We start from the raw sequence: 288,358 nt of genomic DNA, 5'->3' as shown, positions 1-288,358 counted from the left end.
CAAAGAAAGAGAAAGAGAGAAAGAAAGAGAGAGACAGAGAAAGAGAGAAAGAAAACAATAGAAGGAAAGAAAGAAAAAAGAAGAAAGGGAGGAAGAAGGGAGGGAAGTGAGAATAAAGAAAGTGGGAGAGATACACACAAGAAAGGAAGGAATGGAGGGAGAGGGAGAGAAAAAGAGGGAGAGAGACAAACATAGAAAGAGAAAGAGAGAGAAAGAAGGAAAGAGAAAGAAAGAAAGAGAACTTATGACCACAATTGAGCCCAAAATTTTAGTTGCTATGCAAGAGCGTTGTTAAGTGAGTTTCACCACATTTTCCAAGTTGGCCATGCCCACCTGGTCACATGACCACCAAGCCACTCCTACGCAGTCACATGACTACCGAGCCATCCCACAAAACAAGCCACACCTACAGAATAGGTTCTAAAAATTTTTGAAACCCACTACTGGAAGGATGGTAGGCTGAGTCAATCTTGTGCCTATGAGAACTGAAGTGATGAATTGCTGGCAGGCAAGAGTCAGAGGAAGTAGCCTGCAGTACTGCACTCTAATCAATGTGCCACCACTGCTCAAATGTAATGATCTGCATCCTCTTTTGCAACATATGTTTCTTGTGTGAGCAGAATGGGAAAGAAGAATAAAATAAGAATATAATGTATCACGTATGTTCAAGAACCTCAGTGGTGAGTTTCAAAAAATTTCCGAACCTGGGTGTGGCCTCCTTTGCGGGAGTGGCTTAACGGCCATGTGTTTTCTTTCTCTCTCTCTCTCTCTCTCTCTCTCTCTCTCTCTCTCTCTCTCTCTCTCTCTCTCTCTCTCTCTCTTTCTTTCTCTCTTTTCTTCCTTTTGTCTCTCTGTCCCTTTTCCTTTTTTCTTTCATCTCTCTCACTTTTTCTTTCTTTTTTTTCTTTTTTTCTTTATTTATTTCTTCCTTTCTTTCTCTTTCTCTCTCTCTCTGTGAGTCTGTCTGTCTGTCTGTCTGTCTCTCTCTCTCTCTCTGTGTGTGTGTGTGTGTGTGTGTGTGTGTGTGTGTGTGTCAGTGGTGGGTTTCAAAATTTTTTGGAACCTCTTCTGTAGGCGTGGCCTGCTTTCCGGGTCCACTGGTGGAACCTCTTCTAACCGGTTCGGTAGATTTGACGAACCGGTTCTACCGAACTGGTGCGGACTGGTAGGAACCCACCTCTGAAGAACCCATATAGTGTATAATGCTGTCCCGTGACAAAGCAGATGCATTCAGGTAGCTCCTAGTCAAGACAAAAGTGCAGCACATCCTCCATTCTTCAACAATTGATATTACAATATATAAGAATATCATGAGCAATAATTGATTTAGCATCTAGCCAAATTTATCTAAATACCTTTGCAGACCATTCAAATTCATAATCATCACATTATGTAGTACAGTTTAACTAAGATCTTTAAAATCAAGTTAGATGCAAAGGAATTGTTGATTTTTTCGATATTCTTAATATGATTTGCCCTCTTGTGCTATTCACTACAAGTTACAACATTTCCAGTTTGAATTTTATGTCTGCTATTAATTTTAGGGTGGCTTTAGGCCATCTGCTTTTTCTCAATCCTGATAATACTTGATGAGTTCTTGGGACTATCATCAAAACATTGTGCATCTATTCTTTTAGTGAAAATCTTGGTTTGTCAAATAACCTACCTGGCTGTTTGCTTTTCCATTAACAAGCAATTTCACCAAAACATAGCAAAATGGCAGGGAAATTTTCTGCCCAGTTGCAGATTGTATCACTTACCACTTGAATTAATTATGCGTTCACAGATCAATAAAAACAAACACAGTATGTAATTGAAAGAAACAAGGACTAGCAAGCAACTTAATGAGAACAAAGCAGAATTTGTTACAGGTATACAGGGGACTAAATATCATTTCGCCTGCTTTCCTATTTTCCTAATTCGAGTACAAATGTGGAATAGACTGTAAGCAAGGCAACTTGAGAGCCAAGGTGGTGCAGTGGGTAGAGTGCAATACTGCAGGCCACTTCAGCTGACTGCTATCAGCAGTTCAGCAGTTCAAATCTCACCAGCTCAGGGTTGACTCAGCCTTCCATCCTTCCGAGGTGGGTAAAATGAGGACCCAGATTGTGGGGGCGATATGCTGACTCTGTAAACCGCTTAGCGAGGGCTGAAAGCCCTATGAAGCGGTATATAAGTCTAACTGCTATTGCTATTGCTATTCGGGAAGGAGATAAGGAAGGAAGATCTACAAGGGCTGATTCCGTTGGAATTCAATTTTTTGCATGCACCAATGTTCCCAATAAACTTATGAATCATAAAAACAGTTAGATATTGGGATCATTCATAAAGAGTATGCATGTTTATTTGGTTAAGTTTGGTTACTTTGCATATATGCATGTTACATGCATATTATGTGCATACTCACATCAGAGGTGGATTCGGAGAGGTTCGGCTGAACCGGTAGTAACTTGGCAGCCTGGGTGGCTGGAACCGGCAGCGACCCAGGCCTGCCACGCCCCTGAGCCAGTTTTCTTGGTGGCGCCTACAGCGGTGCCATCTTATTTTTGCCTTCTACGCATGCGCAGAGCAAGTGGGCACGGCACATCCCTGAGTGAACCGGCAGTAGCAGCAGCTGGAACCCATCCCTGACTCAAATGCACATACTTTGCTGCTGTATCTATCAGATTTTTTTCAGTCGTGAAGTGGTTATCTTACATGCCAAACTTCACTAGTTTGAAACCTGGTAGGAATATTTTTTAATATTTTTTTAATGCTTTTATCATTTCTCTGATATACCCGATTAATTTTCAATAAATCTAACATTGCACAATTCTGACTCAACATTTTGACAGTCTTATTTCCCTGTTAAACAGTGGGTAGTTGAGGGAAAGAAAAACAGTAATTAAAAAAATTCCATTGGATTCTGAATGGCAAAACCTTCTGCACCTTTGAATAATATCAACAAAGAAGAAGTTGATATTTACCCATGCAATAGCCTGAGGGGTTGCCTAGAAGTTAAAGCTTAGCAGGATTAATGATAATAATAATAATTGAACTAAAACAAGCCAGAAAATACTTTTAACACAGTGTGGGAAAATATGGACAGAGGCCACATTTATGGTGAACTGGAAGATAATAAAAGTCATCTTTTTCTGTCCACTAGAAATCTGTGGCCTGTACTCACAACAATAAGTGTAGATCAGGGGTGAAATCAACTTATCGCAAATGTGAGCATGCCTGTGCAGAGCATCAAAAACGGGATGTGATGACAACTGGGTAGGTGGGCGGAGCATCCCGCTGCCACCGCTACTGGTTCACCTGAACCGGATAAAACTTCCTGAATTGCGCCACTAGTGTAGATGTGTCTAGAGTTTTGCAAGCAGAAATAAACTGAGACCCCCCCAAACTGACTTACAGTATGAGATATAAATATCGATGGACAATGTGCTATTTATTTCTGTCTACTTGTTGAGTAACCATCAACATGGATGCTGGCATATAGTTCTTCTAATGCAAGTGTTTCATTGCTGCTAGCTCCTTTGGAGCTTAAATCAAGGCAATAAACTTTTGCAATATTTTTGTGTATAAGTCGGGCAAACAAGTCATTTAAGTATACAGAGTTTGGCAGTTATCCTACATACATTTATAGAGAACAAGCATAATGCATGGTTGTATTGGCAACATGTGCCTAAGTTCATAGCATTCTCAAAGAGAATTTGAATCAGAATAGAGTTGGAAAGGACCTTGGAGGTCTTCTAGTCCAACCCCCTGCTCAAGCAGGAGACCCTATACTATTTCAGATAGGTGGCTGTCCAATCTTTTCTTAAAAACCTCCAGTGATGAGGCACCTACAACTTCTGAACGCAGAATGTTCCACTGGTTAATTGTCCTCAGAACAAACACAATCAAACAGGCTGAAGTTGTCTTGTTTGATAAGAACACTGATGCTCATTTCATCCAGTTTTTAATAGAATTATGCTGAATTTTTTAAAAATCACTAGTTTTCATTCATTCATTCATTTAAAAATAATAAAAAAGGAAAAAGCGTAAAACACAAAGATAATTATAGTAATAATGCATACAGAAAAAAGCACAGTCAATGTGCTTTTGAAAGTGGGAAAAATACAACAAAGAAAACAAAGTAAGATATATGTATTATTTTAATGTAGACGTGATCCTGCATATACTTATTTAATGCAAATATTATTCAAATATGCATATATTTCTAATACAAGGTCCACTGAAACTCTCCACTGACACATTGTGTAGGCAATATAGTAACCTCTAATTCTGTATTCCATCCATTTCTTAGCACCTTCTTTTTCCCAATTTTTAATTGGGTTTCGGCATGAAGTAAATTTAGCATGGAAAAAAGAATCAAATCTTATTTTATTAGACATTTCTATAACTTTCCAAATGTCATAACTGTTTTCAGAGATACTAGAATGTTAATGTATTTAGATCCTAATAGTGTTCATCAAGCAAAGTTACTATATACCGTATGTACATTCCAAAGTTGTCCCTATTGGAAAATTAACTAATTAGAAAATGGTTGGCATCCAGCATTCGATATTTGACAATAAATAAGCATGATGATATAGCTCCAGATTCAGAACGCAGAATTCTTACTCATTAGCTAGTAATCACATTTTCTGTAAAGTTATTCTCAGAACAAAAAATATTAAAAGTGTAAATGTTTTCTGTAAAAACATGGATTTGATATTTCTTAAGTCAATGGACAGCCAAATTTTCACTGATTGACATCAATTATAATTTGATCCAACTTTATCCTGCTATTTTGCTAAAAGCATCTATCATTTGCACCAACATTGGAATAATGGCATGAGATTAAGAAATAAACAAAACTGTTTTCTAAGAATACAATCAATTTGTTTTATACATCTCTCTATGTTGTCTGATAGCACAAGTCAAAGATTCCGCACAGATATTAAAAAGCAAGATTCACAGTAGACCTCATTATCACGTTTGTCTAAATATTTGGAAAGTAGGAGAAAATAGGCCATTAACCTTTACCCTAGACGTGAGTGACTCATGTAATATCACAACTTATTTTTTGAATTACATATCCATTTTGTTGTATTTTTACAAAATTATCTTCTTCTGGCAATTTCAGTAATTCTGCTTATCTTTTATAAAGTATTGAGTTGATTATGTATTATGACCTTATCCTTTTTCAAATGTTTGCCAACAGCTGTCTACCTGTGGTTTAAAAAGTGGATTTTGTTAACATCAGTCCTGGAAAGGCATCTGCCACTAACCGATGCATTTTTATACCTCAACAATTTAAGCATGTATCTTAAATTGGTCATTTCTTTATCACACTTTTCATAATCTGTACTTATTTTCTGCTAATCTCTGTGAACATGAAAGTGTGTTCAGTTTTCCACTCCGAAAAATCTTGCCAAATGTATATCTTTATTCATTGCAAATATTTATTTCATCCCATTCCCTGTGTTTTTGCTGAATTGGTTTTATAAAGTTGATATGTTGTGCCTGCCTGCTATCTGTGAGTTGTACACTATTTGCAATTCAATGAGCTGTCCTAAGTGAATATTGTTTACCAGTCTTTGCTTTTACAATGTTGACAGTTTCCTTTTCTTTGAATTTTTTCCTGTTCTTTCTGTAGATATAAACTCTTTCTTTGCAGTCTCAACTAAATGATTCTTCATAATGCATTAAGTGGCTTGTGAATCATCACCACTATTTCAGCTGTACCATAAATATATTGGTGGAAATTCTTATGTCCTGCCATTTTTACAAATGCTTCTTTAAAAAAAAATAATGCTGGAGTTGGCAAGTATGATGCAAATGAATCAAGTTTTTTTGTTGAATCAGTACTGCCTATATTCCAAAATCTGAATCAAAATTTTGACTGATTGTTTATCTGTTCTCAATTTGGTGTAGATCAGGGTGTCAAACTCAATTTCATTGAGGGCCGCATCAGGGTTGCATTTGACCTTGGGGGGCCGGGGTGGGTGTGGCTGGGGTGGGCAGGGCCAGCTTGACATCAAGAGTCAGCAGTGCCTGTGGTGGCTTGAGCACTCTGCCAGTAAAAACGGGCTCCTGGGCTCCATTTCAGCTGTGATGGCCTCCTGAAACCCTCTGCCAGAGGAAATGGAGCTCAGGAGGCCTGTGCACGATCCTCCCAAGCTCTATTATGACAGAAGCACCGCGGACCAATCCTTTGTTTTCAGGGCGGCCCCATGAGCCAAGTAAGTCTAAGCACCTCATGGGCCGGATCTGGCCCTGGACCTTGAGGTTGACTCCCCTGGTATAGATAGATTTATCCAGGCAATTCTGTTCTCAGTGTTCTAATGTGACAACCATTGTTATTCCCAGTCATCCATCTTGCTTATGATCATCCTCTTTTCTTTCCTTCCATCTTTCCAGCATCATAAACTTCTTCAAAGAGTTAGGTCTTCACATAATGCACGGGTATCAAACTTGCAGCATCCCGTTGCTGTCACATGATGTTTCACAACATTTTTCCCTTTGCAGAGCTGGGGTGGGAGTGGCCTGCATATAATGCATCTGGCCCACAGGGTACCAGTTTGACATCCCTGATATAATGTGTACAAAATATGATAATTTGAACCTGGTTATTTCTGCTTGAGTGAGAATTCTGAATTAGTTTGTTTTCTGGCTGAACCTAAATATCTCATGATAAATTATGGTTCTTTTATGAACTGGATTGTGATATCAATAAGTTTGTGACACCAAAGTTCAATATAATCAGTTATGTTTGCAGATTGTGTGGTAACATATTTTGTCCCAAATTTGGGAACTCAGAAAGTTTAACCCTCTGTGTAGTTCTTGGCATGTTCTGAACTTTTCCTCTGCTCTCCTCTTTATCTTATCATTGAATCCCCAAAGGTGCTTTTTCAGGAAACAACTGCACTTTCTTGTTTTTTTATTTTGAAGATGTTTTGCTTCTCATCCAAGAAGCTCCTTCAGCTCTGACAGGATAGTAGGGAATGGAAGGATTCAATTGAATCCTGAACTGATTAATCATTCATTACTAACTGCATAGTTAATTGTTGTGGCCCAGCAGGAGCCATTGGAGCTGCCACCAGACTCCGACAGCGAGGGGTCTTATGAGTCGGCCCTGGAGGAGGTGGAGGACCCTGGACAGGGTTCCGACTTTGAGCAGGGCGGGGAGAGACTGGTTGGCCACCAGGTAGCATCTGAGCCTTGGATCAGTGGGGAGGAGACAAGAGTGAGTGATCCAGAAAACACCTGTGAGTTGTTCCAGGATGCACGCTGTCAAAGGGCTACTCGGCATCAAGAACAATGGCGTAATTACAAGAGGTGATTACGCTCAGCTGATGCTCATTAAGATCCTCTCCTGATTATAAAAGAGACTGCTTGTGCCACGCCTTTCTGCAGAAGTCAACATTAAGGACTAACAAGAAACAAACTGGGTAGGCTGGATTGCTGCCAGAGTTTGCATTGCTGCCAACTTTTGTAGGACTTGCTGCCAGAGTGCTTATTTCTTTGTTTATGTGGCTTGCAGCCAACAAGAGTCTTGACTGATTAAAAGAAACCTTCTTATTTACGTTGGTTTCGGCTTTTTGTTCCTGGACGGAGGTGGGGGGTCAGAACAGTTAATGCACAGCGCACACATCTACTGATTTCGCTTTCTCTACTGCCTTTCCTAAACTCACTGGCGTCAAATTTTGTACTGAAAAACCAATAGTTTTTACTATAGTTTTCTTTTTCTGCAGCTAGTTTGTTGCTAACTTCTGCAAATATACCTTCCTCTAATTCAGTACAAATCTGAAACTGCTGGTTTTTTTTCTCCTCTTACTACTTGCCTATTTTTGTGTCTGTAAAGAGAGGTTCAATGTGCTTCCTTCACTAGAGCCAACTTTTGACAATTCTTTTTGTTATTACAATTTAGAGAAGCTACCTGTCTGGCACTGAAGTCTTCCTCTGTTCCTATTTGTGAATTTTCAGATGTTTAGTTCTCTTCCAATACTGTTTGGTCTCTGACTGACACTGCCTCAACTTGCAACAGTAAGAGCCTGAATCAAACTTCCATATTTTTCTTTACAAAAGTATGACAGTCCTATATTTTATCTATATAGTACAAGGTAGAAGTTCAAAATGAGATACAATATTTATGAGATTTTTGCTTTCTTAGGAAAAAAGGGGTTTATGGCAATGTGAAGCATTTGTAATATGTGCATCCACTTAAGCATACATTTATATGTTTCCATTCCCATTTTATGACTCTAAAAGGCTTACAGACTTCAACACGCAACAAAATCCAACCTATACTACACACTATTATAATCCAACATAAAACACACCCCAAAACTTCAAAAAGCTATGCCTATAAATACACGTTTTAGATCCTTTCTTAGACTATAACAAGGAACAGAAGTGGGTTCCTACCAGTTCGCACCTATTCGGTAGAACCGGTTTGTCAAATCTACCGAACCGGTTAGAAGAGGTTCCACCAGTGGACCCGGAAAGCAGGCCACACCTACAAAAGAGGTTCCAAAAATTTTTGAAACCCACCACTGGTCCTTGGATATGATTATTCTACACTATCATGCTCATATTTATAAAACTCAGTGCCTCTGTGAAAGGTAAGGATGACTACTGTGTTTGTGGTGCAATCAGAACATTGCGTATGTTGAAGTTGTTTTAATGCAAACCAAAGATGCCTTCTAAAAAACAAGTTTACATCATATTCTTATGCATGCCAGTGCTGTGTGTGAGGTAATTTAAGGTGGTTCTGACAACTGTCGTCGGCATCTTCATATACTGCAGGCCACTTCAGCTGACTGTTATCTGCAGTTCAGCGGTTCAAATCTCACCAGCTCAAGGTTGACTCAGCCTTCCATCCTTCCGAGGTGGGTGAAATGAGGACCCAGACTGTGGGGGTGATATGCTGACTCTGTAAACCGCTTAGAGAGGGCTGAAAGCCCTATGAAGCGGTATATAAGTCTAACTGCTATTGCTATTGCTATCTTTACAGCATGGAGAAGAAAAAACAAGGTGTTTTGTTTTACTTTTTCAAGTTTATCTAAAACAGTTTTTCTACTGTTTTTATTTGTTTCTATTTCTGTTTTTAATTTTGTTTTTAACTATATCTCTTTTATATGGCTGAATGGCTTTTATTTGTAAACCACTCAAAGTCACTTAGGTGAGATGGGCAGTATATACATTTGATAAACAAACAAACAAACAAACAATTGTTGCATCTCCCCTGATTTGTTGCTGAACAAGTAATAAGCAAACCATGGTCCTCCAGGAATTCAGGGTTTGAGTCTATGGAATAAAGCTGTTTATGATTCCAATCTCAAGGTAAAAGTGGACATGACTTGGCATCTGAGCCTGGTATTCCCTTGCCTTTACGATGACATTTGGAGATCATCAACCCTCCAATGAAAATTGACATGATCAGTGGACCATCACATCAATTATAATCTCCTGCTAAATACACTGGAAGGTTCATCAATGAACCTCAATTAGCACGGAGCCCATATGTCTTTTTAATATGTAATTTCAGTCAAGATATGCAATTAATTTGTTACATAATGTATTTTCACTCGCCAGCCTTTTTTTTAAAAAAAAAAACTGTTCTCCCAAGTCATGTCCTTCAAATAAAGCAGTGAGGCATTAATGTGCTGCTTAGAGGGGAGGAGCGCTGTCCTGAAGAAACCTGGAAATGTTCTACTTTGCTACCTTTAATCCACTCAACAGCCAAGATGCCACCGGTAATGAAATGACTTTCAAATCCATAGCATGTTTAATTTGAGTTTTGCAGTATTTTCAGAGTTACATCAAAATATTTATAGGAGAGCAGTTCCACTCTTTTTCATTGCTTGTCCTCCCCTGCATTTTCATGTTGCTGTCTGGAAGGAGGGGACACAAAAGAAAGGCAAATGCATTCGATCCCTGCTACTTATTTGCATTCCTTTTTTACTTTCTCCAAATACACAAGTAGACTTAATATTAACCAGCGTACTGTAGTGGTTCAAGTGTTGAAGTAAGAGCAGAAAGATCTAATCCACCTTCAGTCATAGATGAGCCATGGTGGTGCATTGGTTAGAATGCAGTATTGGACTATTGCAGACCAACTCTGCCAACTGCTAGCAGTTTGATCCTGACTGGCTCCAAGTGGACTCAGCCTTCCATCCTTCCAAGGTCAGCAGAATGAGGATCTGGATTGTGGGGGCAATATGCTTAGAGGGCTGTAAAGCTCTATGAAGGGATATATTGCTATATATTGCTAAGTGCTATTGCAGAAGATCAGGGGGCAACCTTCTGCCCGTCACATCCTCTCTGAGGCTTATAGGCTATATCAGTGTTGGCAAACCTTTTCAGCACCAAGTGCTGAAACACGAGCATGCACATGCTCCAACACTGGAAGTCTTTAAGAAGATGTTGGATAGCCATTGTCTGAAAGGTTTCCTGCCTAGGCAGGGAGTTGGACTAGAAGATGTCCAAGGTCCCTTCCAAATCTGCTATTGTAGTATTGTAATACATGCACGCATGCATGGTAGCTTCAAACACTGGAAGAGCAGTTCCCCAGTATGCCTGCGTAGGAGTGCCAGAAACTGGAAGAGAAGTTTCCCAGCACACATGCACATGCCAGTAAGTTGAGCTTCCAGTTTCCAGCAAGTGCATGTGCACCGGTCACCTCGTCTTCTGGTTTCTGGCATGCATGCGTGTGTGAAGAACAGCTGGGCGGCACGCCCATGCATGCCAGGGAGCTGTTCTTCCGGTTTCTGGCCCTCCCGTGCATGTGAAGGCCAGTTGGACAACCCAAAAGAGCAACAGGTGATGGCTGGCATGCCCAGAGAGATGGCTCTGCATGCCACTTCCAGCACATGTACCATAGGCTCACCATCCGGGGCTGTATCAACCTATAGTGTCTACTCCAGGTAGAATTTGCCTATCTGAACTATGTCAGCCAAGACAGCAAACTGTGGAATCCTCCAACCCTGCCTGTGATAGTAGTGAAGGAGACCTAGAGAAACTCTTCTTGGTTGTAGTCCCTTTTCTCTGGAGTAGCCTGTCTCCTGTGTTCAGAGCAGCCTATTGCCAATATTCAGAAAAGTGCTTCTCCATGTAGCTTTTAAACAGTAAGATGTAAGCCAGCTAAAATTGTCAAATGAGATGGCATGCCTATAATTCTGAATGAATGAATGTATGAAAATAAAACACTGCTTTCTCTACATCACTTTCCTGATGGATTGGCCGATAAGAACTCACAGGCTGGGCCTACTCCGGCTGCCGTCGGCCAGACAATGCCGGCTGGCGGCTCCTCGGAGGAGGGCCTTCTCTGTAGGTGCTCCGACCCTGTGGAACGACCTACCCGTAGAGATCTGGACCCTTCCCACTCTCTCAGCCTTCCGAAAAGCCACTAAGACCTGGCTATTCCAGCAGGCCTGGGGCTGTGGACTCCATGAATGAGGTCCAGCCCCACCCAGATGGAGTGTATGATGTGTTGTTTTTTAAATTGTTTCTTTTTAAACTGTTTCTTCTTATTTTTAACTCCCTTTTTTAACTTGTCTCTGTAAGCCGCCCGGAGTCCTATGGGATTGGGCGGCATATAAATTTATTAAAAGTTAAAAGTTAAAGTTAAAGGATTGAACCTGGCAAGATCACTGAATCTTTAGAATCTTACCTATCTACCCAGAATTATCCCATTAAGTTTAGTGGGTTATTTTGAGCCGAGCAAGTACAGAGTTACACCTTGAATAGCAAGTTAAAGAAAGAAAAATAACAAGGAAGCCACATCTGTAACTTGCAAATGCCTGCTGTATTCTCTTTTCTACCTTTAAAGGCAGAGCTAGATGTAATTTGTTGCATTTTTAATATATTTTTTTCCATTCTGCAATGGAAAATCTAATACGTGATTCCATTTATTTGTGCTCCTGAATTTCATATAGCTCAGGTTTTATTAAAACAAAGTTTGCTATTTCTGTCAGAAATTCTTGAAAAGAAACTCCCTGGGCAACCAGCCCTCCCAAGAGTTATGATTAAATAGGTGTGTGTTGCATTGCGAACAAATAATTCATAAATGTGAGAATGAAACTTTCAATTGATTCAAATAAGATGCTGGGGTTCAAAGAACAGGGATGTGCTTCCTTCATCAAAATACAGAAGAAGGGCAATCCATTATTTGTAGCCACCAAGATGTATTGATTGAATGGATTTTTCTTTATGCTATGCTGAGTAACTGATAATTTCAACCACTAAAGAATGAGGCCAATTTAGGAAGATTTGAAACAGAATGTAAGAGACCCAGGTTTCTTCAATAAAGATGAATCTCCATCATCTATGTCAATGGTGGGGATAATATATTTAACCCTTATGACTGTGTAGAATATTTTGAAGGAAAAATTCAGAACCCCTGCTGGCAAAGGCTTTTTGCCCAAAGAATGATCCGTGAAATATATCAGAAATGGTATAGGGCAGGAGTGTCAAACTGACACCCTAGAGGTCGGATGCATCACACACAGGCCACACCCACCTGGGAAAGGGAAAAACATCACAAAACGTCACATTGTGATACGGCAAGTTTTACACCTGTGGTGTAGGGCTCTTGCTTGACCAGAGGGTTAGACTAGATGACCTCCAAGGTCCCTTCCAACTCTGTTATTCTGTTATTTATTCTGTTAATATGTTTATGTGTCTCTGATCTCACTGCCTCAACTAAAAGTTCCTTCAATTCAGGAGTGCTTTGACTTCAAATGGGATGGAACTCTTTCAAGGTTTCTATTGGGATGGGAAAATAGCAATGAGTAGTGTTATTTAGGGACGCGGTGGCTCAATGGCTAAGATGCTGAGCTTGTCCATCAGAAAGGTCAGCAGTTCGGCGGTTCGAATCCCTAGCACCGCATAACAGAGTGAGCTCCCGTTACTTAAGAGCCAAGGTTACTTAAGAGTGAGCTCCCGTAAGAGCCAAGGTGGCGCAGTGGTTAAATGCAGCACTGCAGGCTACTGCTAGATCAGCAGGTCAGCGGTTCAAATCTCACCGGCTCAGGGTTGACTCAGCCTTCCATCCTTCCGAGGTGGGTAAAATGAGGACCTAGATTGTTGGGGGCAATATGCTGACTCTCTGTAAACCGCTTAGAGAGGCCTGAAAGGCCTATGAAGCGGTATATAAGTCTACTGCTATTGCTATTGCTATTACTTGTCCCAGCTTCTGCCAACCTAGCAGTTTGAAAACATGTAAAAGAAATGCAAGTAGAAAAATAGGAACCACCTAGTGCGCCTTCAGTGTTTAGTCATGTGCGCCACATTACCACAGAGACATCTTCGGATGTCTTCAAAGCTCTTCGGCTTTGAAACGGAGATGAGCACCGACCCCTAGAATTGGGAATGACTAGCACTTATGTGCAAGGGGAACCTTTACCTTTAGTGTTTCTTAACTCCAACCACATGCTCGGCAGAAAACATATGTCATATTTATCTGGAGCAGCATTCCTTTAAAAGAAGCTTGATATTTTCACAGAGATGACTCTATGACAGCATATTTATTATTAGATCTTTATGCAGTAGTGGCTACCATTTGGATATTGTTAGTAATGGCAGTCTTCACATACAGACATTAGCGAGAGAAATTATGGTGACTGATTATCAGCGTCTATTGTTAAGTGGGACTATGCATGTATCCATCTGTGGATGGAATAGCATCCATTATTGAAATGGATCTCTTCTCTTTTTTTCTTACTAATGCATTACAAACCCAGAGGAATGGGTAGGGGATGGGAGAATCTTCTAGGACGGTTTTGAATTATGAGAACCTACAGAGATAAGGAGATCAAGAAGAAATCTTACTGTAGAAGTGGAAGTAGAATATTTTTGAAAGCACACTGGTTAATGGGATGCTTTATTTATTATGCTACTAAGATTGATAGTGTTTTAAGGCTGCATGGTTTAGATTGAATTCAGTGAAAGTCATCAACAGACTAACAGCTTACCAGCTTCACCGCTCATTAATGATATTGTACAGGCTATCATTAACGCTAATGGGCTGTTGATCAAGGCCCAAATGAAGCAAGAGCAGCTTTTTAGAAAGCAAAATCCAAACCACTGTGAAATACAGTGGTAGCAACTGATCGTTAATATGCTGAAAAATTAAATGTACTACCCAATGGAATTCTAAAATCAATATAGGGGAACGAGGGGAAATCTTTAAAGATGGGTTGAGCATTTAAAAGTAGAAGAGATTAAAAGTGTTAGAACTTTGGACCATATATTTCAGGAGCATGTTTCAACTCCTGGAAGTCTGTCTCTACCACTTGGGTATTTAATCCGTTTTTAGATAAGAGTTCCTCCCACTAACAAAACTCACAATGTGATCAAAAGTAAACATAGCTAGAGTTCCTTTACCTCGTTTGATCTCTGCATTTTAGCAGCAAGCTTCCTGAAGCTTTCTTCAAAACAAGAGTCTATCTTTGATTCTTCGCATCAAATCAAAATACCTAGCTAGTACACTGTTTAAATGGAAATTCTTCCAACATCTGCAATATGTTGCTATGAAGATAAAAGGCTTAGTACGAGGTTTATCTGGAAAAATAACTGTAGGAGCCACAAGATTTTTTTTTTAAATGATACAAAATAATAGAAAAGGCCAGTTCAGCAGTTCAAGGCCTAACTCTAAAACTGTAGATTGGGTATTATGGACAGATGTTGTTTATTAACATTTGAACTAGGTTTTTATTTCGGGTAAAAGGAACTAACAATGTAGACACCTGTTTTAGAATTGTTTTGTCAACAGGGTATTTTCCAGCCCTGTTTTCTTCCTTCCCCCTATTCTTTTCTTTTTTTAAATTATTGCAAAAATCAATCCTGAAATTAATTTGCTAATATTCTTGTATTTCTGCCTCCCTTAATTAGTTTGGCAAAAACAAATAAGTACCTAATTGCTGACTGCATATGTAGCCATCTGAGTTAAGTCTATTTAGAAGAAAAGCATAAAATTAGACATGTAGATGATTTTCTGTGTTTACAGACCATTTTATCTCAATGTAAATATTCCAAAATACAATTTATCTTGTACTAATATGTCTTACTCTATATTGATACATTCTGAGTCCAAAATGGCACTGCCACATCAGAGAAGGGATGCTTTAGAACTGCAGGGTAGCACAAGGTAGAAGTCACATTTTGGGAGTTCTGCCCCTTTCTAGAGTCATATCTGGAGTAGGCTTTATCATTAGAAAGGGAGTGTGGAGCTCCCTTGATGGGTATAAAGAAAAGCAGATCTTCCCAATGCAGCTCAACACAGTGTGAGAACTGTGATTGTAGAACAGTCAATTGTTCAACTAGACAAGCTATTATGTCACAGAAAGGCAACAGCATGCCGAATCATGAAGCAATCTTAATTAAGATCATGAACCAATCCTAAAACTGTCAGTTAGCAAATGTCTTCCCACTTTCCCACTCTTCTCCTTTTATGTTTGCTTCTTCTTGTTCTGTCTCTCCATTTGGAACCACCTTTGATATCCCAAAATGCTACTCAAGTTTCAAGCTGCTACGTTTATCCTGTCAGTTAGGTTAAGCATGCATATAACTAGCCTTCCATGCAGTGGTGGGATTCAGCCAGTTCGCACCTATTCGGGAGAACCGGTTGGTAACTTTCTAAGCAGTTCGGAGAACCGGTTGTTGGAAGAAATCTTTTGGTTTTTTTTCCACTTTACAGGGCTAATCCTGTAAGGAAAGCAGGAAGGAAACATTCTGGTGTTGTTTTTAGCCTAATCTTTATTGCCCTGCTTACCGAAACTACCTCTCCTTATTACCATTGTAATAACTAAGGCGAAGTGCCCATCGACCTGAGTGACATTGACTTGGCCATGCCCACATAATCCCATGACCACCGAGCCCCACCTACCCAGCTGGTCATTAGGGCAGAGAACTGGTTGGTAAATTATTTGAATCCCACCACTGCTTCCATACATATGTGGTACACATAGAAATCACATTTATAACTTGTTGATTTTCACATTTTCACATTTTGATTCAATTGTTTGACCATAAATATGCTGGCTCTGAAAGACCAAGCAAATGAGGGTTAGTGACACCATAGCCATTTATTTCCATACACTTAAAACAATTTACAAGTCATATCCAAACATGGACTGTGAATCCAAGTACATACATACATACATTTAATATACTGCATTAAACAGCTTATTCATTAGTTTATAATTTGCCCAGATGCTTTCTGCAGAATATATGATTACATAATAGATCTGATCTGTAATTCATGACAACCTGGAAGAGTAAACTTCATTACCTTTTTAAAAATTCACTTTTGGTTATGCACAAGAACCAAAATAAGTGTAGGTGATTAAGAGATAAAGCCAGCACCCCAATTGCAGTTTGGAAAAAAAAAGTTTATGTAAGTGAACACCCTGTTACCAACACAAAAACCAGATTTTCTCAATAAGAGGAAATGTGTGTGATGACGAGTGTTCTACTGTTCTCACAATATAAAAATGCAATAATATGATTTTGAATACTGCTAATTTTCTGTCCAGAGAGTTGATGGAGGGAGAAACATTTTTGATCCGTGGTTTTAGATTTGGAAAATGCATGTGTTGTATCCATAAGATGGTTGTATGTTATCAAGAGCAATCTGTAGTGTCACATATTTTTAAGCCAACTAAATGTTTATGTGCAAATCATTGCTTCTGGTTAATTAAATGAACAGATTGTGTTTGCTAATTTATTTATTTTTAATTGCTGTGAGATTTTTCTCAGCAAAATAGGAAGAAACAAAGCTGCTATTTTCCATTTGTTCAAATAAACTGCAACATGAAATATATATGGGCAAGTCAAATTAAATTAGGATGATCATACATAATCAAGTTCTTCGTTTTTTGTAATTGAAACTTAATGAGTGATGGCCACCAAGTTTTACATTTTTCTTAGTAGCTTGAATTATATTTTATACTGACAAAGAATGAATTATTCTGATTACTGTCTCATTAAGTCAATTTCTAAGCAGAAAAAGAATCCATCGTGGTTGTGGAAATTTACTTAAACAAATCTGCATTATATTAAATGTTTTACCTGTTAAATATGGCCAAAATTTAGATTTTGATTAATTCTGCTTAAAAAAAAAACTTATAGGATTTTAAATTATTTAATATAGTTAGCTCTTAAAGTGAAATGTAGGTTCCTGATAGACCACAGATACATAACCAGCCACCAAGCATTGCACATGGCACACTAGTCTCCTTCTGCTCCTTCCCCTGGCTATAATCAACAGCATAATTTCCAGATATTTTGCATTATGAAACATATAAAAAAGTATTCTGTGGGCCCAACAGAAAGGTAAAATTGCTTCCTCTGTATCCAGGAAAGGAACAGAAAATCTTAGCTCCACTCATGTATAAGATGCTGCCACCCTCATCAACCATCACCTATGTGTTGTTGTTGCAAAATCATGTCCAAGCCATTGTGACCCCATGGACAATGTTCCTCCAGGCCTTCCTGTCCTCTACCATCCTCTGGAGTTTATTTAAAATCATGCCTACTGCTTCAATGACTCCATCCAGCCACTTCATTCTCTGTTGTCCCATTCTTCTTTTGCCCACAATCTTTCCCAGCATTAGGCTCTTCTCCAGTGAGTTCTTCCTTCTCATTAAGTGGCCAAAGTATTTGAGTTTCATCTTCAGGATCTGGCCTTCTAAAGAGCAGTTCAGGATTGATCTCCTCTAGGACTGACACCCCCCACCCGCCCTTGTTCATTGCTTGCTGGCGTGCCCAGCATTTTTTGTATAGTACAAAGTTTTCTTCTTAGTAACATTCTACCAACTATACATTTCAGCCCCTCACCTCTCTACATTACTTGTCTCGAAAATTAATTTAGCTCTGGTTATTTCTATTCTGCCTCCCAGAGAAGCCTAGAAATCAAATTATAACCTAATCCAATGCAAAATGCCTAGGTCTAAATTGCTTTCAAAGTTATTGCCTCAATATGTAAGGTAAGGCCCAAGCAAAAAGCAGATATTAGGTATGGTAATTTTGAAATCTCCCCCTCCCTTTTCCTCCTTTCTTTCTGTAGCTTCTTGTGCAGTTATTTCTCAGCTATGTAACACAATTCAAGTACCCTCCTGCTGGTTGTCAGCCCCAGACAGCCAGACGGCCAGGGCCACTATTCAGGCGGGGAAGGAGTGGACCAGTGGTGATTTTCAAAAATTGTTCAAAACTACTCTGTGGGGGTGGGAGTGGCTTGCCGCCCATGTGACCGGATATGAAGATGCCGATGACATTTGTCAGAACCACCTTAAATTACCTAACACACAGCACTGGCATGCATAAGAATATGATGTAAACTTGTTTTTTAAAAGGCATCAATATAATTAAAAACAAAACACAGATTCAAAGCAATGATGCACAATGTCACAGAAACAGGACATCAGAAGACAGTTATTGCAGTTAGTGGCATAGGGTGAATTTCTTCAATTATCCTTCTGCATCCTGTTCTACAAAAATAGCTAAATTGATATCTCTCACATTTCCATTCTGCGAAGGGTACAAGTCTTCATATCACAAGTTATGAGATTTAGTTATTTTTCTACATGCAGCAAAAGAAAAGTATCACAATTGCTTCTTGTTTTCCTGGCAATAAATTTATAACAGTAATAAGTGAACAATTTGCTCTCCTTTTTCTTAACACCTGAGCTCAGCAGCCAAAGACTATTGTCTCATTCTATCTAATGATATGGCTCTCATTTCTTCGTTTCTTAGGGAATCTCTCTCTGGAGTTTAGAGTTGCAGGTTATCTGCAGTGGAGATATTTATTCCTTCAGTTTACTTGTATTTTCTCCTTTCCACTCACAGAATGTGTACACATATTTGCAGTGTTTTCATCTCAACATGATTAGACTGAAAACTGTTGTCTGATACTTTCTAGATGGTGCTTTTACCAAGAGAAGCAATGAATGTGATTTTGGCAGTGATTTAGTCTCCAAACCTGAATGTGGTGTTGTACAAAAACCATATCAATTTAATTTTATCCTGGACAATGCAATTCCAAGTGCTCATGGTTGAACTTGTTTAAAAATAGGGATATATTAATTTTTATATAGAAGTAAGCATTACATCGATATTTTAGTCATGCAGTTTGGGATTTTTTCCCTACTCTGTTCTGACCTTGGCTTCCCAAAAGCATGAAGCCGACTCCTCATCCTGATAAAACCCCTTTTATTTAGTTTAAAGTGAATTCCTCTCCGGCCAACAGTCTTCCAAGAGATTTCACAACTACGGATCTTTATTAGGCTTGGAGAGCTGCCAAGCCGATATCTTCCAAATGTCACACTGTAGCAGCAATTACTTGGCAAGAAGTCAGGAACAGATCTTGACTCTAATTAATTGAACTAATTGTCTCCTGCAATCTCCCCTCTCCTTTCTATTACCTATGGGAGGAGGCATTCACTGTCCACCTGTGAATTTACTCTTGAGTTGACCCTTGTTCCTTAGCTGTTCCCTTCTCCTGGCAGCTCTGAGCATACACACACTGGGAACAAGTTCCAGCTGTTCTTCTGCTCCACTGATGTCTGACTCCAAAGGCAGCTGATAACTGTCAGACACCCCTGGCCCCATCTCTGCCTCTGATACACAGCACTCATTAGAGTCTAAGCCCAGACTCCAGGAGTGGCCCATGTTCCGCCCCAACCTCCTCACTGTCCGAAACTGCTGCCAGATCAGCTGGCCGCTGGTGGGCCACAACACTTTTCTCATTATTCATTGATTGTTCAGATCATGTAAATCTTTCACTTTGTCTCATTATATTCTCTTTTTTCTCATGTTACTTTGGCAGTTTGGTTAGGGCTTTTGTTGTGGCCCAGCAGGATCCGGTTGAGCTGCTGATGGACTCGGATAGCGAGGAACCATATGAATCTGCCAGGGAAGATATGGAGGACCCTGGCCAGGGTTCAGACTCAGAGCAGGGACCAGAGAGGCTGGTTGGCCATCAGGAGGTGCCTGAGGCATGGAGCAGTGGGGAGGACTCAAGGCAGTTTGTTCCTGACACCAGACAGAGAAGGACGGAGAAACGAAAGCAACAGCTGTGGAGGCAGACTCAGAGATGATAATTAAGCCCAGGTGGTTGTGGCTTGGCCCCTCCCAAGAGAGTATATAAGTAAAGAAGTGGGGAGGAGTCATTTGCAAGACACAACCGTTTGAAACTGTATTGGAATACTCTGTCTGTCGTGTATCTGTGTCTGTTGGATTTTCAACTAGTCTTACATGTGAGTCGTGCCTTCAGCCAAAGGAGTTGATAAAGCCATGATTAAAGAGTGACAAACAGCCAAGCCTGTGTCTGGGTGATTTGCAGGTCAGAAAGTGGGGGGGGGGGGGGGGGCAGAAGAGGTTTTTATATTTTGCTTTGTTTAATATGCATTAACTTGTTTTGGGTATTTCTTTTTTTTCCTTCTTGTTGAAAGAAATATAGAAAGCAGCAAGGCATTTTTTAAAATATCTGAATTTATATACAGTCTTTGCAGAACTGCTCTGATGCTTACTCACATAAGGAAATCCGTAAGTGCAAAAATCCAAAATATCTGGATGTTGTGGCAAACTGCAGATAATCCTGAAAAGTTATCGTCCAGTGCAGTCCTTCACATTTCTATTTACAATTAAGCCTGCTGATTTTTACTTCCCCAGCTAAGTGAGTATAGAGGTGCATTGTTAGAATGGAATATACGACAATTAAATATGGGGCAGAATTGCTCTCTAAAACAGAAGTGAGAAGAGGCAAAATAATTTTCAGTAGAAGAGAATACATGTAAGATCAGGATTGAACTGTGAAGTTTTTGGTGCTCTGTGAGCTTGTTTGTTGGTTTGAATATGATTAAGAGCAATTAAGAAGAGCAACTAAGATGATTAAAGGCCTGGAGACTAAAAACATATGAAAAACAGTTTCAGGAATTGGCTAATTTAAAGAAAAGAAGGATTGAGGGTGACATAATAGCAGTATTCCGGTATTTGAAGGCTGCCACAAGGAAGAGGGAGGACAACTTATTTTCCAAAGCACCAGAAGGCAAGACACGAAACAATGGATGGATCAATCAAGGAGAGAAGCAATCTGGAATTAGGAGAAACATTCTAACAATGAGAACAATTAACCAGTGGACCAGCTTGCCTTCAGAAGTTGTGGGTGCTTCATCACTGGAGGTTTTTAAGAAGAGACTGCAGAGAGACTTGTCTGAAATGGTATAGGGTCTCCTCCTTGAGCAGCGGGTTGGACTAAAAGACCTCTGAAGTCACTTGCAGCTCTGTTCTGATTGACTAGGTAACCTCACCAGTGCTAGCAAGTGTGGAGTTTATTCCTTGTTTATATACAATTGCTTGTAATCACCAGTGTTGGTAGAAATGTGGTCAGTGGTGGGTTTCAAAAATTGTTCGAACCTACTCTGTGGGTGTGGCATCCTTTGTGGGAGTGGCTTGCTGCCCATGTGACCAGATGGGAGTGGCTTGCCACCCATGTGACCAGATATGAAGAAGCCAACGACACTTGTCAGAACCACCTTAAATTACCTCACACACAGCACTGGCATGCATAAGAATATGATGTAAAGTTGTTTTTTAAAAGGCATCTTTGGTTTGCGTTAAAACAACTTCAACACACGCAATGTTCTGATTGCACGACAAATGCAGTAGTCATCCTTACCTTTCACAGAGGCACTGAGTTTTATAAATATGAGCATGTTAGTGTAGAATAATCATATCCAAGGACAAATGGTGGGTTTCAAAAAAATTTGGAACCACTTCTGTAGGTGTGGCCTGCTTTCCGGGTCCACTGGTGGAACCTCTTCTAACCGGTTCGGTAGATTTGACGAACCGGTTCTACCGAATAGGTGTGAACTGGTAGGAACCCACCTCTGGATGTGGTTTTCACTTTGGTAGTTCCTTAATTGGACTATTGTTTTCTGCTTGATTGATTGGCATTAATTGTGGTTTATCTGAGTGTTGGTTGCTGGAAAAGATGTGTTCTGGTCTTTTTATTTCCTTTTAGCTTTTTTTGTTTAAAATATGTGTCTATTGATGATGGATTTGTCCGAATGCCACGTTTTCAGGATTTTCCTGGCACTTTTGGACATTCAAGCAGAAAACAATACCACACCTCTACCAACACTGGAAGGGCAAGTTATTGTATATAAACAGAAAGCAACTATTCCTGTTATATACAATAAACATTGATGCCATTCACTAGCATCACCATTGATTGGTGGCCGAATTTAATGTAGACCTGGAAATCTGATCAGAACCAGTGCTGTAGTGTAATAAACATTATTGTTTGACTGGTAGATCCCATAACCAAATAATTAGGCAACTCTTGTAACTGAATGTTGTTCATGAAAATATTAAGTCAAGGGTTCTCAAACTTTGCAATTCTATGACCCTCACAAGTAAAACTAAATAATAATTAAATAGCTACAGTATAAAGAGTAAATAAAACCGCTGTAATTGGCAGATGGTTTTGTGACACTTATAACCCTAAATTGTTTGTGAATCTTGTGAATATCCAGAATATCCAGAAGTTTGAAAACCCCTGGATAACACGGAGTTTCAGTTGGCACAGACTGTTTTTATATGCTTCAAGAATCATTCTGGAATATATTGGATGAAATTGGGGATCTGCGAAGAACACAAATAATAGCATTTGTTCACTCATTCATTCATAGCAAAGCCGGGCTTTCAAATACTAAAGCAGCTAATAGTATTTGAAGCAGATGACAGAATCATCTGTCAGTGTTATTCCAGTAGAACTCAGGGCCACCCAATGAAATTGACTGACATGGTCTGACAATTAAAAGGAGGAAAAAAAATAGATGGATGGAATTCTTGTTGTGGGTTGCGGGGAAGAGCACTAGAGAAAGCATAGACTATTTGGCATGAGATACAAAGGAGTGAAGGATTTTTTTAAAAACCATCAGAGAAAATGAATATTTCTCATCAAATTAAACTCTTACAGCAACAGCTATCAATGCTAACAGTAAAAGAAATGGAAATAAAAATGAACAATGTAAAGAAAATTTATTTTTCAAATAAACCAGAAAAATAGCTAGCATATAAACTAAGAAAGGAAAAAGAAAAGAAAATGCATAAGAGCTTCAAGATGGAGACAGTATTAGTGGATAATGTAGCTATACAAAAGATATTTTACCAGTACTATTCTAATCTGTATAAAAGACATGATATCTCTTTGGAAAAAAATATATGAATATTTTTTAAAAAAATCCAAGGATTACAGAGAAACAAAGACAGGTTATGAATGGACCCATATTTAGGAAGTTTCCAAATTTATACAAACAAACAACAAAAAAAAAAACACCAGGAAAAGTACCAGAACCAGATGGATTATCAGATTTTTATTATAAATGTTTTGAGAATGAACTTTTACAATCTCTGCAAAACATGATGAATTCTGTTTTACATAGAGGAAAGATGCCAGAGACTTGGAAATAGACTAATACAATACTGTAAGAGAGACAATATTTCACTTTAACAATAAATTATTGACCAATGTCATTATTTAATTATTATGAGTTGTTCACAATGATCATGGTCGATAGACTAAAACAATTTTGTAAGAATTTGTTCTTGAAGCTCAACATGGGCTTTTTCCTAAAAGACAATTAGAAGAGTGTTCGAAGACTCCAATTAGTCCAGAATGCAGCCACGCGAGCAATTGTGGGTGCACCAAGGTACACCCATGTTACACCTATCCTCCGCGAGCTGCACTGGCTACCTATTAGTCTCCGAATCCGCTTCAAGGTGTTGGTCGCTACCTATAAAGCCCTACATGGCATCGGACCTGGGTACCTGAGAGACCGTCTCCTGCCGATTACTTCTCTCAGACCAATTAGATCACACAGGTTAGGTCTCCTCCGGATTCCATCTGCCAGCCAATGTCGGCTGGCGACTCCCCAGGGGAGAGCCTTCTCTGTTGCAGCTCCGGCCCTCTGGAACGAGCTCCCTGTTGAGATCCTGACCCTTACTACCCTCCCGGCCTTCCGCAAAGCCACCAAGTCCTGGCTGTTCCAGCAGGCTGGGGGGAGCTGAGAAGCATCTACCTCCACGGAAATTGTGAATGTTGGTTTTGTTTTTAATATGTTGTCTTTGTCTCGTTTCCCCCCTTTCCCTTGTCTTTTGTGAGCCACCCGGAGTCCTCCGGGAGTGGGTGGCATACAAGACAAATAAATAAATAAACAAATAAATAAATAAATAAATAAATAAATAAATAAATAAATAAATAAATAAATAAATAAAAGACAATATCAGAATTGTGATAGACATTCTAGAATGATTGGAGCAGCACAATGAAAAACAAGCCACATTAATTATTTTAGATGTAGAGACAGCGTCATACCCAAGGAACCAAGTGAAAGAGAGTATGATAAAATGGGTTAAAATGTACTTACAATAAACAAATGGGAGAATATGTGGGTGAGAGAACTGAGATTTACATTATGTTGTAATCTTTGAGATTTTGTTTATAAAATTATGTGTTGTTAGTATGTGTAACCAGAAAAGTATATATAATGTATAAAGGTACTATGAATTTATGTTGGAAATGTGCACAACAAGAAGGTAAATTTTACCATGTTTGGCAGACATGTAGAAAAGCTACATACACTGAATCAGAAGGTTGTAAAGATAAATATATAACTGAAACCAGAAGTCTTTTTGGGGGGATTGATGGACAAATAGTTGTAACTTTGTTTTTATATATAATAACTGCAGTATGATTATTATGTACAAAGACAGAACGATTTTTGTCTTTTACCCACCCTAGAGAAATGGTTAGTGAAGATGATGGAAATTGCTGAAATGGCCAAAATGACATCTTTGTTTACAGAAATAACATTAACTGAGTTTAATAACCAGCCTAGGGCCTGGATATCTCTGTGACCGCCTCCTGCAACATACCTCCCAGCGCCCAATAAGATCGCACAGGGTGGGCCTTCTCCGGGTGCGGTCGACTGCACAATGTCGTCTGGCAGCTCCTCGGGGGAGAGCCTTCTCTGTAGCTTCCCCGGCCCTATGGAACGATGTATCCCCTGAGATCCGGACCCTCCCTACTCTCTCGGCCTTCCGAAAGTCTGTTAAGACCTGGCTGTTCTGGCAGGCCTGGGGCTGCTGATCTCTGATTGAGCTTCAGCCCCATTAACAGCGAGTGTATCCTCTTTTAATTCCCTTCTGTTTTGTATTTTAACTTTTTTAGTATTCTGTTTTTTAAAATGTTTTTATGTAAACCGCCCGGAGTCCTTCGGGATTGGGCGGCATACAAATCCATTAAAATTGGAAATTGGAATTGGAAATTAATGCTGACTGGAAACTCCTTATGGATTTTTTGTATGAAACACAAAAAATAAATTTATGATATTAGGTTTTGATAATCAGAAGAAAATAGAAAAAATAATAATTATAGAAAAACAACGAAATTTATGCTGCAACCATAGAATATGAGACTAATTTACACTTATAATTGCTGTATAAGAAAATCCTTCCTTCCTTCTTTTCTTTTTTTCCTAAATATTACAATCACTTTTTCTCTTTCTTATTTAAAATCCTAATAAAGTTATCTAAAAGAAAAATAACACTAGCTTCCATGGTTTTATGGCAGGCCCACATATATTCACCGAAGAGAAGCCAATCAACAGCTATTAGCCATTATAGCTAAAGGGGCTTTTATTTTTCAGAAACAATAGGACAGATGGCAGAGCAGCTGCTGTTGCTTGCCATGTGCAAGAAAGAAGTGCTTTCTATCTGATCCTCTAAACAGAGACATTGCAAAGCCCAGCTCTTCAGAGAACATGGTTGGTTTATTTTACCAAGCTGTGCGCTGCATTTGAAATTCCTGCTGATTTTGGTTAGATTTAAGAAACTATAACAAATGATTTGCTTGCTAAAGAGCCTGCAATCAATGTATGTCACTTCTAGGTAGGATTAAAAAAAAAATCTGGAGAAGCCCTGGAGAGCTGCTGCCAGTTGTGTGGACAGTTTTGAACTTGACAGGCAGTGGCCTGATATTTAAAGAGCTTCTTGTGGATCTTTAAATAATTCACATGGAGGCCCTATGTTGTGGTGGACAAGCAATGTTAAGTTGGAATGTGGAAAAGCTACCTTAATATCCACATTCTGAAAGTTCAGTGGATGATCTTGAGAATAATATTCCTTCTTAGCCCAAAGTATCAGACACAGGGAATAAACATTTATATTGAACTTCTTCACATATAATGTTGTATTTACCACTCTAGTGTTCTTCCAAGACATGGCTACAAAATAAAAAATCACCCTATCAAGAAGCCTTTATAGGAGAGGCAGAATATAATGTGTGTCCCCATATATTCTCTCTATTTCTCTCTATTTCTGTCTCTGTCTCTGTCTCTGTCTCTGTCTCTGTCTCTGTCTCTGTCTCTCCCTCTCTCCCTCTCTCCCTCTCTCCCTCTCTCCCTCCCTCCCTCCCTCCCTCCCTCCCTCCCTCCCTCTCTCTCTCTCTCTCTCTCTCTCTCTCTCTCTCTCTCTCTCTCTCTCTGTGTGTGTGTGTGTGTGTGTTATTTGGTCCAGAATAATATTCTGGCTTCTCAACTGCTCAGCAGTTTCTCCCATAAATAATTTCCAAAGTAATTTCTGGCACAAAAAGGGATATGAAAAGGGGGGAAAAAATCAATATACTTACTGGATGCCTATGAGCTCTTGAATCACAGCACAGCACATTTTCCCCCAAGTAAAGTGTTGTGTATGTATGTTTAATTCTCAAAAGCCTGCTAGAAAAGGAGACATAAATTGTATTTTGTAATGACAGAACATGGAGTTAATAATTAGTAGGAAAATGATTTGATTTTTGTTTGGCAGCATCCATGAATTCTCAGTAACCCCGAGCTCCAAAAGGCAATATTCGTGATGTACGTCACCCAGAGTCACTCCTTGGGCAGCTATAGAAATCAAATCAAATAAATAAATAAATAGTTTCCCCAATATATTTCTGATTTCAGTTCACAGACTGGGAAAACAGATGAAAAGGACATGTTTTCTTTTGAAGAATGTACCATTTAAGTGTCACACAAATAACCAGAAAATGAATCAGAGTAAGACTACAGAGAGAAAGAATAAACCATTGCTTTCTTTCAAAGCTTGGCATGGGAACAAGGGGAATATATCAAAGGCTTGGGGAAAAATATTGTTATAAGAAGTGACTGTATGGAAGAAACATCATAGATGCTGAGTGGGAGTTCTGAAACCATCAGATAACAAAAAGGAAAAGGTAAAGAGGTTGCAGGAGGTCTTCGGCTGATAGAAAGTGGTGAAATAAGGGTCATTGGGGGGAAGATCCACATGTGGAGTTTAAAGGTAAGGATAAAAAGCTTAATGAAGAATGCCATGTGCTTAGAACTGTCATATGAATTTTGTCAGGCAGATTCAGTGAATCTCATCCCCTCTTGTCAACTCCTCCTTGTATCTGTCTTGGCAGCCTCTTCTAGTTTAAAGGCATGAGCACAAGATACAGTTTCTGATGTGGGGAGGTGGGCTCCTTACAAAATCTTTAGCTCAGAAATATCACAAAATGGGGAGAAGAGATAAAATGTGAGAAAAGAAATAGAATCCAGAGGGAATAAATTGAAGGTGTGCCAGCTTGCACATTCATCTCAGAATATGAGTACTACCATAAAAGCCATTATTTTTACAGGCTATTAGTGTAAAAAAACCGCAAACGCCATTTTGAAATGAATAAAAAAGTGGAGCCCGATTTGAGAAGACAAAACAGCAAAGGTACGATTTTCTTTTAAATCAGCAGGGTTACAGGACTGATGCAGCTTTGTTCTTGCAGCTCTTGGCTAGCGAAGGCTGCAGTTATGGAGTGTCTGATGCTGTAATTCAATGCAGAAGCATCCATGCCTAAACAGAAGCAAGGTTGTCATTGAAGGAAAAAATAACTAAACTTAATACATACTATAACAGCAGTTCAGGTGCAATGGGAAGAGTTGCCAAATGACAGATCAAGCTAGCTTGATCTGACCATGGGCTGAATATATAGATCTTGTGCAAGTCAAGTTGCCAGTTATATTAAAAATGGTAATGTGGAATTAGAATGTGAGGGTTGTAAATTCAGCCCTGTGTTTGATGAGGGGTGAATCGTGATATTTTCTTGGAGTATACCTTATGATTAAGAACAGTAAACTCGAGGTAGATTCTAAGAAAACACATTTTTATTGCAAAATAAATAACAAACAAACTTACTGGCTAATAACTACATTCTGGTAAAGTTCCTAGCCTATCTCCTTGTGGCAGGCAAACAGAAAGAGAAAAAGAAGAAGGCAAAAAGACATGCGCAGTAGGCTTCCAGAGAAGATTTAGCCTATCATATGTCTTAGAATATAAGCACAGCTGGCAAAACAAAAAAACATCGTGACAGAGAAATCCACACTAGTACCTCAGATGCTTTGTTTTACTCAAATGATAATATGCATGTAGGAGCATCAAACTTTTAGTAAGTGATATTGCCCATAACAAATAATGGTTCATATGGCTCAGATGTGTGTTTTTTTTTAAATCAACAGGTAGACTCTCATCTTTCTTTACTATGCAGGTTTCTGCAGTCCAATGTTGCAAGATGATGGAAATACCCAGCCAATTTGAAGGAAGGTGCCAGATTTTTCATTAGAAACAGGTAATTATCTCATGGCCTTCCAAAAAGCTGTTAAAACCTGGCTATTCCGGCAGGCCTAGGGCCTCATTGTTGAGGTCCAGCCCCAATTAGATTGGGTGCATGGGTGATGTTTTAAATAGTTTTCCTTTATTTTTTATTAATTACTCTTTTTTTTCTGCTTTGTAAGCCGCCCGGAGTCCTCCGGGATTGGGCGGCCTAGAAATCCAATAACAAATAAATAAATAAATAAATAAATAAATAAATAAATAAATAAATAAATAAATAAATAAATAAAAATTGGTTTCTAAATACATAAAGTTGTTAAGTCCCGTTTAGCTCTCTGAGCCAATCAATCCTAAAGTCTGTTCCAGAGAATTCCAGAAAAGGACGGGAAACTGGATTTAAGAATACAACACAATGTTAAGCTGCAACACAGGGAGGGGGAACATGGATTAGAATTTTCTCTACCATTCCCCTTTACTTGGGCCCTTAGAAAATAGGTGTATTAATATTTCTATATATTTCTGTGCTCTGTATTTCTATATTTCTGTAATTAATATTTCTGGTCTAGACATCTGTATATTTCAATCTTATATGAAATATCCTAAAGTTCTTTTTTTCCTTTGTTTTTATTACCTATCCCAAAAAATAATATATTTTTTTCGCCACATTAGGTAATTCTTCAAAGCAAAGGAAACCATAATAAAGGCAGCATCGTGACTATTTTTCTATGGATGAAAAACTGCCAAACACATTAAAAAAAGAATGTAAGAACTGATGGCAGCTGGACTAAAGCAGTCATAGAATGGATTCCACTTGATAAAAAGCATCCACAAGAGACCTAAAACAAGATCTACTTTTGACATCAGCAAGTATTGTGGGCCCAATTGGCAAAAGAAAGCTCAGGATGGTATAGGTGGGAAATATGCAGAAGGGCCTTCATCCTGCAGTGGATTGACAATGGCTAGAATGATGACATTTTTTAAAAATCTAACTAAACATAACTAAAATAAGACACATTAGATCAAATTCTTAACTTGCTTCTATCAGAGCCTGCAAATATAAGGCAACTTAAAAAACAGTTGCCTTTTGCTCCCATGATTTCAATGAAATAGTACAAAATAACACAAAGCCCCACGTAGCAATTGTGGCTCAAAGTGATTAATTACTAGGGACAAGCTATGAGTAAAGAGCCAGTTTGGTGTAGTGTTAAGGCATCAAACTAAAAACTAGGAGACTATGATTTCTAGTCCCCCTCTTAAGCACAAATCCCACAGGACCTCTTGCAGTCCTTCTCTTTCAGCCCTGGGAGGAAAGCAATGACAAACTACTTCTAAAAATTTGCCAAAAAAACTGCAGAGATTAGTTCAGGCAGTCACCAGAAGTCATTTGAGGACTTAAACGAATACACAGAGACTATAGTACTGGCAAGCATTTGATCTGGATCCTGTTATATTTTTGTGGAGCAAAAGTCATTCCTAAAGATTGACTTCATCCATTGTTAGGGCTGGTATCTAATTAGTGTTTTAAGTTGAAAGGAATCTTAAGGTGTCTGATTATATGAAAAGTAAGTGATCTTTGAAGCATTCAAGAACTTGGAAGAATCCCCCTAGCAATGTGGGAAATCATTCTACTACCCTGGTTTGTCTAAAGTTCATTCTGTGTTATATCAAGTAAAAAGTAATGTTATTAGGAATGACACTCTTGGCTAGTGAAGATGCTATTCCAGCAAAGCTCCTCAGATAGTTGAGTTTTTAGGAAGGCTTTTGTACTAGGCTCCTCGCCTCACTACACCCCCACCACACACACACACACACACACACACACACACATTTAATACAGACTGTAGTTCTTAAAGGGCCATGTCTATTTTGGTAATCTCTAAGGGATATGATTGTTGTAGGAAAACCATCCTCTGAGTCAGAAACTTCAGGAGAGAATGCAAGATTAAATCTTCAGTATGAAAAAGGCAGAGAAAGAGGTGCTTTTTGAATGAAGATGACATATGGACTATCAGGATAGGAGGGATCATCTGGGTAGCCAATGGAGGCACCCATTTTTGTTCCCTGGTAAGAATATCACTCAGCATGACGTGCATCCTGATATTTTGGGCCCTTTGGATGACAGCCTTGCTACTGCATGAATAGGTAGCCCTTTTTTCTTGTTATAACAATTCAGCAGTCCTATACTGCTGATATTTCATACAGAAACCATCACCAGAAAGCAAGGATATTGCTAATGTTGAAGAAGAATTTAACTCTAATCATATAAGCATTTCCTAGGCAAACTTCAGATATGAATTTCATCACTGTCTAAGAGCTTGAAATGCCTTCATCGCATAGTCCAAATAAAGGCTATATCTCTCATGATAGTTATATTGCTATCAAATTATTTTAGTTTTCCATGCATGCTATGCTCAACATATCTATAGGATTCAGATATTATTGTGAAAATGTCTTCATTCAAACATAGGATTACCCTTCTTGATGGCTTCTGAATGACACAGGCTTCTCAGAATAGCTACCTGATATAGAAGTCAAATACTGTATGCACCAATATAAAGTAAGGCTAACTTTAAAAGGCTCAAAGCTGTGTCATTTGAACTACTTCTGCATAAAATGGCTCTGATTTGCCTCACAAGATGTGGCATCCCGGAGCACACACTGTTCTCTTCGTTATGGCAAAAAGAGGTGAGGCATCTGCCTTGTCATACCCTGGTTTCTGGTAACTAATCGAGAGTATTAGATGATGTGCAGAAACCGCTTCCAAATGCCTATCAAGGCAGCAAAAGAGAAGCAATGCAACTGCTTTGCTTTTTGAAATGAGGGAGTGACTGGTTTTTTCCCCTCAAAGCAATTTAAGGGGGGGATTTCATTCAAGCTTTCATCAAAGCGAACACCACCAGCAGGATCCGCACAGGAACAACTTTTCAAATCACCAGTAACAGATTTTCTGTTTCTTGAGATTAGAATTCATGGAAGAATTCAAGTGACATATTCAAAGGAGCAATAAATCTTGAAAATTGCCGCACGCTGCCATTTGTAGCTACCTTCCCAAAAGTGGGGGGAATCTAACTTGTTTAAATGCTAATGAGGGTCATCTGCTAGAGAATCACAATTTCTGAGGGGGAAAAAAAAGCTTCTTCACTAAACCTGAGTGATATGGTTGGATGGTTTGATGGGTATATCAGCAGCACATATTATAAAGGATGAAAAAAGAGCTAGAGTCACTGTTGGGGCAATTCTTGGCTCTTCAGGAAGGCAATAGTAAATGTCTAACAAAAAAAAACCCCAAAACCTGAGAATTTCTTCAAGTTATGTGGAAAATACATGTATCCAGCTGTTCTTCTCCTTTAAGAACAGATAGATCAATCAGTTCACAGGGTAGAAGAGAAGAATAACAAAGCTTAAGGATACCTGGGAATATTATTCTTTGATCTCCTCATTCTACAGTGGTTACAGGAACTTTTCCTGATGAAGAATGGTCATAGAACTAGTATTTCTCTTTACCTCAGCCTTATAGATATGGGCAATTGTTGTTCCATTTCTGGTACAGATCAACAAACATTTAATTCTTTCTCCAGCATCTGAGTGTATTCTATTTCGTTTACGATATTTGAGTTTATCATCCATCTTTTTCTTCTTTTTTGGCCTTTCCATCTTAATTTTATTGGGTTATGATATGCCCACTCATTTTTTTCAATTTCGATTTCCTCTAATTGATTACATAGTCCAGATGATATCCAGGCCATATCAATTCTTGATAAGGACTGGTGGAGGTTTGAATAAAAAAGTATATTGCTTTCTTATGCCTTTCTCTCCAAATATCATGCAATTTATATTCCATTGCCATCTCAAAAAAGGATTTAGGTAACATATTATTTTTGTCTTATTATTTCTTTTACTTTCATAGTCCATCTTTTTGTCCACTATAGTGTTATAATCCCCAATTAAGCAAATATTTTCATATTCTAGTTCATTTATTTTGTTGTGTAATTTTCTATAGAATTCCTCTTGTTTCTGATTTGGTACATATATCACTATTAATTATATCAATTTTTCTGTTGTCTCTAATTCAATCAATAGAATGCTGCCTTCTTCATCAGAGTAGACTGCTTTGGAATTTATTTTTTCCTTTATATAGGTTGCTATCCCTCTTTTTTCTTTTATCTGCCAGTGCTATATATAACTTCCCTAATTTTTTGTTTTCCAGTAAATTAATATGTTCCCTTTTAATGTGCACTTCCTGTATGCAGGTTATGTCTGCCTTCAGTTTCCTAAGTTTGTTAAACATCTGAACTCTTTTTTTTGGTGAGTTCAATCCATTTAAGTTTATCGAGATAATTGTTATTTCCTGGTCCATCTTTAGATGGGGTGTTTTTATTACTTCTGGTTTCTATCTGACTTTTCCCTCTCGCGCCTTCCTTTCTGCTCTCTCTCTCTTTCTTGCCTCTGTTCTTCTTTCCTGTTTCTTTCCTTGTCTTCTGCTGTTTCTTCTTCTTGACTTCTACTTTCTGTCCCCCCTACTATTTAACATCTACATGAAACCGCTGGGCGAGATCATTCGGAGGCATGGGATAAGATATCACCAATACGCGGACGATACGCAGTTGTATCTGTCCACCCCATGCCAAATCAATGAAGCGGTGGATGTGATGAACCGGGGTCTGGAAGCTGTTAGGGACTGGATGAGGGCTAACAAGCTTGTACTCAACCCGGAAAAGACCGAGTGGCTGTTGTGTTTTCCTCCCAATAATTTGGCCAGTGTTCCATCACTCAGGCTGGGGGGTCAAATATTACACCCCTCAGACAGGGTTTGCAACTTGGGAGTCCTTCTGGATCCACAGCTGACTTTTGATTATCACCTGTCGGCTTGACCAGGGGGGCATTTGCCCAGGTTCACCTGGTGCGCCAGTTGCGACCCTACCTGAACCGGGAGGCTCTCACAACAGTCACTCAGGCCCTTGTGACCTCTAGGCTGGAATACAGCAATTGCCTCTACATGGGGCTGCCCTTGAAGTGCATCCGGCGACTTCAGCTAGTCCAGAATGCGGCCGCACGAGTGATTGTGGGTGCACCTCGGTTTGCCCACATAACACCTATCCTCCGCGAGCTGCGCTGGCTACCTGTTGATCTCCAGGTGCGCTTCAAGGTGCTACTTACCACCTACAAAGCCCTTCATGGTAGTGGATCTAGGTACTTGAGAGACTGCCTCCTGCCAATTACCTCCTCACGACCCATTAGATCGCATAGATTGGGCCTCCTCCAAGTTCCATCTGCCAGTCAGTGTCGACTGGCAACTACGTGGAGGAGAGCCTTTTCAGTAGCAGCTCTGACCCTTTGGAACGATCTCCCCATGGAGATTGGTACCCTCACCACCCTCCAGACCTTCCGCACAGCCCTTAAGACCTGGCTATCCCGTCAGGCCTGGGGTTAAAGATTATAATCCATCCCCGCCCGAATGTTGAATGAATGTTGCTTTACTCTTTTAATTATGTATTGTCCTATATGTCATTGTATGTTTCCCCTTCCTATATAAGTTGTAAGCCTCCCTGAGTCCCCTCAGGGAAAAGGGCAGCCTATAAATAAACTTAACCATAACCATAACCATAACCATAGGTCCTCTTTACTTCCTTGTTCTTTTTCCTTTGTGAAGTACTTTTGGTAAAATTCCTGGTAGCAGAAATTTTGAGGAGTTCAGAGAACCGATAAATATCACCTCTGACTGGCCCTGTCCCCAGCTATTCTCTGCCTCCCGAGTTCCTCCCTGATTGGATTTTGCAGTAACCTTCCCCTGTTGGGAGGGAATGGAGATTTTACAGTATCCTTCCCCTGCCACACTCACCAACCTATACCACACCCACCAAGCCATGCCCACAGCATAGTAGTAAAAAAAAATTAATCTCACCACTGCCTCACACATACCCTCCCCTCCAAGTAAAAGGCTGATGGAAGATCAGATAGTTAAAATCATGTGAAAGCCAAAGGTTCCATAACTTTACTTCAAGGTAAATATTCTATTTCCAGAGATGGTTAAATTTCCAGTTACCATAATTTTGATGGGATAAGAATAAGCAACAGCTAGTCTTAGATTTTGGCCCTCCTCTCTCAACCAGTCTGTTAACTTCAAGGAGGTTATCAGAGGTAACTGCTGCTGAGTTAATTTACCTGCAGAAAATATTATTTTTTAGAGCTCTACAGGGCTTGCAGTTGAAGTGCATATCTCCCTGTATGAAACTATTGAAAGCAGCTGCTTCTTTTCCCAGGATCATCTGGGTGGGTGGAGAAAATAAACACAGTCAAGTTGGCCATTGTGCTATTGAAGCCTTGTCATCTTTTTTTTACACACACATAGAAATGAGAAGGGCTTTAATCTTAGAGTCACAGTTGTCATCTTGACTCTTTGACTCCTAGATATAAATTCCTCTAGTTTCAGGGATTTGTGTAGCCCCTGGAGCCTCTTCTGACCATTATACTTGAAAATTATTCATGAACAAGAAGACACAAGGACATTTTCCCCAAATGCCATCACGCTACTAAACAAATAATTCCCACAACACTGTCGTATTATTCACTAAGACTGTATTATTCTTCTCATTCTTCCTAGTACCTATCTCTTCCCACTTATGACCATAACTATGTAGCTTGTATCTTTAACATTTATATTGTTTTATTTGTTTCCTAGTATGATTTGATTGCTTATTAGTAACCTGTGACTATCACTAAGTATTGTATCTTATGATTCTTGATGAATGTATTCTATTTTATTTTTCTTTATGTACACTGAGAGCATATGCACCAAAGGAAAATACCAATGTATGTATCCAATCATATTTGGCCAATAAAGAATTCTATTCTGTTCTGTTCTGTTCTGTTCTGTTCTGTTCTGTTCTGTTCTATTCTATTCTATTCTATTCTAATTAATTCTAATTCTAATTCTAATTCTAATTCTAATTCTTATTCTTATTCTTATTCTTATTCTTATTCTTATTCTTATTCTTATTCTTATTCTTATTCTTATTCTTATTCTTATTCTTATTCTTATTCTTATTCTTATTCTATTCTAAATAATTAGTGGCAAGGCTTCCTACCATTCTGAGAGAGCAGACACACAAAACCCAGACTGTATGCCCCAAAATATATTTTGTTTGCTCTAAACAAAAGACAAATTCAGAAAGAAATAGAAAATGCCAGCTGTTTACATGTTGCGATCCCAATCATTTTGCATGGCTGTCTCTCCTCTGCCATCCAAGATTTTTAAATGAGGCTGCCAGCCAGCAAACCCTTCCAGATCTTTGCATTACAGCATTGTGTGATTTATTGGATTTTGGCTTAGTAGTGTGTGGTTGGGAAAACATGGCAGAAACCTTTCCAGGATGTGCAAAGTCAATAATTATGTTGACAGATGGTAAATTTAAAAAAAGGCACAAACATTCTCACGAGTTGGAACCGGTTGGTTTAAACCAGGCTACAAGCAAAGTCAGTGGGGAAGCAGACAGAAGGTCACAAATGGGGACCACATGACATCCTCACTTAATGATGGTCTGTGATTTGGTCTGTGATTTGCTTAACAATGGCAACCAGAAGAGCTAGAATTTTTCAACACTACATGGCACAGTCACGTGACATCACATTTTACAATTGCATCACTTAGCACTGGAAATCGCGGTCCCAATTATTGTCATTAAGTGAGAACTATGTATATAGAGCCAAGGTGGCGCAGTGGTTAGAGTGCAGTACTGCAGCCACTTCAGCTGACTGCTAGCTGCAGTTCGGCGGTTCAAATCTCACCGGCTCAGGGTTGACTCAGACTTCCATCCTTCCGAGGTGGGTAAAATGAGGACCCGGATTGTTGTTGGGGGCAATATGCTGACTCTGTAAACTGCTTAGAGAGGCCTGAAAGCCCTATGAAGCGGTATGTAAGTCTAACTATTGCTACTACTGCTATATATTTCAAACTGGTATAGGTAGTTCTCAGCTTACCACCGTTCATTTAATCACAGTTCAAAGTTACAACGGTGCTAAAAAAAGGGATTTATGACAGTTTTTCACAGCTCCGACCATTGTAACATCTCCATAATCATGTGATCAAAATTCAGACGCTTGGCTACTTGTTCATATGTATGACCTTTGCTGGGTCCCGGGGTCATGGGGTCCCTTTGTGATCTTCTGACAAGCAAAGTCAATGGGGAAACCAGATTCACTTCAGAACCAGGTCACTGGCTTATCAATTGCAGTGGTTCACTTAACAAGTGTGGCAAGAAAATAGGGAAAAGCTCACTTAACAAATGTCTTACTTAAAAACAGAAATTTTGAACTCCACTATGGTCATAAGTCAAGGACTACCTGTACTCTCCTATGTGCTGCACTTGCCAGGATGCAATGCGGCATGCCGGGCTATAAACCTCTTGAAAGAATCTTGAAAGTCTTCCTCCTTCCATTTGAGCTGCTATTGAATTCTGTCCAATTTCAGGGCCAGCTGAAATTACTTTAATTTCTGCTGCTATATTTTGATGTTTAATATTGAAACCATCCTGCCATTGTATGGTTTCAGCATATTGTGCTGGTATAATTTAATTGATTTAATCCTATTGTACTCCATTTCAAGGATGATCACAGATAAGCGGATAATACATTTTCAAAATAAAATACATAAACCACAGCTCAATGGATTTCAGGGAGGAGATGAGCTGCAGTTAACCTTAATTGGAAGAGAAAGTTTACAAACTTTATGGTCATAACATATACTGATTTTGTAGGCTGCCAATATTCTATGCTAGTAGATGTATCAACACCTAGATTGTTATTCAATCAGCTTGCTCTGTTTAGAACTCAAGATCTGTTCATTCATCTCCTCACCATCCATGCTCTCTCTTGATAAGGGAAACAAATGATCAACAACTATCTTTTCACCCATTTTCATTGGTATGAAAAAAAATGCATGGATAAGGTAAGCTGGAGGGGTGAGTTGCTGCTGACGTTGCTGCATGTTTGCTGCGCGTGCACGCACCAGCCACGCATTGCTCACGCATGCACAGTTCAATGCAAACTGTTCTGTGCATGCGCAAGGACCATTAAAAGTAGTAAAAACCTTGCTGGCAACAGCAGCAGAGACAGGGGAACCGGTTCATGGGGGTGGCCAGCCTGGATCGCTGCCTATTTGGGTGACCCAGACCAACATACCACTACCGGTTCACCCGCACCAGTGTGAACCAGTAAGAACCCACTTCTGGTGTTCTGGAACTGACTTATACCAATTTGGAAGAATGGATTATATTTTCTGAAATTTTATGAGCTGGTTAAGAGCACAACTAATTTAGTATGCCTAGTGTGTTGATTAGGTGTTTGTTTACTTATTTATTACATTTGTTTACAACCCATCTCACTTTGAGGTGACTGTTTAGTAGCTAATTTACCAGCATACCACTGTACTTACAATACATACCACTTCACAGTGCTTTACAGCACTCTCTGTTAGTTTACAGAGTCAGCATATTTCCCCTAATAAGCTGGGCCCTCATTTTACTGACCTTGGAAAGATGCAAGACTGAGTCAATCTTGAGCCTGTCAGGATAGAAGGAATTGAACTCCTGGAAATGTGAACAGATACTGCATTCTAACCTCTGCACCACCATAACTCTTGTAGAATGTAGATATCCAATAAGTCATGGGTGTCAAACTCGCAGTGTCACATTGTCATCACATGATGTATCGTGACTTTTCCTCCCTTTGCTAAACCAGGGGTGGGCATGACCATGCTTGATGCATCTGTCCCACAGGCTGTGAGTTTGACAGCCCTGCAATAGGTAGAACCACTTCTCAACCACTAAGCAAATCCTTATAGGTCAGAAATTACCAAAGAAGCAGAGAAATGGCAATTATGCACCTATCCAAAATAAATGATCTTGGCTATGCAACCTAGTCTTTCCTAAGTTCAACAATTTCTGAATTGTGGAGAGGCAAGAAGATGGATCCTAACACTGAAATCATATTTCATCCCTAGCCTAGGTTCATTTGAACACAACATTGACTTACAACTAGAATTATGGCATTCTGGGAATGAAGAGAGGCAAGAATTGAGCATTTAGCAAAAGAAAAGATAGCAGGCATAAAAGGATAATTTGGTTTTTTTAGTGACTGGTGTAGCAAATAATGTTCTTCTTATCCATAGACTTACACATAAAACTACACATATACATGCCATACAGAGAAGCATCTTAAGAAGAGACCAAAGAAGTCAAGAAAGCAACTGAAACCATGTAAATCTCCCTGCCTTTTTATACATTTGTCAGTGTTATACACATATACAACAGGTTTTATTCGCATTATTGCAATCTCATCTCAATCTTTTAATCATTCCAGCAGATGCCCAGACATACCTTCATACCCACACACACTCCTCTTGTCCTGTTTATTCTTTTAAAAAATCTACTGACCACAAAAATGCTACACTGCTTTTGTTTTTGTTCATAATCACATTGTTCCATATGAAAGTCAGTGTGATACTGTAGTTAATATGATGAACTAGGAGTTAGGAGCAGAAAGATTCAGGTTGTATTTTCTCTTTTATTTATGGAAAACAGATGGATGATCTTGGCCCAGCCACTACCTCTCAGCTCAGCTCAGTATCTGGTTCTCTGATAAAAATAAATAAATTTTAAAACCCTCCTTGCATAACACATTGTAAGAACTAGCGGAGAAAAAGAAATGGATCTAGCAATCAAGAGGGACAAATACTAAGAACAAAACTGCCTAATACATGGTACACAACAGTGGTGGGATTCAAATAATTAAACAACCAGTTCTCTGCCCTAATGACCAGCTGGGTAGGTGGGGCTCGGTGGTCATGTGACTGGGTGGGCATGGTCAACTCAAGGTCACTCAGGTCGATGGGCGCTTCGCCTTAGCTGTTACAATGTAATGAGGGTTAACCAGAGAGGCAGTTTCTGTAAGCAGGGCAATAAAGATTAAGCCAGAAACAACACCAGAATGTTTCCTTCCTGCCTTCCTTACAGGAATAGCCCTGTAAAGTGGAAAAAAGCAAAAGGAGATTTCTTCCAACATCCGGTTCTCTGAACTGCTGGAATAGGCTGAATCCCACCACTGGTACACAAGTAAACTAGGATTTGCTGCCATAAATTGTGGGAATGGCAGCCAATGTAATTTCAGTATGGAAGTGGGCAGTTTATGAAGATTCAGCTTCTCATTCACAATTACTCTTGACCTGTATTTTGTCTTGAATCCTGGGCAATAAATCCTAAAGACTGATTGCTAGCAGATAGTAATGGGAGAAGAGCAGAGGTGGTATTCAGCCAGTTCTGACTGGTTCTGGCAAACCGGTAGTGGAAATTTTGAGTAGTTTGGAGAACCGGCAAATACCACCTCTGACTGGCTCTGCCCCCATCTGTTGAATGCCTCCTGAGTCCCAGCTGATCAGCTGGTCTTCTTCTGTTGCCCTGCACAGGAGGATTGAGCTGGAAAGAATGTTAGTGGGGTGGGGAGGGAATGTGGATTTTACAGTATCCTTCCCCTGGAGTGGGGTGGAAAAGGAGATGTTACAATATTATTTCCCTGCCACAACCACCAAGCCACACCCACCAAGCCATGCCCACCAAGCCACACCACACCCACAGAACCAGTAGTAAAAATTTTTGAATCCCGCCACTGGAGAAGATCCAATTCAGCTGGCCTCCCTGTGTAAGCATGAATCCAATGGACCAAACGGGCAGATAGAGTCTGATCTTATGTTCTTAAACCACATCTCCAATTTTAGTTTGAGAATAAGAAAACAACTCTGGTGACCTGATATTAAGCTGATGAAGGCAGTAAACCAGAGAGGCAAACAGGTATCCCTACTCTATGGCTGGATTTTTTTTCCTTACCTTGTATAATTACTTGGTGATTATCAAAAATGCCATTAGTAGATTACAGAGAAGGAACCTCCCCATAAATAATAAGTCTTGAAAAGTAATTACTTTTCCAAGCATGGATTTGAAAAGCATGATCAGATTCAATTTCACTTCAGAGTAGTACACCAAGGCAGAAACAGACCTCTTAATTATAATAATTATAGAAAAAAACTGCACTGAAATGATATTAAATAAGATCCATGCATGATAACTACAACTTTTGAAAGCATTTTTAAGACATAGAGAAGATAGGTCACATAAACAGGAATTACTGGTCACAGAATCAAATAAACAGGTAAGATTTTTTTTTTAAAAAAATAGCAACTATCTTTGCTTATCTTTCTTCTGAAAGTACCTCCAATAGATCTGTTTTGATCCACCTTGGGATGAACAACTACAGATGGTCTTTCCGTGGCTAGCTATCAATATTTGGGCAGCTGTTAAGAAAAATTTGATGAATCCTCATGCTAAGATGTTTGTTAGTATAATGGAAAACAGATGGCAATAGGAATGTTTTTTCAACCATCAATTTCAGCATTGGGTAATTCTTTTAATAAACAGTAGCTTTGCATTTAGCCATTTTGAGATAATCTATCCATATATAAAACTTAATCCCCTGTTTGCCACATGCTATCCAACAATATGGGTATTTTGATAATGAAGTCTAATTAGCTCAGACATTATTTACATACGGCTTTAAAAAAAAACTTTCTGGAATTTAGCCAATTAAACTTAATGGGAAACATTTCCAAGATAAATCCCTATGTCTTGATGAAACAACTACCAGAAAATTCCATTTCCAAAACTTTTATCTTCAACTTGATTTTTCATCTTCTTTAAAATGTGAAATATTGATAAAATTGAATTCAAAGAGTACTTTATGAATGCTACCTCCTTAATTACTCCTACTACCTTCCATAGGAGCTTAATCCTTTTGCAACTCTGGCAGTCCTTACTTTGTACACCTTTAAGTTGAATAAACATCAAATACTCTTTATTATCACTTTTTTCATATATATACATCCAAAAGCTTTTCAGCTGTATGTTCTAAAGATGCTTTTTCAAGGGGCAACTGAATTTTTTTTTGTTTTTCCTTAAACAGATTTTGCTTCTCATCCAAGAAGCTTCTTCAGTTCTCGAAAAAGCACCTTTGGAACAATCGTGACTTGGATGACTAAGAATCTCCAAAGACATTTTCAGCGGAGTGATGGAAAATATTCATCTAAATAAACAATTAAAGCTTAGTAATAGAAGAACGAGCCAAAAACAAGGAAATGATTGGTTTTGACAAATATCTATGGAAATTCTCAATCATCCAGATCATGGTTGCCCCAAAGATACTTTTTCCAAAAGGTAACTTTTTTTCCTTTGAAAATATTTCCCTTCTCATCTGAAGAGAATTGAAGAAGCTTCTTGGATGAGAAGCAAAATGTTTTCAAAAAAAAGAAGAAAAAAACTAAGCCCAATTTCCCTTTTGGAAAAAACACTCTAGGAACAATGATTTTAGCGTTACTCAGGGCTGTCAAACTCACAGCCAGATGCATCACATAATGGCCACACCCCATGCCCGTTTTAGCGAAGGGGGAAAAAGTTGTGATATGTCACGTGATGACGTGTCATCGTGAGTTTGACACCCCTGATCTAGAATGATATTTTTTTCCTACTAGCATCTTTAATCGGGGCAGTGTATGTTTTACCTGTGGATGAGTAGGTAGAATTGGAATAGAGGAGTATAATCAAGCCTAACTTGATTGAAATCAGATTCTTCTTATCTCTACTGTATGGAGATAAAGTTGAACTGGTAGGAAAAAATCTCATAAAAGAATGTGAGCTTTCTCTATACAATCCATCTTTCCTCTCTTTTAGTTATTTATTATTTTTATTTATTTTTATCCCATTATCTTTATAAATACCTCAATGGGGTGAACACACCTTATACTCCTCCCTCCTCCTATTTTCCCCACAAGTGGGTTGAGCCGAGATAGAGTAACCAGCCCAAAGTCACCCAATTGGCTTTCATGACTTCATTATGATTTGTTAGCTTTAAAAAATATTTATAATCTCTCCTGGTGGGCAGCATGCATGGAAAACCAACAGTACAAGTACTATCTCTTACAACTTGCTGAAATGATTAATTGATTATGGGATAAGGGGTCTCCACATATCTGTATAATGGGGAGAGTATTTCAAAGAGAGGGACTATCACGGAGAAGGACTGCTATCTCTTCAATCCAGAGGTGGTATTCAGCTGGTTTGGACTGGTTCGGGTGAACCAGTAGTGAAAATTTTGAGTAGTTCGGAGAGCTGGCAAATGCCATCTCTGGTTGGCTCCGCACTCTCGCTCCTGTTGTTTCCTGTTCTATATTCCCTTGTTTTTTAGCTCAGCTGATTCACTGCTAACAAACAGCTCAGCTCACCAGTGCTGACACCAAGGGCGATCTTTGAGTGCTGTATGTATGGCTCTCTCTCTCATAGAACCAGTAGGAAAAGATTTGGAATCCCACCACTGTTTCCATCCTCATGAACTTCTCACAGAAGGGTATTCTCAGAAGGTTCTCACTAGATGTCTGAATGAGGTATACAGACAAGGCATTGCCTTAATCTGATATTGTACCATTTATGGCTTTAATAATTCCATAATTTGGACTTTGAATTTGACTTTGGACCTGAAAACTTCTTGATAGTTGAAGCAGTAATTTTAAAATGGATTTTATGCTAGATTGATGGGGCTGGTCCAGCAGTGATTTGAAAGAGAAATGAATGGACATTATTCAAATTATAAATGGAAGCTATATTCGGCTTTTGTTACCTCTTTGATTCTTCCTTTTGTCACTACTGCTTTTCTATAGCATCCCTGACCAGACACCCAATTTGTTACACAGAATCTCTGGTATGTCCTAATATAGCTAAATTGTAAAACAGAGACAGAGCAATTAGAGACCATATTAGTTAGAACTGTTTCCATGAATACCGTATCCTATTCCCCCCCCCCATTTCAGTTGCAGGCATACAAAAAAATAAATATAGATTAAAAAAGAGGATGTAGAGTTGTGTATATGTGAGAGAAAGAGGGGGCGGGATATGGACACATACTTCTGTGGAGTTTATGAGAATTCAGCCTGAATCAATCCACTTGGAATGAAAGATTTTACTGAAGGTTATAGGTGTTGGTCCATAATTGATAGACAGAATTGATGCCTTTTTTTTAAAAAAAAAAATATCAGTCTAGGGCCAAGAAAGAGATATTTATTTACACACATATACACCCATAGGCACAGAAAAAAGACCTGTGCAGTTCCTTGGTTTCCTTCCTTGTCCAGCTATGATTATTCCTATTTTCATGGTTGAAAGTATTCCTTCAGATTCTCCTCCCTTGTGCAAAATAAATGGGTGCATGTTGACTTTTGTGTATACAATGCACACATTACACAGCTTCTAGAAGCCACACCTAGAAAAGTAAAAGTAAATAAGCAGTGCAAGAAAAACTGCATTTATTTGAATACCTATTAATTAAAAGTAATGCCCTATGAAATTATATAGCCCATTTAGAAAATTAATTGATCTGAATCTTCTTAAATTGACCCTTCTCTGTCACACAAATAAACACCCAAGTACATTCATAAATGCACATATGTGCATACAAGCTGCTTTTCCTCCTGTTTTTCCTTCCCAGGCCAATTCCGCCCTCAACTGCAGTTAATTTTCAGACTAATCTTCATTTCATAGATATTCCTGATTTGTAACAGCCATATTGCTCCTATTTGCATCTTATGCTAATTATTTTGTTTTCAACTGCTTCAGTTGTGGTGGGGAAAAAAGGAGGGGAGCCCTTAAATTAAAAATATTTATCCGGAGGAAAAAAAATACTCTGTCACCTTACTGGCAAATATAACGTGTTGTCATGAAATCTTGATGTATGTTTGACTTGATGTATGCTTGACTTGATTTATCACATATACTCACCATTTTTACTATGACTTGCCCACTTGACTAAATAAAACTGAAACCCAGCATTCATTTCCATAGCCAAAACACCAATTCATTTGAGAAAGAACATTATGATGCTATTTTAAAATCTCTTAATGGAAAATACTAAAAAGTCATTTTTCTGGCATTACAAAACAACAAAACCTACGTGTTATATGAATATAAACTGAAAAATTACTGAAAAAAATAAGTGGCTGATTTGATGTTCCTGTCTAATATGCAGATTGGAAAGTATTTTTTGTACATATTTCCCATGGCATTCTAGTAATATGGGTTTCAACAACGCGTGTCTCGGGGGGGGGGGACACCATAATTTTCATTTTGGAAAAAAATGTACCTTATTGTAAAACTGTTTGGGGAAAATGATTCCTTTTTTGGGGTGAATCATAATTGTTCTGTGCTCTGTTGCTTGCTATTTATTGTGCACCCAAGCACTTTATCTCATCTATACAAGGGATTATTCATTCCAGGCAACATAAAGTATTGAGTTTCAAGAAAAGGGTCTACATTTATGAATACAGAATAGTCTATATTGCTTTACATCATGACGGCTAAACTCTTTCATGGTTTCTGATTAAGTCATCAGAACAGTTGCATGTATTATTATGCTGGGGAGTCAGGTAAATTGCAGGAAAAATGAAGAAATCTAAAGAAAAATTTATTTCTTTCCCTCCCCCTCCCTCTCCCTCCCTTCCTCCTTCCCCCTCCCTCCTATATCTCTTTCTGTCTCTTTCTGATATGTAGGCATTTGTTCATCATCATGGAAAGTTCCTCAATACTTTTCAATCCTGAACAAATCAAATAAAATTGTTCTTTAGTTCTAGCAGAGACTAATAATAATTTATGATTTATCTAAAGATGCCCAATTTTATGTTTCTTTTTTATGGCGTATTTCATTTTTCATTTCAGCCTCATACTATATTTGCTGGTTATTGTTCATTCCTACCTAAGGTACACTGGAAGCTCTTTGGAGTTAGAAATTATTTATCACAAGGTATATTTCCCTCATAACCATAAGCCCTGTGACACCTGCATTCATGCAGGTGAAGAAATTATAGAAGTCTCTTTCTCGGCCAATAAAAGCAAGAGAGAAAGGGGGAGGGTGGAGAGAGAGAGGGAGAGGAAGAAGAGAAAAAAGCAAATGATCATGTGCTTACTCTAGCATTTCCTTGCCTTGGTAATATAATTCTGAATAATTTTATTATTCCTCATTTAATAATCCTACCGTTTCTTTGGAATAATAGAAAACAAGATTAATTATATTCCAGTCTTTTGTGTTGCAGGAGAAATAGCATTATTTTTCATTAAGGGGCTTTTGACAAGACCCAGAAGGGCTAATAATCATTTCAGTAACTGAAACAGTTCCTTGTGGTTAAAGGAAGATTTTAAGATTCATTTTAATGATATATGCAACACTATGCTTGATTTCTATTCATGCAATAAACTTTTCCCATTCATTTCTCTCTACATTTTCTCAAATGATAGGCATCCAGAAACCAAATTTGAGGGATCCAGAAGATTGCAGGTAAAGGGAATATGCTCCACCGTGTATGGCCTAAACAATGGTTTACCATTGGGTGGGTGAAACTTTGGGTAAAATAACATACAGTACTAAAAAAATTAAAAGGGCTTAACTTACATTAAACATTTCGTACCTCAAATTTGTCATTGTTCTGTTAAAACCTTCCTTCTTTATTCTCCTTTCTGGATAAGAGAGAGCATTATTTGTTTAACTAGGGAAATTGTTACTAGAGTTTGCCTAGCAGAAGACCAGTAACCATGCAATTCCTTTCATTACCTCCAACTAACCCTGTAACACCACTGCTCTGCGAGCTGCATTCGTTGCTGTTTCCCGAGATCATGTCATCATCTGCAATCTTCTGACGAGCAAAATCCTTGCAGAAGCCAGATTCAATTAACAACCCTGTTAACAACTTATCAACTGCTGTGATTCACTGAACAGCTGTTCCCCCCCCCCAAGAAAATGGGGCAAAATTCACTTAACAACAGAAATCTTGGGCTCAATTGTGATTGTAAGTCGAGGACGACCTGTGGTTTAGAATTTGTTCCTCCTTCCAAGAAACTTACTTTCCCTACTGGTTTGCAAATGTGAGTAAGCATGTCCATGCATATGTTTAGCCTTCCGCGGATGCACATTGATCTCATGCATGGCTTGCATGCATGTCAGGGGTGGGTTTCTTGCCCCGTTCCAACCGGTTCGGTTGGAATGGGGCCGGCAGCGTCCTCGTGCACGCACGTGGTGCACGCATACATACTAGCGTCTGCGCGATGCTCCAGCTGCTCCTGGACGATCACGCAGGTGCTGTATGCGTCCTGCGCATGCGTGGAAGCGCAGAACTCATCAAAACCGGGTAAGGACCGCGGGCGGGCGCGCCCTTTGCCATTCCCGGAAGTTACTTACTTCCGGGTTCGGCGACCAACCGGTTCACAGGGACCGCCGCGAACCAGTTGAAACCCACCCCTGATGCACGTGCTTTGATCATGCATGTGGCTTGCATGCATACGCGCGGCTTGAAAACATGTCTAAATAGGATGGCATAGAGCCGGGGCAGGCCCAATCGTGATTTCCACTACCAGTTTGGTTGAACTGGTTCGAACTGGCTGAATACCACCTATGGTATAAGAGAGGTGGTATTTGTATGTCATCCAGACAACTTCAGTTACTGAGAAGCTTTTAAATGAAATATTCTTGTCTGAGCATAATGTAGCTCAAGATATGTAAATCAGAGAGATCTGAATAGTGCTGTCCTTGCACTATTCACATCCTGCCTGTTTCTGCACTTGGCTTGCTTCCTGCCCAGAGGTCATTGACAATTATTTCTCTACATAATTATAACAGACATGTGGTCAGGTTTTGATAGATGGATTGGAGTTTTGCATCCCAGCAGGGAGTGTAATTCATGCAACCAGCCAAGAGCAATGTAACCAGAGTGTGAAATCTCTTTACCTCTTGAAGTGAGATCAAATTACGATGCAAGTTCATTGATGACTTCTTAGACAAACAAATGAGTTTGAAGAGATATGCTAAACTGCTACTACTAAAGAATAATCTACAGTATTATAAGATTAAAGAGCTATATATATATATATATATATATATATTTAATGTCCTTCAGTGGGGAAAATCGTGCACTGGAAGATTCTCATCTCTTTGCAACTTAGTTTGCAATTTATTTGCATTTATGAAGCCTGGGCCAAATTCTTCTAAGATGACAAATCTTTAATAGTGATACTACATATTGATACTTATGTATGATACATATTTAAGGATAAATATAGACAGTTAGATACAGATACAGATGTCAGGCGATCTGGGTTAATGTCAGGGTTCCAAGTAACACCCCCAATGAAAGAAGACTCCGAGGCTTGAGATTCCTCAAAGTTCCATTTTATTAGAGATGTCATATTGGCACATCTGGGAAAACCCAAATATGAAAGTTTCCAGGTTTTCCCCACCCAAGTGAAAGTTCAAGTCCCTGCCCAGCACCCACAAGTCCATTACATGATCTAATCAGGAACCATCCAAAACTGGAGGTATCTTCCAGGCTCCTCATCACAGCTGCAGGGCAAGATGTCCTTGACTCTCTGTGAAAAGAATGTTATTTTGACTATATATCATATATAGTCTATATATATCAAGAGCCAAGGTGGCGCAGTGGTTAAATGCAGCACTGCAGGCTACTGCTAGATCAGCAGTTCAGCGGTTCAAATCTCACCGGCTCAGGGTTGACTCAGCCTTCCATCCTTCCGAGGTGGGTAAAATGAGGACCCAGATTGTTGGGGGCAATATGCTGACTCTCTGTAAACCACTTAGAGAGGGCTGAAAGCCCTATGAAGCGGTATATAAGTCTACTGCTATTGCTATTGCTATTGCTATCACCCATACTCCACATAATCCCTCCTCCCATTTTCCCACAATAGAAAATATAGCAGTGCTGAAGGCCCAACGCAAAAGATGGCTTCCAGGGCTGACAACCGATTCTTCTTGTGCCATCACCTCTCTTCTCAGAAACACTGTTCATTCTTCATGCTCTTATAAATGTTATGGCTCAGGAAGCTTAAGAAATGTTAGATTGAAAACCTTTTGATAAAAATTACAAAACACAATTATCTGGAAAAAAAATTCAGAGATAACTTGGGTCCATGTTGAGATATCTAAAGGACCTGAATCAAGAGAAGAACACAGCTTTTGAAGTCAGCAGTTCAAAAATAAATAAAATAAAGGCTCTTTCATGTAAAAGCGACACAGTTGTATGGGAGAAAATACAGGTAGCTCTTGATTTACAATCACAATTAAGCCCAAAGTATCTGTTACTAAGTGAGAAAGTTGTTAAGTGAATTTGCCCCATTTTACAATTTCCCTGCCACAGTTATTAAGTGAATCACTGCAGTTCTTGAGTTAGTAACACTGTTGTTAATTGAATCTTGTGTCTCCATTGACTTTGCTTGTTAGAAAGCCACAAAAGGTGATCAAATGATCCCAGGACTCTGCAACTGCCATAAATACTTTATGAATCAGTTGAGAAGCATCTGAATTTTGATCACATGACCATGAGAATGCTGCAAAAGTCGTAAGTGTGAAAACAGTCATTAGTCACAGCAGCTGAGTCAGATGAGGAGGACGCATGAGAGTCAGGATCAGCATCAAGGCAACCTGAGCAGGGGAAGAGGGAATGGAGCTGGCAGAGAAAGAGAGGCAGAGAGAGAGAGAGAGAGAGAGAGAGAGAGAGAGAGAGAGAGAGAGAGAGAGAGAGAGAGAGAGAGAGAGAGAGAGAGAGAGAGAGAGAGGCCGAGAGAGAGAGAGAGAGAGAGTCAGAGACAGAGAGAGAGAGAGACAGAAAGAGAGAGGCAGAGAGAGAGAGACAGAGAGAGAGGCAGAAAGGCAAAGAGAGAGTGAGAGAGGGGCAGAGAGAGAGAGAGGCTGAGAGAGAGAGAGAGAGAGGCAGAGAGAGGGGGGAGAGGGAGGGAGGGAGGGAGGCAGAGAGGCAGAGCCTGGGCTGTCCATCAGCCCTCAGATGGAGAGTCAACAGCCCTCAAGTCTGGAGGTGGCTGATGAGGAAGCAAAGGAACAGCTGGACCCAGTGCCGGACATGCGGCTGTGCAGAAGGCAGAGGAGAGGTGAGCAGTGGATTTCTGTGGGATGATCTTTGGGAAGGAAGAGCCACCGCTGCTAGCGAATCCCCACCCTAGCTCTGGGGATAAAAGACAGGGGACAGAGATGAATAGATGTGGCAGAGAACTATTCATCTCCCCTGCCAGACAGACTTGTTAGCCTGAGGTAATAGAGAAACCATTTTGCAGGGGCTGCTGGTGCTCCTAGTAAAGCAATCATTGCTTCAACTACAGAGGGTTTGTCATGTTTGGGGAGCTGGGTCAAAGCAACTTTCTTTTCCAGAAAACAGAATAACAAGAGTTGGAAGGCACCTTGGAGGTCTTCTAGTCCAACTCCCTATGTCGTTGTAACTTCAAATGGTCACCAAATGAATTGTTGTAAGTTGAGGACTATCCACGATCACTAAAATTTAGAAAATTGGAATTAAAGAGCAGGAGCATGGGAGGAGCCAGTGTCATGAGCATTGTTAAGGAACTTATGTCAGAGGTGGTATTCAGCAGGTTCTGACCAGTTCTGGACAACCGGTAGTGGAAATTTTGAGTAGTTCATAGTACCAGTAAATACCACCTCTGACTGGCCCCTCCCCCATCTATTCTTTGCCTCCCGAGTCCCAGCTGGTTGGGAGGAAATGGGGATTTTACAGTATCCTTCCCCTGCCACGCCCACCAAGCCACACCACAGAACTGGTAGTAAGAAATTTTGAATTCCACTACTGAGTTATGTAAGGAAAACATTTTTCATCCAACTTTCAGTAATTGGTGTATAGCTGTACTTTACTCACCTGCTGTCTATAGACCACAGTTTTCAAGATGAAGAATTGAGGCATGTATTCTAGAGTTATAATAACAGAAGGAGCCTCTTGCAAGAGTCAAAGGGTTAGGGTTGCATCTAGACCCAAATCCTTATTGTAACAATTCCTTTGGAGAACTGTCATTTGCAGAATCCCCAAAGAACAGACAGTGATGGTATTTACAAACCATAGTTGTTGGGGGTCAAGTTTCCACCCATTTCTGATTCTGCATTTCTCTGCGCCTTTCAAGTTGAAAATGAATTGGATTCAATTATAGATTAATCTATGTTTCTGGAAGAAGAAGAAATCCCCTACCTGACAGCTTTTAAAAGTCTTTGAAGAATTCTTGTTCCCAAACTTGAGGACTAGTTTATTTTATTATTCCTTTGCTTGTTGCTGACAGTGTCAACTTTTTCTTTTACTTGTGTTTGTTTTCTTTAGGCGATCGATTGCTTTAAGTTGTTCTTGTATTTCTATTTTAAAGGTAATGTAATCTGTATTTCATCGATCGTTCATTTCCTTGTGGACTAATTCTTGTTGATGAAAGTCAAGCTGAAAAATTAATGAACACTGGATTAGAAAAAGCCTCCTTACTTTAGACCGCTAACAACTTCTGAATTGTTCCTATTGAGCTCCTTGATTAAGCTGGTGATTTTATTCTAGTTGGGTACATTTGGATAAGACAAGAAAATAAAGCATCTTTTAGCAATTCAGTGCTGAAAATATGACTGGATATATTTTAAAACAAGAGTCAGCAATTTTTTTTTTTTGCCTTCTTGGTATTGCTGAACTACATTATCCATTATTCCAGCATAGCCATGATCAGGATGCTGGGTGTTACATCTAGAAGTCCATAAATCTCAGAATAGTAGAGTCTCTGATTTTGCAAACAAGAGATAACAATAAATCCTGAACCTCTCCTGAATCAGCAATCATTTAGTCTCCAAACTGTCTAAACATTTTCTTTCTTTGACATGTCCTCTTCCCAGTATTGGTGAACAAAATTTGTTAACCAACATAGTATATAATTTATATTAAGCTTGATGACACATCTCATTACTTGCTTGAAAATTGAGACACCACGCACTCTCAGCCCAACGCATCTCACAGGGAGTTTTTGTGGAGAAATTAAATGTTGACCTTGAATTACAACTGTAATCAACCGCAAAATTAAATCATTGCTGTCATAAATTGGGGCATCATATGACCAGACCCAATTTTTCAGCACTTTTTGTGGCAGTTGTTAAGTAAATCCATTATACCCAATTGGTGTTCTTTTACCAGAAACCAGAAGCAAATACTGGAAACCAACAACAACCACAGCAATAAAAATATCAAAAATGGCGGTCACTGCAAAAGTCCATAAAGGTGAGTTAGTTGCCAAATGCCCAAAATGGGATCACGTGATTATGGGAGTATGTGAATGTGTGTGTGAGTGTGTGTGTGCAGCTGTGAGAACTTCAAAACCAAGTAATAAGTATCTTTGGGGGGAGGGTGTCTGCTGTAAATTGTTGTGTAACTAAGTGGCCAGTTGTAAATTGTAAACCTGTAAAAGAACGAAGGAGTATTAGGTATGCATGCTGCTTTGAGTTATTTATAATAATAAAGGTGGGATAAAAATAAATAAATGTAAGATGGTGTGCCTAGTACACCTTTATTATTCTCTCCTGTCTTTTTGTGATGATTTATAACATCAAAGAAGGTATCTCTTGTTTGTTTCTATTGAACAAGCGCTTAAATTTCTGCTCACATTCAGAGTAACTCGTGGGATCTTGGCCCTGGCTATGGATCTTTGAAACTCATTGTCATGCAGATGTGTTCCTTATTACATTTCTGTCAGTGCTCAACTCCCTCTTACAACAGAAACGAGGCTTTGGAATGAAATTCCATTCATAGAAGACAATAGCTGTTGTAAGAAACCAAATGCCCGCAACCAATATAAGTAGAACATCAAAAGATTGGGCAAGTAAGAAATAACATAATTCTTCTGTTCCAGAAAGCCCAATGAAAACCAGTTAGCTTTTCAGAAATATTCACTGGCATAAAATTAATGATGGCATTCAGAGATAAACAGTGTTTTAATGCTGGGACAATATTTAGCTTTCTATAGTAACAGCTATGCAATATTATTTAAATTCTGCAATAAATAGTGGAAAAGATTGTTTTGTAACACATCGAGTATCTAGTATTTCAAATCTAAGGATTTTTGGCTGCAATCTTTGGTTAGAAGAATGGTACCATATCCCTTTGAGTCATCAAAGTCCAATTTTAAAAAAAACTTCAAAAGGTTTATTGTTACTATCAGTGTTTACCTTTGAAGTGCATCAGTCAAAGTGCTTGTACATGAATTTCTAGGTTTACATATGGCATGACACTTGTGTACTACTAGCAAAAATCGCATGTTTAGGGGCTTCCCAGGAGTATATACTGTGTTTCCCCAAAATTAAGTCCTAATGCATATTTTGGATGGAGGGATAGATAGATGATAGATAGATAGATAGATAGACAGACAGACAGACAGACAGACGATAGATAGATAGATAGATAGATAGATAGATAGATAGATAGATAGATAGACAGACAGATGATAGATAGATAGATAGATAGATAGACAGACAGACAGACAGACAGACAGACAGACAGACAGATAGATGGTGGTTAGCTACTATGTAAAACATTTTGCTAAAAATTCTATACTCTAAATTGTTTTGGAAGATTATCAGATTATTCTACAGGAACAAATAATATTTAAGTCCACTTTTGTGGGTACATTCAAAGTTCTACCCTATGGCAATCTACAGAAAGATAATGTGATTTTGTGTTAACCTATATAACTAAGCTGATGTTCACACAGTATGGCAGATGAAAAGAAAAGAGTTTAACACCAAACCAAGTTATTATTTTTTTTAGACTAAGAAATAACTCTCACTATTGACTGGGTTACTAGGTTCAATGAAATGCTAATAGTGTCCTTGGCTGAATTAAGGTTCTCATGGGAATATAGTCAAAGTCTGCGAAATATATCAAACTGAAGTTGCTGTTTTGTTTCCAGAACTCAAAATGTCCAAGTTTGTTTTTCTAGATTATTTATTTATTTATTTATTTTATTTTATTTTATTTACATTGCTGCCTATTTCCCCATGGCAACCCAAGATGGCTTACAGAATATAAAATAATATTTAAAACAATAAAAACTAATGAATCAAATAAATTAATGTAGTACAATATAATAAAATCACCCCCACACACACACACCTTCCACCCTCCGCCCTGGCAACAGCAGATCACATGAGCCATTCCTTTCTTCCCTCCCTCCCTTTCTTCTTGATATCCCCTTTTATCTCTCTTGTCAATCTCTTTTTTTCTCTTTTCTTCCATATGAACCAGGCTCACTTGGACTGCTGAAGATCTGTCTGAATGGACTCAGTTCAGATAGTGCTTCAAATTAGATCATAGGCTAGATGAAGTGAGACAACGCAAAACCAGACAGACAGTTACATCTGACTTGGTGTGAGAGAAGCTCCTATAATACTGATTTTTTTTTAATTTGCTGGTACTCCTTAGAAACTCTTTTTCTTAATTTGTTTATATCCCACCTAGGTTACATTTATCTAAGCATATTTTTATCTTACCGCAGTCAACAAGATTCTCAGAGGCATTCACCAAATAAATAGTATAATTTAAAACACTCAAGACACAATTTTAAAAACCCAACAGTCATAAACAGGAACAATAAAATAACAATGTCATAAAAATAGAAATAAAGATGGTAATAGCAAATCAGGGGAAGAGTCTCAAAACCAGCATGGTTTTCAAGAGTTTTTGAAAAATTAAGAAAGAAAGCCTGCTCTCCCAAAAAATGCTACTTCGTGTTGTTGATGAAGCCACAGAGAAGCAGTGCTTCCAAGTTTCAGACCCCTGGAATCCCCATACGTGTGGGGCAGTGGTGGGTTTCAAAAATTTTTGGAACCTCTTCTGTAGGTGTGGCCTGCTTTCTGGGTCCACTGGTGGAACCTCTTCTAACCGGTTCGGTAGATTTGACGAACCGGTTCTACCAAATAGGTGAGAACTGGTAGAAACCCACCTCTGGTGTGGGGCGTGTAATAATTTTTCCCTAATAGATCTAATCAGTCATATTGATAATGGTTTAATACTTTCATGACCGTTCATAATTAAAAAATAAATAAAATGGCACGAAACACGAAAAATGAGAACAGTAGGCAAAACTCAGTTCGACTAATTTTTAAAAGCTTCCTCCGGGAAGAATTTTTTTTAATAGGGCGATCACAGTGACTTCTCTCTTTTAAAAAATTAGACTGCTGTGCTAAAAAGCAGACAGCCATGAAAAATCAATTGTGCACAGGAAGACAAGCAAAATAGGGGCAGATGTTGTCATCAACCATAAAGTCACTTGTGATTTATTGGCAGGGCTTGGTTACATTGAAGAAAATACTTGAAAGGCTGAAAGAAAGAAATCCATGTGAGCGTGCTGTTTATCAAAATGAAGATAGAGAAATGTGTTTCTAAACATATAACATATAGTAAGAATTGTATAATAATCATCATCATGAATATATTGTATTATACTAATATATTGTTCTCCTTCCTATATTTCAGTTTTTTAGATATTGATATATTGTTCCCCTTTATATATGACAATGCAAGATTCTTGCTTTAGAGCAACATAGGAGTCTATTCTTCACAATTCAAAGAGTTTGGTATTTGCAGGGCAATACAATACCTCACTGACAGACCTGACATACAGTTTTTCAGGTATGGAATTTATCATCTCACTGTAAAATGCAAATAACAGTGATCTACTTCATTTTTTCTTTCATGACTTTATTACATCTTACAATAGAAAGTAGCTTTAATAGCTTTTAGTGCTTTATCAAATCCAATGAAGAAAGTTCATAGAAAAGAGAATGGTCCCATCTCTCAGAGAAATCTGAAGATTGAGACAATATTGATTTTCACCAGAGGTGGTATTCAGCAGGTTCTGATAAGTTCTGAAGAACCCATAATGGAAATTGAGTAATTTGGAGAACCGGTAAATATCACCTCTGACTGCCCTTGCCCCCATCTATTCTCTTCCTCCTGAGTCCCAGATGATCGGGAGGAAATGGGGATTTTGCAATAACCTACCTCTGGAGTGGGGAAGGAATGGAGATTTTACAGTATCCTTCCCCTACCACACCGGTTCCACCACAAAACCGCGTTCGACTAAAGCGCGCTCGATGAAACCGCATAGCTGACATCATCACAGGGCGACAACAGCATGGAGACAGAAGCATGTTGTAAACGCTAAACCTAAAATTAACCCCTAAACCTAACCCCCCTAAACCTAATCCTAAACCTAACCCTAAACCTAACCCTTAACCTAACCCTAAACCTAACCCTAAACCTAACCCTTAACCTAACCCTAAACCTAATCCTAACCCTTAACCTAACCCTAACCCTAACCCTAACCCTAACCCTAACCCTAACCCTTAACCTAACCCTAAACCTAACCCTTACCTTAAGTTGAATCGGCTTGCTTTCAAAGCGCTATTTAAAGTGCCCTTCTTTCTCCGCGCTCGCTGTTGTCGCCCTGTTGATGATGTCAGCGACGCGGTTTAATCGGGCGTGCTTTAGTCGAGCGCGGTTTTGTCGTGCCATGGCCACACCCACCAAGCCATGCCCACAGCACCGGTAATAAAAAAAATTGAATCCCATCACTCATCTTCATATAAAGAGCATTTTGGAAGAGATTACAAATAACCAGATCTATAGACAGTCTATTGATGTGGCTATTATTACTTACCCTCCTCCCCACAAATGCTACCTATAGTTTCTTTAATATCTAAAACAAGCAACACGACATACTCTTGTTTTTAGGCTTTCTAAGAAGAATTTGTGCAAACTTCTGTGTTTCACAGTTTGTGAGACAATCTGCCTGTCTATTGCATGAAAAGCAAGGTGGAGGGTCCTCTCCTATATTGGAGGAGGGGACATGGAAGCAACATTCCCTGTAGGAGCTGCCTTTCTTTGGACTAAGTTATCTTTGGTGGCAGAGCTGCCCCTTTCCTGTTGAGTTTCTGCAATCTTGTAAAACCTGATCTTCCAGAAGAATAGAACAATATGTTTATCTGACTAAATGGTGGCACTTTCACCATTTGGTCCTGTTACTTTTCACTGTTAGTGTTCCAAGTAACAGCCCCAACAAAAGAAGACTCCAAGGCTTGAAGTTCCTCAAAATTCCATTTTATTAGACATGTCATATTGGCACATTTGGGAAAACCCGAATCTGAAAGTTTCCAGGTTTTCCCCACCGAAAAGAAAGTCAAAGACTTTCTGCACCCACAAGTCCATCACATGGTCCAATCAATTCACTGTCCCAACTAGAGACAACCCCCAGTCACTCCCATCCAGCTGGAGGCCAAATGTCCTTGACTCCCAGAGAAAGGAATGTTGTTATGGCTAATCCTCTATCTCTGCTTTTAATTCCCCCTCCCATTTTCCCAGGCACTAAATGTGGCACCCCTGAAGCCCCAGTGAAAAAGGTGGCTTCCAGGGCTGACACATACATTCTACTTCATGATATTTTATTTTCTGACATGATTTTATATTATCTTTGCATTACTGTAATGATTATTATGTACAGTTAATCCTTGACTTACATCCAACATTTCTGTTGCTAATTGAGACATTTGTTAAGTGAATTTTGCTCCATTCTATCATCTTTCTTGCCAAAACCGTTCACTGAGTCACTGCAGTTCTTAAGGTGGTAATTTGTTATTGTTATTTGAATCTGGCTTTCCTATGGACTTTGCTTGTCAGAAGGTTGCAAAAGGGGAACACTTGACCCTGGGATAGTGCAACGGTCATAAATGTGAGTCAGCTCCCAAGTGTCTAAATTTTGATCACTTGACCATGGGGATGCTGAAATGCAGAGGTGGGTTCTTACCAGTTCAGACTGGTTCGGCCGCGTAGGTAGCAACTCAATCTGCCATACCCCCAAACCGGTTCTATCGGCGGCAGTGCCATCTTGATTTTCAGTTCTGCGCATGCACAGAACAATCTTCATACACAAAAATGTAATTTTTCCCCTTTTCTGATGTCGTGCACATGTGCAGATCTTTTTAGGTGCAAATGCGCATGCACCTGGAGTGCACAAAATTATTTGTGCTCTGAACTGGCAATTATGCCAGCAGCAACCCACCCCTGCTGAAGTGGTTTTCAATGTGAAAAATGTCATAAGGTGATAAGTCACTTTCTCAGTGCTGTTGTAACTTCAAACAGTCACTATTGTAAGTCAAGGACATACCTTTATATTGTACATATCTGATGGACTGGCATATCTTTCGATTTATTGGAAACAGGAAAGAAGCGGGAATCAAATTCTAGATCTAGTTGAGTTAATTTGATACCAAGAAGATTTGAATACTGTATATAGACACAGTGTCCTAGATGCCAAAATTTTGTGTGATTCATGCAAGACTACAGATGCATCTTAAGGATAAAAGCAACCAACAACAGATGTTCTTGAGCTCAAACCAATATAGGCTAATTGATCTGGCTCCAGGCAGATCATATCCTTCACTTGCTTTGTTTCTACCAAGAAAAAAAGGGGTCTCATATTTTATTTATGGTATAGAAAAATTGCCCATCATGGCTTATGTGGAATTGTAAATGCAAAATGAAAGGTAATTCTGAAAAATGCAATTCTTTCAAACAGCATTTTTGAAGTGTACCCCAGGCAGCAGGAATAATGCTCCTTTCAATTGCCCTTGTAGTCTTGTGGCAAGTAATGATCAGATATTACTTTTAGTTGTTTATTTATCATATTTATATAGCTGCCCATCTCACAGAAGTGACTTTGGGGCATACAAAAATCAATAAAACAACAGATATATAAAAACAGTGTGTACACACTGTTTTTATATATCTGTTGTTTTATTGATTTTTGTATATCCCAAAGTCACTTCTGTGTATGTATGTATGTATTTTCATACACACACACACACACACACACGTGTGTGTGTGTGTTTTTTATTTGTATTTTTTATTTTTTTATTTATAAATATAACAAAGGCAACAGTAAAAATATTGGGTTTCTGTCATGATGGACTCTTGTGACAGATGATGGAAGCAATTAGCTTCCTCCCATAATTGGTGCTTACCAGGGGTTGTGACTACACACACACACACACACACACACACACACATGGTTTTTTTATTTGTGCTGATAAATAAATAAAGGGAGACTAGTATAGATCTATTTCAAGCTATTTAGCTCTCATCAGCTAGCCATACCCTTACTGGGATTCGAACCTGTGCTGTATTACATACTAGGCAGACTTCTTAGCCATTAGGCCACAGGCTCTTATCCTTTAACAGCGAAGCCAGGGTGAAAGGTATCTATCGGAAGGATGGAAGGCTGAGTCAACCCTGAGCCGGTGAGATTTGAACAGTCGAACTGCTGAACTGCACTCAGCTGAAGTAGCCTGCAGTGCTGCATTTAACCACTGTGCCACCTCGGCTCCTAGCTAGTTACTAACTAGTAACTAGTCAAAGCAGTCTCCAGGAGTTAGGATTGACTAAAAGACACACATGTGCACATATGCATACACACACACGCACACACACACACACACACCCAAATTGCTGTATTTAAGTATTGACATCAAGCTTAACAGAAACTGTACTAAGAAGTAATATTTGGCATTGAAAGCACTTTCTAGTGTTGCCTATCTCTCATCTTAGAATTTGCCATCTCTTAGATATTGGACAGTGCTAAACTTACTACCGTGTTTCCCCAAAAATAAGACAGGGGCTTATTTTCTTTTGACGCCACTACCCCCGAAATAAGCACTTGGCCTTATTTTCGCACTTAGGTCTTATTATTTTTGAGGTACAGGAGGCGGCGAGCGTGGTCACCCCATGGCTGCTGCTGTGTTGCAGTATTTTCAGGGAGGGCTTATTTTGGGGGAGTGCTTATTTTAGCCTTTGCACTCAAAAGCCCAATTGGGTTTATTATCCAGGGAAGTCTTATTTTCAGGGAAACAGGGTATCATATTCAAGTCTTGTACGGTGGTCCTCATATGTGGATAATTTATACAATATAAGAAATTCCATTATTTCTAAAATACCTTTTCAGAAAAGTAATGCACTTTTCAGAGGTTTATTTGAGGAAGCTCTTTATTCTTCACTTTATGCTTTATGGCAAAGAAGGATTTTCTTTTAATTTGCTAGAGTTTAGCTGATATCATAAGGAATGCCTTTTTCAAATTTTGAAAGAGCTAAAGAGGCATAAAGACTGTACACCTAGATACTAATTAAAAGTATTACATGATGAGTTTTCATTAATTGAGCAGATGAGCAGTCAAAAAACCAGAGTGATAATGTCTTCTCTTTAAATAACTTTTGATGTCTAAGTGTAGGCTGATAAACCTATGTCATTATCTCCATGAGAAATTAGTATGTTCTTTACAAAATAGTAAGGTTGTATTAACAATTTATAAAAAAAATTGTTGGATTATACTATATGTATTACATCTATGTATCTTTTAGGGTGAAATATGGATTATTAATTAATTATTGAAGATCTGGAACTTATGATATTGATATAATGCACAGTATTCATATGTTCATTTTTATTGAGTGATTGATCGACTATGTCACTTAATTCATTTTACATATTTATTTGGTTCTGGAAAGTTCATTGATCTTGTAGAAACAGATGCTCTTTTGAAATGCCATATCAATGAATTGGAAAACAACAAGAGGACAATGAAATTGATTCCATGCAATATAATTATTACACACAAATATTGATATTAGAGAACTAGAAGGGCTTTCTCTGTCAGTTTTACAATAGTCTGAGGAAAGCATGATTCTTTCTCTATCTGACAAGAGTTCAGCCCCAGTAATGAAATCGATGGAAAATAAATTGTTCATAACTCAATACTTTCTTTTCATAGCACTTTCTGCCTACTATTTACCAAGAAATAAAATATATCAGAACAAGTACCATGTCCTGGCAGCTGTCAATTTTAGAATAAAATTGATAGAATGGATAATGGCAATCGTATCAACTGGGTGAATAGATGTTCAAATCATGACAGAGAGATGCAGTTCTAAGTTACTACAAAGGAATATGTGCTAGAAAAGTTGGTTATGGAAATGATGAGAGAGGGGAAACTTTGAGGTAAATTAGCAAGAGCAAGCTCGCTCTAAAAAAATTGGCTCTTATTTAAAATTACAATAATAGAGGCCCAGGCACAATGTATTTCTAAAATAGCAATAGCAGTTATAGCAATAGGAATAGCAGTTAGACTTATATACCGCTTCATAGGGCTTTCAGCCCTCTCTAAGCGGTTTACAGAGTCAGCATATTGCCCCCAACAATCCAGGTCCTCATTTTACCCACCTAGGAAGGATGGAAGGCTGAGTCAACCCTGAGCCAGTGAGATTTGAACTGCCGAACTGCAGATAACAGTCAGCTGAAGTGGCTGCAGTACAGCACTCTAACCACTGCGCCACCTTGGCTCTTCCATAAAATTAGGAAGATGGCCCAAAGTCCAAGAGCATGCCTACATGGTTGACTAGTATTTTAAAGAAAACTATTAGGGACGAAAAAAAAATGATTTAAAACAGTGTTCCTCAACCCTGGAAACATCCAGATTTGTATTCTTCAACTGCCAGAATTCTTCAGCCAGCAAAAGTTTTTAATAAATAAACCTATGCCTTAATTATTTAAAAGCAGAAAAAAGTTTGGATTATTTTATTATAGGCATAACAGAAGTTAACTTAGCAGAGATGAACTTGGAAAAGGGAGCAATGGAATCCATTTTTCTCTTGTGGCATTTGGTGAAGTTCTAAGGAAATGTTACTGCCAAAGAAAATTGCTGAACGCTTTATAAACCTATCTGAAATGCCATGAAAAATTGAAGACTTTTTACAATATAAATTTGGAGTTAAAATCATCCTGACTTCATTTATCTTATCCTAGTTATCAGCAGAACATTTTGGCATGTATGACCCAGGTGTTATTAATTTACAATATTACATATGTGATATATTAATAGCCTAGATCATCTTTCTTTGTAACCTCAATATGAACTGATTCTTCAACACCCATCCCATCTTTTCCTGTTCCAAAATAATCCATCTCCCCAAAAGGGATTCAGATTTGAAACCTGCAACTTTTAACCTGAAAATAAATTCTACTGATGTCAGTAAGTCTTACTCTTAAACAGATTTGTGTAGTTTGGTTTATGAGCCATTGTATTTGACAAACATCTGGTGAAATTAAGACCATTCCAAAGAATACATTGAAGTTTTCATCACTTCCTTTGATGAGTCTTATTATTTCAAAGTCTAAGTAACTTCTAAACAGCTCCTCACTTTCATATGTTCAGGGGAATGATTGTTACTGTTTGTTTTTTGAAATAACATTATTTCGGTCTTACTGTCTCTTTATATTTACTACCTGGCAGGAGCCATCTAATTTATAATGCCCACCTTCATTACTAGATGAGGGTTATTTCTCTTTTCTGATCTCCTTAGTCTTGAGAACTATTCAGTTAGTGCAGAATGCAGGAGATGAAATGAAGGAGTTTGAAAACAAAGTGTCTTGAAATTTATGAGACCATTTTATAACCTAAAAATTGGATAAGCATCATGGTTGCATATAACAGAGAGCTAAACTCAAGGAGATCTGAGTCATGTGGATTCCAGGGGACTGATGTTTGTTCATATGTAACCTCAGATCATCATCATCATCATCAACAACAACAACAACATCATAATCATCATCATCATCATCATCATCATCATCATCATCATCATCATCATCATCATCATCATCATTATCTTAGCCATTGTCAATCCACTGCAGGATGAAGGCCTCTTCCGTATGTTTCCAACCTATATGGTCCTGAGCTTTCTCTTGCCAGTTGGGCCCACAATACTTGCTGATGTCATAGATACAGCTTGTTTTAGGTCTCTTTTGTGGAAGCTTTTTATCAAGTGAGATCCATTCTACGACTGCCTTGGTCCACCTCATATCAGTTCTTCTTGCTATGTGGCCAGCCCATTTCCATGTCAGTTCTTTTACTCTCTAGATAGTATTGTATACTTTTCTTTGTCCTCTAATCCATGTGTGGGTCTTTCTACCTTGTCTTACAGTGCCAAGCATGTATCTTTCAATGGCTTTTTGCACTACTCGTAGCTCAGATATCATGGATATAACAGGCTTTTTTTAAAAAAAAAATTATTTACAAACATGTAAAATACACACACACAAAGCTTAGATGTACACCACATTTACACAATACAATGTGAACAGGAGCTTCTTGTTCTTTCTAATAGCAATTGTCAATCGATATCGCTCACCTTATATTGCTTCCCCTTCTATTGTATTTCATTTGCATTTCACCATTCTTAACCCTCTTATCTTACTTATCTGTCTGCTATATTGGCTGATTACCTCTAGTAAATTTAAACCACTTGGATACATATATATGTGTTAATTCTCCTTAACTACTATTTTTGGGCTTTGTTGTCTTCCTTCATTGATCCTTGTTTCTTTCCTCTATCCACCTATACCATTTATCCCATATCTGGTAGTATTCTATAACAGGCTTCTTATTGTCTGAAAGGATGCTGTGGATTGTTCAACCAGAGCTCAATGAAGCATTTCAATTAAGGACTGTGTGACATTCCTGGAATTTGCCTGCAGGAAGAATGCAAGATGGCCACGGGCAGTGTTTTCTCAAATGGCATTCTACATTTAAATCATGACTGTTTGGGAGAGAAAAGTAAACTATTTTCTGATCTCTACACACACATACACACATAATCCCTTGGAAATAGTTTTTGTTTGTCAAGCCCACTTCCAAACTGTGTCAATAAATTCCTCATCACTATTTTCTTTCTTCTGTTCAAGCTCCAGAGAGCAGCTGCATTTAAAACCTTTTTTTTTTGTAGAAGCAGAGAGTTCATTACCTTGAAAGCCATTCTCATTTAAATGCTACTACTATTTCTCCTTTTGCCCTAGGATGTATTTGCTTTGTTCCTGTGTTTGTGAATTGTGCTTGGCTTTCTTTCTTGAAGCAAATTGGTAAACCTACAATATGTTATTTACACAGTGACAATAGCTTTCCAGAACCTATTTTTAATGAAAATCAGAAATGAAGTGAAGTAAATGTTCCTATATTGACAAGCACTTGCAGAGTTTTGAGTAGTGCCCTTTTAAATGTTAATGGGGGGAAAAACTTTGTATTTTATTTGGACTTTGACATGCTGTGGTGTGAATAATTGCTTTTTCTGCACCTTGGATTCACCTTTCTTTCTTTCTTTAGTTTCTTTAAGACTATTTCAATAGTCTTAACTCAAATTAATGCAAACGTTTGCCATTTTCCTAGTTTCCCATCTTATCTTCTGTATAAAAAGTAAAAGTCTTCAACAGCTACTTAAATTGGCTTGTTTATTTGCTTCCTTCTTGACCTTGAGATATTTGGAGGTGAGGGAAGGTGTTTTTTTTTCCTGCTCAAACAAATAATAGACCATTGCACAAATACAAAAATGAAATGTGTATGAGTTTTACCATCCGTGTAACATTTAGTACCAGACACAAACTTGAAATAGGTACAAATGGATTTATATTGCATCAGTGAAAAGGCAAGGAAAAGTTAAAGTTAGATGATTTCTGGATAGCAAGAAAGTTGACTTACTCAAAGAACATATTACTGCTCTTAAAGTAATATTCAGCCCAGATGATTTTATAAAACATTTGGAAAGAGTAAGGGAACAGAGATATCACTCAGTGCCTTAGTACTTGTGAAACCTTTCCTCAATTTCCATACCTTTCACCTGTAAGAAATAATTATTGACAAAACAAATATTTTTCTCTATGACTTAGAACCATGTTTTGCATGAGTGGAACAAGAAAAAGTCGGCGGAGTGAGATGGAGTTGTTAGAAATCAAGATGGCAGCCACAATCATGCAATCAAGTCCACATCCATTTTTATGGGCATCACATGTGCAAGGCACATCCAAAAGGATGGGTTAGGAGCTATTACTAGAAGAGAAATTGGCCCATGTGGACATAACTTCTGATTCTTTGATGTTATTTCTATGAATGGAAGAAAATTCTCTCTTTTCACGAGGGCAAACTGGGAACTAGTCCTCTTTTTCTTCTTCTTCTTCTTCTTCTTCTTCTTCTTCTTCTTCTTCTTCTTCTTCTTCTTCTTCCTCCTCCTCCTCCTCCTCCTCCTCCTCCTCCTCCTCTTCCTCCTCCTCCTCCTCCTCCTCCTCCTCCTCCTCCTCCTCCTCCTCCTCCTCCTTTAACTTTTAGCATCTTGTAGTGTAGCATATATTGAAAGCATTAGAGTCTGCAATTATTATTTCCCCCCCCCTGGAATTGCCAACTGATGAAAATAATACAACAATTTCTATTAACCCTCTTGTCTTGGTAATGAATCAAAGTAACAACGCTCGTCAATATTTGTTCTCGCAAACAATCATGTAATTTTTCCCTTTTGATACCTGCTGGCAATATAACAGCCCTCAGATAATATATACTAGAGCTGCAATAAATCTAGATTGCTTAGATAATTTGCTATCAATGGTATCAAATATGTTGCATAATACCTTGATAAAAGGGCACGTACAGAAGAAAATGAACAGTGGCTTCAACATGATCAGGTCTACACATCAAAGCTGTTCATTATTTTTATGGTTCCTTATCAAGACAGCTTTAGGCAAAACATTAAAGGTACTAAAATAAAAGCCCAGCTATATTTAGATATTCCAATCTGCCTCAGAGATGTAGATAAACCAATGGTTTGAACACCAGATGTACCCCTATAGCCACAGAGAGTCGAGTTTCCTGGTTGTCTATATCTATTATTATCTGCCTTACTAAGGCTAGTATGGCTTTCAGAGAGTAAGGAACTCAGGGAGACCAGACCCCATGAAACTCTTTTTTGACCAATGGTTTAAGAAATTAAGCCATGCCATTATGTAAAAGTTAAGTACACCAGCTTCCAACCAGAAAATACCATTGGGTATGGATCATGCAATCTGGAATATATATCTCAAAATATTTAGAGGGCAGGGATAGTATTTAAAGGGAAGTTACATTTAACAATGCAACTTAAGCAGTACATAATTTAATTGCAGCTGGAATATGTAAGGCTCCCTGAGATCTATAAAAAGCTTGAAGAGACAAAGTTGAGCATTCTGTAGGGTGTATTACTGTACTTTAAAATATTACCCCCATGGTACTTATATAATTTGAACTGTTGCAGTTCATGCCCATTTAATGTCCATTTATGGACCTTAGGGAACACTGCAAATCTATAACCTTGGTCTTATCATAGTCAATTTCAAGAGTTTCCTCCAAGCAAAACTTTACAAGGGACTATAATGCTTTTTTCAAATCAGTCTATGTTAATGCTGATACCACTTCAACATCTGCATACAAGAGAGTTGAAACATGCTTAGATCCCAATATTGGTGTGATGTGCCAACTTATCTAAGGCTGAGTCCAAGAGATTTAAATAATTTTTGAACACAATAAGCAGGGATGGGTTCCGGCAGGCACTACTGCCGGTTCGCTTGTGTGTGTGCTGTGTGCAATTAAAATTGTTCTGCACATGCACAGAACTGAAAAAAAAAGATGATGGCACCTATAGCGAATTAGTTTGGGGGTGTAGCATGCCTGGGTAGCTGCTAATTCCAGCGGCCCAGGCCGCCAAACCAATACTGGTTTAGCCAAACCAGTACGAACTGGTAGGAACCCACCATTGACAACAAGAACAAACCTTCCCTAACTCAAGAGCCAAGGTGGCGCAATGGTTAGGGTGCAGTACTGCAGGCCACTTCAGCTGACTGTTATCTGCAGTTCAGTGGTTCTAATCTCACCGGCTCAAGGTTGACTCAGCCTTCCATCCTTCCGAGGTGGGTGAAATGAGGACCCAGACTGTGGGGGCAATATGCTGACTCTGTAAACCGCTTAGAGAGGGCTGAAAGCCCTATGGAGCAGTATATAAGTCTAACTGCTATTGCTATTGCTAACTCCCTTCCTCAGTGGGATGTCCCTAGAAAAATGACCCTAGTTGGATTATCTAACTTTTATCTTTGGTCTGACATGGAGTTTTTTGCAAAGATAAAAGCTAATGTCTTTCAGTAGCAAAGCCTTCAATTTTTGCCGCAACTTGTTTTTGAAAATTAAATCAAAGGCAAGCTTAAAATCTACAAATCCATATAATGAATTATGGGCATATTTTTTCCAATCAAAAATTGTAGTATTAGGGCATGGTCTAAAGTAGATGGGAATGCCATGCTCTAAAACCAGCCTGTTCAACTGCCCCAATATATTTGCCTCAGCCTAATCTGGCAGCTTCTTTCTTAAATGAATTGCATATACTTTGTTGATGATAGTAAGTATTCTAATAGGTTGATAATTGGGGTTCCTAACCCAATTGCTTAGTTAGAAATATTTATTTTATTGAAAAATTCTTATGTGAAGAAATATTTAAATATGTGCGATGAAGTCATCTGAGCTTTCATGAATGTTGTTATGCTGGCTGATTGGAAAGAAAAGGAAAAAAGAGAAAGAAGTTTTTTGAAATAAAATACATTTTTTAAAATAAATTAAACAGCCTATAAGCAGTGGCTGTTTCAGAAGACATGCTGTAAGATTTTACCTCTCCCGTAGTTTCAGCAAAGGAAATTATAAGTTGCTGAACTGATGGATTCCATCACACAAATGAAGCTCAACAAGGCAAAATAGCAGAGTTGGAAGGCTGTGCTGTGAGATTTATCTCACTAACAGCACTGGACAGAAGGACTACATCAATATGCTTTAATCCAGATGGGTTGGACCTAGAGAAAATGATCTCCCTCCTGAAGAGATATGTCTGAGTGCTCATAATTTATCCATCTAGGGAAATATCGACGCATATGCATGAAATACTCTACAAATATTTTCAAAGAAATTTCTATCTATCATTTGTGTATATATTTCCAAACTTTTAGTATTTTGTCTAAATACTACCACAGTTGCATAATGTGAATATGATGACTGGGGGTTTTACAATCCTGAATGCCTGTTTGGAAATGGTTTAGTATTTAGTCTCTTGTGGTTCAAAGGATGGTCTGCAGTACCAGTCAAATGGATTTTTGTTTTGTCCATCTCTTAGCTCCTGCTGGCATGATTAAGAGCAATAGCTATAGCACTTGGACTTAAATAGCAGTTCATATGCTTTCAAAGCCCTCTCTAAGTGGCTTACAGAGTCAGCATATTGCTTCCAACAATCTAAGTCCTCATTTTATCAACCTTGGAAGGATGGAAGGCTGAGTCAAGCTTGAGCGGGTCAGAATCGAACTCCTGACAGTTGCCAGAGTTAGCCTGCACTACTGCATTCTAACCACTGTGCACCACCTTGCAAGAAAGTATCTAAATAGATACTTGATGTTATGCTGTTATGGTTGAAGGTAAAAGAAAAATAATGACGCTATTCTGTAATGGCAGATATAAAGCTTTTGAGTGTTTTGAGCTGTTTTTACCACCTTGCTAGATTTTTAATAATTAACCTCTCTTTACACTGTTTTTGCTCAGACTGCCTCTGAGATTTCTCCCTCCAAACAATAAGAAAATGTTTGGTTTGGTTTGGTTTGGTTTGGTTTATTGGATTTATATGCCACCTTTCTCCCAAGAACTCAGGCGTACAACATTAAAAAAAACATATTACAAAAGTGAAAAAAAATAATATATAATATCCCCAAAACAAAGCCAATTAAGATTAACAATAACATTTTAAAAAATCAATTAAAATTAACAATAATCAATAATTTATTTTGTTTTGTTCAGGCCAGGCTGGCTTGCTGGAAAAGCCAATTTTTTAGGGCGTGTCGGAACGACCGGAGGTCAGGGATTATACGAAGCTCTGGGGGCAGCTCATTCCAGAGGGAAGGCGCTCCCACAGAGAAGGCTCTCCCCCTGGGGGTCGCTAGCTGACACTGTCTGGCCAACAGCACCCTGAGGAGGCCAACTCTGTGGGATCGCACTGGACGGTGGGAGGCTACCGGTGGCAGTAGGTGGTCTCACAGGTATCCTGGGCCTAAATCATGGAGTGCTTTAAAGGTCATAATTAGTACCTTGAATCGCACCTGGAAGACAACCGCAACCAGTGCAGGCCACCTAAAAGGGGTGCAACATTGGAGCACCTAGGTGCCCCCATGATAACCCGCGCAGCCCCTTTCTGGACCAGTTGAAGCCTCCGGGTGCTCTTCAAGGGCAGCCCCATGTAGAGAGCATTACAGTAGTCCAGGAAAGAAAGGATGAGGGCATGAGTGACTGTGCACAGAGCATCCCGATTCAGGAAGGTGCAACTGACGTACCAGGCAAACCTCCCCTGGTCACGGCTGTCAGGTGTTCTTCTAAACTAAGCCGCGTATCCAGGAGGACTCCCAGATTGCGGGCCACTCTGAGGGGGCTAAAATTTCTCCCCCTATCATCAAACAAAAATGTTGATGTGTATCTTTTCAAAATCAAGGCTAAAAAAGGGAGATCTTAAGCAGTTTCTTTTCTTTCTGTAAGAGTTGCCTCATGGCTGATTGAGATTCATAAAACTGTCATAAAGATTGTTATATATAAATCTGTTGTGCAAGATTTCCATTATCTGGAGTTGGCTGAGATGGTGAAATTGACTGTTTTGCTTAGAAATCATATAACCTGAGTAAATTTCTTGTGACTTGGAGACCATTGTTAGATATTTTTACAATATAAGAAGAAAAATGATCTTTTGACTTTGATATTTGGGCATTTCATTTGATTTGACTAGAGAAATAATGTCTTTTTTCCAAATATATGGTTATTCATATTTGTTCATTTATTATGTTAGATTAAAATCATAAAAATATAGAATGCATATTGATCCTTTAGAATGCTTGCTAATGGTATTTTATATATCAATTACACATTTAAAGTAGAGATTTTGTTATATTATTATCTTTGTACTGAAAAAAGTTGAATAATATACTTTGATTATGTATTTGTTTAATGTATTTTTATCACTTTTTAAACTGTCCCATTATTCCATTCCCTTCCCCCTCCTTTGTGTTAATTTGTATTTTAATGTTTATTTTCAAAGCTTAATAAAACTATTTGCAAAAAAAATATCTTCATTTGCAATGAAGAGACCTTACTGGTTCATCAGAAGGTTGTGAGGGTTGGTCTCTCCCTTAATATGCATAGGAACATATTAATTGCACATTGAAAATAATTCAGATGCTGGAATTATTGTGACCACATCCCATGCAAGGCAGTAACGTTTGCTAAAGAAACTGTAGGAATCATGTTTGGAAAAGAATCACTTTTGGTTCAAGCAAGTGGTAAATAATTTAATACTAATTGTTTATAAGATATCAGCCAGTAGCTGGTTTGAACAAAACCCATTGCCCATCTTGAAAGAGGGGGGGGGGGGATATAGATGACCAGGCTAAGCCCTGAGGGAGGGATCAAATGTGTCATCAGTCATGAGTTGCTTCACGCCCACAAGCAATCTAAATCCAGTCCACCATGAATTCCTGGGAGTTTTATCTACTGCCAATTTGCTTGGACTGTTAGTAGTTCAGATTACTGTCAAGAGCCAGGAAATCAGGAGTTCCAGGCAGTTCAAATGTGTATAAAGATCTATTGCAAGATTAAGCTTTCTACAAGAATCTTAACTATGAATGGTCCAAGCAAATTGGCGGGCAGTGTCCCAGGAATTTAATGTGGACTAGACTGAGACCTCTTGTGGGTGTGAAGGGACTCATGACTGGTGACGTGGTGTTTCACCTTTCCCTCAGGCTCAGCCTGGCCATTTACTACAGGAAAGCAATGATTAATTGGGTAGCAATTCTTGCATGCATTGATTAGCTGATGTTCTCTACAAAGTTGAAACTAGCAAACATGGTATAAGATAACTGATTCATGTTTCTTGTTATCCAAATTGTTAAAGGAATCCAAATTTGTCTTAACTGTGTTTGAAGCTGGTCAGAGGTAGGAGATAGTGAGCCTTGTTATGTAGAAGAATCCTCCATTACATACTGATTAAACAAGGATGTCTAAAAATGTAGCTGAAAAATAATGAATAGTCATATCAACTTTCAACATCAAGAAATGTTTCTAATGGGGGAATCCTATAGGTATCATATTTCAGACTAATCAACTAATAAAAATGCATTCCTGTCACTTACAAGAGCACAAACAGGGTACAGGAATTGTTCAGGTAGAAGATCTTAATTTCTTTTGGCCAGACGTGGGTAGGAGGTTGGTTGGAAAGGTGAATAGTCATATATCTTTTCCCCAGTTTTGGCTTAAGATTAACATGAGAGGCTTGGCAAAAGAAAGAAGGTCATTAGATTTGATCAAAGCCATTAATTACAAACCCAATGATGTAATAGCTGGACAACATTCCAAGTTCAGCTTCCAATTTTTGTGCTTGTCACAAAATTGTGTTTTACATAGCCAGAACAAAGGTGGACTGAAAAAAGCTCTTTTAGGTCTCCTGATTTTCTCCCATCCTGGTTTCAATATAAAGTTCTTAGCTTGTATTAGCCCTGGAAATCCCCAGAAATCAGTTCATTTCTTCATACCTATTTTAGAAATGAGGACAATATATCAGAAAAGAAAGGTTTGTGAAGCCTGGAATGACAATCAGAATCGGGCTGCAGTATGCAGATGATCTGCTTTATTGCTGAAATTGTCACAGTATTTATTAATAATTCTCCGTGTAGGTACTGGAAAGAATAATGCAGCTTTTTGATATGGGTTTCCCAGAATGGGCATCCAGGCTAGAACTTTGCAAAATATCCAAGTGAGCCTGAAGGAAGGAAACACAACCAAGGTTGTTGAAAAATAGAGTTAGAAAAATGTGTTGAGAGGGGAGAGGCAAGAAGACAAAAGGCAAAACAAGCATTGCACTGAAATGGCACAATCTCTACCCCTTTCCTATACTTTGTATCACATTACACACATGTATGAAAGGGACAGGGATTGACTTGTTCTGTCTTGATGCTCATGTCATTATTTTGACAAAATGGTCATATATTGCAGATGTTTCTGGTGGTTTCTGATTTGTGGGTGGATGGGGGTGGAGGAGGCAGAGTGCTGAAATACCCCTGGAATTGCTCTCTAGGAATCTAGTTCCTGCTGATTGACAATCCTTTTGACTTGTGGAAGGAAAGACTCAAGGCTGCTGATGTGAGTTTTCCTTCCTTGTGCTTTTGTGTTCTTTGGGACTTCAAGAGCACAAGGGACCACATCTCTAATGCAGAAAGAGAAACATGGAAAGCACAGGATGTGGGTGCTGGTTCAAGAGAGAAAAGAGACCGAGTTGGACGACTAAAGAAGATGATAGTCTTGAATGGTGGACATGAAACTGAAGCAATTTGATGAAATATGCAAAATGTCTCTGGAGTTATCATGGCAGAGCAAGGAGTAGCAGAACCACGCAGCCTCACAAGTCTTCCATAAATGCAGACCAGCTACAGCAAGAGTAAGAGCAAAACCAGGAGCCCTGGTGGCGCAGTGGTTAGAATGCAGTATTTGCAGCAAACTCTGCCCGCAGCCAGGAGTTCGATCCTGACAGGGCTCAAAGTTGACTCAGCCTTTCATCCTTCTGAGGTCAGTAAAATGAGGACCCAGATTGTTGGGGGCAATAGGCTGACCCTGTAAACTACTTAGAGAGGGCTTTAAAGCACTGTAAAGCAGTATATAAGTCTGAGTGTTATTGCTAAAACTACTGACAATTTGCAGCCTTCTGCAACTGACATTAGGATTCCGAGAAGGGTTTCACAGCATCATTGATTCTGATTGCTGGAGTGAAATGTCACAACAACTTATAAAAGTGAATCACTTGACCTTGAATCAGCATTTCTCTTCATTTTAGCCATTTCTTCTGCTTTGATGCAAATGTCTTCGGCATGTACACAAGACCAGCTATGCACTTCAAGGCAACCTGTAAGTGGGGGTCTTGCTTTGCTCTGCCGAACTGCATTGAAAGGGCTCATTGAAAACACAGTTAAAGGAAAACAGCCTTTTGATGCTTCATCCAGGCCAAACTGATATATTCTCAGCTGCTTCTTGCTCCATTCCCCTTTCTCAAAGAATAATGAATAATTGCTAAAGATATGAGGCTAATACAGAATCATTGTTCAGAGGTATTTTACAAAAGTAAAGAAAAGGGAGAAGAAGAATTGGGAACTGGCCTATCTCAGCCAAATCTCAATTTCTTCATATTTTAAAGCTTCTCATTCCATCTTTGATCACAGTCACTTTGAAACTTCAGCTATAGTAGCAATAGCAATAGCAATAGCGGTTAGACTTATATACCGCTTCATAGGGCTTTCAGCCCTCTCTAAGCAGTTTAGAGAGTCAGCATATCGCCCCCACAGTCTGGGTCCTCATTTCACCCACCTTGGAAGGATGGAAGGCTGTGTCAACCTTGAGCTGGTGAGATTAGAACCGCTGAACTGCAGATAACAGTCAGCTGAAGTGGCCTGCAGTACTGCACCCTAACCACCGCGCCACCTCGGCTCTTATAGTGGTGAAGGAGTATCAAATAGTGAAGAAATAGAGGCATCCAATGTTTTAGGATATGTCATACACAGTGCACATTAAATATATTCCCAGCCTAGTGATATTTTGTGCTAATCAACAAAGCGCTTAGCAGATGGTGTTTCATCCTTGATGACCTTATTTGTCAGTCTTTACTTTTAGATAAGTACATCAGGGGTGGGATTCAAAAAAATTTACTACCGGTTTTGTGGCCATGGCATGGTGGGTGTGGCTTTGGTGAGTGTGGCTTTGGTCGGCATGGCAGGGGAAGGTTACTGCAAAATCCCCATTCCCTCTCAATTAGCTGGGACTCGGGAGGCAGGGAATAGATGGGGGGCCAGCCTGCGGTGGTATTTACCAATTCTCCAAACTAATCAAAATTTCCTCTGCTGGTTCTCCAGAACTGGACAGAACCTGCTAAATACCACCTCTGGAGTATATGCTTCATGGGTTTTGACAAATCCTTTCAAAGCGGGCAGCAACATCATGATGTGATTTGACCGTTGTGAAAATAAACTTAGGGGAATGAGACGACTTTTCTTGCCACAGTTGTTAAGTGAATCACTGCAGTGCTTAAGTCAGTAACATGTTTGTTAAGTGAATCAGGCTTCCCCATTGACTTTGTTTGTCAGAAAGTTGTAAAGGGGGATCACATGACCCCAGGACACTGTGACCGTCATAAATATGAGCCAGTTGCCAAGTGTCTGGATTTTGATCACATGGGGATGCTGCAATGATCGTATGAAAAAAACGGTCATAAGTCACTTTTCTCAGTGCCGTTGTAACTTTGAATGGTCACTAAATGAACTGTTGTAAATTGAGGACTACACGTATCTGCTTCCAAGGTTGCTATAGCTCTGCTTTAAACACAGTTCAGTTTCAGTTCAGTTCACTTTATTTGTATGCCGCCCTTTTCCCTGGGGGGACTCAGGGTGGCTCACAGTTCAAAAGGGGTGGGGGAAGGACAAACAATTTACAACATAAAGCACTATATCATTTAAGAACTCAACAGTCATACAATTCGAGTAGGGGTTAGAATCTTTAACCCCAGGCCAGCCGGGATAGCCAGATTTAAGTGCGGCGCGGAAGGTCTGGAGGGTGGTGAGGGTCCGGATCTCCACGGGGAGTTCGTTCCAGAGGGTCGGAGCAGCCACCGAGAAGGGAACCCAACACTGTGATTGGTGGATATGCATAATATTGTTGAAGAAATCAAAAGATACTTTCCAAAACATCTTATTAAGACCCAAATACCATTAAACCATAAAAAGAAAAAAACATTTCAGTCATTTGAGCTTTGGGGGATCAGCTCTCCTTGTAAAGAAAACCCCAAATATTCCCTCAGGGCAGAGGTGATATTCAGCAGGTTCTGACCAGTTCTGGAGAACCAGTAGTGGAAATTTTGAGTAGTTCGGAGAACCGGTAAATGCCACCTCTGACTGGCCCCGCCCCCATCTATTATCTGCCTCCCAAGTCCCAGCTGATCAGGAGGTAAAGGGGATTTTGTAGTAACCTTCCCCTAGAGTGGGGAGAGAATGGAGATTTTACAGTATCCTTCCCCTGCCATGCCTACCAAGCCACACCCACCAAGCCATGTCATACCCACCAAGCCACGCCCACAGAATCGGTAGTAAAAACAAATTGAATCCCACCACTGCCTCAGGGTTCTCTCCTAGGTTTGTTGGCTAAGGGAAGGATCCATCCAGAGATACCCAGATCAGCTGATCCAACTCAACTCTTCTCTTTCTTGGACAGACCTGAAACTCGAAATCTAATTGCTTTCTTTTGAGTGGCAAAGCTGGAGATGGATCTTCACTGAGCTAAGCAGGCATGTCTCCCTCAAGGTTTCTTCTTAATGTTCCGAGAATAATGCCTGCTATTTCTATAGTGCCGAGCAGTGCAAGGGGGGGGGAGGAGGAGGGGAAGTTGGTATAAAGATAGGGGGGCATATGGGCTTCAGTGTGTCATGCCATCTTTCTTCCAGAAAATCAGACTGTCTGCCCAGCAAGGGGGAAGGGATTTAAGAGGTTCTTTTTTTGACAAATTGAGTTTGAATCCAACAGATGAAAGCAGTCATATATTTCCTTTGAGATGCTTAATGTTACACGTTTGTCATTCAAACAGTACAGGCTCAGCATCCTTAACCCACCAAAGCTTGAAAAGTGTATGTGTGTCTGTGTCTGTGTCTGTGTGTCTGTGTGTGTTTTCCTCCCAAGAGAAGGAATGATTTTTGAAATGAGGTTGAAAATTATATATCTCCTTGTGTGATATTTTTTAACCTGATTATCTTAGTGGGGGGAAAGGACAAAAAAAAAATCTCAGCAGTATTTCCTCTTTGCTTTGTTGTTGTTGTTGTTGTTGTTGTTGTTGTTGTTGTTGTTTGCAAAGGTCAATGGAAGAGGTGGCTTGAATTCATTTTGTCCATTTCTTCTGACCTGGAAAGCATTTGTTGCACCGCAGAAAAAGATGGAGAGCTCCAGTAATGCATATGATTGGATAAATTAAGGGGGAAAAAATTAAAGCAGCTGAACCATTTCTGCCACCTTACTTTTAATGGTGGAAAAAATAATTCCACATTGTTCACAGAAGAGAGGAGGAGTCTTTGTTCTGCTTTAATCTCAGTGGAACACCAGATTCTGGTCTTCTGTTTTTTTGTTTTTTTTTAAATTACGTAGTATGTTCTGCTATGCATTGTTGTTATGATGCTCAGCTTGATGTTCCCAGATGAGTTGCTACTAGACAACTGTCAGCATTGCAATGCCTGCCAAAATTATGCAGCCTCAACAACAGCCACAGAACTATGCTTGAGGAGTTCATTCTAGTGCTCTTCGGTCCTCCCAAACAGTTTTTTTGGCTCCAGAAAGTTTGCCAAACAACAAGTCATCTAGCAGGTGTGGTTTGGAGACTAGCATTATTTTAATAATATTTGGACACTAACGTTGTTAATGATAAGGTTTAGGTTTAGGTTTTATTCAACTTGTATGCCGCCCTATTCCCAAGGGACTCAGGGCGGCGAACAAACCGGAAGGGAGGGGAACAATACAAAAGGAAAGAAAAAGAAGACAAACAACAGTACAGAACCAGTTTAAAAGGTCTCAACAAACACACCAATTCGAGTGGGGATAGAACTCAACAGCCTGAATTAATTGGAGCTTAAATCAGGCTTGTTTGAGGAACATCATTAGTCTTTTTCTGCTATCTACAAAATGTTCAAAAGAAGAGAAGAGGATCTATATCAAGCCAGAGTCCTTTGGTTCACATTTTTTTTTATTCCTCCCAACAACATCAAAAGAAAGATTCTTCTTCTTGTGCCATATTTATTTATTTATTTATTTATTTATTTATTTATTTATTTATTTATTTATTTATTAATTATCTGTTTGTTTGATTGTTTATTTGTCAAACATATACAAGATAGCAGGTATAAGCATGGACATGGGCATGAACAAAGGAAATGAATACAAATAAATGGGGATCATAGGAGATGGTAGAAACGCTGGTGCGGTTATGCACGCCCCCTTATGAACCTCTTAGGAATGGGGTGAGGTCCACAGTAGAAAGTTTAAGGTTGAAGCTGTGAGGGTTTGAGGATTTAACAATGGAGTCAAGTAGAGCATTACAGGCATTGACCACTCTGTTGCTGAAGTCATATTTTCTGCAATCGAGTTTGGAGCGGTTTACCTTGAGTTTGTATTGACTGTTTGCGTGTGTATTATTGTGGTTGAAACTGAAGTAATTGTTGACAGGTAGCAGACAATTGTTGTAGCAGACAATTTTGTGTACTATGCTTAGGTCCAACCACAGGCGGTGCAGTTCCAGATTGTCCAAGCCAAAATTTTGAGCCTGGTGGCAAAAGGGATTCTATTGTGAGCAGAGGAGCATATCCATCATCAGATGTTGGCAATCATGTTGGCGATCCTATTTTTATCAACAGCCACATGAAAAAGTGCTGCTGAATTTTGCCTAAACCAGTCCCTTAGATTTTGAAGCCATGGTGTTTTTCTTCTGCCTGGACCTCGTTTGCCTTCAATCTTTCCTTGGAGTGAAGTATTCCATATTTTTCAGGGTGTTGCATCACATGTCCAAAATATTCTAACTTTCACTTTTTTATGGTTTTGATCATTTCCCTTGGATTTCCCAGGCTGCTTATCACCTCCTCATTTCTGATTTTGTCAACCAAGTTTATATATAACAGCCACCTGTAAATCCGCATTTCAAATGCTTTTAGTCTCTTTAAGTGGCTTTCTGTCAGAGTCCAACTCTCTACTTCGTTGAGCAGGTTTGAAAAGATGCAACATCTGACAAGCCTGATTTTCAATCTTAGGCATATGTGATGACTACAGAAGACTTTTTCATTTTTAAGAATGCTGTTCAAGCTTTCTCTATCCTTGTTTTTACTTCAGTGGTCATGTTCCACCTTCCATGTAAATTAGAACTAAGGTATGTGATCCTTTCAACTTTTTCTAGTGGTATTCTTTCAGAAGTTATCAGAGGTAAATTCATGGGTTGTTTGCTGATGACCATGATCTTGGCTTTTGAGGTTTTAAGCTTCAAGCTGTATTTTTCAGATATTTCCATGACTCTGTTGATGAGGAACTGAAGGTCTTCATGCTTACTGACAAGCAGAACTGTATCATTAGCATATCTTACATTGTTGATCCGAATATCGTTTATTCTGAGGCCAGCATCAATGTTTTCCAGTGCTTCATTGAAAATTGATTCAGAGTAGATATTAAACAACAGTGGAGACAGAATACAGCCCTGTCTTGCCCTCCTTTGTATTTCTGCATAATCTGAGTATTTTTGGCCTAATCTCACATTTGCTACCTGATGCCAATATAGATTCTTTATGATTTGGATGTCTTTGTTATCTAGTCCCACTTGTTTCAGAATTTGTAATAGTTTGCTGTGACTTATGTTATCAAATACTTTTTCAAAATCAATGGAGCACATTTAAACACTATGACTGACATCTCTATCGCACTGTGCAAGAACTTGAATGCTGAATAGGGCGTCTGGTGCACCAAGATTGTTTCTGAAACCAAGTTGTGTGTTACTTAGATGCTCTTCAATTTTGTGGTATATTCTTGTGTGATTATTCTCAGGAAAGATGAAAGCAGGGTTTTTCCATCAAAGCTGCAAGCATCATACTATTATGACTAGATACTTGTTTTATTTTACATTATCTCATAATGAAACAACTAACTAATGGCAAGAGACTGTTTACCACCTTTCACAGTGTGGCTTTTGATTTTATAAACCATCATTTTGAAGAAACTGGCCAACTTAAATATGGAACCCAGGCTCTTACTCATACATCCATTTGAAAGTCCATACAAGTGTAAATGGTTCTCTAAAAGTTTACCTGCCCATAATAGTGTTAGACAGAGTACTATTCTAACACCAGGGCTTTTTAAACCATATTTCAGGATTCATGTATGCTTCAGACAATCATATGGCGAATATTCATGATAAATTTGTTAATATCCTCTTATATCTTGATGATATGATTCTAATGGCACACTCTCAAAATAGGTCTTGAGACGACTGTTATGAAAGCAAATTACCTACTGTGCTCTTAATTTTTTAAACATCAATAAAACCAAATCTAAAGTGATGGTATTTAGCAAAAGAAATATGAAATATAACTGGCAATAAATGGTCTACTGAACAGGTGAATTCTTTTACTTATTTAAGTATGGTTTTTACTAACACAGGTTTATGGGTAAATAATTTTAAAAGAATCTCAGGAAGTACTAAAAGATTATATAAAGTATTTAATTATAATATACCTTTATGCTACACTAAAAGTATTCAATGCAAAAACAGTTCCAGTGCTGCCCTATGGTGCAGAATTGTGGGACCTTACAAAAGCTACCTAACTTCAACATGTTCAGACTCTCTTTTTTAATCCAATTCTTTTTACAAATACTGCATATTAATAACAAGCCATCAGCCCCTGCAGTTAGAGCAGAAACAGGTATACATTTTATACATAGCCAATCAATAATTAAAATTTTCACATACTGGCAGAAGATGCATTTAATGAACCTTAGTAACCTACCCAAAATGTTTTTTACCAGAACAGGTAAGTATGGTTCAGACCAATTCATGGCTCAGTCAACTTATCAAAGTTATTTTTTCAGTATGGGTTTTTCCATCCAGTATTTACTCTCAACTGATTCCAAGGCAAGAGAAATATTTAAAGAGAGAATCTTAGACATCAGTGCTGAAACTGAGTCAAGCTTATTGCCAAAAGAAAAAAAATCTTTAGTTGGTTGTCTATGAACAAAAGTTAAATTGGTTGTCTAAGAACAAAACTATGTTTTGTTTTTTTAAAAAAAATACCTGGTGATGAGTTTGACACAAATCTCAAGAAGGGCTTTGCTCTAGTCCAAAATTTGAATTGTTGGATTTCATGGCCAAATATGGGCATCTCTACCACTCGCCATATCATGAGAGGAATTTTATATGTGGTGATATTGCTCAGGTTTTGTTAAATTGTCAACTGCATGGCCTCCTTAGACTTAAATCCCTACTTGAAAGACCAGCCCACAGGGATCTAAATCACATTTTCCTATTGGACTCTAATGTGTAAACTGGAAGCAGATTTGCTAAATTTATAGTTAAAGGAGTTGAGCTAAAAGCCCATTACATTGAATAGATTGGGATATCTTGTAAAGATGTTGCATTTAGCTGAATGTTGATTCTTTGTATTTACCACATATTTATTTTATTACTGTATTTTATTTATTTAACCCCACAGTTACCCTTTTGTTTTACTTCTTTTTATTTGGTCATAAGACAAATGAATAAACTACCTAGCATATACAATTATGACACAAAACCTATCCCTTTTGTGCATGTGGCATGTTGACCCATGCATGCATAAAATAGATGGAATTATAGCAGAGTTCTGTTTCTATCATTTGGACAAAAGCAGCAAGCTTGTGAGCGCTCTCCTAACTTATTCTCTCCAAACATAATATTCCAGGCAGTAGCCATCTCACCTGCATTATTGAGAAATCCAGAACAATCTACGAGCTCATAATGGGCTCCCTTTGAACTCATAGAAAACCAGACTGCATTTGAGCACATGGTTAAGACTGCCGGACTAGTCAACCCTCACCCCCTCTCTAGTCCAGATTAAGAAATATGATTAGTTGTTATTTTCTCATTGGGAAGGAAGAGGTACAAGGCCAAGGAAATCCACCCTTAGCATAGTCTGTGCTCTATAAATAAGAACAGTTTATCAGTTCTGCACCAGGGACAGGCGAGAGAATGCCAGTGGGAACAGTAAATTCAGTACAATATCAAAAATGTATATGTGTTAATCATCATCACATACTCTCTTGGACCGGATTATTTATACTTAGCAATAGGAATAGCATTTAGACTTATATACTGCTTCACAGGGCTTTCAGCCCTCTCTAAGCAGTTTACAGAGTCAGCATATCGCCCCACAGTCTGGGTCCTCATTTCACCCACCTCGGAAGGATGGAAGGCTGAGTCAACCTTGAGCCGGTGTGATTAGAACCGCTGAACTGCAGATAACAGTCAGCTGAAGTGGCCTGCAGTACTGCACCCTAACCACTGCGTCACCTCGGCTTGGCTGCTCAGGGCTGCATCTATACTGTTTTATTGTATTTGCATTATTTACCGTAATATTATATAATTTCCCAATTAAGCTTTATGCTTCTTTGGCTCATTCGATAGTAAAATTAAAATAAATTATTATTGTAAATGATATAAGCATGTGATAAACAGTATGAATCAGAAATGTAGCTTGGAAACTGCCTGGAGATCACCTCAAAAGATGCCAACTTTTGCCTTGTTTATTTTATTTATTCATCACATTTCTACATCAACCATCTCAACTAAGTGACTCTTCAAGCCAGAGGAACATAATTCAATACATTAGGATTTGAAGCTGTTTCCAAAAGCTTTGGACAGAATGTATCAACATTTGCAATCACTGTGTACAAAAAGAACAAGAAGAATTGGAGATGAAAATATTAAGGAGTAGGGAAACCCCAAAACTGACAGATTTGTCCATTTCAGTATCCTTCCTTCCTTCCTTCCTTCCTTCCTTCCTTCCTTCCTTCCTTCCTTCCTTCCTTTCTTCCTCCCTTTCACCAGATATTAAGGTTTCAAAAGGCCTGAGAAAATCAAGAAAATCAAGATGCTGTTGATAAACCATGGCTGTGCAGTGGTTAGAGTGCAGTATTGCAGGCTACTTCGGCTGACTGCCGGCTGCCTGCAATTTGGCAGTTCAAACCTCACCAGGCTTAAGGTTGATTCAGCCTTCCTTCCTTCTGAGATGGGTAATATGAGGACCCAGATTGTTGGGGGCAATAGGCTGACTCTGTAAACCATTTAAGAGGGCTGTAAAGCACTGTAATGTGGTATATAAGTCTAAGTGCTATTGCTATTTTTATTCTAGAAAAGGCACAAAACTGACTTTTCCTATTCAGAGAAAGAATGTAATCCTGGTGTCCAAGATTGCCCTTAAAAGGATCATCACAATTGGAAAATTTCTTAAATGGACAATGAAATCATACAGGGGAGTAAATATAGATAGAGTATGCAGTACAACACCTGCTTTTTATTTTTCCCCCTTGATAAACTAATAATCTAGACCACCTCCATTTGTCCACATTTGTCCTACACAATGAAGCACCTTCCAGCCACCTGGTGCAGGGCAACCAGGGTCCTCTGATCCAAGAATTTACATCTCACTTAGGTGTGGACTTCAGTGTTTCAATGCAATAACCAGCTAGATTTGACCAAGAGCAAGGTGAGCTAAAGTTTATGCCTATTAATCCCAATATGCTCTGTTTGTTTAGCTGTGTGACAACTTAATTAAAGCAGATCAAACACAGGAGATTTTCTTCCCTTTAACCTTGAGCCCTAACACAATCCTGAACAGGCAGCTTGCAGGGGGTAGATGAAAACAACTTGGAATGAAAGCCAAACAGCTGAAGGCAAGCACACAGAAACACACACTTCAAGCTTAGCAGTACAAACTGTATGTCAACATTCCTGAATGAAGGGTGAGGGAAAGGATACCAAATGCTGTTTGGAGAAAGCTGAAGAGAAGGAGAAAGCCACAAATTCCTCTGCTCTCCCAAATCTACAGCAACATACTATGCCCGTGGTGGTGAACCTATGCACATGTGCTACAGGTGGCATGCGGAGCCATTTCTGAGGGCATGTGAGGCATTGCTCCAGTGTGCATGCATGTGCTGGCCAGCTGATTTTCAGCCTTGATTTTTGGCCATTTTTTCACCCTCTGGAGACTTTCCTGAAGCCTCCAGAGTGCGAAAAACCACCCAACATGCAAATCCAGAAGCTTGGGAACGGACTTCCAGTTTGCGTATTGGGTTGTTTTTTACCCTCTGGAGGCTTTAGGGAAGCCTCTTGAAGCCTCCAGGAGGAGAAAAACGGCCCAATGGACAACCTGGAAGTCCATTCCTGAACTTCTGTTTTGTGTGTTGGGGTGTTTTTCACCCTCCCCAGGCTTCAGGAGGTTTCCCTGAAGCCTGGGGAAGGCAAAAAACGGCCCAACGGGACACACTGGAAGTTGAAGAATGAACTTCCGGGTTGCCCGTTGGGCCATTTTTCTCCCTACGGAAGCTTCAGGCGGTTTCCTTGAAGCCTGGGCAGGGCAAAAAACAGCCCAACATGCCTCCTGGAGGTCCAGAGGCTTCAGTGAGGCCTGCGCGCATGTGTGAGGGAGGTTGTGTGCAGATATGCAGCGGGGAGGGCATTGCATTATGGGTGTGGGCATGCACGTGTATGACCCCCCCACTTTTGGCAGGCCTTGACAAAAAGGTTATCCCTGTACTATGGTCTCACTTTGGGCAGTTGTGCATTGTTATTTTGGAACAAATATCCATCTGGTTCAGTTCCAAGCTGGGATAAAGGCACTGGAGACAAAATGGACGCTGGAGGCTGATTGGGAAGAGGGTCCATTTATTGATGAAGCAGAAGCACATGGGTGGTTCTGGGCAGCTGACCACATGGAGTTGAGAGGGTGGGGGTTTTATACCTTCTCTTGGGCTTTGAACTTGAGCTTCCTCTTCCTGTGCAAGAACGTGTATTCTATTGGCTGTTGTAGGGATCATAGCTGGCTCTGTAGGTTGTCTGAGCTAATGTCCTTAGGAGATTGTGCAATGTGGTGAGTTCTGCTGCTAGATGGTAGTGAGTTAACCCTACCTTTGTTCAGATCTTGCTGCAGGAAATAATGGATTACCAAATCTGCATTTCTAAAAGCTGGCCTCAGTTTAATATCTGCTTGGGGGCAGGGAGCTGGGGAGCTGAGTTTCTGTCTCCCTTGGGATTTTTATTTCTCTTTAAGGAAATATTTTATCCTGGCTTTTTAAATATTTCTCAAAATATTCCATTCTTCTAGAAGAGGGGTGGGTGCTAACTTTCTACAGTTCTAAAATTGTACCTTCTTTCACTTGCCCCCAGACTAATAGCAATAGCAATAGCAGTAGACATATACCGCTTCATAGGCCTTTCAGGCCTCTCTAAGCGGTTTACAGAGAGTCAGCATATTGCCCCCAACAATCTGGGTCCTCATTTTACCCACCTCGGAAGGATGGAAGGCTGAGTCAACCCTGAGCCGGTGAGATTTGAACCGCTGACCTGCTGATCTAGCAGTAGCCTGCAGTGCTGCATTTAACCACTGCGCCACCTTGGCTCCTCTTGGACTAAGAAATATTCCCTTCCAGAATGGGACTGGAGGCACATTACAGATCCTTTTTAGCAAGAAAGTTGGTCAGAGTAAAAAGTTGGCCTACCGAGGTGAGAAGGTGAAGTTTTGCAGAACATAAAACTAATCACTGTGAACGTCTGCACACTCTGGAGTGGTTAAGAGGCTCGGAGGCAGTTTCTGATTTCAGCATTGGCAACGCTAATTTCTCTCCTGGGCTTGCTATGTAAATAGCCATCAAATGTGCTCTGTAACTTCTCTGCTTTTATGGTATACCTTTCACCAGTTTTTTTTTTAAAAAAAACCCTGCCAACTTTTTCTCCCTCTGCTTCCAACAGCAGCTTAGAGCCTTAAGAGTAATATTGGATCGCACAGGCATGATTTCAATCAGAGGCTGGGTCAAGAAGGCCCAACCCAGGGGACCCAACTCTGCTTACTCTACCATTTATCTTAGCTGCTGCAAACAGCTCGGGGATGTAGCAACCCCCTTTATGCATCTATCACTCACACTCTTGAGCCCTTTGGCTAGTTTTAGCAATTCTGAAGCAGGGAGGGAGAGGCTGTTCTTTAAGGATGGAGGAAGACTGCACAGAACAAACAGTAGCAATGCAGACTGAATACTGGAGCTGAAATACAGGTCTGCTCGGGTTTTCTGGACCGAGATTTCATATAATTTGGGGGAAAGAAGAAATTTCTCTAATTTAATAGGCACTGTCTGAAACTCCTAGGAACAACTTCAAGGGCTCTTCTAAAACTGCCGCTGATGGGGGGGAATAGACACTTGAGGAGTGAGCACATTAAATGGATTTAATTCATTGACTTCTAAATTAATCTCAATGTAGTTCTTTGCCATTGCACTGCCCACCTCTTAGAGGGCAGCCCCTGAAATGCTACTCAGAGGTAAAATACAGCTCTTAGATGAAACTAGGTAATGCAAATATATAAAAATAAAGGGGAATAAATTAAGGTCCTCTATCATTTATAGATGACCAAGCCATGTACCAGGAAACAACTCCCATACATCCAGCACTTAAAAAAAAAATCAGATTTTTACAATGATGACTTTTTTTCATTGCTATTTAGACAACATATACGTAGATACAATAATGTAATACTCTGTCATATAAGCTATTCTCCATTTATGAGGTGTAGAATTTTTATTCCACAACAATCCCAACCCTAAACTAACAAGCACTAGCTTTCTTCCACTTGCTTGCATCAACTGGATTTCGGGTGCTGCTCTACTTCTATTTGGCAATAGCAATAGCAGTTCAACTTATATACCGCTTCATAGGGCTTTCAGCCCTCTCTAAGCGGTTTACAGAGTCAGCATATCGCCCCCACAGTCTGGGTCCTCATTTTACCCACCTCGGAAGGATGGAAGGCTGAGTCAACCTTTGAGCCGGTGAGATTTGAACCGCTGAACTGCAGTTAGCAGTCAGCTGAAGTGGCCTGCAGTACTGCACTCTAACCACTGCGCCACCTTGGCTCTTAGTCCCCATATTAAAGAATCCAGAGGAAGAGGTGGCTCTACAACAGGAGTGTCAAATTCCCATCATCACAGTGGCATCACGTGACAAATCGGGACTTCCCTTCACTAAATTGGGCAGGGGCGGAGCCAGCCCATAATGCATCCACGGGGTGCGAGTTTGACACTCCTGCTCTACAAGGTATTTTTTCTTCCTTCAACAATGGAATGGAACAACGGATCAGCCCTTTGCTTCTCATAGTTGGCAGCCAGATGATACTTACAAGCAGGAGATGGAGTGATAATCCTCTCTGGCCACTGTTCCTTTCAAACAATATTTGGACACATGCCACCTTTATATCCTTGTTAAACCTGGCCTTCAGGGACTGTCCCAGAAGTCACTGCAGAGAGTCCCTTGAGATTGCACAGGAATGAAAAAATTGAATGAATGGATGGATGAATAAATCTGCCTTCAAAGGCATCCAGGTTAGTAAGCATTACAACATAACAGGTCTTGTAGTAATGATTTCTGCAGTCCAGGACTGATATTCAAGGATCCCGAATTTCATGGATCTCCCTTTTTAAAAAGTGACTGCCTTTCAGTTCTCTGGCGCTGAGCTCACTTGGGGGGGGGGGGCTTTTTTGGCCAGTTGTTCTGGAATATTTGCTAGATATTCTAGAATATCCTTGCTTGTGGTTTCACCTTGCTTTAATTTTTCTGATTCTTTTTGGAACAAAAATTGCTATACAGAAAAAGAAATTCCTGACCCATCGCAAAGGCAGAGAAAATGAATTCAGTTTCTTTGCAGTCTCCATATTACCGTATATTCTTAGGACACATTTCACTCCTTTACTGTCTAATGGCCCAAGCACTTTCCTGGCTGGTTTTTGGCTTTGATGATATTTATATTTGGATTGTGCCCTTTTTACTTAAGGTTACATGGTCCTCAATTCTGTATTCCTTACTTTTTCATCTTGCACTTTTTATCCCAGTTTGTGCTCTATTTTGTTCTCCTACTTTATATTTTACAGCTTGCTGTGACATAAATTAAAGGTAAAGGTTTTCTCTATCCAGCCATATTTGACTCTAGGGGGCGATGGTCATCTTTGCTGCTTAGCCCAGAGAGGCAGCATTATCTGAAGACATTTTCCATGGTCCTGTAGGCAGCGTGAGATACATCTGGCAGGACCCAGAAGAAGGGCCTTCTCTGGGGTGGCTCCCTCTCTCTGGAACATCATCTCTCCAGAAATTAGAGTGTCCTCCACTCTAACACTCTTTCAGAAATCCCTAAACACGTGGTTGTGGCAGCTGGCTGTGGAACCCAGAGGGGGGTGGAGCCCATTAAATGGCTTGTATGAATGTGTGGGGTGGGGGATTATTATTTTATTATTTTTATTTTTTGTTATTTTTATTTCTGTTATATTGGGTTTTTATGTCCCTGTTCGCCACCTTGAGTTGCTATGTGTGAGTAGGCATCAATATAAATTTTCTAAATAAAAAAATAAATATGCATGGAACAGTTACCTTCCCACCAAAGTGCTACCTATTTATCTACTCACATTTACATGATTTCATACTGCTAGGTTGGCAGGAGCTGGGGCAGAAACGGGAGTACACTCCATCATGCAGTGCTCAGATCTTGTACCTGGGCTGTCAACTTTCAAGCTGAAAGTGATCATGACCATTATTTAGGATTAAACTAGCCTTGCCTCTCCTTTGGCCAATTCCAGGACTCATTCTTTTAAAGTGCTTCTTCTAAGGCCCTCCTATAAGGCTGTAGCCAAATCTTCCTTTGCATCTTAGCTATTAACATTAGCAATATCATTATCCCAGATGCAAGGAGAGTCATATTAAGTTCCATTCCATTCATGTTTCCACAACCTGAAAATGGTGGGGGGAGCCCCACTTACTCTTCTCATCATCCAGTCTGAAAGCAAGTCGTGTCCTTAATCATTCTTCTCAGTTGGAGTGATTGATAGTGACAGAGTAGAATTAGGGGGTTTAAATGGTTTACTCTCAAACCTTTGCATTTCACCGTTAGAGACATCGGCATACCAAAACATTGGAAAGCGTTGACAGATTCAGATCAGCATGGTTGCCCACTGTTTTTTCAAATTGATTGTTACCATCACAACTCAATTATTTCTAAAATATCTCCTTTTCATCTAGTTAAAGCTGGGCACTTAGTTGGAACAAGTAAATTTCCATTTTGTTGCACCAGTTATTATCCCAATCTGGTTGCATGGTACTTTGCAATTAAGTTCATTCAATAAGCCATATTAAGGATTGTTGAAGGTTTATCTATGGAGAATATAAATAAATCCTTAATTTTAAACACATTTACAAAAAAGTTCCTTGATGCTGAATTTTCAAGCTAATTCACAGTAAAAAAAGATGTGTTAGCAAAACAGAGGTATGAAGGCACTGTTGGTCTTAATTTTATTTAAAAAAATGAAAGTCTGTGTTAGAGAAAGATTATTGTTAAACAAATATTGCAGGATCTTAAGATTTCATGAATTTGAAATACAAACAGTAAACATCCATTAGACTACGTATAGTTTACAGGATTGCAGAATAAATATACACTTATATTTTTGCATCACTTCATTATAATTATGTTTATGCAACCTTCATAACTTTATAACTTAACCTTCCTTTGGGATGATACATAATATCTTTATTTACAATTTATTCCCATAAGAACTCTTTCACGGCAATACTACTGTTGATCATAGCCAAAAGGCTGAGAAGAAGTAGTAACTTTTCCCATCTAGAACTGAATTCTGGAGAGATAAAAGAGAAAGAGCTCACATACCTGAAAGGGAAACAGAGAATCAACAAGAACTCTGTCTGTCCGTCAGAGGTGGGTTCCTACCAGTTCGCACATATTCGGTAGAACCGGTTCATCAAATCTACCAAACCGGTTAGAAGAGGTTCCACCAGTGGACCCAGAAAGCAGGCCACACCTACAGAAGAGGTTCCAATTTTTTTTGAAACCCACCACTGGTCCTTGGATATGATTATTCTACACTATCATGCTCATATTTATAAAACTCAGTGCCTCTGTGAAAGGTAAGGATGACTACTGCGTTTGTGGTGCAATCAGAACATTGTGTGTGTTGAAGTTGTTTTAACACAAACCAAAGATGCCTTTAAAAAAACAAGTTTACATCATATTCTTATGCATGCCAGTACTGTGTGTGAGGTAATTTAAGGTGGTTCTGACAAGTGTCGTTGGCATCTTCATATCCGGTCACATGGGCAGCAAGCCACTCCCACAAAGGACGCCACACCCACAGAGTAGGTTCGAACAATTTTTGAAACCCACCACTGCTGTCCATCCACCCTCCCACTCACCCACTCACCCACCCTCTTTTTGTAAAATATTACAGATTGCACAATATACTTTTCATATACTTTTGTGCAATTTTACTTAAGGACCTATATTTGCGTGGAATTATAATATGACACACCTATTCAGCAATGCCAAATGCGGTGCAAATTTCTAAAATAAGATGATTGTACAAGTTCAAGGCATGAAACAGAGTTAAGTTTATGTAAATAACCTGACTGAACAAAGGTCTCATCTGTTCTTAATTTAAATGTGGAATGATAATTGGTTTTCTGTACTGTAACCAAAGTATAATCATTTGTAGACTATTGTATGCTGCTAATGAGCGTACAATTTAATTACTTTTCTGCTGATATCATTTTACCATAATTTCACTTAGCATTTTCATGTAAGATTTAAACACAAAGGTTCTCGCATTTTCTAACTTTCTATAGTACCTAAATTTGTGGCATCCATTATTCTAATGATATGTGTGTGCTCTACTGAGATGATAGTAAATATATGCTTAGGAATGTCTGCAAAGCACAGTCAAAAACTCAAGATGGCAGCCACCAGAATGAAATAGAAACTATACTTGTTTTTATGTGCATTATACACATCGTGTGTGATGCCATGCCCCATGGATACCCTGCATATAGCAATAGCAATAACAGTTAGACTTATATACCGCTTCATAGGGCTTTCAGCCCTCTCTAAGCGGTTTACAGAGTCAGCACATTGCCCCCAACAACAATCCGGGTCCTCATTTTACCCACCTCGGAAGGATGGAAGGCTGAGTCAAGCCTGAGCCGGTGAGATTTGAACAGCCGAACTGCTGAACTGCAGTCAGCTGAAGTAGCCTGCAGTGCTGCATTTAACCACTGCGCCACCTCGGCTCTTCTGGGTTAACATTGTGCAAGATATGTATCTAGGCATTACCCTAACTCTGTGATGGCAAACCACACATGCCAGAGGTGGCATGCAGAGCCCGCTTTGCTGCCACATGTACTGCTGCCCTAGGTCAGATCTCTGTGGCGTTACTTTCATGAGCTTGTGTTTCCCTGCAAACAATGAAACAGAAGCTCATGAAAGAAAGAGATGTAAGATTGCCACACTGTTGGTGTTGGGATACCCCGCCTCCCACTGGCCAGCTGATCTTTGAGTCTCTTCTGTGCATGCATGCAAGTTGGTGCATGTGTGTGAGCATTTGTGCATGGGTGCACCTTTCAGTTTGGGCATGTACGCGCACACAGTTTGGGCACTCAGTGTCTAAAAGGTTCGCCATCATTGCCCTAACTAATTAATGTCCAATAGAAAGATGTATTTCTTGGAGAGACCTTCACAGAGAAAGCTGAATTCAGATACACACAGATTGCTGAAAAGATTAATGCCCTTAAACTTTTATGTAGCTTTTTGTTCTTTGTCAGTATTGTGAACATAACATTAGTGAAATTTATCTTCAACTGTTTCCTTTTGGAGAAGGTATACAGCAGTGGTGGGATTCAGCCAGTTCCCACCTATTCGGGAGAACTGGTTGTTAACTTTCTAAGCAGTTCGGAGAACCGGTTGTTGGAAGAAATCTCCTTTTGATTTTTTCCATTTTTACAGGGCTAATTCTGTAAGGAAGGCAGGAAGGAAACATTCTGGTGTTGTTTCTAACCTAATCTTTATTGCCCTGCTTACAGAAACTGCCTCTCCGGTTAACCCTTATTACATTGTAACAGTGAAAGCAAAGCTCCCATTGACGTGAATGACTTTGAGTTGGCTACGCCCACACGGTCACATGACCACTGGTCCACGCCTACCCAGCTGGTCATTAGGGCAGAGAACCGGTTGTTAAATTATTTGAATCCCACCACTGATATACAGGTAGTCCTCGGGCTGTTACAACAGCACTGAAAAAAGTGACTTATGACCATTTTTCACACTTTTGCAGCATCCCTGTGGCCATGCAATCAAAATTCAGATGCTTGGCAACTGATTCTTATTTATGACAATTGTAGTTTCTCAAGGCCCTGTGATCACATTTTGTGACCTGACAAGCAAAGGGAATGGGGAAGCCACAGTTACTTAACAATGTTACTAACTTAACAAATGCAGTGATTCACTTACCAACTGTGGCAAGAAAGGTTGTAATTGTAATTTAATTGTAATTTAATACATTTATATGCCGCCCAATCCTGTAGGACTCCGGGCGGCTTACAAAAACAAGACTAAAAGATAAGTTAAAAATAGGAAGAGAGGAAAACAAATTTAAAAGCAACGCACCATATACTCAATCTTGGTGGGGCTGGACTTCGTTCATGAGGTCAACAGCCCCAGGCCTGCCGGAATAGCCAGGTTTTAGTGGCTTTTCGGAAGGCCGAGAGAGTGGGAAGGGTCCAGATCTCTACGGGTAGATCGTTCCACAGGGCCGGAGCAGCTACAGAGAAGGCCCTCCCCCAAGGGGTCGCCAGCCGGCATTGTCCAGTCAACAGCACCCGGAGAAGGGCCAACCTGTGAGATCTTATTGGCCGTTGGGAGGTGTGTGGCAGGAGACGGTCTCGCAGATATCCAGGTCCTAGGCCATGTAGGGCTTTAAAGGTAATGACCAGCACCTTGAAGCACGTTCGGAGACCGATAGGAAGCCAGTGCAGCTCGCGGAGGATAGGTGTGACATGGGTGTATCTAGGTACACCTGATATCGCTCGCGTGGCTGCATTCTGGACCAACTGTAGTCTCCGAACAGTTTTCAGGGGCCGCCCCATGTAGAGCGCATGTAAAATGGGACAAAACTCATTTAACAAATGTCTCATTTAGCAACAGAAATCTTGGGCTCAATTGTTGTTGTAAGTCGAGGACTAGGTATAATGATAAAAGTTTTATAGCTAAAAAAGGGCGCAGAAGGGGGGGAAAAAGCCATGGAATAAATTACACAGAATCGCAGGTTGGAAGAGAAATGCAGTCCAATATTTTGCAGTCAAATGATGAAAACCAAGTGAGAGAAAGCGTGATCTATGCCAGTGTTTTTCAACCTTTTTTGTGCAAAGGCACACTTTTTTCATGAAAAAAATCACGAGGCACACCACCATTAGAAAATGTTAAAAAAATTTAACTCTGTGCCTATATTGACTATATATAAAGTAATTTTCCCACGGCACACCTTACACTATGTCACGGCACACTAGTGTGCCGCGGCACAGTGGTTGAAAAACACTGATCTATGCAACACTGTTTTTTTAAAGAAAAAGTACTAAGAGATACTCATGCAAGACTGTTAATTAAATACATAGAAAGATTCCATTAAATATGATAAGTATGATAAGAGGTTAAATAAAAGTGATTATTGTATTGTATCTTCACTACACTTGATATGTCAAATTTCAATTCTCCACTCAAGGTATATTTCTTTTTCTTGGGATTTATTCCCTGGTATTATATTCAGATTCCATCGTCTTCTATACAGTCACTCCCTTAGATCTGTAACCACAGTTAAGAGGGAGAAATGATTTTGCTGCCCCTTTATTCTCATTTTTTTTTTAAAAAAAAAACCAATTAAACAGATTCTGTTATTCTGCTTATTTCTATACAATTTGCTCAATATCTCAATTTACCATTTTTCTGTGCAAGAATTAACAGAGGTGTTTTGTTGGGATCAGATTCAATGATGGGAAATGAAGAGTGGTAATTAATTTGGCCTGCCTAGTACTTCTATTTGTATCTAAATCAATAGCTTCCCCCTCCATCATTGAAGAATTATAAGAAGGAAACGTTTTTTTTTTGTATTGCTCAAACAAAAAACAAATACTAGAAATGAGAGTTAAGTTTTCTGCTTTCACTGAAACTTCCAATGAATCTTGAAGCGTCACAGCATATATAAGCAGCCGAAAGTAGCTAAGGAAGGTGCACAATTGCAGGCATGTGTAATCAATAAAATAGTACTCGCACAACAAAAACATATGTCTGCCCTTTAATTTAACAAAGAGCAAAATGAAAGCACCAACTTTCTATAGAATGTGGTTGCATAACTCAAATGGAAATTTAATCTTTTACAACTCTCTTATAAATCAATTCCATCTTTTAAGCACAAATTCCTCCATTTTCAACAGGAAAAAAAATACCTTTAAAATTAATATTAACACAGCCAACTGAACAGGTTATTTGTGTGTGTGTTTTGTAGGGTGTACTACGTTTTCCCAAAAATAAGACAGGGTCTTATTTTCTTTTGACTCCCAAAATAAGCACTTGGCCTTATTTTGGGGGAGGTGTTGTTATTTTCGAGGAGCAGGAGATGGCAAGCGTGGTCACCTCACGGCTGCTGCTGTGTTGCAATATTTTCAAGGAGAGCTTATTTTCAGGGTTTATTTTAGCGCATGTGCTCAAAAGCTCGATTGTACTTATTATCTGGGGAGGTCTTATTTTCAGGGAAACAGGCTACATATATACATGCAAAGATCCCCAAATTCAGCAAGAGAAGCACCATGTCTTAGAAAATCTGAAACTAAGTCTGAGAAAATAATCAATACAATTTGAAGAATGGCCTGCTTATGAGGAAGATGCTTATATTCATAGTGTTTGACTTTGATTTTCATCGGTCATTTGTGAAGTCTCTTTGTGTGTCGTTCAGCAAGGTAAGGGAGTGTTTAAGGAAAAAAAGAACACCATATTTGAGGGCAAATCCAATCTACAGAGTAGTGAGTTCTCATCATGAGAGGAGAATGGTTTTATTATTTTCAATGTCCCTACTTTTTCCTCAAAAGACTGTATATTATCAAATATATTAACCAGGAGCCATGGTGGTTCAGGGGTCAGAATGCAATATTGCAGGCTAATTCTGCCAACTGCCAGCAGTTTGATCCTGACTGGCTCAAGGTTGACTCATCCTTCCATCCTTCCAAGATCAATAGAATGAGGATCCAGATTGTTGGGGGCAATATTCTGATTCTGTAAATTGCTCAGAGAGTGCTGTAAAGCATTGTGGCACCCACAATATATATAAGCCTATATAAGGTATATAAGCCTATGTGGTATTGCCATTCAAGACACCTTAAGGGGGTTCTTTCATAACTATTTTTTCCTAGCTATTCTTTGCAATTGTCATTGCTTATTTTTAAAGGGAAAATTTACAATATTTATGACATTAAAAAGTCATCTAATGTTAAGCCAGAGGCATGAAAACCTACTCTAGCACTTACTTACTATTCAGCTGCCCATTACTATATTGGCATGTTCATTTAATGTTTGGGTTATTTAGAACTAATAGCAATAGCAATAGCAATAGCAGTAGACTTATATACCGCTTCATAGGCCTTTCAGGCCTCTCTAAGCGGTTTACAGAGAGTCAGCATATTGCCCCCAACAATCTGGGTCCTCATTTTACCCACCTCGGAAGGATGGAAGGCTGAGTCAACCCTGAGCCGGTGAGATTTGAACCGCTGACCTGCTGATCTAGCAGTAGCCTGCAGTGCTGCATTTAACCACTGCGCCACCTTGGCTCTAAACTTTGAATCATTAGTTATAGTAATATTACATGCCCACTATTTCAGAGTTATTCCCTTTCACTTTAGCTTCATATTCCTTCTAACGCTGTTGCACCCTGTAACTCTAGTCATTGACCTTGTACATAATTCTTTTATGTGACATTATATGAGCCACTTTGCTGTAATTATGTCTGAATTATGTTCTCAAATTGCTACATTTTTTCCATTTGTTTCCTCAGAGTGCAAGGTGTTATGTCCATTTATCTTAAGGCAATGACTATGCTCAGGAAAATCATAATTTTTCAGTAATATTTTCAATTCTGCAACTAATTAACCTTACTACGGTAAGCCAGATAAGTTACTTCTGTTAAAAACTTGAAAGTGAACTTTTATATCCAAACACAATTTTCAGCAGGGCTGATATTTAACATTTTGAGTAAATGTCATGAGTAACATCAACACTTAAAGACTATGGTGGATATTAGTGTCAACAAAACCTTCATTGAACCTAAAAGCAAAGTGGAGAAGCAAGAAAACAAGCCAACTTGCCAGGGAGAAACACAAAATAAAGACAGAGTTCTGAATCCAAAACACATTATTTGCAATTAACAGTTCTTCATGTTTTCAGGATCACTTGTCAATTCTATTCTTCCTTTAAATTGCAAGATCTACTGGGATCATACTTTCAGCTACACAACATTTACTTATCCTAGACATTGATTTTTCTTTTGCTTTCTGGATACATTCTGAAAATCCTGCTGTTCTTCCCATGTCTGGTGACTCAAATTTAGTCTATTACACATTAATATGTCCAGATAGTTTGGTTCAACTGTGAGTCTAAGCAGACAACCACAATCCCCAGTAGCTCCAATCAATATGGTCCAGTATCTTAGAAACGCAAAACATTTGGAAGTTTATACATACCCAATCTTATTATAAGCTTTACAGAGATCAACTTTAATATTTTGAGAGAATACAAATGTAGTATTTCTTCAACTGTAATTCAATTGTATTTAAGTGATACAGAATTTACCATTTACAAACTTTGTTTAACCATTTCTAGCAACTATATAGATAGACTCCTCCAGAATTATCTGGCCCCAATCAGACCCTTCCTATTTTCTATAGGTTTAATTGAGTTTATCTATCTTTCTACTGTTCATCATCTTCTCTTTCCTTCTCTCTTTCCTAGTATTACTATACTATATTCATATTATAGAGTAGTAATTAGTACTAATATTCAATATAGTGTAGTATAATGTAGTCACAGATGTGGACTATCACAAGGTAGCTGAGTCTTCACCTGATGTGGCTAAATTATGATAATCTAGTCATTATACCTTGAGTAAGAATGCTGAAACAATTTATTCTAGGTTTCCTTCCTTCCTTTTCTTGGTTACCTTGTACAGTGGTGGGTTTCAAAAATTGTTTGAACTTACTCTGTGGGTGTGGCCTCCTTTGTGGGAGTGGCTTGCCACCCTTGTGACTGGATGGGAGTGGCTTGCCACCCATGTGACCGGATATGAAGATGCCGACGACACTTGTCAGAACCACCTTAAATTACCTCCCACACAGCACTGGCATGCATAAGAATATGATGTAAACTTGTTTTTTAAAAGGCATCTTTGGTTTGCGTTAAAACAACTTCAACACACACAATGTTTGATTGCACCACAAACGCAGTAGTCATCCTTACCTTTCACAGAGCCACTGAGTTTTATAAATATGAGCATGATAGTGTAGAATAATCACATCCCAGGACCAGTGGTGGGTTTCAAAAAAATTTGGAACCTCTTCTGTAGGTGTGGCCCGCTTTCCGGGTCCACTGGTGGAACCTCTTCTAACCGGTTCGGTAGATTTGATGAACCGGTTCTACCAAATAGGTGTGAACTGGTAGGAACCCACCTCTGCTTGTAGTATTCTAAGGAGTCTTCCCCAACACCAAAGCTTCAAAGTCCAACTTTTACTTCCTCGGGCATGTCACAGGGGAAATCATTGCTATAGTATATAGATGCATAATGACTATCTGAACATCTCCCGCCCCCCAACAAGGCTTTCTCAGTTTCCCTAGCAAGTGCTAATTTGTGCCTTGTTTCTTAACGGCTAGTTCCTTTATAATTTATAGTCAATCCTAAAAGGCCGAAGCTATCCATCACTTCAATAACATCATTGTCAATTCTAAGACTGGTCGCTGAATCTGTTGTCATTCATTTGGCTTTCTTTATATTTAGCCTTAGTCACATCTCATTTTTTATTATGCTGCTTGGCTTTCATTACTCGAGGTTGCAGGTTCATTTGCATGTTCAGCTATAAGATTAGTGTCATTAGCATAATGCATCTTATGATATTCCTTCCTCTAATTTCAAAGCCGTACTCATCTTCTTCCGATCCCGGCTCCCCGACTGTAGGTTCAGGAAATAAATTTAATAAGCAAAGAGAGAATATACAACCTTGTCTCACTCTTTTGCAAGCCTGCAGTCAATCTGTTTTATCATGTTCTGTCTAGACTGGGGGTTCCTTTCCTATAAATAAGTTTTGCATGAGCTATTCCTTTTCTGCATGGCCACATCAGCAACTACGTTTCCTAAAGGTTCTGATCTAGTGACATTAAAAACACGTTTCTGCACCTAACTTCTTGTCTTCAATAAAAATATTTTTAAAGAGATATCCATGTTTGTAACACAAGTTTCAAAAACTTTTCCCCCCTCAGATCTATCTCTGGACACTGCTATCTGTGCTGCTGATTTTTTTCTGGCAATCTCTGAAATCTACTTCAATTATTGATTTTACTCAGAAATTCTTACTGATCAGATGAGCCAGGAGTCAAAAACTAGGAAGCAGGAGCTAGGATAAAGCAGAGGTTAGGATTAAAGCTAGCAAGAACATTTAAATCAAAGCCATACTCAAAGAACAATTGGATTATAAAGGCATTCCAGTGCTTTGGATATGAATGTTCAAATAAAGTTCAGTTGGGCAATGATTTCTTGCATCCTTATCTTTTTGGGACAGCATTAATTGGGTACATAAAGTTAAAGATCTTTTGGTAATGCCAGATGTATGCAACCTTGAATCAAGTTACTATATTTATAGTTGTGGGAACACACAAAGTTTTCAAATTTGCATAGCTGAATAAATCTTGTTTGCTATATTCCTTTATTTCATGACTGCAGTCGCCTTCCCTGTGAGTTTCTGAGTCTAGGAAGATAAGAATGGTGCCATTTCAGCTTCTCGGCCTATTTGCACTGCATTGCATCTGTTGACATAACTTATTTTTTTTTACTTTATTTCAGACAAGAATGTCAAGCATATTTTGAAAGGAAGGTAGCAAGGTATTTATTTTGAAGGCTGAAACCCATACTTAAATCTCCTTTGCCAAGGTGGTTCCCACATCCATACATGTTCAGGAAATGTTTATCTTTTATCTTCCATTACAGCTGTTTGGTGTCTCTGAACAGCCAGTCTTAAGAATATACTAAATGTAAGCCAGAGGGGAAACATGGGAAAATCATAAAAAACAAATACGGAGAAAGAGAAATGAAAAGTTATTGGAGCTATGTTTTTGGATAATGTTGCAAGCATTCTGATACTTCTTCATTATGGCCTAGGAAGTAATCTTTTTTTAAAAAAAACTTAAACTAACTCAAATCAATTGACATGCCATGAGTCAAACTCAAATGGCTTCATATTGTTTTGAATATTGAAACTGCAATTTAAATCAAATCAAGGTTGATTTGTATGGCTTAGTCCTATCGTGATATAGCCTTCATTCCTTAGGGCAGATGCTTTTAGGTAAGTGATGCTTATCAAATGATCTTCAAGACAATTAATTTAAGAGAAGGTGCATCAGTAATTCAGTTCCATTCCCCCTGCTATCAAGACATTGCATGAGTAAAGGTAATAGTTCCTAGTTAAGAACAACCCCAAATGCCTCAATATTTATACTGCTTTCTCTAATTTGCCATATAGCCTCCTATTCCCCCAAGAAGTACAAAGCATTAGTGAAGGCACTCAAAGATTCATTCAGAACCTCTCAAAATCAATGGCTTGAAGTGATAGACTAAATGGATTTTTGTTAGATCAAAAATACTGAAAGGATGGTATGGTCTCAATGGGAAATGTTATAAACACACCAGATAGAAGGAGACCTTGATAAATATTTTGGCTGAATTCACACAATTTGCCTGTAAAATGTAGTTGGCTGATTTGCATTGTGTTGGCTTAGTCAGCCAGTGTACTATTAGCCATAGGTTAATGCAATATATAAACACATGTGCTGTATACCAGTTTGGACCATATCTTCCTTAATTCCATAATTCTTTTTCTTTTCTATTAACCACAATTAGGTACATGATTACATAGAGGAAGCCTTCTATTTCATATATCAACAGAGCTGCTGGTATCACAGTTATATTATGAAAGAAGAATGTTTGACATGATGGCTGGATTCACCCATCACAGGCTTTGTGAAATATTTGATCCCGACCTTTGGCTTTTAATTAATGGACGGTGACTTCTCATTATTTATTCTTCCAATGTAACCTATTCAAGTCCAGATTGCTATAGCAAGCTAAAAAAAAAGATTACTGTAGTTAAGTAAAATAGCTGGAGGAAAAGAAGTATGATAAATATATGGGGTTGTTTAGTTTCATACATCACAAAATATAGTATCCGGTTTTTTTTTTATAATTCGCAAATAAATCCCATACTTTGATCTGATCTTGATTTGTATGCTTAATCACCTCTCCTTGAAGTAATGCTGGCCAACTGCAATACAATCTGTCTGTCTGTCTGTCTGTCTGTCTGTCTGTCTGTCGGTGGGTCGGTCTGTCGGTCTGTCGGTCTGTCGGTCTGTCGGTCTGTCGGTCTGTCGGTCTGTCGGTCTGTCGGTCTGTCGGTCTGTCGGTCTGTCTGTCGGTCTGTCGGTCTGTCTGTCGGTCTGTCGGTCTATCTATCTATCTATCTATCTATCTATCTATCTATCTATCTATCTATCTATCTATCTATCGCAGTGGTTAGGGTGCAGTACTGTAGGCCACTTCAGCTGACTGTTATCTGCAGTTCAGCGGTTCTAATCTCACTGGCTCAAGGTTGACTCAGCCTTCCATCCTTCCAAGGTGGGTGAAATGAGGACCCAGACTGTGGGGGCGATATGCTGACTCTGTAAACCGCTTAGAGAGGGCTGAAAGCCCTATGAAGTGGTTTATAAGTCTAACTGCTATTGCTATTGCTGTATCTATCACTGTATCTATACACACATATGTTGCATATATACATAGCTATGCATAGAACAGAATTGGCATCTTTGAAGCTGGTGCCAAAAGCTATGTATTGAAGAAGGTTGTAAAGATTAGTTCACAGGCCTGTAAGGATTCTGGAGATGATTTCATAAATAAGCACTTGCAAACTCGTACTTTATCAGTAAGAAAGATCCAGCTCCTGACCAGCACATAGAAAAGGCTTTAGAAATAAATTATAGAAAGCTTTGCCCTAATGTCTTTGGAGATAAATTGCTTGTCAATGGAAAATAGTTCAGTTGCTGCAGTTCTTCAAACTATCTTTTTTCACTTAAATAAATCTTATTAAGAAAACTCTGTTATTCATGCCGATGAGAATGGTTATTTCTGGTTTGAATCAACTTCCCAAAAGCTTGACGAGCAATTTGGTTGCAGACCTTAACAACGAAGAAGTTCATTTCAGGGCTTCGCAAATAAATCACTTTCTAAAATGCAAATCCAGCAACTGTCTTTTGATGCTCCAATTCAAAGCTGGCATTTTCAGCACTTCATGGTGGCCTAAACCCTTTACAACCACTAGATATGACCAATTGATCTGTAACAGGCTGAATGATAAGGAGCCAACTTGTGCTTGGTTGACCAAGTGCTTCCTACAATCACATATGACCGTGCTTTGGGGAAATATGAAAACCATGTTGATCATATTGGGGCATTTATACTGAAAAAAATGATCTTGTTCGTGGCCTGATGTGTACACTAGAGGAAGCAGTAAAACCAAACAAAAAAATGATTGTTTTTAACCCTATTCCAGCTCAGAGCATTGATCATTTCCGTGACCCGACAAATGCACGCACGACAAAAGCGCGCTGACAAAACTGCAGCGAGAAAACCGCGAGGTCAAAATCGCACCCACATCAGCACGCCGACAAAAGCGCGCCCACAAAAGCGCGATTAGGGTTAAGGTAAGGGATTAGGGTTAGGTTTAGGGATATGTTCAGGGTTAGGTTTAGGGTTAGGGTTATTACCTTGTTTTCACGTTGTTTGTTGATGGCACACTTTTGTCGGCGCACTGTTGTCGGAGTGATTTCGACGTCGCGGTTTTCTTGCCGCGTGTTTGTCAGCGCGCCTTTGTTGGTGAACCGATTATTTCATCTAGGACCTGATTGTCAGCTATCCACCTGGTTAATCTCTCACAATAATGTACAAAATATGATAAAATCTAGTAAATACGCAAAAGGTAAAATCTAGTAAATGTGATAAAATGTTCTTGATAATACAATAAAAATCTAGGGAACAAACAAGAGTCACTAACAATAATGTCAGAAAAGCTTTTCTGTAAACCTGGACTTGTGGCCACTCTATGAAGCACAGTAAAGCAAGGGAGAGAATCCATGACCTCCAGAAGTTGCTTAGTTCTTACTTTTAACAGTTGCAGCTACTGGGGGCTTTTTAATGTTGGATGGCAAAATTTGAGAATAAAGGATAATGAACCTCCCTCAGGATGACAGATGATATCCATGGATGACATGTAGACCATGTGCTGGACCAGTATCTGGAGTTACTAATTATCAGGGCTAGAACTAATAAAATAATGTTGAGTTGTGTTCTGACCCCTTTCCTCCGTCCAGGAACGAAAGCCGAAACCAACGTAAATGAGAATGTTTCTTTTAATCAGTCAAGACTCTCGTTGGCTGCAAGCCACATAAACAAAGAGATAAGCACGCTGGCAGCAAGTCCTACTAAACTTGTCAGCAATGCAAACAAACTCTGGCAGCAATCCAGCCTGCCAAGTTTGTTTCTCGTTAGTCTTTAACGTTGACTTCTGCAGAAGGGCGTGGCACAAGCAGTCTCTTTTATAATCTGGAGAGGAGCTTAATGAGCATCAGCTGAGGGTAATTACCTCTTGTAATTACGCTGTTGTTCTTGACGCCGAGTAGCCCTTCGACGGCGTCCATCCTGGAACAACTCACAGGTGTTTTCTGGATCACTCACTCTTGTCTCCTCCCCACTGATCCAAGGCTCAGACACCACCTTGTGGCCAACCAGTCTCTCCTCGCCCTGCTCGGAGTCGGAACCCTGTCCAGGGTCCTTCACCTCCTCCAGGGCCGACTCATAAGACCCCTCGCTGTCGGAGTTTGGCGGCAGCTCCAACAGCTCCTGCCGGGCCACAACAGAGTTGCATCACAAGAGAGACTCATCCAGAAAATGGGGAGACAAAGGAAGACATTGAACTTGAAGAAGGACGCATATGACTTGTGACTCTTCCCAAAACTTTATCTCTAGCGATTCCATTTATTTAATTAATTTTATAATCTGGAGAATGCTAAAGGTGAATAGCAAATTATAACCACCATGGTTATGAAGGCTTATGTCCATGCTATCTGTTTCTTCAGCTATGGTGTTACCTGAATTGGAATAGTTTGACTGCCATGACCTGTGATTTAATAACCTAGTGCATCGATTATTATGCCATACCATGACATTTAGATTTTATATATTTAATACAAAATCAATTGCTTATTATTTTCATTTATATTATTATGCTTTACAATAGAATCATTTTTTTATTCCTTTCGCCTTCATTCTTTAATAAGCCTGTTGCACTGGAACTGCAGCTGATTTTATTTTTTCTTGCCTAGCCTGAGGAGACATTTAATCTGCGTGCCAAACTACTTAAGAAGATTAAGTAGCAACAGTGAAAAACAGCATATCAAGAAGTGAAGATTAATAATATTATTAATCACATGAGTGGTGTTGCTGTATCTCTCTCTCTGAAATACATGCCAAAGCTAGGACAAAGATTTTCATACCTAGCAAGATTGGAAGTTCAGCAGAGCCTGAACAAAAATAGGTAGTATTCTGGAGGGTTAAGAAGATATTTTATTTTATGGGCATATCATGATCCAGTTAGATATGGATCACCACTGGCTTGCAGCTTCTGCAACTATGAAGGATCAGCTGAATTGCCTATTTTTGAGCATATAGAAGTAATCAGGTATATCATCTCCATATTTCAAAATTCAGTATGATAATAGAAGGAACAGTCATGACTCATAGCTCTGATCTCTTGATCATTGTACTATTTGGAGATGGGGCAGATCAGTAGCAATAGCAATAGCGCTTAGACTTATATACCACTTCATAGTGCTTTTACATCCCTTTCTAAGCAGTTTACAGAGTCAGTATATTGTCCCCAACAATCTGGCTCCTCGTTTTACCCACCTCGGAAGAAAGGAAGGCTAAGTCAGTCTTGAGCCTGGTAGGATTTGAACTGCCGAACTGCAGCTAGCAGTCAGCTGAAGTAGCCTGCAGTACTGCACTCTAACCACTGTGCCACCTCGACTCTTCTTAGGGAAGTAAAATTACTTCCATTTTCATGATCCTGTTCAAGCACAAAGAGAAGCCCCCGCAAAATAGTACTGCACACAACCAATGACTCTCAGATATGCCAAAATATACCCAAGTCTTACAACTTCCAGAAAACAAAATGTCTTCCTTAGAGGTAATCTAAAAATGAAAATGCATAATACTAACATAAATAAACAAACATACACTTTAAATAAGAGCCAAGGTGGCGCAGTGGTTAGGGTGCAGTACTGCAGGCCACTTCAGCTGTCTGTTATCTGCAGTTCAGCGGTTCTAATCTCACCGGCTCAAGGTTGACTCAGCCTTCCATCCTTCCAAGGTGGGTGAAATGAGGACCCAGACTGTGGAGGCGATATGCTGACTCTGTAAACCGCTTAGAGAGGGCTGAAAACCCTATGAAGCGGTATATAAGTCTAACTGATATTGCTAAATAGAAAAAAAATGTTTTAAAATTGTTTTAAAAAGTGATCGGCTAAAATAAAAAGCAAGTGTTTCTTTTTTCCCCTCTCTCTTTTTGGTAAAACATTCAAATCGTTCTTGCAGGAGCTACTTCTACAAGAACATTTCAAATGGATTGGTCTTATAAAGTGTCACTTTGATTAAAATCTTAATGTTCTTAAATCAAATGATTGCATTTCCATTTTTAAAATATTCATTTGCACGTATTTGTATGCCGTTTGAGTTCTGGGTTGTCTGCAAAGCAAGGAAACTTTTTTGTTCCTGAAATGCATCGGGCTTGAATATATTTTGACACTTCGGATAAGTAGGGTAGCAGCTTGAATGCAGATGGAGAAAATCTCGGGCTGTGTCTGAATTCACTGTTAAAGCCGGTTACCAACGTATCCCGTGTTGATCATGGCAATGAAGAGAAATCACCATCGTGTTTGCTCAGTGGCCACTGGAGTCTTTGGAATGATAAAGTGCTTGTTGAAATAGAAATCAGTTCAAACATTTAATACCTGACTTATTTGCAATACAATTTTGTGGATAAGCAAATTAAATAATGATGCATGGCAATAGACAGTAATCTTGCATACCCTGACTCCTATATAGCCTTTATGTCAATTTTTTACAGCTTCTGGCAATCCTTCTAATTGTAACAACTGAAAACTGTTGTACAATTGCCTGTCCTTTGAAAATGGAAACAGATTAAGAGCAATAGCAGTTAGACTGATATACTGCTTCACCATGCTTTACAGCCCTCTCTAAGCAGTTTACAGAGTCAGCATATTGCCCCCAACAATCTGGGTGCTCAATTTTACCACTCTTGGAAGGATGTAAAGCTGAGTCAATCTTGAGCCTGGTGAGAATAGACTGCAGTCTGCAGCCATCAGTCAGCAGAAGTAATGTACAGTACTGCATTCTAACACTGCGCCACCAGGGCTATTAAAACATAAGTACGCATCTCGATTTTCATGTCAACATTTGTTTATTGAGAACCCTTCAATAAAGTCCACAAGTTCAAACCAGTGTCTCCATTTAGGCACTTTGGTTTTGATGTCATGATGTGTGGGGACGAGGACAACTGGAAATGTATGTCCCTCCACCCACGCTTCTGTTATAAAACAGCATCTCAATTTCTCACATGCCTCTGAGGGACTAGAGGAGGATTGAAGTGGAAAAGGTCAGGCTAAACTATTGAAGGGAAACTCAAAAAAAAAAATTTGGAGTCTATAACCCAACCAAGCTACGGCTGGTGCTAAAAGGCTACCTGTCAACTTCAGGATTCACTCAAATTGAGACAACCTTATTCAGGGTGACAAGTAGAATAAGATTCCACACACTCAGCACACAGTGAAAAGGAGGGAAAATAAAATCCCCGAATCCCCAATGTGATTCTAGTCTCATGTTCCAGATTAGACCTGGATTCTGCATTTTAACCTTGCTTATCTGAAATTGAAAACAATCTCCATTCCCCATCCTTGACTTAGTAACTTGCTCTGTCCGACAATCCACCACTCTCACCACCCCAAAATAACTCTCTACTCACCCTAAACCCCATTTTCCTTCTATTGATTCTCAGGGGTCAGTGACTTGCCTCTGGGCGTATAAAAAAGCTGCCATTTGCTCCTCATTAAAACTCTACAGAAAGATATATGGCTAATTATGTCTAATGAGTACCAAACAAGATAAAATTGGTTGTTGGCCACCTTCTAGTGGTGACTATGAGTAAAAACACCCCACAAGACAGATACTGTGTAAAAATAACAGAATAACACAATAATGGAAGGGAGCTTGGAAGTCTTCAAGCCCTATATCATTTCAGAGAAATGGTTGTCCAATCTCTTCTTAAAAACCTCCATTGTTGGAGCACTTGCAATTTTGGGAGGCAAGTTGTTCCACTGATTGATTGTTCTAATTGTCATGAAATTTCTCCTTAGTTCTAGGTTGATTTTCTCCTTGATTAGCATCGCAGCTGATCGGCTGGGAGTTCTTCTGTTGCCCTGCACAGGAGAACGGAACTGGAAAGCAGGTTAGTGGGGTGGGGAGGGAATGAGGATTTTACAGTATCCTTTCCCTGCTACGCCCACCAAGCCACGCCCACCAAGCCACGCCACGCCCACATAACTGGTAGTAAAAAAAATTTGAATCCCACCACTGTTATTTATATATTATATTCATAATCACAGTTAAGCTAACCAGTTAAATGAAGCCTAATCTGAAAGAAATTAAGAAGGAATATTTAAAAGTGCCATGTTAACAAAACAAAACAAAACTTTTTCAGTTAAAAGTCAGTCAACATAAAGACCATTTTATAATCCTTCCTTAACATATGAAGCCAAGTCTGACTTTGCCCTGGGAGAAAAAGAGTAGCACAGACACCAACATTTCTGGTTTCCACTTACTAATGTGATAGCAATAAAGTCCTTTGAAAATTATTTTACCTAAAAGAATATTCAAATGATATTGGTGGATTTAAATTACATGGAACCAAAGCATGTAATCTGAAGCCCCAGGTCCCCATGTGATTCCTTTTTCTGTGTGGCAACCTGCTTAGTGGTCAGAATTGTTTCTAGTATTTAGGAGGTGAAAAAGATGGGGGGGGGAGTAATATAAACCCTAAACTGCCCAGCTACATAGAAGAATTTAGACTGTATTGGGCTATCTCAGAATCATATCAGAATTAGATTGGGTACTTACTTGGGGGGTGGGGGCGGGGGAGAGCAGTTATCAGATCCAACTATTTATATACTACTACAAATAAAACTACAGGGAGATGTCCATAAATTCAATAATGCATTATTTTTATAATTGTCACTGGTTTAGGTCACATTTTTATACTCTGTCAAATTTGCAGGATGACTTCTGTTATTATTATCATTTTTTTCTTTCCCCCAAAAATGTGAAATCCATGATTCTAGCACTATTCTACCCTTTCTGCATCTTCATTATCTGTATGTCACTATGGTCCTTTTCCATTCCCAATAATAAGAGCAACTCCAATCAACAAACCTCTGATGCATGACATGAAATAATAATGATGATACTGAAAACACTGTTTGACCTCCAGTGCAATTAAAGGTAAAGGCTCCCTTCGCACAATCCATTTCAAAGCCGAAGAGCCAGCGTTGTCCGAAGATGTCTTTGTGGTCATGTGGCCGGCGCTGTTACCTTCCCACCATTTTTACATGCTTTTGAACTGCTAGCTTGGCAGAAGCTGGGACAAGTAATGGGAGCTCACTCAGCCACGTGGCACCGAACTGCCTACCATTCTGATTGACAAGCTCAGTATCTTAGTAGCTGATAGAGAACTGCAGTGACGTGCGGTCAGCTTTAGCCCTGATGAGGCACTTTTTAGACGTGTGGACTTCAACTCCCAGAATTCCACAGCCAGGCATGCTCAGTTCCGATTTAAAGCGACAGCATTTTTCCCGCTTGCAAAATAAGTTTTCCCATTCTTTTTCTTCTCCCTCCTCCTCCTTCCTCCCTATCTCCCTCCCTCCCCCCTCTCTCAAACAGACACAAGAACACAGAGAACTTGGATCCCTCTCTCATTCACTCACTCTCAAACACAAACACAGAAGTTGGATTGGATATGTTTCCCAAAGGCTTGAAAGCAGCTCCTCTGCCATACCGCCCCCTTCCCCTGCTGCCTTCCGATCAAACTTTTTGAATTCCTCCCCCCTCCCCACATGCACCTTTTCCAGCTGTTTCAGAGACGATTTCAACTCTGCTTCTCCCAGCCCTGCCCTCCCCTCTTGAAAAGCCAAAGCTCTGAAGTCAGACTGAGCTAGTCGCTCCCAGAGAACTCTAACAAGGCTCTAAAAGTGCCCTCTACAGGAGGCGAGAGAATACGTGCCTCATTTGCATAAGAAATTCTTTGCTTGTTAACCCTTGCATAACTCTTAAAAGGTGAAAATTTCCTTATGCAAAAGAGGCCCCTAGTTCTCTGGCCTCCTCCTAGTTAATACTGAGAGCAGACACCAAGCCACTGTGACTTGAAATCTGGTAGCAACTACCCTGGCTTTAATTATTTTAAGAAAATTATTTAAAATCCTTTCCTTTCCCTGAGGAGACTGGTGAGGCCCCGCCTCCCTTGCCTCTAGTGACTGCACGTCCCTGCAGAACTGATATGCTGCATGTGCAAAAAACCTATATACATAGCTACAAAAGTATCCATGGATATCTTAGAATCATAGGCTTCATAATCTTGGTTAGAAAATAAAATGAGTGGATGTTTTAAAAATTCACATTTATGAATGTGTCTACCTGCTCCAAAAATAGACAAAAGTAAAATGAAGCGATAGGACAAATGTTGGAGAACATTTTGACTACATAGCCTTTGGGTAAATGCATCTTTTATATCTACTATCCCCAACCTACCTATTACTGACAATGTACAAAGAATAATGTGGCCATTACTATTTGACACTGCACAAGTCTGCACATGACACATGCATTTCAATGTGCTCAATAACATCCCAAGGTTGCCTACTGTTGAAGGAAAAATAGATCTCAATATATTTGCAATGGCAAAGGGTTGAGCAACTATGTTTCTCAGCTGCTGTATTTTCATCTTCAAAGGTCCCATACCAATAACACCGCAATAGCCCAAAGTGGATGGGAAAAATCTGTTCTCCCACCCCCCCTTTTTTTGTGCAGGCTTGCTGCACAATAAGAGACAATATATCTGATTTTATTTAAGGGTTGGAAAGATTATTAATTGTTTTTTATTTATACATGAATTAATTGTCAAGTGCCAGGGAAATCAGGAGACCTGTGCAGTTCAAACTGCATAAAGATTTATTGCAAGCTTAACATCTCTACAAGAATCTGTCCAAGTGACCGTTAAGGGAAATGAGCGGGAGATACGAGAGGCATTCAAGATGGGCTGGGCTTAGATCTCTTATGAGGGCACGGCGACTCATGACTTATGACATGTTTGACTCCTCCTTCAGGATCAGCCCTACATTTATAGCCAACCTACCACTTCAGGTAGGATTTATCTAGCCAGTACTAATAATGCTACTATAGCTAAGATAGTAGTGGGGTAAATACTGCACCTATGCAGTGGCATGCATCATGGTTGAAAATCTGCTCTAGTAAGAGGTATTGAGAGAAGCTACTCATTCCCAATTGGTGTTCAAATCAGTTATTGTATTTTTATGTGGATTATTAAGGATTTGAATTCTTTACCAAAAATGGCAGCCATTTGTCTCATTTTTTTTTCCTTCGCTGCATTCCCCATCCTTCTTGGGTTTTTCGATATAACTTAATCCTCTTATATGTATGACTTAGGCAAAGCAGAAGAAATAAAGAATAACTAAGCTTACCAGTGCCCATATGAAATCTTCTGTATATTTCTGAGCAAGGAAACCTTGTTTTATAGGAAGAAAGGTATTTCTGGCATTGAAATTAAACTTTTCCTCTTGGATAATTTCCCAAAGCAGCGTGTCTATAGAATGCAAAATAATTTCACGGGTTTTTTAATAATCCTTCAAGAAAGATTTTTTAAAAAAATAAAGCTATACCGAAAGCATAAATATAAGCATAATTATGTGCAAAATGCAAATGTGAAGTAATATAAAATAGGTTGAGCAGAATGGCTGAGCCTAGGTAGTTAGTTTTAATATAAAACTGGACTTATATAGAAGAGAAATACCGCTTCATGTATAAACACATAAATAAATGATTACATATTTATTCTAGATTTTCTGTTTTATAAGCTGATTCAAATATACAATAAAATCAAGAAGACTTCTGCTTGGGGCACTTTTTATTGGCAGGTGATTAATAGCTTTCCTAAATCAACAAATAATAAAAAAGCACTCTATTTTATTGAGCTCTCTCCTTCAGACTTCCCATATTTGACAGCAATAAAAAATACTCATCTATAGTGATCATTTGATCTATCTATTGCTATCAGTATTTGTATGTAACACTAACAGTAACGAGTTGGAAGGGACATTGAAGATCATCTATTTCAACCCCCCTGCTCACACAGGTGACCTGTAGTAGGAATTCAAACCACTGAACTGCCAACCTTTCTGATCAACAAGCTCAGTGTTTTAGCCACTGAGCCACCTAGTCAGTGTAGTGTCTATGTGTTTGTGTGGGTATGTACTCATACATACATTCATGTATGCACTAAAATGTATATGTTCATACATATATGCATGTATGCACAGTCTAATGAAGGCAAGAGAGGAAAAATATTCCTTGCCAGACTTATACTGGGCAGGAAAGAATGGGTAAGAAAGATAGGTAAGGTGGTTGGTTGTTTTTAACTATTTACTTTACCTTCTAAAGATGTTTCTCCTTTGGGAGATGCTGCAGGAAGTTAAGATCCAAACCTTCAACTGGTCCATTCCCAGACAACCTTCAGTTTGCTCCTTTTGTCCTAAGAGGGCCAATCAGATTAATGGCAAGGCTCAGCTCCTGGAAGATGCTTCCAAAAGTGATTCATTCCAGGCTCAGAGAAAGAGGTATTGAAAACAGTCCTTGAAAGTACTCTTGAGATCTTTATTTCCGCCTTTTCTAATAGGCGAGTCATTTAATTAACTTGGTGTTATACTTTCAATTTTACATCTCTTTTATCCCCCCTAAAGGAACACATGCAAATTGTAGCAATGAGGTCATTGCTGTCTAATAGGATTGGGGGCATATATATCATTAAAGGTGTCCTTATTATCATGAATTTGTTGGCTCCCTTCATGTATAAGTAGTTGGAGAGCATTGTAGCATGTTTTGACCTTTTATTAAAATTGTATGGGAAAAAATGGTTAGGTGAGTTACCTGTTGAAGAGTCAACAGAGATTTAAGGATGCCAGTCTCCAAAACCCACAACTTTTGTCATTGGCATTGTCGATGTGGCAGTAGCTCCAGTATCTGTCTTTTGTCTCCATTTTTGGAGTCTCTGCACTATTGTGACAAATCTGTAGTTCAGGTGTAGGATGAGGGTGAAGTTTCATTTGCCAAGCTTGTGGGTTAGTTCCTGAACATTTTACTACCAGGCTAGGTAACATCTTCAGTAGAGTTTAGGGGATGTCAGTGTTCTTCTGTTTATAAAGGCTTCAGGCTTGGGTATGTCAAGTGATGGGTGAGGTGTGAGTCACCAATGAGAGTCTTGTGATGGGTCTTGTGATAGGGAGGTTAGATCAAGTCAGAATCATTGGGAGGTGAACTGCTGGTGGGGAGTTGTGTGGGTTGGTTGAGGGTCAGTGCTGTCTCTGATTCACTGTGCAGTTGACTTGGATTCTGAGGGGTTTGTAGATTAATGTGTCGATAGATGAAATTGCTTGTGGAGTGCCAGGCTTTGATAAACTCATGAGCATAGCGGGTGGTAGCGTGGTTTTTGTGTTGCTCCAATTGAACTGGTGCTGTTTCATGTTGGGGTGGGTAGAGATTAAGGGTTTTTGCACTACGTCATACAGGATGCCATGACTGTTCTGCCAATGTAATGAAAAACAGTACAGTAACTCACTCTCCATGCCATAGATCTTCAAATCATACTTGGTTGAGTGAAGATTGAATGTTCTTTTGAGTCTTTCAGTCAAAAAAGATAAGCTGTGGTGTTAATGTGTGCTAATGTGTGCTAAATACATATTTCTATTCACCTTGAGTTGCATGGGAACAGGGTTACAACTAATTCAGCATCCAAGCATGTAGCCCTCATAAATTTATTTATTTATTTATTTGGTTTGTCAAATAAGTACAAAATGACAGGTATAAGTATAAACATGCACATGAAGAAAGAAAATCAGTACAATTAATGGGGGACAGTAGACACACTGGTGCGCTTGAGGTTTGAGGTTTATTTTATTTATATGCCGCCCTATTCCCTGAGGGACTCAGGGCGGCTCACAAACCCAAGGAGGGGGGAGGTAAACACAAAGAAACTACAACAGAAAAGGTACAGGGGAATTTAAAAGACAACCAACAGTCACACGATTTGAGAGGGAAGAGAACTCATCAACCCCAGGCCTGCCGACACAGCCAGGTTTTAACGGCTTTTCGGAAAGCCTGGAGAGAGGTGAGGGTCCGAATCTCTGCGGGGAGCTTGTTCCAAAGGGCCGGAGCAGCCACAGAGAAGGCCCTCCCCCGGGTAGTAGCCAGATGACATTGGCCAGTAGATGGAACCCGGAGGAGGCCTAATCTGTGGGAACTAATGGGTCTTTGGGAGGTAATTGGCAGCAGGCGGTCTCTCAAGTACCCAGGTCCAATACCATGAAGGGCTTTATAAGTGACGACTAGCACCTTGAAGCGTATCCGGAGACCAATCGGTAACCAGTGCAGCTCACGGAGGATAGGTGTAATGTGGGTGTACTGAGGTGCACCCACAATCGCTCGTGCGGCTGCATTCTGGATGAGCTGAAGTCTCTGAATGCTTATGCCTGCCCTCTTTACGGACCGCTTAGGAATGGGTTGAGGTCCATGGTAGACAGTTTAAAGTTGAAGCCTTGAGGGTTTGAGGATGTAACAATTGAGTCAGGTAGAGCATTCCAGGTGTTGACCACTCACTCTGTTGCTAAAGTCGTATTTTCTGCAATCGAGTTTGGAGCAGTTTACCTTGTGTTTGTATCTATTGTTTGCCCATGTATTATTGAGGTTGAAGCTGCAATAGTCATTGACAGGTAGGACATTGTAGCAAACAATTTTATGTACTATGCTTAGGTCAGATCATAGATGGCATAGTTCCAGGTTGTCCAAGCCCAAAATATTCAAGCCTGGTGGCATAAGGGATTCTATTGTGAGCAGAGGAATGGAGTACTCTTCTCGTGAAATACCTCTGGACCTGCTCAATTGTATTAATGTCCAATATACAGTGTGGATTCAAGGCAGATAAGCTGTATTCAAGAATTGGTCTGGCAAAGGTTTTGTATGCCCTAGTTTGCAATACAATGTTACTGGAGAAGAAACTTCACAAAAGTAGATTAACAACTCTTAATGCTTTTTTGGCAATGCTGTTATAGTGAGTAATATATTTAATATTTTATATATATATATATATATATATATATATATATATATATATATATATATATATATATATATATATATATATATATATATATACATATACACATACACACACACACACACACACAGACACACACAAACACACACACACACACCCCGGTATGCCCAAATATGGGAGGAAGATCACTACTTCCATTCTCTGTCCTTCGGCTCGTCACAAGAGACCATCCAGGCAGAGACCCAATATTTTTTTTTTTACTGTTGCCTTTTTGTTCCATTTGTTATATTTGTGCTGATAAATAAATAAAGGGAGGTGGTGATCTTCCTCCCATATTTGGGCATACTGGGGGTTGTAAAATCTAAATAGATACCTTTCACCCTGGCTGGCTGATAAGGAGTCGAGCTCTGTGGCTCAATGGTTAACACATCTGCCTTAGAGGCAATACAGCACAGGCTCGATTCCCAGTAAGGGTATGGCTAGCTGATGAGAGCTAAATAGCTTGAAATAGATCTATACTAGTCTCCGTTTATTTATTTATCAGCACAAATATTATATATATATATATATGACCTCAGGCCAGTCCTCCCCTCTCAGCCTTATGAAGAAGACAAGGGCAAATCACTTCTGAAATCTTGTCAAGAAAACTGCAGGGATTTGTCCTGGTAGTCAAAATTGACTTAAAGGCACACACACACACTATTGCTAGTTTCATATGTACACTGAACAACTGGTGGCATACTTTGAAATATACTGTATATATTATATATGCCTTATATATCCCTTTTTCCTTAGTATCATCATCATTCAATACATCTATTTTTCCTCCGTGCGAGCAATTGTGGGTGCACCTCGGTGCACCCGCGTTACACCTATCCTCCGCGAGTTGCACTGGTTACAGATTGGTCTCCGGATACGCTTCAAGGTGCTAGTCGTCACTTATAAAGCCCTTCATGGTATTGGACCTGGGTACTTGAGAAACTGCCTGCTGCCAATTACCTCCCAAAGACCCATTAGATCACACAGATTAGGCCTCCTCCGGGTTCTGTCTACTAGCCAATGTCATCTGGCCACGACCCGGGGGAGGGCCTTCTCTGTGGCGGCTCTGGCCCTTTGGAACGAGCTCCCCGCAGAGATTCGGACCCTCACCTCTCTCCAGGCCTTCCGAAAAGCCCTTAAAACCTGGCTGTGTCGGCAGGCCTGGGGTCGATGAGTTCCCTTCCCCTCTCGAATTGTGTGGCTGTTGGTTGTTTTTAAATGCCCTATACTTTTGTAGTTTTTGTGTTTTTCCCTCCCCCCCTTGGATTTGTGCGCCACCCTGAGTCCCGCTGGGAATAGGGCGGCATATAAATAAAATGAACCTCGAATCTCGAACCTCTTGATTTAATTCATTGAATCATGCTCCTTATTACTGCTTCTCCTATATTCCATGCTCAAGCTTCCCACTGCTATGGGCATCATCCCTTGCTACCCATTCATGGCTAGAGAAAGCAAGCTAAAGAAGGGGTAGACTAGGTTACCAAGCTTAAATGCAGCATTCCCTGCTAACGGTAAGCACAATATTAGCCAGTGTTTAGAAACCATTTTAGCAACATTGTCATTTAGCAACCATTTGAACTCAATCAAATTCAAGGTTTTAAAGGATCTGTGATCATTTATATCTGCTGACACCGTTCTTTAAACCTCTTAACTGGATTAGCTGAGTCATGATCAAAGCAGCACACTTGGCACTAGGGTACTTCTATTAAAATGTCCCAGAAGACCTACAAACCCACAGAATCCTTTGAAGTAAGGTGTCACCTTCACTTCCCCCTTTTTAAAAATAAGAACTAAGCCAATCCGCTTCCTCAACCTGTAAAATAATACAATAGAAGAAATAGACATTTTTTTTATTTAGATTAACATTTTAAATATTTTTTTTAGAATTATACTAAAATAATAAGAATATTATTAACAGAATAACAGAGTTGAAAGGGACTGGATCTTGGAGGTTTTCTAGTCCAACCCCTTGGAGTTTGGAGTTTATTCAATTTGTAGGCCACCCTATTCCCCGAAGGGACTCATGGTGGCTGAACAAAAGCCAAGGGAGGGGAAATTACAAAAACTAAGACAAAACATTCAGACAATACGAACAATTTAAAAGCACAACAGACACAGCAAATTCGAGTAGGGGGGGGAACTCAACCCCAGGCTTGCTGGGACAGCCAGGTCTTCACGGCCATCCGGAAGGCCCGAAGGGTGGAGAGGGTCCGAATCTCCATGGGGAGCTTGTTCCAAAGGGCCGGAGCAGCCACAGAGAAGGCCCTCCTCCGAGTAGTCGCCAGCCAACATTGGCCGGCAGATGGAATACGGAGGAGGCCTAATCTGTGGGATCGAATGGGTTTGTGGGAGGTAATCGGCAGAAGGCGCTCAAGCAGCAAACCCTATACCATTTTAGGCAAAGGGTTGTCCAATCTCATCTTAAAAACTTCCAGTGTTGTAGCACCCTCAACGTCTGGAAGCAAGTTGTTCCACTGATTAATTGTTCTGTCTGTAAATTTCTCCTTAGCTCTAGGTTGAGTCCAGTGGTGGGTTTCAAAAATTGTTCGAACCTACTCTGTGGGTGTGGCCTCCTTTGTGGGAGTGGCTTGCCGCCCATGTGACCAGATGGGAGTGGCTTGCCACCCATGTGACCGGATATGAAGATGCCGACGACACTTGTCAGAACCACCTTAAATTACCTCACACACAGCACTGGCATCCATAAGAATATGATGTAAACTTGTTTTTTAAAAGGCATCTTTGGTTTGCGTTAAAACAACTTCAACACACGCAATGTTCTGATTGCACCACAAACGCAGTAGTCATCCTTACCTTTCACAGAGGCACTGAGTTTTATAAATATGAGCATGATAGTGTAGAATAACCATATCCAAGGACCAGTGGTGGGTTTCAAAAAATTTTGGAACCTCTTCTGTAGGTGTGGCCTGCTTTCCGGGTCCACTGGTGGGACCTCTTCTAACTGGTTCAGTAGATTTAACGAACCGGTTCTACCAAATAGGTGCAAACTGGCAGGAACCCACCTCTGGTTGAGTCTCTCCTTGATTAGTTTCCATATAGTATTTCTTGTCTTGCCTGCAGGTGCTTTGGAGAATAGCTTGATTCCCTCTTCTTTGTGGTGACCTCTGAGATATTGGAACATTGCTATACTGTCATCCCTTTGCCCTTCTTTTCTTTAAACCAGACATACCCAATTCCAGCAATCGTTCTGTATATGTTTTAGCTGCCAGTCCCCTAATCCTCTTTGTTGCTCTTTGTTTTATTATAAAAATTAAACAATTATTAATATAAGTATTTTCCAATCTAATTTTAATGAAATAATTATTAATAACTTTGTTTCATTATAATAAAAGAATAAAATACTATAAAGATTTTGGAAATGTTTCTGCAAATAGTGTTTTGAACAGGCCTTTCAGATGGGCAGCATCTCGCTTTGTCTTTGCACCATGGTAAGTCATGTATCCATGTACAGTGTACAAGTAGTTCTCAGTTTATGACAATTGGGAGCAGAATTTCTGTCATAAGTCATGGTCATGTGTCAAATTACCATATAACTAGACCTGATTTTACAATGATTATGAGTCATTACAATTGTTCAGCCAATCAAACAGTTATTAAGGGAATCCAGCTTTCCTGATGGCATTTTCTGCTGGTTTTTGCAGAAACTCGCAAAAACCATCATAAATCCTGACCACATAACCACAGGATGCTGCAACTGATAAATACCGGCAAGTTTCCAAGCATATCAATTGCAATCAGATGACTACTGACATGGGACAATGATTTGCAATGTCATAAACTGCAAATTTAGACTGTAAGTGGTTTTACCCCCAAAAAAGTATCATAATTTTGAATCATTGTTAAAGAAACAGTTGTAAGCCGAGGACTAGCTGCACTCTGTGCCACACATAAATATTCAGACTCAAAATGAAGGTAAGTCGTTTGGTATTCATTACTAATATTTATGGAATTCTCTTCAAGTAATGGTTTTTAAATTTAAGGGATTACTTGTGACCTTTCTATAATACTGACATTTCCCAGAATTTATTTTGCATGTTTTTTTTTCCTGGAATAAAATAAGGTTTAGATTTTTTTTATGAATAACTAAGAGCAGAAGATATGTCTCTATGGGACAAGAAGCAAAACAGCTGATTGCAATGTCCAATTCTCCAGTTCAAACTACTAACAAGTGGAAAACCTCAAATAAGGTTATGTTTGCCCCTTTTTCCTTCCCACTGCAACCTCTAACAATCAATGCTTTCCCCTCTTTTGCTTTAGGTCAGGAGTGCCCAAACTTGGCAACTTTAAGACTTGTGGACATCAACTCCCAGAATTCTCCAGCATAGCTGGCTGGAGAATTCTGGGAGTTGAAGTCCACAAGTCTTAAAGTCCACAAGTTTTAAAGTTACCAAGTTTGGGCACCCCTGCTTTAGGTGTTCTCTTAAACAGCTGTTCTAATGAGAGGAAGAAGTCTATGAAATTAGTATAACTGGGTGGCTTTGAAAAGGTCTGTGGTCTGCTATAACAGTATGGTGAATATTGTTCAGTGGATTTAGCTTAGGGTATGTCTGGTACAGTGGTGGGATTCAAATAATTTACCAACCAGTTCTCTGCCGTAATGACCAGATGGGTAGGCGGGGCTCGGTGGTCATGTGATCATGTGGGTGTGGCCAAGTCAATGTCACTCAGGTCGATGGGCACTTCGCCTTAGTTGTTACAATGGTAATAAGGGTTAACCGGAGAGGTAGTTTCTGTAAGCAGGTCAATAAAGATTAGATTAGAAACAACACCAGAATGTTTCCTTCTTGCCTTCCTTACAGGATTTCCCATTGGTAAAGTGGGAAAAAACAAAAGATTTTTTCCAAAAACCAGTTCTCTGAACTGCTTAGAAAGTTACCAACCGGTTCTCCCGAATAGGTGCGAACTGGCTGAATCCCACCACTGGTCTGGTAGTTTCAAAATCCTTTTGGATAGGACCATTCTCTTGGGCAAGCTCACGTGATCACTTTTATTCCAGCAAGACAACTACATTCCATACAACTGGCCTCACACAAGCCCTTACAGCAATTATGCAAATGGCACCAGTACAAAAATGGTTACAATCCAATTGTCATGTATAATGGGTATGCCTGTGGATCCGGTGTGCATAGCACAGACACCCAAGTAAACAAGAAACAGATTATCAGATCTGAATGTGAGTCCTGGGACTAGAAGATTGCAGAGACACCAAGGGTTGGAAGAGGAGTTTCTCTACATTTTTGCAATGTCTTGCATTAATTTTATTTTGTTTATTTTTATTATTCTTAAATTTATTTGCTGCTCATCTTTCAGGATGTCTCCATCCTGTTGACTCTGTCTGAGCTTCTCTCCAATTGTTTTTTTTTTCAAGGCAGCAATGGCCTACACAAGGCAGCAGGGACAATGGTCCTTTACTTTTTCACTGGTAGGCATCCCTTTAAAGCAGATTCTGCAAGGGGGATGCTCTCACCAGTAGGTCTCTATCTGGTTACGCCATTTGCTGTACAGATAATGCCTTTCCAATGTTGCATGCAATGCCATGTATGCATAATGATTTGGAAAATGAAAAGCTGTCAGTGAAAGGATGTTTTCCAATAATTAAGACATTTTTTTTTACATGGTGATCAGGAAATATGAACAAGGACAGCAGCAAAGTCTAATCCTAGCCTCTTTGAGAATTGAGTTTGCAATAACATCTCTTCAATCTGTAAACTTGGTGTATGGCTGTGGCCCCATATTTCTTTGGAAGGATGCTTACCTGTCCAGAAAAAGGGGACAATTGTAATCAAGACTTATAGGGAATATCTTCTGAATGTTTGTTTATTAATTACCTTTTTGCCTATGATTCTATGACAGTCCTTATTTTGTGCAAGTCCATCATAACCTGCAGCTATTGTAAAGGGTGCCCAGTATCCAATGGGCTAAAATGTTTAAGGACCCCATATGAGAGCAACCCACCGAGTTCTTTATTTGCTTTATTTATGTTCTGTCACCTTATATAAAGGATAGTGTGAATATAGTTTAAGTTTAAGTTTACGTTTTATTTTATTTATATGCCGCCCTATTCCCTAAAAGGGACTCAGGGCGGCGAACAACTTAAACAGGAAGGGGAAACATACAAGTACAAAATAGACATTTAAAATGACCAACAACCACACCTGTCGAGAGGGGAAGGGAGCTCATCAACCCCAGGCCTGCCGACACAGCCAGGTTTTAACGGCTTTTCAGAAAGCAGGGAGAGAGGTGAGGGTCCGAATCTCCGTGGGGAGTTCGTTTCAAAGGGCCGGAGCTGCAACAGAGAAGGCCCTCCCCCGGGTCGTAGCCAGATGGCATTGGCTGGTGGATGGAACCCGGAGGAGGCCGACCCTGTGCGATCTAATGGGTCTTTGGGAGGTAATTGGCAGCAGGCGGTCTCTCAAGTACCCAGGTCCAATACCATGAAGGGCTTTATAAGTAATAACTAGCACCTTGAAGTGTATCCGGAGACCGATTGGAAGCCAGTGCAGCTCGCGGAGGATAGGTGTAACATGGGTGTATCGAGGTACACCCACAATCGCTTGTGCAGCCGCGTTCTGGACCAGTTGAAGTCTCCGAATGCTCTTCAAGGGCTGCCCCATGTAGATTACGTTATTATCATCATCTGCAAACTAGAAGTGAACATTTGATTATGGCAGGAAAAATCTTCAGCCTGCTCTCATATGGGGAATTTGAGGATCTCAGAAAAACCAATCTTGTGTTTGTTTGAGGCAACAAAGCAATCCTTCAGCTAGACCAATGTTTCACAACTTTGGCAATGTTAAAATGTGGGGACTTCAACTCCCAGAATTCCCCAGCTGGGAGAGAGTTCAAGTCCACACTTCTTAAATTTACCCAGGTTGAGAAACACTGAGCTAGATTAATTGGCTGAACTCTCTCTTTTCAAATCACTACACGATCTGTGAGCTTTTATATCAGGATCTGTTTATGATTCACTCAAGCTGGTCTTATCAAAATTCCCTCTGTAGTTTTTTTTTCTGTAATGGAATGATCAGAAAGTTTCATTGCTCTGCAGCAATTTATCTGTACAAAAACCAGGATCAGATGTCATTATTTCTTGGAAGAATGAGTTTGCTAAAGAATATATACTGTATGCCTCACTCCTCTTTTTCTTTCCATGATTATTAGACACGGCATGGGGTGAAAAGAGTTTATTCTGAATTTAAATTCAGTTTTTATCTGATACAATTTGAAAACATTTTTGATGTCATCATATACCGAGACAATGATCAATCTGAAATTCCTAAGAATGGTTTTTGGAATGGAATCCTGACTCCAGAATACAGATGCTGAGATAGAAATGAGCTAGAGATAGGGAGTTAGAGCTAGAGCTAGGGCAGATAGATATAGAGATGATAGAGATATGGATGGATGGATGGATGGATGGATGGATGGATGGATGGATGGACGGACAGACAGACAGATAGAGATAGACAATTATTTTTCTTAGGAATGGTGGCACTAGGATTTCTGCATATGATTTGGGAATATTTATTTGTTTCTTTAAAAATTGGATAAGCATCAAACAGAAATTCTCACTAGCCTAAAATTCAATCAATCCACAACTCCATAACTGTATTTAGGCAATATTGCACGTTGAGCTTCATCATTGCTCAAATTTGCTATAACCTCAATTGGGGGGAAGGGGAATTTCATTGTTGTTTTCATAGTAATGGTGATGTTTTCACATATCCAACAACACATACCTGGCTGCCTGGTATTGTTACTAAGATCCCAACACCAAATTTAACCCTGTAAAATTTCCCTGTAGAACCTTCAGTTCTCCTGTTCATATATTAGGCAGTGGGATATACTTGTTTGTCAGCAATCTAACTTTTCATAGTTTATTTTCAAGTGACCTTTCCTGGTAATTGAGCCACAGTGGTGCAGTGGTTAGAGTGCAGTACTGCAAGATTCTTCTGCTGCCTGCTGGGAGCCTGCAATTTGGCAGTTCAAATGTTACCTGCTCAAGATTGACTCAGCCTTCCATCCTTCCGAGGTGGGGAAAATAATGACCCAAATTGTGTGGGCGCAATATGCTGAGTCTGTAAACTGCTTAGAGAGGGCTGTAAAAGCACTGTGAAGTGGTATATAAGTCTAAGCGCTATTGTTATTGCTAATTAGCAAATATTTTTCCAATCCAGTCTAAAGAATGCCACACTTGCACACAGTATATCTCATCACAAAAAATAGCTGGTCTTTAAAATCACTTGGTTAGAAGACTGCAAGCTGTGTAATTGTTTTGCTGAAATTTCTGGAAGGCAATCAAGTGCAAACTGAAACAGTTGGGTTGTTGCAGCTGCCTAATTACACTTTCGCCACTCCCAAAATATTCCCCTTATCAGAATAGATTAAAATCAGAGATATTGTTTCATGCCATTTTGAAGTAGGGAAAAGATGGAAAGTGCAGTTTAAGCCTTAAGAGACGTTTGCTATGATTGCAAAACAAACAAACCAAAAACCCCAGTGTTGTCTCCCTATCCCCAATTAGAAAAATGGAAAATCATACCAACTTCCAATTTCTATGTGTATACAAACATAGTACATTTATATCAGTGTCCTGCTCAGGGAGATCTTGGGTCCTCCAGAAATATCTTAAATGCAGCCTCTACAGTGGTGGGTTTCAAAAATTGTTTGAACCTACTCTGCGGGTGTGGCCTCCTTTGTGGGAGTGACTTGCCCCCCATGTGACCGGATATGAAGATGCTGACGACACTTGTCAGAACCACCTTAAATTACCTCACACACAGCACTGGCATGCATAAGAATATGATGTAAACTTGTTTTTTTTAAGGCATCTTCGGTTTGCGTTAAAACAACTTCAACACACACAATGTTCTGATTGCACCACAAACGTGGTAGTCATCCTTACCTTTCACAGAGGCACTGAGTTTTATTAATATGAGCATGATAGTGTAGAATAATCATATCCAAGGACCAGTGGTGGGTTTCAAAAAAATTTGGAACCTCTTCTGTAGGTGTGGCCTGCTTTCCGGGTCCACTGGTGGAACCTCTTCTAACCGGTTTGGTAGATTTGACGAACCGGTCTACTGAATAGGTGCGAACTGGTAGGAACCCACCTCTGAGCCTCTAGCTCTGTGATGGTGGGCACGTGCATGGGCAGGGTGCAGGCCATGCAGTGGATCGTGCATGCATTGTGTTATGGGTGCACACACACTTTCGGCACGCAGCTACGAAAAGGTTAGCTATCACTGCTCTAGACATTAGAAGTTTACATAGCCCTGTTGCAATATAGCCTGAGAGAATCTGAAAAATGCAATTTCTGAACTGGGGTTATATGTGTTATTAGTATCGCAGGGAAAATCAAGAACTAAATAGCATTGTCTTGTGTGAGAAAAGAATTCACACACACACACACACACACACACACACACACACACACAAAATTCAAAATCATGACAATCAATTAAAGGTTTTTTTTTCAAATCCTCACCCACCTAGTAACTTTCCACTGAAATCCCTTCCCTGATGCAATTTTTATTCATAATGAAAGGATAGGTTTTCACGAGAACAGCAAGGCTTTGTTGGGCTCTGCGTATGTCCAGATGAATTTCCTCAACAGGAATCTAACCTGCTTACTTTGGATTGTGGTCACTTCTATTCTGAAATTTATTTATATATATATATATATATATATATATATATATATATATATATATATATATATATATATATATATATATATATATATATATATATATATATATATATATATATATATATATATATATATATATATATATATATATGCAGCACAGCAAAACATCCCTACTTCTAGTTTTTCTTTCCCCCTTTCTAAAAGCAGCTGTGTAAATCTTTGTGCTGGGGTTACACTGTGGCTGTTTAATCACAACAGGTTAGTCTGAAAATTTCTCTTGGAAATAAATAGCCATCCCTCTGCAATATTTTTCAAGGGATTCCATTGTTGTCTGAGCGTTTAAAAGTTTAACATTAATCTCTTAACAGTTGTACAGGTGTTCTTTTTTTTCCCCCCCAGAAACCAGTTTTGACATTTAAAACAGCTTTCCTTTAACCGGAGAAGGGAAGCATTGATTAATTGTATTTTCCCCAATCCAGATGCTCTCTAGATGTCAGGAAAGGTCACTCATGACATTTCTGGGAATTGAAATCCATAATTCTGAGATAGTACAGAAGGGTGGACAGTTGTTATAGAATTTCTGGATATTATCTGGGAGTGTTTGTTTGTTTCTTTGAATGAATACCAAAGAGTAAACATATCTCAACCTATTCTATCCCACCATAGCATTCAGATGACCTGGGTTTAGTACTGTGCAGGCGAAATCCGCACTTTTGAAGATCTTTGGTCTTGTCTGGTGATTTAAAACCTCACTCTTTTCTTTTCTTTTTTTTAAATAATTTTATTTTTTATTACATAAACATCACATAACAATAGAAAAAAAACAGAGGGAAAAGGAGAGAGAGAGAAAAAAAACCCATCATCACATACAATATGTCATTTGATCATAGGTGCATCCCTACTACGTTTCCCAACATATACACATCTCTCTGTTGTATATTTAATAGACACCACAATAACCTAGGGTTTAAAAAAAGGGGGGGGAGACAAAAAAGACAAAAAAACAACATCATCACATACAGCATGTTGTTTGGTTACAAGTGTTTTAACATCTGCATCTTCAAATAATATTTACCATCTCAATTATTTCATCTAATATAACTAAAGGCCTCATTTTCATTCTACAATATATATTCAGTTAACATTAACATTATTTTCCCCCAGAAAGTATACTTCTAGTTATTGTTAACCTTGCATTTCATACCTTCAAACAGAGATCTTATTCCTTCATTTTTCAACAAAGCATCGCTGCCTATATATACCAGTTTTCATTTGTTCCCCTATTAGAATTGCTTATCAGCAGCGAAATATCATTATAATAAGTTCTTAACCTTATACATTATATCCCCAGACCTTATATTAATACTTCATTGTGTCATTATTAGATTATTTCACAGCATAATTATATCATCATTTACTTTCTTCAATTAAGGCATAAATATATCATTTTTCATTTCCAAAGTTTTTTTTTTCCCCTAGCCACCGATAAAACAAATCCCATATCTTATAACCTCACTCTTTTCCTAGTCTCACCTTTAGTAACAAAGGAGGGGCTAAAGGCTGCCTTTTCCTTCTGTAAGATATAAGGTAGATATCCCATTCTGTTGCAAATTGTCTGCAAATTAGCAGGCTTTGTACATTGCTGTAAAGTCCTCCACATATACAGAAAATAATTACTTAGCCAGCTTGGCAAATTGCAACATTTTATTGTAAATCCTCTTATCCTATACTGCTTCTGCATTGCTACTTGTAACAATTAAATAAATAAGAGTTCTCTAATCCGACACCTGCAGAAGGGAGGGAAAGTAACAGTGTGTCAGGAATCCTGTGTCACACACTGATTTCTCTGGCAGAGAATCAACTGTCTGAATCCCCAAATCAGGGACAGTACATGTCATCCGATTAGCCTCAGACATTGTCTGCCTCCAAGCCTCTTACAGACACTGAAGATGATAACAGAATAACAGAGTTGAAAGGGACTCTGGAGATCTTTTACTCCAACCCCCTGCTCAGGCCAAAATACAATTTCAGACAAGTGGTTGTCCAATCTCTTCTGTGTTGGAACACCCACAACTTCTGGAGTCAAGTCGTTCCAATGATTAATTGTTCTAACTGTCAGGAAATTTCTCCTTGGTTCTAGGTTGCTTCTCTCCTTGATTAGTTTCCACCCATTGCTTCTTGTCCTACCCTCAGATGCTTTGGAGAATAGGTTGACTCCATCTTCTTTGTGGCAGCCCCTGAGATATTGGAACACTGTTATCATGTCACCCCCTAGTCCTTCTTTTCATTAAACTAGACATATTCAATTCCTTCTCCTGCTCTTCAAATTGTTGGAAGAAATGTCCTTCTGGGCTCAGCTGCAAGGAGGGAAAAAAACACTGGAAACATGGAGGCTGCTTGAAAAGTGGATAATAGTGGACAGGATCACTTGGCTTGAGTTCTTGAACAGAAAAGGGGGATCACAAGCTTCCAGATGTTGGGTGAAGAAGAAAAGAGAAAGAAGAAGGCCTTGCTGAAAGTTCCTGGGTCTTTTATACTCTCTGTTCGGCCCCACCTCTCTGTTTACTGTTCCTGTGTAAGAAATGCATTTTGATTGGTTGTCAGACTCCCAGGAGCGGGGGATCTTAGCTAACTGTGTAGGTTGTGTGCCTTTTTGAGTCCCGGGCTTGATTGAGTTCCCAGATGCCATGTGGTGAGTATCTGTAGAATCCCATCTTTGTTATGTAGACTAGATTGGCTCAGGCATTTTAATGGCCCATTGACAAAGGTGGGGGCTATTAAGAGTGAGTCTGTTTCCTACCTAAAAACATGTTTCTCCATTTCTGATCCAGGAAAATATAATATTCTGCCTCTTCAATATTTCCCAAGATATTTCATTTTTCTAGGAGAGGGGTGGGTTTCAACTTCCTACAATCTAAACATATTAGGGGGCCTTCAATCCCCTAATCATCTTTGCGGCTCTTTTCTGATGATTAGATGACATTCAGCTCACCAGTAGGTTCCACTTCAATATTCATTTTATTGTATGTGTGTGTGTGTGTGTGTGTGTGTGTCCAGAGCGTCAAGGCAACCGCAAGATGTCTATCAACAACAGCGAGTGCCTGGATTGGCTAAGACACGCAGGCTTCATCAACAAGAGTTGGTTCCGTTCTGATTGGTTGCCGGTTTGACAGCCACCCTATAAATAGCTGTCAAACCGGAGTTGCTTCTTGTTGTTCTGTCAGTAGTTGCTGTTAATAATAAACGTGTTCTGTTCCTGCTTTAATCGCCCCAATAATCTCTTCAGCTGAGTACATAATAGGGGGTTTCTCCTTTGCCAGAGGGAAAGGAATAAACATTTAGTAGCACAGGCCTTGCTTTACTTCTTAAATGAACTGAATGGATGTACTTTATATTTGCAAAAAGACTCCATCACCCATTCCTACTGGGTCAGTTATATGCAGCAGCTTGTGGAAAATTTATCCAACAGTGACAATATCTGGGAAACAATGGCAATACAATAATACAATACCCATTATTATCCATCCATGAATACTTCTTAAAATGCATACACTTAGAGCAATTGTGTATTCCTTCATCTTGTCCTTTTTTTAGATTCAGCATGCAGCGTGAGACTTGCTAGTATACACAGCATGTTTGATGAGTATGCTTATAGATGCATTGCAACAGTGGTGGTGCAGAAAGACAGAGAAAGAGAACAGTAAAGAATGACTGGATACGGGTTTCATTTTCCTGCAAATGGGAGCTAAATATTAATATTCATTTTCAGGTCAATATTTTTCAAACTCTTCCTGAAATAACTCTTATCTTACTTGTGTTGTACAATGCGGCCTTTATTAAAGGTAAAGGTTCCCCTCGCACATATGTGCTAGTCATTCCTGACTCTAGAGGGTGGTGCTCATCTCCATTTCAAAGCTGAAGAGCCAGCGCTGTCTGAAGACGTCTCCATGGTCATGTGGCCGGCATGGCTAAACACCGAAGGCTCACAAAACGCTGTTACCTTCCCACCAAAGGTGGTCCCTATTTTTCTACTTGCATTTTTATATGCTTTCGAACTATTAGGTTGGCAGAAGCTGGGACAAGTAACGGGAGCTCACTCCATTATGCGGTGCTAGGGATTCGAACTGCCGAACTGCCGAACTTTCTGATTAACAAGGTCAGCGTCTTACTCACTGAGCCACTGCGTCACAGTGCCTTTAATAGAATTTAGTAAATTATAAGTCAAATTTTAATTATGGTGGTATTTGTAGCAGAGTGCATCTACCTTGTTGCCATGCTGTATGAAAGGATTATAGTGTTGACTTTCGGATTATTACGAAGGTTAAAATGCACAAAATGAAATTCACTTGAAGTGTGTTTATGTACCAAAGATGGATGCAGGTGGAGGTTTCAACCCTCCCCTCCACTGTGGGAAATAAATCAATTTCATAGGAAATAAATGAAATCAAACTCTATCAGAAAATGAAAAGGAAGAAAGAATTGGAATTTAAATTTACTAATTTTTCACAAATCGTTAAAATCTTGGGTTGTTCTCCTGGGTCTTCAGTTAGGATGTAATTGAGCCCCTGTGGGTTTTTTTAAAGTAACTTTTTGTTCTTCTTGTGTAATGGGATCAATTTCCAGTCAATTGTATTTTTTTTTTAATGTTCAAAATTGAGATATTGCATTAAATATTTATACTGTTTGGTTTTAAAAAAAAAGCTAAAAAAATACAATGCTCCAAGCCAAATTGGGCTGATAGGCTAAAATAAACAGCTGTGTCTGGCTCTTAAAAGAGAGACTGCAGAAATCAAAAGTATAAATCAAATAACATGGTAATTGTGAATAAAACTAATACGTCCAAACAGAAAAAAAAATGGATTTAAAAAACTTGACAATAAACCAATAAACATAAAAGATTTAACACAGAAAAGCAAATTAAAGTAAATGCAATTCCCAATTCCGCCATAGTAATACCGTCTAAAACATTTACTCCTATGCTTCAATTTCCATTGATTACTTTTTTCCACCTGGAAATTTATTTTGATTCAAAGCTTCCTGGCTCCATGGTAACTCTATTCCAAATGCTAATCTAACATTCTGGACATCAACATTGTCTTCCTTTCCCAAGCTTCATCTGTAACTTCCTCCTTGGTTTTTTTTAAAGCAAGGGTCGCCAACCCCTGGTCAGTGGACTGGTACTCAGCAGCAGCCTATTGGGAACCGGTCTGCGCAAGCAACAGGTGAGTATATGATGATCATATCCCCTCTCCCCCATTGCCACCACTACCACCACCACTGCCAGTGCAGAGAGTCTGAAAGTTTGCGGACCACTGTTTTAAAGCAGTGGTCTCCAACCTTGGCAACTTTAAGACTTGTGGACTTCAACTCCCAGAGTTCCTCAGCCAGCAAAGCTGGCTGAGGAACTCTGAGAGATGAAGTCCACAGGTCTTAAAGTTGCCAAGGATGGAGACTACTGCTTTAAAGGACTGAAACTGTTCTTCAGTATACTAAAATATAGCAGGCTGGTCAGTTTGGCAACTAGTCAATTAAAGCTGCCAGTTGTTTCCTGCAGAAATCTGGACTACTGCTAGATGGTAGGAAAGAGAAACCAAAAGTTCTAACTTTTTGATGTGCAGCTAAGAAAATCTAGGATCCCATTCTTTGTCAAGCTGCAAGCAAAGCAGAATATACGTAGGTGAATGTTCGAGTCAGTCTTGACACCCTGTTTGTATATTGGTTTCTAACTCTCCTATTTTTTGTCCATTTTTAATGTTTTAATCTTGTACTTTTGCTTTTATGAAGCAAAAATAGAGAAAGCTACCCAGAGTCACTTGACAGAGTGGTGGGCAGCATATAAATGTAATAAACGAAACAAAGGAATATGTAAATAAAATATCCTAATGTTTTATATCAATATACCTCTATAGCTAGTTCTTGACTGGTGACCATTCTATATCAATATACGTGCTCTACATGGGGCAGCCCTTGAAGAGTGTTCGGAGACTTCAGCTTGTCCAGAATGCAGCCGCGCGAGCGATTGTGGGTGCGCCTCGGTACACCCACGTTACACCTATCCTCCGCGAGCTTCACTGGTTGCCTATTGGTCTCCGGATATGCTTCAAGGTGCTAGTCGTCACTTATAAAGCCCTACATGGTATTGGACCTGGGTACTTGAGAGACCGCCTCCTGCCGATTACCTCCCAAAGACCCATTAGATCCCACAGACTAGGCCTCCTCCAAATTCCATCTGCCGGCCAATGCCGGCTGTCAACCACCCGGAGGAGGGCCTTTCTGTGGCTGCTCCGGCCCTCTGGAACGATCTCCCTGTGGAGATTCGGACCCTTGCCACCCTTCAGGCTTTCCGTAAAGCCGTTAAGACCTGGCTGTTCCAGCAGGCCTGGGGCTGCTGAGTTCCATCCCCACTCGAACTAATGTGCTTGTTGAGACCTTTTAAATTGGTTTTGTATTGTTGTTTGTTTTTGTTGCCTTCCCTTGATATTGTCCCCCTTCCCCTTGGTTTTGTTAGCCGCCCTGAGTCCCTCAGGAATAGGGCGGCATACAAGTTGAATAAAACCTCAAACCTGTATTTCTAGTCTACATATAGCTAGTTTTTGACTTATGGCCACAACTGAGATTAGAATTTTCATTACTAAGTAAAGCAATTGTTAAGTGAGTCACACATGATTTATGACCTTTTCACTGTTGTTTAGCAAGTCACTGCAGTAATTAAGTGAATCATGCAGTCATTAAGCAGATCTGGCTTCCCTCATTGACTTTGCTTGTTGAAGCTTCTCTGAAAAATCACAAATGGTGATTAAATGATCCCCGCAACCTTGTAACTAACACGCCTGTGCCCAAAATTTGATCCCGTGACTGAGGGGATGCTGTGATGATTGTAAGTGTGAGGAACAGTCACTAACACACTTTTTTTCCAATGCTATTAAAACGTGGAACCATGATTGAAAGAATGGTTATAAATCAAGGACTACCTATAAACAGATGTCTATGTGCAGTATACTCCACTTAAACTTTAGGTATCCTCAGCTGATTTATAAGCTACATATTGTAGCATGTAAGTGGAAAAGACATGGAGATTAAGTGGTTAAAATAACTCTTTACCTCATTTGTACATGTGCACCAGTGGTGGAATTCAAAATATTTTACCATATGTGATGTAAAATATATAATTTGATATGAATCAGAGGTGATGACTGTGGAAGGGATGCACGAAAGCTCTCTGACACACTTTCTACAATTTGTAATGGAGAATGATTTTGTTATATCTATCTATCTATCTATCTATCTATCTATCTATCTATCTATCTATCTATCTATCTATCTATATTAGATTTTTACAACCCCTGGTAAGCCCCAATTATGGGAGGAAGCTAACTGCTTCCATCATCTGTCAATCGGCTCGTCACAAGAGTCCATCACGACAGAAACCCAATATTTTTGCTGTTGCCTTTGTTATATTTGTGGGGTTTTTTTATTTGTGCTGATAAATAAATAAAGGGAGACTAGTATAGATCTATTTCAAGCTATTTAGCTCTCATCAGCTAGCCATACCCTTACTGGGATTTGAACCTGGGCTATATTGCATACTAGGCAGAGATCTTAGCCATTAGGCCACAGGCTCTTATCCGTTATCAGCGAAGCTATTTATCTGTATGGCTAGCTGATGAGAGCTAAATAGCTTGAAATAGATCTATACTAGTCTCCCTTTATTTATTAGCACAAATAAAAAAAAAACATATATATATATATATATATATATATATATATATATATATATATATATATATATATATATATATATATATATATATATATATATATTTTACTACTGGTTCTGTGGGTGTGGCTTGGTGGATGTGGCATGGCTTAATGGGTGTGGCAGGGGAAGAATACTGCAAAATCTCCATTCCCTCCCCAATCCAGGGAAAGGATGCTGCAAAATCCCCATTCCTTCCTGATCAGCTGGGACTCGGGAGGTAGATAGGGGTGGGTCGAGTCAGAGGTGGTAATTACCGGTTCTCCGAACTACTCATATTTTCCGCTACTGGTTCTCCATAACTGGTCAGAACCTGCTGAATACAACCTCTGATATGCACCCACGAAATTGAATTCTTTCTTTTGCAAATAACTGCTGGTTTCCCTGGAAATTCATTTGTTATTCCACCTGAGGAAGGTTTTTCAATGAATGTCAAAAACATGAATCCTCCAAAATGGCTTTAAACTTTGGTTAGATGGTCTGAAGACAGCATCCTTATTTTTGCTGCCTATTTTCCTGTTGAAAGCCAGAGCTATGGTGTGGAAATCCTTGTCCTTGACATCAGGAAGATGCTTAAATTATATATGAGTGAAGATTCAATACTTTATCCTGGCTCCAATCCAGAGAACTTGTAATAGCACATTACCTACACTTTGCTATGAGTTATGCATAAATATTCCTCTTGACACTTACTGATCTATACGTATAGAGGAAATTGTGAGAGGTTAAGCCACATTTTGACATACTGACTCAAAGTGGAAGAATAGAAAGAGGAGGAGGTCTCGACCATTGTCTTTTCCCTTGATGTGTTACTGCTATTGTTGGGCATTTCTTGAAACTAATTCAGAAGATTTGGTCTGGACCTTATATAGAGCAAAAACCACTTTGATATTCATTAAAACAGACTCTGGGAGATGCAGCAGATTTCAGTATCATATCATAAAGGACAATCTAAAGTCTTTTAAAAGTGTGTGTGTGTGTGTTTGTGTGTAGGGGGATGGAGCTACTGTAGTGAACATCAAAGACATGTTGTACTCATACTTTGGCCTATACTTGGTCTGAAACATTTCTTCCAAATCATCTTCAATGTGAAACATTCATTATTATTCTCTCTTCCCATAGTCTAAAGCACAGATGGGGAAATATGGTCCCTTTATGACTAGTGGACTTCAACTCCCAGAATTCCAGAGCTACCATGGCTCAAGAATTCGGGGAGCTGAAGTCCACAAGTCATAAAAGGGCTGTAGTTCCCCACCCCTGGTCTAAACCAATAATATCCATTCTTCCACCCATTGTTGTCCCCAATTCAGATCTGAGCCTGGTGCCGAAGTCAGTGAAGAACGTCAGACATGAGAAGGAGTCTTGTTTCCTTTTACTGAAGCATTTCAGCAAAAGGGGTCCCATCCAGCAAGCTGCCAGGACCGAGAACAAAGGATTAAGAGAGTCTCATACAAGTCCACTACAGCAGAAGGAGGGATAAGATGGGGTATGCCTATATATATATATATAAATGGCTCTGTGTGTGTATGTTCCAGCATAACTCTGGTAGGCCTCGAGCAATTTCAACCAAACTTGGTACACAGATGACTTATTCTCTGGAAACAAATACTGTGGGGGTAAGACACCCCTAATAACCCTCAGGGTGCATGTGTGTGTGAATGTGTGTCCATGTGTTTGTGTGTTCCAGCATAAGTGTGCATTTTGGAATCAAGTTTTGTTAAGATACAGCCTGTTGTGCCTTAAAATGGCTTTTACTGTACAGCACAGTGGAATTGTCATGATAACGGCTTCCCAGTACTCCACAAGGGGACTCCTTCTAATACAGGATTGGGAACATACCCAGGCTACACTGGGTTATCAGCTAATAAGAAATATAATCTAATAAGCATTTTATTCTATTGGTCTCTAGCCCTCCCTATTCCTAAACCTTGGCTAATGAATGCTCCAGGAGCTATCTAATATACATTCTATTTGCTCCAGGCCAGTGGTGGGTTTCTAAATTTTTTAGAACCTCTTTTGTAGGTGTGACCTGCTTTATGGGAGTGGCTTGCTGGCCATGTGACTGGATGGGAGTGGCTTGGCAGTCATGTGACTGAGTGGGAGTGGCTGGGCAATCATGTGACTGGGTGGGCATGGCCAACTTGTAAAATGTGGTGAAACTCACTTAACAACGCTCTTGCTTAGCAACCAAAATGTTGGCTCAGGAACTCTGGCATTGAAGTGTGCAAGTCTTAAAGCTGTCAAGTTACAAGACCCTTGCACCCCTAACCCTTTAGAAAAAAAACCCCAGGAGTGTTCAAACTTGACAGCTTTAAGACTCCCAGAATTCCTCCTCTCGCTCTTCATCTTGATGATGTGAAGGGCTGGGGGAGGGAGCACTGTAGATTTGTGGAACCTCTTCTATAGAAGAGGTTAGAACTGGCGGGAACCCACCCCTGCTCCAGGCCATCTCTATTTCTAACTTCTAGCTGAGATATGCAGGATGTCTAGCTCTTTGATACTCTAAGTATAAGACCTGCATATTCTTTGTGAATAAACATTCTTTGTTCTTGCCAGGCAGACTCCACAAATACAGACTTCCTGGTTTTCTTTCAAGTGTATGCTATGGTCTTGCTTTGTTTTTAGCAGACAAGCCATCACCATGGTGTTTCACCCTCTCATTCTAGATAACTCAATGGTATCATCTGTCTCACTGGAAATTGTCAGATCTGAGGTGAAGCAAGATAATGTGAGTGTTCCAGCTAATAAAACTGCTGATCGGTGGTGACACATTTACGCAAACAAGTATTCAACTAATGTTGAATTGATCAAGTAGTAAAACTGATTGTGGAACATGCTGTATATTGTGATTAATGGCATTAAGTGGGCACATTCGTGATTTAGAAAGGAAATTTTAAAAAACCCTATGATAACAGGTAAAAGGAAGAATTTTTGCACCAGGGTACCTAACTAGGAGTAATTAAAGTTCTTAAGTATGCATATTAATGAGGCAGGGAGAGAACCATAGATGTTGCATTTAGTTCTTCAGACAAAGATATAATATAAATAAGAACAGAACTCAATAGAAACTTATCCTATCCAAAGTTATTAACACTATCAGCTTTTCTATAAAACCGGCTTCCTCCTGTCTAGGAGATGTGTGAACTTCAGTTCACACAATTCTCCAGTCAACATAGCCATTGCTAAGAATTCTGGGAATAAGAGACATATCAAGTTGGGATAAATAAACCCTTTCATATTGTTAAATAATGTTGATTATTTGCTAGATAAGTGAATCTATTTATGAGTTTAAAAATGTGGCCAGCAGTTTCTGTAATCTATAAGGATAGATTCCTATTTTCTTTTGAGGCTGTCTCACAATGATTAGTGATTTTTTTCCCTGATTGATGTAGCCCTTTTGTTATGAGTTAGCTTTCATTTCTAGGAATGTTCAGTTTCATAAGTATAACTGATTTTACTTGTTTTATTAGCCAATGCTGCATTTGCCTGGAAGGTTCTGTTCATTTTCTCCCACACAATGTTTATGGTTTTTTTATGATTCCAGGTTATATGAATTAATAGGACAACTTATTTCCAAAATTCACCCATTAGAATTTCTTCACATGCACTTTAAAAAGGAATATCTGAAAACTCTAGAAAAACTTGCATATTTTTATTGCATCAAGCAAAATGGTATAAGTTCCATATTAGTTTTGCCTGCAAGATTCCATTAAACATGTCATTGACTAGATTGGAGCAAAAAAAGAACATTGTTTAAAATTACTTTTAAAAATAATTTTATGGCTTCTCATCTTTACACATAGAGAGTGTACCAAAAGTCAGATTAATAGCAATATGTTTTATCATTTATTTATTTTTCTGAGAAAATGTCACTGTATTTAGGAATGTTCAAAGGTCATGCTTCAAATGAATTAGAAAGAATTTAAAAGAAAATGGCATGCAATTTAAACATTTAATGTAATATAAAATATAAATATACACACACACACACATGCACGCATGCACACACACATACACACACACACAAACACACTCCTATGAATTTCTTGCTCACAAATATTGTCCCTTTAGCTGGCTTTCTAGCAAAATTTCTATTAGAAATTAAAACTTCCATCTATACTTAGTACCGTGTTTTCCCAAAAATAAGGCAGGGTCTTATTTTCTTTTGACCCCCCAAAATAAGCACTTGGCCTTATTTTCAGGGAGGTCTTATTATTTTTGAGGTATAGCAGACGGCAAGCATGGTCACCTCATGGCTGCTGCTGTGTTGCAATATTTGTGGGGGAGAGCTTATTTTAGTGTATGCACTCAAAAGCCCGATTGGGCTTATTATCCAGGGAAGTCTTATTTTTAGGGAAACAGGATGGCAGTTTATCATTTTTAGGATCTGAAGTGGAAAAGGCGCATTGCAGTATATATATGTGGTCCCAGCACTTATTGATGCCTCTTTAAAAAAATGCAGACTTGCCACACTCCTTTAGTAAATGTATAGTACCAGCAAAATACATATTTGAACTCAAGAAGGAAAGGTGACCCTCCCTTGCAGCATCCTCTTAATCCTACTTAATTCAACTCTGTATTTTCCTGGGGAACATATGTTTACTGTTACAATCCAGGAGAAGATGCAGCTCCCATAAGGAGCCCCCTCAGGCATCCTCTGCTCATAAATGCATCAACACAGGTAGAAGCTGAAATCATTCCCACAAACTATAATGCTCAAGGCTGAAGTCTGTTTACCTTGTACAGCTGTATAGCTAACTATCCCTGAAAAAAAATCATCATAAAAGAGGTCAGAATATTAAGATGGGAAAAACAGCTGGAGGATGAGTTGGAGAATGTATTCTGTGTGCCAGAATGGTGGTGCTGAGATAAAATATTCATATAGTGTGACCTTTTAACTTCTAACTGTGCAATCTATATACGATCTATGTTTGCTGAGAAATAAATCCCTCTGGTTTTCATGAACTTATCTGAAGGTGCATAAGAGTGCAATTGCAAAGTTTTTGCCCTGTAAGATTGTTACAATTGCTCACTCATGAAGCCTAATGTTTCAGCTGGCCAAAAAATGATTGTGAAGTTTAATGCGGGAAACAAGGATTGGGAGGAGGACAAATGCATTTGGAATCCTGATAATATAAAAGCAATTTAACTCTATTACTATTTCAAATATACTGAATTGCCTTTCTTACATATTCAGCATTTTGTTTTCTAGATCTCTTGGTTCTGTGTTCATTTGTTCCTAGGAAGCGTACCACGCTAAACCAAGTGGTTACATTCCAATACACAATTGAATAAACAGGTTTTAAAAGTATCTCAAAACCATCCTGTTTAATTTGTCAGTGTCATGTGTCATAGAAATATTGCTCCTGAAAGGGCTACCTAAATAATGGCAGTATTTTATTCTTGCTTTTTATATTGATATTTGATAGATATTATGTGTAATTCGACTCTTCAAGGCTAATCATGAAGGCAGATGCACTTCACGAAGTATTTATTGCTAAAATATTGACAAATAATAAATCTCTCATATTTGCTGTCTGTCAGCAGTGGGGGGGGAATCATAGGGTCTATCAAGCCATCATGTATGACAGATAAGCTATCTTTGGCTTGGTGTGTTTTAAGGCTGAAACCATTTCATTCAGGTTTCCTCTTTCTTCATAAGCAGAAATGCAATCCTTTTCTATGACCTATCTGGGTTCATTTAATTAAATATGCTGTTTGCCCCCTTGCTACCGTGGTGAAACTTGTACTTTCTGCTTAACATGATAATAAGATTGTTATAACGGACCAATCTTTTTTTTTTAAATGGAAAGTCTTTAGCCAAATAGGGAGCAAAAGGCAGGACCATTTGCCATTGCCAATTTTATCCAAGTCTGTTTCCCAAATTACCAATGTTGATTTCTGTTTTAATATTGTAGCTATTTTTATAAAGCTGGGAAAGATACATATATGCAGTATGTTGAACAGTGTGCATTTTATTTTTCTGGTGCTACTTTTATATAGGTGTATATATAAACTCTTCACAGATTAATGCAGTTGTGACTTTGCAAGATACAAACACGTAACTCCCTAAATCTATGCAATGAAAGCCTTTCATCTTTCAGCAATTACAACTCATACCTCTACCAGCTACTGTTGCATATTTTGGAAACATGAGCATGGCTGAAAAATGAATTGCCCCAATAGGAATTAAAAATATCATATAAAAATGTATGCACAAACTCCAGATAAAATTTCATTGGATTAGCTAGTATGGAATGTGTTGTGGCCCAGCAGGAGCCATTGGAGCTGCTGATGGACTCCAATAGCGAGGACCCCTATGAGTCTGCTATGGAAGATGTGGAGAACCCTGGGCAGGGTTCAAACTCAGAGCAGGAACCAGAGAGGCTGGTTGGCCATCAGGAGGTGCCTGAAGCATGGAGCAGTGGGGAAGATCAAAGGGAGTTTGTCCCTGACACCAGGCAACAAAGGGCGGAGAAACGGAGGCAACAGTTACGGAGACAGACTCATAAGAGATAATCAAGCCCAGGTGGTTGTGGCTTGGCCCCTCCCAAGAGAATATATAAGAAGAGACTTTGGGAGGAGTCCTTTTGCAGGACACAACTATTCGTAGTAATCTGGAGAACGCCTTGTCTGGTCTGCCTTGTGTTCCCATGTTTGTTGGAGTCTGGGTTGCTGCCAACGTCTTGCCAGTGAATCGTGTCTGGGCTTTCAGCCAACAGGATTATAATTGCTATGAATAAAGAGTGGCAAACAGCTAAGCCTGTGTCTGCGTTCATTATCGGACAGAACAGGAATGGATATTTGCTTTCATCATCTTCTTCTTCATTCCATCTTCCCCTACCATATCCTAAACTTTTAACAGAATTTTAAGTTTATTATTCATATTATATGTATTCACATCAAGTTCAAGTTATAACTTTATTTTATTGTTATATTATTGACAACTGTCTTGGAGATCTGTCATGTTCGGGGATAAAAGAGAGGAAGAAAAACACATGTTTGAGTCATTTTATTAAGTAAGTCTGTAATTCTACAAAATGATTTGTAATAATTTATTAATAGTAGCCTTTAGTGAAATTGGACACACAATAATTTTTTTGTCTGGTGCATAATCTCTCAATGTACATACAAACAACAAAATAATATAATCATAAGATACCAATAGTAGAAAATAAAAGGAAAGATGAGAAGGATAATGGTAATATAGCCCTTCTACGTGGATAAATATCTTTAGACATTATTCCATAGTTTTGATATATCTTTGCCTCCACTCTAGTTCTTTTCTAGCAAGAGAATTTCAGAATATTAGCAATGAAACTTGCAACAACTACAAGATTTTACTGTATATTGCTCTGGTACCCAAGCAATTATCAGCTTATTTAAATAAAAGTAAAATAAAGCATTTTTGGTTGTACCTTAATTCAAGCTAGAGATTGATTGAATGTTTGAATTAAGGAAAGGTAAAACTGAAAATGTTTTATTTTACTTTTTAAAAACTCTCTTTCACTTCTGATTGGAAATACTGTTGATGCAGTTTTAAGGAAAGTCGCAAATGTATCTCCACATCCAAAGATACATCTTTTTTTTTGTCATGTGGCTGAACCTTGTGAGACATGAAAAATAAAACTTTTAAAAAAATACATTTGTTTCAGTAAATACACTTTATTCTTTCTCAACAGGATAAACATTTTAAAAATTACTAAGTATATCATATTTCTCTTCATACCATCCAGATTAACAGTGTTATAATGACTCAATTCTATGCCTGCAATATTTCAGACTGGATAAGTTGGATACTAGAAAACCACACAATTGCTTTAACAAGTCTCAAATAGATGCTGTGTTCATTCTGTCATATATTCTGAAGTGCCTCTTCTAAATCAAAGCTGAAGCCTTGCACCACCCAACCAAATGTATACACATTTTTTCCCTAAAACTCTCTCTGATGAAAGGCAGCCAATCAGTATTATTTCCGAGTATTTTTATCTGCATTGATTTCTAGCTAGTTAGACTGTCTCTGGAATGTGCAGAATTTCCTTTTTGTCTACACCAACCAATATCACAGGCAGGGATATTGTCTTCCTGCTAATCAGGAAAAGAATAAATTCAGTTTCTCAAAGGCAGCAATTTCTTGATCTATGTTTTATTTCCAGAAAAGTGATTTCAGAGAGACATCCTAAGTAGAAACATGATCTTATTCTCATACTGCATGCAGAGCCTTTATAATTAGTTACATATGCTTCAAAAGTTATATACTAACTTTCTTCAGATGTTAAGTTGGTGATTTGCAATTCTTTCAGACTTCAGGCACCAACATGTGACTCTCCCGCCCATCCTAATTGCCAGCATTTCATAAGTTTTATGAAGTTTTGACAAAATCCTGTATGACACAATAAAAATTGTAGAGATTGCTGTAAGTGAGCGAGAATATTGCAACTTGTAAAATTCCTCAGCTTTTGTTTGTCTCCTGAACACACAGAATAGGAAAAAAGCACTTGTGAGAATCCCAATAAAATAGCTATGACTAGAAAAAGAAAGTGTGCATCCACTCTGATGTGTAAAAATGTAAAACATTTTTAAAGAGCGTTTTAACAAACTGCAACACTTTTGGTTTGGTGGCAGCAGTGCTTCGGGTAGAAAGTCCATACAGAGAGTAGTAAGGACAGCCGAAAACATTATAGGAAGCTTGCTTCCTGTTATTCAGGATACTGCTTATAAACGCTATGTGCTTAGAGCTCAAAGTATTGTTAGAGACCCCACACACCCACTTCACGGTCTGTTTCTGTTGCTCCCCACTGGGATGAGATTTTGAAGTATCTATATAGTAGGACTACTAGATTCTGTAACAGCTTTGTTCCTTATGCCATCCATCTTGTAAACTTGCAGGATTCTTTTTTTTTGAATTAGACTATGATGTTTGTCTGTGTCATATATGTGCGTGTATGTGGGTATATACGTAATGGTTATCTTTTGAGACCTGAACGAAACAAAATTTCATTTTAATACATGCTGATTAGTGTATATTTAAAGTGACAATAAAGTTCTATTCTATTCTATTCTATTCCTCAGTTGGTGTAAAGATGAATTAATTATTTTTTCATTGTTCCACAGCCTGATTTTTTTAAAAAGATATATAGCCAAGCTCATAAACAATCTTTTTTGTTATCAGAATACTGAAATGACTTTAACCATTTTAACTATAATCACTAGTTTTATGAATATGTATAAACCTATTTTTATAAATTATCTTCTAGGAGCCTCTACACGTATAGATACTCAAAAAGATATAGTTGGAAATCCAGTAGATTAAGGAAATTTAATATTTAAAACAATATCTAGGATATAAAAAACATGTCCAGGAACTGATAATCCACTAGTAGCAAAATGAAGATTGAAAATATCAGGAAAAACACCTCCAAAATATAAGAACAAATAGGAAGAAACTACAAAAGTTATTGTAGAATAAGATATAAGCATTATTATAAAACAAGTAGAGAAATATTGTTAACAGAGATGATATGAATTTAGAAGGTGGTTATGGAATTATTGTTAAAAATTGTCAATGAAAAGCTCAGATTGAAAATGTTAAAGAAAAAGAAACAAATGATAAACAATATAACAAATTCATGAAATGCATAAAATAAACAATAATAAATAAGGAAAATATAAATAATATATTAGAAAATCAGGACAAAACTGATCTGCAAAATAAAATGGATAAATGATAGGTATATTTAAATTCAAATACTGAAAACTAAATATGCAAAAAGCATAAGAAACAAATGGTGCAGGTTAGTGGTGGGTTCCTAACCAGTTTACTACCATTTCACTGAAAGGGAGTTTTGCGTTGTGCATTGCTGAGCATGCAGAGTTGACCGAAAACTGTTCTGCTCATGCGCAGAAACATGCCAGCGATGGCAGAAGAGACTGGGGAACCAGTTCAGGGGCATGGCAGGCCTATGTTGCTGCCAGTTCCAGTGGCCCAGGCCTCAATACCACTACTTGTTTGGCCGAACCAGTACAAACCAGTAGCAACCCACCACTGGTGCAGGTAGATCCTAAAATACCAATATACTAATGTTGGGTTCACTTCCAAGAGGGGAAAAAGACACCAGAAACATGGAGGCTGCTTGAAAAGATAGTTTAATGATGAACAGGACCACATGGTTTGAAGTCCTGGGCTAAAGGGGTATCACATAACTCAAAGATGTTTAAGAAGAAAAAAGGGCTGACCTGCTGAGAGTCTTTGCATTTTATGCCCTCTGTTGGGACTTGCCCTGTGCAAGAAATGCACTCTGATTGGCTGTCAGAATCCCATGGAGCCATGTAGGGGCAATTCTCTAGGCTGTTCTTTGAGTCCACATTTGGTTGAGCCTTGCTGGGCTGTGATGCAATGAAAGGGCTTTGGGATTCCTATTATGGCTCTGCCTGTAGATCTTTGTTATATAGAATAGACTGGTTCAGGCCTTAATGGTCCCATTGACAAAGGTGGGGGCGATGAGTTTCTTCCTCCCTTTTAGTGGGATATATTCTGCCCTTTTAATATTTCTCAAAATAATTCATCTTCTAGTAGAGTGGTGGGTATTAACTTTCTACACTAATAAATAAGGAAGAAAACAATATTAAAAAAGAACTACATTACTAGGAATTATATATGAAATGAATTTTTAATGATATTAGAGTATGATGTCATAATAATATAAACTTTAGTACATGACTGTATGTGTGTGTGTGTGTGTGTGTGTGTGTGTGTGTGTGTGTATATATATATATATATATATATATATATATATATATATATATATATATATATATATATATATATATAACATAAACATCAGAAATTGCAGATGGTGCGACTTGATAGCACCTTTTCAAAAAATACTAGAACAAATAAATAAAAAATAACTAAGTTAGATACAGTTAAAGTCTTGATTATTAGGGGGAAATGTTATGATACAGGATATAGTTAAATAAAGGAGGAATAATGATAACAACGTATATATAGGTATGGGTAAAACATAAGGAAACTGGATGTAAATTGTAACCAGTGATTTGGAAAGAAGGATTAGAAAAAAATGTTATTAAATATTATGGATGTTTAGCTAGAATATGACATAAGGATTCAGTGTTAATGGAGGATTTTAGAAATAGTAAATGAAATGCCAGTACTTGGTTTTGTATTAAATCTTGGTATATTTTATGATGAAGGATGTTTAAACAATTACAGTCAAATGAAAATGGAGGTATGATGATGGTAATAAATATAAATATCTGTGTTAAAATACTTGAGTTAATATGAATTATGTTTATTGACTGTGGAAGAGATGCACGAAAGTCTTTTTGTAACCAACTGATACACTTTCTACAGTATGTAAAGAAGGATGTGTTGTGTTTGTTTGAAAATTAAAAATAAAAAAAATATTTTTTAAAAAATACAAATGAACAAAACCTGCATAGTAATTGGTTGGTATAATCTATTTGGATTATTCCAACTGGCTAGCTCAATTTTGCAAAAAATTAGTGAATACTATACATATTTCTTAAAATATTGCATAGGATTTATCAGAGTGATGTTCTAATTATGAACTAAATTGTATATATTTTGTACAAAAATATCTAGTAGAAAACTGCAGAGTTGTAAATACAGATGTTTATGCATATTTTGTTGACTATGAAAAGGCAGTTCATTATATTAACTATAGTAAGCTTCTAACTATTTCGAGAACTATGAATCTGAATAATAAAAACAATAATATGCATTGTTATAAATTAATACTGAAGGCAAAAATGAAGTAAAACAAAACCTTTTCAAATATTCCATGAAGTGTCACAATGCTATGTATTATAACCTTGCTATTTAATATATATTCTAAAGCAGATTTTAAAGAATGCTTACAAAAGTGTCAAGAAAGTTTAAATATTAATAGTATAATAAACAACTTAAATTACACAGATGACATTATATTAACAAAGCAAGGTTTACAAAATTTACTTAAATATCTCACTTGAATAAATGTTGTAGGCTGAAAATAAATCAGAAGGAAACAAAAATCATGGAATCAATTAAAGGTATAGATACAGAACAGTGTATGTTTTGAATGATGGATAGGATCAACATGGAAATAAAGAGCAAAAATACATGAGCTTATTTTCTGTCATGATTGAAAATTACTACTCTACTGATGTCTATGGAAAAGAATGAAGAGCTAGCTGGTAAGCTGGCTCCTTGAACTGCCCCAGAAAAGAAGAGAACTTGAAATTGGCCATAAGTGCTCCAGGCAGCTACTCCTTGTGAGAAGACGGCAAGACAATTATCTCCAGTGGGATGATAGCTCTGGGAGATGAAGGAATAGCCATCTTGCTCAAATTGCAGTCAGTGTCTTTGAAAGGACACTGTGTTTGGATATTTATTTTCTAATTACTTTCAGAAATAGCTTGTTAACTGCTTTTCAAATATTAGGAACCTTTTAGTACCACAAAGGTTTTGTTGGGGAAATAATTTTTAAATACAACTCTAAGGGTGTTTAAAAATTGGGTGGGGGAGAGATAGACAATAAAAGTCTAGTCCTCAAGGACCCCTGCTATCTGCAGAGCATTTGGCATCAGCATTGTTGAAACACCAGCACTAAGTGGATGCACAGATGACCAATTTGCAGGAACATATAACCAATGCAACAGCTGGGGCAGAATTTGTTTCAACCCGTGGCAGTACATATGATGGCAGCTGAGCCAATGTACCTGTGTTCCAATGGGAGCTTGCCAAAGAAGTTAGGGAATGTCCCGTTTGAGCTTTTCTCCTCCCACTGTGCAGCTGTGGGCTTATCTGACAATTCTCTGGGTTGCATCTCTTCACCCTGATTCTCATTATACTTTCTCTTTCAATTTTACTCCAAAATAAGCAAGTGGGTTGAGAAAGGGAAAGACTGACTACAGCCACTATGCATAGTTTAATAGCTCAGGTGGAAGATGTGGGGTGGGGTGGGGAAGAACCTGTATTTTTTTAGGTCTTGTTTCAACATTTTAGCCACTATACCATACTGACATAAACCAAAAACCTACATTTGTGTTGTGTCTTTGTTTGTGCTTATGCTTAGACTTCATTTCATTTCATTTTATTTGCCTTGTATGCCGCCCACTCCCGGAGGACTCCGGGCGGCTCACAACAGACAAGGGAAGGGGGATAAAAAGATAAAGACAACACTTTAAAAAAGACGCAACATTCACAATTTCCGTGGGGCTGGATGTTTCACAGGCCCCCCGGCCTGCTGGAGCAGCCAGGACTTGGTGGCTTTGCGGAAAGCCGGGAGGGTCGTAAGGGTCTGGATCTCGACAGGGAGATCATTCCAGAGGGCTGGAGCTGCAACAGAGAAGGCTCTCCCCCAGGGGATCGCCAGCCGACATTGGCTGGCGGATGGAATCCGGAGGAGACCTAACCTGTGAGATCTAATTGGTCTCTGGGAGATAATCGGCAGGAGGCGGTCTCTCAGGTACCCAGGTCCGATGCCATGTAGAGCTTTATAGGTAACGACCATATGAACTTGTGCTCTTTTGCCTTTAGGGCAAATGAGATTTTTCGAATAACTAAACCAAGGGACAGCACATATAATAACTTAAGTTGGTAGAAGTGTATTATATATTATCCATATACTATTATAATCTTTTATGAATTTGCATCTCTATGCAAGTTCTGTGAACTATAAATATAATAAGGGTGAGGTAATGCAGTGTTTCCCAACCTTGGCAACTTGAAGATGTCTGGACTTCAACTCCCAGAATTCCCCAGCCAGCATTCGCTGGCTGGGGAATTCTGGGAGTTGAAGTCCAGACATCTTCAAGTTGCCAAGGTTGGGAAACACTGAGGTAATGAATGGGATACTGTGTTTGCACATCTCCTGTTTACTAGGATCATCAATCACTAGTCTGAGAAAAATCTCTTTGACTAACCTCCTAGGATGTGAAAATAAAATGTGAAAGCCCTGAATCCCAGAGAGGATGGACAGGATTTATAAAATAACTACTAATTTAAAGAAGTACCTGTCAACTTAAAAAAAAAAATCATTTGGTTTCAGATGAATGTGCTGCTCTTTCCCCTAAACGTCTGTTCTCTGGATTTGCTTTCTGAATTAATAAAAAAAAAACACTGGCTATTACTGTAGCTCTCACCTGTGAAAGGTGAAGGGAGGAGAAGAGAAGTGAATTATTGTTCCCCAGCTTATGAACAGTGCTTTGCCATCAGAGGATGCCACGAGGACTAAACGAGATGTGACAAAAATTAGTTTCTTGTCCTTTCTGCGTGGCGACACTGTCTCTGCCCTACTAAACCTATGCTTTTGTAAGCAAAAGGTTCTTAGCAATCCTGAAAGCGTAGCTATACAAAGGATAGACACTTTGTGACAAGGATTGTTTAAAACAAAAACATTGTTCCTCCAGAAATAATCGCTCCAACATCAGCAGTGTTATTTACAAGACTGCCCCTATGACAGATTGAGGTTGCCACATAAATTGAGTGGGGCTGGCAGAGCTCGGAGGTTTTCTAGTTCAGGTTCTAGTTTCGTATTCCTATTAAGCTAAGCTATTTTACAGAGTGGTTTTGGACCAGCTCTTCTTTTTTAACTGGCATATACTATGAGGTCCATTCAAATACGCACTACTTAAAGCAGGATTATGTTTCCTTGAGTTCTTTGAGGAAAGGATGGCATAAGAAGGTGTAAATGATTTACAGGTCAGAAATAGACCTGTAAATTGCCGTCTAGCCCTTATAGTGACAGGCTCGGATGGGAATCTGAGAGGTTTCCGTCTGTCATGATGGAAAAAAAAAATCAAAATAACAATCCTAGCTTGATCACAGACTCCTAAAGTTTAAGCCAGAGAGTCCAACTACTGTTCAGTGTAGAAATCCAAATTAAAACATCCCAGTGGGATCCAAATTAAAAAACCCTTTGATTTGAGTATTTCCAAAGAAAGGGAAATCATTACCTCTCTGGGTAATTGGCTGCAGTATTGTTATGATGGAGGGACGCGGTGGCTCAGTGGCTAAAACACTGAGCTTGTTGATCAGAAAGGTTGGCAGTTTGGCAGTTCGAATCCCTTGCATGGCGTAGCGGAGTGAGCTCTCATTACTTGTCCCAGCTTCTGCCAACCTAGCAGTTCGAAAACACAAGTAGAAAAATAGGAACCACCTTTGATGGGAAGGTAACAGTGGTGTGTCTTTGGCATTTAGTCCTGACGGCCACATGACGAGGGAGATGTCTTGGACAGCACTGGCTCTTTGGCTTTGAAATGGAGATGAGCACCACTCCTAGAGTCGGGAACGACTAGCACATATGTGTGAGGGGAACCTCTACCTTATTGTTATGATTCTTTTTAAAGAATCCATTGTTTGCAACTTGAGTCCAATATTTTGCATCCTGCCTCTGGAATGAGTACTTGAGGTATCCGACTGTCCCATATTTCTCCACATATTTCTCCATGTACACATATTTTATCAAGGCTAAACACCTGGATTGTTCACCCATATCAGTTTCTCCTCTTCATCATGTCTGGCTATGTTTTGCATACTAATGCTAGGTGGCAGCTCCATTAGATAGACCAAACAGAAACCAACTTCATAGAAAATTAAAATTGTTTTTATTGAGACTGTTAATAACAACAGAATCATGTAAATTTGATTGTGCTGTACCTTCTTATGCTTCAGTGAATTAGGGAGGAGTCTGAATCTTCAGAGCCACTTAACTCATTCTCTGGAATTAAACCCTTCCCCCCGCCACACACAGATATTTAATTTCTTGTTTGGGTAACAGTTCTTGAATATCCCCATCTATGTCATCTTCCTTACTCATTACAGAGGTATTTCACCTAGTTCCTGCCAAAAGCTCACAGGCAATATCCTGATGACTCATTCCATTTTTCTTGAGGGGGAATCAATTTATTAATTATTCTTTTAACTAACTTTTATAAGTAGCTTTAAGACTTTGTCTACTAACTAGGAAGAAGACCTCAGTTTTCCCTAAACCCTTTAACAACATAACTTTTGTTATCCTAATATAATTAAGGCAGGTGGTGGGGAAGAGAAAATTAGGTGTTCCTTTGGCATATCCCTCTAGAGAGCTGAATCATATGCTATTATTAATCATCCCAAATTCACTTTTATAGAAGAAAGAGGACAAGTATAATTAATATATTGATGTTCAATCTTTTGTGATCCTTTCTGAAGTATAAATGCAGTAGCTCTACCTTTTTAGATCTTCTTTTAACAGATGGCTACTATTTAATTCTTATTTCTCTCTCAATAAAATACTGTGTCCTCAGAACTTAATGGACTTTAATTGCACCCAACCATCATGACAATAATCTGGAAACCTGAAAATATGTGACCACTGACAAGTTACATATCTTATACAGGTTGGATATACTTTCAGATCAAGTATACAGATGAGATAGATGATGATATATAGATATATGGAGATATAGATAGATACAGATAGAGATGTCATATAGATACAGGTATAGATAGAGCCTTTGATCAGGGTTAACTCCTGGTGACTGTCTGGACTGGTCTTGCATTTTTCTTGGCAAGTTTGCTTGCTTCCTATTCAAGTCAAAAGTCAATTTTTTGACTCTGAAACATCTATAGTCACGTGCAAAGGAAAATGGATGAAAATGTAGTTCCCTGGTGAGTGACATTCCCCCCCACCAAAATTTAGAAGATATCTCATTCTTTGATGGTTCCTTTTATTTTATTTTTTTGCACAGCTAGACCTCTCATTCAGCTGGTATTTAAAATAATGAATTGGTTTCCTCAAAGCCTGCAACATCTTATTTATTTCTTTTCAGATAAGGTATGAATAGTTAGGGTGCTTGAAAACAATTGGAGAAACCAGTTTCAAGTACATTCGTCCATAGAAGATGATTGAGGGTCTTTGGGTCAGATACTTCTTACATCTGATCCAAATTGTAACTTTAATATGTCAGAACCTATTTGTTAAGATTTTCTGACATAGCCTGAAACCTTTTAATGTTTGAGAGTTCAGTAACCTCTTGCTCAATGATGGAGTTGAAGTCCTGTTTTGCCAAAACAGTCACTCCGAGATTTATTATAAAGTGTCTTTGGAGATTGAAATGTTTTGACAGTACTTTGTCCTTATTTTGAATCTTATGCCCATTATTTTTTTAATGATACGTTTGTCTTATATAGAGTCAAGAGTGGCATTGCTGGCAGACGACGGCATATTGGAAAAGTATATGAAGGCACCTGTCATCTTTTGTGTGAAGTTATTGAGAAAGTGATGGTACTGGGAGAAGAGTAGTCATCTGACTTTGTTGCAGGACCCAATTTCTGTGTTAGCATAATTATTTGGTTATTTTGGGTTGCCTACAAGAATTCACTTCAGGCTTGATAACATCTGTAAATTGCCATTTCAGTACAAAGAATATATGCCAGCTTTAGAGAATGGGTAAGACTGGTGAATTTATTATACATCAAAAGATTTCAGCTATTTCATAAGAGCCGAGGTGGCGCAGTGGATAAATGCAGCACTGCAGGCTACTTCAGCTGACTGCAGTTCTGCAGTTCGGCTGTTCAAATCTCACCGGCTCAGGGTTGACTCAGCCTTCCATCCTTCCGAGGTGGGTAAAATGAGGACCCGGATTGTTGTTGGGGGCAATATGCTGACTCTGTAAACTGCTTAGAGAGGGCTGGAAGCCCTATGAAGCGGTATATAAGCCTAACTGCTATTGCTATTTCATAAGATCACAAACACAATGGATTTTCAATATATTATAATTGCTAACTGATGAAGTAATCTGTCTCACATATAACCTGCATAACTACTTTCTCCCTTTACTTGACTCATCCTCTCTTCAAATTCTACATCAATTAATCATTCCAGGTATTTAATCAACTGATCTACATTCAACAAAGCCTTACGCTTTTTAATAATATTTGTTAGTCAGAGAAGGTGCTACAAACTCCGAGTTTGGGCTACCATAAACAGCTTTCTTTCTATAATATCAGTCTTAGGAAACAAAAAAAAAAATGGAAGTAGCTGAGATCTTATCCCAGAATAAGTTGGGGGAAAGGGAAAAGATGAATAATTAATACTGAATTTTTAGCTTGAGAATTCAAGCATATTATCAAGTTTATATTTATTGAGGAAAAATGAAAATAAGTGTAGTAAAAAAAGGTGATGTGGATTTTACTCCACTAATCATTGCCCACTATAGAGAGTGGTGCTCATCTCCGTCTCAAGGCCATTGAGCTGGTGCTGTCCAAAGACATTTCCACAGTCATGTGGTCAGCATGACGTCATGGAATGCTGTTACCTGCCCACCAAAGTGGTGCCTATTTTTATATTTGCATTTGTATGCTAGGTTGGCAGAGCTGGGGTGAAGATGGGAATTCATTCCATTGTGTGGAGCTCAGGTTTCAAACCTGGGCTGCTGGCTTTCCAGCCAACAAACAATGGCCTTAACCACTTGAGCCACTGTGTCGCCTTGAATAAGCTAGTACACGCATATAAATAAATACATTGATCAGAGTTTTCAGTTCTAAAGAAAACAAAATTTATTGTTTAGATAGCTACCAATTCAGGTAATTTGGACTGAATTTACTAAAATGTTTATGACAAATTCCTACCCAGTAAATAGAAAAATATAGTATCCAACTGTAAACTATTATTACTGTAATCCTGAGGTTACACTATTTATTCTGATTACTCTTGAGCATATCTTACCTTGAGCCACATTTTTATTCAATTATTCATCCCTCCCTTAAGGACCTGGGATGGGCAGATGTTATTTGATGGTGTTAAAAGGTATTGCTTCAGGATGTAAGGAGAGAAGCAACTTTGAACTAAGGAGAAATTTCCTGACAGTTAGAACAATCAATGGAACAACTTGCCTCCAGAAGTTGTGACTCCTCCAACACTGGAAGTTTTTAAAAAGAGATTGGATAACCATCTGTCTGAAATGATATAGGGTTTCCTGCCTGAGCAGGGGTTGGACTAGAAGACCTCCAAGGTCCCTTCCAACTCTGTTATTCTATTCTATTCTATTCTACTCTATTCTGTAAGCTATTCCATGTAAAGCTGCCTTTTACAATTGACTGATGGGGATTTTGTCAATGCCAATAGTGTTCAAATAGTACTCCAGATATTTTGGGATTGCACCCAAGGCACCAATACTATTGGTACGGTCTTTTGCCAAATTCATCCTACTTCTATTTGCAGGTCTTTGTATTTGATGATGATAGATCACTTTGTTATTATATATGTTTTGCTGAACATGTATTCCCACAGAAGTACACAGGAAGGTAATCCTTAATTTCTGAAAGCAGTTTCTGTTTCCTGTACTTCCATACCTTTTGTTTCCACTACTACATTCTCAGGCTATTAAAACGACTCTTCCACTTCCATAGATCAATTATTTGGGGAAAATCCGTAGTCTTTTGGGTAAATATAGTAATTTGTTTGGACGCACTCTATGTTATCTATAGAGGGTTTCAGAAAGGCTGTAGCTATTAACTTTGAAAACATTGCCATCCAAATTGTTCCACAGACTGCCTTCTTTCTTGGTATTTGATTTATGGAATAAAAGGCGAAGAAAGAGTTTAATGAATTCATCATCACTGACTCAGTGTCAGCCAAATCATGCTTCTCCTTATTTTCTGTAAAAGAGAGGTAAGGAAAACACTGCAAAGGATCTTGATTTGAACACAATAAGCTGATAGATGATTGACACATTTTAAACTTAACAACACTGGCAAAATTATAGTGCCCTTGGCTAGTTTTCTACCCATCTCTGATGCTATACAGCCTATCCAGCATAGCACAGATTCCTGATTTTAATGGGCAAGTCTGATCAAGCCCAAGAATAAATAAGCCTTACTGTAGTAAGGAATAGTTTCCCTTGTTCTAATTTGCAGCATCTCAAAATGCAGTCAACAGGAGACAAGCTCAATGTGAGGTATCTCTACAGTTTTAAAAGTAGGGTGACCTATGCAGAATGGCAAAGCAAGCTGTGACTTGCTTGGATTTTCTGCAGAACTATAGAATATAATTCTGTATTGGCCAAGTGTGATTGGACACACAAGGAATTTGTCTTCGGTGCATAAGCTGTCAGTGTACATAAAAGCCATAAGTGATAAATCATGATCATAGGCATCACAATACCTTCATATTGAAAATTAAAAGTTAAACAGAAACGTACTTTGTAAAGAGAAATGGTAAGTTTTCATAACTGATTGTTTTTCATTGATTGTTTCCTGATTGCTTATTTGTACCCTATGACTATCATTAAGTATTGTATCTTATGATTCTTGACGAATGTATCTTGTCTTTTTATGTAACACTGAGAGTATATGCACCAAAGACAAATTCCTTGTGTGTCCAATCACACTTCGCCAATACAGAATTCTATTCTATTCTAATTACAGTTACACCAAAACAACTTGAAGAAGAGGTTTGGGGATTAGATAAAAGGATAGGTTGGGGATTAGATAAAAGATCCAGTTGCTTTTTTCCCCTTTTCACCCAGAGTTCACTGCAGAAAAGACAGGATCAACAAACACCCAACCGAAGCTTCTACCTTTCCCTCAAGGCTTCATTCAGTTCAGCCAAGGGTAATAAATTCATCCATCCTCAAGCCGGATTTGGGGATACCAGCGATGAGCGCTATTGTTATCTCTGCTTTGACTCTGAAATCAATGAAGCCTTAACAAAAATGTATTATTTGCTTGTTTAATTCAGTCAACTCCACCCGGGTCTGGGCTGTTCGCAAAACAAAGACCTATACAAACCAAAACCAAGGCGGGTTATGTTTGGTTGTAAGTTTCACCAACGGACTCGAATTATAAAAAAAAAACTTTCCCTCCACCCGAAACGATCGAAAAGAGAATCTAGGAACATAAAAGTTCTGTCTCTTAGTAATAGAAGGGGAAGGAAAGAGCCGTTACATATACTCGGGGTGAGGGTGGGGGAAGCAGCCCGTCGTCCCAGCCCCACGGCTGGCCTTAGGCTGAGGGAGCCACACCACCCTGCAGTTTCCAGCAGATGAAAGGGGAGGGAGTGGGGGAGCGAGGCGGGGAAGCCAGCCAGCCCAGGGCCGTGACGTCAGGAAACTTTCCCTCAGTGACTGAGCCCAGAAGACTGAAGCCAAGGAGGCTGCAGCGAGCGGCGCTTTTTCTCTCACGCCGCGCGCGCGGGCGCGCGTGTGTGTCCGCCGTTGCGAGTCCCCTGGGGTCGTCTGAAGGCAGTCGTCCGTCGGGGCTGCAAGCTTTGCCCCCCCGCCCCCCCCTCCGGAGCCGTCCTCGGCTGGCTCTTTTCGCCGCAGAGTCGCTCTCCGACGCCCTCGCGCCCAACGCACACGCGGAGTCCGGGAAAAAAAAAAATCCCCTGGCTGGAGTTGGACGAAGGGAGAACTTGATGACTTGGCGTTGGCTTCGGGATTCCTTTCGGCGACTGACAGCGGGAGGAGGAGAAGCAGGAGCGGAGGGGGAGGAGGAAGGAGGAGGAGGAGGAGGAGAAAGCGGGCGTCGAGGGAACCCTGGCTTGAGGGTTTGTTCTTTTTTTTTTTTTTTTTAAACTTTTTGTCTTCTTCGAGGAAGGGAAGCAGGAAGGAGCGGGGCGGGAAGGGGAGGTGGAAGAGCTTGACAAGAGACCAAGGAATGGTTTTGTGGCGGCAAAGAGCGCGCGTGCGCCCGTGGCCCGAGGGGAAAGCCTGTTGAACGCCGGGTGGCTTTCCTAAGGATGCTGCGGAAGAAGAGGAGGAGGAGGAGGAGGAGGGAACAGTCTCCCTCCCATCTCCACACACCGCGGGGCTTTCAGATTGTCCCTCGTAGGCGTAGCCCCCGTTGAGGAAGGCTCGAAACTTTAAGTCAGCGACGTGCTGAAGTTTTTTTTTTAAACACCCCACCCCCGGGGGGGGGGAATGTAACTCGCTCCCTTTTCCCTTTGGTCTCGGCGGAGTCCCGCGCCCCCTTTTGCGTCGCTTCTCGTGCTGCTTGTTGGCGTGGTAGCACCCCACCCCCCCTCTCGCCCCTTCTGATACCGGCATCTTGTCCTCCGTTTAAAAAAAAAAAAGCAGACGGAAAGTTGGCGCCGTACTTTTGCTTTCCGGGAAGAAAAAAAAAAGGAAGGCGTGCTCGGGCAGAGAAAGGCGAGATGCGCGCCTCAAAAAGGTGGCTTTTTTGCTCGGATTTTGCCCGTCTCTCCGGTTCTTTTGTGTGACCCTACGAGTTCCCTTACGGTAGTGGACTGCTGGGCCAGCGCTGGCCCGGGTTCGTCCACCAGGAGCCGTTTTAGACTGCAGTTGGGTGGGTCTGCCTTCAAGAGCGAGCACCCACCCCCTTCTTGCGCGAAGAGAAATTTTACACTTGAGTAAACTTGCCTGCGACCTGAAGGTCTTGTGTAAAGTCGCTTTTTTGTCCGATCCCCTCAACTTCGTCGGAGGCGCTAAGCTTCGGCGCGGCGCTTCTTCGTCTGGCATTTATTGGGGAGCTGAATCTGTTTTTTTCGGTGATAGATCCCGCGGCAGCGTTTTCTTCCGCTTTGCTCTGCTTTTTACGTTTAGGTTAGGTAAGGTGGTGGTGGTGGGTAGTTATCTGAGGTAGTAATCAGTGGATTCCCGTATTTGCGGGCTACAGTCCAAAACTAGTGTCAGCAAGTGTCAATCAGGCGGATTTTTCCGCCCAGGGGGATGTTTTGGTACCAGCAGAAGTACAGCTGATAGAGCGAAAAGCATTAATTAGTATCACGTTATTCTGTGTTCTGTATCCATGTGAAAAGATTTGAAGAAGGGAGAGGTTTCAAGTCAGAAAGCTCTTTTTTTTAAGGTACTATTTGGACTATACATGTGTTTCTTTTAAACAAACAAAAAACAACTGGTGTTGATTTTTAGGCTGCAATCCTTTGTCCAATTTCTTCCGAGGAAACGTAAAGAGATTCTGTAACCTTCTAATGCCTACAGTTTGATCTGCAACTCCTTGATAGTGGACTTCTGGGATTCATTTTTCTCTTGATGAGTGGTGAGAATGACCCATATTTATTATTACATACATTTGTATTATGCCATCCTATCCCAAAACTTTTGGCAGTTTACAGCAATAAAGCATATAGTAGGACATCACAACAAGCCCAGGTAAACTTAATTCCTAAGTGTCCAGTGAAGCATAACTATTTTAATCACTTTTGTTAGCATTTTTCAAAAGTCCCAAGACTTTTTGTATGTTGTACACATTTCTAAATGTGTATGTATTTATGTATGTATGTGCAATGTTTTCAATAATATAATCTAATGAATTTAAGGATATAACCTATTATACCTTTTAAACTTACTTGGACACTTCAGTTCCTGGAACTGAAAGTTGTAAGAATTATAATGTTAATACAAATATAATTAAAAAAAAAATCTGAACCAGAATTTAAAGTTTTGTGTGTTTTCAAGATACAAAGTTTATTTGAGAATCAAAGAGAAAGATAAATGATGCTAGCTTTTGTGGTTCCACAAAAGATGATAGGATGCTGGTTCAGCTAAAGCATTTCACTCTCTGAGGACAAACCTGGCATCATTGCAAAGATTAATGAACACAAGTTACTTTTGCAAAGTCATCCGGTTTTATGGACAAAAGAGTACATGTGACTTAATTCCTTAAAACATAACAGATGTGGAGGTGGGGCAGCAGCATCAGATTCTAATTTAAAATGGGCTGCAGTAACAACTTGAACTTTATTTTCCAAAACTGCATTCAGAACAAATGAGGGAGAGGTTAAAAAAAAACCCCAAAAACAAATAGTTCTGAAGAATAGAGCTTTGTACGATTTTTTCAATTAGTAGCCAACATGCATTCTTTAATACTAATTATTTCTGTTCTAGTGAACTATACACAATATAAGTCTACTTAAATTTAAATTTTGATATGGGGGATGTCAGCCAGGGTGGAGGAGTTCAGTTTTGTTCTGGAATGCTTTGGCATTAAGTATTTTCCTCTGTCTAAGGGCCAACACTGGAGAATGATATATGTGTTACTGTGTTATATAAGCTTCTGGCTTTATTTTCTTTTTACGGTAATAGCAGTTGTCATTTTTGTCATAATTATTAACTCAGTTGCAGAAATGCGTATAAATCTGTGAACACTATCTTATCCATTTTGAAAGCAAAAGCCCATGGAATGTGCCAAGTTTTTTTCAGAGAGGAGAAGGTAACTACTTCTTTGTGAAACTTACAACTGTTGATGTTACAACAGTTAACATGATGTTCTGGTTGTGACTCAAGTAGATGTTGCAGCTGGTAGCTGTTGAAGGAGCATTCAGTTAAAGTTCAATAAGAAAATATCTTTCCTATTAATTATTTTTTTAAAAAATGGTAACCTGATGGCTTTGATCATGCTTTCTTCTTGCAGTGGTAAAACCAAAACAGTAGCTGATCATTACAAATATGAAGCTGTAGGGTGCTGTATCAAAAATTGCAACTGGCAAACACATGGTATGTTGATGCAAATTACCAGTAGCTCCTTTGATTCTGTGACCATTGTAGACTCATTTACTCAATTCAGCCTCTATAGCTTTCTCATTCAATCTTGCTCTTTTCATTCTTAAGAAATAAATTGTTTTCTGTGTTAATTATTTTTAGTGAAAATAGGTTGATTGATACTAGTGGTGGCCTAGTAAAAATTATCCTTGTTACTCTGCTCATTATTGAACCAATTCCCAATTCTGTTAGACACAAAAGGTACAATCATGTTTAAAGAAATACTCCTTTGAAATTAAACTATACTGATCAGTTAAAAACTAAGTCATTAGAAAGCCACACTTGTCTTTTTCTAAAGCTATGGTGATTCTATATACATATTTAGGCCTAAGTAGGAAATAAGTGATGAAGCTTGTAGTCATGCTTTATTTAAAAATGGTCCTTTAATTTGATGGCCTTTTGTTAAAGTTACAATTTTATAGATGCCCTTCAAAGTCTTGTGTTTGGAGTATACATTTCACCAAATCTATTTCCCTCCATCAATGCTGTTACTTAATTGGTACTCAATACTTGCAAAGCCTATGTACATGAACGGATTTCCAGCTCTTATTATTTTCACAACAATGGTCTTTGGGTAAATTATAATTTCTGTATATGATGGATAATTCAAAGAAGGACCCCACCTTCCTGGATATATAACTAGTCTGAGCACCGAGAGCTATTGAGGTCTCAGCAGTCAGAGAGCTCCAAGTTCAACCAGGAGCTACATATACTCTTTTCCATTGAATAAGTCATCAACAAACATACAGAAATAAACTACATTTACACACCATTCAAAAGAAGCAATAAAAATGTTAAGGAAATAAAATGACCAAAACACATTCTTTCCAGCAGTCTTCAGTTAAGTAGGGATTTACACCAGACAGACCAGCAGAAAACAGAATCCTAATCAAGGAACTACCAAGAGAAAAACACTAATATTGGCAGGGCAAGCTACTATATATAAAAAGGAAATAAATGCTACACTCATTAGCACTGATTATGTTACCTAGTTAGATGATGAAATGTCTGCAAACAAATTTCTCACATCTAGCAACCAGATTTCTTCAAGAATACTGGAAGCTGGTTGATTCTGGACCATATTTTAGTCTACCTAGTTTAATATGGACACTATAATTTACAATCTGAAGCCTTACTTAGATTGCCTGTAGATGCCATAGATCAAATATCATCTCATCTGTAGTTCTTTTAGCACAGGGGATTCTCAGAGACATGAAATGGAAAATCCATGCAACATAAGACATCTTGATTACTAGAAAAATTGGAAACATTATACTTATAAGCTATCCAGAGCCACTTTTCTGAGTGAGATGGGTGGCAAATAAATAAATAGGTGAATTCCCGTTACGTGTCTCAGCTCCTGCCAACCTACCAGTTTGAAAGCATGCAAATGCAAGTAAATAAAGTACATAACACTTTAGTGGGAAGTTAACATATAGTCGCCATATAGTGGTTCTATATGACCATTTGGTGTATAGTCATGCTGGCCACATGAAGTGTCTTTGGACAACACTTTCTCACTCGGCTAAAATTGGGGATGAGCACTTCCCCCTAGAGTCAGACACTACTGGATTGGGAAAACCTTATCTTTACCTTTATGACCCAGTCATTATGATTCCTAATCTATGGTTTGTGACTCAACCAGAGATGTTATTCAGCAGGTTCTGACCAGTTCTCGAGAAACGGCAGTGGAAATTTTGAGTAGTTCAGAGAATCAATAAATACCACCTCTGACTGGCCCTGCCCCCATCCATTCTCTGCCTCCCAAGGCCCAGCTGATCGAGAGGGAATGTGGATTTTACAGTACCTTCCCCTGGATTTGGGAGGGAATGGAGATTTTACAGTATCCTTCCTCTGCCACCCCCACCAAACCATGCCCACCAAGCCATTCTAAACCCACCAAGCCATGCCCACAGAACCAGTAGTAAAGTTTTTTGAATCCCACCTCTGGACTGAACATATTATAGGAAGCCCGCCAAGAGTAACTCATTTAACAGATCCTGGTTAAATAAACTCTGGCATAATGAGATATGTATTACCATATCAGGTAATTAGCAGTGATTGCCAGCAGAGATTAAATATGGATCACTCAAGAGGCTAGTAAATTTAACACTAGCTTGTTTTCTCCTAGTTCAAGAATGGGTGGATAGCACTATAATTTGGCAGTAGGGAAAAACCCTAATGTATCCTTTTCAAGTTTTGTAATGACAAGAAAGTTTTGAATTGATTCCCTTCCTGGGTTTCAAATATTATACGCTGCAAGGCTGCCCTTAGACAGGATTGGAATAAGGAGGGAATCACATTGCAACTAAAAATGATTTCAATCATTTCCATTCATGGGCTGGGCTTAACCTGAAGGTTAAAAAAAAATGTGGCCAGGACATGTTTCTGCAGGGTTTAGGTCCAAGTGCAAGTAAGATAGCGTAGGGCAAAGAAAAGCGTATATGAACTGGAATGTTCAAATGTTTTTACTTTTTTTATTTTTGTGGCAACCTATTTAGTCATATTTATTTTATTTCGATTGTGGTAGCTAGTTTTGTTAGCAGGCTGAAGTGTGTTTTTATGTTTCTAGGTTACAAACTGAATTAACTCGTAAAATTATTGATGAATGGATGGATCATTGTTTTATTTCATAATATTACTACAAACAGGTCTTGAAATTATTAATAGGGTGAAGGCAAGCAAAGTTTCACTATTTCAATCAGTACACGTTCTTTACCGGATGATTTTCAGAATATGTGGTTGTGTTTTAAAGAAGAATTATTTGGTAAGCAAAGCTATCAGTTTGACTTTCTCCCATATATATTTTTAATGCCAAGTCTCTTCTATTTTGGTTATGATACACGTTTGTAGGAGTATTGATAATTAAAAAAAATATTAAATACATTTCTCACCCACCTGCGTATACATGTTGATACTCGTGAAGGCTAATGTAATCAGTGTGTGTTTATCTGAAGCCTGAAAAGAGAGCATTCTTAATCCAAAGCAGAGCATCTTGGTGAGTGATTATCACAAACAAAACTCAACAGAGACAGTCTCTCCCCACTGAAGAAAAACAGATGCCACCTCAAAGATGTATAGTCTGAGGAAGACTGTTCTTGATATTACAAGAACATCTTTTGAAGATGTTGCACCGAAGCTGTAGTGGTGTTTTTTTTATATATCTTTGGGATTATAGTTTGCCTATTTCTTGTTTAGCCTATTCTCTTGCCTTGTGACTCAGCTGTGATTAGAAATACAGTTCTCCAAGCTGTAGCACATGTTTCTAACCACAATGTTTTCTCAAAAAACATTTGTGACCCCAAAAGTTAAAGAAGTCAGACTTTAGATGTCCCCTGAGATATCTTCTATGCTAACCATGAATTCTTCTTCATTCTGGACCTCTTTATTCCTCCCCCCCCCCTTTTCCTTTGCTCTTAATGCTGGAATCCTTGGCTTTCTTCTCCTTGTTTACCGATGAAAAGAAAAGAAGCTGTCCTTTTTGTTTTATTTTTTTTACTTCTCTACTAGCAGCTAAGTAGAAGCAGTGTTGAATAAATGTAGCTTGGATATCTTAAGATTGGCAGCTCTCAATATGCTCATTTTGAGTACTCCTTTTGAGTAACACCATTTCTGTCCTTGCAGAAATGTACCACAAGGAGAACGTTTGTCTAATGTCTGTTTTTCATTCATGGCCTGTTGAAATTTCATTCAGTTCCAGTGAACTGAAATTTAGCTACTCACCAGATTTGTATGTGTGTGTGTGTGTGTGTGTGTGTGTGTGTGTGTTATTAAGGAGAATAAAGGACTGCATAAGTAATGCTACAAATGTAGCTAAGGAGACTAAACCCATAACAGTGCCCCTTAATCGATTTCATATGTGCATAATTTAAAGCAAAAATGCCTCTTGGTTTTTGTCTTTTTTTTTTCTCCTTTCAGTTTTGCTCACAAAGAACCTCATAATGGAAGGTACACATTTGAACATTAATATTTGAATGTTGTAATAGCATACCTGTTTGCAAATGTAAGGAAGGAATTTGTAGAAGCTACGTATTCAGCCAGAATGGTACTAATACTCATGTCATTTGCATGCCAAACAATAATTGTTCTTAATTATTAACAGTTGTTTCTCCTCTCTGTTATGTTACAGTGTTAGAATGCATTGCTATATGACAATATATGAGTGCAAAATATGAAGGTTCATAAATGGATAACCTTTATCTATTATTCAAACAAGAATATATTATGAAAATTGCCACTAACGGGTGTTTATCAATTCAGATAGCCTAATGTTAATTAACTTGTTTAATTAGCTTAATTTTCAAATTTGGTTTCACCTAAGAGAATTTCAAAACAGTTTACCAGAAAATAGTAAAACAGGAGTTAAATTAAACTATATAAATAAACCATAACTGCTTATATTCAGTAAAAACAAAAATTAGGACAAATTTATTCATTCATTCATCTATCTATATAAAAATGGCTGTGTGTTTGTATGTTCCAGCATAACTCTGGAATGCCTAAAGCAATTTCAATCAAACTTGGTACACAGAGTCATCATTACTCTCTGGAAATAAATAAGAGAGTAAGTCATTACTCTCTGGAAACAAATACTGTGGGGATAAGACATCCCTTAAAAAGTGTTCTGTTAAGATACAGCCTGTTGTCCCTTAAAATGGCTTCTACTGTACTGTTGTAAAATGGCTTCTACTGTACAGTGCAGAGGACTTACCATGGTAATAACTTCACACTACTCCACAAGGGAGCTCCCTCTGGCAAGGGGGAAAATCCAACATTAGAAATTACATTTGGTCCAGACATTTCCCCCCTATAAATAAATACCCAGGCAATGCCGGGTTATCAATTATTTTAAAATAAAAACATGAAAAGCAAAGATATTCTAAAAGGATCTGTTCCTGGAATAGCTTTTAATCTCATAAATGCCTGGGTTAAAATTATGCCTCCATTTTCCCTGGCAGGATGTATTATTGTTGTTGTCACAGTCAACCAGATGTTCAGACTGGGTTTGGCATTTTTGTCTGCCTATTGAGTCCTTGTCAAGGACCTGGGATAAGCAAATCTGGATGTTTGACGGTATTACAGATATTGTCGCAGGATAGAAACTGTTCCAAGTAAGCTGCCTTCTGCAATTGACTGAGGGCAAATTTGTCAATACCTATGGTGTTCAAGTGGTGCTTCAGTTGTTTTGAGATTGCAACCAAGGTGCTTAATGGAGAATTAGTACTCACAATCCCCTGGTATCAAGTCTAGGACTTTAACTATTACCCCATAGAGGTTCTCTGATCATTTCTTAGGAGGAAGTCCTAAGAAACAGCATACTTGGGTTGCTGTTTCTAGGAAGGCCTTATTCATTCATGATCATCACCCTCTGAATCAAAATCACCAGTGGGACTGTGAGTCGAACATCATAAAGGTAGTGTCAGCCTCTGTTTCGCTATTTGTTTTCAGCTGCCATTGAAACGAGGAGGGGGGCTGGTATTTGGGAGGGGAAGTTTTAAGTACAGGAGAGATTGTAAAAAGAGAGTTTTGTTCTCACCATCTACTGCGCATACTGGAGATAGTGCTTGGTGTGGTCAAGGCCAACCGTCCTGCATACCAGCCTGATTATGCTCCTTGAAGATGGAATTCACATGACACCTAAGGGATTTCCAGATTGGACTGTGGGTTGGGGTTACCAGGGGGAGGGAGCTTGGTCACATATTGATATGTATGATTTTGCGCACTTTTGCCTCAGATCTTGTTTTGCTTAGCTGCTATCTTTTCATAACCAGTAAAAGTACTCTTAATTCTGAGAAATGGAGTTAAGTGGGTTATTTCTTGGTTGCTGAGGGAGGTCAGCTTGACAGGTAGTCCTTGACTTACAATTGATTGAACATATGATTGACTTAACAACTTCACTCACTTGATTGAGCCCAACTTTTCCATGGCTATGCAAGATAGTTAAGTGAGTCTTCCACCATTTTATGATTTCTTTTTGCCATGATTGTTAAGCAAATCATTGAAGTTGTTAAGTCAATCATATGTTCATTAAGCAAATCTAGTTTCCCCCATTAACTTTGCTTGTCATAAGTTCCCTAAGAAGGTTGGAAATGACAATCCGGAGCCCCAGGATGCTGCAGCCATTGTAAATACAGGCTGGTTGTCAAGCACCCAAAGTTTGATCACATGACCATCGGGATTCTCCAACAGTCATGTCACTTTTTTCAGTGCCATCGTAAGTTTGAATGTCATTAAATGAATGCTTGTAAGTTGAGGACTATCAGTAGATGGTATGGCATTACAGAAGTTTTGGGATTCCTAGCTGCTAGGGATAGCAGGACACAAAACAACAATATTCTTGCTCTGTCTTTGCAACCTAATATGAGATAGAAGTTCTAAAAAAATGTAGACTATTCAGAAGGCTTACTAATAATTTCAGATAAAGTTTTGCTTATAGATTGAAACTTTTTCTTAGTATCTTGAGTCTCTAAATAAAGTCTATAATTAAAGAGAGCACAAATCCTAGAAATCAATATGAATAACAACTCAGGGAATATTGCATCTCTGTATGTAAGTGCTACTTCAGGTTGGAATCTGAAAAAAGAAATAACTATTCTCATTCTCTGAAGGCAACCATAATTCTCTTATATGGTTGGAACAGAATGGAATAATTGGACAGAATGTTGCTTGCCCAAATGCTTTTATTTTTTGCATCACTGTGAAAACAAGCATTGGGAAGGGGGATGTTTGGGGTCCCCTCCCCTCATTTAGAAATAATATGAAGTCTTCTCTGATTAGTTGACTTTAGTGTCAATGTTACCTCTTAACACCTATCTTTCATCATTTCTTTACCAGATGGTAAATAAATTGTTTCTTATATATCACTGTTGTGCTGCTTAATGATATTTTTAAATTAATTAAAACAATCTATATACTAGTGGCCCCCAACCCTTTGGGCACCAGGGACCGGTTCCATGAAAAGAGGTTTTTCCACAGACTAGAAGGGGGTGTGGTTTCGCCTACTGCCTGCATCCCATGGATGGAGTTTTGCTTGTTTACGTGGCCTGATTTCTGGCATGCTGTGGCCGGGTATTGGTCCATGGACCGGGGTTTGGGAACCCCACTGTATACTTAGCCTAATCTTAGGTATGTTACAAATGCAGTATTATGTAAATTAGTTCTAGAATTTCAGAAAACTATAGATATGTTTGAAAATGTGATAGAAATTTAATTGGATTTAGAGGTTTTGTTTAGATGTCTTAGATTTAGTTTTGTAAATATCCATAATAATGCTGATTAGGGTGCAGCTGCTGATTAATATTATTTACAGATTAAAATATGCATATGGAGATCCAAATGACCACGAACTTGTTAGCTGTTTATAGGTCCTTAAAGATTTGGCTGCTCCTCTGGGAGTTAGGGCTGGGAAGCTGAGCAAGCTCTACAGCTTGATTAGTTAGTATTTGTTCTTTTCTCTAATTGGAATGATTTCTGTGACCTCAGACACTTGTTATTTGGACTGTTGATGGTGTTGATTTTGATCCTTGTGTGCCACACCCAATCATTATTATGAGATGAGCAGCTATATAAATCATATACACCCGTGCTTCTCAATCTTGGCAACTTTAAGATGTGTAGAATTCAACTCCCAGAATTCCCAGACAGCAAGTTTGAGAAACCCTGATATACATCAATAGATAAAACATGACCAACAAATTTTGTCTTAGAGAGATTTTGGAAGTCTATAGTTTTACCATGGATAGAATAGTTAAGTCCTTGAAAACACTCATACGTGATTTTAGCCAATAGTATGAGAAACAATGAAATAATTGAGAAAAACCGATTCACTAGATTGGATGCATTATCAGAGTTACTATTAATTTTAACCTAATAAAACAGCACATGTATGAATGATATGCATCTGGGAACATCCCTCTTCAGTCACTTGGCTAATCATTTTGCATCTGCAAGAGAAAAAGACAGGGAACTATAGTTAATTATACATTTTCCTTTGAATGTGAGCAAGATACTGTAACTAAATCAATTCTGTCCATTAAAACAGTCTATACTATTCTGTCTCAAAGCTGTTGATAATAGTCCCTAGTTTAGCTATAATGAGAAAAGGTGATTAAGCTGAGATTCTTGTTTGATTTTGCGACTTGAATGAAAGGAGGCAGAAAATATTTGGAAATGAGTTGTGTGGAATGTTTATCCAGGATTAATAAATGAGGATTAGATTTAAAGGAGAAATGAAATTTGGCCTTTAGCCTCAGTACAACTCAAATATTACATTACACTGGAAAATTTACTACAATTTGTTCAATGTGCTTAATGTAAATTGATTTATCGATTTTATTTTTTTAAAGTGAGTAGATATGAAGATCTCTAGATGCTTTTCTTGGAAGATCTGTATGACTATCAGTTGCCTATCTGATGTTTTCTACTATTAATGTTCCATTTGAATAGCTTGGAAGCATTTGTCTTTTGAAGTTAGAAATAAAAATTGATTCTTTTAATGAATTATGTTTAGCTATGTATTTTTTAAGTATTTATAGATGGTATGTTTGAGGTCAGATTTGAATTACAAAACTCTTAAATTCAGGGGAATAAGTAGATCTATGATGAAGATGAAGTATTTATTTTTGATATTCTATCCTTAGGATATTGAAGAATCTAAAAGGCTTTCTTGTTTTTAATAGTTATTTTTCTGTGGCTAAGGCTATTATAGCAGGGATGGTGGGCATGACCACTGATAAGATTGTTCTCATATTATGATTTTTAAATTTTAATAGCTGTTCAACTTCAGTGGGCTCTTTAACTAAATCACTATGTAGTGTACTGCAGGAATGTGCATGGTTTGAAAATTATTTGGAAGAAGTGTTCATCATAGCACATCTGTGCTATTCACTGAAACTGCCAAACTTTCTTCCCAGTTTCCAAGTGAGCCTTGAAAAAGAAGTGCTGCTATTAGATTAATGGAATCTATCAATTAAAGATAATGCTACCCTTAAAAGAGTGCCACTTTTTCATCTTGTGTAGAAGCCTGCAAAAAGGCAGGTGTTAAGGACTTGTCAATCATTTCAAAATTTGGGCAACCCTTGATATGCTGAGAAGATGGAGATGCTGAAAACATTGCACTTTAAATTTGGTGTTTAAGATGCTTTAAAAAAGTTAATGATGAATGCAAGAAAATAAAGGAAAGGTTCATGTTTATTTTATTATTTCACCACTAGATACTCATAATGTTATCTACTGAAACATTTCAGATAGTGAGGGGCTTATTTAGATACCACTAAAACTCTTGTGTCTGTAATCTTTATATTGGTTAACCAATGCCTCATAAGGCAGAACTTTTCAGTGAAGATATTTCTAGCAGGCTAACTTACAGAATGAGTCCAGAATCCGGAACCCATGATTTCTGTGGGATTGAAATTTGGCACATTTTATAAAATATTTTATGACATAAAATTATTATAAAACACTTTCTGGCATAATATAAATAACATAAAATATTTTGTGTGGTAATCTCCTGAGGTTTGACTGTGTTGTATAGTTTCAAGGCAGATATATCTCTGAATATCTCCCTGACTTTTTAAGAACTTTTCAAATACTTTGGAAGCTCTGCCATTATTAAAATCATTGAGGAATCTAGTAAGGAAATACCTCCGAAACAATGATACAGTGGATCACTAGTTGTCTAGTTAAATACGTCTCTGGAAGTTACATTAGATAATGAGGACCTTGAAGATCTGCTGTAACAATTTATATTTTGTGAATGAAATATTCAAATTTGTGTCAATTGAATTATATTGTAAACAATTAAAATGATGTGTAGATAGCATCCTTTTGATTCTGCTATGTGTGCTATTCAGTTTATGCCAGACTGATGATGTGTACAAATCTAGGTGGAGCATTGTCACTGAACATTATGAACTATTAACTGCTGAAATTTATCACAGTTTATCAAACTTTATGGACTTCAAAGAAAACTAAATGAGTTGATAGTTTCCTTTTCTCCTACCCTGTTTTTCCAAAAATAAGACTTCCCCGGATAATAAGCACTTGGGCTTTTGAGCACATGTGCTAAAAGAAGCCCTCCTAGAAAATAAGCCCTCCCTGAAAATATTGCAACACAGCAGCAGCCATAAGGTGACCACACTCACCGCCTCCTGCACCTCATAAATAATAAGACTTCCCTGAAAATAAGGCCAAGTGCTTATTTTGGGCATCAAAATAAAATAAGACCCTGTCTTATTTTCGGGGGAAACACAATAAGAAAGTCTCCTTCTATAGATTAAAAAATGAGAACTTGGTTTAAGATGGTATCCATTTTTTAACATCACCCTTTATATCAACGTTTCTCAACCTTGGCAGCTAGAAAGATGTGTGGACTTCAATTCCCAGAATTCCCCAACCAGCAATACTGGCTGAGGAATTCTGGGTGTTGAAGTCCACACATCTTCAAGCTGTCAAAGTTGAGAAACACTGCTTTATATGGTCTCTCAATTATGGTTCCTCTGCAACAATAAGTTCCTTTTGTTATTGTTGACTTCTAAAATTATTATTGTTTCACTTTGTTTACTAACTTGCTTTGTAATGATTTAGATCAAGTGTGTCAAATTCACAGCCCCTGGGACAGATGTGTCACGCACTGGCCACATGCACCCCCAATTTAGTGCAGTGGAAAAAAGTTGTGATATGTCACGTGACGATGCTGTGATGACATGATTTTAACTTCCCCGATTTAGATGAATATGATAAATTTATGCAAACCTTCTTCTGAAACTTCTTCATGTTGAACATTCTTCTATGCTATACAGAAAAACTGTGCCTTAGTTTTATGTGGGAAAATAAAAACTGTATGAATTGTATATTTTGAAAAGGGATTTCTATACACAATGGCTGCAAAGAGAAAGAAGTGAGGGAAGAATAAAGAGGAAGATAATAATATCCCTCAGTTTGAGTTTCTAGTTGTAGATTATTTATTTATACATTTATTTATATTGCTCACTTGCCCAAAGGACCTGAGCTGTTTATAATAACAATAACAACAACTATTAAAAGCAACTGTCATTTAATCTAATCCAATCAGAGGCAGATTTATCATCAGAATATTTTTAAGACCTCCTTGAGAAGCCACTGCATTTTGAAACAGCTGAACTTGCTGAGTCACCTTCACAGTGACCCATGCAGATTATGGTAGCCCAGTTTTGCACATACTTGAAGAGTCACATCATTAAAATGTTCTTATTTAAATTTGTCTCACTGTTTCAATTTACTGTTTCATTTATCATTGTCCTCCTTAATTATGTGACAATGTATAAATTGTATTATCTCAGTGTGTTTGTTGATGATGACTTTGTTTGAATGCCAAGATTCCAGGAATTCCCTAGCATTTGGTGACTTAGCTTGATCTAGGATGCTTTCACTTTTCCCATTGAAACTATGATTAAGCTGGTCCTTGCATGAAGTTTGCTCTATCAATATACACATTAGGATTATCTTGTATTTTACTTCATTATACCTTTTTCAAAATCCATCAAGATTATGTGGGCTGTAAATATTGCAAAACAAACAAATATGTCTGTGCACTTATCTGTGCAATATTATTTATCTGTCTGCTCATTTAAAAAATCTACCCTGTTTCCTAAAAATAAGACCTCCCTGGATAATAAGCCCACTCGGGCTTTTGAGCACTGCGCTAAAATACACTCTCCCCTGAAAATAAGCCCTCCCTGAAAATGTTGCAAGAGCTAATAACAAATAGGGTTGTTTAACCTCCAAGCCCAAATACTGGAGGGAACAACCAGAACTTTAAAGCGTTATGAAAGGCCATCCTGGATCTCTGGAAAGATATTATTCCATAGGACAAATAATGTGACAGAGAAAGCAGGACTCCTGGGTCACACAAGATGATTCTGCCTAACAGAAGGGACTCAAGTAGGAAAATAACCTAGACCTATATCATATAGGTAGTAACCATCACCTTGAACTGCATCTAGAGGCTTACTAAAGGCTTAATGTACAGCTCACAGAAACATATGTACTATATGATATGTATTACATATCAAGAAATCCCCCAAATTCCCCATGCCACTGTACCTGGACCAATTACAGCTTTTGAATGCTCTTTAAGGGCCTACAATAATGAATAGAGAGATGACTGGGGCATTAGAAAATAACGAAGATGAACTTGATGGAACTGTTATCTAGGCAAAAGGGGCTGAAACCCTTTTTTATTAAGTCCAGTGCACTGAGGTAAACATCCAACAACACCTCAGGCTGATGCCTCCCTAATAATCCACTGGAATCTTAACAGCATCACTTGGTCAGCCTGGATTTATAGCTGGATATCATCATCTGATGACATATCAACAGATGATTCCCTCTAAGGATATTTATATCTCCAATTGATTTCTTTACTACTGATTGGAATCAGTCCTAGAGAAAGGAACTCTATTGCAACAGTATACCTCCCCTTTCTTCTCTCTTGAACTGGTCCAGAAAGCTATCATGAATGATGACACTGAGAATCACTGAGAGTGGAAGAAAGACAAGACAGATGAATTACCACATCTTGAGCCTGGTAGAGTTATCTATATGTACAATCAATGCCGCCTCAGTGCTATAACCAGATCTGAATACATCTGAAAATGCTTAACAAAGAATTCTATGGCTCATTGAAGTTGAAAACTCAACAGCCTTCCCTAAAATGAAAAGCTGGAGTTTAGATGAAAATTCTGTTAGGTGTAGGATCGCCTCTTGAGGAGATGGCAAATAATTGCCTCTTTTAAAGCATCAATTCATCCCACAAAAAAGCCCTAAACATAATATGGGCCTAACCACTTCACCTCCTGAGAGTTTTATCAAACAGGATGGGAATTAATCTTATACAGTACAAAGGTGGTCAAATCACAAGTCTGTCCACTAAATAGAGGAACTCTGAGTCATCAGGATTAACAAGTTCAAACTCTTTCAGATAACTGGACACAAGACTACATCTCAGATACCCCCATGTTGGAGGAAACCTGTGAGTTTATCTGATATCTAAATTAATCTTCAGAGGTCCTGTGAGCATTTCCTGAGATCCTCCTTACCCAGGCGGAATTGTGTCATTTTAAATAGGGCTTCTAGCTAGCTTTATGAGGATGCAATAAGGGTGGAAGAATAATTAGGTTTTCTTGTTTTTTTTCAGCACAAGGTAATACTTAAGGAAAGCTCATATCTATGTCTGATCATATTCACCCTTCATTACATAGAGTTCCTCTGAAAAGCAGGAGGTTCCCCAGGAACCAGAAGATATAGAGCCCACACAGTCAATCCAAGGCTGTTGATGTCCTCTCATTCCAAGTGGCAACTAAGAACTCAGTCAAGCCATTTACCAGAGCATTAGGAAAACTCTTGAGTTGCCTCTGGAACTCAACGAGGTCCATAATTTACCTGATTAATATTCTGTTAATATAGATTTACAATAAAGTACAATTTGTTTATGTGGTCATTTTTCCTGTCTGGTCTACCTGGTAAGGTTGGCATCAGTCTTGCAATTCTTAAAGTACAATTCTCTTGTCATCTCCTTTGCAGCTGGAGAAGGTTCCCTTCTGAGTCTCTTGCCCCACCCACAATCCAGAGGAAGGGTACACTGTCTCTTATCTGCCATTGCCTAGTTCTGTGATGGCGAACCTATGGCACACATGCCAGAAGTGGCACGCAGAGCCATCTCTCTGGCCATGCGAGCCATCACCCGTTGCTCTTCTGGGTTCCGTCACGTTGGCCAGCTGGTCTTCATGCATGCAGGAGTGCTGGAGACTGTAAGAGCAGCGGCCTGGCACGCATGCACGCACCGGGAACATGATGTTCCAGTTTCCAGCAAGCGCATGCACACCGGCCACCTGGTCTTCCGGTTTCTGGTGCACATGCACACGTGAAGATCAGCTGGCTAGTGCACATGTGCGTTCCAAAAACCAGAATATCATCATCCCAGCATGTGCATGCATGCTGGACAGCTGCTCTTTCGGTTTCTGGCACAACCCCGCACACGCTCCTGTTTCAGCACTCGCTGCCAAAAAGGTTCGCCAACACTGCCCTAGGTAGTATCTCTTCGCCCATCTCCCAAGTGTTTTCCCCACATACACGTCAGCTGTTCCTCATGAGTAAACTGCAGGAACTCAAGTTTCTGCAGCCAGCTCATCATTTAAGCTGCTGGGAGTTAATGAATTCCACCAAACTTTCACCCACAATGTAATGTTAAGGATGCAAAGTGCTGCCAAGCCTAATTTCTTAATTACTTTGGTAAATTGTCTATTAATTGCCTTTCAACTATTAAGATCTTTCCAATTGACAAGTGATATAGGATCCACTGCTTGGGTTTCCTTTAATTCTTAACATTAAGTTTTAAAGATATGTTTAAGGACCTTAAATAAATATTTTGGGGGGGGGAATAAGTGGCAAAAGGATGATTACAATGTTGGTTGTGGAAAGTTATAATAGAACTAGTAGTCCAGATGGATTTGAAATAAGATTTTAAACTGATCATGGGAATCCTTTCCATGAGAAAATGTGCTGCTTGAATACTGGAAAGAAAACATGAAAGGGTGGATGTCTGAACATATGGGACATTAGAGGAGTTAGAGGACCAAAGATTACAATTAACTTTTAAATCTGACTTACACTGAATGAAGAAAAATACTTTCATTTTTGAGAATATTTGTGAGCAATGGATCTAGAAGTTGCACTTAAAAGTATTTGCTATTATAGATAGATAGCTTTATAAAGATATTAAAGTGGGTATACAAATTGAAAGGGGTGTACAAGTGGGAAACCAACTGAATAACTTGGATAAATTCTTACAAAAGAAATCTGTTAAAGTGGTGAAGGATTTTGTGAGAGGAAAACAACTTCAAGCCATTATTTGAAGCGATTAAAGATTAAGATTGTTAAAAGGAAAGATTATAAAATGGGTTTATTTGGTCATTGTTAAAATAGATATGTTGTTGTTTCTTATAAAACTTAATGGATTTTTGCTGACCAGGACTGACAAAGTTGTTAAGGAGCTTTTTATAGATCTATATTTTTTCTGGACTTTCTCTCTCTTGTTTTTGTGATTTATATTAGTTATCTGTTTACCTCTGTTTATTAAAACTATATTGAAAAGAAAAAGAGATTCAGCCCTATGTCAAACAATTGTTATACTTATCAAGCACCAGGTCTTTTTGTTACCTTTCTTCCACCTATAATCTTTGATATCAGTGGCTAGAACACCATTGCTCCTTTATGAAAATGTTGATTATAAATGCAATTAGTCTTAAGTGTGTTTCAGAGGTGGTATTCATCAGGTTCTGACCAGTTCTGGAGAACCGGTAGCAGAAACTTTGAGTAGTTTGGAGAACCGATAAATACCACCTCTAACTGGCCCCACCCACATCTATTCTCTGCCTCCTGAGTCCCAGATGATCGGGAGGGAATGGGGATTTGGCAGTAACCTTCCCCTGGAGTGGGGAGGGAATGGAGATTTGACAATATCCTTCCCCTGCCACACCCACCAAGCCACACCCACCCAGCCATGCCCACAGAACTGGTAGTAAAAAAAAATTGAATCCCACCACTGGTGTGTTTGTACAAAAGTGTGTTCCTATATGTCATTCTATTTTAATTTAAGCGAATGTAAGCAATTGTTTAATTGAATCAAAACTCTAATTTTAATGCTGGCTGATAAAATTGTACACTCGTTGCTATTGAAATGTTATAATGCTTTGCTTCTTATTCATAACATATACAAATCTGCACTTCAAGTTGAGGAACAAAGGCCCTTCTCACTTATGCAAGAACTTGATTAATAGAAGAAAGAGGGCTTTTTTTTTTAAAGCGTTCTCACAATGAGTTGCCATCTGGAATTCATCAGATCCCATCTTTGTCTATTTAAAAAAAAAAAAACTAAAGACCATTTCTTTCAATGTTTCATCTGAATCGTTTTTATTTTTCCATTTGGGGAGTTTATCTATAACTGTATCTCAATGAACGGGAAATGTTTTAATAAATGTCTCTTGGTTTGAGTGATTCGTTTTTGCTATAAACAACATTATATTTCATAGTAGTTAAATTTGCCGAGTTTCTGGTCTTAATACCAGCTTAAAATACTTTAAACAAATGCAATTGAGTAACTTTATTGTTACTGAATGCAGAACTCTATTGAACTCTCCCCACCTTCCTATTTATAAGTACTATTCATCTATATGCTGATGTTCTGAAGTAGAATATTTTTTTTACTATTAATTGCAGGTCTCTTAAACAGATTTCCCATTCTTTCATCTATCTTCCCACTATGGAGTTTATCAAGGACTACAGACGAATTCATAATTTATAAAGATTTTTTTCCCTATTTTATAAATCCAAATAATTGGGACCCAAGACTCTTTGAAGAAATAATGTTAAAAAAAATCAAAATGAACAGTCCTGAAACAAGATAAGGAAAGAAGTTCAGCTGCAGAAAATTAGATGTTCAGAACATCAGAAAGTATACCCCAACACTGAAGGAAATTTGCCATTGCAACCCAAGAGAATAAAATCCATTAACAGTCTTCCCATGTTCAAGATCACAGACCCAAGGGTGCAAATTAAATGAGAAACATGCTAATTGCAAACACAATTGTTGATTACTTGCATTATATACCGCTATCTCTTAGGAAATGCAATAGCTACATTTAATGAGAATTATCCTTTCAGTTAGCCTTCCATTGACATAACTGCATTTGTCTTCCTTAATTTATATTTATTTGCAAATTTTGATTCTTCCTAAAACTTGCATTCTCATCTCACTTAATTGCAACTTTTCGGCACTACAGTTATAGGATGCTTCTTCAGACATTTTAAAAATATTTGAAGCCTTTTTCTCTCCCTTAAAACTGATGGTAATATTTATGAAACTGGAAGCTTTAAAAAAAGACTAATGGGGGAATTTAAATTGTGTTAAAGAAAACTTTCAGAAAATTTATCATTCTTTGATGAGATTACACTGTCCCCTAGAATTACCTACATATATTACAATAAAGAGTTCAGGAGAGGAAAAAAAAAACTAAACAATCTTTCATAAATCACCAAAGAGTCATTTGTCTTTTTATTATTATTATTATAACAGTGTTTATCTTTAATTCACAAGAAGTTATAATTTATATATAAACAGTGTATCAATTTTCTTCTAACTAATAATTCAGAGACAAATCACTGTGAACCCATTATTTTTCTGTATCAGATTTAGGGGCACATAACTAGACCACTAAATGCTTTGAGACATCTCCAAACAGATGCTTAGTACAGATGTGTGTTACTTTTCCAACAGAATGCTTGCTTGAGAGCAGCTGAGGGACAGATGACGCTGTTTTTGCTGACTTCCGAAAGATGGATGGAAAGATTGTTGCAGAAACTGGCCAAACAAAAATTGCAAATGCAAGCTATTGCACTCAGTACTAATACTCTGTACCCTATCTGTTTTAAGTTTATACAAAACAGTATATTGAGGCAATTCAAGTAGGTCCTCCCAATACAGCATTCCTGCCAAAAGGAATATTTTAACATATCATGCATAGAATCCAGAATCCTTTTAACAGGAAATTAAAATATATACATTTCAAGTACTGGTTTATAACTACAGTAAAGCTGCTTTGGGAAAAGTTATTTGATAAAATTGGTTTCTGCTGGAAACCCCTCACTAAGAAACCCTGGTACTTAAATCAAGAAGCAGATACAATAGGAAAATAGAAACAGAGAATTTATTTGCAATATTTGCATGCCACTTCTTAAAGACACTGAACAGTTATCACAAACATCATAAGGAAAAAAAAACCTTCAAAAATATAAACTCACCAGGAAAAACCTCACGTTTTAATATAGTCTAATAATGCAACAATAACAACAATAACGATAATGGATAATAATGGGTGAAAACTGATCAAGGAGAGATTCAACATAGGAATAAGGAGATGTTTTCTAACAGTGGAAGCAACCAATGGAACAGCTTGCCTTCAAAAGCTGTGGGAGCTTCATCACTAGAAGTTTTCAAGAAGAGACTGGACTGCCACCTATCAAAAATGGTGTAAGCCATGATGGCAAACCTATGGCACATGCCCAAAGTGACATGCGGAGCCATGTCATCTGGCACGTTCCTCTTCCAGGATTCTCTTCCAGGATTCTGGCACGCATGCATATGTGACAATCAGCTGGCCTTTCTGTGTGTGGCAGTGCCAGAAACTGGAAGAGCTGGTCTTCTGTTTTCCTTTGTGAGCATGCACACCAGCCAGCTGATTGTTGCGCTACATGCGCACCAGTAACTGGAAGACTAGCTGGCTGGTGTGCATGCATGCATTGGAAACTGAAAGTTCATTTTCTAGTGTGCGCATGCCCCCTGGGCAGTTCCTCTTCTGGGTTGTGGCCCCGATGAGCACACACACACTCCCTTCTTGGCACTCGATGCCGAAAAGGTTCACCATCACTGGTGTAGGGTCCCCTACTTGGAGGGGGGGGTTAGACTAGATTACCTACAAGGTCCCTTCCAAATATGTTATTCTGTTATGTTCTGTTAAGTCATATATCTGCCAGTGCATCTCAACATTCAACCAATGCCATTCTGCTGGATTAAGGGAGGGAGTTAAAACTCTTCCAGCTTTATCTTCAAGTGACCAGTCTACCGAAATTTTATTTCAGTGAATGTGTATACATATTGCTATTGGATCTGGATACACAATACTGCTGGGATACTATTAGTATAGAAACATTCATTCAAACATGTTGGGAAAGATTGCACAACAATCTTTCCTCCTGAACTAGCTGGAGTGATGTGATTTGTTTATCTGGGAGTTGTCTGCTGAAGAAAATGTTTTCTGGTCCTTTTGTTTCCTTCTTAGGTTTTTTTTCATTGTCTCTTTTGAATGGTGTGTAAATATGATTTTTTTTTACTTTATATTTTCTTGTATTTTACAAAATACAAGAAGAAATAATACAGAGAATTAAAATAAGCTCATCAACAATCATCATCATAAGCAAGCATAGTAGGTGCTTAATAAATACATTACATAAAAGATCCATCCGTGGGATGCAGGCAGCATGTGACCATTCCCCTTCTGGTCCATGGACAGACCTCTCTCCACAAAATCGGTCCCTGATGCCCAAAATGTTGGGGGCCACTGGCTTACAAGCCAGAAAAACTAGCTTGTCTTCCAGCAGCCTATCCAGTGTCTTTGCCTATTAAGGTTTCAGTTTAGACCTGTTTCATCAATCCTGGGAATTCTCCCTCACTTATTTCCATATCCTTCCCAGTATACTCCAGGCTCTCATTCAAAAACCCAGTATTACTCAACAACTGCATATAGAGCACTTTTGTAGTTAGCTTAGAAAATGGGACATAAACTATCAGTATGGTTAGTAAGATATGTAGAGTAAGAGGGGAATAATGCAGTGGTTTTTTGACGAAACATTTACTGATTACGTAGCACAAATACCCTGCCATTCAGCAAGTTAATTGCTAAAGTATGTGATGCTTTGTGAACATGAGGTTTTATCAAAGCCTTGACTGAAATGCCATGTTGAGGCTGCCCTGTTAAATGGTGCCCAAAATTCATTGCATGCACTGCATTGTGACTTCCACTGAACCAGTCACTTTGAGGTTCTGTAGCAACGTTCTGCATATATGTGTGTGTGTAGGTTAAAAACATTTTCAGTGGCATGTTTGAGAAAGTGCTGGCTGAAGTAAAGTCCATTGCCTTAGCATGACTGAAGTTTAGGGAACTCTATACAGTGTTTCTGCTTTGTGTAGGGCTACTAACTAACATAAATGTGGGATAAAAACCATTATCTTGATCCAAGATAAAGTATTTTTTGGTGAAACAGACCTTGGCTAATCTTGAAAAGATAAGCAGAATAGGAGTTAGTTAAAGCATGGAGGAATTCTACTAGTACACATTCTTGACTTACCTATCATGGACAAAAACCACATGCCCATGGAATTGTTAGAAACTAAGTCTAACTTGAATTTGAATCTTCATTTCAATCTTTGTATGAAATTCATACATTGCTCCACATTTCTTATTCCACTTTCTGAAACATTGACATTCTTATGTTATGTTATGTTATGTTATGTTATTGTTATTATTATTATTATTATTATTATTATTATTATTATGTTCTTTTCTTTGTTTGATTGCCTAAATTGACCCCATATTTTTATCTCTTTCACTGTCTTTTTTTTAAACATACTTTCCCCCTTAAATCAATTCTACCCCCATCTCTTTGTTATTTTGGAAGTCATATCCTTCCAACCATGGAAATAACTTCCAAGTTATTGTCTCCTAGATGACAGTGATTGATCTTGACACCTGTTTTGTAAAGTGTGCATTCTGTCATTGAGCTTGCAATCATGTTGAATGGAGTTGCTTGTTTTCTTGGATCAATTCAGCTGCAATACCCATTGTTTTATAGATACGTGGATGAAACTGAGACATAGATTTTAAGAATGGAAGCCTGGACAGTATTTTTGGCCATTTATTTGATACTGAAGGGAGATAATGCTACTTTGTATAGTTGATTAGAAATCAGTTGTATCTTTGTTGTTTTTATTAGTTCCAATTTGTAGGTATAATTATATATTTATATACTATACCTTCTGTCGTATCTCTGGCTTTGTTTCTAAACTGAAGCTTAAAAAGCCTTCAATGCATTCTGTACTTCTAATTTTGGAGGGGTGTTCATAATAACAAATATCAACATATTCCTGTATGTGATTGCTTGTTTGTGACTGAAGTTTATTTTAGCTTTATTTCAATCATTTGGAAATAACCTAAAATGTGAAAAGTATAGATCTTCTTCACCCCTAAGCATACAAAGTAGTGTAGAAGCTTTATCTGCAAGAATTTATCTGCAAGAAGAGCACAAGATCAGATTTTATAGGAAACTTGGAATGCAGCAGTATTTCTGCATTTTTTTGTAGACCCGGGAGCTATTTGTATATTGGATAGGCAGTATTTTCTATTAGGCCTGTGTTTTTTTTTTCTGAATATAGAAGGACCTTTTGAAGTACAGTAAGAACAAGAAACATCTGGCAAACATATTGAAGATTTATAGAAATTGGGACTTCATTAAAGTTTAAGGAAAAGAGATGTATATAATGCTTTAGTCATATCTTCAATATCCATTTGTAGAACTGATTAGGGTTTAGGGTTTTAGGGTTTTATTAACACTTATAGGCTGCCCTTTTCCCTGAGGGGACTCAGGGCAGCTTACATAAATCAAGGGAAGGGATATACAAACAATAACACATACAAAACATAGAGTAAAATAATAAGCAACATTCATTCATCATTCGGGTGGGGGCAATTATCTTTGTCCCCAGGCCTGACGGGCTAGCCAGGTCTTAAGGGCTGTGCGGAAGGCCTGGACGGTGGTGAGGGTACGAATCTCCACGGGGAGATCGTTCCAAAGGGTCGGAGCTACTACTGAGAAGGCTCTCCTCCTTGTAGTTGCCAGTCAGCACTGACTGGCAGATGGAACTCGGAGGAGGCCTAGTCTATGAGATCTAATTGGTCGCAGGGAGGTAATTGGCAGATCTAATTGGTCGCAGGGAGGTGATTAGTAGAGTTGAAAGGCGTTAAGTTGTCCTTGCCCACCCTTCCCTCTTGAAAATATAAAAAGGAAAATTTCAGAGTATGACAGAAGTCTGGTCTGAGTTGGAAAAACAGATCTGGCATATATTGTAGTTGTAAATAATAGTTATTTTAGTAACAACTCAAATACAGTCAATACAGCACATTTCTTGTTCAATAAAAGATTGAGAACTAAGAACATCCAGTGGAATATTGGAATTTTGACTGATGATAGAGGTAAGAGATATTTTGGGAAAAAATCTTGGTCAACTGCAAAGTACATTAGCTTTGGAAAAGCACTATTAGCTTCCCCACTGAATAAGGGAAACTTGCACCTTCTGTTGAGTTAATCATCTATTACATAATTACTCAGATTGCTGGTTTCAGTTTCAGCCTAAGACATAGTGTCATGCCCAAGAGAAAAACTTGAGGAACAGAGCCAGCAGTACTGCTGTATGCCCTAGTATCAGGTCCTTATCATGCATGAAACAGTCTTCTGTCTGCCATGGTTAACAAATAAATGGTGGACTGCTAAATAAATCTGAGCTCTATAATGCTCATCAAAATAGTGTGTTTTTCAGATTTTGCATCTCAGCGGGAAGTATTTCAAATTCAAGTGAAGAATCAGAATTCAGACAGGAAAAGCATAGAAAAGCCTCATGAAGTAAGAGGTGTGCTATAAAGGGCAACCCTTATTCTGCCTGCATTTTGCAAGGAACGTGTCTTCGTTGTTATTTGGACAAAGAAGGGAGTTAACACCCAAAGTGAGATGGATCAAAGTTGAGTTCCATTTATGGATTAGCTACTCAGTTCACTGTAGTAAGAAAGAGAAGCCTTCTAATTATGACATACTGTCCTTTGTACTTGAGTAACTTTATTAGTGAGCATTTTGATAATGGATGGTGGTTAAATAGTTTCTACTGTGTGTATTGGTAAACCAGATCTAATCCCTAACCTAGCCCTAATCTATATTGAGGTACGAGAATGGATTGTATTATTTCAAGGTGCAAATGGGAAAAGTTTCTTTAAAAAAAAAATTAAATAACACCTCTCTCCAGAGGAGTCAATGCAACAGAGTCCTCTCCTGAGATACAGTTTTTAGTTAACAGAGGCATGTGTCTGTAGGGCAGCTTTCGTTTTATATAATCTGAAGTCTCATGATAAGAGCAGTTTGTTCTATTCACATTACTTTGCATATGTAAGCCACATCTCTGTCTCAGTTGCTAGGGATCAAGATAGGGTAGATGAAGTGTAACAATGTCACTGGCTGTTCAGGCCATTTTAAACAGTGCTATTGATGTTCCAAGACCCTTGAAATGGTCTTGCCTGTCATAATGGTTATGCTCTGAATGCTATAATAAGCAGTTTTGAACACTTTTCTCCTCTTGGTTCAAAGGAGCTTAATTACCACCACTCTGACAAACTCTATGTCCCCTAAAACCGTCTTCTTTTACTGAGTTCTGTTTAAATAATGTGGAAATATTATTCATGTTTCCCCTTCCTCTCAAAAGTGATTGTACATTGTGTTACAATCATCTTTCATTGAATGCATGCAATATTGATTGGCTGGACTCTTTCTTGCTGTATAAAATTGCTTAAATTAAAAAAAAATGGTTTAAGATTCTCCAAGATATATTGATAACATAATGCTGAAAAGAGAATCATCTTGAGATTTACAGTGTTTCATATTCATAATTTGTGTTGAGAAAGTGTTAGTGAGATTATATGCCATTTTCTTAGTAAAAAATCTATATATTAACAAAATTGCATGGGAATTATAGCTTTATTGATTTTCTTGTGTGTGTGTGTGTGTGCACGCGCGCACACACACACGTATACAGTATATTTGGAAATCATTTTATATGTCACTGTTCCTATTGTACATTTTTGTGATACTTGTAGGTTGCGCTTTTCTATCAGTTCAAATAATTTTAATTATACTAGTGGGATTTCTGGCAGTATTTAAAAGGTCCAGATACATAAATGGTTGCCAAATTTGTAGTATACTTTAAAAGTGTTAAGTTAATCTTGAGTTAGTCTAACTAAAATCTCATTATTTCATCAGGATAGCAGGTTACTTTACTTATTCATCATAGATTTGCAAACATGAGATTTTAAAAACTGATTTTACTTATTTGTTATTCAATGAAATGTATTTATGTAATGAGCTTCCCACTCCTTTTGTTTCTTTTTAAGTCCTGAAAAAATTCTCTTGAGACTTGGGATTCCTTCTAAACAATGTGAGCCTTGTTGCATAAAACTAAAATGCAAGAAGGGAAGTTGCCAGGAATGAAACAGAAGGGACTTGCACTAATTGACCTTTCCCTGTGCAAAATTTCTCTGCCTAATTTTGGCTATTTTCCCTCACTGTAATAAGGTGTGGCGTAACACACATTCATAAGGAAGACCTCTGAGATATATTTAGGGAGTACAGAGGAAGGAAAGCGGGGGAAAGAGTTTTTTGTAGTTACACAAATATTGAAGACCGCTCCTTAATTGCAATCTGATCTCTACAGAGATTTTCATGATTGCAACAAACTCATGGATCTCATGGATCAGCAACAGTGGTGGGTTTCTGCCGGTTCGCACTGGCTCGGGACAACCAGATGGTGAAATTTACCAATCCAGTGAGAGGAGGTTCGACCGGTGGACCTGGAAGTAACTTCCGGAATGCCTGCCCCAGCCCTGTTGCTCCGCCCTTCCGGAAGCCGCTCTATCGCTTGCTCCCCCCACCCATCCACACTATCCTAGCCCAATTCGGTGTCAAGTCCCATACCTGGGAGTGGAGGTGGTGAATGGAGAAGCATGGAGAGGTCCAGCGGCACAATCCACCAGACAGCAGCAGCAAGCTCAGGAGTTTTCTCCTGGATTCCTCTCTGTAGTGATTCTCAACTGGGGTCTCATAAGGCTTTCCAATGGGCACTCCTCCACAGGTTGCAAATATGGAACCCTATTCATTAAATTGGACTCTGGGGATCAGTTGGGATTGTTGCTACTCTACCAACCTCCCTGCTGTGTAACAACCTCCCTTACTGAGCTACTGGACTCCATTACCAGGTTGGTGATGGAATTTCCCAGACTCATGGTTCTGAGGGACTTCCAATTTGCTTTCTCTAGGGTTGGGGTCAGAAGCATCTTGGGAGCTCATGGCTGCCATGACAACCATAGGCCTGTTTCAGGTCATCCCCTTGTCAAGAAGGATGAAGCAGATGAACATCAAGAAAGATGGCTCTTTACTATAATGGTATTTCACCTGTGAAATGCTTCCTTCAGAGACGTTTTTCTGGTGCCTTATTTCATTTTCCCAGCAGGGGAAATGGAATTCTTTTTATCCTCTCAGGCATTTTAAGTCTCTTGCTATGCCTTTTGGTGCTTGCAGCATTTTCCATTTTCTTTAATTATGTGCCTTCGTGTTTTTCATCTCTTAACAGCTAGCTTTATGGTGTGCTGTTTTGTTAGATCCAATTATATGTATTTTATATTTTTGATTGACTATTGTAGCATTATACTTGTTAAATATTTTTTAAAGTTGTTGAATTATTCACTTTACGATAATGACCAATATTGGCAATTTTTGTTATTTTTCAATGTAAAATTAACAGTATTATATATGTATGTATTAAACATGCATGCACATTTTATTAACAGTGTAATTATAAGGAGTGCATTGATCTCTCATTTAGGAGTGCTGGATTTATTTGGTTTAATACATTCCATTTGAGAATAAAAGTATCTTAAACGACTTCGATTTTACTACCATCTTCTGCTTTTGGAAAGGAACGTTGACATATTTGTGTCAACCTGAGTTTAGTTTTTTTTTTTTAAGTTTATATACTCTCTTTCACAATATGATCAAAGCAGTTCATAATACAGGAGGACAAAAATGATACATTTCCAAGCAGTTAGGAAACATTACAAAAACTATGTCATAATAAAATATTAATGTCAAAAATAATAATTTCATTACCAGAAGAAACTAGTTGAAATTTGTTCTAGGTAATAACAAAAGCAAAAACTTAAGTTTCAGAGGAAAGGGCTTTAGTAAAAACAGGGGAAAGTATCCTGCGGTCTTGATAATAATAGCAGTCACTCAGTGAGACTGGAATTCAGAAAGCAAAAGATCAAAGAAGAATTTCTGTGCAAGAGGTGTTTCAAAAGTCTTCAGTGAAATGTAAAAACAATGCATTAAAAAGATTGTATTTTTCTCTCCTTTAAAAAAAAGACTATCCTAATTAGGGCAACAGTATACTGTATTGAATCAAAAGATTGTGACTTTTTCAGTGAGTAAAGGAGAGCCCCTAGGAGATCTGTTAAACAGCATGATGTACCTTGTGGTGAGGAAAATTCATTAGGAATACTCCCAGAAATACAGAAAACTGTCCGTGACATTTTCAGCACAGTGAAGATATGACACAAGTTAAATATGTGGCCCTGGAAAATCATCTTTGTGAGCCTTGTTTTATATAAAGTATGAACAATACTGTTAAAAAGAGTTTCTGTTAACAATGTGTTATCTAGTCTTGGCCCACAATCTTTGTTAAGCTATTAAGAAGAACAAAGACTGATGAATGTGGGACAGGGAAAGAACTGAAATAGGCATAAGATGGACTTTGTTTTGTTTGTGTGTTGTGTATGTGTGTTTCAGTGGCAAAGTGGGCTTGGGCTTGGAAAGTAAACAGGGTTGGATTTGTTTGGTATTAGCATGGACAACACCAGAAAACTGAGGACTTGGAGCCTAGACTGAGAATTTAAAATGCAAACTACAAGAAATAGTGGCACTTCTGTATTGGACTTCTGTACTGTTACCAAGAAAACCTCTTACAGTCATCACCTTTTAAAAGTACCATGAGTTCCAACTTTTCACCATATTAAGGGTACCATCACTTTTTATACTGATGTATTTATACTTTCCTTAGATCAAGCATGAATCTATCTTATGCGTCCCCCAACCCTTCTCTCTTCTTTCATTTGCCTTTTAGGAAGATACTGTGATTAATTAAACTGCAGCTTCAAGTAAAGTCTGAATTATAGTCTGATTCTGATTTGATAATTTGATACAATTTGAACCGAGGTGGCGCAGTGGTTAAATGCAGCACTGCAGGCTACTTCAGCTGACTGCAGTTCTGCAGCTCGGCTGTTCAAATCTCACCGGCTCAGGGTTGACTCAGCCTTCCATCCTTCCGAGGTGGGTAAAGTGAGGACCCGGATTGTTGTTGGGGGGAATATGCTGACTCTGTAAACCGCTTAGAGAGGGCTGAAAGCCTTATGAAGCGGTATATAAGTCTAACTGCTATTGCTATTGCTATTGCTATATAAACATTAAAGGATTTTTCCCAGTCTAAGTATCATAAAAAATGGTGTTGACTTTATGAATGTACCATCTTGGTAGGAGAGAGCTTATGGGGAAAAAAGAACGGAAGAGTCAAGGAGAAATCATTGTTGGCTGTCATAGCTATCTCTAAACTTGGCCGTAGTGGAAATTTAGGATTTTTAGTGAAGATGGAGATGTACTAAAGCTCAGTCCCATGGTGTACAATACACTGGGCTAGAGGTTTTGTTCTTGGTAGTGGTATATAGATGGTCCTTGACTTATGTCTCTAATTCGGGTCTGATTTTGGTCATAAATAATGATGGTCATAAGTTGAGGCATTCATGTGACTGGACCTGATTTTATGACCTTTTTTTACAGTGGTTGTTAAGTGAATCACCCAATTGTAAGTCTGAATCCATTCTGGATGGACGTTTTATTCTAAACCCAGTAAAACATGCTGGAAACCAGCAAAAAAAAATCTCATCACTTGACAGTTACTAAATGAGGACTACCAGTGCAGTAATTTTGAATGTGCATGTTTTTAAATTGTTACAAATTGAATTTCAACAGTTTAAAACATCTGTCCATGATCCAAAAAAGTTTCATAGCTTGCATATGCAAGATATTTTAATTTTGACTTGCTTGCATATCACTGCCAACAAATCAGTTTTTGACTCGAGAGTGAAGGTAATAGTGCTGGCAGTGCATCTTTCAACCAGAGGCAATATAGTAAGTCATAGATATTTCTATTTAAACGCCATCAGGGAACTCCAACTAGACATAATCAAAGCTTTAGTCATGGGGTAAATATTTCTGATTTCTTTTTCAAGAAAAGCGTGCAGTTTTCATTTTTTCTGTCTAAAGAGGAGAGACATGCATTAACATGTCCTGGAAGGCTGCAAGGCATGTATGAAAACCAAGAAGTTGAAACAAAAGGAAAACTAAGGCAACTCATGATAGCTATTTGATTTACAGTTGTGCAGAGCTCAGATAAGTACATTTATTGTAGAAAATAATATGAAACCATGTGAAATACTTCTAGTAATTGTTGTATATATTAAAGGCGACCCCAATTGATCGAGAAACAAAAGTTTCAAATTTTTGTGTTTTTTTTCTTTTTCTTCCTAGTTTATGCAGTTGTCCAGATGACTCTTGGATGGGAGCCCTAGTTTTTGTCTCTCTTGTTTTTGTAATGGACAAATCTGGGATCAGCCTGTTTATCTTTAACCATATGTGAATTAGCTTTTATAGCAGCTACATGTTGATATCGAATCATTTCTTTTGACTTCAAAACCTGCTCTAGTGACAGAATGCATCTGCATCTGTCAGTACAGGCTCCAATAGATTATGGTAATCCCACTGAATCAAGTAAGATCTACTCTTTAATCCATCCACCTTGCTATTATAGTTAAGACTAACATCTGGGTTTGGAAATTCTTAAATTGGTTATTGATGAGCCAAGTTGAATGGCAAGGAGTTGTAGTCTAATTCATATGATGGAGCATCAAAGACCAAATAAGATAAAAACATGGTTTTACTATATATAGTATATGCTATGTAGCCTCCTCCTTGCTTACACCATCATTTATGTGCAGAGACTTAGCTCATATGTTCATTTTGATTTTGTGCAGCAATGATATCTTAAGCTACATTCCTTACACGATTCCTTATATATAAGATATACACAAGATATGTATTGTTAATGACAAGCTAAGGAAAATAACATGTAACACCCTTACAAACCCAAAGCATCTGACTAGTCACAACTGCCAGCAATTTTGAGACTGGGGGAAAGGGAGATTTTATGGGAGAGGGCTGAGATTGGGTGACGATGGGTTACAAACATAGTTGAGGAAGGAAAACCAATTACCCTGCTGCCTTTCATGCCTTTAAACTGTAAGAGGCTCTACCACCCTGAAGTGAGATGGACAGTTCTGAAATTTCAGTCTTCAGAGAGGAATCTAAAATGATACAGACAGAGGGAAGTGAAGGAAAAGTGCTGAACATTTCATCCTTTTAAATCTAGAGGGCCAGTTACTTTGAAGATAAAAGGAGAGGAAGTCAGGGATGGGGAATGGAAAAACAGATGATGCGAGACTTAGGTTGGAATTTAAAGTTTCTTTTTTAATATTTTTAAATTTTTTTTAATTTAAAACAAATACAGCATCCTTCCTTACATGCTATAGCAAGTGTATCAGTTGGTTACAAAAAGACTTTCGTGCATCTCTTCCACAGGCAACAAACATAATTCATATTAACTTAAATATTTTAACTCAAATATTTATATATGTCACCATCGTTATATCTCCATTTTCATTTGACTATAATTGTTTAAGTATCCATCATAAAATATACCAAAATTTAATACATAACCACATATTTGCCTTTCAAACACTATTTCAAAAATCCGCCCCTAACTCTAAATCCTTATGTTCTATTCTAGCTAAACATCCATAATATTTCATAACAAAGTTTTCTAATCCTCCTTTCCAAATCACTGTTTAAAGTTTACATCTAGTTTCCTTATGTTATACCCATATCTATATATATGTTGTTATTCTTATCCCGCCTTTATTTGGCTGTATCCTGTATCATAACATTTCCCCCCTAATAATCAAAACTTTAATTGTATCTAACTTAGTTCTATTATTGTTATTGTTATTATTGTTGTTGTTGTTGTTGTTGTTATTATTATACAATTGTATCACAGCGGCCAGTTGTAGTCGGGCACCACCCAGGGGCCTAGGACATCGTAAGGTATTTTCGTAATATGCGTGCGGATCCTAGCAGTGCGGCTTTTTGCATTTGACTGAGGATGATTTTGTCAATTTTTAACTGTTTTAAATGTAGTTCCAGTGCTTTTGGAATAGCACGATTACCACTGCTGGTTTGTGCCATAATCGTTGAATTTTGATTTTTAAGTCCTGGTATTTTGCAATTTTTTCATGTTCCTTCTTGTTGACCCTGCTATCACCTGGTATTGCGATGTCTATGATTGTAACCTTATTTTTCTCAACCAGTGTGATGTCTGGTGTATTATGTGCCAGTATTTTGTCCGTTTGTATATGAAAGTCCCACAAGATCTTGACCATCTGATTTTCGGTGACATTTTCAGGCTGATGTTCCCACCAGTTTGTTGCTGTTTTAATATTATAATTTTTGCACAAATTCCAATGGATCATTTGTGCTACTGAATTGTGCCGCAATTTATAATCAGTCTGCGCAATTTTTTTACAGCAGCTGAGTATGTGATCAACAGTTTCATCAGCTTCTTTGCAAAGTCTGCATTTGGCATCATCAGAGGATTTTTCGATTTTGGCCTTAATGGCATTTGTGCGGATAGCTTGTTTTTGCGCAGCCAGGATTAGTGATTCTGTTTCTTTCTTTAATGTACCTGTTGTTAACCATAACCAAGTTTGTTCACTGTCCACTTTATCTTTTATTTTTTCCAGAAATTGGCCATGCAGTGCTTTGTTCTGCCAACTCTCCATTCTTGATTTTATCACATCTTTTCTGTATTCTTGTTTCGTCTGTTGGGCCTTCAGTATATTTTTGTTCTTTACTTCGATTAATAGATGTTCTTGACTTTCTTTTAAATAATCAGCCAGTGCATGTTTTTCTTCTTCAACTGTTTGCTTCACTTGTCATAATCCTCTGCCACCTGATTTTCGGGGCAGATATAGTCTATCAGTATCACCATGTGGATGTAAACTGTAGTGCATTGTCATTAGTTTCCTGGTTTTTCGGTCCAAAAGGTCCAAATCAGCTTGTGTCCAGTTAACTATACCAGCTGTGTATCTTATAACTGATATTGCCCAGGTATTTATGGCCTTGGTTGTATTTCCACCATTCAATTTAGATTTCAAAATTTTCCTAACTCTGTTGGTGTACTCTCGCCTGACAATAGTTTTTACTTCTCCATGCTTGATGTTATCCAACTGCAGAATGCCTAAGTATTTGTAGGCTTCATTTTCGCTGCATTTAATTAATTGGCCATTGGGCATTTCAATTCCCTCACATGCAGTGATTTTGCCCCTTTTTATGGATACAGTGGCTCATTTTTCCATGCCAAACTGCATTGAAATATCGGTGCTGAATACTTGGACTGTGTTTGTCAATGATTGGATTTCTATTTCTGACTTTCCATAGAGTTTCAAATCATCCATATATAGTAAATGCGAATTTTTTTCAGCTTCTTTGGCTGTTTGGTAGCCTAATTTCATTTTTTTTAAGATTACTGATAGTGGGATCATTGCGATGATGAAGAGAAGAGGTGAAAGTGAATCACCCTGGAAAATTCCGTGCTTGATATAAACCGTTCTGTAGATCTCATTCCCTACTGCCAACTCAGTTCTCCATTGTTTCATCGCCTTTTCAGTAAAGGATGTAATATTTTTGCTAATGCCAGTTGTTTCTAAGCATTTTATGATCCAACTATGTGGCAGTGAGTCAAATGCCTTTTTGTAATCAATCCAGACCATATTCAAGTTCGTTTTTCTGTTCTTACAATTTTCTAATATCATTTTATCAATTAGGAGCTGATCTTTTGTGCCCCTGCTCCTTCTTTTGTTGCCTTTTTGCTCTGCTGGCAAGATGTTGTTTGTTTCCAAATAATCCATCATGTTATCTACAATAATGCCTGTGAGTAATTTGAAGGTTGTTGGCAAGGATGTTATTAGTCTGTAGTTTTCAGGTGTTGTTCCTTTAGTTGCATCTTTCTGAATGAAGTATGTTTTTCCAGTTGTCAACCATTCATCAATTTGGCCCTTTTGTAAAATTTCATTCAGTTGCCTGGCCAATATTGCATGTAAACTGGTCAGATATTTGAGCCAGAAACCATGTAATTGGTCCTTTCCAGGTGATGTCCAATTCTTTACCTTTTTAAATCGATTTTTGACCATCTCAGTTGTTATTTCTAATACTTGCATTTGTTTGTTGCCAATGCTTTTCTCAAAGTCATGTATCCACTTTGCTTCTTTGTTGTAGTCCTTTGCATTTTCCCACAATTCTTTCCAGAATTCAACTGTGGCTTGCTTTTCTGGTTTTTCACTTTTGGTGTCACCATTCACATTAAGACTTTGATAAAAACGCCGTTGGTCTGATCGAAATTGCTGATTTTGTATATATTGGATGATTCATGCCTCATATCTTTTAATTTTTCCTGCTGTTGCTGTTATCTGCTGTTTTACAATCTCTACAGCTTCATTGATGTTTCTTGTATCCAATCTATATCTTCTGATTAGCCGATCTATGGTTTTGTTGTTTTTAAGCCGTTGCTCATGCATGTTCTTTAAGTTACTAGCATCTGCCCTTAATTTTTTGACTTTTTGTTCTAATCGGATTTTCCACTTTGGCTTTGATGCTTTTTCTGTTGTATGACTAGCTATTTTGATTTTAATGCCTAGTTCATTAGTGACTATTACAGCTGCGCTGTACATTAACTGGTTCGTTTCCAAGATGGATCCTGATTCAATTGTTGAAAACAGTGCATTAACCATTTTCATGATAGGGGCCAAAATTTTCTTAGGCACAGTTTTTAGTGATGGTAAACGTTGCTTTTCCTCATTAAGCAGAAAATGCTCCATGATCTTATCCTTCAATTCTTTTTGTTTTTGAGTTAGTTCATCAGTTGGTTCAGTGATAACTGGTTCTAGTGGTGGTGGTGTTATTTCCTTCCGAGATCTTCTTCTGGGAGTTCTATTATAATGTCTTTAGTTGTGTCTTGAATATCAGTTATTTCTGCTTGTGATATTGTTTTTTTGGTTTTGCAATTTGCCTGAATTTCCTCAAGTTAAACTTCACTAAACACTTTATTCTGTATAATAAATCGCCTTTGATCTGCTAGTCGTTTTCACTAACATTTGAATCTGGATATTGTTCTTTCCATAATTCATACATTCGCTTTAAATAACCTCTTTTTTCTGGCTCTGAGTTGTAGTAACAGGCCATTATGGCATGGTTTTCATCTGCACTATATTTTTGTCGTTTTGTTGGCTGGTCCACTTGTAGCCCACTTGTTGACGGATGTCCAGGGACCCCAACATCTGCCACAGCCCTTGTTAACCCGCGCAACGACCGATGCGGTATAAAATTTTTATTCGTTTCTTTCACCATATTGTATGGGTTGGAGGGGTTTTTTATGGGGCCAGTTGCCAACCTGACCCCAACCCTCCTCCTTTCTCATCCGGGCTTGGGACCAGCAACGGCGGAGTTGTTGTTGTTGTTGTTGTTGTTGTTGTTATTATTATTATTATTATTATTATTATTATTATTATTATTATTATTAATGTATAATCCAAAGGGATTGCTAATCTCCCTTACATGGGTACCTTTCAATATTCATATCTAATTATACTCATCATAGCACTACACATTGTATACATTAGTAAGATTATCAGTTGTTTATTTAAGCTACATCTATTATCAATAAATTTCACTAAGTTTAACTAGTTTTAAATTATGTTCTTCCATCTATCAACCTGTGTCTTTCCAATAGCAAAACAGTCTCATATCTTCTGCCATTTGTGGTGTCAATCTTCTAATCATCTTCTTGATCAGCTTTGTATAGACTTCTCTTAACAACTCCTTGATTGTAAGATCTCTCATATAATCTTGATGCCCTCTTTCTGTTTCCTTATTCAGCTTATCTTTGATTGTCAGCAGTGTTATCCATGCTTTTGCTAATAAAATTTTTCTCTTTAAATCCATAGATTCTTTAGTTTCTTCTTCTTCTGTATCTTGCCCTCTGGAGTAGATTTCTTCTCCATTTAATCCCTTTTTCAGTATTCCATTCTTTCCATTTTCAGAAACAAGCCAATTACCATAAATATCATTCTATATATGTGATTCTTAGTAATGACAACCTGCCCCTAACCTGGTCCTTCAGATCTTCCAATGGTGGACCCATTGCCACTGTAGATCCATCCATACTGGTTAATCCTTATCTTCTCTTTACTTTTATCTTTCCCAGCATTAAAGCCCTCCCCAGAGAGTTAAGTTTTTGCATGTCTGCAACAGGATAATTTGAGCCTGGACATTTATGTCTCAAGTGAGAATTCTGGGTTGATTTTTCATTTTACATTTGTTTTCTTGGTTATCCATATTTCAGGAGCGTTCTCCAACTCTAAAATTCAAAAGCATAAATACTGTTCCCTGTTCCACTCTTTTAAAATGTAACTTTCACTTGCTACAGCCTCAGAGGGAATACCATTGCTTGCACTACTTTAAGGTATAGACACATCATGTCATCTGAATATCTTTTCCAAGTTTTTAGTAGCTGTTCTACAAAGTGCTAGCCTCTGGTGTACTTCCTGACTGCTCATGCCCTTACTATTAATTGGCTGATCCCAAGAGGTTGAAACTCTTCACCATTTCACTATATTCATTGTTAATTCTATAGCTGGTAGTTGTATCTGTTATCATGTCTTTGGGCTTCTTTATATTTAATTTTAGCTACATTTTTAAAAAATATATAGCCCTTGCCTTTTATTATTATAGCTTTTAGATCCTTTGCATTTTTTGGCTATCAGAGTAGTGTCATCAGTATAACACAGACTATTGGTATTTCTTCCTTCATTTTTAAAACTTCTTCCTTTTAATATATATTCAGCACATAAATTGAATAAATAAGGAGAGAATATGCATCCTTATCTACTCCTTTGCCAATGTGAAGCCAGACTGTTTCACTGTATTCTGTCCATACTGTGTCTTCCTGAGCTGCATATAGGATAATGAGATGCTCTGGGATTCCCATTCTTCTAATCCCATTCCACAGCGTGACGTGATTGACACAATCAAAGGCCTTTCTATAAACATTGGAGCACATACTTCTTTTTAGCATTCTTCGGCTTTCTCAATTACCCAGTGTGCATCCACAATGAAGTCTCAAGATAGATATTATACAATAATTTATGAAGTAGCTGATATTAAGATTCCTTGGGAAGAGCGTTCCTAAGTATATCGCTTGTTGAATATTGTTACCATTTAATTTTGGTGCTAGAACAAAATGGAACTAATGAGTCTACTTTTCATATGGGCAATAGACATATATTATTTATTTGATTGTTATTCTGCCATAATCTCCAAGGTGTCCCAGGAGCTAACAGCACAATAAAAAACACAGGATGCAATAAGAATTAAAGAGATCATTGTATATGTGTATCTATATGAATAAAATAAAAGGGGACAAGAACTGCCAATGAAACACAAATTGGCAATATCCACATTAATCCCCAAGTGCTTTCCAGAAGAGCTCTGTTTTTACTAACTTCTGGAAGGCTACCAGAGAGGGAACTAATCTAGCTTGCAGGGGGAGACAGCCTTTTTTTCATCTACTCAATCATATCTGATTCTCAGAGATTATCTGGACAGTTCCTTTCAGTTTTCTTGACAAGGTTTATAAGAAGTGGTTTGCTATTGCCTCCTTCCTATGGTTGAGAGAAAATGACTGGCCCAAGGTCACCCAGCTGCCTTTGTGCCTAAGGTGGGACTAGAACAGTGGTGGGTTTCAAAAATTGTCCGAACCTACTCTGTGGCTGTGGCCTCCTTTATGGGAGTGGCTTGCCACCCATGTGACTGGATGGGAGTGGCTTGCCGCCCATGTGACCGGATATGAAGATGCCAACGACACTTGTCAGAACCACCTTAAATTACCTCACACACAGCACTGGCATGCATAAGAATATAGCAATAGCAGTTAGACTTATATACTGCTTCATAGGGCTTTCAGCCCTCTCTAAGCGGTTTACAGAGTCAGCATATCATCCCCACAGTCTGGGTCCTCATTTCACCCACCTCGGAAGGATGGAAGGTTGAGTCAACCTTGAGCCGGTGAGACTAGAACCGCTGAACTGCAGATAACAGTCAGCTGAAGTGGCCTGCAGTACTGCACCCTAACCACTGCGCCACCTCGGCTCTCAATATGATGTAAACTTGTTTTTTAAAAGGCATCTTTGGTTTGCGTTAAAACAGCTTCAACACACGCAATGTTCTGATTGCACCACAAATGCAGTAGTCATCCTTACCTTTCAGAGAGGAACTGAGTTTTATAAATATGAGCATTATAGTGTAGAATAATCATATCCAAGGACCAGTGGTGGGTTTTAAAAATTTTTGGAACCTCTTCTGTAGGTGTGGCCTGCTTTCCGGGTCCACTGGTGGAACCTCTTCTAACCGGTTCGGTAGATTTGACGAACCGGTTCTACCGAATAGGTCCGAACTGGTAGGAACCCACCTCTGGACTAGAACCACTATCTCCCAGTTTCTAGCCTGCTGTCTTAACCACTACACCAACTTTCTGCCTAATACACTCTAACTTTCTGTCTAATAGCATCTTAATGTAAATTACAAAGCTATAATAGTAGAAGTTGTATCTCAGGACAATCATAATAATTAAAATACATGTTTCTCCTGGGTTTTGGACTAGTCACTTTCTGCATATCAGGCAAATACTAAACTGCTGTGCTGGTAGAACATTGCAGATAATAATAATTACAGAAGAGGCTGGAATTGTATGGGTGGGGACCACTGGCAGGCTCAAGTATCCTGATACTGTGGACAACAAAACTGCTGCACTTTACTTTCTTTCTCTAGGCTAGGGGTCTGCAATCTTAAACACTCAAAGAGCCACTTGGGCTGGTTTCCCACAGAGAACAAAACACCGGCAGCCACAAAATCTGGGTGGGTGTGGCCAACTCAACATCACTCCCACCCAGTCACATGACATCCCCCCCAGACATACTTACCCAGGTTTAATGGCTCAGTGTTTTCTGTGGGAATAGGGTCTCTCTCTCTCTCTTCTCTCCCCTTCCCTCTCATTTCTGTTTTTCTCTATTTTTCCTCTCCCTTTCTCTCCTTCCTTCCTTCCTTTCTTTCTTTTCCCTCTTTCTTTTTCTTTCTTTCTCATTGAATACGATAGCAAATCCAAAATAAAGTTATTAATTGTAGGAAATTGCTTCTCTACAATCTTTTCATAGTGAACTCTAAGTTGATAGAAGCTGGCAAGATTGTACTAATAGCAATAGGTTATATATTTTGATTTATTTTGAGTTGGACAATAATACGTTATCCAAAATTATAAAGAATCTTATTTTCAGATGCATTTTTTTTTGCCATCTCTATTATTTTCTTTTTAAAAAATCAGACTTGTTTCCAGTTTGTGCCTTCTGGCAAACTGCAGTTTTCTTGGCAAGAGATCCAGCTTGCCATTGCTTTTGTCATAGGTCTGAGAAAGTTAGTTTCTTTCTTTCCTTTCTCTTTCTTTCTTTCCCCCTGATTTGTTCTCCTATCTTTTTCCTCTCTCTCATTCTCTCCCTTCAGCTCTCTTTCACTTCTCTCTCCCTCTCCCCCTTCTCTCGCTAATTTGTTTCCCTCTCTTTTCCCTCTCTCCCAATCTCTCCTTCCAGCTCTCTTTCATTTCTCTCTCTCTCTCTTTCTCCCCTTTTCTCTTTCATCTCTTTCTTGCGCGTGCAAGCAAAATACCCTCCTGGGCCGGGATCACAGCAGTGGGACAGCGACTCCTTCTGCTGCTGCCACTGAGAAGTGAGTAGCTGGCTGCACTGCGTAGGAGAGCCACACTGCGCAGGAGACTCCTCAGCACTAGACTCAGGTCAGCGCCAGCCACGGTCTCCTTCGTGTTGGCTCAGGAAGGAGCCACAGCAAGTGTCTCTGGATGCAGAGAGGGAAGAGTTCCAGAGCCCTGTAGAAAGAGAGCCATGTGCAGCGCAGGAGAGCTGGGGCTCTTCCCTTCCTGCACCCAACCAGCTGCTGCTCCCCATTCCCCAACACGAAGGGGACTGCGGCTCGTGCTGGCCTAAGTCTGGCACTGAAGAGTCTCCTGCACAGTGTGACTCCCCTGCGCTGCGTAGCCAGTTACTCACCTCATTACGCAGTGGCGACAGCAGGAGGAGAGTCATTGTCCCCTCTACCTTGATCCTGGCCCAGGAGGTATTTTGCTTGCACGCGCATGGAAGAGATGAGCACAAGAAAAGAGCTGGAGCTCTTCCTGACACTGAGTTGCCTGCGAAGGACGTGGAATCATAAAAGCAGGCGAAGGCTCGTGCCTTCTCGGGGCGGAGAGCAGATTGCGCGATTGGGTCAGCAGTGAGCTGCAGGAGAGGGTCCAAAGAGCTGCATGTGGCTCACAAGCCGCGGTTTGCCGACCACTGCTCTAGGAAAAAGTAAAGTGTAGCAGGGAGATCAGACTACAATACTTGAAGTAACACAAACTGGAAAATACTACTTCCAATATAAGGAGGAAAACACAGGTTACATTCACATGAGCCGTAAGTGATAGTGGATTTTTCCATCTCTTCTTGTCCTCCAGAATTGGTCAGTGGGCTATACTCACCAAATAATCTTCTAATATATATTAATTAGCAATCTTAGTCACTGCAAGCCAACTGATTCTGTATAGTTTACTTATTAAAAATGCTTAAAGTATAACACTTTTATTTAAATCATCAAGTTGTACAATGTATTTATTGATTACCCAAAATACATTAGAAAATTCTGCATAATTTTGAACATTATTATACACTTGATTATAAACCTATTCCACCAGTATAATATTGGGAGAACTCATCAATGCTACACTATCATATCTGTAGTGTGTTAAACTGATGGAAAAAGATAAAGAAGGAGGGAATTTATTTTGCTTTAATCTGCATTACATGAGAGACATACTCTGCACTGAATGCTGGAATTAAAGAATTGTATAAAATAATAATACCACCATGTTTACTTTATTTTAGACAATGCTAGGCCATCACAGTTCAGCATGCAAATTTTACTGGTGAGTTGAGAATTTGAGAAACCAAGAGATTTCTCTAAAACGTCTCCGTCTAGATCCATCTGCCTAGGTTTTTAATTAAACTTATACGGCTCTCGAATGATACCCTCTCTTTCTATACTTTCTAGTTTTGAGGTAGTTCACATAAGAAATCCTTCCAAAACTCTGTAAGCTTTTTTCCTAAAGGCATATTTGGAACTCAGCCTTCTACTTTTAGGTTATATATCTCCCTGAAAATATGTGCTTTCTGTTGTTTAGGGATGTGAAAAGATATACAGGAGGAAGAGAAATTGTTTGTCTTACTCCATTCAACTTAAAAAACCCAGACCCACTCATGTTGGCAATAGGAATAAGATTGATGTGGTCCCACAATGTTTTGGGGATGTTATTCCAAATCCTCGGGGTGGTAAATATCTTAGTGTAGTATAATCATCAAACACGATGATGTTTAAATTGTATTGCAACTTGTAAGATTTGCAGTATTCAGTTTGGCAAGTCATTGTAGGTTTATAAGTTTACATGAAATGAAATACACAGTTTAATGATCTAACCTCCTATCAAATTTGTTTATTCCTGTTCTTCTACATGATTTCAAAATGGCTGGCTCTGTACAGAAAGTCATTGAAACCTGGAGGAAATTGTATTGAGATCTTTTCCATCTCTGCCAAAAATTGTTGGCCTCTTTCTCTTCCCTGCTTCCCATAAGTCTTTAGCTTTAAATCTCCTAGAAAGTCAATGTTGCTATGTTTATTTTATTTATTAAAGCAAACTTCTATAAACTTTGAACAGTCCTTTCTTTCTCTCTGCCTTTGCTTCCCTCTTGTTATTTTCTTTCTCTTTTTAGTCACCTGATGCTTAATGATACCATCACATAGAAAACATTAGTTTAGAGCTATGATGGTGAACCTGTGGCAGGCGTGCCCAAAGTGGCACACAGAGCCATGTCGGCTGGCACATGCGGTGTTGCCCATTCCTCTTCTGGGTTTCTGATGCACATGTGTGCACGACGATCAGTTAGCCTTAGTGCATAGGACAGTGCCAGAGATTGGAAGAGCTGATCTTCTGTTTTCTGAGGTAAGCATGCGTGCCGGCCAGCTGATTATCATGTGTGCATGTGCGCCAGTAACTGGAAAACTAGTTGAACCAAAAGTTCATTTTCCGGTGCATGCATGCCCCCAGGGCAGCTCCTCTTTTGGGTTTGTGGCTTTGAGTGTGCATGCCCCCTTTTCGGCACTTGGTGCCAAAAAGATTTGCCATCCCTGGTTTAAGCAAGTGCTTTTCCATCACATCAGAATCCTTTTGATTTTAATTGAAAGGGCTTACTTTGAGAATGGCTTAACAAGAAGGTATTCATCTCACCAATCATTCCACAACAGAAGGGTGCTATATAACAACAATAACAAACAATTGCTATTCCAGCTTGGATAATATCTGGACAGAGTTTATTAAAGAAGAAGTAGTCAGTTTTAACTTCCTCCTCCAGATTTAAATTAATCTACCTTTAAATCCTAATGCATCCAAAATAATGAGGTTTTCCACTTTATAAAAGTTAAATGTCAAAAGCTACATGTTGCAAAAAGAAACTATTGTCCCTGTGGTATCTTTGCTCACATGCTGCTTTGTGTAAAAACCTCCCATTATATTTGTTGCTTCCATACTCTTGCTTGTCAGCCAAAGCCTATGAAATTCAATGATTTGTAACATACAAAATTCTAAACAGAACAAAAGATGCTGAAAAAAGATTTCTAAAGAATTGTTTTTCACATTTTCTAAATCTGTTGTTTAAAATGATCATAGACAGAGAGAGGGAAAGGGGGAGGGAGAGAGAGAGAGAGAGAGAGAGAGAGACAGACAGACAGACAGACAGACAGACAGACAGACAGACAGACAGACAGACAGACAAGAGTTATCCTTTAGTACTAGTTGGATTTGGTTCTACAACGCAGGACAGGTTAACAACTTACATTGGAACTAGACTCAGAAGAATTTATGGATAATTCTTCCCAGTACTGAATAGTCATAAAGATTGTAGATGCTTGATATTAATTACAAAACTTGTGAGGTGTGGATCTGGTCTCCAGAAGTAGTTAAAATTAACATTTCAAAAGAAATTGGATTATTTCTGGGGCGATTATCGGCAGAATAATCATATTCTACCATCTATTTATCCTAACTATGCAGGATAAAGCAATATAACTAAGGAAAATAAATCATAAAATTAAAATTCATGGCAATAAATATGACCCCAACAGAGAGTATGATCAGATTAGAGATCAGTACTTTAAAAAAAGATTAAGACTCAGTTTAAGAATATTTTAGGGATCTATAATTTGATCATGTGATTAACAGAAATATAATAATTGCTTGGAATCTATGGGGTAATTTCTGTACCCTATAAAAATGTCCATATACAATCATCTCTTTTAATTGTCATTCTCCTTGCTTATGATTTCTCAATTATGTATTCATTTTTTCATCTTTTTATAGATTCTTTACTTATTTTGTTTACTGCTTATAGGCATGATGGTGAACCTATGGCACATGTGCCACAGGTGGCACACAGAGCCCTCTCTGTGGGCATGATAGCTGTCGCCCCAGCCCGGCTCCACCGTGCATGCACATGTACCTCCCACTGGCCAGCTGGTCTTCCGGTCTCTGCTGCATATGCATGGGGGGTGGGGCGCATTGTGTACATGCACAGGTTGTGCGCACATTGCATTATGGGTGTGGGCACATGGGTGTGTTGCTTTCTTCACACAACGACAAAAAGGTTAGCCATCACTGGCTTATAGGCTATAAAAGTACTTTATATGTAAGGAATATATATATTTTTGTAGATTTAATACAAAACCTTTTGCTCCAGGATAGAATCATGGTTGGGTAGGACACTTCAGCCTAATTCATCGGACCCTGAAATTTTGTTGCCATTGGTCACTCAAATCATATGATGTACATGCCTATTTACAGTATACAAGTCAGAGAAAGAATGACTTTAAGGGGTTTCCCTTGACTTTCACTACCAGGAAGGACACTTACCTTCTCTGGGACTAGGAAGCTAAAGGATGTCCCATGTATTGGGCAAAGGAACAAGAGCAAAATCCTGTTTATGCAAGAATTTCAGGAAGTTCATACAAGCTGCCATCTATTATTTCCAGCATAAATATTCCTTCCTAAACAGCTTTGAAACTTCCCCATCTTCTCTGAATCTTCCCTCTATTTCTCATTCCTTGTTTGCCATGTCTTATAAATTTGATGATAGGGGCCTATTTCTTTACTTTAGTAGACGAACTGTAAGAGACAATAATTGCTCTGAAAAATAAGATAAAAGGCTCTAAATAAAGCAGTACATAGAAAGACTCAGTCTCCCTATTGGCCTTTTTGTTAAACATTTATCAAGAAGAAAAGTTTGGATTAAGTCAAAGTAGCAAATGCAATAGCAGTTAGACTTATATACCGCTTCATAGGGCTTTCAGCCCTCTCTAAGCGGTTTACAGAGTCAGCATATCGCCCCCACAGTCTGGGTCCTCATTTCACCCACCTCGGAAGGATGGAAGGCTGAGTCAACCCTGAGCCGGTGAGATTTGAACAGCCGAACAGCCGTTCTATTACTTTAGTCAGCTGAAGTAGCCTGCAGTACTGCACTCTAACCACTGCGCCACCTCGGCTCTTAGTAAAGTAAATGACACTATCTGAGGCACCATCCTAATTGACCTAGAACAGAATTGCAAGGCAGGATTTATTACTAGAGTGATAGTTGCCAACTGCAAATACATTCGTATTGCAATAAAACTAATTTAATGTATGCAGCTTCAAGGGAACACTTATACAAGATACTGCTTACATGGTACTATGTGCTTGTCAGAACAATAAAATAATATATTAAAATATATTTGAATATATTGCAGATGTAGAAGGAGAAAATAACATGTTCATATTAGAAGAGATTGTATCTAGTTTTAAAAATTTATCCAGAAGAAAACATTATTTAAATATAGTATAGTCTAATGAAATTATATAATGAAATACAACTAAATCTATAAATATGCAATTAATGAGTAGGTTGATTCCAAATACTTCTAGCACTGATTTTTTAATGACATTCTGGGTACATTTTAAACTTACGTCTGTCTTGAGCTTTGTCCATATTGTATAATTGATATGCTATTGGTGGATTTCAATAACTCTGTTACTAAATTATTGTGGGTAAATTTAGTTTGTACCCAGAACCATTTTCTGCCACTCTGCTCAGCTAGCAGAAAAATAGGTTGTAGCTTACCAGCATCCATATCTGAATTCAGACAGTCTTGCTGTTTCAAATGGGAGGTCAGGAAGCAAACATGGAGGAAAAACAGTGAGATAAAAGATAAGCAAAAGCAGAGCGAGACAGTTAAATTAAAGCAAATGTGTTTCTTTTTCACCACCTATCAAAAAGCACAGAATTTTTCAGAGCTATTGGAAATACCATTGTGGGTACTTGGCATGGGCTTTCCTAAGGCAAGTAGCCTTAGGTTATTCCACTTTTAACCATTTTATGGAAAGAAGGGTACCAGGGGATGCTTTCTCTGTTCTACATGCACACACACACACGCACGCGCACACACACACACACACACTTGATGTCCTTTCCCCAGTCATTTTTAGTTCCCTACAGTGCTATTGCCTGGAATAAAAAATAATATTGAGCTTTGGCTGAGTGATCGGATTATCTTTTTTCAAGGTTCATTGCCTTCTATTATCTACTGTTCTATTGCCTTAGAATAAGAAGTGATATTTCCTGAAGTCTGCAGTAGTGCTTTATGGATAAAGTTGCAGCATGTTCAAGCTTACTTGGAAATACATCTATATTCAATTAATTTTTTTTTTAGTAGAGAAATAATGGCTCACAGAAAAGTGTAGGTACTTCTCCACCTACGACCAGGTGGCAGAATTTATGTTGCTAAGCAAAGTGATTGTTAAGGGAGTCGTGCCAGATTTTATGCCTTTTTTTGCCATGGTTCTTAAACAAATCACTGCGGCTAAGTCAATCATGCAGTTGTTAAACGAATCCAGCTTCCCCATTGACTTTGCTTGTCAGAAGTGAGATGGGAAGGTCAGAAATCACGATTACATGTTTCTGGGATGCTGAAGCATTGTAAATACATGCTGATTGAATTTTGAAATGCAAGCACCTAAATATTTGATCACGTGACTGTGGAGATGCTGTAACCATTCTAAGTATGAGAGGGCTGAGGATAAGCTGCTGAGGAATTATTGTGTGAAACAAATGAGTTTTCTCCATTCATAAAAAGGCTTAAACTATTCATTAAGGTAAAGGTTCTCTTCGCACGTATGTCAACTTGTAAATTTCTGTAATAGAGATCCACTCTTAAGAAGTAACCATTCTTCTTAGAACTATAAACATAATAAATGATGAAGGTAAGACTTTGGTAAGCTTCATATCTGCATGTTGTACTTACAGTATATACTTGTGCGTAGGGCAAAAACATTGCATTTCTAATAAAACTACATTTTCATCTTTGCTCCAGATGGATCATTGAGAAAATATTTTTTTCCTATTTTTGGGTGTGTGTGTGTTTGTGTATGTATGTGACAGGAAGTGCATTTATAGTCCTGATCAGCAGCCAAATTGCTTCAGCCAAGATTAAAACTGGTTTATATCCTGTTGCCTTTTTAATAAACCACTGGTGTTGGCTTAATCGAGAACATGTGTGGTACATCAAAATGATGCTTAGAAGATCTTAATGGAAAACAATGGATTCTAATATTTATTACTGGATTAGTTACGTAATTGCTTTCATTCTTATTACTATAAAAATACATTTTACACCCATTGCTACAATCATGTTTACAGTAAATAATATACATTGGTCACATATATATAAAAACACACACACACACACACACACACACACACACACACACACACACACACACACATATATATATATATATATATATATATATATATATATATATATATATATATATATATATATATATATATGCTTGTACATTTGAGTATAGTGTGTACAAAATGCAAAAATTAATTTATGTGCAGAAAATGTTAACTGTGTAATTATGAATGATATAAAGGAGTGGAGCTTGGGTTTTAATATCAGCATCTTACTTGTGATGACCTTGGGTAAGGCACAGAGGCAACACAGTCAGCTAATAGTTCAAACCACCCCTTTATTGCTCCAACTTTCTCCCAAATGTTTCCATGTTATGGCAAGTCCCAGAGCAAAGTGATCACACATACACATACATACCTCCAGCAGCCTCTGGATGTAAGTAGTCCAGCAAAATGCTATGAGCATAATGTCCGCAAAGTAAGAAATCCAATAGGGCAAGGGAATAAGTCAATGAGTCCAGGAAGCAAAGGAACACGACAATTAATCCAGGAAGCAAGAAATAAAACAAGATGTCCAGTAAACTCTAAACATTGGCAATGGCACACCAAACTCCTTGAATTCAGTGTTTGTTTCTGACAAACACCCCTCCCCACAGCGTTTCCTTAAATCTCAGTTCCCTGGTGTGCCTTGTGAAGCGGGGCATGGCACTCTTCTCCCGCGTCGTCGTGTTGGCCTCTGCTGTTCCCGCATCCTCTCCATTGTCCATTCTCCAGGCTTATGGATCAGGAGGGGACAGTCCTTGCTCATCAGCTGAACTCTGTTGCTTTTCATTTCCACCGCTTGCCCTCTCTCGGTCATCCTGTTCCTGTTCCTCCCTGCTAGCAAGCTGTTCCACTCCTGTTGGACCCCTGGCCTGCCTCCTCCCCACATTCCTCCAAAGCAACTATACATGCTTTTAGGCATACATGTGTAAAAAAGGATTCTATTGTTGAGTGATAACCAGGCATTGCTCTTGAAATAGCAATAGCACTTAAACTTATATACTGCTTCGGAATGCTTTACAGCCCTCTTTAAGCAGTTTACAGATTGGCAAATTGCCCCCAACAATTTGGGTCCTCGTTTTACTGACCTCGGAAAGCTGAGTCAACCTTGTGCCAGTGAGAATTGAACTGCCAAACAGTAGGCAGCCAGGCGAAGTAGCCTGCAGTATTCTAACCAGGGGTTGTATTTACTTACCTTCCCTAGCAGTTCGCAAATGTGAGCGCACGTGTCAGCCTTCCACGCATGCACTTTTGGTGAAAATGGGATGCCGTAGCTGTGGCAAGTGGGAGGGGCCACCTGCAATTTCCGCTACCGATTTCGGGTGAACCGGTCCGAACTGGTGGAATACAACCTCTGATTCTAACCACTGTGCTATTACGGCTCACATAAAATATATAAAATATAAATAGATTTTATATAAATATAAAATTTAGGCATATGCTTTTTCCAATGCCACACTTAGCAAATACATATCCTAACCTCCTCGATTGCTTTAGAGTGGAATAGATGGCTCTTAGTCCTGAAGATGCTCAAGTTCAAAAGTTTCAATTAAAATGTGAACAGACTGCACTAATCCCATCATCCATTTTGAGTTTTTCATAATAATAGTCTTTGGGTCAGTATAGGTCCAAGTGACTTAACCCACTTAATCCACTGGTTGCAACCCAGAATCCCTCATTACCTGATATAGCTCTGTTAGATGATATGGGTAAATGTCCTGAAATATTAACATGTCTATTGTTACCATAGTATAAAATTGTAAATGGATGTTATAAATCTTTTAGTTTATTCAAGTATGAAAATCTCAGCTGAGCAGAGGGGCACTCGTGTTTGCTTTTATCTGAATATAGAAATGTTATGCTTGTATCAATCACACAATGTTTCATTTAAATAGAAATATCAAATTAAAAATGGTCATAATTCCAAACTCCTTTTTGTATTATGTAGAATATAAAATAATGTAATTCTGGGTCTATCAATACAGATATGCATAGTTAGTATCTTTCTCATAGAAAATCTTCGACTTGTAAATGCAAACAAATATGGTTAGAGAAGTGATCTGAGAACTGATAAGATCATTCTTAAATTCATTGTATTAAACTAGCATTTCAGATACCCTTGATACATTTATTAAGCAAGATGCCTTGAGGTTTTTCTGTTTACTGCTGCCACTTAAATCTCAGAAGTGGATAGACAGGTATATTGCTTTTTTACTTTGGATAACCAAAGAATCATATATTTGCTCACCTCACCTCTAAGGGCTGTAAAACGTATTTTCTTACTACTTGATTTCCTTCTACTGCTTAAACTTGTTTACTCTTCTAGAAAATTCTCTCCCTTTCCCAATGTTGATTCCCCAATACTTGACTAATGTAAGTGGTAATGTAGAAAAAGGTTTTTTAGTTCCATTCCTATTAAATCAGATATTAAACAAGGAAGCTTTGAAATAGTAAATACTCCCCAAAAGTGGTGATACCTCATAAGTCACCCCTGAAAAGCTGTATGTACTAATATTTTTTATTCTTTTGAATGCAGTTAAATAATTCTTAATAGTTCTTCATTGATGACCAGTTCACTTACCTAAAAGCTGACATTTTTATTTATTTCTTTCAGCCTATTCATCCTTAACTGAAAAATAGGAAACAATTCCATGAAGTCAAATATGTGGAGAAGAAAGTGAATTATTCCTCTTGAAAACAAACAACTATTTTGATCCTTGCTATAAATCTGAGCTTATCACGGTAAGAATTTCATGCTTCGAATTGACTTTTTGTTAATATTTACACAGGTAGTCCTCAATTTACAAGAGTTCATATAGTGACCGTTTGAAGTTAAAGAGTAAAAAGAGACATGACTTTTATATATATATATATGACCATTGCAACATCCCCATGATTACATGATTAAAATTTGGATACTTGGTAACTGATTCATATTTATGAAAATTGCAATGTTCCCAGATCATATGATCACCTTTTCTGACCTTTTGACAAGCAAAATCAATGGGAAAGCCGGATTCACTTAACAACCATATTAATTTAACAACTGCAGTGATTCAAATTAACAACTGTGGCAGGTCATGTCACAAAATGGGTCAAAATTCACTTAATTGTCTCGTCTAGCTACATACATTTTGGGCTTAATTGTGGTCATAAATTGAGGACAATCTATAAATACCAATGTATTGGAAATAATTAAATAGAGAAAATTTGCAAATGATTACTGTGTCTTGTTAATTCCATGTTTTCAGAGAAAACTGTTTCAATCCTTGTCTTCTGAGTGCACATTTGCATATCGTTCAGTTACAGTTGAATCTAAACTGTTTGAAAAAAATATTACATTTGCAGAAAAAGATATACAATGATTAGAAAATGCTCTTCTATGTTGTTGAATTTTGATGCTTGTTTTATAAAGTCAAGGCATAATTTGGAAATTTAAATGTGGTGTGATGAATTTGTATGTATAATATTAGAGAAGACTGTCCCTCTAGCTAATTGGATAATTGTGACAGATGCTGGCAGTCATTCAATATTTGTAGGGCCATAATATCCATATTTAGTTTACTGTGCATTTGTGTGTTTGTTTGTGCATGCATGTGTGTTGCAGCACCCACATTACTAACTACATAGTCTTGAATATCCTCAAAGATAGGGAGGAAAAAATGCATTGAAGGATGGTTCAAAAACTGAGTGATATTTCAATTGGTGAAATTACCAATTAGTTTTATTTAAGCCAAAATCCTTTTGAAGTAACAGTACATAACTGTTTTATGTTTCCTTATTTTCTTTAAGCACACCTTCTGAAAGATCCTATTCCACTGTCATATCCTTTAATACTAATGGTTGAGGAGGCAGTTTTAACCTAGAGAAACACTTGAATATCTTTTGCATAGCTCTGGAATTTTCATTGCAAATTAGGGGAATTTTCTCTCCTTCTGATTCTTATGCTTCCTCGTGGTCTTTGCCAACAGCCTCCTATGCCAAACACAACTATTTTGATCCAGGCTACATTAATTTACATAATTTTCAGATCCATTGCATCATATAGTCTATCAAATATTTGCTCCAATTATTGTGGGTCATTACCCAACAACGCAGCATCATCTGTATATGAAGTCCTCATACATTCAACAAAGTACACATTTACAACAAATATACCTTCTACATTCTCTATACAATTGTCCATAAGCCTATTAGGCAGTTAGGGAATCCCCATAATTTTCTCATTCCTTGTTCAAATTTGAAGTATTTGTCAAGTATTCAATTTCTTTTTCTTGCCCATGCTTAATTTCCATCTATACGACACTTCAATTCCATATTCACATAAAACATTTGATAATTCAAGCTTTTTTTAAAAAATACACTTTTTAAAATTAGTGTTCTCTAATGCTGAAGAAGGGGGGGGGGGGAAATCTAGTCTGCTAAAGTCCTGCTTGGAATTCAGTTGCTGTGCACTTCCCAAATTCTGATCATTGTCTCCTTTTCTCCCCTTTCAATCAGAATTCATTCAAACATCTCCCTAGTCACAGTTCACCAACTAAATCATTTGTGTTTTACATTCATTCTTGCTCTCTACCTCCTTGCATTAAGCAAAAAGCATTCTTCCAATCTTCAAGCATAGACAAGTATTGAACAAATTGAAGCACTGTTTAACGTGCTTCAATTTAACAAGTCTTAAACAAGTATTTAACAAATTGAAGCATTGTTCCGTGAGGAAATCACATCAAATTTGCACTTTTTTGAACTACACAAATTTACCCCTGCAATCTCATCATTATCCAACATTCTCACAACATTTTACTTTATTTTCTCAATTCATTCTTTTATGGTAACATTTACCATATTTTTCGGAGTATAAGATGCATCAGAGTAAAAGACGCACCTTAATTTTGGGGGAGGAAATCAGGAAAAAAAATCTTTCTGCCTCTTTCCCAGCTGCATCCATCAGTATTCATCTGGCTAATACCCGAAGCTGCCTGGGGAACTGCAATGAAAGCCTTTTCAATGAAAGCGTTTTTGGGCTGTAGGGTCCCCTCCCCGATTCCAAAAAGGGCACGTGCAGAGGCCAAACAAGTGCATCATGTTTCAGGTGGCAGTCAGTTCCAATCAGGCGCCATGTGAAAGTGAGGATCCCCGCCACATAGAACCCCCCAAAAATGCAATGCGCAGAGTGGGTGGGTGGAGCTACATTTGGAGTATAAGACGCACCCAGATTTTCACCCTCTTTTTTTGGGGGGGGGGTAAAAAGATGCGTCTTGTACTCCGAAAAATATAGTATATCATTCCCTTCAGTACTACTATTTATTATATCATTCTTGTTCCCAAACAAATTTTTGAACTTCTTTAGAAGTCTTCCACTTCAGTTTCATCTGTAATGAATTATATTGTTTTAAGTACAATTCATTCTTCTTGGTCTACGTTCTTTGTGGCTATCATTTGCTCATTTACACTCTAATCCAAAGCAAAATTTTTGAACTTCTAGTTATTTGGAAAAAGTCTTTTTAACTATAAGTCTGTAGAGATTCTCAGTCATTCAGGTCGTGGTTGTTCCAAAGGTGCTTTTTCAGAAGGCAACTGGACTTTCTTGTTTTTTCTTTTGAAGACATTTAGCTTCTTATACAAGATAAAAACTTCTTATAATATAGCATTATATTGTCTTTTAATGATTAACTGCACTATGACCCTATATTTTCTGTTCTTCCTCAAATGATTTTGCATATTCTATGGTGTTGAAGAGATTAGCACATGGGTTGAAAACTTACATGTGGACCTAAATTCTTCTCCTGTTGTCACTGCCAATTCCCTGCTGCCATGCTCTTTATCCATGATGGCAAACCTTTGGCACATGTGCTACAGGTGGCACACAGAGCCCTCTCTGCGGGCACATGAGCCATCGCCCCAGCTCAGCTCCAACATGCATGTACATGCGTCTCCCGCTGGCCAGCTGATTTTCAGGTCTCTGCATGCATGCATGGGGATGGGGTGCATGTGGGAGACATGCATACATGTGCTGGGGAGAGGGGAGCACGGGGATGCAGCGCTCCCCTTGTGGCCCATTTTTTGGTCCCAGGAGGCTGCTGGTAGGCCTACGAGGCCCAACAAGGGTGCAGAGGGGTGCCATACGCACATGTGCGGAGCAGAGGGAGTGTGGGGGGTCGCATGTGTGTGGGGTGAGGAAGCATAGGGGGTTGCATGCACATGCACATTGCATTATGGGCTAACCCTAACGTGATGACAAAAAGGTTAGCCATCACAGCTCTGGATTGACTTTGAGATTGTAATTCCATTTTGAGTAAAAAATTCAAGACTGGAAGACTGGCTTGAAATTCAACTACTAAGTGCTTATCTTTGCATGTTTTTTTCTGTTTTCTGGAAGTGATTAGTACCACACTATTATTTTCATGGCACTTTAGTCTGAGGGGGTTGTATTAGACTCAGGACTATACAATAGTTCTTCTGTCACCTTGTAGGGCATATGGAAATTATTATCTATTAAAAGACTAGAAGCTTTTTGGTGCTAAACTAGTAAAGTGCTAATCAAGCTGTAATAAATTAACTCTATTTACTTCAGACTGTGAGCAAAGTACTCTATTTTGGCTGCTCTAATTATGGACTCTGTGTGTTTTTATCAAAACATATTTACGCTTTTCCAATGTTGCTGCATATGTTCAGTATAATTTGACATATTTAAGTGTTTTTCCAAATGATTTTAATCAAAGTGTAACGTAATCCTATTTTAGCTTTACTTCAAAACATTTATTCAACGCATCTTGCTCCTGCTGCTTTTTTTGCTTTCATTTAAAAAAAGAAAAGATAAATAAAACCTCTTCTAAAAATCTTTTCCTAAAATGTAAATCAAAACAAGCCTGGATGAAATTCGCACTGAACCACAGGAAGCCTTTGTACTTAGCTCATTGTGTTTCCTCTTAGCAGAGATTTCATATTGTGTAAAATACCAGCTCTAATAATATTCTTAATTGTCTTCCAAAAAATCAGTGAATGTAAGAAATATATAATAAGTAAGAAAATTTGAATACAGTTGTCAAGACATTCATTTAACAACCATTCAAAGCTACAATAGCACTGAAAAATATGGTAGTCATGACCAGTCTTTGTACTTAAACCATTGTAGCCTCCACATAGTCTCATGGTCAGAATTTGGACATTGGCATGTATTTATAATGGTTGCAGCATCCTGGGGTCATGTGACTGCCATTTGCAACCTTCCCAGGTGCCTTCCAACAAGTCAAGTCAATGGGAGAAGCTCACGTAACAACCATGTGATTTGCTTAATAACTATGGCAACAAAGGTAGTAAAATCAAGCATGATTCACTTAAGAACCACCCTGCTTAGCAACAGAGATTCTGGTGCTAAGTCTGGTCATAAATCAATATACATACATACATACATACATACATACATACATACATACATACATACATACAAAAGAGCCAAGGTGGCGCAGTGGTTAAATGCAGCACTGCAGGCTACTGCTAGATCAGCAGGTCAGCGGTTCAAATCTCACCGGCTCAGGGTTGACTCAGCCTTCCATCCTTCCGAGGTGGGTAAAATGAGGACCCAGATTGTTGGGGGCAATATGCTGACTCTCTGTAAACCGCTTAGAGAGGGCTGAAAGCCCTATGAAGCGGTATATAAGTCTACTGCTATTGCTATATATTGCTATATACATTCTCTCCTTCCCTCCCTCTGTCCCTCATTCCCGCCCTGTCAACAATTATTATTGAGTCTATGGAGATCAAATAAGTAAAAATGGTTTATTAAAACAGGTATATTGGAGCTATTTATTTATCCAATTTATACTGTACCCATATTCAGGGACTCCAAGTGGCATACATCCAATAAAATAACACAGTCCATAAAATAAACTTTCACAGTCAATAAATGTAATTAGATTTATATTTATGAAATATAGAGTTATGTCAAACCAAAGGCTCTGGAGAGATGTAAAGCATATTCTGCCTTCAAATGCATAACAAACAAGAATGTTCCTGACTTTTTAAAGGCAAGCAAGATAGGGGTTATCTTCGCCTCAGGAAGGAAGATATTTCACAGGGTGAGGGCTACGGCCGATGAGGCCTATTCTCTGTTCCATTCCAAAATAAAGTGACATTCTAATATAAGAGCCGTAAATAACATTTATATTGATTCTGTTCTTCAATGATTTTAAGAAATACAGAACACCAATGGATTCATTTTACACAAGTTCAACAGTCCAAAAAATGAAAAAGTACATTATGCTGTCATAACAGTCATAATTTAATCAAATCAAGCAGGTTATTTCCACAATATTATGTCCTTAAGTTGGCATTTTCATCTGTATTAAGTCATTTTAAGGTCTTGCAGGACTTTTCATTGAATGAAAAAAAGTCAGAGCTCCTTCAAAAACTTAACTGAGCTTATTTCTGAGAACATTGAAACATTTCTTTACTAATCATTTTAAGATATACACAACCATAAATGCTGTTCCTTGGAAACCTTACCTAATATTTTCCGATTTATATTTCTTCTCATGTCCATCTTCAACTCAGATATGCCCATTCATCTGTGATTTAATTTCACAAGGATTGTTAATAATGTATATCAATGCAGTGCAACTAAATAAGTAATCTTATTTAACTGTATGTGATATTGTATCTGTGAGATCAGAGACCAAAAAGGCATTTAAAAAAAAAGCTAATAATAGATTGTATGGATGCTATTCAGTATTGATTAAAAGAGAAGAAGGAAAGAAAAGAGGGTATGTGCACATACAGCTCTATGTGTGATTATGTGTCTGTATGATGGGTGTCAGTAAGGGAGGAATGGAATTGGAGTGCGAAGGCATTCACATCAATACCATTGTCTTTTAATTACAGTTTATAGCAGAGCAATTTTTTCACTTTTGAAATGATTATCCTGAATTGATCTGTCAACAGAAAGGGTAAGATTTCAGATTAAGGCCAGCATCTGCTGTTGTGGAAGAAGATTAACTCTAAATGCTCAGTATGACACATGGAGAACAAGGATATAAATCTCAGTCATTGCATCTGAATAGATGCAAAGGTGTTTTTAAAAAGGGATGCTGTTATATCTCCCCTCCATTGTCTTTGGAAGTGGGGTGTCAAAACCTGGCAGGTGAATACCTCTTCTATGCAGTGGGACATGTAGTATTGTAGAGGTATCTGCGAATGGAATAATAAAGTCACTGTAAGTAGTGGAGAGGTGATATGAGGATTTCTTTTTGTCATCTTGTTAGTCAGAGTCAAATGTTTTTTTGCTAAGCTTCAAGTATGGCTGTCTTCAACCCATCTTTAACAGAGCATGAAGTAAAAGTTCACACTAATCAGTAACTATTCTCTTCTTCCAAATGGAGATGGATTTGTGAGCCAGGATAAGTTGAGTCAAGGACTCTGCCAACAGCAACAACACAACCCCAGACTTATTTCAGTCATATTTAAGGCAGATTCTCATTCTCAGCCTAGCTTGAGCCCCAAAATGAATTTGCCACTGAGAGCAAAGCATGGAGCATAGTTCTCAGAGTGTTAGATCAAACTGATTTGGAATTTATAAGAAGCTTAGCCTAAGGAAGGAGATTGTTTTCAGAAGAATCTTGTTGCAATTGTAACTTAAAGAAAAAATGTTGCCAATAAATCAGCATTCTTCAGAGATGCTTGTTTATTATATGTGGTTGCATTACCAATATATTTCCAATTTTAACCTCCTAAAACAGCATGGCAAAAATGTTATTTAACTTCTCTGTTGTTGCCTAGTGGTATACTCAAGCATGGTGAGATTTATCTAGACATTTGATGTAAGGTGGAATACTAGAGAAACCAACTCTAATACTGTATCTTCCTCAACTATTTTTCTTTTTGCAGTTTTAAAAGAATGTGAATGAGTTCTTCTAAGCTCTTCACACGATTTAGTACAGAGACATGATGTAAGTGACCTACTTTTAATGTTGTTCCCCATTTTCATGAGGAAGTTTTCAACTCATGGCTGAGTGTTTCAGCAACCAGTGCTTCGTTATGTAGAAGTCACTGTTTACTCATTTCACTGAAATAGAAAACCTTGTTGATCCAACTACTGAAAGAACAGCTTCTGTACAAACTCTGGATTTCCAGGACAGATTCTAAATAGTTAATCAATGCCTGAAAATATCTTGGCCTGTTGTTGTTGCCTCAACCTCTAAAACATTTTAAAACAATTACAGTCATCATTGTGGTGAATGGAATGCCAGTCATTAAGTTTTCCCACAAAGATCTTTTGACCCATCTGGATTTTGTACATTTCCTCACTCCTCCAATTGTTTTTTCAACCAGAATGAAGACATTTAATAGTACTGTGTAAAAGAGAAGATATCCATTGCTATTTATTATGCTTCATATTATACTACAGCACCACAAGAAGGAAGATTCACTGTCTTCAGGGTCTCTGCAATTGTGTGAGATTTTATATTTTAGCCATGTTACTAAATGGTCAGCTTCTTGACTTGAGCTGCTTTAGCAAATTTCAAGCTCTGCTTGTTTGAATTTAAAAATTCAAACTTCTAATTGGATCAAGATTGGTCCAAGAAAGACTGGGTATTTCTGGGAAATGTCTCCTAGCTTACTTCATTTGTTAAACTAAGAGCACATTCTGGACTAGGATGAAATTCATCACAATACCAGCTAAATCTCACTGATGGGTAATCACCCTGTTTCTCTGAAAATAAGACCTCCCTTGGGCTTTTGAGCGCATGCGCTAAAATAAGCTCTCCCCTGAAAATAAGCCCTCCCTGAAAATATTGCAACACAGCAGCAGCCATGAAGTGCTGACCATGCTCGCCGCCTCCTGCACTTCAAAAATAATAAGACCTTCCTGAAAATAAGGCCAAGCACATATTTTGGGGGTCAAAAGAAAATTAGACCCTGTCTTATTTTTGGGGAAACACGATATCTGCCTCATGGGATTTATTATTATGAATGTGTAATCTACAATTAGATTCATAGTCTATGTCTGGTGGAAACATAATAATTCCAGTCTTAACCAAGGACACAAGAATTACTAAGTTAGTGTTCATGAATATAGGCGGTTCCATGTTCCTTATTATTATTATGATTGGTTGCACAGTCAGCCAGATGTTTAGACTGGGTTTGGAATTGGAATCTTTATCTACCTATTGAGTCCTTCTTATGCCAGGAAGCTGGCATAATAAGATATTGTTGTTTGATGGTGTTAAGCTATAAATTGTTCGAAATAAACCTGCCTTTTGAAATTGATTGATAGTGGTTTTGTCAATGCTTTTGGAGTTTACCTGGGGTTTTAGTTGTTTTGGAATTGCACCCTATTATTATACTATTTTTGATTTCTTTTGCCACAATCATTCTACTTCAATTTGCAGATCTTGATGTTTTGTGATTTTTTATAATTCTTTTTCTTCTGTTCTCATGTCTGCAGGTACTAAAATGTCCACTATTCAGATTTTTTTTGTCTTTCTTAATAACAACTTGTTGATAAGAAAGTTAAATCTGGCATTTTTTATGGCAGGTGTTTGATTCTAAAGTCTAAGAGCACTTTAACTTCTTCATTTAGCTTTATTGTCCATTTTGTGGTCCCATTAACCCTTTCTTGTAGGAAAATAGTATTGCTTGCAGATATTCAGATTTGCCATTGTTGCCACTTTGTCATGCTATTGTTTGTAGTCAGTTTATGTGATCTTGCAGTAGCTCATTGTTTCTTTAGCTTTTTTTTTTACAGAGGCAGCATTTGATGTCTTATGCTGTTTTCTCATTTGTTCTTCATCTTATGTAGCTAGAATTAATTCCTCTGTCTATTTCTTCAACTTTCCTGCTCTTAGTCATTGCCAGATCTTGTTGCTATCTGCTTTGCTTGCTAGTTTTGTTTATGTACTGGCCATGTAATACTTTGTTTTGCCATTTTTCTTTTCTATTCCTCATTCGGTCTTTTTATACACCAGTTTGGTTCAGTAAACCATCATGCACTAATTTCAGTGCATCATCTTCACTGTCCTTCAAATATTATTCCAACACCCTTTATAATTCTTCAACTGTGTAGTGAACTTGCAACATTACACGTTCATACCTCTTTTGGGAATGAAAATAATTCAGTAGCTATGCTGGTTTCCTCTACCGCCAACTCTCCCTAGTTTGCCTCGACAATTTGAGTTGCTTCTGACAAGGAATTTAATTTCCTTGCCCTGGGTAGGTTTTTGGAGTTCTTCCAAATCTGCTACTATGAATACTTTATTTTGTATTGTAAATCAAAGGTTGACCTGCTATCCTCGGTTATTTCTGATTTTGCATGTTCCAGAACTGATGTGTTCTTTTGGGTTTGATTTATGATAACAGATCATTTGATTTCTTGCTATGATGTTTGTATATTTGTGATGAGTAAGCAATTTTTTTTCCAATAGTCCTGCAGCTGCTGACCCTGGTTGCTCAGCCAAAAGTTGTGAGTCCTGTAGGCCATTTGTTGACTTGGAGAATGACTCATCCAGTATGGGTTTTTGTAAATTACATTTCACCATATTGTTTATGGGAGAGACACTCCTCTTATGATACCAGTTCAGTATGGTTAAATTATTATAATACTCAGGGTAGCAGACATATGCCCCTGCTGAGCATTTTCTCTAAAACAATCATTCTGTGAGAGGGATTGGGTTCAGAGTAATAAAACTAGTCTATCTCCACCTGTCATTTTGTCGTCATCTTTAAAGTTGTCTCTTATTCATTATGGTATTTGGGGGGTTGGTCAAAATGTGCAGTTCCAGATAACTTCTCTGGTGTCCAATTGAAGGTTTACTATTCCTCATGGGTCCACATGCCTTTCAGTTGCAAATGCTTAAAATCAAACTTTTGCAACGGACATGAGGGAATCTCTGTGGCATTCTGGAGAGATTCACTGCCTTAAAGTGAGACATTTGGTAAGAGAAATAGCATGGAAATGGAGTAGCTGCTCATCTCCCAGGTGACAGACCCTTTCCAACTACTACTGCATGCATTGTTGTGTGCTGAGTAGTATTAGGCCTGAGTTTTGTTGAGGAGTAGGCATATTTTGGATGTTAGGGTTTGAGGCCTTTCCTTCAGTGCTTTGTAGTGTTTTGAGTTCTACATTAGATACAAAAAGGGATACTCTACAAATTAGTGTTTTTCATGCACTTTTTTCTGCTAGAAATACTGTATCCAGTAATTAAGTGATTTCAGTTAACCAGATGCTCAACTCAAAAGTGGACCTCTAAATGAATATACATTATTTAAATACCAAAAATACTACTACTTTTTTCAAGAAGAATCTGTTAGCCTTGTCTTCCTTTATTGCTCCGCTTTATTGTTGTATTGCCTGTATTTATACCATGTAATTCTTTATTTCTCCTCTCTCTGTTTTCCTCACTCTGTTTCCATTTTCCTCACTCAGGCCTTCTTTGTTCTAAGGTTAGTGTTACCTTTGGTTACATTAGTGAAATTTGAAAAGCGGTATCTTTTAGATTTCCTTTTCTAATACTGCCCAGTTTCTACTTTCTGCCTCCCCTTCTCTTCTGGCTTTTCACTAAGCAGAAGTAGTGGTAGCTGATTTGCTAGTCTTTATCTCATCCCCATAGTTCAGTGTTTCTCAACCTTGGCAACTTGAAGATGCCTGGACTTCAACTCCCAGAATTCCCCAGTCAGCATTCACTGGTTGAGAATGCCAAGGTTGAGAAACACTGCCATAGTTGTTCCCTTCCTTCTGCCCTCTCATTTAAGTTCCTCAGGGTTTGGGGTAAGTAGTTTTTAAATCTTCAGTTTCCCCCCACCATTTGAACAGGATAATTTGTTTGCATCACCATAATCATGGGCAAACTGTTATTACTGATCTATGGTTTCCGTGCTTTAAGATATATTTAGTAAAAGTTTTTTTTTTAAAAAAAAAGAAGTGTTGCAAACTTTCCAGATAAGTAAAAGATTCAGTAAATAAATATTATTCAACTTAATCATAGTGGGTAGGTTTTCTCAGCTGTTCTTGATTATCAAATGACTTATGACTAATGCCTAATGTGATGTTGTAATGTGATGTTTCACCGGCCATGCTGCAAGCTTCTTCAGAATGAAGTACATTCATTATTTGCTTTATTTAGTAGAATTTATAGGCTGCCTGATTCCCAGAGAGCGTGGGTGGCTTACAGTCTAATAAAAAAGGTATTAAAAAAACAAAGAAGTTAAAAATCATGAGCAAACATCTAAACAACAACAACAAAAACCATTTGATAGGGTATCACCATGTGCAAGTACTGGGAGAACAGCCACCTCCCTAAATATCATCAGGGTGGTATCTATCTGAATCTCTGGAAGGATATCATTCCACTATGGCACTATGATAGAAAAGGCTTGGTTCCCATGACATGACATGGCTAAATTAATGGGACCTCAAACACACCCACTTTTCCTAGCTCACTGGATGTAGAGGAAGAACCAGAGAGGCAGTCCCTCAAATAACCAATCTCTTCCTTATGCCATGAAGACTTATAGTGACAATTAGTACCTTGAATTACATCTGCATTCTAATTAGTAACCAATACTGCTTACAAAGTGGTTGGCTTACATAAGCATAAGGACATGCCTTTCATTTCCTGCATTAGCAGGGGTAGGTTCCTGCCAGTTCTAACCTCTTCTATAGAAGAGGTTCCACAAATCTGCAGTGCCATTTAGAACCGGTTCCAGCTCCCTCCCCCTGCCCGTCCACACTTCATCAAGATGAAGAGCGAGAGGGGGAATTCGGGAGTTGAAGTCCACAAGTCTTAAAGCTGTCAAGTTTGAATACCCCTGGGTTTTTTTTCCTGAAGGGTTAGGGGTGCGAGGGTCTTGTATATGCTTCAAGTGCCAGAGTTTCTGAGCCAACATTTTGGTTGCTCAGCAAGAGCATTGTTAAGTGAGTTTCACCACATTTTACAAGTTGGCCATGCCCACGCGGGCACATGGCCGGCAAGCCACTCCCACCCAGTCACATGACTGGCAAGCCACTCCCACCTGGTCACATGGCCAACAAGTCACTCCCACAAAGCAGGCTACACCTACAGAAGAGGTTCTAAAAACCCACCACTGTGCATTAGTATATCTGATTTAGCTGTAGCTTCTTCATGGACAACCCCATGTAGAGTGTCTTACAGTAATCCATTCGAGAGTTGACAAAGTTGAAGGTACTGTAACTATCTGAAGAGCTTCTCAGGCCAGAAAAGAGCGCACTAGATAATACTGTACAAAGACTGTCTTAGCTACAATTTTTTTGAAAGGACCTGAGTCTAAGATAACTCCCAGATTGTGCACTAGTGCAACCTCATCCAATCCCGAAAATGGAAAATCATCAGATCTAGTGGGCTCAAATATTCTCACCCCCTCTCTCTTGTCAAAATTATGTCTGTTCTTCTGCATCCAGACCCATCGAGTGTCCATTGGGACAAACTTCAATATTAACCCTTGTTTCATCTGGAATTGTGATGTATAGTTGGGCATCATCAACCTATTAATGATACTTGATCCCAAACTGATGACTCACCCAGTGGTTTCATGTAGATGTTAAACAAGCAATTATCAAGTCCTATGACACCCCCCCTCCACAAGTGCCATAATTCTCCTCCTAAAAGTGAGAGGTCATGAACTTAATCTCCTTCCTACTTAACATTAATTGAAACTAGAGACAAAAGAAAAGAGTAGAACTACCACATAACAGTGTTGCCCAATCCAAAGCATTCCCATCAGTCCAGACAATGCCATAATTAATGGTATCAAAAGTGGATGAACCCTTCCAGACTGAATGCTTTGTTCATGATGTACATAATGTGTTTGCTTATTCTGCTTTCCTTTTAATGTTTTGGTCAATTATTCCATTTGTCAGCTCTAGATATTAGTTGTGTTTTGATTTAGTTACATTTTTATGCTTTTGTCCAATTTTAAACTGCTTTGAGTGGTGTCATACATTTGTGTGTCTGAATTTATGGACAGGTGCACCAGGGCAAGGTATTCAATTCTCTGCATAGTGAAAACACTTGCCAATCTAACATAAATCATTCACGAGTAAACAATAGATCCCAATATCCTATTTCTGATTTATGAAGAGCAGAGTCCCAGATTGAATTCACTGTATGGTAGAATGAATGGAATTTGCTCCAGCATGCATCTCACTAGCCTCGTGGTGTTCTGTGATGAGTTATCAAGAATCCTACTTTTTCTACTTCAAATCTTCTGCCAGTTTTAAGGAAGATAGTTCCACAATTACTAACACAATTGTATTACTATCCAGACAAAAAGTGGGCTCTGCTCCCATGATCCTTTTATTTTCCTGGCCTTGCTATTACTTGGAATAATCTGTTGCCTTTCTTACAGAAGGGAAGTTTCTGGCAGCTCCTAATAAATCAGTTTCTGGAAACTGTGAAACTGTTAATAATATAAACACTAGATGATACTAGTCCAAGAATTGCCAAGAGGCAAATACAGCTTGTCCTGCAGAAAAATTTCCCACATTAAGATGAGCCAGAAAATTCAACTATATGGTTCTTTCTTTCTTTCTTTCTTTCTTTCTTTCTTTCTTTCTTTCTTTCTCTCTTTCTTTCTCTCTCTCTTTTTCTCTCTCTTTCTTTCTTTCTTTCTTTCTTTCTTTCTCTCTCTCTCTCTCTCTCTCTCTCTCTCTCTCTCTCTCTCTCTCTCTCTTTCTTTCTTTCTTTCTTTCTTTCTTTCGGGAGGAAGTACCACATAAGCAAATAGCAATATAGCAATAGCAGTAGACTTATATACCGCTTCATAGGCCTTTCAGGCCTCTCTAAGCGGTTTACAGAGAGTCAGCATATTGCCCCCAACAATCTGGGTCCTCATTTTACCCACCTCGGAAGGATGGAAGGCTGAGTCAACCCTGAGCCGGTGAGATTTGAACCGCTGACCTGCTGATCTAGCAGTAGCCTGCAGTGCTGCTTTTAACCACTGCGCCACCTTGGCGCCACCTTGCAAAGGCAAACAATCTCCTGATCTAGGGACATCACGGTCATATGTTTATCATATCAAAATAGAAACAGAGACATTTTTAAAAATGTGAATTGACAAAACTTTATTTATAAAAATATCTTTAAAAAAAAAGATCATACAATGTGTAAGGGTAGCAATTTAAAGCAGAGTGGAAGAGAAATTCTATTGTGTGCACAATTATATATAATCTATCTTAGAATCATTGTTGTGTACCCTTCTGGTTATGGAAATTTTAATTTTTCAAAAAAATAATAATAAGGGAAATTCTATGCATTATGGGAAATCTCTATGGATTCTATTTGTTGTGCTGTCATTAAACTCTCTTTTTCTCATTTACTTGTTTGTGTATGAGATAACTACATGGAATGTCAGGAAAATATAGAAGAAAATAGTTAAACAATTTTGTTTAAAGTTTTATTTTAAGTAAAATGTTATAAAAATGACTTAGATCAATTCACCTTGAGTAAAAAAATTGACTTTACCCAATTCAAGACGAATAAATGAATTATTTGATTTTACAGTATATCTATCTATATTCAAATCAGTATTTGCTTACCTTGGAGATGTGTGTGTGTGTGTGTGTGTGTGTGTGTGTGTGTGTGTGTATGTATGTATGTATGTATGTATGTATGTATGTATGTATATGCATAAATATAAACATACTCATCTCAAATCTCTTTTCTTCCAATGAGGAGATGCCCTGTAGTTGCCATATTTTGGGAGTTCCACCACCCATTCATTAGAATTGTGTTGTTTATACTGTTTGTTAGCAGTAATCATGTCTGAAAATAATTTTTTTTAATATGTACATCATTTTCTGCATTAAGAAACTGGTATGTTCCAAACTAATAAATAATTGTGCTGCTCTGGAAATATAAATGTGGCCCTTGTTGCTTAAAGACCATTTGTTCAGCAACCATTTGATGGTGATGAATGAAGAGACTTAAATCCATGCCCAAAGTTACAGCCACTGCAGCACCTCAGTGTTCAAATGATTGCAATCTGGGCTCTTGGCAGCCCATTTGCATTTATGCCATATTGCCAAGCGCCCCACAATCATGTGATTACCATTTGAAATCTTTCCTACCAACTTCCCCAGACAATCAACTGAATCTGGCAGAATTTAATTTGAAGGTTCATTTATAAATAAAACCTACAGTATGTGATCAGAGTTAATCAATGAATATGGTGGGAAAAATTCATTTGGGGTATCATGATTTATAGCAGAAATAAAGCAAGAGAAAACGAAAGCCATCTCTAGAAAATGAGTTTCTAAGAGTACTAAAAGTGCCAGTCCAAGTACATTGAAAACTTCAAGTGCTGATATTGGCTTACATTTAAGGAATTCACTTTCTGTCCAATCTGCCTTTATATATATTTAATCTTCAAGGACTGTAGAGTAAATCTAATAGAGATTAGAGAGACTTTGTTGCATTTAGCAGTTTTTTTAGATTGCATTTCAAGTATATTGCAGAATATATATGTTAATTAGTTCTTTTTTAAAGTACATTTTTCATATTATGTAATATGAATCTAATAGTGCTTGCAAATAATCTATTGTGAAATCAATGTCACTTTTTAATCAAAATTTATGTATGCATACGTATATATTGTTTTGTTTTGTTTTTTAGTTTAAAACATATGCGCAGTGGATGATTTCTCATCATGAATCGTGCTTTTAGCAGAAAGAAAGGTAAGCAGTTTCAATTCAATGATATTGAAAAAGTGAAAAAAGAAGCATTGAAAAAAAGACAAAGTTCAAAAGGACAAAACTTGAAATGACATTTGGCCAGAGAATTATGATAAAATGCCTTAATGAGTTTTTATTCAATTATTTGCTCTATGTGACAGGAGTAGTTTATAAAATTTAAAAAGTAGACTAAAATTATACAACAATCATTTATATTAATGAGGGTAAAGGGGAAAAGAAAAAAGTAAGCATTTTCATGCACCTGACTTGTGAGGGGATTCTGGAGTTCTCATCACACGTAATAGAAGCTCTCCTAATCATCTCATTGACTGACCAAATCTGTAAGGATGAAAAAGTCCATTAGATATTCTGGTTTGAATGCTCAGCCTTTTCTCAACAAGTCAGAATGCAAATAGGTGTTTCAAGGACACAGAGTTCTTATAAATAGATTATAGAAAAGCTACTAAAGCAATTACAGAAGGATTCCAGTGGCTGCTAGGTATCAAATACAAACCCAAAGCAGAAGGACAATAAGGTTTAAATTCTTGTAGCTCTCAATTGAGGATGAGGGAAATGATTATCATTTGTCCACTCTCTTAGCACCTGACAAGAAGCAGTTACTAAATAGTGATTTACCACCTTAAAAAGATGGTTTTAGAAACAGAGATTAAATCTATGAAAAGAGGTCTGAAAAACAATGAAGTTCTGGCAAGCATTTTCTACCACATGAGCTATTTTTTTAAAAAAATATACTGACTGGTATATATGAGCTATTTACATGGCAACACTCTGTAAGACGATGCGGAGCTGATTTGGGAGTTCATTCATGTATAGCATTAATCTTGTCTTGATATTGGTCTAATGGATACATTCATTTTTTTTGTTTCTCTGTGATGACAGACATGTATGTATGTGTGTATACACACACATGCACACACAAACACACTCAGACTTGTATGTGGTCTGCTGGGGAAAAAGTCCTTGGTTTTCTTTTTTTAAAAAACAGTATTAAAAACCTGAAATAAGGAACTCTTTTCTCATACAACTGGCAATGTGTATTAAAAATATATCTCGCCAATGAATTCACCATATACAGTACTTTGAATGAGCCTCCCATCTACAATATTATATGTCAGATTTAGCTAAAGTGCAGCCAGGACAAAGTCCTGATTTAAGCTTTTGATTTGAGGTTTGGAACTATAACACTCAATTAATAGTTTGCAATAAGATGAACATTGCTTTAGTTTCTGCTTGTACACCGAATGATATTTTTTAATATCCAATTTGGTAGAAACTATCACTATTTCCTACTGTGGTTTCCTGCAGTGCAGTCCACACAGCATGGTCAATAAAGATAAAGGTAACCATGATGGTGCAAAGAAAGCTTCATCTGCCCTTTAAGTTTACCATGGTTGCTATCTTGATTTTATTCATCAAAACCTAGTTCACTGAAATAAACCAACCAAGATGAGGCAAACTAAGTAGAATCTTTTCACCAAGATGGAATAATGAATTACGGTAATCAGTAGTTGAAAATGCAGGCAAGTGCCTATCATCTTCTGCTAGCAGGGGAGAAGTAATAGGATTGTGCAAGTTACACCAAATTATGATTTAGTGCGCCTCTAAATTGATGGTTTCATGCTTAATGTGTCAGGAATGAGCAGGAATAATCCTTTTGCTTATGCACTTCTCTATTCCTCTGATGGGGCTGTGAAGAGTAGATTGAAAGTGTTTGCTTCCATTTTAGAGTAAGTTTATTTATTTATTTATTTTTTGCATTATGAAGATAGCTATAATCTTGCAAGAATTCAAAGAAGCAGCTCCTGATAGACAATCCAGGGGAAATTATGTCAATCAGATGGGCCTTTCTTTGAAGGTTAGTTTTAGTGGCAACATTTTAAGAAGTGGTTTGCCAATGACTTTGTTCTGGCTGCCAGTTGTTCATTTATTCAATTTGTATAGCCACCTAAAAATAAAAGGAGTCCTTGCAGATTTTACTCTACTAGTCATTGCCAACTATAGGGGGTGGTGCTCGTCTCTGTTTCAAGACTGTTGAGCCAGCACTGTCCAAAGACATTTCCATGGTTATGTGGGCCAGCATGACGTCACAAAGCACTGTTATATTCCTACCAAAGTGGTAACTGTTTATCTACTGGCATTTGTATGCTTTGAGACTGCTGGTTGGCAGGAACTGAGGCAAGGATCTGTGGCACTCAGATCTCAAAATTAGGCTGCCATCTTTCGATCCAACAAGCCCAGTATCTTAATCGCAAGAGCCGAGGTGGTGCAGTGGTTAGGGTGCAGTACTGCAGGCCACTTTAGCTGACTGCTATCTGTAGTTCAGCGGTTCAAATCTCACCGGCTGAAGGTTGACTCAGCCTTCCATCCTTCCGAGGTGGGTGAATTGAGGACCCAGACTGTGGGAGCGATATGCTGACTCTGTAAACCGCCTAGAGAGGGCTGAAAGCCCTATGAAGCAGTATATAAGTCTAACTGCTATTGCTATTGCTATTAATCGCTGAGCCATCACACCAAAGCCAGGACTAAAACTCTGGTTTCCAATATTCCTTCTCCGGAAACTTATCTGTTAGATCAGGGGTGTCAAACTCAAACTCAATTTCATTGAGGACCACATCAGGGCTGTGGTTGATCTCGGAGGGCCAGGCGTGTGTGACTTATTGGGTGGGTGTGGCCAACTGGTGGGGTGTGGCCAACTGGGTGGGGGTGGGTAGCCAGTTTGATGCCATCCCCAAATTGCTGGCATGTTTCCTCTTCACATTGGGTATACCGGGCTGAAGCTACGTTGGCCTGATCTTTCCTTTTCACACTGAGTAGACCAGGCTGAAGCCACGCTGGCCCCATTGTTTCCTCTTCACATTGGATAGATCAGGATGGCTCCTTAGGTTGGATCCAAGTTTGACACCCCTGTGTTAAATGAAATTGGCTCTCTGTTTTGTATAATATTAAGTTTACTTCCAGGTTTATTTGGATGATATTTGTTGTTGTTGGTGGTAGCAGTAGTAGTGTGGAGAATGATAAAGCATATTCTTCAATATCTAGAATGAAGATATATAACTGCATGCCTATTTTGAGTTCCTTTAGGTAGAGCACAAAGATTAAAAAGTCTTAACCAAGTCTTTTTCCCCTTAGGCCTACATAGATTTAATATAAAAAATAATAATGGGAGAGGGCAACAAAAACACATAAATTAAGTCATAAATTATTTATCAGCTAACCAAACCAAATATTTTAAAAGTTAACCCTAGTTAGAATGGTTTTTTAGGCATTGTTTTGTATTACAAATCTAAATTGCATATTAAAAATTAAAAGAACAATTAACTTATTCCAAAATGAAATCTGCACTGTGCCAGGTACAGTATTCATTTGGTGGTTGTTATAGTAATATTATCCTGGTATTTCATTTTATTGCAAAAGCAAGTGTAAAGAGGGAGGAGACCAATAAACCAAATCCAAACTTCTTTAGAAGATATTTATTTGCCTGGGAGTAAAAAGTAAAGGTACATAATAAAAAAACATAATTGCAGAAAGAGGTACAGATAGACATCAAATTGAGACATATTATATAATGGTACTTTAGCATTCTCAACCCCAGGGCAGATTGAATTTAATTTTATGGGTATAGTGATTGATTTCTAATAACAGAAGATGGTAAAAACATTTCACTTCTATATCTCAAATAGAAAATACAATTTTGTTTTGAATTTAATGGTTAAATAGTGAAATGAATAAGCAGTTAACTGCTTCAACTAATGAGTAAGCTATGTATTGTAATCATAGCTTGAAAAGGGTATGCTTGCTTTTAAAAATAAAATAAAAACACAGTGCAAAAATTAAGAGCTAATGGTCAGGAAATTTAGATATTCTAAATTGGGTATCTCCAGCCTTTGAGGGTTGGAAGACATAACTCAAAGCACTCTAAAAAAATGACTCCCTTGGTGAACTTGTCCAGTGATAAAATACTCATTTAGTAGAGGATGGACTATAAAGCTAATAAATAACTTTGCTTCTTGTCCTTCCTAAGATGCTGTCCAGTACCCTAAGCCCACTAGGTATTGGTTGGAGGGCAGATAATTTGGCATATTTCCAAGCAAACAAGATACGTAGCTTGCTCCACTGCATTTTTTTTTAAAGAATGCCCCTGAAGTCTAGGCAGCTTTCAGATATTTTCTTGGAAATACAGTTTGCTGTGTTTATTATTTTGAATTGAAAGAATCTTTAAAAAGTAGAATCACATGGAACAAAGAATCTAAAGTTGCCTTGTTGGGAACCCTGTCCAACACAACATTTCTTAGCATTGCTTTGTGGCTATATATTTGTGTTAATATAATTTGTTAATATAATTAGAAAAAATAACAAGGAAAACAATACCGAAGCTGTTAGCTTTCTTTATAGCTTCTGCCAAAATAAAACACTTACAAAAAACAGCTTGTCAGCCCTCTTTTGCATTGGGCCTTCAGGCCTGCCCCATTTAATGCTGTGGGAAAAATGGGAGGGGCATTATATGGAGTATGGGAGATATATAGTCAAAATAACATTCATTTCTCAGAGAGTCAAGGACACCTTGCTCTGTAGCTGCAATGATGTGACTAGGAGATATTTCCAGTTGGGACAGTGCCTGATTGGACCATATGATGAACATGTGAGTGTTGGGTAGGTACTTGGACTTTCATTTGGTTGGGGAACATCTGGAAGCTTTCAGATTCTGGTTTTCCCAGATGTGCCAAAATGACATCTCTAATAAAATGGAACTTTGAGGAAACTCAAGTCTCAGAGACTTTTTTTGTTAGGGAAGTTGCTTGGAGCCCCAGTTCATAATTAGCAGCAATGTTTCCCCTTTATTCGATTGCTAAACAGATATTAAAATAGCAGGAAATGCAGTTGTAGCAACATATTTGAGGTGCTGGGGGGAAAAAAGGGAGTAACCATAGTGTTCACCTCCTTTGTAAATATCAGTATTGCTAGCATTTGTTTTATCTTTAAAAGGCTGGCTTTGCCATAACAATTGAAAACATATCAGCAAGCAGCGTGCATGGCTATAAAACAACCTCCCCCCCCCCCGCCAAAAAAAAATAGAGGGTACCTTTTTAGTTAGGCAGAAATTGCACTCATATTGGATTTTACAATGTAGGAGTCATATGCAGTGACATTAAGTATAACTTGATGTACTGACCTGTTAGAGATTGGCATAGCCTGAAAAAATTGCAATCCCATGCAAGGTGAGAACTAAGTGAGGAAAAAAATCAGTTCATTTACAACTCTTATAATAATCTCCAACTTTAAATGATATAAATTTGAAAAGATCCATAGCACAATGATTGCGAATTATAGAAACTTGTGAAAATAGGGCACAATGACTACAATTTGATATAAGAAGCAAGGAATTATATAGGATGTCTTCAATAGAAAGTATGGAATATAGCTGTGTTTGTATAGGCTGTTAATAAAATTTTCAGAAGTACAGACTATTATTATTTTTTTTGATGTACTTGATGTATCACTTTAGGGAACTAATAGGCTCTGGAATTTAATTTTTTTAAAGAACACCTCTTCCCAGGGGATGTCTAGAAATGAAGATAAAAAGCCTACTCAAGAGTAATTAACTTATCTATTTACTGAAGCCTATAGGCTATTGGAGATAGTTTACAGAGAGTAATAAGCGGGATTAAAACAGCAATCCAAAAGGAAAACAAGTTGAAATACAAAGGGAAGATAAACGTAAAAGTCACCAGGAAATAAAAATATTTTAAAACAAATTTGTTTACAACAATTTTCTGTGCTGATAGTCCTGCTTCTTCTTAGGGAAAACTGTTCAATGCCATCTGGTGGACTTTCTCTAGAGTGGCGAGTCTTCCTATGATGACAGTAGCGCTGGAATCTTCTCTCTCCTGAAATTTATTTAATTATCAATTGTGGAAAGCGAGTCCCTTTTTATCCATGCCCTTTTCATCATTCAGTTATGAAAGGAGGTACCAGTGGCGCTGGATAGCAGTCTGTTTAAAGGAAAGTCCTAAATATTGTTTGATCTTGTTAGCAGAGATATAATTAAGGCTGTTGGCAACATTTTGTTACTACTCCGTCCCACCTTTCCTTTACCTTGCTAGTTTTTATATCTGTGGAAAGATGAAGACTTGGAAAGAGGGTTGGCTTCCTGAGATAAGACAGCACTGGGATTCATATATCATACTGTAGTATAGTTTCTTTGTGTCTCCCATATTGTTCTGGGTGAATCAGCTGTTATAATTTAGTGTGATATGCAAATCATTGTGACTCATTACACTAACTCTGGTCAAAAGGGCTTGGTATTAGGTGAGAACTCAGCCACTGTTTTGCTGCATGGGATATTTTTGGAACATTTAGGGACATTTGGAGTAGATCCAACATATCTGTGGAAAACCCATAAATCTTTTGAAACAGAGGTAATTCAAGAATTAGAATTTGGCTGAATGTGATGCACATTGTGGAAGATGCTAAGGCAGTTTTCTCTCTTGAGACCTGTTTATTCTTGTCTGCTTTTCTTGGTCTCTGACATATTTGTCTGACTCCCATTATCACCTTCAATGTCATAAAGAGACCTTCCAAGAAAGGATATTATTATTTCAGACAATGTGATGCTAAGTTATTTGAGAGATCAATGGGATGCAGCTCTGTCTTACCTAACCTATCTTACCTTACTTTACCTTGTTTTGCCTTATATTTTATCTACTTTGTTTCTAAGGTGTCTAATCCTGAATATTGAAGGCTCTGCTTGATCCAGAGATTTTAAAATCTCAAAAGTTTGCTAGGTATTTTATATATCCTTCACATTCTGCATAGAAGATAATTTGCATGACTCATTCATGTATCGGCAGAGAGAAGGAATTAATTTGGGTCTCATCAGTAGGTATTTCTACGTATGAATTCATCCATTACCCCATATTTAATTTTGCCAGTGTAAGCTTTTGAGTCTGTGAGAGTTTGTTACACATACAGATTTCTTTAAAAATCCGACTCTAGCCCTAAACAACCAGATGAGCAAGGAATCCAATAAGCAGTTGCCAGTGCTTAAATTAACAACATTTTGTCATTTTAATAAGCTGCCACATAAATCCATTTACAAAAGCTAGCCTTCTGTAAAAGAAGCAGATATCTGCACATGGAAGATAAGGCTTTTAGAGCCTTGGCAAAAAGATGAGCATGGGTCTCTCTAAAGTGAATGCATTGCCGGAAATACCCACTGAAAGCACCTCCTGCAAATTGTTTTTAATTGGTGAAGTTGCCCATGCATACGTTGAATCCCCACTTTCATAAAATTTATGAAGTTGTACTTCTTTGCCGATAGTGTCATTAAAATTCTTGTTATGAAAAATGCCATGGCTACCGTCTGCCCCAGTACTTTAAAATTATTAGTAAACCAGAAAGAAATTGAATAATAAACCATTAAGGGAATTTGATGTTCTTGAAGAGAGGATTCACTATGCCTTAGGCTTAGAATAACCAGTAGGAAGTTGAATGTGGAGATTCTCAGTCATCTACACATATAGACTTTTAGCTATCCAATTTGGGATGAAAACCCTTCGAATGCATGGTGTTGGGAGTATGAACGGATTTCCAGAGAAAAAAAATTGCAGACTGCAAAGACCATTACCGCTACTCAGGTGACCCTGATGATAACAGATAAATCTCCAAATACTTCAACAACCCTTTAAAAGGATGCAAATGACCAGTTGTCTGCAAGGAATATAAGTCTTTCCATTCCCCATCATCCAATCAGAGCTGAAGATGCTTCTTGGATGAGAAGTAAAAGGTCTTCAAGTAAAAGTCAAGAAAATCCAATTGCCTCCTGAAAAAGCCATGCTACATGGAAAGTGGCAAAAAATATTGCAAAACACTATTATGTGTGTGCAATTGGTTTTAAATATAAGCCTGTGGCTAAGAGCCCGAAATGTAATCATGTGACCGTGGGAGTGATGGGACGGTTGTAGCTTTGATAATGGGTCGTAAGTAACTATTTTTTAAATCCTTTAAGCATTCGATTGTAAGTTAAGGACAACCTGTATACAAAATATGCTTATCATTGATAAATAAACTTAGCCAAAGTTTGCTAACTACAGTGGGTGAACTAAAACAAAGTTCCACAGGATACTGTATCTTTGTATATGTACAGTTTCACCAGCTGAAGGTAATAAATAATAGTATTTTTGATACTTTATTATCTTAGCATTGTTGCACCAGGTAGCAGATACTTTTACAGAAACATATTTAAGGGTTTTTGGTTGGTTAGTTGGTTGTTTTTTGTTTTTTGCAGATAAACTATAAGGTTTTGTTTTGCTCCTTTACAATATAAGATGGACCATATTTGTATTAGGGCTATGCAATATTATCAAATTATTGCACAATAGAACAGACCCATACATACATACATGCAAGAAAACCCATACATTTAGATAAGAATGTGAAATATACAATAGGTTCAATAAAATAGTGTATTTCATTATAATTGTCTCTTCATAATTTACATTTGTAAGCAACTCATTCATAACATTAACACAAGATCTTTAAACCACTGAGTGATTGAAACCATGCAATTTATCTTTCCATTGTTTGAGGACAAATCTTTTAGAAGAGTGGCATGGAGAGTTTATTTTCCTTGTTCAGATGACAATTTCTATTTATAAGATAATAGTTCAAAAGAATGTGGGCATTCAAAAATGTTAAATCTGATTTCAAAGTTAATTTAATAAAAGTAATGATTCCCTTTCAGAATGTAGCAATTCTTTGACATGACAGAGACACATTTTAATGAAGCATTTATGCTCATTTCATCTTTAACACAGTAATTTATGAATTTGTTGTGCAAAATAATGAAGGCCAGTGTCCAAAATACATTAGATTGTTGCTGTTGAATGAACCATGGTGTAAGATCTATTGAATTTTTTTACATAAATATTAAAGTCAGTTTTCTATTGTTCAGACAAAATGGAGATCTACAATTCTTTGTCCCATTCATCTTCAAAGATTTTTAGATCAAACTGATTTCTCAATAAGTGTTATTTATAAGGATTAATTGCGGGTTTTCTTGTCTGAAGATTTAAAAATCATTTCTAATAATTTAGGTGTTTCTAAAGCTAATAACATTGTTTATCTAAATTCAGATGTAACTATATGTTATAGTTGTTAATACAGTACTACCTATACACAGCGACAGACAAAATGATATTTATCTTTTACCATAAGAAAAGATAAAACACATTTAGATGTGGCTTTAGCACAAGAAAATAAAACCAAAATGCATTTTTCCAGATATATCACAATGTGGGAACCATTGCAACAGTATTATTGACACTGAGTCTTTATTGATTAGCCTTGCAACAGTATTAGAAAATAACACTGGACCATGATTTTTTTCCCCAAAAGATTTTCTTCCTGAGTGTATTACATAGAAATCATGAGAAATATTAAATTAACTTTTAATGACTATAATATATTTAATCATGTAAGGATTCTGGCATGGTGCATGGCTACAGCAGGGCTAAAAATGTTTTGCTGTTTATTTTTGTTTGTATTTTTGTTGCAATGTCCAAAAACAGCCAGCATTGATGGATTACAATTGCGCTGATATCATTTTTGCATTGTGACAATGTCCTAAGTCAGGGGTCCTCAAACTTTTTAAACGGGGGGGGGGGGGATTCACAGTCCCTCAGACTGGGATGAACCAGCTGAGTGGGTGTGGCTAGGTGGTCATGTGGATGTGGGCAATTTAGCAGTCCATTTTGCCAGTTTAGCAGTCCATTAAACAACATACATAGATTAAACTTTAATTTGTTTTGCTCCTGGGGATGTTTTATTTGCTTTTGTTTGCATGTTGCTCTTTTGATTGACTTCTCCTTTTACTAGATTGTTTTTTAAAGTTATTTAGGAGTCTAGTGGCCCATTTGAGGAAACTCCGTTTCGCAGCAATTCTTCTCAGCCCCAAGGAGCTTAAAATCAACGAGTAGAACAAAGCCAGGGAAGGCATTGTCTCTCCTTGTTTTGGGTGGGTGGGAGGCAAGGGACTCAGCCCAAGAGCTGGGCCTCCTTAGAGGCAAAAGAGTAGGTTTATGTCTACTCCAGAACCTAGAAACAGACACCCTTCAGCAGCAACCTCCCACATACTTGGGACTCTTCCCTGGCCAAGTCACCCGACCCACATGGGCTCCTTTTGCTCTCCCTCCACTGCTGTACAGTGCCAGAACAAACAGGAAGGAAAAGGGATGCTTCTCCTCTGGGCTTGATTCCTCTGCCCCCTCCCTTGCCAAAACCACACGTTTCATTGTGGCTAAAGCAGCAACTATGAGACCCAGGCAAGCCCCTACTGGAACAAGGGCCTCCTCTGCCTTCCTGGGCTGAGCTAGACTACCAAGTATAGTAGCCTGCCTGCCCCCTTAATTGGTGAGGGAAGGGGAAATGAGGAATTACTAGACTGGCCTGCCATCCCAGAAAGCGCTGCCTCTCTCTCCTCCACCCCATCCAGCCCTCAATTTGGATATTGAAATTAAGGCTTGCTTCCCCTCTGCCCTGCTCTTGATCAGGGAGCCCATAGCTACAATCTGAAACCTACGAAGCGGGATAGGGGAGCACAGGAGATGCCATTAAGAAAACTGAAAATGTACAATGCTGCCCTCTGGCAGGTGAGGCACTTCTTCCCAAGGCCCCCCTCAGTTGGGAAAAGCCAGCCATGTGAGGAGTGAGTGGGAGCGGCCGGGCAAGGCTGAATCCCACCACTGCAAGGGCTGAAAACATTGTGTTGGCGGGCTAGATCTGGCCCGCGGGCCATAGTTTGAGGATCCCTGTCCTAAGTCATATCTGAAAGATCACCATGTATTTCATTGATCAATAATGGATTTCATTTGTCTAAATCAAAGTAAGCTATCAAAACTAGACCAAATTTCTACATTCAAATTGGTTTAAATCTATTTGAAGACTTGTATCTATGCAAAATTATATTAAAAAAAAACAGAATAATTACAAATAAATAAAACTGATTGGATCATACTCATAAATGCTTTATTTTCATGACATGATTGCCTTGGCTCTGCTAATTTCTGGACAATATGTTTTATGTTATTTATTTATATATTCAATTTACATGGCCCCACATCTCAAACATATGCCTTGGGTGGTTAACAAGGAATAAAGGAATAAATAAACCAGGATGCCCATAATTTAAACTTGGCTCTGTAAGATGCAGTCATCCATCATTTACACTGATCGCTAACCTACCTGACATTACAGTTTTTCTAGAGAGATTTCATAAATTGAAGCTATGCCACACTAGAAGATTTAGTGTTAGAGTAGGAATGTGTTCTATTAGGAATCAAGAGAAGATCAAATGTATAAAGTAAAGCTGTAAATCTTTCTGTATTCTGTATGAAGGACAGGCAATGAGATATCATGCTCTTTTTAAATTTAATGTTAATTGTTCACACAACATCAATTCAGATTTAAATAATTTATTCATGAAAATGCTTGAATGACATAAGGCAGCTATAATAAACTTAATTTTCTGTCTTTGAAATATTTATCTTAAAACTGAGATTTATTTTCACTGGATTGTGAAGATAAATCTCAGTTTTAAGATAAATATTTCAAAGATAGAAAATGGACACTGGATTGTGTCTGTATAGCTTAAAGTGGCATTCAAATGCCTCTTTAGCCGCTATTGAAATTGCCTTTCCTGTTTGTGAGCTGAATTCTTTGTCAGTTTAAAATATCAGGGAGAGCTAGAATGGCTCAGTTTAAAATGTCTAGGTGATATAACGATAATTTTTAAAGATGATTTCTATTTTGTATTTCTATTTTCATTTTCAAAAGCTGCATCATGCAATAAACAAATTGCATGACTGGTTAGAATTAGTTACCCAAGTACACATATTGTATTTTAATGGTTGGACACAACTGAGTATAATGTGTTGTTTAGAAATTGTTGTCTTTCTTGGTCATAAGAAGCCAGTAAGCATTTGGCAGAATTCTGATTGGACAAGGACAAGAGTAAATCCATGATATGGAGTAGAAATAAATCCCATCTACCTCCTTTCCTTCTCATAGTAACAAAGTCTTTTTTCTCTAACCTGTCAGTTAGGATCCAAAGAGTATCAGTTGGATACAATAGCAATAGCACTTAGACTTATATACTGCTTTACAGTGCTTTACAGCCCTCTCTAAGCAGTTTACAGAGTCAGCATATTGCCCCCAACAATCTGGGTCCTCAACTTGGAAGGATGGAAGGCTGAGTCAGTCTTGAGCATGGTGAGATTTGAACTGCCAAATTGCAGGCAGCCAGCAGTCAGCAGAAGTAGCCTGCAATACTGCATCTAACCACTGCGCCACCAAGGAAATGAAAGGTTGGTTTATATAAAGTCTTCAGAGCTTGGCCATGACCTTTGCTTAACAACCACTACTAACCTCCTTTTATAAAGTATCAGACAATTGAATACTCATTTCAGGAATTAGATATTGTGATGCATAGACGGAGATTGAAGACTGAATAGTCTTTGGAAATCTCTGGGAACTTTATGTGAGGGTAGGTGCATATAGCTATATAATACGTAATAGGTATCTTTTGTGCTTGGTATATATAGATGCAAAAACCTATTGAATGTCTTTTCCTTCTGTGCATGTCTAGTACCTAAGTCTTAATTATGTGTATTTTTTTCCTTTTGCAGATAAGACGTGGATGCACACTCCTGAAGCTTTATCAAAACACTATATTCCTTACAATGCAAAGGTGAGGTGTGTGTCTGCTAACTTGTTTCTACTAACTTGATAGCTAGCAATTGTCTAAATCAGATCGTAATTACTAAAGACTTCATTCTTTCAGGGGTAATTTGTTGGGTTCATATGGTAGAAGAAGACAAAGTGCAAGTGGTATCTTTTCTCTCTCTTTTAAACAATAAAAGAATATGGGAATGGTTAAGGTAGCTCTTATCAGAGTTTGAACTGATACTACAGAGGACCTTTGAAATTAGGTTGAAGGTCACATTTATTTCTAGGACCAGGAACTGTCCATTCATAACATTTAGACATTTATCATTTTCTTTTGTAAGATATGGGACCCTTTGTGCTCTCTGAATTTGGTTTTCTTGCAGACATTTCTTTACCCAACTAGGTAACATCATCAGTGCTAGAAGAGAGTAGGATTTGCTTTGTTTATATACAAGTGGCTTGCCCTATCTGTTTTGCTGGGTAGTTTCTTGAGTGGGATGTTGTTTATTGTTGGATTGTTTGTCTGATTTGGTAGTCCTTTAATTGAGGTATTGTTTATTGCTTGATTATTAATCTAATATTAATCTTGGTATTAATCTCTATTTATCTAGGTTGTTGATTGCTGGAGAGGTGTAATGGTGTCTTTGTTTCCTTATTAGCTTTTTGACTGTCCCTTTTGAATGGTATATAGATGTTATTTATCCCTATGTGCAAGGGTGAAATTCAGCAGGTTCTGACAGATTCTGGAGAACCGACAGTGGAAATTTTGAGTAATTTGGAGAACTGGCAAATACCACATCTGGCTGACTCCAGAGTGAGGTGGGAATGGGGATTTTGCAATATCCTTAACGCAGGAGTAGGGAGGGAATGGGAATCTTTCAGTATCCATCCCCTGGATTGGGATGGGAATGGAGATTTTGCAGTATCATTCCCCTGCCATACCCACCAAGCCACGCCCACAAAACCGATAGTAAAAAAAAAATTGAATTTCACCACTGCCTATGGGGCCATTTGATGGCAGATTTGTCCAAGTGCCATCAGAATGCTTTGGTCTGAGTGGCTTAGTCTAGGTTGCTCACAGTTTCTCAGTTGAAACTATGGTTAAATCTGTCCATGTGTCATGAAATTAAGGAGTTTTCTTCATCTCTTCTGATTGCTACCATGATTGCTCTTCATGGATGCGCTCTGCTAATTTCCTGCCAGTCTGTCCTACATAGTGGTTGTCACAGCCTTAATCCTGTCAATTGTAGATGAGTGTTGTTTTTTTGTTCGAGGCTACTACTGGGGCTTTTGGTTTACTTAAGTTTTTCAGATCTTTATTGGTATGTGTGTTGAAGTAATGACACGTCTGTTGGTGTCTGTTGGTGGTTTCTGAGATGTTTTTGATGTATGGCATTATGGCCCAAGGTTGGTACAGTGGTTAGAGTGCAGTACTGCAGACTTCTGCTGATCACCAGCCACCAGCAATTTTGCTCATTGAATCTCACCAGACTCATGGTTAGAGAGGGCTGCAAAGCACTATGAAGTGGTATATAAGTCTAAGTCAGGGGTGGGTTTCAACCGGTTCGCGGCGGTCCCTGCGAACCGGTTGGTCGGCGAACCCGGAAGTAAGTAACTTCCGGGAACGGCGAAGGGCGCACCTGCCTGCCCGTGCTCCTTACCCGGTTTTGATGAGTTCTGCGCTTCCACGCATGCGCAGAACCCGCATGCACAGGACGCATATAGCGCCTGCGCGATCCTCCAGGAGCAGCTGGAGCATTGCACAGACGCTAGTACGCATGCGTGCACCAGGATGCTGCCGGCCCCAACCGAACCGGTTGGAATGGGGCGAGAAACCCACCCCTGGTCTAAGTGCTATTGCTATTGCTATTATCCTTTTGACAGCTTGTGTTGGTTGTGTAGTAGTGTGTTAATGGCCAGGCGCTTTTAATAAAGAGGCGTGGTATCCATTTTGTTGGAAGATATATTATTTTTCTGATGTTCAAGGTTGCTGCAGTAAGTTTATACTCATCTAAATAATGTTCTTGCAGAGCTTCTCTTGTGGGAGTTTGGGTTGTTATTTTGATAGTGAGCACTTGGTTGGTGTGGGTGCTTTTATAACAGACTTATGTTTCTAATTTGCCATCATTGCCTCTGCCGATATGGGTACCAAGGGAGAGTACTGTTGTTGTTTCTTCTTCCCTTGTGGATTTTATTCCCTTGAATATGCTGTTGATTGATTCATGAGTTTTCTCTTTTGTAAGAATTACTAGTCCTCCTTTGACCCTACTGCTTCCTATTGCCTGTCCAGGTGGCAGAATAAGCAATAGTTTGCTCTCTCTCTCAGTGTATAAATAATTACCCTGCTCAAAATCATTGGACAGGAGAGATTTTAATTACCAACCTTTCCACTGTAGTTCTTTCCATACAATCAATAGTATAGTTGTCTTACTATTAATAGGAAAAAGTTCTATTGATCAGGATTATGGGAGTGAAGGCAGAACTTCAACTTTCTTTTTTGTTGCTGTTTGCAGCAGAGAAATAAACTTCATAATCAAAATGTTGAGGAACAAGGAAGCTTCAATTGCCCATCGAAGAGTCCATTAGTATACAGAACAAAAACTTTCAAGACTATTTGGTAGCTGGGAGAAAATGCAGTCTCCTCCTTTTTCCATGGGAGAAATTAACCTTCTCCATTGCAGCAGGGAGAGTGTCTTTAAAAGCCAGCTTTGAAAGATTCATTTCCAGTCTCTTCCTCCTTATATGCTGTGTTCGGATAGGAAAATGTCATGCATATATAATCTTTATGGACCTTTGGTTGATTATGTTGGAAATGGTACTGCAATAAATAAAGATGTGCATGACAGTAAATAAAATATGTTGGAATACTACCTGCTTGAAAATTAAGAAAAAAAAATCATTGACTGTATTTTCTGTTGTGCACATATCATGAATATTAATTAATATCAATAGAAACCATCTGCACATACTGTAGATCGGGAAACTGATAGCTAACCACAGATACAGGATCAACTAATGAGCTTGAAATCACAAGAGTTCACAGAACTCTTCCTACATTCCATTATTTCAATAAAATAATATTTATACAGTATTAAAATTATTAACATTGTATTGTTTAGATAACCGTGCATTTCGGAAATAAAGAAAAGAGAAAGAGATATTGTATCAATATTAATTAAAAATTTAGGATATTGATACAAATACTTGACTTTTTTATAATAAGTGATTTGAGCGTGGCTGTTGACCAAGTGAGTGACCATCAACTTGAATGTGTGTGAGTGCATGCAATGTCTTGTTAAATTTCCTTGTTCCTTGGTGATTTTTTTTCTGAGATTTTACCTAGTAAGAAAAGTTATGGTTTCGTTTCAAATTTTAATTCCAAAGTATACTTTGTTATACTACGTTTATCTTTCCACATGTGATAAAACATTCCTTCTCTTTCATAGCACCTCCAACATTTGTTATTATCTTAAATATTTATAGAGTTGCATAAATCTGTAGAACATTTTCTACCAATTTTCCTTTAGGATGTTTTACAGCAGGGGTGTCAAACTCAAAGTGCTTAGATCTGGCCTGTGGGGCTGGCCTGGAAACAGCAAAGGACTGGCCTGCGGTGCCTCTGGCACCGAAAATGAAGTGTGCAGCCCCTCCCCCCCCCAGCAAGGTTCATTTTCACTGGCAGAGGGCTATCAAAACAAACTAGAAACAAAACAAAAGGAGAAATGTTTCCCCTTTTGCATTTAAGCATGCAAGAAGGGACAGGAAAGGAGAAAGGAAAAGAGGAAAGACAAAGAAAAGATGGGAAGAGAGCAAAGAGGAAAAATAAGGAAAGAGGGGAAGGAAGAGGAAAGGAGAATGAGAGGGGAGGAAAAAGAAAAGGAAGAAAGGAAAGGAGATTATAATGACTGTGAGGAAGGCTCTCAGGGAAGTCTTGCCTTAGCACTTGCCACCAAAGGTGCCCCCAACACAAGTCCAGGTCATGCCCACCCACAGCCACACCCTCCATGGCCACACCTACCCTGGCCACGCCACCTCTAGCCCTTCAAGGCCAAATATAACCCTGATGCAGCTCTCAATTAAATTGAGTTTGACACCCCTGTTTTACAGATTTAATTCACAATTCTTCCCATTGTTGTGCTGTAACACAACAATGCTTTTTAAAGCATTTTTATCCATTTTATTACATGGTTTTTCCTTTCTTCTGCCTGTGCGTCAGGACTTAGTAAAAATTTACATCTGTATCCTCACAGGTGATGTATGAGTAAGAAAAAATATTTTTTTCTTAAAATCCTTTTTCCTTCTTGAGGATATGAGGGGAAAATACGACAATATTTCACCTTTATCTCGCATTTTTAAAGTTCACATTTTGTGAGAGTCACTGAAATCAATCAGAAATAGTATTACAGAAAAACGAGCAACTATGTTCCTATGGGGTGCAATACTTCTCCAGATCCAAGAGAATTTAAACTCGAATTTTAAGTTCATAAACCAGAGAATTTGATTTAATGTATAACATGTCTTTTCAAAACTACTAGTTCTCAAATTCACTATGTCTATTCAGCAGAGAAGAATAAGTGATAGAATAAAGCACTATAATTAATTTAGGATCATAGGACCTTAGGTAACTTCATAAATATAGAAACACATTGTCCAAATTAAATACAAAGCTCACATTTATGGTTTATAAAAGTGCATGTTTCATATGTAATCATGATCTGTTTCTGGGAAGTACACATTATAAATTTATATTGATCCGCAAAATAGTTGGCTAGTTTCTGATTTAATCAACCTATTATGCTAACAATCTTCTTGGTTTTTTGAAATGAATACAAGTCTGTGTTTTATAGAAAATTGGTTACAGGCAAGCAACATCTGGTAGTTGGAAAGCACTTAGAAATAAAGCTGCAATTATTTTGGCAGACATAAGCGCAGTATACTATGATGAAAGGAAGATTGGATGGTAAGAACAATGTTAATGTACAATGAACATTCACTAGATGTTTTGCTGCCAAAATAAAATGTAGTCATGAAGCTTAATTAATTTTGAAGCTTCATACAACTTATGCATTGCGCAACTGTATCATTTCAAAGATAAGAAATAGAAATAAGTATTTAAATGCATTGCTACATAAAATACTTATTATTACTGGTGTGCCAGAAACAGGGTTCTAGTCTGGAACTCCAAAAATGGCTCAGGTCACTTTGAAGATGGGTTATGAATCCCAGATATGATAACAAACTTTGAGGTAAGATAATGAAGAATAAAGAGCTTGATTTTACACAGGGGATATGGGTGCAGAACAGAGATGGGTTGCTCCCAGTTCGGTCGAACTGATAGTGGTGTTTTGGCCACGCCCCTGAACCAGTTCCCTGGTCACTGCTGCCATTGCCGATATGTGGTTTAGTAATGTGCGTGCATGTGCGCAGTTCACTGTAAATTGTTCTACACATGCATGAAGAACAATTTACATTGAATTGTGTGCACACACACACACACAGCACACACAAAGTGAACCGGTAGTAAAACCAGGAGCAACCCACCTCTGGTGCAGAATAGTTAAAACTTGTTTTCTTATTTTTTTTTATTTTTTTATGTTTTCTTATTTTTTTTTCTTATTTTTCACCAAGTTATAGGATAAACATTAAGTTCTTATAGATCTCTATATGAATAAGATGTGGAAACATTTCTAGAAGCAGTATACAGGGGACAGAATTTGGAGAAATTTGCAGTGATAGTAGTTCCTATGGGAAATAAGATCCATATGTTTTAGACAGACAGATGGTGGAGTTTTTATTGCAAAGGAAAAATATTTTTTCACAAAGAATTGGTTCCTTTGCATAAAGACTCCTCAATATTGTGTTCCTTCTAAAATATGTACAAGGAAAGAGAATGAGATGGAAATATAAATGATGGTGGTACCGTTTTTTATAAAGTAAAAAATTCAGTAGGTTAGATTAAGTAATCAACACAGTATAGACTCATGAGTGACAAACAGGTGAAAAGGTATGGAGGTAGGTATTAGCCACAAAGATTTCTCCTTATTCTAAGGTGCCATGTTTGGCCATTCAACAATCACAGAGTCATTCTGATTCTACTTTGGTCCAGTGTGTTCCTTTCTCACGATGACATTTAGTATAAATTGCTCATGACATATTTCTTCTTTTTGGTGAATTGGTTGTAGCTCCATTCTTTACAACATGGTAGAGCATTTCATAAACATACAAAGACTAGCTCTCACTGAGGCCCAAAATCAGAACATATAGTCAAGACCAGCAATTTTTCCATGGAAATATGGACATCGGTTCCAAATCCCCTCTCTTAAGGGTCAAAGCTAAGGTTGAGTATTTTGGGAATAATCTATTTGAGTAGATTATACTCTTACATTGATCCTTCTATTATATGAAGATAGAATAATCTATCTTCAAATTTACAGTGGGATAGAGATATTAATACATGATTCAAATGCTTCAGGAGACGTAGTTTTTAGTAGGGTTTGGTTAAGGCATCACACTAAAGCTGGGAAATGTGATTTCTAGTCCCACTTTAGGCATGAAGCCAGTGTGGGTCTCTTAAGGTCACTTCCTCTGAGCCCTAGGAAGTGGACAATGGCAAACCATTTCTGAAACACCCCCCCCCCCAAAAAAAAAAGAAAAAAAAAACCCTTGCAAAGAAAACTGCAGGGACTAATCCAGGCAATCGCTGGGAGTCAAAAATTGATTTGAAGGTACACACACAAACATAAATATTTTAGAGTCTTTGAAGCAAATGTAAAGCAATATTTAGATTGAGTACACTGCTTGGAGGAGCAGTGTATAGCTTTCATTAGTTTAAGGGCTATAGTTCCATTATATGACATTTTAGGGTCCATATTCCAAAGTAGGCAGAAACAAGACTCAAAGAGAACTGGTGAATAAACACTGGAGAAGAAACGAAATGGAAAACAGCTGGAAAATCCATGGGTGGTTGCCGAAAAGAAAAAATGGGGGGGGGGGGATGAGAACCACTAAGGCCTACCACATAACATACAGCCCAGAAGTCAAATCTTTTGCAATCTTAATTTAGAGAATGTGGATGACATGAAGAAGACACTGAATCTTTTTATTGTACTATTTCTTTTAATTAAAGTATACATATAATAGAAGGATCAATGTAAGAAAGAAATCTTTCCATCACCACCACCACCCTTTTCCTGTCAAATTAATGACAGTGGGGTGGATGCGTTGGGATTTGCACTGGGAAAAGTTCACAACAAGACTACTTCTCTGTTCTTTAAAGTGTGCTTCTAGAATGGAATTTCAAAAAATGCCAGTTCCCACATCCAGCCTGTTTAGTCTCTAGCCGAAGACATTATCAGGACATTGAGCAACTGGAATAAGCTGTTTTAATAATCTTATGCAAAGAGATGTGCACATGATTTTGTTTCTTTAATCCTTATCTGCAAAATCAGTGATATTTAATAGTGGTTGTGAAAAAAAAGTGAGCTTTTATTGTATATTTGTGTTGGTATATTTGATGTGTGTGTGTGTGTGTGACAATTCATATCTCTATAGCAGGGATGTCAAACGCTTGTCATCACAGCAGTATCATATGACATATCGGGACTCTTTTCCCCTTTGCTAAACTGCTAATCTGGCCCGTAGGCCACGGGTTTGACAGCCCTGCCCTATAGTATTCAAGGAAATCCACAGACGTTCCATACTTTCTCATAAATTAATGCTAATGATAATGTGTTTATACCTAAAGGGCTTTTATTTTTCAGAAGTAGCAATTGTAAATAAAAAAAATCAACATGAATCAAGTTTCTAAAGACATTTTCACTTCCCACATGTGTTAGTTCAAACACCACTGAAAGTTTAAACCTACCTTGTGAATTCTGAATTCATATTTCATAATTGGTGGTATTTTTGAATATTCAAAGACTGTCTTAGTAGGCTGTTTAATATCTTTTGCTTTATTAGACAGGATTAAAAGTGGATTTTGTTATAGGATATATTTTATGATACTTTATAATAGCCCAGCATTTTATTCATTCATATCAATTAAAAAAAATATGTTGTTTATAAACTCATTCCCTGTATTTAGGAGTTATTGTTTATTCCTCCACAATATAGTAACTAAGAGCGATGTTCAGATGGCTTAAATTGGCTGAAATTCATTAAAATAAAATGTGCTATGGTGAATTAGATAGGTAACTGCAATACAGGAACATATTTTTTAAACTTTGTTACATTGGCTGTAACTTTAAGCCACAAGCTGGTCAATTAAATACCATTAAATATCTGCTTCTCTCTCCTATTAAAATCAATAGCGTGTTTGGCTGTTATTTTGCTTCCAAAAACTAATATATCATTGTTTTTAATGACATGGTAGCTTTCTACGTACAGCAGGGCTACTTGAACCTGGCAATATCACAACCTGCCTAAAATGATAAATGGAATTTTATGCCCCTGATGGAAAGAGAGAGATACAGAATGATATAATGATAATGGAAAAGCTGTTCATGATAAATGGTCAATGTATGGCTACATCCTACTTTGTTTGCACAAACCTGTTGTGGGCAGATGCAAGGAAAGTGTGAAACAATTTTACCTGCATAAACTGATTAGATTTTTACCTGTAAATTTGTTGCAACTACCTGGGATGTCATCACCCAGTTAGAGAATCCCTGATGCATAGCTAGGGCTGCCCAGAGGTGGCCTAACTCACTTTGAAGATCAAATCCAACACTCTGATATTAGACCATTTGGCCCCAAATATGTCTAATTATTTGACTCATTCCTGGAGCTTGGCTCAAATAGAATAATGCATGTTTGGGAGGATTCTCTATGCGAGCTGCTAAAATCTCATCTCTTAGACGTGAGTTCCTCTCTTCATTTAACAGAGAAAGTGCTTCAGGATCAGCTGAAGCACTGTAATTATAATCCTATTTTTAATACACCAGTTTAGACAGGTGGGTGCTCAAGCTTTAATGAACTGATGCGCAGAGACTCAGTTCAACAAATTCCCCCTGCCATATGACTGAAGAGGGCCTACTCCAAGCTATTTTCAGAGTGGTGAGATATGCTAGCCATTTGATTGTTTCCATTTTAATACTTTTCTGGCCTTCCCTTCTGGGACTAGCAACCTTGGAGGTTCCCAAATCAGGGCACCTGTGTAGTCCAGTGCTGTCTGTCATGGGTATCTCTTATTCTTTTGAACATAGCAGCCACCTTGCTCAGGCAGCTCCCATAGCATTCTCAAAATGACGAGTAAACTTTGCACTCAGAAATTAAAGGGAGCATACCTCTTCTATACATCCTCAATATTTCTGGATGGCCTTCTTGGTTCTTCAGCTGATACCTGAAAGGCCTGTGTCCATGATTTTCTCTTTTGACCCACAGGTTTTGATTTGGACAGCATGTATAAAGAGAATGGTCAGTTACTATTCCAAGTGTTTACTCCCTTGCCCATCAGAGGGACTTTATGCAAATCAGCAATAAGTATGACAAAACATATTTGCTTTGTCCTTTGGCTTTGCCCATTTTGGCACAAATAATAAAATGCTAGTCATAGCCTGACAATTGTTGAACTGGAACCCCATGATTAAGCCTCCATTTTAGGTATCAGTAAATAGACATCTCTCTCCTTTTTTTGTTCCTTTGTCTCTATTTTGGTGGTAGTTACTGACACAGAAAGGATTCAAGAAAAATCATTGCAAAACCACTGCAGTCATGTGAATTCAGTTCTTATGGTTATTATTCTGTTTCAACAAGGGCCCCATTTAGTTGTTTTATGTCCAGATTTTCTGAAACACTCAATTGCCACTTGCATCCTTTGGATTATTATAAAATAATCCATATAGTTGCGACATAGTAATTAGCTTAGAAAGGCAGGTTCCATCCCGTGGTCCCTACGTCAAAGTTCTGGGAATGGAAGAAGAGAATGCTAAAGTTCAGAAGAAAGTAGAAACTTGTTTTCTCTTTATATCCAAAGTTTGTTTCATCCATATTCTGCAGTAGTCTGGCACAAAATAGTGGATGTTTGCTGTTCTATGGCACATTCTGTGCTATAAAACCAAGCTGTAAAATCATTACTCCTTAAAAGTTCAGGAAAGAGCTAATTGGAAATCTTAATTCAAAATCAATTGTACTACCATTCATGTGTTTCAAGCATGGTAATGTTCCCAGATGAAACAAAGTTTAAAAAGCAGCTGTTCAAAGGATGGAATTGAGTGTGGAATTGAAGAATGCAAAAATAGCAGATTCTAAAGCACCTGAGGGCAGGACAAGAAGCAATGGATAGAAACTAATCAAGGAGAGAAGCAACCTAGAATTAAGGAGAAATTTCTTGACAGAACAATTAATCAGTGGAACGACTTGCCTCCAGAAGTTGTGAATGTTCCAACACTGAAAGTTTTTAAGAAGAGATTGGACAACCATTTGTCTGAAATGATATAGGGTTTCCTGCCTAAGCAGGGGGTTGGACTAAAAGACCTGCAAGATCTCTTCCAACTCTATTATTCTATTCTGTTAAAATTAACACCATTGTTTCTCCTAGCTCTATTATGTTCATAATATAATGATTTTTCAGTAATTGTCCTCGGGGTGTTAGACAATCTATTTCTGATTCTGATGTTCATGTCCTTTTCTCAGCTGGGCTGAGAGAGATGAGCTGAAAATGTATTTTGATCATTACCTAAATGATCGTTCCTTGTTCAGAACCGTTTTACATTTCTCAACAACTCCCATGAGGGATAATTCTGAAATAAATCCAAGTAATCTTTAATATGTAAATGACGTTTTTAAATTAAGTTATGTTTGTTAACTATTGTAACTTAATGTTCTATAACTTGTACTTTTATGGTAGGCCTTGTTTAGCAACTACCTTGTTTAGCAACCATGACCAAAATCTTTGGGAGAAATCCTCGCATTTACAACTTTTGCAGGCTAAAACAAAACATAGCTGAAGTAAGATTGTAAGCACAATCTCAGTTTCACTTAGGAGCTGCTGATGTTCTCTAAGCAAGGACTACCTTCACCTAATACCAGTGATGCATATTGCTGGAACTTGAATTGAATTGAATTGAATTTATTACATTTATATGCCGCCCTTTTCCCCGAAGGAGACTCAGGGCAGCTCACAATCCAAGTCAGGGAAGGGGGTACAGATAAGGGATAAAAAAGACGAACAGAACAATACACAGTTTAAAAGCACACAACAACCATACCATTCGAGAGGGGGGCAAAAGCTCTTTAGCCCCAGGCCTGTCGGAACAGCCAGGTTTTAAGGGCTTTGCGGAAGGCCTGGAGGGTGGTGAGGGTTCGAATCTCCACGGGGAGCTCGTTCCAGAGGGTCGGAGCAGCCACAGAGAAGGCTCTCCTCCGGATAGTCGCCAGTCGACACTGGGCGGCTGATGGAATTCGGAGGAGGCCTAATCTGTGGGATCTAATCAGTCTATTGGAGGTAATTGGCAGCAGGCGGTCTCTCAAGTACAACTTGTTTATACTTGACAGATAAAAAAGTATATCTGCAGTATTTCTATAGATGCCTATCATGGGCAAGCTCAGTTCTTACTATCAGATTTTATATACACACTGCATTTGTTCTCAGAAAAAAACATTAATGAATTCCTATTTACCCTGTCAAAAAAGTATTCTGCAACAAAAAACACTTTTCTTTTTATAGTTTATATTTTTAAACCTCACACATATTCAGAGGAAGACAAAAGAGACACAGTGCTTCATAAATATATACAGCTATTGTTTCCTGACTTCAGTACTGGTTTGTCATCTTTTGAACCTGGTTTCTCATTTTAGCCAAACTAATAACCATCAATTTCCTAAGAAGTTATATCATGGCTCTGGTGATCCTGTGACATATAACACCTTAAATCATTGCTAGGCATGAATCATCCCTGAAATATGAAATCATATTTAATCAGGATATTTTCTCTTCACGTGTTTAGATTCAATGATTCCCTTTGCTCAGTGGAAGCATATCAGTTGATAAAGCAGATTTATGTATGTGACTCATCATGAAATATGTCTCACGTAGCTTCTATGATATTATTAGAGTGCTTTTGAAGATTCAGTATAAAATATTGATCTGTTAGTGAGGCCAGAGAAAATCACCTGGAAAGCATTCAAGGATGTTTTGAGAGTTTTCTTGGAAAATACACAGCATCAAATTACATTCAGCTGGTTAATAGACTTATTACAACATACAAGACCATGAAGTGAAACACATCACTGAAGATTCATTTTCGTTCACATTTGGACTTCTTTCCTGAAAATCTAAATGCAAACCACATGATGAAAGTTTTCACCATGATATTGCCACAATGGAAAAATGGTGTTAGGGCAACTGAAATCTCTCAATGCTGGCTAACTATTGTTAGACATTGCAGTGAGATGTATCAGACACCAAGTACAAATAAAAATCAGTAGGAAAATACTTTTAGCCTTGTGAAACTCCTGCAACATGTCAGAAACATCATGTGATTACATACATTATAGTCATTTTAAATTAATTTCATATTTCTTAAAATTCCTATGTGATGCAGTCGTTCTAAAATTATATTTGTGTTCAGTGTGAAGGGATCTATCATAATCACCAAAAGTTTTTCAGGAAGCAAAACTTTTGAAAAAAAATGTTGTCCAGTGAATTATCAAGCAATCTATACGCACTTAAATAGGAATTAAATATTTGACAGGAACCAACATGGATTTCTGGTAAACATGCCATGCCAGACAAATATCAGGGTTCCAAATAGCATCCAAAAGTAAATCAGAGTCCAAGGTAAAGTATTGCTCAAAATTCCAATTTATTAAGAGAGACATGTTGGCACATCTGGGAAAACCCAAATCTGAAAGTCTTTTGGTTATTTGTTGTGGTTTTGGAAAGCTCCTAACTTGAATACAGGAGAAATACAATTATTTATTCTGCCATAGAAAATAGAATAATATAATTTATTTGTCCTAAGGGAAGGGTCTTAGGTACTTTTCAAGAAACTTTTGCATGGAAATGGGACAATTTATTAGTTATGAAATGCCACATTGATTAAAGGGTGGTTATAAATGGCATCAAATCTACTTAGAAAGTCATATTGATTAACTGAAAATCATAGGAAAAGTTGATTTGACAACCGAGTTTTGAAGTAATACAAAAAAAAAACATTTTAATTTATTGCCTTTATATGAAAATCAATATAAAATGTAAGACTGTCAGATAACACAATTCTCCTAAATAATAGTGTGCCAAATATGCTATTAAGAATCAATTTCATATGGTGGATAAGACACCCAATTAGAAACCAGGAGACTATGAGTTCTAGTCCTGTTTTAGGCATGAAACCATCTGGGTGACTTTGGACCAGTCATTTTTTTTTCTTAGCCCTAAGAAAAAGGAAGTAGCAAATCATTTCTAGGATTTTGTCCAGAAAAGACTAATATAGACAGTGGCTAGAGGTCAGCAATGACTCAAAGGTGGATGTATTCATGTATCTGTAGAGTAAATACTGATTCAAAGGTTTGTGTATTCATGTATACAACACACATGCACGCGCACACACATACCCACATCCACAGATGTTTACAGCAAAGGAATGGGGAAAAAAATAAGAAAATGATACCTAAGAAAATTAAAAGTGTAATCTGAAAGTAAACCATAAATTTTTTATGAGACTGAATTGTGATCTGAGATGCTTTTAAATTAAGGTCATCAAACTAAATTCCTGTATTCAGGAAAATGAGCTTAGTTGCATCATAAATTAAGAAGTGTGTTGTACAGGAATCAAGACAAACTCCTTATGGAATCAACAACAAGTGATTGGCTCAGGAAATAATGCAATCATGTTAGTATAAATGAAATTTCAAGTTGAACATAGAGAAGTGCAGGCGCCTTTTCTGCTGATTAGCAGTGAGAATGCCCTGCAGCCCTGGGTTGCTGGTAGTTTTCAATTATGCTTATAATAAATTAGTTTTTTAATTAATTACATAAAAGACATTGGCAAGGTCGCTCCCAGCACATTATCCTAATATATCAGTAACTTTAGAGAAAATATCTTATGATCTATCCATTTTCACTGTAAAAGTAGACAAAAAATAAGGGGAAAAACTTACTCATATATTTCCTATCCATTTAAAGGCAAAAATTTACACAAAAACACACGCACACACACAACACAACACACACACACACACACACACACACATTCTAAAGGAAAATTATTTTTTTCTAAGGTGGAGCACAATTCGATTAATAAATAATATTTTAATATAAGTAATATTTTAAAATACTTGTACTTAAGAAACCAAATGCCTAATAAGATTAAAGCATTATGGGCATGTGAAGCCAAGAGAGATGCATCTGATAAAGTGAACTGTAGCCTACAAAATGTTATGACTTAATGAAATTTGGGTGAGAAAAGGTGCTACCATATTTCAGATTTTTTGCCATCATAGACTAATACACCTCAACTCCTATAATATTCCCATGTCAATTATACTTCCTTCATTATTAATTCACCTGTATTTCCAGATTAGATCACATGGGAAATTGTGTTTTCTTTTACCCAAACCTGCATTGAATTTTATATACTGATTATAATTATTTGTACAACAATTAAGTCTGTGGCTCTCTGAATCATTTGTTTGAGTGACTTGATCTAGTCTGTTAAGAATGTATTGGTTCTTATTAAAATGGAACGAAATCAGAAAGAAATGCATAAGAAATAAAGCCAAATATATCTCCTCACAGGGAGTAATAATATGAGGATTCTTCTCAAACCGTATATTTGCTTTTTCCACACTTGAAATGGTATGTTTTCTATTTACAAGTATTTTAACAAACTGTATATGAACTAGGTATGTATTAACTACTTGTTATTCAGAACTCAGAATATGCCACTTTCTAGCCTTAATAATATGAGGATTCTTCTCAAACCGCATATTTGCTTTTTCCACACTTGAAATGGTATGTTTTCTATTTACAAGTATTTTAACAAACTGTATATGAACTAGGTATATTAGCAAGGTTTCACTTAAGGATGCCAGACAAATTTAGATACTTTTTTCAAATAACATGGTAGAATATGATGGACAAGGAATGCAAAGAATATTGCAGTGGAAAATAAGTAACTTCATCAGCATTCATTTAGTTGTTAATTGAATCAATTAAAAGCAGTGAAAACCTAGGGAAAATCAAGAGACAACTATTAATGAGCTGTCTTAATATACATTTCTACACTCCTTGGTGACTATGAGGTCTGCAATTAACAGCAGCTATTTCTCATCCAAAAAATCCAGCTGAAATTTTCAGCTTGATTTACCAAATGTATTAACTACTTGTTATTCAGAACTCAGAATGTGCCACTTTCTAGCCTGGTGCCTTAACCAATACAACAAACTACATCTCTCATTTCTTTAGTACATATCCGAGGTGGTATTCAGCAGGTTCTGACCAATTCTGGATAACTGGTAGTGGAAATTTTGAGTAGTTTGGAGAACCGGTTAATACCACCTCTGACTGTGCCCGCCCCCATCTCTTTTCTGCCCTCTGAGTCCCAGTTGATCAGGAGGGAATGGAGATTTTACAGTATTCTTCCCCTGCCACACCCACCAAGCCACGTCCACAGAGCAGGTAGTAAAAAAATTTGAATCCCACCACTGGTACATATGCATTTGTTTCAGATTACAGGACTTGTTTCTAACAATGAGTCTTTAGTACATATGCATAATTTTAGTATTGTAAGATTGAGGTATTCAACTTCCTTTTCAGTCAGAAAGTTGTCTCTTATTTTCTGCAGTGAAGGGAGAGGGCATTTAACATTACATTTTTTGAGCAGGATTCAAACATATTTCTTATCTATCTTAATCTCTCTTAATCAGAAGGTAATTTTGCCCAGACTATACAGATATATAACAGCATTTATAATGTATATATATTTTACTGAGGCTACTGTTTCGTTCATTTGAATTCACATCAATTATTCTATGGCATTCCAAGTATTTATTAGCAGTCAAATATTCAAAGGTATTAAAAGTCATGCATGAAATTAAAAAAAATCACAGGAATAAATTTTAAAAAGATCTGCATAATAACAAATGCTATACTGCTCTCTACTGGAAGAGAAAGGTTTACATGTTTTAGATAACTGACTTAATTGTTTAAAGCAATTTTAAAAATGGATTTCATCAAGTTCTACAGTTTTTAGTATGAACATGGAAAACTATAATATTATGAATAATAATGTATGTGAGTTCTCTCCTACATCTATTGGCTCAACAAGATCTGTCCTGAATAAAGGAGAAAAGCAATATGGAAATACAGAAACAATTTCAGTTCAGACTATATATGCATTTGCCATCCTCTAACTTTGTAGCAATGTTACTAGTACACATTTAGATCTAAAGGATCTATTTGTCAAGAGAGAACCTCTTAACTACTTTGTGTTTTCAGAGTATTATGATGGTGCAAGATGGGGGGAGGTCAAAATTATCAAAAATGAAATGATTCTAAATGTTATTGAGCACTTTCATTTTTATCATTTTTATCCTACATCTCACAATAGTGTTAAAAAGATAAATGGGCTCAGGTATCATGACTTCCTGGTAGTGATTTTAATATATATATTTTAAAATATTAAAAGAAAAGTAAAATGTTGTTACGCCCCTAGAACTTGCTTATAGTCTCTGTGCCAATGTTTTTTCAAAGGTTTAAGGATAATTATATTGTCCACCACTTGGCCATAATAGTCTTGGATGCATTAAAAGTAGAAATATCTGATTAAATTATTTTCCAGGAAACATATATTTTCAACTTGAAGAAACAACTATAATTCTGACTCGGAATCCAAATTACTTGTTTAAAGTGGTTTTATTATGGGAGGCTAGTTTATAAATGTACAAGTTTAAACTATGGTTCATTTTTGATCACTTTTAAACAATTTTAAAACCAATTTTTATACCATTCCTTCCTTATTTATTGGTGACTGTTCTATAATGTGCTGTACAAGTTTGTTGTTAACAGTTTTATTTTAATTAAAGGTGCTAGCTAACTAAGAAAATGTGCATGTATGGTGTCTGTCTGTCTGTCTGTCTGTCTGTCTGTCTGTCTGTCTGTCTGTCTCTCTCTCTCTCTCTCTGTGTGTGTGTGTGTTTGTGTGTGATATTTCCAGATAAAAGTATTGAATATAAGATATATTGGGGTAGACAGTAGGATGTCTGTGGCTTTCCAATAATGGTTGACCTACAGTTCTCTCCAGTCCTAGTTAGCCTGACAAATGGTGAAGAAACTGGAAGTTACAGCTTAGCAAAAGTTACTTACTTCTGCTTTGGTCTGTTAAACTACTGTAAAACTAATCTGCTAACTTTAAGCAAGTAGCCAAAATACTTCTGAGCACAGAAGTGGTATTTTCTATACTTGCAAATGTGCTTAAAATTCAGTAGTTAAATACTTGTAATGCAAACTCGCAGATTTAGTCTTGAAGAAAATTCAGTATGGCCAGGATCTCTAGCCACTAAAGCAGATTTAGGGACAAGAATCCACCTGCAGAAAGTGAAAAATGCTAGTAGAAACTTACCTCTCAACATATGAAGGAGCCAAGAATAATGAGGCAACCCAGCTTTTCTTTTTCAATAATTTTGTAAGTTCATGTGGTATGGCATCTAAGTGATGATACGTGTAAATATTAAATACTCAAAATTAATGTCTTGAAATGCTATTACTAGCACATGGAAGTCATTGCTGATATTTCTCCTACACTGATATTTTTTAGTATTGAACCTGGTTTTCTTTGCAACAATATTTAAGTGTTTTGTCTTTCACTTCCCTGCCTAGTTCATAGCCTTGGGGTTCCCATTTCTCATTCAAGTATAATCAATCCATGCCTTTTTAATTTTTCAAAGACGTAGCAGCTTTTTTATTTAACAGTTAAATTATCACAGATCATTCAACCTAACTCAAGTTGACTCAGCCTTCCATTCTTCCAGGATGGGTACAATCAGGACCCAGATTGTTGGGGACAATATGCTGACTCTGTAAACTGCTTAGGGCTGTAAAAACACTATGAAGTGGTATATAAGTCTAAGGACTAATGCTATATTGCTGACAAGTTTTGTAACTATTTTTCCAACAACAGAAGGTCTGGGATATGTTGTGGCCCGCCAGCAACCAGCAGAGCTGGGAGAAGATTCGGGCAGTGAGGAGGTTGGGGAGGATCATAGGTCAGTCCTGGAGTCTGGAGAAGGCTCTGACGAGGGCTCTGCGTCGGAGGCAGAAATGGGGCCAGGATTGTATGCCAGTTATCAGCTCCCTTCAGGGTCAGACATCAGTGAGGCAGACAAACAGCTGGCGCCTGTTCCCAGTGTGTGCATTTGCAGAGTTACCAGATGAAGGGAACATCTAAGGAACAAGGGTTGACTTGGGAGTAAGGCCATAGGTGGTATTCCCTTACCATAGGGAATAAAAGAGGAGCGAAAGGAGAGGGGTGTTTGCAGGAGAAAATTAGTTCATTCCTGCATTCTTGCCAAGTATTGCGGCATCTGAAAGATATCAGCCTGGCCACTCTCCAAGACTGTCAGTAATTGTGAACTATCTTGAAAGACTGTGGGCCAGGACTCTACTGGAGAGGAATTCACTGTAAATTAAATAAAAGGGGTTTATCGGGATGAGGACTCAGCTTCGTGCTGCTGAAGAAGCCTAGGTCAGTACAATATAAGTATATTATAGGTTCAGTATTGCCCATATAGTTAGTAACGAAGTATGACTTGATTTGCAGAACACTTTTCAGTAAGGGCTATACATCCAGTGACCAGGTGACATACATCAAGGAGAGGAAGCCTATCCATCCATGGTGCCTTATCCTCTGAGCCAAATTCATAGCTCACAATAGCCCCTTTTTCCGTGCAGAAAAAGATAAGAGAAATTCCTGTTGCCTTATTGTCTGCGCAATAACACAGGACTCCTTTCAAGCAAGGATTCATTGTTCTCATTGAGTAGAAAAAGGACCCCTTGTTACAAAATGATTTGGGCTAAATTTTGTTTTTTTTGGGGGGGAGCAGGGGGAAGAAGCATACATGAGCTAAGTTCTACGTGTTTGATATAAAAGAATGATGTGCCTTTATTTACAGCACTTCTTCCTATAAACATGCGTAATGTCCATGGTAGAGTACAGCCCAAGCATTTTTCGTTTTGATCATCATTTATATCAAGAGAAAGTTCTATGGTAGCAGTGGCATTTAGGCTTAAATGCCACCCCATAGTACTTTCTAGAACTCCCTGGGCGGTTTACAATGTAAGCATATTTCCCCCAACAATCTGGGTGCCCATTTTACTAACCTCGGAAAGATGGAAGGCTGAGTCAACCTTGAGCCCCATCAGGCTCAAACTCCAGACTGTGAGCAGAGTTAGCCTGCAATATTGCACTTTAACCACTGTACCACCAGAGCTCACTATGATGGTGGTTGCCAATCTTAGTGCAAATTCAGAGACATAAAAAAGCAGCACATTATATTAGCTCCTATTATGGCCATCTAATCTTTATTGCCATCCAGTCTACAAAGCTGGGAAATATTATCAGCATAATACATGAAAGACAAGTGGGTGTATACAGCCTTGCGTTTGTGCCACAACATACCACATAGTCCTTTTTGCATCCACTGCAAAATTTCTGCTTGAATTGTTCACCAATGTTTCAGTGTGGTCACCTCATTGATTAACTGAGTGCAGCAGTTCTTATCCTCTGAAATGAATATCATTTAAATGAAATAATTACATTTCTACAAGTCAGCATTACTATAAGCCACTCTGAGAGGATTGCTGAGTGCTGTTTGCCTTTTACCTTAATCCTGAACGTTTGTTCCAAAACAAATGTATTAAATCCTGGCATGACACCATAATTTACGATGAAGCCTTGTCCTAAATTCTATGCTAGTGCATCATATTTCACATTTCTCTGTTAGTGTTCACCACAAGTTGATAACATTAGAAGGAGATCAAATTGGGTTCCACCACAAATCCGCGGTAGACTAAAGCGCGCTCGACGAAAACGCGTACGTGACGTCATCACAGCGCGATGAAAACGGCACGCTGTGAGTGGTAAATTTAAAATTAACGTGAAAACCTTACCCTAACCCCTCCAAACCTAACCCTAAACCTAACCCTAAGCCTAACCCTTAACCTAACCCTAAACCTAACCCTAAACCTAACCCTTAACCTAACGCTAAACCTAACGCTAACCCTTAACCTAACCCTAACCCTAACTCTTACCTTTATGTGAATTGGCTTGCTTTAATTTTATTTTTATTTTTATTTAATTTATTTTTAATTTTATTTGTCACACTGCTGATGACATCACGTACGCGCTTTGATCGGGCGCGCTTTAGTGGACCGTGGTTTTGACGGGTCACGATCAAATTGCAGGCAGAGTCTGAAATGTTTTTGTAAATATTGTGACAGGTCATTTGTCACTGAATATTTTCTTCAGTAAGGGTTAGGATTTCTCCAAGATTGATTTGCCAGAGGACACAATTAGGAAAGGACACATTGTGCAGTAGAGGTTAAAAGCATATTTGATGAAAGAAAAAGATGTCAAATTAGGTAAAATATTTCAGTTTAACTGAATTTTAGTCTTTGTGATTTAAAATCATACAGAAATAAATTATTGGCCATTAAAACACTGATTAGCTATTTCAAAGACTTAAAACTTTTTTCTCACAAATTACAATATTTCAGTTTCTTGGCAGTACAGAAGTGGAGCAGCCCAAAGGCACAGAGGTTGTGAGAGATGCTGTGAGAAAACTTAAGGTAAGGAAATTTTTTAAATAAAAATATTTATGTTTGGGGAAAAAAATATGCCTGATTCTAAATGTGTGTTTATAACTGAAGTACATTGTAGGATCCAATCTGATTTGGTCATTGGGACCAAAGGTTTATTTTTCCATGTTTTAGAATTCATGCTGGTGTCCATCTTGAGGAAAATTCTCTCCAGAATGGAGACACAATTTACAGACAGAACAGTTCCCTGAGGATGGGCTCTAGAACGAGGCCGGAGGCTTAGAAGAATAAAACTTTGGTCCCATTGACTGACTCAGATTGGATCATACAATATTAACCCGAGACATGTGTGTTTACCTTCATTTGCAAAGTACATTGTGTTCAGTTGCAAAATATCAATACTGTATGTTGTAATAGCATAGGTATGTTGACAACATTTCCTTATTTAAAGTGGAATCAAAGCTTATTTGGTGTGGAATCACCAAATCTCTGATTTTATTTATATATATTTTTATATATATTTATATATATATATATATATATATATATATATATATATATATATATATATATATATATATATATATATATATATATATATATCTCCTGTATTTATCAGCACAAATAAAAAAACATATATATACATATATGTTTACATATATGTATATGTACATTTACATACATACATACACACACACATACACATACATACATATATACATACATACACACACACATATGTATGTGTATATATATATGTGTGTGTGTGTGTGTTGTATTTGTGTGTTTTCTGAGGTTTTCGCGGGTGTTAGTACCGTATATAGAACTTTAGTTATTTGGGGTTTCTCCCGCGTAAAAATGGAGGTTTCTTGGTGACGTTTCGACAAAGTCTCATTCGTCATCTTCAGGCTTCGTGCTTCCAGGAGCAAAATATATATATATATATTCTCTATCCCAACATACAGGAAGACTTACTAACAAAGCAAAGTTCATTGCAGCAAATAGGATCAAATAAAATTTCCCCCCTCCAATAGAAATATCTCAGTTAGGATTCCAGCAAGAATGGGGATTAAAATCTCAATATTCACACAAACTGAAATTACCCCCACCCCATGCTGACAGTCTAGGCCACTGGTGTCAAACTCAATTTCATTGAGGGCAGCATTAGGGTTATGTTTGACCTTTGGGGGAACAGGGTACGTGTGGCCAGCTCAATGTCACTCGTATTGGGGGCACCTGTGGTGGACCGAACACACTGCCAGCAAAAACTGGTTCCTGAGTTCCTAAGTCTTGGGTTTGACACCCCTAATATAGGCTTTGAAATTAATACAGAGCCCCTGCTTATGTGAATAGCATTGCATCTGCTTAGTTCCTCTAATATGGATTAGAGGAACTAACACATTAATGACAAGGGCAAAATTCAAGAAGGAGAAGGGATCATATATTCCACATCTTGGAAGGAATTATGTATTTTGTTCCAGACAGCAGCTAGAGCAGCTATAAAAAGGGATTCACCTTTTGCCTTTTCAGCTGCTATTTCTCATCTCCTATTTCTTCCTCTTCCTGGCATGTGTTCCAGGGATTCCTACTAAAAAGCAATAATTGAATTGGGGATCAAATTGCAGAACCTGATAGTCTTTTAAACCTAAATAATTTTTTCTTATAACAGTGGGAAAAAGTCTGGGCAAAAAAACCAATAGATTTTAAATCTTCTATTGAAATGATCAAGGAACATCACACTGTCCATCTTCTAGGCTAAAGTTACCTACCTTTTAAAAAAGAAAGCTTTGCTGTGGGTAATTCACAGTATTGGTATAACATTCCTCTATATATTTCTAAAATATATTTTCTGAAAATGCATTTAACTTCTAGGGGGTCTGAGAAGTTCTTTCCTCTGTTAGGAAGCTCTTGTTGCCTCTTCGGGAAAGAGATGTTAATTGTTCAGACTCAGTAAGGTGTATATTCTGTCTCGGGTCAATGAGCTCCATCATTGGAAGTGTACTCTTAGCTATCTTGGGATCGTTGTTATCAGACATCTCTTATAAATGGGAGTCCCTTAGGGTCCAATTATTTGTAAAAGTATTGAATTCTCCTTCTTCTATCTGAGCTATCGGACAGACATCTACTTGTATTTTTATGGTCTGAAAGAGGACCTAGCAAAGCATTATTTTGGGAGAGATGGTAAATGGAATGAGGAGTGCATACAATTGATCAATTAATTGCAGCCTGTTTATCTCTTGAAAAAAATAACTGTGGAATGTTTTATAAATAAAACAACTTTATGATGTCAAGATATTAGCATTCAACCTAAGTGCTTCAGAACCACATTAGTTTGTAGTAATTTTAACAGACAGACAATAAAAAGAAACCCTAGTAAGTCCTTGCTAAATTATATTATGTTAGCATTCAACTTCAGCATTCAAGAACGTGAGCAACCATGGAGTAGGCAATTAGAATATCTAACCCATTCATGACAGTGGAAAGTTCTTTTAACGCTTGTATAACTTTTTATAGATGAACAATTATGATTCCAATAATCAAATCCATAATCAAAATAACCCATTTTTTGGTGTCTATTAGATAAATGTAGCTTCAGCTTATTGTTGGAAATGTGGACTTCAAAAAAAAAAAAAGCAGCATTGTTATTTATGATGTCTTGTTTCGTAGTGGTTCCTTTTTGGCCAGCAAAGGTAGTCTTCAACTTACGATCATAGTTGAGTGAAAATTTATGTAGCTAAATGAAAAATTTGTTAAGGGAGCTTTGCCCCATTTTACAACTTTTCGTTTTTTAAGTGAATCATTGCAGTCGTTAAATGAATAGCACAGTTGTTAAGTGAATCTGTTTCCCCCGTAGACTTTGCTTGTTGGAAGGTCGCAAAAGGTGATCACATGACTCTAGGACTCTGCAACTGTCATAGATAAAGAGTTATTTGCCAAGCATCTGAACATAAATCATGTGACCATGGGGATGCTGCGACGGTCATAAGTGTGAAAAATAGCCATGTCACATTTTTCAGTGCCATCGTAACTTTGAATGTTAACTAAATGAAATGTTGTAAGTCGAGGACTACATCTATTTTAATTATTAATTTTGGTTTGGAAAATTGTCTGGCTCTTGTAGATGGACATGGGATTTTTTTTCCTATGCTATACACTGATAACCACAGGAAAAAGAAAGTGTCCATTGCTTACTCTTACAATGGCAAAAATGAAAGGCATATTTTGTGTCAGTATAAAGTTGACTGAAACACTTTCAAGGGGAACTTCAGCAGGATTCTGCTGTTGAAAACATTCTCTTAGCTCTTCTTCTAATCTAGCCTTCTCTGTTGAATATTGTGTTTCCTGTACTCCCTTTTATTTGATCTTTCTGAGGGGTCCTTGGCACTTGCTTGTTTTCTTGCAGATGTTTCATTACCCGTAGTAGGTACCATCAATTAGGACTGATTATGTTACCTTGTTGGGATAACGAAACATCTGCAAGAAAACAAGCAAGCTCAGAGAGCACCAAGGATCCCTTCATTTCAACCCTGAGCTATAAATATTTTCATTTATTGGTATTTATTTTTCTCCCTACTCAGTCTACCTGATAACGTAAAAAAAATTCTTGTAAAATATTACATAAACATATACTGTATACAGAGCCAAATTAATAGTCTCCAATTAATGAGAGAGAGCCGAGGTGGCGCAGTGGTTAAATGCAGCACTGCAGGCTACTGCTAGATCAGCAGTTCAGCGGTTCAAATCTCACCGGCTCAGGGTTGACTCAGCCTTCCATCCTTCCGAGGTGGGTAAAATGAGGACCCAGATTGTTGGGGGCAATATGCTGACTCTCTGTAAACCGCTTAGAGAGGGCTGAAAGCCCTATGAAGCGGTATATAAGTCTACTGCTATTACTGCTATTAATGAATATTCAGGTCAATCCTTTTTTTCTCTCTCTCTCTTTTCATTTTGCAAATGGTTAAAAAACATTGAAAGGTCATAATTAAAATATAATAAATAGTCATTTATTCAAAGCACTAAAGGTTAATTGTGTGGCATGCAGTTGAAGCAACACCTGGTACATAACAGTAAAAATTATTATGTATATGTCATTAACCTCTATTTGCAGTACAATAATCTAACAGGTTTAAGGGCAGATTCAGTGGTGGCATTCCAAAAACCGGTTCTGTGGGCATGGCTTGGTGGGCTTGGCAGGTGAAAGATACGATCAGCAGGGACTCGGGAGGCAGAGAATAGATGTGGGTGGGGCCAGTCAGAGGTGATATTTACTGATTCTCCGAACTGCTCAAAATTTCCGCTACTGGTTCTCCAGAACTGGTCAGAACCTGCTGAATACCTCCTCTGGGCAGATTCTCAAGGGAAAGGGATTGTAACAGAGAAAATGCTTTTGTAGGATCCTACTTCATCCATCCGAGAGGAACAGGCCTTACAACATGTCAACTTTACTAATTTGTATTCAGTGGTCAGCTTCTACAAAATAGATAAGCCATGTAAAGTTTTATAAGCAATGATCAGCTCCCAGCAATGGATTTGGAAGCAAATGTATAACCAACAACATATGATCATGGTGACTTACAACAGCAGTTGCGGCAATCTCTGTTGCCATTGTTAGGCACATTCCATGCAGTTGCAGCATCCCATGGTCATGTGTTCACTACTTGTGACTTCTTGCCAACTCCCATTGACTTTGCTTGTCAGAAGCCAGCAGTTAAGGTTTCAAATGTTGATCAGACATAGTGATTGTCATAACTGCAAGCTGATTTGCAGGCACTCAAAACATGAACTATGGGGATGCAGCAATAGACCAATTGTGAAGAAGTAAATCCCCTCAGTCAATGCCATCATAACTTTGGTCACTGAATGAGTGGTCATTCAACAAGGACTACGTACCTATAATCCCATCCAGACTCAGCCATATATCTGTTTAGGAAAGCTTCTGAATCACCCGCTCTCGTGTCTTGTCAGAATTAATTCTAAGCCTCTTTCTCCCCCAATCTCCCAACCTATACCTAATCCAATTAAATAAAAACTTATACTTTATTTTAATATTACTTTAAAGAGAATAATAGAGATAAATAAACATGTTGGTGATATTGTAAAACTTTTACAGTTTTGAACAACAAAAGCCTGCTGTATGACTTTGAGTCAGTGACTCTAAGCCAGGGATGCCAAACTCGCGGCCCGCGGGTTGGATGCGTCACACGCTGGCCACACCCATGCCCGGTTTAGCGAAGAGGAAAAAAATCACGACGCGTCACATGATGCTACCGTGATGATGCGACTTTGACACCCCTACTCTAAGCTCAATCTACCTCACAGGGATGTGGTTGTGGGAAAAATAAGAGGAGAAGTATTATGTACGTTTGCTTCCTTGAGTTATTTATAAAAATAATAAAGGCTATATATAAAACAAAAACAAAAAAAGATCCACATTTGAGCTGTAAATTGCATACTGTACAGTTTATATCATTAAGAAGAAGGTGTCAGTTGATCTAATAACAAAAAAATCGAATCCCAAATATTATGGAACTTTCGTTGTATGTGTTTGAATTCTGTGGGCCTATTTATGCTAGGCAATATTTCTATATATGATTTACATGGCTGGAAGACCACAGAAATTGGGAAACTGATATGTAAGGATTTGAACTGTTAAATTAAACTTTAGAGTTAATAATAATCTTGGACCTGGGGATGCAACTGAAAACACAAAAGAGTGTTTTTGTGTTAAAGAGTAACTCACTTTCAATTTTCTAAATTAGAAAAGAAAAGGAAATTTCAATTAAATTAAAAGCATAGAACTTTATTAATGGAAGGGAATTAATTATAGTTCTACAGTCAATTTAAATGTTTTATCATTTTTTCACTTTTTAAAAAGTGTTTAATGTTTTTGGACTTTTTATCCACTTAAAACATCTGTTTCAATAAAGGACATAATGCTTCAAAGAGCTGACTGCATATCCGGAGATGTTTACATGTTATTAACTTTTGTTAAAATGGCTGTGAAATTTTGCATTTGCTGAACCATTGTTCAATTATGACTGCATTATGTTTATGTTAGGTGTGCCACAAACCCTTATAATTAATTTAGTTCTACAGTCAGAGATAAAGAAGTTAAATATATAAAAACATGATGTTTCCCTCATTTACACTATTACTTCAATATAAAAACATAGTGCACTGTGCATTTTTATTTTCTACCAACAGGTGGGGATGGTGTTCCACAGCAAAAAAGAGTCGAGGAAAAATTTGTTTTTTTCAATTTATTTTCCAAACTTTATCTTAAATAATCAGCATTTCAGTTACTATATTGCACCAGCAATTGCCTAGTTTCTTGAAAAGTCTTATTGCATAATCTATATCCTCCTGCTGAAATATTCAGTTTTACTTGGAATACTTTCTAATTTTTGCTGTACATAAATATTTTTTCTCTGTACGTAAAGATTTTTCTCTGTATTAAACAGAGTATAAATCATAAAAATCAGGGGGCCATAGTAGTTCCACAAGTGTTTCCAAAGTACTCCATCTTTCTGAAGTAATATTTTCCATAATTTTAAATATTAAATACCTAAAACAGGATATCTAAAATTGGTTTCTTAGAATATTTCCAAGTGAAACCTAACCCCGGCTGCAAATCAGAGAGATTGTTTGGCTGCAGGTGATAAATTTTAATGTATGGAAAAATATAGAAGGGCACATGGTAAAGCCCACATATTTAGCCCAGTCAAAGGGATATATTTTGAAACTAGCACAGGTATAGGCAAACTGGAATTTTCCAGATGTTTTATAGATTCCATCAACTCTCTGGGTCTGTTGAGAAAAGAAGTCAAGGCAGCTGAAGGTGACTTGATTACCTCTAATTTCTTTCTCTTTATTGTTCTGCTATCGTTCAGAGGCAACTTTCAGAAACAGGAGGCCTGCCGATACGTTGCTTTCCCTCCTTTTTCCAAATGATTTTTTTTTTCTCTTTGCAGTGTCAAAGACGGCAGTAACATTTCTGCATATTGTTTTACTTTCCACTACTTAAGGGAAAAGCTTGGAAAACAAATCAGCTTCAAAAGAAACAATGGAACAGGATCAGTAATAATAATTTGGCATCAGTTGTAACATCAACTTTCCTTTGTTGGTAATTAATATAGGATGTTATAACATCTATGACATTAGAACATTTTTGTACTTTATTAAATTTTTGGAAACATTTTCTGCAACAGAACCTTGCCAGTACAATCTTTCTTATGTCCAAGACTATAAGGATACATTTATGTGCCACCATTTATGGCATTTACATACATTTATGTGCCACCACAACTCAGCAATTGGACTAAGCATAGCGAAGTAAATTCAGCACTGATTAATTACTAAATTACAGAGACAATATTACAGAGACAGTAACAAATTGAATGAAAATTCATGGAGATGCTCTTAAAGTTGGAATTCAAAAGTCTAAGTAAACACAGGTTATCCCTGGAAGGGTGGAATAAGTGAAAAAGAAACTCAAGATTGTCCTACCTTGATTTTGTTATTGGGGCGGGGGGACAGAGAGAGAATCTCTTATCATGTTGGCAAGATTGTGTATTTAGTCTCTTTAACAGAGTTCCAGTAACCCTGACCTGGCTAATCTCCCTTCTCTCAAGTATCATCTACTGAGACCTTGGAAGTGTGCCTTCTCTGTAGCTACCAATGCCTTTGAAATAGTCTCCCACTTGAGATTTGGGAACTTTATTCTTTTACCCTTTCAGAAGGTCACAAAGGCTTGGCTCTTTCTGCAAACATTGAGTTAGGATGGGATTAGGTCAAGTGGTGAGTAATGTGTCTTGTTATGGTTTCCCGATAGGAAGACTACAATATATAATATGTCTTTTATTAATTGCTGCAAGATGCCCAAGATCACTGTGAAATAGGCAAGCATATAAATTCTTTAAATAAATAAAAAATCCTGGAAGAGCTGACAGATTACAGCTAACAAATTATCCGTTATAAATGCTCTTGATGTTCTGACTCGTCTGAGGAATATAGAAATGGCCTGGCCAATCATTTCTTCTCTCTACCAAATCTCAGTTGGCTCCTTGATTTCCCAGCAATATCTGACTTCTTCTACATAGACATTCTCATCTATTGTCAAGATTATATTCATGAGGATATAAATGCAAGGAGGTATCTCCCCTTCTCTCTTTTTTCTGGAGACACTTCGCTGATCAGAATTTGCTGTCTGACTGCTGATCTCTGCCACAATACCATTCCCGCTCTTTGAGGAACCTATACAGTAACTCACCATGAATCCTCACAAGAAACTCCAATCATACTGAGGAATAATTCCTAAAGCATATGAACTCATATCATAAACATAAACACTTACATACATACAAATACCCCAAGCATATACAGTGGGTGTTGGTGTGGGTGTGTAATGTGTTTCAAAGACAATCAGTACTATAATGGCATATGGGAATGACCTTGGGGGAAAGATGATTGGAACTAGACAAACTAGATAATGGTATGAAAAATGAAATTTAAGTCCATGGAAAGAATGTGGGTGTGGCAAACATCTCAGAAGGGATGGGACCTCCCAAGTTTCTTGGACTGTAAAAGTGGGAGGATGGTGGTGATAGAAGATGTATTTTGAGAGTTGAAAGATTCTGTTAATATAATCTTATAATAAAGGAGAGTTAATTCTTCTGGGTGTGCTTCAGAGGTGGGTTTCAGATCCCGGGGCTACTAGTTTGCTTGTGGTCACACGTGTGCATGCGCAGAAGCTTCTGCGCATGGGCAGAAACGTCTGGGTGGGTGGGCAGAGCCTCCTGCTCCGCCACTACCAGTTCGGCAGATCCAGGCCGAACTGGGAGCAACCCACCACTGGTATGCTTGTTGTTTGGACTACCATGCAAGGCTGACGTCAAGCTTTAATGTCTCAAGATCCCTTAATAGTTTTGATAATCATACTATTCTTCCTGAATATCTGGTAGGTTTGAACCCTGAGACCAGTATTTTTCAATAGTTCCAATCATCCTGTTAAGATATATCCAGAAATTCATTTCTGCCCGTGAGATGTCATAATTTGACAGTGGCCACTATAGGTTTGTAAAGTGAAAATTCTCCAAAGGGACAGTGAACTACCAATCCAAGGAATTGTTGCTGAAAGAAAGACACATTGAAAACTAAACCCGCTTTCCTAAAAAAAAAATACTTTAAAGAAACTAAGTCCAAGAGAACTTAATAATTGTTGGAATAAACAGAAAGACAGAATAGAAATTAAATCATAATAAAAAATGACAAAAGTATTTTAAACTCTGTAAATCCTAGTTTTAGGGAAACTACTAATAGATAGTACTATAACAAAATAATATAAGTAGGATCTTAAAATATTCTTTATGATTATTTTTCTCTGGTTTTCAGTTTGCAAGACATATTAAGAAATCTGAAGGCCAAAAAACACCAAAAGTTGAGTTACAGATTTCCATATATGGCGTAAAAATTCTAGATCCAAAAACAAAGGTAAGAGTCCTCATATTTCTCTTTACCCCTTAAAATTTTAGCCAAGGCAAGATAACTCATGGCATTTGGGTTACTTTATAAATGCTTACACTGGGATGACATGATTTACTTCTGCAATATTTAACATTGAAAATTGTCTCAATTGGGAAAATATGATGTACAGTAATAACTATAATTATCACTGCAGGAACTAGAGTATCATACAGCAAAAACATCCTGTGAATGGAGTTGAATCGTATGGAGTATCTTGTGTTTTTGTTTCCTTGTCTTATGAAACTGAAAATTAAACTCAGATTACCTTTGCAATTGTAGCTAACAATGCAGCTGGAGTAACATTGACATCCACAGCTTCTACTGTTTTCCTCAGGACAAAAGGAGAGTTGTTACAGTACAATCCTGTTTTCATCAGACTGACCATTTGACTTTCTCTGCAGACACCGCTGTGTACAAAAATATATGAATTCAGTATTAAAGTCAGTATTAAGGACTACAAGAATAAAATATAATTCCGTTTTGATGTTTTGTTAAGAGGACTCTGCTTCATCCTGGGCGCCTTGAATAAATAGTATTCAGCAGTCAAAATATAATTCCGAGAGGTAAATTGCACATTTGTTATTTGCAGGAAGTCCAGCACAATTGCCAGCTTCACAGGATATCATTTTGTGCTGATGACAAAACTGACAAAAGAATATTCACTTTCATATGCAAAGATTCTGAATCAAATAAACACTTGTGTTATGTCTTTGACAGTGAAAAATGTGTAAGTACACACAGACTTTAAAACTGGTTGAATTTGTTGTTCTTGAAAAGTTGTCTCAACTACCCCCCTCACATTTTTTGGGGGTAAGAGCTCCCCCCCTCTTTTTTTTGCAAAATAGTAACTAAAATAAATTGATGATTTTTCTTTTTGGTTAAAATTTCTTTTCTCTATGCTTTCAATTTCTATTGTTCTTTGCCAATATAGTACACACATACAGTATATGTTTGAATATCATAGAATAAATCCATTGCTAAAAGGCCCAATTCTACATTGAATGAAAGTGATACATAACTTAAAGTTGATTGTGCTTACTTGCCAGGAAACAGTCTAAATGCATACACCAATTAGGTTCTTAGCTGTCTGGAATAAACATAGAGCTATCCAGTTATAATGTTCTGATCAGAGTTGGTATTCAGCAGGTTCTGACCAGTTCTGGAGAACCGGTAGCGGAAATTTTGAGTAGTTCAGAGAACTGGTAAATACCACATCTGACTGGCCCCGCTCCCATCTATTCTCTGTCTCCCCAGTCCCAGCTGATCAGGAGGAAATAGGGATTTTGCAGTAACCTTCCCCTGGAGCGGAGAGGGAATGGAGATTTTACAGTATCCTTCCCCTGCCATGCCCACAAAGCCACGCCCACAGAAAAAATGAATCCTACCACTGGTTTTGATGTGCTTACTTATACAATATTTGGTACAGATGTAACAAATATGACCAAATCTTTGTCCCTTATATTTTTTTTTTAATCTGTACCCCGAATCTTCATGAAGATTATGTGATCTTTAGTATGGTCTGCTATTACTTTTAATATCAGAGACATCTTAATTATGTTTAAAACAAGTTAATGTATTATAATTTTTGTATTGTATTTTTCTTCCACCTAAAACACATTGTGCAAAATAATCAAAATGTTGCAATTATTTGATAAATTATACCAAAATCATGTTTTTATGTCCTTAGAAATATATTCCTCGTGTATTTTTATTTAATGATGAGAGATCCACTTATGATGGCCTGATTTCAGTACATCAAGCCCCTTCAGTGGAATTGTGTGATAATTTGTTTTTCTTCTATTTTTATTTTCATATTTTATTCATTCTATGGCATGAACATTTTTGCACCAGCTCTGATTTTCTTTATTAATAATGACCTTAATATTGGTGATCAGTACAAGCTTCTGGGGTTTGGGTTTTTTTTTTTTGCAACAAAACATTACCATTGCATGCTAATAGTAAGACATTTTTATTTCAAGGCAGAAGAGATAACTTTAACTATTGGCCAAGCATTTGACCTTGCTTACAGAAAATTCCTAGAATCAGGAGGAAAGGATGTTGAAACACGAAAACAGATTGCTGGATTACAGAAAAGAGTAAGTTCCATAGTTTGTCTGAGTTTAATAAATGTGTTACGTAGTGTTTTTTTTAAAGAGTCATTGCTATTCCATATATGGAATAAAAAGTCATTTTATAGGAGATTTATTAATGGGAGGTACAGTATTTCGCCAAAAATAAGACTGAGTCTTGTTTTCTTTTGTTCCCCGAAATAAGCGCATGGCCTTATTTTCAGGGAGGTCTTATTATTTTTGAGGTGCAGGAGGCAGCGAGCATGGTCACCTCAGGGTTGCTGCTGTTTTGCAATATTTTCGGGGAGAGTTTATTTTGGGGGAAGGCTTATTTTACTGTATGTGCTCAAAAGCCCGATTGGGCCTATTATCCAGGGAGGTTTATTTTCAGGGAAACAGAGTATGTCATTTTAAGCCCCATTTGTTATATTTGAGTTATATTTAAATGATCCAGATGAATTATAAAATTGAAATTTTAGGTGTAATGTCTGTAAGACATAAAGCTATCCTAGAGATTATAAACCAGAAAATGGGGAACAGAGTAACTTGATAAAAAAAATAAGACAAAAATGGTAATAAGTAACCGGTGGGATGCTTCACTATAGGATATGGGAGAATAACCTGTTTGTATAAGAGATCATGGGCTAAATTTAAACTTATACATGGAATGGATGGTATCTAATTCTTGTCACTCTGCTGATAGAAGTTTCTTCAACCCAGTAGGGGGAAGATGTGTTTTGCTCATTTTCCTTCTTACCTTCTGTATTTTTCTAAATCTGTCTCAGAGGACTAGGAACTTTAAGAAAAAATGGAAAATATACCTTTCTGTCTGAATGTTCCAGCAGCAAAAGGATCCCAATAAGAGAAAAATTGAGGGTTTCTGTTAATTTTGCGGAACATATTTCTGTATCTATTTTGTGAAGAAATTGGTTATATGGGAAGTCATTGGTGAATAATATATTGTTTTATATATACTGTATAACTGGATAGAATGCTTCAGTTGTGATAAGGCTCTATTGTGGAAATAAGTTTGTTATCCGTTTTTAGGTAACTTAAAAATATACATTTTCTTTTAAATAATGCAGTAAATTAATATTGGACAGGGTTTTTTTTCCATCATACAAATATGACACAAATTTTGGGACTCTTTTAATGATAGTGATGTTACTACCAGAAATACACCTTGTTTTACTAATGATAAATGCTTTGTTCCATGATGATTTATTTTTCTAGACTTATTCAATGTAGTGAATAATGTACAATATTATTCTAGGCTTATTCAATGTAGTGTGATAATGTATGATTTTTTTCTTACCTTGGCAATATTTCTCTGATTTTTTTTTAATATATGCATATTTTTCAGATTAATGAATTAGAAACAGAAAATCTGGAGCTAAAAAATAAGGTGCAAGATTTGGAGAACCAGTTAAGAATAACCGAAGTACATACATTGCCAGTAAGTACACTGAGCAAAAATGTTTCTCTTAGCAATTTATGTTTCTATTTTCAATTTTTGTTTTATTTCCATCATAAACCAGCGTTGAATTATAAGAATTACTCTAATAGAGAAATGTGTATTAAATTCATTAAATTTACATACAGTTTATTAAATTTCTCATCTCTCTATACAAAGCGAGTCTGGGCTTTATTACTTTATAAATAACTCAAGAGACTAAGATATCTAATATTCCATCCTTCTCCTGTTGCCCCCACAAAACAATAACCCTATGAGGTGAGTTGGCTGAGAGAGAGCGGTCACCCACTTGGCTCTCATGCCTAAAGTGGGACTAGAACTCATCGTCTCCTGCTTTCAATAATAATAGCATTATTAATGTTACGGCTACATATGGAAAGCAAAGAAGGTTGTCTATGTAATACAGTGTCTTCTTTGAGATTCACAATCAATGTTTTGTTCTTATTGCCCATATTTTTATTCTGTCTCACAAACACATGTGCACAGGCACAAAAACTTCTTTCTCTCATATTAGTAGTCGTGGAATCCAGTAAACACATTTTTTTCCACGTAGATAACTACAAAATTTTACCAAATCTTTCTGTAATTACTTTTCTATCAACATCTGAACTCATATCAGCCCAATCTATTTGCTGTCAGTGTACTATTTAAAGGGAACCTCACAGCAAAGTTCTCACTATAAAAGTTGTTTTAGAAGGTAAGGATGGGCACAATTACCTATCAGTTATAGGTAATTCCCACAATTCTACAAGTTTAAAATGTTTCCCTATCCTAAGTCTTGCAACTTTCCCTAATCCTTGGTGCATGTCTTAAGAAGTAAAGGTTAAGGGCAACTTATATGATGCAAGTTTGGACATTCTCATTACAAAAGCTACATTGCTACAATTCTGCTGAACAACATTTCTGCTGAACAAGAGTTCTGATATTACATATATCAACAGCGGGCTTGTTTTATAAACCATATCCTAGGGAACAGAAGGAATTTTAAATAAATATATGTCATAAAAGGGGGATATATAGCTCTAGGTGCTTAGAATTATTGTTAACCACTCAATAATTCAAATTAACCTATGTTAATTGAGGAATGAGTGATTGATTTCCAGGAGTGCCATTCTTATTGTGACAATCAACAAAGTGCTTATTGTTTTGACACTATCTGTTATGGAGATATTTAAGGGGCTGAAATTTCTATAGATAATATGAGTTTATGGAATGGAGAAGTTCAGAAGATGTGTCTGATAGCCATAGATGGAAAGAGGAGTTATACATAAACTCAGTTTATACTGAGTTTATACACACAGTTAAGCAATGAGACCAATTGTCTTGATGGCAGTTTAGGGGGCATTATGTGTATTCCTTGAAGATGGCCTCTATCTTCTTGGTCATCTCCAGTTGTGGATGATGGACAGAGGACATGTGGAACTTAATAATGAAAAAGAGGTTTTCAAAACTATATCCTGAATTATGGACTTCGTCAAAGACTATTTGATTGCAGAAATTTATAGAACTTGTTGAATGAATCGAAAAGGGGACTGCGAAAGAACATGACTGGGAATAATGTGGGCAAACTTTAAAAAGAGATCCATTAACATTTGAGTGATGTCCAGACTTTTAACATATGGTGTGTCAGTTATTAAATCCAAATTTAGACCAATTTCTTGTGGGCAAAGAACAGAATGCAAGAAATTAGAGGATATACATATATGAAGCTTGGTACCACAATAAGTGCTGATAAATAAACATTACCCTTGATGTAATATTTATCATATCATGAGATCACACATGTCACAGAAAATGAGATCAGTGTTTCTCCAAAATGACCAGCTTCCATAGCACAAATGCATGGACAAATGGATGGATGCATGGATGGATACATGCACACAGACATACATAGATGCAAAATACAAAGATATATTATAGATATATATCAGATAAATTTTCTGCAGTCATAAATTTTTTAGAAATAAATGGAAGATGGTAGTAATTGGAGGAATAAAAGCCAATATGCTGGGCTGTGTATTTTGTTTTTACAAAAAGAAATGCAAGGAATACTGATTGTGGTGGTGTTTCCATTACATTTCTTAAGCAGATTAATTGTGTATTTAACATTATTAGCAATTCTTTTTTGCAACCTGGGCTTCAGGAATAAGATTCATTGCAGAACTCATGAAAGACTAGGGTCTGTGCCATTACAAAGACATCTGGATAGGTTGCATAATTAATATAAGCCACCCAAAGTTTATATAAAATGGAAGCAATAAATTGAAGGTGCAACCTTGAGAGATAATGAAGGGGGAGGGGATTAAGATTGTTAAACTGTTAGATTCCTGGGAAGTTTATATTAATGTCATTATAGTCCCAGTGACTATATGGATTGTAGTCTGTAGCCAGTCTATTCCCAGAGCTATTGAAACACGTCATTGGAAGACAATTTCACTCCAGTTAGAAGATAATAAAAAGAACAGACCTACCAATATCTAAAAATGAGTAAAGTAATAACTAGAAGTCAGCATGGGTTTGTTAAAAACAGACCATGTCAAACCAATCTTATTTAATTCTTCAACATAATGACTAAATTAATAGACTATTGAAATATGGTGGACATAATATACTTAGACTTCAGCAGGGCATTCGACAAAGTAGACCAAAACCTACTTTTTAATAAGCTAGAAAAATGTGGGATAGATAGCATCACCATCAGATGGATTTGTAACTGGCTGACCAATCACATTCAACAAATAGCCCTTAATGGTACTATGTCTACATAGAGAGAAGTAAGCAATGGGGTACCACAAGATTCCATCTTAGGCCCAGTACGCTTCAATATCTTCATAAACAACTTAGATGAGGGAATAGAAGGGGAACCTATCAAATGTGTGGATGATACTAAGCTGGGAGGAATAGCCAACACCCTAGATGATAGGCTCAAGATCCAGATGGAACTTGACAGAGTTGAAAACTGGGCCCTATCTAACAAAAGGAAATTCAATGTAGAGAAAAGTCTTACACTTAGGCAAGAAAAACCAAAAGTACATATATAGACTGGATGAAAGCAGGCTTAATAGCAGTAGCTGTGACAGGGATCTTGGAGTCTTAGTGGATAGCCAAATAAATATGAGCCAGTGTGTGGCAGTTGCCCAAAAAGCCAATGCAATCCTAAATTGCATTAACAAAGAGATGCAATCAAGATCAAGTGAGATACTAATACACTCTATAAAGCCTTAGTAAGATTACACCTAGAATACTGCATCCAGTTTTGGTCACCACACTATAAAAAGATGTTGAGACTCTAGAAAGGTGCAGAGAAGAGCAACCAAAATGATTAGGGGACTGGAGACTAAAACATACAATGAATAGTTGCAGGAACTGGGCATGGCTAGTCTGGTGAAGAGAAGGACCAGGGGAGACATGATAGCAGTATTCCAATATTTGAGGGGCTGCCACAGAGAGGAGGTGGTCAAGCTATTTTCCAAAGGCCAGACAAGGCCTGACAAGGAATAATGGACGGAAACTGACCAAGGAGAGATTCAACCTAGAAATAAGGAGGAATTTTCTGAGAGTGAGAACAATCAACCAATGGAACAGCTTGCCTTCAGAAGTTGTGGGAAGCTTTCAAGAAGAGACTGGATTGTCATTTGTCAGAAATGGTGCAGAGTCTCCTGCTTGGACAGGGGGTTGGACTTGAAGACCTACAAGGTCCTTTCCAACACTATTAATCTGTTTCTGCACACAAGCTCAAAGAGCACCAAGAATTTCACAGACTGTTTAGTTTCAGGGATTCCAGTTGGTTACCTGTTCTGTCCCCCCTTCTCCGCTCGTTAAACAGACAACAGGCAAACAAACTTAAAAGGAACTCTCTTTATCAGTTCTTGGCTCAAACTGGCTACGAGCCCAAAAATAACATAAATAAAGTCTCAGACTAGATAACAGAATAGCAAACGAAAACTCTTACAAGCAATGCACTTTTGAATCAGGGTTACAGAAAACAAAGCACTTTTCCAAGTGTATCTTACATAAACCACGACTGATGATCAATCAATGTTGAACGAACCAAGGAACGTTGACTCCTGCAACTAGGGCATGGCACCATCCGTCCTTTTATCCCCAGAATATGCCCCTAACGAGCCCCAGCTGCATAATTAATCTTGCATCCCGAAAAGGCTCACAGAAGACTGCTGCTAAGTCACAACAGTTACCAGTGCTGAATTATATAGTTTTGTGCATTTTTCATAAACATAACAGCTGGTATCAAGAGTCTCTGCAGGTTGGATATTTGTGAACAATGGAAAATTAAGTGAAATTTCCAGTGACGTGAAAGCCAAACCAAGGGCTACAGCAGTATTTCAGTGTTATTTTGAGCCTTAGCCTAACAGGAATGATTAAATGTAGAATTTAAATTCTGGTTGATCCAGTCTCTGAGCCCTATTGCATGTTGCAAATCTCTTTGGATTCCCAGCTGCACTAATTCAACTTCTGATGTGTTGGTGGATATGTGAGAAGGAAAGGAAGAGAATACTGGCATCTTCTTTTCCAACCCATACTCTGCTACAATTCATCAAGCCTTCCAGCACATTCAAACTGGATTAATCCCGGCAAAACCTTTGGGTGCATTGACAATTAGCTCATCCTATATTTCATCTGTGGGTCCCCCTCAACTCATTGCCTTTTTAATTGCTTCCCATATCCTGAACTGAAACATAACACTATATTCCTTCATCAAAAACCCTGGCTTAACTTGTGAATCCCCCAGTTAGAGTCACTGGCTTGATTGAATACTCAGCTCTCAGACTTTCCATAATATGAGTGTATTTATTCATATTTGAACTGTTCTGGATGTTTTTGTTTTTGATTGTGTAATCAAAATCAAATTCTGATTTTATTGTATTTGGCTGAGAAGAGGAGACACATATTTGTTTTTTTTTTTTCTGTTCAGTTGTGCTGATCCTTGGAGACTGCCTGGACAAGTCTCCAGGCAGGTTTCTAGGCAAGGGTTTTCAGAAGTGATTTGCTATTGTCTCCTTCCTAAGGTCAGGACTAGAACTTAATGGTCTCCTGGTTTCTAGTCTGACACCTTAACCACTATATTCAACTGGTTGTCATATGTTTATCTACAGTGTCTATTAAAATGCTGGTGTAGAAATTTGCAAACATATTTAATGCCTGGTGATTTTTATCACAATAATTACCCGGAAGAAGTATCATTTAACTGCTATTACTTTTTAAGAAGTAAACATTATACTGACTTTTATCAATATTGCATTACTTAATGTACAAGCTAAGGAAATTTGTCCTTTCCCACGCAAAAGATGGTTACTTTTGGGGAATGGAATGGAATAGAATGAGTGGGAGATTTTCTAGTCCAACCGCCTGCTCAGGCAGGAAACCCTATATCATTTCAGACAAATGGTTGTCCAATCTCTTCTTAAAAACTTCCAGTGTTGGAAGACCCACAACATCTGGAGGCATGTCATTCCACTGATTAATTGTTCTAACTGTCAAGAAATTTCTCCTTAATTCTAGGTTGCTTCTCTCCTTGATTAGTTTCGACCCGTTTCCTGTCCTCTGGTGCATTGGAGAATAACTTGACTCCCTCTTCCTTGTGGCAGCCTCTGAAGTATTGGAACACTGCTATCATGTCTCTCCTAGTCCTTCTACTAGACATAAGCAATTCCAGCAACCTTTCTTTATAATAGGATTGAAGATGAGGGTTGCTTTTTTATTTTTAGAAAAAGTGAACTTTCCCCTTTTCTTTCTACTTTTGACTCCTTAGAATATATTTTTTTCTCTTTCTGTGATTCCTTTACAGTTGCAGCACATGTAGTCTGATTATGAAAACCTCTTGCTGCAAAGGCTTCTATCCTTTCCTGAGTAGAGCAGTGAGGACTTTCTTTGTCATTCCAGGCAATCTTCTCAAATATTTACACCACTACTTTTCAAAAAGGTCTTCCAAAAAGCCAGCCCATGAACCCAGCATCCCATCAACACACGTCATCCTGCTGTACAGTCTTTTTAAAATTAGTTTTGCATTTTAATTGTATCAAAGTGCTGCTTTTTGCCCAGTAGTTGAAATCAGACCAGATACTTTACATATACTTAAGAAAATATGAACATTTTGAGAATTCAAACCATCCTACATCTTAGGCCTAAAATAACACTATAAAATGTGAACTTGTTCTTAAAATGTTTATGGATTAGGGCCGTGATGGGGAACCTATGGCACGCATGCCACAGGTGTCATGCAGAGCCATATTTGGTGGCATGCCAGCTGTCGGCTCTGGGGCGCATGCGCGTGCTGGCCAGCTGATTTTTCACATTTCTGGAGGCCCAGGGGAGGCCGTTTTCACCCTCCCCAGGCTTCAGGAATACCTGGAGGTTGAGGAAGGCGAAAAATGGCCGCAACGGGCTAACTGAAGTTTGTTTCGGAACATCTGGTTGGCCCGTTTTTTGTCCTCCTCAGGCTTCAGGAAAGCCTCCAGAAGCTCAGGAGGGCAAAAACAGCCTTCCCCACCCCACCCCCCAGAGGCCCTCCAGAAGCCAGAAACAGATCATTCCCGAACTTCTGGTTAAGTCATTGGGGCTGTTTTTCGCCCTCCCCAGGCTTCAGGAAAGCCTCTGGAAGCTTGGGATGGCAAAAAACAGCCCCAACATGGCAACCAGAAGTTCAGGAACAAACTTCTGGTTGGGCTGTGGGGCTGTTTATTGCCCTTCCCAGGCTTTAGGAAAGCCTCCAGAGGCTGGGAAGGGCAAAAACGGCCTCACACACCCCCCCAGAGGCCCTCCAGAAGCCAGAAACAGATCATTCCTGAACTTCTGGTTGGGCTTTTGAGGCCATCTTTTGCCCTCCACAGCCTCCGGAGGCTTTCCTGAAGCCCGGGGAGGGTGAAAAATGTCTCCAATGGGGCAAATGGAAGTTCGGAAACAATGTTTTCAGCTTCCAGGGGGGCAACAGAGGCTGTTTTTGCCCTCCCCAGGCTTCCTGGGAAGGGGTCACAGGCATAGGTGTGGGGAGGGGGGAGTTGCATGCACATGTGCAGTTGGGGCAGGAAGATTGAGTGGGCGTGCATGCAGTTTTGAGACGCTGTAAGAAAAAGGTTCACTGGATTAGGGTTTTGCTACTATATATTACTGTATTAGGGTAGGCAGATTAAGTTGCAGGAATAAATGTAGTTATTGCACTTCCACCCTTACTAGACAGATATAAAAATAAAGCTCACAAAACGTAAAGCTAAGTTACTTCTTAAAGTTTATGTTAAGGCCTTTAATGTGGAATGAAAATTACTTGTTTATGTAAAAATAAGTATTTTTCACAAAATGACATATAATATGAGCTCTGCCCATGTTAACCCAACCTAAAAGTGGGTACCTGATCTAAACCCCTGGAGAACTCAATTTGATAAGCGTATATTTTCCTGGAAAGTCAGTAAGAGATGTGAATTTTTATATTATGGAAATTCATTTTTTCTCTAAATGAAGAAGAAGGCATGCAATTTGTTCCACTGGTGAGCTGCAACATGCTTAAATAATTTCAAAAATGGGCTGAGAGAAATGGAGATTCATTCATTTATTCATTTGCAATTAGAAGTTGGCTATCCTTGGCAAATATTGCATGAATAACCAAAGAGAAAGAAACTACCAAGGGAAGAGATCATAGCAAAGGACAAAAAGTTGATACAGTCAGAAGTAATTGGAGCAGAATGAACAGGAGAGAAAGATGTCAGGAAAAGAAAATTCAAGTTGAATAAGTAATGATTCACGTTACACAATGATTCAAGTTCATTACATTATACTGAACATCGCACCAAAGAATTGAGGTCTTTGAATTATGGTTCTGGAGAAGACTCCTGCGAGTCCCGTGGACTGCAAGGCAATCAAACTGGTCAGTCCTAGAAGAGATCAACCCTGACTGCTCTTTAGAAGTCCAGATCCTGAAGATGAAACTCAAATACTTTGGCTACCTAATGAGAAGGAAGAACTCTCCGGGGAAGAGCCTAATGCTGGGAAAGATTGAGGGCAAAAGAAGAAGGCAACAACAGAGAATGAAGTGGCTGGATGGAGTCACCGAAGCAGCAGGCATGAGCTTATTTGGACTCCAGAGGATGGTAGAGGACAGGAAGGCCTGGAGGAATGTGGTCCATAGGGTCGCAATGGGTTGGACATGACTTCGCAACTAACAATATCATATTGCTTATGCAGTATTTTACAATAGCACTATTTCAGTATTAAATGCAAAATTGTCTTAAGGGCAAACTTTGGGAATGAAACCTATTCTTAAACTGGGAATTACCTAAATATAAGTTGATTTTAATTCTTCATAATTTCCTGTGCATTATTTAATAGTAAAATAAAGCATATGTTTATAATCAGTTTTTTCTGCCTTTTTAAATACAGTTTAGATCACCCTTTTAAAATAACATAAAATTGTAAATAAATCTAATTTCTACTATTTACTACTGATGTTCATGATAATATAATGCTAAGGCTTACACTTGGCTCAAAGGATTTGACTGCAATTTCATGTATTGGATGTATATCTAAGAATATAAGTGGATTAGAAGAAGCTGATTTAAAATGTTTTCAGCCCCATGGGATTTGAAGATTAATTTGGATGAGGCTGGGCCATTTTTCAGAAACTTGTTTTTCTGGAGGAAGAGAAAAGACATGGAAAAGTAACAGATTAGATCACACACATAGCTTTCATCAGTCTAACATTACCATTGAGAAAAATGTAGCAGATTTATGATTTGTGCATGTGTGCATGAACTGAGGTATATGTGCACGCACAAAAAATTATTCTATTGTATAATGGCTTGTTTTGGGTGGTAAACAATGCTTATCTTTTATGTAGAAAGAAAATCAGTTTTTCATGCTATATTTGGCAGATTGCCTACCAAGAGTTATTCAGTTTCTCTGAAGGGTTTAGAAACTACGCTAAAAGTTGAAGCATTTGTTTAATATTTATTTTTTTCAATTTACATTGTAAATCAATATGTTGCCTAATGAATCTGAATCTTTTCCCAAGATAGCAGTGGACTTATATACCGCTTCATAGGCCTTTCAGGCCTCTCTAAGCGGTTTACAGAGAGTCAGCATATTGCCCCCAACAATCTGGGTCCTCATTTTACCCACCTCGGAAGGATGGAAGGCTGAGTCAACCCTGAGCCGGTGAGATTTGAACCGCTGACCTGCTGATCTAGCAGTAGCCTGCAGTGCTGCATTTAACCACTGCGCCACCTTGGCTCTTAGCCAAGATTCAAGTGCAAATGGAAGGGAGTCCCTTAATCATTTCAGCGAAGAGTTTTGATACATTGATGGATGTTGTTGTTGTTACTTGTGAAGTCTTGTGTGACCCATCATGACCCCGTGGATAACGTTCCTCCAGGCCTTCCTGTCTTCTACCATCCTCTGGAGTAAATTTAAGCTCATGCCTACTGCTTCGGTGACTCCATCACCTTCTTCTGTCATCCCATTTTTCTTTTGTCCTCAATCTTTCCCAGCATTAGGCTCTTCTTCAGTGAGTCTTTCCTTCTCATTAGGTGGACAAAATATTTGAGTTTCATCTTCAGGATCTGGCCTTCTAAAGAGCAGTCAGGGTTGATCACTTCTAGGACTGACCGGTTTGATCGCCTTGTAATCCAAGGGATTCACGGGAGTCTTCTCCAGCACCATAGTACAAAGGCCTTGATTCTTTGGTGCTCAGCCTTTCTTATGGTCCAACTTTCACAGCCGTACATTGCATCTGGGAAAACCATACATTGGTGGATGTACACTTGTAAAATACGTATTTCTCACACTATGTTCAGGCAATAGAAAAACTGATGGTTGCTGAAACCAACTCAAGAAAAGTCTTTGAAAACCATACCTCAGATGCCAACCTAGTTAATGCTTTCAAGTCATCTTTGAAACCTACAAGTTATTCTTATGCCCTACAAGTACAGTGCCACTTTAGGGCAGAACAAAACTAGAAGAATATAATATAATATAACATGTACCATGTTATGTACCCTGTACATAATAATATAACATGTGCCAATAATATAACATCTATCTATAACATAGATGTGCAAAAATTATATAAATTTAGGCAAATATCAGTGATATCAGAGACACTTTTGTCTAGAGAGTCACTTTTGTCTAAACTTCCATAATTTTTGCACATCTGTTGTAGATGCATGGTACATCAAATGATTTCAGTCTGTATTTTGAAGTTCTGGGAACATATATTTGGGGTGATAATACCTCCTTAGTTCCAAAATATTAATGGTTCAGTGGTTCTAAATAGTAACCAAAACTAGTGAAAACTGTATGTATAAATAGGACAGTGCATTTAAGGAAATGACTTAAGGAAATAATATATTCTAAATGAACTAGGAAACAATTCAGATAATCCTCAATTTACTGCCACAATTGGGACCAAAATCTTAGTCATTGGGCAAAGCAGTCATTAAGTGAACTATCATGTGGCTGCCCATGTGACTCTTTCATTCAACAACCACAATCCCAGCACTCCCGGTTGTGGTCTTTAAGCAATTATGTGAGTTATTTAGCAGATGGAGTCCTAGGTAAGGAGCATGAGGTTCCTTGGAATGGGAGAGACTCTGAGAAGTTCTACTCAGGAGCTGAGAAGTCCTGCCTTCTGAAATCCAGGTAGGATTTTTATTCCATGAGCAAAGAGAGACTCATGTGCAGCCTGCACCAGGGTTCCCATGGCTTCCATCTCTCCCCCCGCCACTCCTGATGGACCCTTACCTTACTGGGCTGACTCTCTGCTTGAATTTTGACTCCCTCTTGTCTCAGGGGGTTGGCCAAAAGAACTGACTACTGAAAGTTCCCCTCCATGCATGGAAAGGTACTTCTTCAGTGTGTGTGTGTGCAGGAATGGAATCCATTTCTTTACCCTTCAAAGGAGATCATGTCTCCTTTATGCACAGAAGGGAACTCCCTTGGTAGGGTATAGAAACAGCCAGCATCTTTGGGATTTCAGCTCCTTTTCTACACCCCACAAAAGACCTATCACCCCTCAAGACACAGCTCTTTCATCCAACCCCCAGAGACGAAACTGAGTTCTCTAGGCAGTTGATAGCAACTCGCAACCTTCCCTTTCGGTTTCCCTATTTTCCAGCTTCTGGGTAAGCTGGCAGAGAAGATCAGAAATGAAAAGCACATGATGATGGGGTGCTTGGTAACCAGTCACCTGCAAGCAGGTTGTGAGGGTCCCAGATCACGTTCATGAGATCAAAAAATAGTGGTGCAACATTTTGCAATTGTCAGAAGTTTTACCGGCTTTTAAGCATCCTTTCCAAGACTGCCATAATTCCAGATTTTTATTAAACATATAGTCATAAATTGAAGACTACCTGTATATCACAGAAGTATTCAGAAACTTTGTTTGTTCTCTTCTTACTGTCTGCGGGTACTTCTATTTCTTGTAGAAAAGCCAGGTTCCTATTGTTGCCTGTAATAGTAAATACTGGAATTTTATGTTTATACTAGCACAAAAATATTACTCCAGAATCACATTGGTTACAAGGACTGAGAGTTTTCTCCAAGGTGGATTTAACCAGCCTGTTTAAAGTACATGGCATAAAGTACTGGATTATATTAAACTGTCTTATAAATGCTAAATAAAAGTTTGTTTATTGTTTTATTGGGTTGTTATACATTTTATTTAATGAATAAATAAAATAAAAAGATTCTCCCATCGAGTAAGGGAAAAGTGATCTTTTTTCTCTCCTGCTCCTCCCTTGCAAAGAATTGTTGATTATCTGAATAACATGAACAGTCACAAAGAGAGAGCAGAAGGAGAATGAATCAAAATCTATCAATCCAATGTCTTTCACCAGAAGCAGTCTTCACTATAATCAGAAAATGAAAAGATTCCTTATACACACAGCAAAGCACCATTGGATAAAATCTACAGCTCTCTATAGCAATATGTGGGACCAGCAAAGAAAAATCCTAAAGACACATAACGTCTAATCAAAATATAATACATCTTCATCCCCACATGGTAACTGGGAAGTTGTATGCACCTTATGTGTTCTATTATTATACAGATATTATAGATCCTACATAAGTCTTGTCTTATTATGAAATTTATAACTGGATGTTTTGCAAAGTATTTTGAAAAACAATTTAGGTGATTTCCTATCTTGCATTTTAGATTTCTGTGGGCTTTGATTTTCTGCTACGCATTTCTTTCTTGCTTTGGGTCCATCGTTATTCAAGATGTTATTTGAGAATAAGGGGGAAAATAAACACCAAATGTAATAATATAATCAGAGAAAGATTGCAGAAAAATGTAATTCAGCCGAACCTAGGATTTATGTAATAATGTGATCTTGGAATATTAAGCATTAATAAATGGATTCCTATTTTCATTGACATTAATGTATAAGTCTCCAGATTACAGCGTCCATTCAGAATCGGAGAATGGGAGTCAGGTGACATATCATTGTAATATATTATGATTGATTGCCCAGGCAGCTTGATGTTTAGGCTGAATTTGACATTTTTATCCACTTATTGAGTCTAACCCTTCCCAAGAACTTCCCATGATGCTGTTAAATATATTGTTGCTGTTCCAAGTAAAGCTGCCTTTTGAAAATGACTGATGGTGATTTCATCAATGCCAATGATTCTCAAGTATTATTATTTCAACTTAATAATATTTTTCTAGCATTGAGAATAATTACCCTATCAGACTGTCAAAATATTAATGGCACTATTACAGAATATGGAATTAATAAAAGAAGATATCACTGGATTTCAGCCGTGATCCTGATTTATAATCTTTTGCCCTAATAAAGAGCATCTCTGTCTTAATTCAAAACACGTTTATACTCTCTTTTGCAACTTTTTTTATTTTTAAAACTCATTTCATTCAGGAAACCCAGGACAGGTTCAAAATGTGAAATATTTTAATTGTTGTTTGTGCATGTTTCATAAACCTTGGGCTACAAATGCTATTTATTCAGTCTCAGACTTCTGTTTCCAATGTGCCTTTATTGGATAATGTTGCCTTTTCCTTTCTGCATGCACTGTTTGTTTGTTTAGTATTCTGAAATATTGCCCTACTTTATTTTCCTTATTGTAGGCAGACAGTGTTACACCAAAATCTCCTTCCACCGATATATTTGATATGGTTCCATTTTCTCCCATCTCCCCAAAGCCGTCAACACCTACTCGCAATGGTACCCAGCCTCCACCAGTGCCCAGTAGATCTTCAGAGATCAGTAAGTTCTGGAATGCTTTGATGTAACCTAAAGAAATATATGCTTACTGTGTAGTCTTTGCCTAAACCAGGGGTCAGCAACCTTAAACACTCAAAGAACCACAAAGGTCCTAACCAGAAGCTCCCCGTTCAATTCTGGAGCTAGACAGAAGTCCAGTTCCTCCACCATAGAGTCTCCTCCTAGTGCGGTGTCCTTTTTCCTCTAACTGTCCTAACTGAAAGCCCTATCAATTATGGAGCCAACTGGAAAACCCACCCATTGCCATAGTCTCCTCCTGGCATGCCGTGCTTTCACCCCCAACCGGAAGCTCCTCTCAAAATTGTGGCAAAGGGAGCCACAGCAGAGGGATGAAAGAGCCACATGCGGCTCCAGAGCCATGGGTTGCTGACCCCTGGCCTAAATCAACCAGTTAGCCAATGCAGACTTGCTTGCTTGAACATCTTGCTAATGTTGCGTCCTGGATATGCATTTCAGAGAAAAAACAAGAAAATGAAAATTAAATCAGTCCCAGGATCAAAGGCAGTGCTCTTAAAATTACAAGCTCTGAAGACCTTTCCACAGTTTGCTCTTTCAGAATACAGCATGTTGCTCAGTGCAGAGTTGAGTTTTGGGGGGCATTTTGCCAGTTGTTTATATGTGCTCCTCCCATCGTTTTCTCTTGACTATTTATGTTTTATTCTTTCTAGAGAGAGACCTTTTTGGAGCAGAACCTTTTGATCCATTCAGCTGTGGAGCAGGAGATTTCCCTCCAGACATTCAATCTAAGCTAGATGAGATGCAGGTAATTCCAAATTGTGTAAATATGAGGTGTGAATGCTGGGGAAATGTGGTAGATTTAAGCCAGAAAAAAATTACCCAACCCCCCCTTCAATCTATATGTTCTACGTACATACATTTTATAGTCTTTTTATAAAAGAGGGAATATAATCAAAACAATAAAATGTTCCTTACGTATTTTAGTGCTAAATTTAATTATCTGTTAAATATATGCAATAATTCTATATATTTCTATATTACCTATACACACTTTTATTGTGCTTTTATGATAGAAGGAATACAACAGAAGCACCATAAAATATTCCTTATGTATTTTCCAGTGCTAAATGCAATTACCTGTTAAATGTATTTTATACTTCTGTACTTTGTATTGATATTGCTAGCAATAATTCTAGTATTTCTTCTTTATGCTTTCATGGATATCCAGCGTCAGCGATGGTTTGTATATTATTTTCTCCATACGTTTCAATTCATTTCTACTAAATTACATCATGTTATACATTTTGTTACAAATGATGGCATTTGTAATATGTGAGCTGGTATTGAAGTGTGTGTATATATATATATATGTATGTGTGTGTGTGTGTGTGTGTGTGTGTGTGTGTGTATTAATGTTGTTAACATTTTGGGTGAAATCACTGAGAGTAAAACTGGGAAATGTCTTGCTCACTTCCTTTTCTTAATATTAACTTTTTCCTTGACTAAATAAATAGCCTCTTGAGACCCAATTTAAAAACTTACATGAAATTTACTTGTGTAAAGGACCACTGTGCAAATCTCAGGTATAATGTACTTTTTACTTACCAATATAATATCATTTATAGAAGGCATATACTATGTGTTCTTTCCTGGGAAATATACAATATAAGCTGATATCCAAATATAACAATACATCTAAAAAGATGTATATTTAGGATATACATCTTTCCCTTTCATTGTGTAAATAATATTTTTGTGCTCTTTAGCTCTGGGTAGTATTTCAGTTGTAAAAGAATAGGACTGTCTTTCAAAATAAGACCTGTCCATGATACCTTTCCTTCATCTGTGTGTGTGTGTGTGTGTGTGTGTGTTTTGACCTAAATGAATTGTTCCTGAAGCATATTTATTGAATGATTTGTAACTTGAAAATTACTTTGCAAAGAACTCCTTGGCTAATTTCAGTGTAGGACACTTTGCCATATTAGAGCATTGAGCAGAGGTATCTGAGAGGTTGCTTCTCTTCAGTTGGTTCTGCCCACCCAGTACATTCCAACATGGTGGGTGCATTCCTGGTCCCCTTGATTAAACTTTGTTACCTGTTGGGACACCAAGGAAGTGGGCCAGCATATCCTCTCCTAGGATTCCAGAAAGCTGTGAAAACAACTTTTAACCCAAACCTGGAGTTGATGGGTTATTGTTTGTCTAAGGCCTCTATTGATTTTTGTTGTTTTTAAGATTTTTTCAGTATGGGCTTCCATTTGGTTTAATGTGTTTTTCTGTTTTAATGCTGTTTATTTTTTCTAGCTTTGTACACTTCTCAGAACCCATGTTAAAATAGAGGTGCATTTTTCTTCAAGTTCATAAGGAGGTCTAAAAAACAGAGGAGCAAATTAATTGAGCATTAGAGAGGTATTTCGCTCCTGCAAGCAGTTATCCTTGATGATCTATAAGGTCCCTTCCAACCAGTGGTGGGTTCCAGATCCCGTTGCAACCGGTATGCTGCAACGGGGCCCGGCATCCACCACATGCATGTGCGCAGTGCGCGCATGCGTACTTAGCACCCGCGATGCTCTAGCTGCTCGGTGGAGCGTTGTGCAGGTGCCATACGCTATGTACGTGAAAGCCCCAATTGGCTCAAATACAGGTAATGAAGGCAGCCGGGCAGCTGGGCCCTCGGGAGCACAGTACTGGAACGGTACCTGGTGCTCCCAGCAGGCACCGGTATGCTCATACAGGGGCGTGCCAGTCTTATCCACCACTGTTTCCAATTCTGTTAATCTGTCTGATCTGTCTGATATCATATAAGCATTTTCAAAGGATACCTAGCTGAACCAATAGTTGAAAAACTGTGACATATCCATCTATGATCTCACTTGAATACAGGGTATTAGAAATGAGGTAGGAAAGGTACTGGCAATGGGGATAGTTTTCATGCACGTATGAATACGAGATGGCAGGACAGCCCTTCAACTCATCAATGAAGTGGCAAAATGTAGACATGCAGCTTTGAAAATTTGTTTCATTCAGAAACATCACTTTGAAGATTTGCGCTATGTGTGTTATATGTATACATATATTATTTGGGACATGTGCCATTTTTATCTCGTATGTCAATAGATGTCAATAAATAAATAAATAATAAATAAATAAATAAATAAATAAATAAATAAATAAATAAATATTCAATATATATACTTTTCCAGAATTTGGATAGGCAGATGACGTAGGGTTAGTTAATACGAAAAGACTTTTCTTTCTGTTGTAAGTAATATCCATTGCATACAGCATGTGATATGACAGCATTTCCCATGTGCTTCTGCCTCTTAGCCTGGATAAATAGGAATGGAAAAATACATAGCAAGTTACATGATTCACCATGCTCCAATATATTAAAAATTAACCACATTACTAATTCCGTAGACATTTGCAGAGTTGTTATCCAACCCATCGCCAGCCATAGGAGTGGTGCATTAGAATATGATTAGCAATAAAGAACAACATAAAGAAGCAAATCATACACAGTAAAAAGTCTGTCTTATAGACGAAGATCTCCATATCTTGATGCAATATAATGGTCAAGTAGTCTATTATAAGGATAGATTCCAATTTCTTAAAAGCTTTGGAACAATCTAATCTGGCTTGAAATAACCATCATGAAGTCAAAACGTGTCTGTAGGGATCTCCTTTCTCTCCAAATGTGTTGTACAAAGTATGAGACATAAGTAATCATCTATCCAATAACCAGAAGAAACATATATGTAAACCAGAACATTGCAAATGTTTAGGTCTGATATTACATGAGATTATTATTATTATTTTTTAAAAAAACTGAGATATGGTATCTTACTTTATTCTTTGTTCTTTCTTTGTTCCAGGAGGGGTTCAAAATGGGACTGACTCTGGAAGGCACAGTGTTTTGCCTTGATCCTCTAGACAGCAAGTGCTGATTGTCAGGAATAGACATTTAAAAATATATTATCTTTCTTGATTTCTTTTTACAAAAATTTAAAATGTATTAACAATGTTATTGATGTGCCAAAAATGTTTCTCAACCTATTATCTTCTGTGAGATTTGCTTCTTCAAAACTCCAGATAAGTTGCAGTATTATTCCTGTAAAATGAAAATTTACTCGTACAGAAAGCTAAAATGAAGTGACACTGCTGTTTGTTTTTTGTCTTCCATATTTTGCAAGTCATTCTTTGTATCTTTTGGCAACTCACTTGTACAGCATGGGAACCCATCGTATCCTGTGAGAAGTCTTTTTAAACTTTCTTGCACACCACTTTCAGATAACAAACAAGCATATGGAACTACAATTGAAAAGAACAACTTTGAAAATGATACCCCCACAATTGCTTTCTTAATTCCACACAAATAATGTTGCCAATATACAATAAGGTTGTAAACCATCCAGAGTTGCTTCACAGCGAAATGGGCAGCAAACAAATTTAATAAATAATTAAAAGATGTAACTACTTACACATTCCTGTAAACAATTACAGTGAGACTGAAAACCATAACTCCAGTGTATACAATCTGAATTTATATAGCATAGCTTCCTAATAAATTGTTATTAAGGACCACAAATTAAGCTAGGTTTCTAATGAACTGTAGTGCCCCTAATTTATGTTAATTTTGTGAGTGCACAGCATTTCTGACTTAGAAATAAAAGTTAAAGGCAGCCTCTATTCTTTTCAGGTGCATCATATTTAACATGCATCTACTAAATGAAATAGATTAATATTTTTACAATTGCAATATTTAATCTCTAACAATGTCAAATATTAATATACCAATTATTTTATATTATTTTGTAATCTGAAAAGCACTCCCTAAAGAGGTATAAAACTTTGATTAGATTTTTCACATTCCAGAGGATACTTGGAAATGTATACACAAGAGGTGAATGTTTCAGTAACCGTCATACAATAACTGGCTATTTTGAACACACACAAACACATCCATGTGTATATAGAAACATTCCCAATGTTACACACTAGTTTTAGAATGGAGGCCCAACATGGTATTTCTCAACATAGTTATTTGAAAATCCTACTGCGAAGGTTAGTTAAAAGTGTGCATGCTAAAAGGCACTGCTTGTGGTGCATGTTAAATTGCTGTGTACATGGCAACTTCTCACTTTAATTGCAAAGATCCCATTACAATACTGATGGCATTCAAAAATGCCACAGGTATTTTGGAAAGTGATCTGAGGCCATTGATGCAATTGTACTGTTCAGATTAACCTGCCTAGGATTGTCACCTGATAATCCTGTTCAAACCACTTGGAACATAAGGGTGAGAAATGGATAAATAATTTCATTTTGCATCCTAGTGCAAAAATTACAACTGAATATCACACAAGGAATCAAGATAAAAGATTTAAGGTAGGTTCTTCATGAAGGAAGATTATATGTTTCTGCAAGGGAGCTTATTACTGAGATAATGTACTACTTTGTCTCTGCATAGCAATAAATCAAATTTTGGTTGTGCATTTCTTTGTATTCATAAATTAAGCTACTTGTTCATTTTTTTTCCATTTTTACCAAAAGTGTATTCAACATGTACAAAAAATTGTTTACCTCTCTGGGAAAGTTTTTCTCTCCTGTAAGGAGCCATTCACTGTAAAGAAGACAGGGGGAGGGGGTGCTTTTTATATATAAAGAAAGATAAAGAGAAGTGCTCAGGAGAAATGGAAAAGAAACATGAGAAATTATTTTGCTCACTTTATTTTTCAGGGGAAAAAAACCCGAATGGTCCGGTACTTGGTTTGCAAAAGAATAGTTTTTTATGTTATATTGCAAGGTTTACATGTGTATTCACAACATAAAAAGAAAACATTTATGCAATGGTATTTACCTTTTAAAACTTTGTTCCAATCTTACAAAATACTTAAGCAGATGCCTAGATAAGCTGGAATTCTTTACATGCTTAAAATTAGACAGCTGTATAGCTGTATAGCCTTACTGAGTCTTTCCTATTATACTCTGATTTGTGTTAAGTCTTCCTTTATTATTTGGTTTTCTTTTGTATTTGCATGTATATCTATATCTATACTCTGAATCCAAAGAGGATGGAATGCATTTCTACAATGCTTCTGATTGCCTGATTCCCTTCTGGCTACAGATTCTCTCATCATATTAAATGCCAATCCAGAAGGCTCCATTATTTTATGGGGTGATGGGTGGGATGAGAAGAAACAGAGCCATTGGGAATAAGAGAAAATAGAAAATGACTCTTTGGATGTTTCTGTCAGTATAGATATATATGAGATCACTAATGAGTAGAATAGGCTCTGTATCATAGAGATACACATCTATAATTTTGTTCATCAAATAGTATTTTGCAGTTTGTACAAGGATGTTTAGTAGCCATATTAATGGCTTTTTTAAACAAATAGAATTTGTATTTTTTATCATGAAGAAAGCTTTATGTAATAAGCATATATTTAGGGGCCATTTACAATGGATGTAGGAGAACATTCAGAAAATATTTGCACATTTTAAATCATACTTTAACTGATGTTTATGGACATAGATTTGCAAATTGCTAAATGTAATCTAATTGATTAAAATCAGTCCAACAATATCTAAATCAATGCAGCAAGAAATTACATTTTTAATGAAAACGGTTTAGTGCTTTGGTTGAAATTTGTATTTCTATGTAATCCCAACTGTCTGTTTTATTTTGCTTCAAATAAATGGTTTAATTAAACTTGCACCATTGAATTTGCATCTTTATTTAATATAAAGTTTGGGAGGGGGGCTGGTATGTAAAGAGCCAACATGAAGCCAGAGGTTAAGTTACTAAGACAGAGTAGGGAGGTCCAAGTTCTTCTCTTCTTTTTAAGCATGGCAGCCATGTTGAACCAGTCACTCCCTGTCAGTCCAGATTAGTATCAGGTTCTTTGACAAGATGGCTGAAAAACAACACTCCCTAATCATGCATTGGTAGCTTGGCTGTGCGGCCAAAGGAAGCACAATGCAAAACAAGGGGACACTCCAAGCAGAAGAATACACTAGAAAAAACAATAACCTCATGGGGAGGTTGTGGTACTATCCACAGGTTGTTTAAATTAATATGCATAGACAATGTAATCATACATAAAGTACATTAAAATAAAGTGAAGTTCAATATTTATGCATGTGTGTTTATTTTTAAGTTTTTTTGGGCTATGCATAAACCATGGTAAAAAATATATGTACAGATTTATGTAAGGTCTGTATTTACACTTAATCAAAGGGGAGGGGGGAAGGAAGAGTTGCCGCCTCAGCAACATATTTTTTTTCATACTTGGAATAATTACTGCAAAGTAATGTATTTCACCTAGCATATTTCAGATTATTAGTTTCTTTTATTGCAAAATGTGGTTTCTTTTTTACAAAATTCCCCTGGAATGTGTAAAAAAAAATATGGGATGTTCACTCTCACACTTATTGATATGCCCAAATGATTCTGTCATCCATGTGGAAAGAACTCTGTCAGGATTCTTTTTCTGCCCTAGCAGACATGAAGGTGGCACCATAATGACCAGACATCTTTAGACAAGGTGCAATCCCACCCTAAGAACAGCTACAATTTTGCATTTGGAAATTGGGCAGAAGCATCTCCAAATCAGGGTAGAAGATGAGCAGGTTGAGCCCGAGGGAGGGGCCAAATGAGTCATGAGCCTCTATACCCACAAGAGATCTAAGCCCATCATGAATGTCTTTTTATTCTTAACTCCCGCTAATTTTCCTCGGCTGTTAGTAATTCAGATTCTTGTAGAGAGCTTAAGCTTACAATAAATGTTTACACATATTTGAAATGCCTGGATCTCCTGGTGCTTGACAACTGACAGCTTTTTAAATTCAGCAGTGCAGCCCATCAACACCCTTCTGTGGAAACCAGCCTTTCTGATGCTCTAACCTCATCCAGAAAGAGGAGAGAAAACCTACTCCACCAAGACAAGCTGGTGCTTTGGTCAGATTTTTGCTTTATGCCCAAGATTAGTTGAACATTTCATCATGCCCAAGGTGCTATATTTCAAAAGTTTATGTCCAAACCCAAGAATGAATTTGATACAAATTAGATATATACAAGGCATTAAGCATCATCTTCAAAATAGAGCAATGTTGATCGAATGGTCTATTTGGCTCCCTAAGGAGACATCCTAGGGAGAAGAATAACATAATTTGCTATCCATCATGAGCCAGGAATACATCACACTGGTCTCCTTAGCCAGCATTAAATTGTTGTTTTTTTCCAGCCTCCCAGATCACGCCCATCAGAATGGGCTATTTTAGTAACTCTTGTCAGGTGGAATACTAGTAGGTATGACAAGGCACTTTAACTTTGGCTAGGCCACTTGGGAATATTATTGTGGGATATCCCTTCCCTCTCAGCTATATCTCCAGTGACTAAAATTGTTAGTTAGACTTACTGCAAAGTTCCCTGCTGGTTACTAAAAAGATGGTTTGTTTAGATGTTTGATGTTTAGATGTTTATTAACATTTGTATGCCGCCCTTTTCCCTGAGGGGACTCAGGGCGGCTCACATAAAATCAGGGAGGGGGAATACAAATAATGACGTAGACACATATAATAAAAGTAATAAGCAACATACATTCATCATTCGGGAGGGGCGGCTATCCTTATCCCCAGGCCTGACGGGCTAGCCAGTTCTTGAGGGCTGTGCGGAAGGCCTGGACGGTGGTGAGGGTACGAATCTCCACGGGGAGTTCGTTCCAAAGGGTCGGGGCTACTACTGAGAAGGCCCTCCTCCTTGTAGTTGCCAGCCGGCACTGGCTGGCCGATGGTATACGGAGGAGGCCCAATCTGTGAGATCTAATTGGTCGCAGAGAGGTAATTGGCAGAAGGCGGTCTCTCAAGTATCCAGATCCACTACCATGCAGGGCTTTATGGGTGACTAATAGCACCTTGAAGCGCATCCGGAGATCGACAGGTAGCCAGCGCAGCTCGCGGAGGATAGGTGTTATGTGGGTGAACCGAGGTGCACCCACAATCACTCGCGCGGCCGCGTTCTGCACTAACTGAAGTCGCCGGATGCTCTTCAAGGGCAGCCCCATGTAGAGCACATTGCAGTATTCCAGCCTAGAGGTCACAAGGGCCCGAGTGACTGTTGTGAGCGCCTCCCGATTCAGGTAGGGTCGCAACTGGCGCACCAGGCGAACCTGGGCGAATGCCCCCCTGGTCACAGCCGTCAGGTGGTGGTCAAACGATAGCTGTGGATCCAGGAGGACTCCCAAGTTGCGAACCCTCTCTGAGGGGTATAAAATTTGACCCCCCAGCCTGAGTGATGGAATATTGATGGTCCCAATAGATTTCCCCAAGAGTAATGGACAGAAGCTAATTTATACATGAGAGCAAGAAATAACGTGTCTATTGCTTCCTTAACATTAATATTGTTAAAAATTATTTATCCTAGGACATAGGCTGGCATATTTCTTTTCTTATGCCAGTGGCACGTCTTTGTCTATTTACTTGATTAATGAACTTTATTGACTGAAATCAATAATGGGAAGGCGGTGATCAAGGCAGTGTCAGAATGATTTCAGCAGCTTTGTGGCATTTGAATACAAGCTCTATTCTTTTTGTATGTGCATTGCAATGTAACAAGCCCACCCATAAGGGGTGGAGTCTGTGTCCCATCTACACTCCTGCCATTATGTTTAAAACAGCAAGAGCTTGACACAGAAGTCGGAGCATGTGTTGGAAGAGGAGAAATGGTTCCAGGGATGGCAAAAGGCCCTGTTTTCTGACTCCATGAGATAGAATTAACTCTTTCCTCTTGGGCTCAGCTTTCTGATGAACAAAATATTTCCTAGTAAGATATGTAAAATGGGAGTGACATTTCAGGTTGTTTACTTTTGGTAAAATTGCACATTAGTAAAATGCTGCTCAAAAATTAGTAGAGTCCTGCTGATGTTGAACTGTATATTAATGATGAAATACAAATTGATAAGGCACAGGAAAATAATGAAGAGAAGGAACTGCACACATTGCAAATTTCCACTTGATTTTTAATTGGTTTTGTTTAATCTACATTCACCAGCATTTCCCCTATATTCTTGTCCAACTTTTCCAATATGATAGAGGTAAAGGTTTCCCTTGCACATATGTTCTAGTCATTCCTGACTCTAGGGGGCGGTGCTCACCTCCTTATCAAAGCCGAAGAGCCAGCGCTGTCCAAAAATGTCTCCACGGTAATGTGGCCAGCATGATTAAATGCCGAAGGTGCACGGAAACCTGTTACCTTCCCACCAAAGTGGTCCTTATTTTTCTATTTGCATTTTTACATGCTTTCAAATTGATAGGTTGGCAGAAGCTGGGACAAGTAACGGGAGCTCACTCCGTTACATGGCACTAGGGATTTGAACCATCGAACTGCTGACCTTTCTGATCAACAAACTCAGCATCTTAGCCACTGAGCCACCGTGTCCCTGCCAATATGGTACAATCTGCTTATTTCTATATTTTCAAGATGTAAGTATTATCAATCATTCATAATTTTAAAAGGAAGTACAGGGGATGCTGGCTTTTTAAAATTAAAGCGTAGACATTCCTCCTCATCCTTGCATCAAATCAGATCATCGGGAGATTAAAACCACATGTATGTTTTAAGGTCAGTCTAAAGTATAAAGTGCAGCATGTAAAAAGCAGTGTGCTTACTTTTCCAAATGATGGTGTAGATTGCCAGCTGTGAACATGCTGGCTTGAAAATCAACCTCAACTGTGGTTTTCTTTTCCCCCTCAAGAGTTCTGGTGGTACAAAGAGCTTTGAACTGTCTGTTGTCTGCAGGCATTGATGATCCTACAGGGCTCAATATTTTACTCTCTAATTATTAAATCAGCATCACATGTTCATTGTATAACTAGTCGAGTCATCAATTTACAGCCATAGAGGATATAGTTACAAGAACCACGCTTCATTTCATGAAGTACTAGCATCTGCAAATTCTTTTTTTGACAGCAAGTTTGGAAGAAACTCTGAGACTTTGCTACTCCTAGAACAATGCTATCAGAATCTTTACCTCAAGTAAGACCTTCAGTACTTTCTAATAGTTGAAGATAGCAATAGCAGTTAGACTTATATACCGCTTCATAGGGCTTTCAGCCCTCTCTAAGCGATTTACAGAGTCAGCATATTGCCCCCAACAACAATCCGGCTCCTCATTTTACCCACCTCGGAAGGATGGAAGGCTGAGTCAACCCTGAGCCGGTGAGATTTGAACAGCCGAACTGTAGAACTGCAGTCAGCTGAAGTAGCCTGC

At 38.2% G+C, this 288,358-nt stretch overlaps 1 protein-coding gene across 4 annotated transcripts; it reads left to right on the top strand.

Annotated features, from left to right (window-relative positions):
• Window positions 1-150,879: 150,879 nt before the first annotated feature.
• GULP1 (GULP PTB domain containing engulfment adaptor 1) lies at window positions 150,880-283,806 on the top strand. Of its 4 annotated transcripts, none has more exons than XM_087708015.1 (13): window positions 150,880-151,072; window positions 201,252-201,379; window positions 217,258-217,319; window positions 230,018-230,079; window positions 250,771-250,842; window positions 260,203-260,301; window positions 260,924-261,061; window positions 262,314-262,430; window positions 263,767-263,859; window positions 276,971-277,109; window positions 277,796-277,890; window positions 278,314-278,324; window positions 279,390-280,218. In XM_087708015.1, the coding sequence occupies exons 3-13, from the start codon at window positions 217,292-217,294 to the stop codon at window positions 279,421-279,423; spliced, it is 888 nt and encodes a 295-aa protein (XP_087564141.1). In that variant the 5' UTR covers window positions 150,880-151,072; window positions 201,252-201,379; window positions 217,258-217,291; the 3' UTR covers window positions 279,424-280,218. The 4 variants fall into 4 exon arrangements, with proteins under 4 accessions (XP_087564141.1, XP_087564148.1, XP_087564134.1 ...); XM_087708022.1 differs by lacking the exon at window positions 279,390-280,218 and adding an exon at window positions 280,961-283,806 and having other exon boundaries at window positions 150,881-151,072; XM_087708008.1 differs by lacking the exons at window positions 278,314-278,324; window positions 279,390-280,218 and adding an exon at window positions 280,961-283,806 and having other exon boundaries at window positions 150,883-151,072.
• Window positions 283,807-288,358: the final 4,552 nt, after the last annotated feature.

Source organism: Thamnophis sirtalis, unplaced genomic scaffold (genome assembly GCF_051295495.1).
Source record: "Thamnophis sirtalis isolate CommonGarterSnake01/CBP01778 unplaced genomic scaffold, rThaSir2_p1.2 scaffold_1, whole genome shotgun sequence".
Lineage (NCBI taxonomy): Eukaryota > Metazoa > Chordata > Lepidosauria > Squamata > Natricidae > Thamnophis > Thamnophis sirtalis.
The sequence above is the reverse complement of the archived record's forward strand: the minus strand, read 5'-3'. Positions and strand labels throughout refer to the sequence as shown.

What these genes read in the sequence shown, in the direction of transcription:
- GULP1 (XM_087708008.1), top strand. Translation starts at nt 217,292, where the DNA reads ATGAATCGTGCTTTTAGCAGAAAGAAAG. An exon ending in ATGCTGTGAGAAAACTTAAG is followed by an intron (nt 250,843 to 260,202) that starts GTAAGGAAATTT and finishes TCTGGTTTTCAG; the next exon opens with TTTGCAAGACATATTAAGAA. An exon ending in CTAAGCTAGATGAGATGCAG is followed by an intron (nt 277,891 to 280,960) that starts GTAATTCCAAAT and finishes TCTTTGTTCCAG; the next exon opens with GAGGGGTTCAAAATGGGACT.